The sequence below is a fragment of the Podarcis melisellensis genome, assembly GCF_964234715.1.
Source record: "Podarcis melisellensis genome assembly, chromosome: 8".
Taxonomy (NCBI): Eukaryota; Metazoa; Chordata; class Lepidosauria; order Squamata; family Lacertidae; genus Podarcis; species Podarcis melisellensis.
The window spans coordinates 79,711,898-79,954,004 of NC_138540.1; the positions used below are offsets into that span (position 1 = coordinate 79,711,898).

General features: G+C 46.0%; 10 protein-coding genes across 27 annotated transcripts; 2 read left to right on the forward strand and 8 right to left on the reverse strand.

Annotated features, from left to right (window-relative positions):
* Positions 1–65,136: 65,136 nt before the first annotated feature.
* On the reverse strand, positions 65,137–75,237 carry RPS19 (ribosomal protein S19). 2 transcript variants are annotated; one of them, XM_081922473.1, is made up of 6 exons: positions 75,152–75,237; positions 73,545–73,615; positions 70,093–70,193; positions 67,630–67,813; positions 66,874–66,928; positions 65,137–65,203 (listed from the first exon to the last, which is right to left on the reverse strand). In XM_081922473.1, exons 2-6 carry the CDS (start codon positions 73,613–73,615, stop codon positions 65,177–65,179), a joined length of 438 nt encoding a protein of 145 aa, XP_081778599.1. In that variant the 5' UTR covers positions 75,152–75,237; the 3' UTR covers positions 65,137–65,176. The 2 variants fall into 2 exon arrangements, with proteins under 2 accessions (XP_081778599.1, XP_081778600.1); XM_081922474.1 differs by having other exon boundaries at positions 75,130–75,154.
* A 3,226-nt stretch (positions 75,238–78,463) lies between these two features.
* Positions 78,464–82,826, reverse strand: LOC309376097 (adenosine receptor A1-like). Of its 2 annotated transcripts, none has more exons than XM_081922278.1 (3): positions 82,712–82,826; positions 81,747–82,205; positions 78,464–80,655 (listed from the first exon to the last, which is right to left on the reverse strand). In XM_081922278.1, exons 2-3 carry the CDS (start codon positions 82,070–82,072, stop codon positions 79,917–79,919), a joined length of 1,065 nt encoding a protein of 354 aa, XP_081778404.1. In that variant the 5' UTR covers positions 82,073–82,205; positions 82,712–82,826; the 3' UTR covers positions 78,464–79,916. The 2 variants fall into 2 exon arrangements, with proteins under 2 accessions (XP_081778404.1, XP_081778405.1); XM_081922279.1 differs by lacking the exon at positions 82,712–82,826 and having other exon boundaries at positions 78,464–79,642; positions 80,350–80,655; positions 81,747–82,679.
* Positions 82,827–87,893: 5,067 nt separating this feature from the next.
* Positions 87,894–144,305, reverse strand: LOC309376001 (guanylate-binding protein 3-like). 3 transcript variants are annotated; one of them, XM_081922127.1, is made up of 11 exons: positions 144,241–144,305; positions 103,164–103,378; positions 102,324–102,451; positions 100,655–100,764; positions 98,971–99,170; positions 97,612–97,854; positions 95,566–95,849; positions 93,076–93,288; positions 92,182–92,284; positions 89,996–90,189; positions 87,894–88,172 (listed from the first exon to the last, which is right to left on the reverse strand). In XM_081922127.1, exons 2-11 carry the CDS (start codon positions 103,357–103,359, stop codon positions 87,969–87,971), a joined length of 1,875 nt encoding a protein of 624 aa, XP_081778253.1. In that variant the 5' UTR covers positions 103,360–103,378; positions 144,241–144,305; the 3' UTR covers positions 87,894–87,968. The 3 variants fall into 3 exon arrangements, with proteins under 3 accessions (XP_081778253.1, XP_081778252.1, XP_081778251.1); XM_081922126.1 differs by lacking the exon at positions 144,241–144,305 and adding an exon at positions 104,269–104,500; XM_081922125.1 differs by lacking the exon at positions 144,241–144,305 and adding an exon at positions 103,983–104,136.
* Positions 106,499–143,563, reverse strand: LOC309375874 (uncharacterized protein). Its single transcript, XM_081921792.1, has 24 exons — positions 143,387–143,563; positions 141,614–141,828; positions 140,783–140,910; positions 140,383–140,611; positions 139,949–139,962; positions 132,298–132,407; positions 130,579–130,778; positions 129,960–130,202; positions 128,399–128,679; positions 127,246–127,458; positions 126,565–126,667; positions 125,488–125,681; positions 124,671–124,728; positions 119,041–119,212; positions 117,778–117,992; positions 116,912–117,039; positions 116,119–116,228; positions 115,328–115,527; positions 113,796–114,038; positions 112,269–112,552; positions 110,505–110,717; positions 109,607–109,709; positions 108,589–108,782; positions 106,499–107,403 (listed from the first exon to the last, which is right to left on the reverse strand). Exons 2-24 carry the CDS (start codon positions 141,807–141,809, stop codon positions 107,101–107,103), a joined length of 4,134 nt encoding a protein of 1,377 aa, XP_081777918.1. The 5' UTR covers positions 141,810–141,828; positions 143,387–143,563; the 3' UTR covers positions 106,499–107,100.
* Positions 144,306–148,677: 4,372 nt separating the features above from the next.
* LOC309375997 (guanylate-binding protein 7-like) lies at positions 148,678–165,235 on the reverse strand. Its single transcript, XM_081922114.1, has 11 exons — positions 164,934–165,235; positions 162,072–162,280; positions 161,074–161,201; positions 159,744–159,853; positions 157,560–157,762; positions 154,606–154,848; positions 154,116–154,396; positions 152,958–153,170; positions 151,725–151,827; positions 150,593–150,786; positions 148,678–150,159 (listed from the first exon to the last, which is right to left on the reverse strand). The coding sequence occupies exons 2-11, from the start codon at positions 162,259–162,261 to the stop codon at positions 149,944–149,946; spliced, it is 1,881 nt and encodes a 626-aa protein (XP_081778240.1). The 5' UTR covers positions 162,262–162,280; positions 164,934–165,235; the 3' UTR covers positions 148,678–149,943.
* A 2,204-nt stretch (positions 165,236–167,439) lies between these two features.
* On the reverse strand, positions 167,440–183,473 carry LOC309376007 (guanylate-binding protein 7-like). 4 transcript variants are annotated; one of them, XM_081922137.1, is made up of 11 exons: positions 182,634–183,473; positions 180,541–180,786; positions 179,075–179,202; positions 178,398–178,545; positions 176,721–176,933; positions 175,211–175,444; positions 174,065–174,345; positions 172,932–173,144; positions 172,346–172,448; positions 170,563–170,756; positions 167,440–169,348 (listed from the first exon to the last, which is right to left on the reverse strand). In XM_081922137.1, exons 2-11 carry the CDS (start codon positions 180,716–180,718, stop codon positions 169,220–169,222), a joined length of 1,821 nt encoding a protein of 606 aa, XP_081778263.1. In that variant the 5' UTR covers positions 180,719–180,786; positions 182,634–183,473; the 3' UTR covers positions 167,440–169,219. The 4 variants fall into 4 exon arrangements, with proteins under 4 accessions (XP_081778263.1, XP_081778261.1, XP_081778264.1 ...); XM_081922135.1 differs by having other exon boundaries at positions 182,552–183,473; XM_081922138.1 differs by having other exon boundaries at positions 176,721–176,926; positions 178,436–178,545; positions 182,552–183,470.
* A 1,978-nt stretch (positions 183,474–185,451) lies between these two features.
* LOC309376008 (guanylate-binding protein 1-like) lies at positions 185,452–201,196 on the reverse strand. The gene is made up of 11 exons (XM_081922139.1): positions 200,873–201,196; positions 198,588–198,821; positions 196,404–196,531; positions 194,829–194,938; positions 193,747–193,955; positions 191,841–192,074; positions 191,301–191,581; positions 189,214–189,426; positions 188,775–188,877; positions 188,156–188,349; positions 185,452–186,370 (listed from the first exon to the last, which is right to left on the reverse strand). The coding sequence occupies exons 2-11, from the start codon at positions 198,790–198,792 to the stop codon at positions 186,233–186,235; spliced, it is 1,815 nt and encodes a 604-aa protein (XP_081778265.1). The 5' UTR covers positions 198,793–198,821; positions 200,873–201,196; the 3' UTR covers positions 185,452–186,232.
* A 3,295-nt stretch (positions 201,197–204,491) lies between these two features.
* Positions 204,492–213,726, reverse strand: LOC309376012 (guanylate-binding protein 1-like). 2 transcript variants are annotated; one of them, XM_081922143.1, is made up of 10 exons: positions 212,015–213,726; positions 211,693–211,820; positions 211,066–211,175; positions 210,198–210,403; positions 209,814–210,047; positions 209,105–209,385; positions 207,830–208,042; positions 206,758–206,860; positions 205,779–205,972; positions 204,492–204,795 (listed from the first exon to the last, which is right to left on the reverse strand). In XM_081922143.1, exons 1-10 carry the CDS (start codon positions 212,187–212,189, stop codon positions 204,670–204,672), a joined length of 1,770 nt encoding a protein of 589 aa, XP_081778269.1. In that variant the 5' UTR covers positions 212,190–213,726; the 3' UTR covers positions 204,492–204,669. The 2 variants fall into 2 exon arrangements, with proteins under 2 accessions (XP_081778269.1, XP_081778270.1); XM_081922144.1 differs by lacking the exon at positions 211,066–211,175 and having other exon boundaries at positions 210,198–210,414.
* A 4,209-nt stretch (positions 213,727–217,935) lies between these two features.
* Positions 217,936–231,796, forward strand: DMRTC2 (DMRT like family C2). 7 transcript variants are annotated; one of them, XM_081922045.1, is made up of 9 exons: positions 217,952–218,279; positions 220,358–220,598; positions 221,641–221,807; positions 223,454–223,551; positions 224,225–224,399; positions 225,300–225,417; positions 227,371–227,446; positions 228,726–229,722; positions 231,169–231,796. In XM_081922045.1, exons 1-9 carry the CDS (start codon positions 218,168–218,170, stop codon positions 231,336–231,338), a joined length of 2,154 nt encoding a protein of 717 aa, XP_081778171.1. In that variant the 5' UTR covers positions 217,952–218,167; the 3' UTR covers positions 231,339–231,796. The 7 variants fall into 7 exon arrangements, with proteins under 7 accessions (XP_081778177.1, XP_081778171.1, XP_081778172.1 ...); XM_081922046.1 differs by having other exon boundaries at positions 217,959–218,279; positions 224,225–224,390; XM_081922050.1 differs by lacking the exon at positions 217,952–218,279 and adding an exon at positions 218,884–218,988.
* Positions 231,797–235,435: 3,639 nt separating this feature from the next.
* Positions 235,436–240,765, forward strand: PAFAH1B3 (platelet activating factor acetylhydrolase 1b catalytic subunit 3). 4 transcript variants are annotated; one of them, XM_081922750.1, is made up of 6 exons: positions 235,436–235,648; positions 236,417–236,509; positions 238,381–238,470; positions 238,568–238,684; positions 239,803–239,925; positions 240,139–240,765. In XM_081922750.1, the coding sequence occupies exons 2-6, from the start codon at positions 236,429–236,431 to the stop codon at positions 240,403–240,405; spliced, it is 678 nt and encodes a 225-aa protein (XP_081778876.1). In that variant the 5' UTR covers positions 235,436–235,648; positions 236,417–236,428; the 3' UTR covers positions 240,406–240,765. The 4 variants fall into 4 exon arrangements, with proteins under 4 accessions (XP_081778876.1, XP_081778875.1, XP_081778878.1 ...); XM_081922749.1 differs by having other exon boundaries at positions 235,438–235,644; positions 236,414–236,509; XM_081922752.1 differs by lacking the exon at positions 235,436–235,648 and adding an exon at positions 235,669–235,795 and having other exon boundaries at positions 236,414–236,509.
* The last annotated feature ends 1,342 nt before the right edge of the window (positions 240,766–242,107 follow it).

Below are 242,107 nucleotides of genomic sequence, written 5' to 3' on the forward strand. Positions count from 1 at the left end.
TCTAGCTGCACCACTGGGACTACTCTGCAGGTAACCACCAAATTACCCCCTATTACAGAAAGGAGTGGGAGGTGTATATTTGTGTTTGTGACCCTGAATGGATGTGTTGCGCCCCCTAGTGGCTTGGCACTTGGGACAAAACTCCACCGGAGACGCTGGCCCTGAATGAATGGACAAAAGCCCCTCCATCTATATGTAGGTTACAACTGATCCTCTAAGATGAAAGGCCCTGTCTAAATGCCAGCCCTTATTATTCCCCTTTAATGCTGCCTTAACCATCAGAGGCTAGGATTTTACTATTTTCAATCATTAGGCAAAAAACATTTAATGCTTCAGCAGTAAAAGCTCTTCCTCTTGGTTGTTAAACTGTTATTGCAGCTTGGAAGGGAAGCAATTATGTGCTCAGATGTACGGTCTGGAAAGTACTGCTTTACCTTGCACCAGGTGACTGGGGGTTAGTCCTCAGACAAGGATGTTGCACCTATGGTTCAAAACAAAACACATTTTTACACTTTAAAAAAGAAGAAAGCAGCAGCAGCTTGCCTAGTCCAGGAGACTGTGGACAAATATAAAATAACCACCCAAGAACAGTATACACAAACCTACTAAGATATAAGAGCAAAATAAATACAGCTCAGAAGCGGGAAATATTACATGTTTAAACTCCAACACTGACCTGCACCACCAAATCACCAGGACTAGCTCAAACATCACTCTAAACCACAGTTATACTTAACTATGGTAAAAAGTAAAAGGTAAAGGACCCCTAGACGGTTAAGTCCAGTCAAAGGGGACTATGGGGTTGCAGTGCTCATCTCACTTTCAGACCGAGGGAGCTGGCCTTTGTCCACAGACAGACAGCATAATTAAACCACTTCTGGAGCACTAGAACACCATGACGGAAGCCAGAGCGCACGGAAATGCCGTTTACCTTCCCGCTGCCCCGACCTTCTGATAAGCAAGGCCAAGAGGCTCAGTGGTTTAGACCACAGCGCCACCCGCATCCCTGGTCTTAACTATGGTATAAACGTGAACACACCAGATGCTGGTGCTTAGAGAAAAAAAATCTTCCTCCATTCCTGATGTATTGCTACACTACACAAACCTAAGCCATGGTTTAGCTGGGATCGTAGTTTGTCTCTCTCCAAAGCAACCACAAGCTGTTCTTGGCTTACCGCTCATGGTTTGTTTGGAGAGAGACAAACCATGATTCTGGGTTTGGAAACTGGCTTAGCCTAATGCTGGCACAACTCAGGGCCGGCCCATTCACAGGGCAAGGCAAGGCAACTGCCTCAGGTGGCAGGATCCATAGAGCAACAGATCCCAATGCAGATTTTTATCTCCCCCCCCCCCCCCCGTTCATGATGCAGACCTTCATTTAGTGCTTATTCCCTTGTTGTTTGCCTGTGGTGCCAATTATGGTTTGAAGTGACAAGCAAACAAGACCAAGATTTCTTGGTGCTTCCAATGAGCTCAAGTTCACGGAATGAGTTCCCAAGCTCCAGAGCACCCAGATGCTCTCCTTTACATACATGTTATATCCCTAACCTGGCACTATGAATCTTTTGACAAACTGGGATATAACATTAAGACAAAAGTAGGTGGGAGACTGGTTAGAATTGCTGGCCCTTATCCATTGTGGGCAGTTTGTCAAGGCAGAAAAGATGGATGGAGCCATTAGCACTTCTTATTCAAAATTCAATTAAGAGATGCAGATTGCTGGGCAAGGAGAGCAATGCAGATTTGTGGAAGCAGGGTGGCCATGTGTCCCTCCTGACAGAGGACATTCCTCTACTGGAATGGATATCAGATCCAAGTTCAGTTGAAAGATAAGGAACCATATGAATAAAGAGCAGCGGGGACCTTGGAATTGCCCATTGAGAGTTAACACCTGAGCAGCAGGCTGAGTAGGTACACTTGAAACCTCTGGCTTAAGAGATGGGCTGAGTTGTCTTGGCATCACTTTACACCCAGTTTTAAAGTTTAAAGTCTGAAGATATCCTCCACCCTGAGAAATCAAGAGCAGCGATGACACATATTCTTGACCACATGGCTAAGGAACTTCCCCCTGATTTAAGGCTTTTTTTGAATATATTATTTTCATGAATGCATACGTTTTTATGCAAACTTCCCCCTACTATATGCATTTCTGTACATGTGACTTGCCTGGAGACCTGCAAAATTCAAAGACGTACGAATTTCAATGGATGCCTGTGTTTCATTTTGTATGCTGTGAATTAAGCTGGCTTGCATTTAAGCATGAACTGGATTTCTCTCCCAGCCCCGGTTACACGTGTGTATACACAGGGGGGGGGTGAAAACAGTGGGGTCAGAAGGAAAGGAAATGCAGGAAACTGTTTGTTGAGCAGGCAACCCTATAAAGGAAGAGGAGGGAAACTTCCAGGCCGCGATCTTATCCTCACAGAGCGGAGGAGAAAGGTTAACAAGAGTGTACACTTATGCTGAGACAAGCAAGGAGGATGAGGAGGGCAAGGAGCGACCAAATTGAACTGGGCAATGGAGCAGAAAGGCAGAGATGAACCGAAGGCACTTCACACATCAGAAGGGCTGCAGGGCCTGAGTTATGAGGGGAGATTAAATTGGCCCAAACTAACTAAACAGCCAGACAGGGAAATGTGATAGTCTATACAGCAGACACCAGAGCAAGCAAAAGGTTACGCATGATGGAGAGAAGCTGGAGCGCTTGCTCTGGCACTTTTAAGAAAGATGGCAAAGCTACAGCGATACCTGCCAAAGTCTGGACCAGCTGGCATGAATAGGAAGAATAACCTGATGACAGGGATGCCAGCTTCATTACCATCCTCTGCTCCTGGGCTTGAACAACAGCTTGGACAGCAGCAAGTGATAATGCTGAGCATCACCTGCTAATTTCTGCAGATCAAGCTGTTGCTGAATGAGCAGGATCAGGCAAGGCTAGTTGTTGCTTTTTTCCTGGTCAGTTGGCAACCATAGGCCCACTCAGACCTTTCATAAGCAAGCAGCACCCCACGAAGAGTGGCTGTGGAGCAGAATTCGAAATCAGGGCATCTCCATGGCCTCTCGGGGCCTTTTCCTCACCACTACTCACAAACACATTGCAAAGTAGAAGTGATCCAGCCTGCACCTATCCCATAAATTGTTTTGGGGTTTTTTTAATTGCAGGGTCCTAAGAGAGCAGCACTCAGAAAGAAAAACAGATGCCCCTGCTTGTGTATATTTTTGTTAGTAGTTTTTAAATCCGCGACCCTGCTTTCAAGGTGGCTTGCATTCGTAATAACAGAGCACTAAACCTTCTGCAATTTTTAAAGCCACAAAATGCAGTAATTTACAAACAGGAAGCAGCGAACCAGGGAGAAACATGGATGAAAGCTGCCAGATACGGGTGAAATAGATTTTGCCACTCTCCAGAAGCCAGAGAGAGACTCGACCTATGTGCAGTTGCCAGAATTTCCCATCTCAACTTGCCATTGTAAATTCTGCCTCTGACCACCAACCTATCAGGCTACTATGCTGTGTTATATGAAGATATCCAGAGTACCCCAAAATGGTGCTTATACAGCAAACTAAGATGACTCATGCAAGTGAGCCAAGCTACATAGAAAGGGGGCAGGGGAAATAGGGACTTATGCTAGCAATCTCAATAAACAAGATGCATTCTGCTAGGCATATCTGATCTTTAAGAAGTGGATAAATTGTCGGAATAGTAACCATCTGTGGGGAACCTATTCCCTTTTAGTGGTAAAGACTCACCACAAGAGGGTTTTTTCTTCCCACTTTAGGCTTCTTCTCCTTCCCTTTTCAGATGTTAGGCAGAGCAGAATGAGAATCAGGAGATACCAAATTGCTGGGCCAGACCCTAGGGGGGTGGCAGCAATCGAGCAATCAGAGGAACCCTTGCAAACTGCACTATTACTGAGCGCCAGTAATTCTCAAACTGGATGGTGGGAGAATTCAAATTACTAATTAAGTAAATTTGCACCTCCTGTCTCTGACAGAGTCAGTGCTCCTGGGCCTGCTGTCTTCCAGTCAGCCTCTGCTGGGACTGAGCAATTACACCCTCTGTATCAGATGGAAATGGACTGATCATTCATTGCCGATGCAAAAGGTACAGCTTGATGACTTCCTCTCGGGGAGGCTGCCTGCCATATCTCTGCATGAGTCACTGTCTGACCTCCTTCCAGTCAGTCTTCACTTGAGGTTGGGCAATCCAACCCCATAGCTCTGTCTCTGCAACAAGATTGCCTCAACCATTCTTGTTGAGGAGAACAGAGCAAAACCACTTCAGGTGAAGTATGCAGAAGATGTGCATGTTCAAAACAAAAGGTAGACAGTTCTTATTTTTGTGCAATCTACAAGTAAACCTTTCCGGGCACAACAATGGAACTTAGGAAACAGCTATCTACTGAGTCAGACCACTGGTCCATGTAATTCAATATTGTCTACACCTGCTTTCCCCAATCCAGGAAGTCTCACTGCTGCTGTATTATTTAACCACATATTAATTTATATCATATTTACATATACTCTAGGACCAGTGGTTCCCATTCCCACCCATGGACCACTGGAAAATTGCTGAGGAACTCGGCAGACCCCTTAATGATTCTTCTACCTGTTATCACAGTTTTAATAAGAATATAAGAAGAACCTGCTGGTTCAGAACCTGCTGGACCCATCAAGTCCAGCATCCTGTTCTCACAGCGGCCAACCAGATGTGTGTAGGCAGTCCACAAGCAAGATCCAAGAAGAAGAGCCTTCTCCCCTCCTGTGGCTTCCAGCAGCTGATATTCAGAAGTATTCAGAAGTGATCCCAACTGTGGAGACAGAGTACAGCCTGCATGGCCAGCAGTACTGCTATTTTTCTAGAAAAAGAGGTGCCGGAGCTCACCATGAACTTTTCCCTTGTTGTCTTCGAATGGCAGTGGCGCCCACCTGAAAAGTGCCAGAGCTGAGCTCCTATGAGCTCTGACTGGAAAAAAGCCCTGGCTAGTAGCCTTCGATAGCCCTCTCCTCCATGAAGTAATGCAAAGTGCTAGATGCTGAGAGCCCTTGTGGTGTAGTGGTTAAGAGTGGTGGACTCATAATCTGGTAAACTGGGTTCGATTCCCCACTCCTCCACATGCAGGTGCTGGGTGACCTTGGGCTAGTCACACTTCTCTGAGGTCTCTCAGCTTCACTCACCTCACAGAGTGTTTGTTGTGGGGGAGAAAGGGAAAGGAGAATGTTGGCCGCTTTGAGACTCCTTCGGGTAGTGATAAAGTGGGATATCAAATCCAAACTCCTCCTCTTCTGCTGCTTTTAAATAGTTTTTGGTTTTCTTATATTGCATTATATTGTACTACAAATTGAATTCTATGGAATAGAATACAATAAAATGCAATATAAGATTTTTTTAAAAAAACTATTTAAAAGTACCGTAAATGTTTTTCACAGACATTGCATAGACCACGTGAATAAAGCTTGAGGACCACCAGTGGTTTGTGGACCACAGTTTGGGAATCCATGCTCTAGATATTCTATCTAGACTACAACTCCCATCATCTGTGACCGCAGGCAATGCAGGCTGTGGCTGATGTGGATTATGGTCCAAAATATCTGTAGGATCATCAAGAGATCAGACTGAAGCCTTTCCACATCTCAAAAATGCCAGGGATTGAACCTGGACCTTCGGGATGCAAAGCCCATGCTCTGCCGGCTGAGCTGTGATACCTGCCTCCACTTTTAATTGAGAAAAAAATGTGGTTCCGCTATCAGACATTTGGAGAGCACGGCTCCCCTCTGCTCCACTGCACAGTGAAAGGAGTAGGAAGTGGCACGGACCCATGAATGTCACCTTTCCCATGGCCCAGAATTTCCCCCAATCATCTTTTGCTCATTGGTTTATTGGTCTATTCTGCTGAGTTCTCCTTCAAGCACAGCCAGCTCTCATAAGCTCTTCCTTTGAAATGTGAGTCGGTTTTCATTCGAGGAAAATGAATCATCTGACGCGCTGGGGGAATTTTTGTTAACTTTTTCTTTTTTCCCTTTTTCCCTTTTTCAACGTTATTACTGGGTTGCCTGAACCCTCTCCTGGCTCTTTGAAGCATCCTTGTGTAATCCACAGTGACACCCGGGTCTGCTACCAACAAGGGGTTTACTTTGATTGATCAGCAGATGCCCTTGCTGTGAATCTCAGAAAATGCAAACACTGTGTACACACAAAGGTACAAAGGAGCATCCGACTGAAGTTGTTCTCATAGGTACGTGCAAGGTTCAGTTCTCAGTTACCGCTGGAGTTCTCCTGAGCTTAGAGTTTCCAGATAACGATGGATTTGAGCGGCGATGGAAGTCTCTGGCCCACAGACTTTGGCAGCAAAGCAACAGGGGTCAGGAATGAAATGTCGGCATCAGGAACTGACATCTGCCAAGTCTAGCCTCTGCCCTGGCAATTGTATAACGAAGACAGTCACAGGCAAAAAACAAGGTTCATTGATTCAGAAAACAATAGTTTCCAATGGAGTGGTTGTGGCATCTTAAAGACTAACAGATTTACTGCCGCATAAGCTTTCTTGGGCTACAATCCACTTCATCTGATGTAAAGGTAAGCTAGTTGATTCTCTGCTTTGTTTTGTTTTGCTATTTCCCATTTCTGAATGTCTCCAACTTGATTCTTAAATGAACAGACTTGAGTGTCTGGTGTTGGTTAAGCCTCTTGGCTAGCCTGGACTGACCCTACCTATGTCCCTCTGGCTACTTTGTACAGGCCAACGAGATTTCACAGCTTAAAAGGAAGCCCCAAAGAAACCCCATCTGGTATTTCAAAACTGTTTAGAGATTCAGACTGAGGGTTAGTAATTGTAGTTGCTACCTTTGAGTACGTAAGGAAAGGCACCTTACAGTCTCTCCTACCTTCCAGCAGGGTATGTGTGTGTGCTTGACTCAAATACAAATCCATGTATTTGGCCACAAATGAATTTGTCCCTTAACAACATTGTAAGGAGTCTTATGACTCATCTGTTTCAACCTTATCTCCAGACAGAGGGAGGGGATGCAGGGGGGGGGGAATATCCTAAATTTCGTTACTCCTTCATGTTCTCCCTCCTTCCCAATGTCAGACCTTAAATATACAGTATTTTGTTATTATTATCATTATTATTCCATTAGCTTTCAAATTTTCATCTGTATGTAGTCCTGCTTGACTGCCAAGAACCCCACCCCCCATGTCTACCCTGGTACCTCTGCCTATTTTGAAGGGTTCTCTGTAATATTCTAGAGCACTTGTGGGCAGAAGATAGATCTGGTCCCATTGCTTTGCCCAGCCTCTGTGCAATGCACTGCAGCTGTGCCACAGGAACGGCTCCTTTGAAACAGAGGCTGCTATTAGCTGGTGATGACACAGCACACAAGAGGTTACTGGAGAGTCAGACTCATGGGAGAGCACTGGGAATCCATTGCTGTGCAGGGAATGTGGAACAATAAGAGGAACACTGCGGGTTTAGAGCAGCTAAAAGGGCTTGTGAGATGCAGCTGCACTGCTCCATCCTGTTTGCTTTTAGCTGCAGAAGAGAAAATTATCTGCTTGCACCCCGACAGCTGAAGCTGCTCACCTCTGTTGCAGTCAAACACTAAGCAGTGCCCAAATAAAAAATGTATAGGTGCATGGCCTTTTTTCTTCTTAACCCACACTCATCCCTGTGCTCAGTTGTTTGCAATTGTGGCAAAAGCAACAGTCAGGAGTGGTAAAGGTGTGGTGACTGTTGCTACCTAGGTCATGCCTAGTGGGTCAGCTGGAAAAAGGACACAAGACCAAGCAGCTTCTCAAAGGCATGGCAGGGTTCAGCTTTTTTACAGAAGGGAGCTGTGCGCAACAACCATCCAAAATCATACCCTCGTTCTTTTATTTATTAAATTGTTGAGAGCCAGGGCCAGAGTTCAAGCTCAGCATTTCTTTCAGCAACTAAGATTGTCCTTTTTGCTCTCACAAAGCGAACTGATATCCTGATCGCCCAGAAATGTCCAGCTCTTATCAACCAGGTTTTGTGAATGAACCCTGGGGGTGTGGTGTATTTTTGCAAAACAGGATGTGGGGGGGGAAGGGGGAGAGAGAAAAAATCCATCAATGGAGGTTTCTAAATGAGCCCGAGCCTGGTTTTCTATAGTGGCTTTCATACCTCTGAGCTCTGAACAAAGAGACAAGTCACTGCTTGTTAAAGCGGCAGGGGAACAGGGCAGGTATCCTGGGCTCAGAGGAAAACTTGCACACATCCTGCATCACCAGAACCTGTTTCACGGGTCAGGGCACCACCATTCATTCCCAGACTACTTCTGCTGAGTCAGAATTAACCATACCACACCCAGCGTCCCTGTTAGAATTCACCTGCGTGGCTCAGCCGCCACCAAGGAAGGTTCCCACTTCGTGGCACGACAGATACAACTCCTATGCCCTTGGCAAAGTGGGGTGTCTCTCAAGAGGCCTGTGCTGCATTTTTTTCTGAGAGTCATCACTTATTCCAGAACAACCACATGACCCTTTAAAACAAAGTGGGTGCTCCTTTGTTTATTTATTATCAATATTTTAATGCCACTAATCTCCAATCACTTGCACACGCACACACGTACAAACATATAAACATGCTAAACGGCATAAAACAGCAAGATTAGAACAGCACAAATAAAGCTTGGGGAAATTAAAATGTCTTTAACAAGTGCGACAACAACAACAATTTATTTATACATACATACATAATTGCATACATACATACATACATACATACATACATACATACTCTGCCTATCTGGCTGGGTTTCTCCAGCCACTCTGGGCAGCTTCCAACAAAATATTAAAATACAAAAATTCATCAAATACGAACAGCTTCGCTAAACAGGGCTGCCTTCAGATGTCTTCTAAAAGTCAGATACTGTAGTTGTTTATTTCTTTGACATCTGATGGGAAGGCGTTCCATAGGGCGGGCGCCACTACCGAGAAGGCCCTCTGCCTGGTTCCCTGCAACTTCGCTTCTCGCAGTGAGGGAACTGCCAGAAGGCTCTCCACGCTGGACCTCAGTGTCCAGGCAGAACACTGGGGGTGGAGACGCTCCTTCAGGTCTACTGGGCCTTTAAGGCCGTTTAGGGCTTAAAGGTCAGCACCATCTCTTTGAATTGAGCTTGGAAACGTACTGGGAGCCAATGTAGGTCTTTCAGGACCGGTGTTATATGGTCTCGGCGGCCAATGCCAGTCACCAGTCTAGCTGCCGCATTCTGGATTATTTGTAGTTTCCAGGTCACCTTCAAAGGTAGCCCCACATATAGCGCATTGCAGTAGTCCAAGTGGGAGATAACTAGAGCATGCACCACTCTGGCGAGACAGTCTGCGGGCAGGTAGGGCCTCAGCTTGCATATCAGATGGAGCTGGTAAACAGCTGCCTTGGACACAGGATTGACCTGTGCCTCCATGGACAGCTGTGAGTCCAAATGATTCCCAGGCTGCGCACCTGGTCCTTCAGAGGCACAATTACCCCATTCAGGATCAAGGAGCCCTCCACATCCACCCGCCTCCTGTCCCCCCCCCAAACAGTACTTCTGTCTTGTCAGGATTCAACCTCAATCTGACTATAAGGGTCATGGCTCAAAGGCTACTAGCCATGATGGCTATCCCAGTTGGAGGAAATATGCCTCTGAAACCCGACTAAGGGAGAGTCCTCTTGTGCTGAGGCCCTGCTAGCTGGTTTCCTACAGGCATCTGGTTGACCACTTTGAGAACAGGATGCTAAACTAATGGGCCTTTGGCCTGTTCTTATGTTGGGACATTTGCTTTGCATGCTGAAGGTTGTGGGTTCAATCTCTGGCATCTCCTGGTAAGGTTGGGAGAGAACCATCTGAAATCCTGGAGAACCAACCACAATCAGTGCAGAAAATGCTAACCTAGATTTGACCAATGGTCAGACTTGGGGTAAGGCAGCTTCCTATGTTCCTTGGGCAGATATCAGGGAAAGTGTTCCACATCTGTGTGCCAACACTTAGAAGACATTCCCTCTTTTAAACCATCTCATCTGAGAAGCCGGGGAGGGCAAGCACCATAAGGAGACCTTCCTTTTCATGTGCAGGTGGGTACATACATCTGGTCATGCAAGGGATAGCTCAATTGGTAGAGGATGAGATTCTTAATCTCGGGGTCATGGGTTTGAGCCCCATGTTGGGAAAGATTCCTGCATTGCAGAGGGTTCCAACTCTATAATTCTAAGATCTAAGATTCTAAATACGGTACTCTGGTCCTCAGCTGTGCTGTGAAAGTTTAAAGATCAAAACCAACACCTTTAATTGGACCCAGAAACAGACTGGGAGCCAGTGGCGCACAGGTGCAATATGACCACAGCACAGCAATAGAGCAGCTGCATCCTGTGCTAACTGCAGTTTCCAGTCTTCAAAAGAGAGCTCCACATACACCTGCAGGCTACCAGATCATGGATAAAAAAGGCCAGAACCTCTCTATTCAGAGAGGTGTGTATACCAGCTGCAACTGCGCCACAGAAGCCAATTGCACCTCTACCAACAAAGATGGAGCGAGCGGCCCTTCCTGCAAGCTATGAGCCTTCACTTCCGAGGGATAGCAGCCCTAGCTAGCTAGCACAAAATAATTAAGAATCCTTTGGGCAAACAAACCACCTGCTCACAAAAGCTCCCACCTTGCCCAGATTGAGCTTCAGTTGATTGGCCCCCATCCAGTTCATTACTGCAGCCAGGGTCTGATTAAGGATTTTCTAATGCTTCACCTGAATGTGAAGAAAAGGAGAAATAGACTTGGATGTTATCCACATGCTGGTGACAGACACCTCGCCACAAGCCTCTGAATGAGCTCATTGAGTAGTTTTGTGCAAACGCTTAAAATACCACGGGAGGCAAAAGAACCCTGAGGGGACCCTATGGTGTAAATGTCAAGGCATTGAGCAGTAGCCATCCAAAAGCACTTTCTAAAACTGGACATCCAGATGGGAGCAGTATTTCGCAGGTCATGATCTTAGGTGGTGTTGTTGTTTAGTCGTTTAGTCGTGTCCAACTCTTCGTGACCTCATGGACCAGAGCACACCAGGCACTCCTGTCTTCCACTGCCTCCCACAATTTGGTCAAACTCATGCTGGTAGCTTTAAGAACACTATCCAACCATCTCGTCCTCTGTCGTCCCCTTCTCCTTGTGCCCTCCATCTTTCCCAACGTCAGGGTCTTTTCCAGGGAGTCTTCTCTTCTCATGAGGTGGCCAAAGTATTGGAGCCTCAGCTTCAGGATCTGTCCTTCCAGTGAGCACCCAGGGCTGATTTCCTTAAGAATGGATAGGTTTGATCTTCTTGCAGTCCATGGGACTCTCAAGAGTCTCCTCCAGCACCATAATTCAAAAGCATAAATTCTTTGGCGATCAGCCTTCTTTATGGTCCAGCTCTCACTTCCATACATCACTACTGGGAAAACCATAGCTTTAACTATATGGACCTTTGTTGGCAAGGTGATGTCTCTGCTTTTTAAGATGCATGATCTTAGGTGCATGGACAATATCGCAGAGGGTACAGCTATCAATGACTTACTAGCCATGATCTCCACGATCAGAGGCAGCAATGCTTCGGATTGCCACCTGCTGGAAACCATAGGAGGGGAGAGCTGCTCTTGTGCCTGGGTCCTGCTTGCAGGTTTCCCACAAACATCTGGCTGGCCACTGTGATAACAGGATGCTGGACCAAGATGGTCCATTGGCCTGATCCAGCAGGCATTTCTTATGCACTTATGCCATGCGCTACAGCAGCTCTACTCGCCCATTCAATACATGCGGGTGTTATTTATTCTTCTTAAAATAATCTCAGCTTGCATACTTGTTACATCTGGAAATTTGGAAGGGCGGGGAGGCACCCAAAAGGCATAAAAGGGAAGGGTAAAAACAAAAGGAATGAAGCCACTGCTTAGATGTTTTTGAAGGGAGTGAACAGCAACCATTATCTGACAGCAGAGATTCTAAGGGACGCAAATACTGCACCAGAGACCAAAATCTCTGTGCAGGATGATCAAAGGCATGAAGCCCCAATGACTCAGAATACAACTTATGTCTCCGATTTAAATGTGAACTGGCATGTCTTTGGGAAAAAAGAAACTATAACAGTCTTTTTTAAAAAATAATAATGCACTGCAGAAGAAGTATCCATGTTCATTTCAGTCCTGTGAATTGTTCAGGTCATGGCATAAAAGAGGGAAGCTTCAGACGTTGCCAGACTACAACTCCCAGCATCCCAGATCATTAGCCATGCAATTTGGGCTGATGGGAGTTGGGCCCCGTCAACATCTCCAGGGCCACAGATTCCCCAAACCCCGGGATAAAATAAACCTGGCGTCCTTGACTGGGTCACGAAGCTTGTCAAATTCATGCTCCGTGGCTGTCTGAATACAGCTTTGAGTCATTCAACAGATCAGTATTTCCTAGACTGCTGAATCCTGAAGGTCACTTATTTTTCTTGATTTCAAACTGTTTGTTTTATTTTATTGCATTTCCATCCCACCGCTCTCTCCAAGCTGAAGGTGGCACACATGGTCTCCCTCCTCAATCGCCACAACGAACCTTGTGAGGTGGGTTAGGCTGAGAGGCAATGGCTGGCCCAAGGGCACCCAGTGAGCTTTATGGCTGGACTTGAACCCATGTCCCTCAGGTCACCGCCTGACATTCAGCAGCAAACAGCAGAGAATATGTGGGTGAGCCCTAAGGAAACTTATCTGGCCCCCATATGACTAGAGCAGTGACGCATACAGAGACAATGGGCGGCCTTCTCTGTCAATTGGTAGTTGGGGATCACAGGGGCCTTTCTTTCATTTTATGAGCTATTTCACCCAGCACATTAGTAGTTCTCTCTTCTGCCCTGCCATACAATTTGGGAATTACTACCCTAGAATGGGGTGTAACACAGGTCGCTGCCCCTGAGGTAACGGCAAAAAGTCACCTCAGGGTAGAACAGCAGGCATGAATTCACATCTTTCCCAGTATCCCTATATTCATCAAATTGACTGATGCAGGAACCTGCAAGTCAACTGGTGTTAACACTATGGACCTCAGAAAGGGCAACTGGCAGAAAGAGGTCCCAATCTCGCCCCTTGGCTCTTGATTTAATGGACCACTCAGCTAGCTGGAAGGTGTTTCCACGAGTAGCATGGTGACCAAACCCCAGACCCTAGCAAGGCTGCTGCCGTGATTCTGCACACCTTTGTGACACTTAATTACACGCCATTACTTTTTAAAAGAACATTTATTGTTTTGAATCATTAATACAGCACTTCAAAAAATAATGCAAAGTGCTTTGAAATTCTAACGTTGTTCACCTTCTGCAAGAGGAGAAGGTAATAATTCCCATTTTATAGATGGTGGAAGAAGAAAGAAGCCCAAAGGCCACTTAACAAATTGTAAGTTATGCACTGACTATTTGTGCGCCTTTTATTTATCACATCGTTCTGCATCCTATTCTTCCTCCTTGCGGTTCCTAAGAGCATAGGAAGAGCCTGCTGCATCAGTCCAGCATTTATATCTAGTCTGGGCATCCCAGCCAGAGGGGGGGGCACAGAAGGAGGGAGAGCGCGATAGAGACAGATCAAAGGGGAGAGATGGGCCCAAGGTCACCCAGTGAACTTCACTGCTGAGTGGGGATTTGAACCCTGGTCTCCCAGGTTAATAATAATAATAATAATAATATTTATACCTCGCCCATCTGGTTGGGCTTCCCCAGCCAGTCTGGGCGGCTTCCAACAAAATATTAAAATACAGTAATGCATCAAATATTAAAAGCTTCCCTAAACAGGGCTGCCTTCAGATGTCTTCTAAAAGTCTGGTAGTTGTTTATCTCTTTGACATCTGGTGGGAGGGTGTTCCACAGGGTGGGTGCCACTACCGAGAAGGCCCTCTGCCTGGCTCCCTGTAACTTGACTTCTCGCAGCGAGGGAACCACCAGAAGGCCCTCGGCGCTGGACCTCAGCGTCCAGGCAGTATGATGGGGGTGGAGATGCTCCTTCAGGTTCAACACTCTAACCACTACACCAGGCTGGCTCTTATATTAGATCCAACTAGGGGTGGAGTAGGAGCTCATTTGATCCACTTTTTGCAGTGGACCGACCCAGTTCAACTGTCCCGATCAGAACACAACTCCCAACTGAATTATGCACTTTCTCCACATTTTTAAATGTGGTTTCAGTGAGCAGGAAGTACATCCCCCCCCAAAAAAAACCCCACCAAATTTGCTGTTCTTAAATTGCATTTTAAGAGAAAACGGACTGAAAAGCATTGAAACCTTGCACCTGACTCGAGGCAGAGGTGGGAAATGGCACAGCTCCTTTCATGTGGAGGAGGAAAGAATTAGACATGCAGAAGGTGGTTCCTGGAGCAGCCTGACAAAGCAGAAACATCGGCCGTAAAAGCAGCAAAGAGGCGGAAACATGACAGCAGAAGCGGGAGCAGCACAGCCTCTGCCCCCTCGTAAGGCAACCTCGTCCCTTGTCGAAACTTGACTGTGACCATATTTAAATCCACCCCAAGCGGCACCTCCTTCTCTCTTGCCCATAAAGTTTACAGGATGGAATTGTGCGAGGGAACCTTAAAGCAGAACACTCATAAAAAGGGACTCAGGTTGCAATCTGGAAAGCTTAATCAAACCAAAATACACCTTTCTCTCCCCTGGGTAAGTTGTGCCACTGATGGAGGCAGAGCTGGCAGGATGGAGGGGGGGCGGGGAGGACCCCAAGGGCATTATCCTCTGGGGATGAATTACGCTAAGGGCGTTTGAAGAGAAAGAAAAACCCATGCAAAGAGTTACTGGCATGCTGTAAAATAAATATGTTTTACACACCCAAGCTTGGAGTCACAGGAAAAATATTGCACGAGTATATGACAAATCTTTGGAAGTGTATCTATCTGCAGGGGGACTATTTATTTCGGAAGCTGATTTGGTTATGTGTGTGTTCCTTCAGCCGCTTTCCCCGCAGATCTTTCAGTAACCAAATGATTTCTTCCCTGTGACTGAATGAATGCCAAATCTGCCAATAATGGGATGTAAATACATAAACGGGGCAACGGGAAATGTTTCATAGATGTCTGCTGAAGGTTGTTGGGAAGGCTGCTCCTGTCTGGGGCTTCCACACACACCCTTCCCTCTCTGTTGAGTTTGCTGGGCCCTCAGCTGAAGCCAATCTGTGTTTGCTTTCTAGGGGATGAGGTGGGGGGGGGTAGAGGAAGCGAGGGAAACCCTTACTCCTCACATCAGAATATTATTTCTTGGGAAGGCTTCTACGAGGCACACCTGCGCTGCAAGTTATAGCATGGGAAAGATTTCTATCTGCGTTTACTCACGTCACCAGCTGCAGCTCAGTGGTAGAGATCATGCTTTGCACAGAGAAGGTCCCAGGTTTTATTTACAGTGGTACCTCGGGTTAGAGACACAGGTGGTGCTGTGGGTTAAACCACAGAGGCTAGGGATCAGAAGGTTGGCGGTTCGAATCCCCGCCACGGGGTGAGCTCCCGTTGCTAGATCCCTGCTCCTGCCAACCTAGCAGTTTGAAAGCACGTCAAAGTGCAAGTAGATAAATAGGTACCACTCCGGCGGGAAGGTAAACAGCGTTTCCGTGCGCTGCTCTGGTTCTCCAGAAGCAGCTTAGTCATGCTGGCTACATGATCCGGAAGCTGTACGCCGACTCCCTCGGCCAATAAAGCGAGATGAGTGCTGCAACTCCAGAGTCGGTCACGACTGGACCTAATGGTCAGGGGTCCCTTTACCTTTACCTACCTTGGGTTAAGAACTGAATTCGTTCCAGAGGTCCGTTCTTCACCTGAAACTGTTCTTAACCTGAAGCACCACTTTAGCTAATGGGGCCTCCTGCTGCTGCCGAAGCACGATTTCTGTTCTCATCCTGAAGCAAAGTTCTTAACCCGAGGTACTATTTCTGGGTTAGCAGAGTCTGTAACCTGAAGCGTCTGTAACCTGAAGCGTCTGTAACCTGAAGCGTCTGTAACCCAAGATACCACTTTATTATTATAATCATCATCTTATTACACTTATATCCCACCTGTTCGCCAAGGAGCTCAAAGTGGCATATGCTCCACTCCACCCTGTTGGTAGGTTGTGGACTCTCTCCTTCGTTGGAAGTTTTTAAGCAAAGGTTGGATGTTCATCTGTCATGGATGCCTGAATTGAGATTTCTGCATTGCAAGGGGTTGGGCTAGATGACCCTTGGGGTCCCTTAAAACTCTATGATTCCATGATTTCATCCTCACAATGACCCTGCACGGTAGGTTAAGGCTGAGAGACAGAGGCTGGCCCAAGGTCACCCAGGGAGTTTTATGGCTGAGTGGGGATTTGAACCCTGATCTCCTAGGTCCCGGTCAAGCACTCTAACCACTACACCACACTGTCTGTGGTTTTCCATCCCTGGCATCTTCTGTTAAAAAGAGAAGGTAGCAGGTACCTGGAAAAAGTCTTGGAGATGGGAGGACGGGGATGAAAATGGATTTGGTTTGTATTGAAAGGCAAACTGAGGGCTTGTCCACACTTTCACTGGAAAGGAAGGGTCTGAGGGGTTTTCTGCTAGCCTTATGCTTTCTAGGCATGGCTTTGAGTGGTTTTGCAACAACGAAAAATAAGCTACCCATCGCAAATGTCCTATTATACAATTAACAAATCAATCTCCAGAACAATGTTAACAAAATAGCAACCCAAAAATAAGCTAAACACTGTTAAGTTCATTTGTTAAGTTCATGCACACACTCTCCACACCCCCAGGACTCTCAATCTTTCACTCTATTCATCTCATTAAAATACACATGATGCCCATTGCAACAACTCCCTTTTGAAGGTTCCTTCAGGGCAGCGGGTGAAAGCAACCACCATCCCGATGGCAAACAGACAGTCTCTCTCCCCTCACTGCTCTTCCTCTGGAAACAGCTCCCTTATGGATGCTCCAGGGCCAGCCCAATATATTTTGGAACTTGAGGTGAATCCCCCTGCCAGAGAGGAAAGGGGAGAGTGAAGATCTACATCGGGAACATGGGGAGGAATAAAGATCTACATGCAATGTATTCCTTAGAGGCTGGATCTCCTGCCCTTGTGGATCCTGCTACCTGAGGCTCATGGATGGGCCGGCCCTGGTGAGAGCCTTCCTAAGGGATCTGTTTCTAGAGGAAGAACTGTCAGAAGAGACACACCCTGTGGTTGCCATTAGGGAATGGTCTGTTTCACTTGTTTTGCCCTAGTAAGGGAGCTGCTTAATGAATGCTTTGACCTGACCTATTGCTGAACTATATGCGCACTTAAATGTTCATGTAGGCTAAACGAATTGTTGATTGTTCATTTTTAGTGTTATGTTGCAGCGATATTATATGCCTTATTACGTATGGTCATTGTATTACTGTACTTTTGATTTTAATTTTTGTGTGAACTACTCTGAGATTCACTTTTTGAGATTCACAGATTCACTTGTGAAAAATGTGGCATATAAAGAACTTGACAGTTGCAACCTTTATTTTTGTGGTCCTCACAACAACCTTGTGGAGACAGATCACCGTAGGCTACGAAATGTCCAAGGCTACCTATAGTTGAGCAGAGATTTGAATTCAAGCATCCTAACTTCTTCTTCTTTGGCGATCACTCGTAGACGAGTAAGATTGTCTTCCATAAACATGGTTTTAACAATGAGTCCATAAGTGACTGTGGAGGCCAATTCTGGATCCACACGTCCTTCCACAGTGGGGACATTGGATTCTGGGTGGGAGTTGATCACGGTGTGGATTTGCCAAGTGTGCCTTCCTTTTAGCATGTTTCTCCCTTGTGTCCTGAGTTTGAGTGTTGTCAAAGCCCATAACACCTTTTGGTAAAGGCTGTTCTCCAACTGGAGCGCTCGCAAGGCAGTGTTTCCCAGTTGTCAGTGTTTATACTACATTTTTAAAGATTTGCTTTGAGACAGTCTTTAAACCTCTTTTGTTGACCACCAGCATAACACTTTCTATTTTTAAGTTTGGAATAGAGTAGTTGTTTTGGAAGACGATCATCAGGCATCCGCACAACATGACCAGTCCAACGAAGTTGATGTTGAAGAATCATTGCTTCAACTCTGGTGATCTTTGCTTCTTCCAGTACACTGACATTAGTTGTCTTCCCAAGTGATGTGTAAAATTTTTCGGAGACACCGTTAATGGATTTCTACTCTGGTGGGGAGTTTCCCTTCGACAAAGTGTAGGATCATGGCAATAAAAATAATAAACAGAGTTGGGGCAATAACACAGCCCTGTTTAACACCTGATCCCACTGTGAATGGTTCACTTTGAGAGCCATTGTTATCTGCGATTGTTGCTGTCATATTATCATGGAGGAGCCGAATGATGTTTACAAATTTATCTGGGCAGCCAGTTTTCAGAAGGACAGTCCACAGAGAATTACAATTAACAGTGTCGAAAGCCTTGGTCATGTCAATAAACACCATATACAGGAGTTGGTTTTGCTCTCTGCATTTTTATTGAAACCCAACCCTCAAAACATATAGGACCTCATCACTCGTGGTCCATTTTTTTGCTACCAAACCCTTGAAACCCATTTGTAGCATCATGAGAGCTAGAATCTTCACTTCTCTATTTTAAGGAGTAAAAAAATCTAGATTCCTCAGGGTTCTAATAGGATCTTCAAAGTTCCATTAGAGTGGATAGATTGTCCATCCTACTGGCTCTGTGTCCCATTAAAAGTCTGTCATAGCCTGAAGGGATATTCTAGTAATACAGGCCTGAGTGGAATTTAAGCTAACAGATGTCTCCTCAAAAGCAGCAGGATTTGCAGCCACAGGCATCTAAACTGTGAACATGAATGATGCCTTGGAGTGTTAATCACTGTCTTCGGCTATGGTAAGACTGAGGAAGTCAGCAGGATCTAAACTGAAGCTGCTGAGTTCAGAGTTGCAGGCGAAAGAGAAAAAAGTGGTCTATTAGGAACAGACAGGAAGGGAAAGAATCTCTCTTGGTAAAATGCCCACACACAGGTTCAGACACGCTGGGAGCCCAAGCAAGGAATGAGGACAGCAAGGTAGGAGGGACTATCTCTGCATACAAGAAATACCCTCTTTGCCCTTGCAGGAAAACAGAGGCACTGAAATCATCCTACACCTCCTTCCCCAAAGCAGCTCCGGCTTCCCTTAGTAACTGGGGAATATCCCCCGTCACAGAAGGCAATGCTCAAGTGCTGGCCCTGCCTAAGGGTAGGGAGGGGAAGGATCATAGAATTACAGCGTTGGAAGGGACCCAAGGGTCATCTAGCCCAACCCCCTGCGATGCAGGAATCTCAGCTAAAACATACATGACAGGTGGCCATCCAACCTCTGCTTAAAAACCTCCAAGGAAGGACAGTCCACAACCTTCTGAGGGAGACTGTTCCACTGACAAACAGCTCTTACTGTCAGGAAGTTCTGATGTTTAGTCAGAAACTCCTTTCTTGTAACTTGAATCCATTAGTTTGGGTCTCACCCTCTGGAACAGGAGAAAACAAACTTGCTCCATCTTCCATGTGACAACCCTTGAGATATTTAAAGATGGCTATCACATCTGCGCCCAGTCACCTCTTTTCCAGGCTAAACATACCCAGCTCTTTCAACCATTCCTCATAAGGCTTGGTTTCCAGACCCCTGATCATCTTGGTTGCCCTCCTCTGCACACATTCTAGTTGTAAATAGCCTTAAATTGGGGCACTCAGAACTGGACACAGTACTCCAGGTACAGTCTGACCAAGGCAGAATAGAGCAGTCCTATTACGTTGCTTGATCAGGACTCTATACTTCTGTTGGTGCAGCCTAAAATAGCATTAGCTATTTTTGCTGCTGTATCACACTGTTAACTCATGTTAAGCTTGTGGTCTACTAAAAGCCCTAGATCACATGTACTACTGGCAAGGCAGGTGTCCCCCTTCTTGTGTTTGTGCAGCTGGCTATTCCTGATAATGTGTAAAACCTTGCATTTGTCCCTACTGAAATGCATTTTGTTAGTTAGGGCCCAAAATGTGTAAAACCTTGCATTTGTCCCTACTGAAATGCATTTTGTTAGTTAGGACCCAGAAAGAGGAAACGTAATTGTGTTGGCCTCCTTTCCCCTTCCAACTCACCTCAAGTAGGAACAATGTAAACCACATAAACACAAATCATGGCGGTGGCGGCTTATCTTTACAGCCCTAAAGAGATTGGGACACTTGTGAGCTTCTCAGAGGCATCTAGTTGGTCACTGTGGGAACAGAATACTGGACTTTTGGTTTGATTCAGCAGGCTTCTGTCTGCCTGCATGCCAAGATCATCACCCAATGTCTCTCCAAATACCACCCCTATCAGAGCCGGTGCTTATATAAGCACACTGACAGAAAGAGGGGTTTTCTGCTAGTGGCACAGCAGCTATAGAATGCCCTCCTCAAGGAAGTATCACTCAGCATTAACTCTTGTCCTTTAGGCACTGGGCAAAATGATTTATTATTTACCCATGCATTTTAAAACATTTTTACTGTTTTTTAAGTATTTTAAACTCTCTGCCTTTCAGCTGCCTTATCATCTGCTGGTTGTTTCGCTAACAAATTTGTTGCCATTCCCGTTTTCGTAAAATGCCTTGTGATGATGGTGTGCCAACATTTTAAGATAAGTGCATAAACATCACTGCATATTGGGTGGGAATTTGCACTTCTAACCTGAGAGGTTCAGCAGGCTGAGGAAGGCAATGGTCTCCCATCAATAGCTGGCAGGACTGTCCCAAGTAGCACAGCAGGCACGTTTATGAGGAGGGTACCATTTTCTAGAAGTCAGCTTACAAAGCAGCCCTGAGAAGGGGACACAGTGCACATTCCCAGAGGGCTCTTTTAACAAGAAGGAGACTGCAACTCCAAAGAGGGAGGGGGCAGAGGGAAATGCAAAGTTAACAAGGCCACATCTCCATCAGCTACAATCCCCAATGGCTAAGCCAGGCACAAAACGCTTTTCCCTGCTAGGTAAATGCAGCCACCTCCCGTTGAGGGCATTTGTAGTTACGGGAACTTGTAGGCAAGGAAACACTCGCAGAACCACATGACGCAAGTTGAAGCAAAAGCCCACAAATGAGGAAAGAAGTGGGTGGGGGATTAGCCCCTTGTCTTTAGGCCGTGGTCTAAGTTCACACTGCATCCCTTTGCGGTGGGGGGGGGGCAGGTTGTGCCTTGCCAGGTGTAATGGAAGTTGAAGAGAGCATGGTATAAATTAGGGCAAATTCAGAAGTTCAGGGTCCCTTCACGATAGTCATTCTCCTTCACAGCCACTCTGTTTTATAAGATTGTACAACAACTGCATAATTATGCACTGATAGTAGTTAGGGATGCATTGCAACTTTCAATGCAGATCTCCTTTTGTTTCTTTTCGGCCAGATGTACTATTTTCTCTGCGTGTGAATGGACAAATGATTTTGAATGCTCCCATATCTTCATTTCAGAGGTCATCTGCTCCAATCCCCTGCTCAGCACAGGCGTCTTGCAAACATAGCACCCCCTGATGGATGACCATCCATATTCTGCTTCTGTCGCCACCAGCTCCTGAGGCAGTCGGCTTCACTCTCAGATAAGCTCTTGCCTTTAGGAAATGTCCCCCCAAATCTGTCCCTTTGCCATTTCCAGCCATTAGTTATATTGTTGTGCTGTTACAACCTGCTGTTCTAAAGCGATGGGTTGCCAAAATAGTTCACAATTAAAAAATCTGTACAAAAGGTACTAAATAAATTCCGGAAGGTTGCCAGCCGGGGGGGGGGGGTGAGTCTCAGCTCCGCCGAACTCATTCTTAATTGAAAAGGTTCAACTTTGAGATGAGCTTCAGCCATCTCAAACACAAACTTTTAAGATCGCCAGCCAGCTAAAATGCAGCATTTTAAACTTTTCATTGGAAATGTAAACGATCTTGCAAGTAAGTCTTATTGAAATGACGAGTGAAAAAGAAAGTACAGTGGATGCTCGGGTTGCGGACGTGATCCATGTGGGATGCATGTTCGCAAGTCACAGCGTTGCGATTTGGCACTTCTGCGCATGCGCAAAGGGTGATTTAGCGCTTCTGCGCATGCGTGACTGCCGAAACCCAGAAATATCCCATTCCGGTACTTCCGGGTTTTGGTGGGTCCGTAACCCAAAAAAACGCAACCTGGAGGCAGTGATGGCTACCAACTTGGATGGTTTTTAAAGAAGATTGGAAAAATTATTGGGGTCGGGGGGAGTAGAGGCTATCAGTGGCTGCTAGTCATAATAGCTGTGCTCTGCCCTCCATGATCAGAGGCAATAATGCTTCGTTATTGCTGCAAACCACAGGACAGGAGACTGCTCTTGTGCTCGGGTCCTGTTTGCTGGCATACCACAAGCATCTTGCAGGCCACTGTGAGAACAGGATCCTGGACTAGATGGGTCATTGGCCTAATGCAGCAGGCTCTACTTATTTTCTTAGAAAAGGGACGTGGGATGTAAACATGCCTCCGGAGGAAAAACAACAAAAACCTAACTCAGAGAAGTGGCGATGGAGAACTGTGTCCCTTCAGATGTTGTCAGACAGAATGGCCATAGCTCAATAGTGGAGCATCCCTGGTTCTTTTCCCAGTACAGTGGTACCTCGGGTTACAGACGCTTCAGGTTACAGATGCTTCAGGTTACAGACTCCACTAACCCAGAAATAGTACCTCAGGTTAAGAACTTTGCTTCAGGATGAGAACAGAAATCACATGGTGGCAGCAGGAGGCCCCATTAGCTAAAGTGGTACCTCAGGTTAAGAACAGTTTCAGGTTAAGAACGGACCTCCAGAACGAATTAAGTTCTTAGCCCAAGGTACCACTGTATGTCCAAGAAAATCATCTGTCTGGTTATGTTGGCCTCTGATACTCAGTGTTGGCATTGCTGATTTAGGCAGACCGATTGGCATAAGGCAGCTTCCTATATCCCAACAGCCAGGGTTGATGGGAGTTGTAGTCCAATGAGATCTGGAGGCCCTCAGTTTCCCCTGCTTGTAACCATTTAGCAGCTGTTGTTTCCTCACTTCTCCAGGGTTAGGGCACTGGAGGCAGATCAGAAGCTGGATCTCCGCGACACTCCTCCTCACTCGCTTCCCACCAGGATCGCCTGCTTCCCGATGGCACCAGAGCAGACCTCCCACAGGCTTGCAACAGGTGCGTGGGGAGCAGTGTGGCTGCCTCGGAAGTGCTGTTTCAAAGGCAGAAAAATCCAGGCATGCAGATAATAAATACTAATGATCATCTCTGCAATCGCTCACTGTGTAATGGATTCACGCCGCCAGCATTGCTATCGGCCTCACTCCATTTATCTTGTTTGAGACTGCAAATGTGCCAGGTTTTTATCAACTTGACCGCCCAAACCCTCCGCCTCTCCTGCCACCAGGTAGGGGAGCATAGTTATAAAGGCACCAAGCTGACAGCTTCCAGGACACCCACCGAGCTTCTCTCACCCGTGTTTAAAAGACAGTACTTAGCCTGGCTTAAAGTCCCATCCACCTCAAAGCTGGCGTAGGAGAAGGTAACAAAACAAAACAAATGTGTGTTTTTTGGACCCGCTGCTGTGGGAGCCACAGGAACTCAAGAGCACAAAAAAGGAAGAAAACCAAACAAGTTATTAAAGTATCTTAAGGTATGAGATGCTGCTCTGCTGAGTAACAATCCTCACATCATTCTACAAAGGCCTTGAAGACCAACAATTGCACTGTGGCACAGAAAGACAACATGCGGACGAGTTAGGACATCAGGATGCTGCCAAACTCCTTTAGCACAACAGACTAAACGGCTCAATCTGTCACATCCAAGAGGATGTGGTTTCTGTTGTTGGACTTAGGCAGCATTGGAAACATTACAACGGTGCCCCCATAATGTTAGGCCTCATATATTCACAACCATTTTTAGTCAAGAGTGATCAAACACCAGAGTTGCTAAATCCCTTCTGGAACACACAGATAACGAAACACTTCAGCAGCCACTGACACTCATTATGACTGGCAGCCCTCCTGAGGTTCAGGTTCCGGCCGATGAAAATGAAACGCCATTGTTGCTTTCCCCCTACCATTGGTGGAGGGTGGCCATCCAGGAGCCATCTTGTGCCGAGTCAGACCAGCGGCCCATTCATCTCCTGGCCCAAAACCGAACGGCCACAGTTTCAAGGTCTGCAGCCTCTCTCAGCTCTGCTCCGGGAGATCCATTAAGCGGTAATATCCTTGGGTTGATTCAAGCTGTCACTTTTTTCCTCCTCCTCCTCCTCCTCTGTGTACCGACTTCTGCAGTCACTTCATCTTGGAATCAACATGGAACTTGACTTACTGCAGGCGTCCAATGTCAGATGGATTCTGCTGCCAGCATGACTTTGATGAGCTGCAAAAGGAGTCTGTCATGCGACTGTCCTCCTATGGATCCCCCCTACAACTGCAGCGAGGGGTGGGGTGACTGGAGAAGACCGATGTCTTAGTGACACTCTTGTATCTTCATAATCATGTCCCACGTTGATCTTTCAGTGAGGCTTCTCAGGACTAGGTACGGTTTTCAAAGAAGGAACTCTCCCCGTCTGTTACAGAGAGCAACTCCAGGCTGCTGAACGCATGGAGAATAGCTGCAGTCCTGCAGGTTCTATACATGCCTCTGCCAACCCTGACTTCCTGCTGGCTTATGAGAGCATTGTCAGGCTTCAAGAGCATCCACGGCTCTTGGATCTGGGCTGAGCAACAAGCTGCTTTGCATTCTTGTTCCACACACTCCCCAACCCTGCTCCTCGCCTGTTGTATCAGCTTTCCCCAGTGTTCAAATTATGTGCAAAGAGCACATTCCACTCTGGCTCACCCAAATTGCACCAACACCACAACCCACTTGTAGTCTTCTAGGAACAGGGACATCACAATAAGCAAGGGGACCGGGGAGGCCCTTTTGCTCACCCCCAATTCCACCAGTGTCATCCCCTCTTTCCTTCTTGCTCCTTCACACTGGCTCTAGCTTTTAAGGCACAGAATGTCCCATGCATTGACCCTGGACCAGTTTGGTTTCTAGAATGGTTTGGATGGAAACTGCACTACATAAAAACATCTTAAGAGACCATCTTGTGGAACACTCTGCCAATAGAGACATCAGTAGGCACCTTCTGTTCCCATTCTTTAAAGTCTGCTGAAAACTTTCCTATTCCGTCAGGCAATTAAGAACACGTATTTCCACAACAGCTAATTTCTGATTTTAAAAACTGTGTTCCTTCTCCGTCACTGCTCTTCTTGCTTTGCACTTTTTCCTCAAAGGCCATGGATGGGGGAGCCTGTGTTCCTCCACATATTGTTGGACTCATGAACATGAAATTTATTATGGTCAGAGAACAGCTTAAGAAACACAAATGGAACTACTATCCATTTGGACTCAAATCCATGGAATCAAATGCCCATCAGTGCTTCAAGATGATGGGAATTGTAGATCATCGAAGCTGCAGTCCAGCAGTATCCGGAAGGCCACATGTTATCTGCTCCTGCTTTAGATACACCTGATCCATAGCATCTGCCACCTTTTTAAGATCCAACTACCTGCTCATTTCCGGGGTCCTTTAATTTGCCCTGTGTCTCTCAGGGTCTGAGTTGCTCAGCCAGTGGCAGCCAGAAAACCTCTCCCTGTCCCGCCTTCCCTTGACCAAGAAGATAGCTTAGCCAATCATTGCCAGAGGCTTCGTCACCACCATATAATTGCAATTAATTATATTTGAAATGGCACAATGGAACTGTAATGTGGTATTAACGGTATTAAAGATCCTTTTAATATGCTTATAGCTGCTGGCTCTGCTATTTTGCCGTGGCTTTCTTGCTGTTTTGATCGTTTATATTTTATTTTATTCTATTTTGCTTCGCTCGTTGGAAGCCACCTTACGGGGAAGTTTGCATTGAAAGGCAGGATACAGTATTAGACAGGTGCCATCTCTATTGCTTTTATGGCATCCGGTGAAGACATTCCTCTTTCAATAAGCCTTCAAAGCTGAGATTTTGTTTTTATCCCAGTTAGTGTCTTTTTGGATTTGAAATCATTTTTATATGGAAAACCTGCACTCTGCTTTACTAGCCTCTTTCCACCAGGCCTGGGAGGCTGGGCCCTGGCTGATTGATTGACTGAAAGCTAAGGTTACTGAACAGGGTTGGGGTATTTTAGAGGGCTATGTTGCTGTTATTGATATTGATTATTTGTATATTTATTTTTAGATATGATAATTTACATGGAAACTTGGGTTTCATTTTGGTTGGGGAGTTTTTTGATGCATTTTATTTACTGTTTATGACTACTTTTGTTGTGCAATGTCATGGACCAGTTGGACGCAGAGGAATGGTGGGGAGAACCAGCTGGGGAATCCCCAAGGGAAGAAGGTGGAAGAGGGAGAAGACTGGGAAGTGGAGGTGTCAGAAGCTGAAGAGGTAACAGGCCTAAGTGAGCAGGGCAGAAGAGGAGTTAGCTAGAATGCAGGCACAGTCTCTGATTGCTTGGGGAAAACCCTGCAGAGAAGGGGACTTAGGCAGCTGCAGGGAGCCTTCAGTCTCAGCAACAGCTTCATGTTGGGGCAAGACCTACCAAGGAAGAGTTGCTGTCCTTATTAAGTCTGATACTCCTGTGCAGAGCCTGAAAGAGTTAACTCCACTTGCTGGGTGTGATTTACTGCTGGGTTGGCTCCTGTCGTGTTTCTAATTATGCAAATCTTTTCATGTTGTAAGCTGCCTTGAACATAGTTTTAACTATGGAAAGGTGGCATACAAATAAGGTGTGACAAGCGCAAGGTCACCCAGTGAGCTTCATGGCTGAGTGGGGATTTGAACCCTGGTCTCCCTCCTCCTCCTCCTTCTTCTTCCTCTTTTTTTGGTGATCACTCGTAGCCAAGTAAGATTGTCTTCCATAAACACGGTTTTAACAGTGAGTCCATGACTGTGGAGGCCAGTTCTGGATCCACACATCCTTCCACAGTGGGGACATGGGTTTCCCGGCAGGAGTTGATGACGGTGACGGTTTGCCAAGTGAGCCTTCCTCTTAGCATGTTTTTCCCTTTCATCCTGAGTTCGAGCATCTTCAAAGCCCATGACACCTTTGGTAAAGGCTGTTCTCCAATTGGAGCACTTGCAGACCAGTGTTTCCCAGTTGTCGGTGTTTATACTACCCAAGCCCTAGTTCAACACTATACCCGCTGCACCTCGCTGGCTCTTGTTCTCACTTTTTAAATATATGCAGTTGGGGGGGTGCGTGTGTGTGCGTGTGTGAACTGTATTTTGAAATTCCTCCAATTTATTTCACAGGAAGAAATTCATAACTGGAACAAATAACATTTTCTAAAAAACCAAATGATAAATAAAAAATAAGGCAGACGGTTGCCTGCTCTGAACGGCCTCCTGACTCAGAAGCGCCACTTGCAAAGTGCTATGAGGGGATATGTCCTTGAAATTCCAATAAATCCTCCTTTGGGAATCCGCAGCTTTGCTTGTGGCATGAGATGATCCAGACAAGGCAGTCCAGAGCCGGGTTGTCAGAAAGGGTCGGGCGCAAGGAGAGCCTGCCACCAACAGGCAAACGGCAGGAAGATCTAATCTTTCCCTATCTACTGGAGGTAACTAAAGAGAAGCGGTAGCACTTTGCAAAAGTAATTGGTGCCTGCTGGCTCCTTCTCTTCCGAGTTCCCTTTCCCCTTCTGTGGCTGCCTCTCTCCCGGCTCCCCCCTCTCTCCTTTCCCCTCCGCACTCAGTGTGCTGTCTTGCCTGTCAGGCCCAGTTATCTCTGAAATCAAATCCCTGGGCAGATCTAAAGCAGAGACACACAAGGCACATTAGTCAATGCAGTTGCGGGGCCCCTTAGAAATAAATCATCTGAGACGTCCTCAGCACCTCCTCAGTGGCGAGAGCAGAAATGTGAGTCTGGCCGGGCCTTCTGAAATCTGGCGACTTAAAAATACGCTTTCCCTTAGCCTTGACAGGGAGGCTTCCTGATGCTAAGCTGCTCGGAGATGTTGCTGTCTCTTTAAATCTCCATCCAGAGATCCATGTCCTACAGATGTCAGAGGGGAAGGTTTTTTCATTTTTGTTTTTTTTAAAAAAGGAAGGGAAAACTAACAACATAGACCCGCTGTAGAGAAAAGTCACCGTTCCCTACTCTGGGAAAAAGGCAGCTTGCTGTGCAGCGAACCCTTCAAAGTGGATGTTCCTGTTGCAGCGGAGGGACCTCAAGTTACCTAACACGCCCTCTTCCCAGGCGCTGACCGCTGTGCTGACTTAATAAATGATGGTAGAACACAAATAAAGAGGTAAGCTAGGCAGGAGGCCTCATTTCTATAGGAAAGGCAGCAGGGGAGAGAAATCTATTATTACCCAACAGCAACAAACAAATGCAACTGGAAAGAGTAATGGGGGAGGAGCAGGGTACCAAAGAGGCTTATAAATGAGCTATTTTTTGTTTTAAAAAAACAGCTGAATTTAAAATATTTTTCATCTCCTTAAAAGGAGGAAGCGCTTAAAAATTAGGAGCTTATTTTGGCCCGTGCAAAAAAAAGAAAAGAAAAGAAACATTTGAACCCGAGGTGTTAAAAATAAATCCAGAGTATAATGCAAAGACCAAATTAGAAAGCTGGTGGAGAGTGCCTTGCGTGAGGCATGCAGGATTTTCTAGCAGAATGAAAAAAGGCAAGGATGTTAAGAAGATTGCTTCAGAGAACAATGGATCATGCAGGGGGCTTGGGCATTGTGGAGGAAGGATGGTGAAGCGGGGGAAGTATTGTTACAGAACTGGGGGTCCCCTTAAACATTAAATGAATAAATGCTAGGATTTGGGGTTATTTGTGATATGAAGGGGGAATATAAGATGCAAAGGAGTTCCTGGGTAGCCTGGCCAAACTAGGGCCGTTAAGAGAGCCATTGTGGGTTGTTAACAAGACAGTGGAACTTCTTGTCCCAGGTGTGACCAGGGACTGGAGATTTGGAAGGTTGCCAGAGTAACTGCTCTGGAGGAGGGCAAGTGGCAAATGGAAAGAAAGACTGAGATCCATCTTGGCAAGGGAGAAGGAAAGACTGCCGCAATGCTTTGGGCCATGCTGTAAGGTCCTCCATGCAGACTGAAGGTGAAAATGTGTGAATAAAACCATATTTCTTAAAGCACGACAGTCTCTGCTGTGTCTTCCATTCTCCGAAGGGAAAGAGACCCTGTGTGGGCGCCTGAGATCCCATGCGCTCTTGACATGGGCTCGGCAGAGAGAGAAACAGGTGCCCTGAACAGTATCCTCTGTCACAAAAGTGTAGCAGGACTGTCCTACACTTAAGGCGAACTCACACCACCTTATTTGCCAGTTGCCAAGGCCGGATCTACACAAGCAGCAGAGCAAGGAGGCAGAATGCATTTCAGGCTGGCAGGAGGTGGGGATCATATTTGCAAATGACTGACTACATTAAAATACACACACAGCTCCCTGCAGGTAGAAAGCCAGCACAGAAGGGAGAAAATTCTTGCTTTTTGATATGCTAGTTTTCTTTATTTGTTGGCAGCAGCGGCTGGTGCCCATTGGGGTGCCCGGTGGGGCAGAAGACAAGGAGCCCAAACAGTAGGTGAATCCAGAGCTAAAAACAGGCGAAGCCAAATGATTCCAGTTTTGTCCCCATCTTCCTCCTCCTCTCTGCTGCAAAGGCAGGTAGGTGGGAGCTGGCTGAAGGCAGGATGAGGCCGGTAGGGTAGGTGCCCCATTCTCCCTTGCAGGCTGGTCTTCCCTGCTTGTTAAGAACATTGTGTTTTGTTTCTATAAAGCAGAACAGTCTGAATGATGGGAGCCCACTCTTCCATCTCAGTCAGCTGCACATCCAGACCAGATTAACTGCTTCCACTGAAAAGCATTTGCTCTGGAGGCAATATGAATGTTCTGTCCTAGGTGCATGATTGACAACGGCTACATCACACACACAAGTCATCACTTAATGTTGCAGTCATGAAGTAACAAGCATGCCTATATGAAGATGGCCATAGGCCACTTTCAATTGCTTTGTTCAGTGTGTTATAATAATATTGTTGTGTCCACTGACTGAGCACTCCCCTATTAGGTGGATTGCTGGTCGATTGAGAGAACATCAGTGTGAGCAGGCTTACTAATGACAAACCCCCAAATCTGAGCTCCCCCTCCAAACCTGTGCCAAAGTTTTGCAGTCAAAGTTTTGCAACGAAAACCCCACTTTTTGCAGCACCCCACAAACTGAGCAATTGATATATCAAACGTGGAGTTCATAGTTAACAGCCACAAATCCAATACAGTGGTACCTCGGGTTACAGACGCTTCAGGTTACAGACTCTGCTAACCCAGAAATAGTACCATGGGTTAAGAACTTTGCTTCAGGATGAGAACAGAAAGCGTGCAGTGGCGGCATGGTGGCAGCGGGAGGCCCCATTAACTAAAGTAGTACCTCTGGTTAAGAACAGTTTCAGGTTAAGAACGAACCTCCAGAACGAATTAAGTTCTTAACCCGAGGTACCACTGTAGCGGTTAGGCAATTGCTGCGAACTGATATATGTGTGAATGGCAGTTTGAGAAAGATGACTCAGCTGAAGGGGCAGGTGGATGCTAGGGGTGGAGGAGTAAGCAGGGGAAGGAGAGAAGAAAAGAAAAATAGTTTTGTTGTTTGGAAGAGGGAGGGCAACAGCAGGAGCAGGAGAATTGTGAGTTAATTGAAGGCACCTTGGAAATATAGGGCCTCTCCCTGGGGATCTCATGTGGAGGAGCAGATCCACTGCTTCCATTTCAGCTCTCTGTAAATAAAGGAAAGTACACCCTCGGTCTGCAGCGCTCTCTCATCCAGAGAAAAACAAACCTGGTGCAGCATTGTCCCCAGAACATCTCACAGCTCAGGAATGTGGAGAGCATGTAACACCAGGAAATCTGAAGCACTGCACATAAATAAATATTCATGACAAATGTGATGTTTATCTATGCGAAGTAGAAGAACACTAGCTCACAATGCACATAGTTTGGGACCTGCCCTACAACTGGGTGCATATCTAGACACAGCAGGGAGGGTGGAGATTGGCGCTATTTAGATTTTTTTCAAATTATTATTACATGTCAATTTACGAGGTGCCTCAAAACAAATTATCCAGGCGCAAATAAAGAGAGTAAGAAACCAACAGGCTTAAAAGATGATGCCTCCCACAGGCATCTGGTCGGCCACTGCGGGAAAAAGATGCTGGACTCACTGGGCCTTTGGCCTTCTCCAGCTGGGCTCTTCTAATGTTCTTGCGTTCTCATGACAGCTAGGAAAACAAACCCAGCTACAAATCCAGTACAATAAATCCACACACACACACAGAGAGAGAGAGAGAGAGAGAGAGAGAGAGAGAGAGAGAGAGAGAGAGAGACTATAGGTTTACATTATTTATAATATGCTACCCTACAGCCAAAAGTATTTCAAATCGGGAACAGTGTGCACCTTTAACTAGCACCCCAGTCTGAAATTTCATACACGAGATTGCGTCTCTCTCAACAACTCCAAGTGCCGCACTTCTCTGTCTGTTTGATCACCTTGGGAAGTTTTAAGCCATAGCTTTGCTGTGGAGGTTTTCATTTGACAAAGTATTATATGCATTTTGCTGTTAAACAGATAAAAGTCAAAGGGCAGTATTCAGCTACAGTGCCCTGTTCAGCGCATGGATTTCTGCTGGCACACTGGAACTTCCTCCCCTCTCCTCTCCCTGTGTGCCCCCTAAATCTGTTCTAGGGGTTCCCCCAAACCTCCAAACCAGATCTGAGGCAGGCCCAGGGTGCAAGCAGGAGGGGGAGCTCCACTGCACATTAATCTCTCCCCCCCTTTATAAATATCTCATTCATGTGCCGTCAACCGAAGCCCAATTTTCTCTGGTGCACATACAGTGCTGTTCTGCTACTGTTACATTTTTATTCTGCCTTCCCAGGAGATGATTGAGGCAGCATGTATGGTTTAGCCTGCTGTAACCCCCTGTGAGGTGGGTTAGACGGCGGGGGGGGGGGAGCCCAAGACATAAGAAAAGCCTGCGAGATCAAGCCAAAATTTTTGAGCCTGAGGTAAGGGGCAAGAGAATGAATCTTACTTCAGGTGAATCTTCAGTGCTGGTGATGGGACAGCGTTTGCCACTGTACCAACAGACTGCATTAGAAACATAGCTTTTGTCCTCCAACAGAGGGAAATGACCCTGGTCCCAGGGGAGGTTAGGGGTAACAGCCAGGAAGCTGCTCTCACTGCCCGCCCCCCAGTATCTGCCACCTGAAGTGATTGCCTCAGTTTGCCCAATGGTAGGGTCAGCTCTGTCAGGCTAAGAGATAGTGACCAGCTTGAATGGACTCAGTCAGCTTTATAACTGAGCAGGATTTGAAATTGACTCTCACCAGTATAAGTCTATAACACTCCAATCTATGGTTACCAGACGTCCCTGTTTCCTGGGGACAGTCCCCGGACAAAAGCTGTCCCCGGATTTCATTTAATGTCCCCGGATTTATATTTTAAGTGCTGTAGATTTATTAGTAGGTAATGAATGTTGTGTGATTGGTTCAACGGCACAAGACGCATCATATGGGGACTTCCGGTGAGGCAAAATGGTGGGTGCCACAGCCGAGGGGAAACCGGGGACACCCGGCGCATCAACTGGGGGAACCGCTGACCCCCCCTCCCCCGCGACCCTAATCAAGACGGAAGCAAGAGCACCCAGCCACCAGGTCAACTGCCCAGCAGTGCTCCGGGGCCATGGAAACCCTGGAGCTAACACAGGGAGAAGGAGGAGAGGAAAAGGGGAAGAAAGAGAGAGAAAGAGGAAGGAGAAAAAAGAGGGGAGCCCCAACCTTGCTGTGCCACTGCCACTGCCACTGAGGAGAGGTAGGAGAGCACCAGGAGGGCAAGGACACATGGCGGAGCCCAGGCCCGACCCAAGCCTACTCCACGGTGGCTAGTGCTCCAGGAGAGCAGGCTGGGGCCCACAGCAAAGCCGTGTGACAGAGGAGATCCCAGAAGAGAAGATATTACTTCTTAATTTTTTTAAAAAATAGCTTTTTTAATAACTTTTTTTTTCTCTTTTCCAAAAAAAAGTGTCCCCGTATTCTCTGAAAAAAATCTGGTAACCTTACTCTAATCATTATACCACACTGCCTTACAAAAATGTTTCCATCGTGCCCCCCTCTTCTCAAGGCAAGTTTGTAATTAAAAACTTGCAAATGTAGTTAACAATTAAGGGAGTTTAATATACTCTTCCATGGATTATCTTTCAATGCATTTTCTATCACCTTCTTGCAAATTAATATGTAGTATATAATACCACCCGCCCCTCCCCACCCTCCCAAGAAATAATTTAAAAGATGGCTATTTAGAAGGGGCAGCAAGATTTGGATTCACAATTGGAATCCACAAAGCTATTTGGGCATAAAATCAGACCTTGGCAGAAGTAACTACATAAAGTCAGAGTCAAGTGATAGAGTTGCTAGGAAATTTTGAAAATCCAGACACTGATGAAATTACAATAACAATCATCACTCTGCACAGCAAGGAGCAGAGTTCTACTCCTGATTTCTCATTTCAGAAACTCATGGGATCCGGGGAATCCTAATCATCACCTCACCCTACCTGCTGCATTGAGACAAACTCATATTCCTCTCAGATAAGCCCACTTAAGAGATCAGAAGTGGACAGCACACACATGTATCTTGAACCACTTTAGTATGGCAGATCAGGTCTCCTTAGACTCCACAGAAGTTTGTCATTGTTTAGAATTATGTTTCTAGGCCTCATGGCGACCAGTGTCTGCTTGAAAGAGAGATGGCAAAAAACCGAGGATCAGAAAGCAAGCAAAGGGGTGGGGGAGAAGCACTGGTTGATTAGCTTATGTAACTCTCCAAACCTATAAATATTTATATTAAAAGGCTGGCTAGAGGTACCTCGCAGGCAGGATGTTTGCCGCTCCCCCACTAGTTTTGGTGAGTGCTCCTCTTGCATGCTGTGTGGATTGCAGCTAGCAACAACCTACTTTTTTCTCTGCACTGATAGGGGCCTCTCCATTTGCAAGTCTTTGGCACAGCCAGAGGGTGCCTAAGGAAAACTCCTTGCTGAGCTGAATTCAGACTGAGCAGGCCAAAAGAGCCAGTTTTTAATGGAGGAATGGGGGCGGGTGGGCAGCTTCAATGAGATTTCATTAAATGCAAAAAGATCTCACGGTATGCAAAACTTTCAGTGTGTACGTTCATAACAAATTGCACTGAAAATCAGAAATCACCCATCGTTTCCTGCTTTTATCTCACCCCAGCCAATTCCCCCTTACCGCCTTCCATAACCTGTGTGCTTATTTTCTCATAAATTGTACTCTGTAAACTTTCCTCGGTTTCAGGGCTGCTGAACCAAAGTGAACGAAGGGGAAGGGTCACAAGCTCAGTGGCAGAGCACATGCTTTGCATAAAAAAGGTCTCAGGTTCAATCATTTTATGGAACATTAATTGTATAATCGTATAAATGGCTTTGCTGTTTTTAAGAGTCTGTTATCTTTTGCGTTTTACCCCATTTTGTCTTAGCAGCACCACTTCAACAGCTTCTGGCTGTGAAGCAGCGTATGACTCTAATATAAAGCAATAAAATACCTGTCATCTCTGGGTGGGGCTGGAAAGAGACTTGTCCATAAACCCTGGAGAACTGCTGCCAATTAGAGTAGACAAGGACCTCTGGTCTCCCCTGGAATAAGGCACCTTTCTGCGTTCCAATTTGTCCTGGGTCCCTCAATTAGGCCTAAATATCATTTGAGGGACAGGGAGGGGGCAGAGAGGCTCAAAGTGTGTTATTTGGTTGACGACTTTGCCTTCATATTTGGGTTCTTGAGAACAGCTGATTGACACACTGCTTTTCCACTCTCAGCTGGAAGCAGAAGTGAACCAGGGGTTCCATTCAACAATGTCCCCCATAGCAGTTCCACAGTTGCCAGCCATCACAGTCCTACATTTCCTTACTATGTGTATATTGCCCTCCTTTTCCAACGAGGACTGCCCTGCTTATTAAAGCACCTGTTCTTCCCACCAAGATGATAAAGAAAGGCTGGTAGCTCATGACGATCCAGACTCAGAATCCTGCTAAGGTAAAGGTAAAGGACCCATAGACGGTTATGTCCAGTCAAAGGCGACTATGGGCTTGTGGCATTCATCTCGCTTGAGGCCAAGGGAGCCGGTGTTTGTCCACAGGCAGTTTTCAGAGTCATGTGGCCAGCATGACTAAACCGCTTCTGGCGCAACGACACCATGATGAGTGCCAGAGTGCACGGAAACGCTGTTTACCTTTCCGCCGCAGCAGTACCTATTTATCTACTTGTGCAGGTGTGCTTTCGAACTGCTAAGCTGGCAGAAGCCGGGACAGAGCAATGGGAGCTCACCACCACTGAGCGGACTCGAACCACCGACCTTCTGATTGGCAAGCCCAAGAGGATCAGTGGTTTAGACCACAGCGTCACCCGCATCCCTGAAGAATCCTGCTATCCAGGACAGAGGCACAAACTAGAAAGCTCTGCACGCAGTGCACTCCCACCGCTGGTTTAGCTACACCACATTAGCTACAATCCACATCTATCCTGCTTCTGTCCTGTAGTTTCTTATGAAATACTGCACTTTGATGTAGTTTCCCAAAAAAACAGCTTTGATCCAAATTAAGAAAACGAATGACCTAGCAGCATTTTAAACCGCTAGTGTGTAGGAACATGAAAGGAGCCTGCTAAATCAGGCCAATGAACCCATCTAGTCCAGCACCCTGTTCTCATAACAGTGACCCAGAGAGGCCTGTGCAAAACTGGCAAGCAGGACCAGAGCATAAGAACACTCTCTCCTCTTGTGGTTTCCAGCAACTGATATTCAGAAGCATTACTGCCTCTGACTGTGGAAGCAGAGCACAGTCCTCATGGCTTATATCCATTGATAGATTTTATCCCTTCTGAATTTTTTCCCATTCTCTATTAAAGCCATCCAAGCTGCTGGCCCGTGTGAGCAAATTCCACAGTTTTAACTGCTTGCTGTGTGAAGAAGCACTTGATTTTTAGGATATGTGTTTTAGAGAAATATTACATAGAGGAATGATCTGAAGAGAAACCTCATGGAAGTAAGGATGGGAGGTCAAAATCCTAAGGGAATGTTGAATGGAAATTGAGTTGAATTTGCTGAATTGTTTGAAAACTAATTAAAAAAAATAGGGGTGGAGGAGAAGTACCGTGTTTTTCGCTCTATAAGACGCACCAGACCACAAGACGCACCTAGTTTTTGGAGGAGGAAAACAAGAAAAAAAATATTCTGAATCTCAGAAGCCAGAACAGCAAGAGGGATCGCTGCGCAGTGAAAGGAGCAATCCCTCTTGCTGTTCTGGCTTCAGCGATAGCTGCGCAGCCTGCACTCGCTCCATAAGATGCACACACATTTCCCCTTACTTTTTAGGAGGGAAAAAGTGAGTCTTATAGAGCAAAAAATACGGTACTTGCTTTTATCTGCCCCAGCATTTAGGTTCACAGGATGCCCGTAAGTTCTAGCATTATGAGAGACGAAGAAAAACTTTTCTCTCTCCCCTTTCTCCATGAAGAATTGTATAAACCTCTGCCATGTTACCTCTTCCTTGCCTTTTCCCCAAACTAAAAAGTCCTGGATTCCGCCACCTTTCCTCACAGGCGAATCACTCCATCTGTGTACGCAGCCAAATAGTCACCTGGGTGGAAACATCGGATGTGAATTCTGCTTTTGACCTCCTTAGGAACCGAACCATTGACTACTGCTTTGCTGCTTACCATTCATATTCATTATTTAAACTCATTTTTTAATGTATTTTTTATTATTGCCTCCTGTACATGGCCATCTGACGGATGGCAGATGCCACTGTGGCATATCCAAAGGATACTGAATGTGAATCGCAATACTCAGGTGCCTTTTTAAAAAAGCTATTTTAAAAATGCCCTGCGATATCCTGAACATTATTTCTACACTGGGAGGGTGTAGTAAAAATACTCTCTGAAATAAGTGAAACAGTTTCTGGGTGATTTTGTCTCATCAGCCCATCATCTAGCTCAGTACTGTCTACAATGGCTGCCAGAGGCTCTCCACGGTTTCAGATGCAGAGGGCTTCCCCAGCCCTACCTGAACCCAGAGACCTTCTGCATGCAATGCACGCGTCGTGCCCCTGAGCTCTGGCCCCTTACATGAAAGAATGAATTGGTGCTTAAATGTTACTGCTCTGACCAATTGTCGCTATGCAGCCACGACTGCTTCTGAAGATTATGGTGTAAAATACGTCCCTTAACAGGATTAGACAAATGGGGAATAAGTCCATCACAGCTATTACCTATGACTCCAGTGCAGAACCTTCAGCTTCAGAGGCCATATAATTCTGAAAACCAATCGCTGGGGAACAGCAGCAGTCAGATTCATGCCCTGTGGGAAACAGGGTGCTGGATGCAACTGGTAACACGACGCTGTAGGAATTCCAAGGTGTTGTGAATAAAATGCACATTCATAAATGCATACACTACATGTCTTAAATAGTACAGAGGGCAACACAGCAGCCGTGTTTAGCAGCCCCTAGTCAACGTCAGAGACCCCATCAAGTCAGATAGTAGGAAATTCCTGATAGGCTCTCCCCCTGCAAACTGGTAGAACATCTCAGGGTTGTGGGTTCAAGCCCCACACTGGGTGAAAGATTACTGCATTACAGGGGGTTAAACTAGATGACCCTTGTGGTCCCTTTCAAGTATACATCTTTACGATTCTATTATCATTTTAAGTTTTTACAGCTCCACATAGTTAGTTAGAGCATGGTGCTGATAATGCCAAGGTTGCAGGTTTAATCCCCGTATGGGGCAGCTGCATATTCCTGCATTGCAGGGGGTTGGACTAGATGACCCTCAGGATCCCTTCCAACTCTATGATTCTAAGTATCTCTTGAATGGCCCAGCTGATCTGTCAAAAGATCAGACATCTATGCATGAATGAAACAGGTCCTTGACAATGGATTGGAGTCCCGGCTATTCGCCATTTCAAAAGGGTGTCTCAGAGAGGCCAGGAAGGGCAATTAACAGGTATTATCAGGTATCTTGATTGACTGACTGTGTAAATATGTTGGAGAAACCTGAACTCTCAGCATGATCTGATTTATGTGTACAACCCATTTTGTGATGTATCTGTGACATTTTGGGGTGGTCTTTCTGTTACAGGGGTGGTCACTATCTGAGGGTTTAAAATTTGTAAGATGTTTTTTGTACTGGGCTCCTCACCTCCTTGCAAGGTGGTGGGGAGGGGGAGAGACTCTGTTGCAACACGCCAATAAAGATCTACAGCTCCATTTGCTTCCTTGGTAGCTTCCATTTTTAGACCCAAAGTCCCATGATAGGGAGCTTGGCTGTAAAAGCCAACCTCCTTTTTCTAACAGCAGGAACCTGCCTATTCAGAATATTGTCGACACTGACTGGCAGCAGCTCCCCAGGGAGGGCCTTTCCTACTTAAGAGACAAAAATTGAATCTGGGACCTTCTGTATCCAAAACATGTCTTCTGCTACTCAGCTGCAGTCTCCCCCCCCCCCCCCCGCAACACATCCATTTTGTAACTGGTCATTCACTTCATTCAGAGTCTTAGGCTTTGAATGGATGTAACTTTGAAATCAAATTGATTTTCATTTATTTTCTTGCATAAGAGAAAATACCCTTTGACCTCCAATTTGGTTGCCATTGTACTGCCAGACTTAAACAGTGTCACATAAACCCCCTGATTTCTTGGGCTACATGGGCAAAGCCCAGGCCATAATGGAGAATTTCTTGATTTCTTGCAGAGGCATGCCAGCATTCAGCAGGCAATCAGTTAATGCATTCCAAGCCATATAAAAAGAGATAAGCGTTTGCTGCTAATAAAAGAACAGTACTGAGAGCCACCCAGGAAGAGAGATCCGTCCAGGGGAAAGATGCGAGCTGTTGAGAGAGGGGGCGTTGGGGGAAAAAAACCCATGATGCAGCTGAAGGATCCTCAGGCTTCCTTGCAGGGACATAGAAGGCTCAGGGGGGATGGCAAGCAGAAGGAAGCAGGGAAGTGGCAGTGTCACTTAATTATAGCAGTATTAACGAGGCATTTCTCTTTCGCTGAAATTATCTGAGACAATGGCACTGAATGGAACTCCACAGCCTGAAACGGGGAGGGAGGGAGGGAGGGAGAGGGCTTAGCGATGGTGAAAGAATATCCCACAAGAGTTCATCTCTTGCCAACATCCCTCTCAGTCCCAGGCTCTCAAAATGAGGCGCTCTGGGACTCCAAAGGGCCGTGGAATGTGACACTTTAAAATGCAGAGCACGAACGGCGCATGTTTCAGTGCTAATGTCCAGCACTTTTGCGTCCTAGTCGGGGAGGATTACACCAGGGGCCAGCAAACTTTTTCAGCAGGGGGCCGGTCCACTGTCCCTCGGACCTTTTGGGGGCCGGACTATATTTTGAAGGAAAAAATGAACAAATTCCTATGCCCCACAAATAACCCAGGGATGCATTTTAAATAAAAGCACACATGCTACTCATGTAAAAACACCAGCCAGGCCCCACAAATAACCCAGAGATGCATTTTAAATAAAAGGACACATTCTGCTCATGTAAAAACACGCTGATTCCTGGACTGTCCGCAGGCCAGATTGAGAAGCTGATTGGGCCGGATCCGGCCCCCGGGCCTTGGTTTGCCTACCCATGGATTACACCCACACTCACACGGCACAGTCATTTCAGGGGTCCCTGGACCCTCTGGCTCATCCTCTTACTGCCTCTACTTTTGCCAAAAGGATGGGGCATCCTTCATTCAGGGCACAACAGTTTTTGCCAACTCCTTCCGGAACCTCTGGCTTAGCTTCTGCCCTCCCCTTCTGCGTGCACATGCCACTGCCCCCTTGGACCTTTACAGTGACCTGTAGATTACAAATTGAACAAGCAGCCGTAGTAAATGTAATTTTTAAAAAACAGCTTGAAAAGAATTATTTTAAGAACGAGCACATTATGCATGCCACTGAGCCCAAATCCTGCATGTTGAGGAAGACTGTATCTGTAGTTGCTTCTGCAGCTATATTTCGCTCTACACGGCATTACATACAAGAAGCAAGACATGTCAATAGAACCTGGGATGGAGCAGTCCTCCTCCTTGCCCCACCTAGGCCCACATTCTTGGGGGGAGAGGGAATCCCCTGCCCGTAGTGCCATAAGCTGGCAGTGGGCAGGACTGGAGCTAGTGATGGTTGGGAAACCAAAGCCAAAACTGGGAGTCACTGTCAGGAGCTGAAAGTGAGCTGCTCTCCTCCTTTCCTCTCTCTTTAAGCAACCCTCTTTTCTCTGCTTTTGCCTTTCATCCCACCCACCCCCACATTCTTCCCCTATCTCTCCACCCGCATAAAATTAGGCTAAAGGCTCCAGTGGCCCTCAGTCACCTTTTTCACCTTTTCCACTGAGTAGGACCAGAGGATCTCAGGCCCAGGGGCCAAATTTCAAACCCCTCTATCTCTGGACTCTCCCCAGTCCACACCCCTCTATCTCTGGACTCTCCCCAGTCCACACCCCTTGCTGGTCATGCGTCACCACCCTTTTTCTTGGTTGTCCTTGAACTCAGATCGTGCCTCCTGCTTCCTTGGTTGGAGGATAGGGATGGGGTGCATGAATGTGTGAAAAAACTAGTCTAGTGTACAAACGTGATGCTTAAACTCATTACTCTACCTACTTTGCTTCTGAGGTACCCTGCCCACCATTGGCATGTTGCTTTCTGGAAGGATGCCCCAAAGAGAACACAGTCTTTGGCCTACCACAGACCCAACCCCCTGGCTGTAGAAAAAGAAGCAGTCAAGCAAAGTCCAGGGGTATCAGTGCATGCCCTCCATGGATCTGATTGTAATTCTGCAAAGTATTACTTGTTTACGTGAAGGAAGATCAAGAAGCAAGACACTGGCTTTTGAATAACCCCTGCAGAAGCACCTAATACAGTCTGCCTTTGCTCAAATGAATGCATTCCTAAGGCGTGTATTCAGTATAACTTATTTAGTTTGCTTAAACTTGTTATACTAGTGTTATGAGAATTATATGGTTTAAGATATAAAATGTTCATAAATGTACCAGGCAATATCCGCCCTCCCTTCTCCACAGGTGGGCGGGGTTTGCGGCACCGAGTGGGGCTCACCTGGGCGGGTGCCACCTACCTGCTTGAGCCGGCCTTTGACCCGCCCTCGGCCAGGGAGGGCAATGGACGGCCGGCCGGGGGTGGGCCTAAGGCCAAAAGAAAAGAGGATGACTCTGTTGCTCAAGCCTCTTTTGCTGTTCTTCCTTTCAGGATACACATACATAGATATATAAACACAACACATACATAAATATAGAACCACATGTCTAAAACAGTATAGGAAAACAGTCCTAAAGCCATTTTGACTCTTTCAGTGACCTCAAATATTTCTGCAGTTTGGATGCAAATGGGAAAAAGCCTCTCCATTGTCTCTGTGCTCACAAATCCTGCCTTAAGGGCACATTTGGGTACGAATAGGGTGAACCTGTGACTTGGACTCATGAATTAAATATTTATCAGGCTCTCCAGGTAAACCCATCAACAGGTTTCCTACCAGACAGGATTTTGCTGTAGACCGCCCCTTCTGTAATGTATGATGTATCAGGGGGATGGTCTTAGGTTACAGGGTGGGCAATTTCAAAAGTCTATATAAGCGCTTGCACACCATTGTTCTGGGTCCCTCCTGCATGTGGTTGTGAGCACCCTGTTGCAGCAATTAATAAAGATCAGGTCTACTAGCTGCTTTGCTTCTCAATAGTCTCTGGTTGGCTCAGGTTTACCACACCTATCTACCAATCACCCATTCCCACCACCTTTCTGAGTAATACTCCTCCCCACCCTCTCACTATATATAAGGGTCTGGTGAATTTTGTTTCAGTGTATCTGAAGAAGTGTGCATGCACATGAAAGCTCATACCATAACAAACTTAGCTGATCTCTAAGGTGCTACTGGAAGGAATTTTTATTTTTATTTTGGTTGGTCTCTGTTATTTTCTCCTACCGATAGGGAACCTACATAAGGACTCTATTCAGGCTCTTGGGTACCCCATAAGGGAAAAGGAGCAGTTTTTTCTTCTTCTAACAACTAGTTTAAGCTGTGGAACTCCCTCCCCACAGTGGTGCGTCTGGAACCTTCTTTATACCGCTTTTGACAAAACACAAGGAACACCCAAGCTTTTGATACCCGAGGTGTAGAATTTTTAGCACTCTCCCTATTTGTGTGATTGCAAGTTGTTTTAAATTGTTTTTAGTACTGTATTACTAAGAAGAAGAAGAAGAAGAAGAAGATTTGCATCAAACTGCTTGGAGTTTTGGATGGCATTGGTGGGTAGGAAATCCTTCCCCAACAAAATATGCATGTAGATTGGCATATATTTGATCATTTGTCTGGACGCCAAAGCCACACGCAGGTATATGTGACTTAAGGATGCTGGCCTTTTAAGACTATTTTCTTCTATTTCATTATAAGCTATGCACCCAAATGACTCAATACACTGTGAACCACTTTTTCTGTGGTTCAGTGATTTGGTTCTGGCTTTGGTTTGGTTCAGGCAAATCTGTTATTCAAGGTTTGGAATCATGGAATGTCAAGCCATACTCCAGGAAGCTTGGTTGCTGTTGCGGGAGGGTGTTTCAATATTTTTATTTTAGACCTTGTTGTGATTTATGTTCAGCTTGGTTGTGCATTTTTTATATTTTATTTATTATTATTTATGACCAATTTTGTTATGTGGCAGTTATGCTGTAAGCCATGTTGTAAGCCGCCTTGAGCATTGCTTGAACAGTGGAAAGGCAGCATACAAATAAAATTATGTATGTATTTACCGTATGTATTAATCTAATAATCAAAGGTCCAGGTCCATAGAACTGCTTCAGGAAGACCTGAAAGAAGTTACGACCCCCACCCCACTTTGAATTGACAACAGATCCGCCAGGGCCCCTTTAACAGAAACAGGATTTAAGGACCTCTCAGTTTCAAAAGGGTTTTGCCATATGTCTGTGTTGGTGGGGTGGATACTATACAAGAAACACAAGTCAACACATTTTTAAAAGACCTGTTTGGATAACAGTATAAACACTGGGACATTTATTCACCTGACTACTCTGTCTAGAAGATTGTGCAAATAATGACAATTACCTTAGTAACTAACCTGGGGAGAAACTGATACAAAGTACAGTACCTTTTTTCTTATGGATAGCAATCTAAGCACCACACATTACAATATATCATTTCATATTTGTGATAAGCGTAGTAATTTTGGTATATGCACTTCTCAGAAATGTTTATCAGAGTGTTTATCATTGTTGTTGCTCTAATTTTAATTTTATGTAATTGTTGCATGTCATGTGCTCTAATGTAGACAAAGATATATCGCTGTTCAACCACGTTAAGCAGCTTAAAGACGAATAAAAGGAATAAAAACTATGCTACAGGGGGGGAAACCACCTAAGGAGAGGAGGAGGAAGGATTGGTATTCATTTTGTCGATTTATTATTCTTTGTGATTGTGAGCTTTTGAGATTGATATATATCAATCCCATTTTTTAAAAAAAGCATCAGAAGTAGAAAGCTGCCTTCATGTCCATTTCTTTGGTACTAGAAAGACTCACAATTGCAAACCCAACCACTAGTGCACTGGGCTAGAGCTTAGCAGTGAGCCCCAAGGGAGCGATTACTTCAGCGATGGCTTGGCTCAGAAAGGGAGCTTATGTAGGACTTAGGGAGCTCCATCCTTCCTGACCATCAGCCAGGCCTTGATCCAGGCAGGCACCTATGTGGGATCCTCCTGAGCAATCTCACATGAAGGATAGATTTGTGCAGCTAGCCAGACACTCGGCTGGCAGCTTTGAAGCTCTTTCCTGGCTGGCTGTCTCCTCTGATTCCTGGGGTGACAAGTTGGGGGTGGGATTTTGAGAGCTGGCTGGAAGCCCCAGGCAGCCTGCAGACCCTCCAAGTGTCCCTATTTTCCAGGGACGTCACAGATTTACAGAAGCTGTGCCGGTTTCTGATTTGATCCTACAATGTTCCGCTTTACCTTAGGACACCCCTATTTTCATCAGAGAAATGTTGGAAGGTATGGCGTTATCTGACCCCTGAGCCATCTGAAAGCAGCCCTGTATAGGAAGTTTTTTAAAAAAATGTTTAATGTTTTTATATATGTTGGAAGTCACACAGAATGGCAACTCAGTCAGGTGGGTGGATATAAAGAGTTTATTATTATTATTATTATTATTATTATTATTATTATTATTATTAAATAGGATGCCCCTATTTTCCATCAGAGCAATGCAACTGGTCAGGTGATCTCTGCTCCTGTGACTGCAGTGTTGAGGTAGAAAAACAGTTTGCTGGGACCCAGGATTCCCTCAGCATCACTGGTGGGTGCCTTGGGACACAGTTCCTTTTGCTCCTCCTCTGTGGGGACCTCAGATTCAAGATCTAGCCAAAGTTGAGCAGTGATACCGAAGCATGTGGAACCAGTTGCACCATTCTTTAGATGCTTTCCACAATGGAGTTCTCTTCCCCATTTTTTCCAGTGCCGCTTATAGATAAAATGGGAAGAGATACTCAAACACAGGCACATAGAAAACCACATTACAGTGGTACCTCAGGTTAAGTACTTCATTGGTTCCAGAGGTCCGTTCTTAACCTGAAACTGTTCTTAACATGAAGCACCACTTTAGCTAATGGGGCCTCCTGCTGCCGCCACGCCGCCGGAGCACGATTTCTGTTCTCATCCTGAAGCAAAGTTCTTAACCTGAAGCACTATTTCTGGGTTAGCGGAGTGTGTAACCTGAAGCGTATGTACCCTGAAGCATATGTAACCCGAGATACCACTGTATATCGAGTCAGACCACTGCTTGTCCCTCTTTAAGAGTCCTGCTGTGCGCTATGCTCCCCTGGACCAGCCTCTTTAAGGCTCCCAACACAAGTGATTTTTCCTTCTCCTTGGATAAATTCCCTCCACCCGGCATTTGCCTTTTGATTATGAAACAAAAAGCAGGGTGGGTTTCTCCTCCACACACACACACACACACAACTTCATAAAAAGAAAACCTACAGGCACTCACATCTCCCTCTTTATCTGCTCAGAGCTTGTAAAGTAGGCAAACCAACACCGCAAGGAACAGCCAGCCATGTAATAGCAGATGCCGACTGGTAACGTGTGTCTTCGCAGGCTGCCATTTCATATCAAATTAAGTGAATGCGCAGGAGGGAATCCCTCATAAAACTTCACTTAAATATTTTCTTCGCTACTCGACTGCTCATCTCCCGCAGAGTAAGAGAGCAGACAATGATCCAAAGGCAGGCAGTTTGTCAGCCTAAGGTAAATCTTCCCCACTCGAAGGCTTCCATCATTTGCAGGCATATAATGATTTTGCCCTTCCTGATAAAGAGGCCGGGAAAGAAAACAAAAGGAAAAGTTTAAAAAGAAAGAAAAGAAAAAGAAGATAGTTTGGTCTCTTCTGGGATTAACACCGCTAGCTAGCATCAGAGGCGAGATGAATCTATTTAGATGTATTTTCATTAAGCTGCATCCCAAGAGTCTTCATCAAACATCAACAAATGCTGGATGGAAGATAAACTGGGCAGAATGCCTGGAATTTCACCTTTTGCTTAGGCTTCAAAACAGACATATATGTTTGACTGTTAGTGGATAATGCATTAGCATCGGCTCCAAGACACACTGGTTCAAAGCCTCCCCAATTCATTGAAACGTGAGCTTGAAGTGCGTCACATCCCTCACAGCTTCAGTTTCCACATCTGTACAATGGAACAATAATTGCTTGCCTCGGTAGGTTCTCAGTGTTATGCTGGGCCCGTTGGATATAACCTGCCAGCTTCACACTTTGCTCTCCTGAGCTTTCTCTGACCACTTCCAGTATGCAGCCACTTTGTGAATGGGATTCAAGCACATACCAGCAAGTCCAAGTGTTTTGCCACACTCTCATCTTGAGTTCAGCACTGCAGGCTGGATATACAGCACAGATTCAAAGCCCAGGTCTCAGCACTTCTGCCTGGAGGGGTCAAACACATACAGATCTGATCCCCAGTCACCCAGTCTTTGAAGCCATTTGTGTTGCTTGCTCAAAATATAACTAGCCCCAAAGTCCTTTTATCCATAGCAATGTCACAAAAAGCCTGAGAATGGAAATCCAGTTACCTCAGTAGCATCTCCCTCTAGCTGAGCTAGCAGCCATTGATAGATCTATCCAAGGAAGACAGGTAGACAAATTCATGGAAGAGAGATCTATTGATGTCTATTAGCTGTGATAGCTAAATGAACCATCCACGTTGAGAGACAGCATGCATCTGAATACCAGGTGAACAAGCAACCAGTTTGTTGCCACAATGCCCTGTTTGTTGCATGCTTCTTAATCATCTGAGTAGCCATAGCTGGAATCGAGCTGGCCATGATGGAGCATCTATCTCATGAGTGGTGAGCCGTAGACAAGGGTCTCCTTCCTGGTAGATCTCTAGTTCATTTGCAGTAGATCAGCAAGTATTTCTTGCTTCCAATTGCTGAAACACCTTGTTGCCTTCAATTGTGTGGGGGTTTTCTTTATTGTTGCACACCACCCTGATATTGTAAAAATAAAAAGAACAAAAAAAGCTATCCTCTTCCACTCCCCTTGAATTAAGTTACTCTCATGGAGAAAGCTTGAGGGGGCACCAGGAGCGGACATATGTGTGGAATGATTGACAGTTCTACTCTGGCAGTGAAAACAAACTCCTAGGCTGTGCACGTGGTCATAAGCATCCTATTTCTTCACTAATTCTAAGATTATTACTTTAGCTGCAGTTGTGTAGCTGACTCTAGTTGGTAGACTGTGTTTCTAGTTAAAAACAACCACAGTAGATCCTGGAAACTTGAAGTCTCTCTGCCTCTGCTCTGTCTGATCCAACATGCCCCTTCTCGAGACAGAAGAAGGTGAAAACCAGAAGCCAGGATAGCTTTGCCCAACCTTGGGCCCACCAAATGTTTTGAACTACAGTCCCAGGCAGCATGGCCAGAGACTGTGAATGCTGGCAGGCAGCTGTAGTCCAAAACATCTGGAGGGCACAACAAGCGCAGGCAGCGGACTGGGAAATCAGCAAAATACTTGCCGCTGTCTCCAGCTGCCCATCTGACATTCTGCTCTGGACTACACCTTTCCAGAGGAGCCCAGGGTACTGAGCAACAAGTGATAAAGCAATAAAAAACATATCCAATAAAGATGCAGGCTGGGAAACAGTTCACCTTGAAAAGCTTCTTGAAAGGTCTTCAGTAAGCTCCAAAAAAAGACAAGAGAAGACAGTGCCTGTGTAATGTTCAAGGGGAGGGCATTCCAGAGGGTAGGCGCCACAACACTAAAGGCCCGATTCCTACATTGTGCAGAATGGGCCTCTTGATAACAGGGTACCTGCAGAAGGCGCTGTTCAATTGGGCATATAAAGGGCGAGACGAAATTCCAGGTATCCTAGGACTTAATTCACTAGAGCCAGCGCTTGGTGGCAGGAAACCACCATTTTAAAATCTTGCAAATGTAATGCCCAATGTTACATCAACGTCACACAAAGCATTGCATTTTGGGGGTTATAGACGGCTGCAATGCTGGGCTGGGGCTGGGAGCAGCTGCCCAACAGGGGACATATTTTGCTTATCTACCCCAGGGATAATCTTGGGCTATCTTGGAAGGGGATGGGGTTTGGGTACAGGACGGCCTCAGTGGCAGCAGGGAAAAGGCAGTTTGAAGACATCTGAAGACGAGTCAGGGTGAGGGGGGGGGTGAAGCTAGAGGCGATTTGTTATAAGCCTTCCCCTGTCATATAGCTGTCCTGCCCTTTAAACGACCTTAGAGATAGTGTAGCTAGAACGGTAGTTAAGCATGTTTCTGTTGGTTTGAGTATCTCTCCTGTATATTTATCGCTCATTTTCCTCCCATAAATCTTGTTCCTTTGGCTTATGAATAAAGCAAGCCCATTGGGTATTTAGTAAACTCCCTGCTGTCTCTCTTTATTGGAGTTTGCTTTCTCCACCATTCTCCGCCAATATGCCTTATCCTCGACCTTACTAACAGGATACAGATTTTTTTTAGAGATTAAGGGTGCCTCTGGCCCAGCCAGGATCGGGTGGCAAATCAGACAGTGCTGACCCTGAAACTGGCAGAAATTAGCCATATTCCTATATAGTTGTAGGCCTGGAGACCTTCCTGTGTGTGTGTTGTCACGCTGCCCTTCAGTGTAATCTACCTCACAGGGCTGTTGTGAAGTTTGAGCACCCATTTTATTCCCTTGGAGGAAAGGCAAGGATACCAATGTAACCGATAAATTAAAAGATTGCAGGAAAAGCTGCCGAGAATTAGCCTGCCTGAACAAAAAGATAATTAAAGCGGGTTAACATATCAGAATTACACCATCTTGTTAATGTCACCTGTGTAATATATTACAGCGCTGGAGAGAGATAAACAGGATCTAGCCCACTGGGATTTTTAGGTCACAGCTCTCTGCTTTCTCTCCTATTTTTCAATAGATCTGGGACCACAAACTGGCTCAGCAAAACTCAAATCTATCTTCCGCCAGCCTGCCGCATTACCACAGTGTCAACCCTGCAAACGCTCTTCAATAAGACCAGTAACAAGAATTCAATAAGATTCACTCGGCTGAAGTTCCAGATATTAATTTTTCTTCCCTCTGTTCACTCCTTCAGCTATGTGCAGTGGCCTGAAAGCTTTTATTACTATGGGCAGGGAGGAGGGAAACATGGAGAGAATGAGCTCCCAAATGTAAGAACATGGAAACTACTGAAAGTACAAGTGTCAAAAGAGGTTGCCAGCAGCTTCTTTGGGGATAACAATCTCACATTTACATCAAGGCAATATTCCATCCTGGAAAGTCTTAGGTGGCTACGTTTTAACTTTGCCTGCAAATTATTCAACACAACACAGCCAAGTCTGGCTGCCCACCTGCCCAAGCTCCCCCACCCCACTTCCCACTCACTCCTTGAGGACCCCTTTCCCCAAATGATCCACACACTCACCTCTTTCCTGAAGCCAGCTTTTCCAACAAGAGGCTTAAGAAAAGCAGACCAGATTGAGTGGGTAGATTAAGAGGCACTTGGGTACCAGATGCACATTTGTTTATTACATTTTAAAATGCTCACTGTATTTTTTTTTTAAAAATCTGCTTTCTGCATGGAAAGCAGTTCATATGCTGATTGAATCTTCCTCCCTGGCTTATTGTTGGGTGTTTGGGCTTTTGATTTAAGTTTCTGCTACAATAACTTCTTCCTCGCTCGGGAAGAGCTTCTAGGAAGTTAATACCACTGCAAAGAGCAAACGAGACACCACAACAGGATCACAGCACACACCAGGGGCCAGGTCTGCAGCTCCCAATCAAAGTGTGAGAAAATGAGCCTTGTTAGATTCGACTGAAGGACCATCTAGGCCAGCATCCCATGACATACATGGGACAACCAGATGCCCATGGGAAGCCCAGAGGCATCATGCCAGAGCAGAAGCCCTCTGCAGCTCTTCCCCAGTGACTAATATTCATGGGCATTGTGCCTCTGACCCTGGAGGTAAAATACAGGCACCATGACTAGTAGCCATTTATAGTCTAAGAATCATAGAGTTAGAAGGGACCCAAGGGTCATCTAATCCAACCCCCTGCAATGCAGGAATCTCAGCTAAAGCATCCATGACAGAGGATCACCTTGCCCTCCATGAATGTGTCATCCCCTTTCAGAGCCATCTAAGTTGGTGGCTGTCATACCTTGTGGTGTCAAATTCTAGAAGCTAAATATTATTACTTATTCATTTTAGTAGTCACTTGCTACCAAAGTCTCCAAGCGACTTACATTTCAGAACATAAACATAAATATATGACCAATATGAACGCCTACAATCCACATGCACAAACAGAGGAATAACCTCCATAGCAGCCACAGGAAGCTCTGGCAGAACAAAACCAGCTCAGTCCATCAAAGACCGGGGTGGGGCGAGAGTCTTTACCTGGCACTGAAAAGATGTCAAAGAAGGCGGCAGGTAGATGAGAGTATTTCACAGATGGGGATACACAATCGAAAAAGTCCTTTCCCTCCACCTTCTGAGCTGCGCTCAGTAGAGGACCCAGAGAAGGGCCTCAGAAGATACTCCAAGGGTCCAAGTAGGTTTCAGAAGATATAGGGGTCCTGAACCATAAGGGCTTTCCAGGTTAAAATTAGTGTCACTAAAATGGGCGCTATGCAAAGAAGTATTTCCTTTTGTCTGGTATTCAGCTTCACTGGGTCACTCTGGGTTGTAGTTTGGGGAAAATAGGGAATGTGAATGGCATACTGTCCAGTTTCCCCTTGAATAAAGCTTGGGGAGAGCAACCTCCCTTGACACCCCACTGCTTTCTCTTTCTTAATAGCTGGCGAAACAAGCAGGAATGGAATGCCATATTTATACTAGATGAAGAAGCTCTAGTCCTCCAGAGGCTGTAGGACTCCAGCTCCCATTAGCCCCAGCAAGAGCAGCCAATGATCAGGGCTGACAGGAGATGTAGTCCAGCAACAGCTGGAGGGCCGCAGGTTCCCTGTTCTGGCTACAGAAGATGAAAATCAATCTGAATGTTGTTTTCTTGGGGGAAATCCTCAACGATGAATCTAAGAAAGTACACAAACGTTTTATAATGCATTGGGGAATTTGGAAATCAGCTTGATAATGAATCTTTTTGTTACCTGTTGGCTTTGCCTTTTTTGTAACCCTCACTCTTTCTTATTTATTCTGTTTCCGGATTGATCTGCTGGCCTTCAGGGCAAAGCACTACCAAGGCAGCTGACATAAACAATTAAACCCATAAAATACAACCAAGGCAATACAATTAGTTACAAAACTAAAAAACAGCATTCTACAAACAATCTACAGCACAGCAATTCAGATAAAAGCATACATTGGATTGGGGAGGGGAGAAGGTGGGAGGGAGGGAGGGACACAAAGGTAACACCGTTGGCCCATAAGAAACCCAGCAAAAACCACTGTGGGGCCATTCCTTCATTAGGACTGAGCAAAAGTCACAAAGAGATGAAGGTTTTGAGTTTTCCAGGACCCTTCACTATGCTGGATGTTAAACAAGGAGGGGGGGGTAAGAGAGAGAAGGAACTGGCTTGATGCTAAAGCCGCAACACATACATTGTTCTCAGCCTTCAGAAAGAATGTAGGAAATGGTAGCAGAACTTAATTACCTAGTTACAGATAGGTAGCCGTGTTGGTCTGCCATAGTCAAAACAAAACAAATTTCCTTCCAGTAGCACCTTAAAGACCAACTAAGTTAGTTCTTGGTATGAGCTTTCGTGTGCATGCACACGAAAGCTCATACCAAGAACTAACTTAGTTGGTCTTTAAGGTGCTACTGGAAAGAAATTTGTTTTGTTTTAATTACCTAGATTATGCTCTCCAAGATGCTGTGCATGTTTCAAGTCACAGCTAGGGATGCTGGAATGAAGGCAACACACCATGGCAGATTCCCCCATTTTTTGAAAATATAAAGCTCAACAGACAGCTACCCAGATCAGCCTCTTCTCCAGCCATAAGCAAAAACACACAGGTTGCTCATGGTAAGGGTAGTAGTAAAGAGGAACATGGCCGTTTTAATATTAGCAAAGCTGGAGATTCAGTGTACAATGAGGACAAAGGCAGGTGAGGCCTCTTGGGTAATAGCCACTGGTGCAGGGGGTGTTTGCAAGTGTGTCCCAGTTTTTTCAAGGGAAGCAGCTCTTTCAGCAAAGCCTGGCCATGCACTGAAAAATAGCAGCCAGACCACCAGGCTCCTTCTCCCTGTCCCTTTAATCTTTGTAAAACTCAATTTTTTACCTTCCTGCTTGTGGCAGTTTCTCTCCCCACCCCACAATACACGAAAGCCGCTTTCCAATTTATTCAGCTAACTTTGATTTTATGGCTTTTGAGGCGTGCCACTGCTCCACCCATCTTGATCTCAGCCACCTACAGAAAGTGCCTGATTTTCTTTTTTTCCATTAGTGCAGCAGAACGTCCAAAATCTGTGGGATGATATATGACCTATTAGATTAATGAAGATTATTACTAAAAGGCTCTCAGCAAAAATGAGACAAGTAAACTGATTAGTAAAATGATATGTTAGCCTTCCCTTTCATTTTCAAGGAAGGAGAGACGTTAACAGGCCACCTCTGTTCCTAGGCAAGGATTGTGGATGTTTGTTTCCCACACGAAAATATAAATAAATAAAGTGAGGCGTGTGTCTGCGTGTGCGTGTAGAGAGGCACATAGTCACTAACAGCTGTGGTACCTAATGTATTGATGCCTGCCTCTTGCCTGAACCATCACAGCTGTATGCAGAGCACATCAGGGACCATGTTTCCTGGTGCATAAGCGGCGGTTTCTCAATATGAAAGCCTATTTAAAAAATCATTATAATAGCAAAGCAAGTTCATTCCCTGCATTGAGCGTATGTCCAAGGCATATAATTGCAAATGGGAGTCTTAAATCTCACCTAGGGCAGCACAGGAGGCTGGTAATACCATGCACTCAAGATGTGCAGAAGGTCAAAGTGAGATCTTGGCTGCCAAGGTCCAGAGGCAGGGGAAACCTCAGGTACGTCACCAGGGGGATTTCCACCTGTGAAAGAACCTCACCAACTGTTCTACAGGCTGTCATTGACAGCTGTGGCAGAGGTCATGCTTTGCTTTCCTGGAGGCCCATTGATGGATGAGCTGCCGCAGAGACATAAAATGAGCAGCCCCGCTTCCTCACTGTGTGTTGGATGGTGCTACTGAGAGCAAAAGGGATCACAATATAGCACTGTGGGTCAAACTTTCAACGTTAGGAATGCTGTATCTTTAACAGCTGTGGACACGACGGTATTTTGACAAATGCAACTTTTCAACTCCCTGTGGCCCACTGGCATGATAAACAGAAATTTATTTTTGACGTATCTATTAAAGAGATATAGTTGTCCCAATGCTGAAAGCTTGGCAGTGTTTTGACCTTTACAGGGCCTAGGGAATCATAGCAATGAGAGGAGTTATAATACAGGTGGGATGCTGGCTATTGTTAATACCAGACCATCCTCCTTTTGGCTACTGCTTCAGGAAAAGGTGACCGTCTCCAAGTCTCCCATTACTTCCTCCTGAACATGAAGTTTTTCAGGCGCCACCTTCATATGCTCAGACTCTGGCGCCAAATGATTTTGACTAGAATAGTTCCATGCTCAAAAGCATTAATGAAGACTAGTATTCAAGCATGAATTGAAGGGGTGTGTAGGAGGGCTTGGTAATTATTTTACCACTCTTTAACCACCCTAGTTGTACGAACAAAACGAGCTGCTTAAACGTGCTTTGTGATGATTTGCATGAAGTGATTTTGAGCATGTGGCTACCAAAACAATTTAGATAAGATGTGAGCCAAAAGTGTGGGGGGAATTTAATTAGTTATATGTGTTTTTGTGTCAGAGAGAGAAAATACAAGCCATATTTTCTCATATACACACCCTGCCATATATGTAAGCCTCCCTCCTACGCCAATCAGCACACCGCAGGGGCTGCAGCAGCCAATCAGACTCCACAACAGGGGGCGAATGTAAAAACAGCCAATCAGCCAGCCGCAACAGGAGATGCAAAACAGCCAATCAAACTGAATGGAAGGGAGAATTCAAGCACCCAATCAGCAAGCCCACACAGATACCAAGGGTATGAGGCTGAAAGCACAAGTTGTGGTGTACAGTGGTCACACAGCAAAGGGGAAGAAGAAATGCAGTCTGTTGTTTCAGATACCTTGCTATGCTGGTGGAAAATCTTTCAGAAACTTTCATACCGGCAACTGCCTTCTTTGAGCAGCATGTTAAACAGCTCCAGAGCCGAGTAAACTCAGGGTGCAGGGGGCCCTCAGAACTGCATTGCTCACCATTTACATCTCTAAGTGGGGCCAGCAAGAAAATGTTGCAGACGGTGCGTCCTCTCTCCTGAAATGAGTGCTCCTGTTCAGGGTTCCAGACAGTCATTCTCATAAAGCAAGGCGTTCCAAATCCCTTTCTCCAACTGTCTCCGTCCACTGTCTGAGAGTACTGAGCATACTTTAGACCTCTTTGGGCTGTTTTCTATTAAGAGTTGCCTTCATAGGTTCTGTTATGTATTCAGCAGTCTGTGTTTGCCTGAGCTTGAGTCTGGACTAAGGATTCTGAGCTCGTGTGTTCTGATTCGCTACATGATATCCAATCACAGAACATTCAGGATTTTGTTGTTGTTTAGTCGTTTAGTCGTGTCCGACTCTTCGTGACCCCCTGGACCACAGCATGCCAGGCACTCCTGTCTTCTACTGCGTCCCGCAGTTTGGTCAGGCTCATATTTGTAGCTTCAAGAACACTGTCCAACCATCTCGTCCTCTGTCGTCCCCTTCTCCTTGTGCCCTCCATCTTTCCCAACATCAGGGTCTTTTCCAGATTCAGGATATAGGGCTCTGCAATTGGCCCTTAAACTCCGAGTCGTGATTCGCAGCTTGGAAGTTTAGACAGCCAATCACGTTGGGAGTGGGAGTGGCCCAGGCTTTCAGGAATGTACAGTGGTACCTCGGGTTACATATGCTTCAGGTTACATACGCTTCAGGTTACAGACTCCGCTGACCCAGAAATATTAACTCGGGTTAAGAACTTTGGTTCAGGGTGAGAACAAAAATCGTGCTCCGGCGGCGCGACGGCAGCAGGAGCCCCATTAGCTAAAGTGGTGCTTCAGGTTAAGAAAAGTTTCAGGTTAAGAACGGACCTCCCGAATGATTTAAGTACTTAACCTGAGGTACCACTGTATATAAGCAGTTGCTTTGCCCCTGTTTCCCAGTTATGTAGTTCAGTAAAGGTTCTTGCTGTTATTCTCTCATGGGAACTTGCCTACACCTCAGGTTTCTCCCCCCCCCCCAAAAAAAAACTTGACATTCCCCAAGCATGCAAAGACTTCCCTTCTCGCACTTTAAGATGTATTTTTTTATTAAAAAAAACTGTGACAATTTGTACTAATACCCCTTAACACGCATCCTCTTCCCACCTAAAGCTGTATCCACTCTCTTGTTCACTTTGCATCCAGAGTGCTCCAACTGCTGGTTCGGGAAGCTGTGTAAACACAACGCTAGCCATATTTATCCTTTCTCTATCCTGCCATTTCTTATGAAATACTGCATTTTAATGTGTTTTCCTCTAAATCAGCTTTGGTCTAAATTGAGAACAAAAATTACCTAGCTGCATTTTAAGGCAGGAAAATTTACACAGTCGTAGTTTCCTTCAATACTCCTTTCACTTGAAGATATTCAAACCACAGAAGATGTTTTTCTATTTCTACATACCCCGTGGTTCCAAGCATGCTGATGCTTCCTTGTCTCCCAGTGGCACATTTTGGCTACAATCCTGGTGGCACTCAGCACCCAAATTTGCTATTAGGAGGAATAATAAAGTACACCAATGTACACAGTGCTTTGCAGAGTAAAAAACAAAGTCTCCTGTTCTAAAAAGCTTACAACCTAACTCTGAAAAGTAAGTGAGTAAACAAAGGAGTGGTACCAACTTAGGCTGCACCTACACCAGACATTTAACAGTCATTCCCCCCACCCCACCCCCAAATCCTGGGAATTGTAGTTTGTCAGTCACAGAGCTGTAACTTCTAGAATGTTTAACAAAGTATTGCTTCCAAGATTCTTTGAGGGAAATCATGACTGTGCAAGTGGTATCAGAGTGTTCTAAATGGTGTGGGTGTAACTTCAAGAGCAATTTCCACTTAATAGCATACATACTCTCCTTACTTCTCCAACAACAGCAACAGTTTCCAGCATTTCAAATCAAAATACTCGCGGGCCCCCCTGCCTAGCATCAGTGTCATTTAAGCACCAATTCACACAATCATAAGGCACAATCTGAAAATGCTACACATGCTGGATCCCATCCCAGGGCCAACCAAATGCATTCAGCTGCCCTGATAGAATGTTTTGTGAGCATTTGTGGCAGTGTGTATAGAACTGAGCCCTGCACCATGGGACAGGAGGCCAGCAATGGCGCCCAGAGGCCATGTGGCTCTCTCCAACTGATAGATTTGCAATCGTGCCAATGTTCACATACCAGCCAGAAGCCTTCAGAACAGTACCGTTAATCGTATCCCAATACTGTAAAAACTAACTCGGCAGCAAACACGCATAAATGCCTCTGGATTTAACCCACTGGCTTAGTGCCACAAGATGCTGTGGGGATCATTAGTTTAGATAATTTGGAACAGGGATTAGATATACAGGCTAACAAGAATAAGTAAATGGAACATCCATGAACAGCACAGATAGGCAAACTGTGGCCCTCAGCTCCATTTCATGCAGCCCTTGACCTAATTTTATGCAGGTAGCAAGGAGGGAATAAACAGGAGGAAGGGTTAGCAGAAAGAGAATGGGAGAGAGAAAGTAGAAGGGAAAGGGGATAAACGCATACATCTTGTGCTCTGGCCCCACCCAAGTCCATAGCCAGTACGTGTCCCCTGACAGATTATCCCCAAGAGAACGTTGCCTTCAACAGGGGGAAAACTGTTTGCCCATCAATGGAGGCTAGTTCTGAGAGCAGATGGACCACCACCCCAGCAACTCCAATCTGTCCTCAACCAGCTTACCTCCTTGCTTACAACCTGTCCAGGGGGCGGCACTGGTTGTCAATTTCCTCCTGATGAGTTTCAATGTTGCCTTAGCAAAGCTCAGAAAGGAGGAAGAAAGAGCAAATTGGCTTTAGCTCCACCTACTGTTGGCCTCCTGCATTACACTCCACTAGTCCCAATGGACACCAAACACGACTCCTGCCCACCTATCACGGACAGTGTACAGCTGAACACTGGATGACAGAAATGAGCAACATTTTTGTTTGCCTCACTTGTGGATTTCCTGGGGGCTTCTGTGTGGTCACTGTGGAGAACAGGAAACTGGATTAAATAAAGGCTTGGTATGATTCAGCAGGGCTCTTATTCTTGTCTGGATCAACTGACAAGAGACCAACGTAAGTGCTAAGCCTTGCATCGTCATCCTCTCACTAAAAGCAACTGGCTGGAAATGTTTCTAAGTGTTTATAAGTACACATTTGTAGCCCTCAAAATAAATGATATGCATATTTTTTTTAATTATGTGCAGCTGTTAACAGAAAGAAAGCTTTCCTTATGGATTTCCGCTTAAAGAAGATAAGAAATTGTTCATGCACCCCAATCTGTTCCAATGCTCTGTGTGCCAATTTGTTAACACCATATTAGAAATCTTACATTTTGAGATTAGAGCTCAGTAAAAATGTCCAGGCTTTTAAAGGTATAAAAAAGCAGCCAATGGATTGCTCCCATCCCCAACTATGAATACTAGAGCTTACTAGAATGTTAACTTCAGTCTTTAAAATTTGTGCAAGTGCTTAAAGGAGGACAGTTTCAAATGGCGGGGGGAACATTTTTGTGTGTAAAATTTAGCTTGGAGAGAAAGTGTCTGGGAGGCTGGCATGTGTGTTTTTGCATATAAAAACGCACATGTATGGGAATCCTGGTGTCAGGGGTTCAGGAGTGGAGGCACAGGGGAAGGAGGAAGCGGAGAGCAAAGGGGAACAATCCGAGGGCAGTGTAGGTGAGGAAGACAGTGGCACAAGAGATTCCATGAGTCTGTCCAGTGAGTCGGAAGATTCACAGAAGGGGGCACCCATAGCCAGAGCAAGGGGGTTCCCGGGAGGGAGGCACCAGAAGCAAGGAACCAGTGGTGACTCCCAGAGCAGCAGCTGGAGATCGGGACCAAGTTCCCCACCAGAGCGTAGCGGGGGGGGGGGGAAGAGTCCCAGGTGTCAGGACCGGTTTCCACTCCAGGGGAAAGAGAAGATGAGGCAGGGCTGACCACGCCCCTGTTGCTGAGTGAGGGAATAGAGGGGAAGTCAGATCCAGTTAGCCCCCACGAAGGAGGGAGCAGTGAAAGGAGCAGTGTAACGGTCAGGAGGAAGGTTACCGGCTGGGCGCGCGCGCCAAGTTCAAATGCACAGGCGCGCGGGACAGCCGGGAGCGCAGACTGGGAGCCAGGTCCTAAAGCGCGCCGGAGGCAGGGGGAAGAATCCGGGGACTCAGCGTCAGAAGAGTCCAGAAAGGGCAACACCCCAGCGGGCAGAAGGACCCAGAGGAGAAAGGAGCAAAGGAGGAGGTGGAGCAAGGCTAGGGTCTTGAACTGGTGTCTGGGGGGAGGAGATTCAGACGGAGCTTCAGCGGTCTAGGGTTGAGACGTAGAGCTGCGCGCCGCGGCTTTGGAATCGAAACTGAACCTTAATAAAGACTTTTGTATATAACAAGAACTGGCGTTGGTCCTCTGTGAGCTGGGACCTTGGGCAGCTCTGACACCTGGTTACTGAGACTTCTAAGGTAAGTTGTATTTGGGGTTTCAAGCCTTTATGCCTAGCCAGCAGAACTGGAAAAAAAATACTTTTAAAAACTGACCTGACATTTTCCTCAGACCCCAGGGAATGTTTAAGGCAGCAGTGCGGGAGGGGTTGAAAGCAAGAAAAATCACATATATTGACAAATCTTACTACAGTACTTTCAATGAGAATCATTAAACAAACAGGAAAGGAAAGAGCACACACTAACAATTTAAAAGCGACTACTTCCTGCATGGAATAATGGGACTGTGGTCACGGTTCATATGCAATTCCCCCAAATTGCAAGGGAGTGCAAATAAACATAGATAGAGACAGAGATAGATAGATGGGGGGGGGGAGATAGGGAACTATCTGGTCCTGAGCAACCATTTCAGCAGTAACTTTTTAACAATTGCACCAGGGCACCCCCCCCAAAAGCCCCTGAAATGTCTAACCCAACATCAGCTTTGGATCAATAGAATAATTGCTCTGGCAACCTATACAGCTAAATCAAACAACTATCCTCTTCTGGAGGCATGGAAATTTCTGCCATTGCCTCACCTCACCTCTGAATGGTGTAGGGTTGCCAAAGGATTAGGAAAAAACCCAACCAGGTCTGCTCTTCCGCCTTTAACAGCCACTTTAAGAAGTGTGGCATGCAACTTCTCTAAATACATCAAATCCAAATCTTGTTCTGCAGAAATCAACAGGTGGCCCCTTTTTATGGTGCGAGAGTAAACACATCCTGTTAATTTCTGCAGATCAAATCACTGTTAAAGACAGAGGAGGAGGGGCTGGCTTGACAACTGGCCTCCCTACCAGATCCAGACCACCACCACAAATGTTGGACCTTTTCGTTGTGACCATGACACTCCCAGAGATACAATATTGGTTATATATTTTGTGTGGACCATTTCAGTTCATATTGACCTGGTCCAAAAGTGCAGAGCTGCACACATCGCATCTGGTTATAAACCAACTGTGCACAATTTGGCCAAGGCAAATTAACCTCTGGTCAATTTAAATATAATTATTGTACAGCTTTCCCTCTCCCAGCAGTGGGCCTTGGCACCCTAGACATTTCCCTCATTCAGCCACTGAGGACTCCTCAGTGTCCCCCTCAGGCCTTTCCCCATAGCTAGGCCTAATGGTGCTTCAAATGTCAAAATTTCACTGTCCTTTTACCTGAATGTGGCTTCAGGCGGCAGGTGGTGTCTTAGATTGGGAGCAGAAAGGCCTTCAGCTACAACATCTCGCACCTTTTCCCTCAGCAGAGCCTCCAGCAATGCTCTGGAGACTTTTTTTTTTGCCTCAGCTAAGCCTCAAGCTCCTGAATGACACACTTTCCTCTGTTTGGGTGGAGGCTACCAAACACCCCTCCGTGAGGCTTCCCTCCTTAAATCTATTGCCCTTTAAAAGAGAAAAGAAAAGGCCCTATCCCAACATCTCCCTTGCCTAGGAAATTAGCCTGAAATGCATTCACTTGAGTGCCACCTTGTGGATAACGCCAGGCCCCACACCAGCACAAGGAGAAAGTCTTCTCCAAGATCCATCGTCCCTTCCAGAGCTCAGCTTGTGCCAACCCTACATGTGTCACACTCGCTCTTAATTAAATGTCAGCGACATCTGAAATCTGAAATGTTTAAGTTAGAGAATTGCTAATTTTGGCTTTGAACACACGAGGAAAAAAATCAAATTCAGAAAACAAGCGTTGTGGCTGAGGTGAGGGATATTCAATTTTGAAAGCCCTACTTCAGTTGAGGAGGATGTGCTGTTCGCCCCCGTCGGTAGCGGCATCCCAAATTTCGACAAACGTTAGAATCTCTTCAAGATGCAAATTCCAAGGAACTGCTTTGGATTTTGAATGGGTGCCTGTCGGCATGAATATCCACTCATTTGAAATGTGCCCCCATCCTCAGTACACTGATATTTAAACCAAACTAATCCCAATGAAATTGTAATGATGCTGGAAACATCATCAGAGTTGTTTACTCAATCACGCCGGGCCGTGTGCTGATGTTGGCTCCAACTCTAGGATGAATCATAACCCTGCCTTGTTGATGAAGATATATTCCCTCCTCTCCCTTATCTCCAGCTTTAATAATGATTTCAGCTGGGGTGGGGAGCAAGAGCTCTCTGCTCTGGCAAACGAGGGCCCATCCCAGAGCTATAGGGTGCCATTGAAAGGAAACATCCAAAAATGACTGACTGAAGGCATCAGGCCCCCTCCAAACTATTTTGCTTCCCCAAGTGATAAATCTCAGCCCCCTCCACTCAAGCTGAGCAGCTGTAAACAACAGCTGCTGCGTCCCTTTCAAATCCCGCTTCCAGATCAGCAGCACTATCAGAAACGCATTACTTCGTTGCCTGTCGCTTGTCGAAGGCGCCATTTAAAAATTTGCAACGCTCCTCGCTGCTGAAGGCTGTAAATCTCCCCCATTTTAATGCCTCTTTATGGGTGGCAAAGGAGCGACAGGTGGGGTGGGGGAAGGCCCATCAGGCCCCCGCTGTTACGTATATTGAATTAACAATTCTTAGCAGCTCTAATTATTTCCAGAAGGGCCTCTCAAAAGACGGCTGGAGAGAGACTGCAGCATATTAAAAACCCGTTCCACACGATTTCCGCTCAGTCCCCTGCACAAACATTGCCACACTTTCCCGCTCAGCGTTTAACAGGCAAGTCTTGTCCTGGCCACTGAGAGCCAATTTTTCATGGATCCCAACCTGCATTGACGAGAGACGCCTTTAAACCAGGGGGTGCCTAAACTCTGGCTCCCCAGGAGCTCAACTCATTAGCTTATGTCAGGGATCAACATCTACCTTTGGCAGTCCTTGACAGCAACAAATGACAAACTCCTCCTAACACCCCCAGAACGCCTCCTTCCTCCTCCTCTGACAGGATTTCCAAGACGCTTTTTACTGCAAAAGCTACACTGGTGCCAAAGGGAGAACAGGCTGTTCTGCCCCTTTGACATAGTGTGCCCTTTTTTTGCCAAGGGGGACCGAAGCAGCCGTTTCCCAACACTGCCCTCCGCCCATATGAAAACCTCAGTGGCCTGGCTCGGAAGAGAAATGAGAAGAAAAATCAGCAGCAGACTGAATTACGTGCAGAAAGGAGAACAGTATAGAAGGAAAACAGCCCGACGGGAATAGAGGCCTATGCCACCAACATCTAACATCAGCCCTGTGGCATATGGTTCTTGCACTCTAGAGGCTATTAAGGTAGCCTAGATATCTATTATTTAATTTGCATTTATGCAGAATTATAGCTTACGCTGCCACTTTCTTATTCCACTCATGCTACCTCTAGGCACATATTAATCGGTAAGCACCCCGTGGGGCTGATCAGGCGTGTCTAAGCCCCTGCCTCTTCTGTGGAGCTTTTCGCCCCAGTAAAGACTGGATAGGTTTCAACCGTTTCATTCCTGCATTACAGGCTTTTGAAAGGCAGAGAAGCAAGGACAGTGGAAGAGTTGGCAATTCCAGCACATGTCCCCTATTCAAGATGACAAACCCACAGCCCTTTAAAACGAAGACTGCAATTCTATAAACTAACGGGGCTCATTTCTCAGCCAACATATAGCATTGCCCTGTAACACACAAGCTTTTGTAGGCTAGCACTCGTTTTGTCTAATACTTGAATTATTTCGAATAGACAGGCAGAAATGTAGAAGGGAATTAAACCGAACCAAGAGACCATGAAATTCAAGAACTTGCCTTTGACAACCTTTTGTCCCCACACTTCACAAGTTTCTCTATACCCACACGTGCGTTTTACACACACTCATACACCTGTCAACCTGCAACATTCAATGAAGTAGGCTCTATGAGAGTTTATGTCACAATAAATTTAAGAAGAACCTAAGAAGGCTAGATCAGGCCAACAGCCCATCTAGCCGAGTATCCTGTTTTCACAGGCTGTCCAGATGTCTATAGAAAGGTCAAAAGCAGGACCTGAGCACAAGAGCACTCTCCCCGCTCAAGTTTCCCAAAAACTGGTATTCAGAGACTTATTTCTTCCAACACTGGAGGTAATTTCAGCAATGGATTAACACACACAATCCAGTAGAATTTGTGTCAACAGGCTAATGGCAGAGCCAAAGTCTGCTCTCCTTTGGTACAGCAATCTCAAAATAGAATCACAGAATTCTAGAGCTGGAAGGGACCATGAGGATCATCTAGTCCAACCCCCTGCAACACAGGAATCTTTCACCCACGTAAAGGTAAAGGGACCCCTAAGCATTAAGTCCAGTCGTGACCGACTCTGGGGTTGCGGCGCTCATCTTGCTTTATTGGCCGAGGGAGCCAGGTCATGTGGCCAGCATGACTAAGCCGCTTCTGGCGAACCAGAGCAGCACACGGAAACGCCGTTTACCTTCCTGCCAGAGCGGTACCTATTTATCTACTTGCACTTTGACGTGCTTTCGAACTGCTAGGTTGACAGGAGCTGGGACCGAGCAACGGGAGCTCACCCCGTCATGGGTCTTCAGTTGCCAACCTTCTGATCGGCAAGTCTTAGGCTCTGTGGTTTATCCCACAGCACCACCCGCGTCCCTCCAGAGTGGGGCTCAAACTCACAACCCTGAGATTGAGTCTCGTGCTGTACCAACTGAGCTAGCAGTTTCGTCTATATGCTCTCATCGAAAGTCTCTTGAAGACAAGGTTTAAATGTTAGGAAGAAACCTGAACTGGATGCCACTAGATTTGTGTTATGTCTATATCATGCAAAAACACACGTACAAAAATGTAAATTCCAGAACTAGCAGTGGCTATGATTCCTCCATACAGCACCCAGGATGCCAACCTTAGAATGTAACGCATGATCTGAACATCATCAGTGAGGCAGGTGCTGCAAATACAGCTCCAATTTGGAGGTGGGAGTTGGCAGCGCAATAAAAACAGATTTAAAGTTTGTGTTTTCCTGGTGTGTTGATTCACCGAGATACAATGGCTTACACAGGCAAGTTTTGTGTACACTATCAGATTATGCCAAATGTCCTCATCTCTACTGCACAGCAGCTTGAGATACCCCCCATTTTCCCAGGAGTGGCGCAAATTCTTAATTGAGTTTGTAAAGTGCTGAGCTCCTGAGAGGCATTCCAGAAGTGTACATTAGCATCAAGCTGCAGAGAAACACTCTTGGGCTTCAGCGCCACCGTCAAAGTCACAGTTAAGGCTGAGGTGGCAGTTTTATTCCAAATTCCCATGTTTTAAATCATTCATAAACTTCAGGGAGGAAAAAGCCCTTGGGGCTAACCCACAACTCATGCAGTCTCTAAGTGTGGTTTTATTTTTTAAAAAAGGAACAGATTTGAGGGTTGCATAAAAAAATAAAGATGGAATGTTGAAACAGGTAAAAGTACTTTATTTATGCAACAGTTAAATTCTGGAACGTGGTCCCACAGGAGGCAGTGATGGTCACCAAATTGGATGGCTTTAAGAGAGGGCTGGACAAATTCATGGAAGCTATCAATGGGTACTAACTATGATGGGTTATGCTGTCTCTAGGTGGAGAAAGTAACGCTTCTGAACAAGTTACTGGAAACTGTAGGAGCGCTCCTGCTCGAATCCTGCTTGCTGATTTCCCAAAGGCAACTGTTAGAGATGTCAAACTAGATGGGCCACTGGCCTGATCCAGCTGGCTCTTCTTATCCACCCCAGAATTGTAGCGGGAATATAAAGACCAGGAAGCAGAGGTAAAGAGAGAACTATACCACTCTCCCAGTTAACTTTTTATTTCAAATCAAGTTCATATCAAACCGCCATATTCTCCAAATTAACACCAGACCACAGGTTGCCTATAGCTCTCATTGAGTAAATTTCTCACATTTAAGCAGTTTGCCATCAGGGAAGTCTGGGGCAAGGGCATCACAAGCTAAAATTAACATCTCAGTTCCAACACCTACCGGAATGTCAAACGGTCAGTCAAGACCTAAAAGCGAGTTGTCAGCAGCGAGTGTAAGAACAGCGGCAAAAGAGAATTCATTTTCTGATGAGGGGTTTAATCCAATAAAAAATTGCACCGGAAAGGCAGGGCAAAGGTACCCACTTTAATAAAATTTGGCAACTGTTTTCATCAAACAAGCATAAGTTTTCCATATAGAATACACAAGACGCAAATCAGAGGGTTGTGAACTGATTACAGAATCTTCTGCTTTCTAACCAATTAAATTTTTATTTTCAAATCACCAAAGCCTCACTATTGAAGGATATGTATAAGAACTTTCAGAAAGGCCATCTTATTTTTCTACCTTGGAACCAAAATAGCTAAAAAAATAAATAAAAGAAGAGTGTGCCCTTACTAGCAGCTCTAACGAATTAAAGTTTGCTCTCACCAATTAAAATTGACCCACAACAGCAAGAGCTTTAGTTTATTAATCTAGCAATTAAAGACTGCATCCCTAATCTGAATGAACTGTGCTTGAGCACAGAGTATTTCTCAGGGACGCAGTGCTTTTTTTAAAAGGCAGTAATTATATCCACACTTGCATATAAATTTTTTACATATAGCTGCAGCTGCCCATGTAAGCGGGGATATTTGCAGCTGGCATGACGTTTTCGTCCTGAAGATTTTAGTCCTCATTGTTTCGAAGAAAGGTTTGAATTGGTGGTTTATGTTATGAAATGGTAGGCAGTTTATGTGGTCAAGATTCAGATACTACAAAAAAGACTGGAGGGTGCGCAGGGAGTAAGGTGGGAGAAGTGAAGACTTCAGAAAAACACACGCAACATCAGTAAATAAAGGACTTTATTTCTGAACTGCAATTCACTTTAATGTTTCTTGTTTGCAGCTGCCACCTAGAAAAGAAGAGAGAAAAAGGTCTGCATTTTGGTGGGGAAACCATGCAAGACTTACATTTAGTCCAAATTTCTGCACATGTTTTGGACTGCAACTCCCATCAGCCACAGCCAGCACTGTCAATGGCAGGGATGATGGAGTTATACTCCAAAACATCTGGAAAACACCAAGGTGGGAAAGCTGCTGATCTTTGGCAGGGGAAAAGGCACAACTCAATGTTAAATAGCACCATGACATGCTTCCTGTCATGTCTGTGGAGTGCAGCGGGTTGGGCTAAATGACCACTGGGACCCCTTCCAACTCTACAATTCTATGAAGAAAGGCATAATCCATTGGCCTGAACACTGACAGTTTATATAGATGGCACATAAAACAGCCTAGGAGGAGCTGGGTTCTACATACACATTTTGGTCTACATCACCCACAGCTTCTGGATGAGAAATCCATGCCTCCTTACAGAACGCAAGGCTTGCCCCTTCAGAATTATGTAACGATAAATTCAGTCACCAACTGAACTCGGCTAACTAGCAGCTGAACTGGAGTTCCTTCAACGTGCTCTTTTTTATATGGAGCGCTGTAATTTTGAAAGAACCGATAAGGGAAAATTTCAAGATACTCAGATTCACAGTCTAGCTCAACCGCTAGAAATGAGAGACATCTATCAACTCTGTGTGATTTTTCATTCTGGTACTTGCTTGGACATGCTGCACTTAATAACTTCTATGTATTTGTAAAGGCAACCGTTTGCGAGGAATAATTCATCCACAGTACATTGTAAATGTCAACAGAGAGCTAGTTAATGCAACATCATTCAGGCACTTTATCTGATGGCACTGGGGCTGTTAAAAAGAGTTTTATTGGGGAGAGATTATCAAGTAAATTTTTAAGGAACAAATCTAAAGCTGCGGAGATCTACACAACACAGCTCTTTCTAATGAGTTTTGAAGAGAGGCAGGCTGCTAGGGATTCGCTTTATGCCACAGCAGAACTTTTGCTGAAATGATCTCGCAAGTTGTTGATCCTAACTCACTCACTCTCTGTTCAATTTTCCTTTCGTTGTGAAGCATTTCAAGTAAGATAGTGCAATTCTTTAAGTAATAGGAACACTTTCAAGCCAAAGCAACTGGGAAAAAAATTATGATTCATTTCCAGCATTCCTTCTCCTACCCTGCAACTGAGAACAGTTTTTTGTGGCAGAAACAGAAGATGCTTATAGTATCTTAAAGCCTCTTGCATTTATTTCAGAATGTGATTTCCTAAACAACAGCAGAATTTAAAAATTTGTATTGTTGCTTTCCTTTTCCTTAATTGTTTGACTGTAAAACCACATTGGAAAGGCATATGCCAAAAAGCAACCCTAAAATATTTTAAATAATACTTATGCAACAGGCACCTTTGCAAAAGTACTCTACAAAATTAAGTGATCTGCAAATTTTTACACAATCTAGCCTGCCCACGTTGAACAGGTTATTTTTCTGTGCCTTGAAAAGGGGGGTGGGACTTTCAAAAAATGTCCAGGTTGGTTCCCTGAATAGAATTCTAACGGCTTGCAGGCAGGGAGCTATTTACAAGAATGCTTTATGGTGCCACAAGGCTTTTCCTTGGTGTTGCTGCAACAGACTTAACACGGCTACTCTTGTAGAAATGATTCATGTGAAAAAAAGGTTACCTGTCCTGCAATCCTGTCCAGATCTCGTTGGCCCTGAGGAGTAAGTTTGCGACCTCTGAAAGAAAGCAGTGACCAGTATCAGCATTTTTAGAAAGGCAATTCTGTTGCTACTGTGGGCAATTCTCTGCCCTAGTTACCATCACCCAGCAGATTTACACCTCACCCCATAGCCCTAAATGCCCCACATAAATATACCAGGCTTCAGCTCCTTCCAATAGGCAATGCAGCACACAACTAATCCACACATGAAAGTATGGATCGATGGAAGCTTTAGTGAACATAAGGCTTCTCCTTGATGAAACCAAGGGTGCACCTAGTCCAGCAATTCTGATCCATGGTTAGTCAGAGGCTTCCTAGTGGCCAAATCATAGGGCACCTTCTGCTGTTTTCCCAAGCAACTAATACTGAGTGATAACACTGCCTCTGAACATGAAGGCTCTATGCAGCCATCATGAATAATATAAGCAGGTTCTGATGAACGGACCTCTGCATGTTGTCAGCTGTGGCACGTTATGGGTTGTAGGCAATTCTACTCCTACTCAAAGTAGACCCACTGAAGTCAATGGACACGACGTGGTTAGGCTTGTTGATTTCAGAGATCCTACTCCAAGTGAAAATGTGTTGACTACAACCTGAAGTTTTTGCAAGTGGGGCAGGCTGCCACAATACCCTGCAGCAGTCTTCTCCCTTACAAGTGTAATTCTTGAGGTACAGAGTCGAACAAGTTCTCTGCCTCCTTTTGGTACCGAGACTCACCCATCTTGGTCTTTCTCCACCATTTTGAGCCCTTCTAAAGCCTGCAGCACTCTCCTAGCAACGCTCTTGGAGCCTCTGCTGAAGTGGCTGGGCATCACACCGTTGCGCTGGCGGCCCCCATAGATCTTGGTCATGGAGCCGACTCCGGCACCACCACGGAGATACAGATGGCGAGCTGTGGATGCTGCAAACAAACCAAAACACGAACAACACATCACTTCCTGACTCTTCTTCCTGTTTATTTCAATCAAAACATTTTGTCTTCCTACACCAGATACAGCCGCAAAGTAAGTTTTCTATACGCTGAGTGACCAGTTATCAAAACCCTCCTGGTTCAAAAGGTTGCCTTGCACTCCACTCGTGTTTTTACTCACAGGAATAGGGTACTCCATGCTTCTCAAACCTGGTGCCCTTCAGATGTCTCCGAGAGCGTCTTCCAACATTCCTAACCATCAGCTGTTCTGGCTGGAGCTGAAACAGGTTTGTAGCTCCAAGTATCTGGAGGGCACTGATCTGAAGAAGGCTGGTGTACTCATTTGAGCAGTGTGATATACGAGCTGAGAACTCCCAATTCCAGCTGGGGAACATCTCCAGAATGAGAAGCCAAAGTCTCTGAGCTCACACTACGTTGGCTGCATGCTTGAATGCATTACTCCCGTTAAAGAAGGAAGGAACCACACAAAAGTAGCCAACAGTAGCATGCGAACTGTTAATGAGCACAAGATCATCTAGCTGGAGGAACCTTAGCCAAACACAGTGTGGCAACTCCAGAGAAACAACAGAGCACCATACTGTTAATATCACTTGAGAAGAAGAAATGGTGTAAAAAACCCAATTTAGACCTAGAACAGGACTACAGGGTAGTGCAGAATGTAGCACGCAGGGCAGAGCACTTTTCACCGCCATGGCTGCTTTTGTACAGAGCCACCTGCTTTGTCCTTTGAGGCCACCGTTCAAGCAGACAAAAACAGACACAGCCTAAGGCCATATTGCCGCAAGGCAACCTCTCAAGCCTTCATTTCGCTAAAACAGTTACAGCAGCAAGACAACATCTGGGAATACGGCACTTAATAGACATCACTGCAGTAGTGCTGCGAGAGAAAAGCACATTGGACTTTAGAGATTCACTGTAAATTGTCGTCACAGTGGAGGGGCATTTAGAAAGCGAGACATGAAAAGATAGATAATTGGTTTGCGTTATTTACCATGAATACAAACAGATGTGTGCATTTGAGAAGGCATTCTAGCGACATGTGAATGAACAGTGCAAGATCTCCACAAAGAGCAACTCTAAAGCTCTCCAACTGTTGCTAGGAGCTGCCTAAAGTCAGGAACAAAACTATCTTGGGCCTTGGGGGGCAGCGGGAAGAAAACCAAGACAGATTGCTTGGCCGGCTACCAACACTTGTTTGTGTCGTCCTCCTTCTATGGGCAAGCAAATCAAAAGGCACATGACTTGAGCCTGTGAAAAATCGCACTGCCTCAGCACCCAGCACTGACCGAGATTGGGTGCGGTGAGGTGGCAAGACCTCTAGTAACAATCCTGAGAAGATCAGGAGAGCTGGAAAAAGAAGTAAAAGCAAGCAACTGATTCATGTCTTTAGAACCCCAGTAACTTGCTCTTAATGAAACATGTAAATGCTGCATTATGTCTATCCAGTGTGTCATCTATCTAAGTAGGCGTGGCTAGCACAGGGGAGCTAAGAATGCACCATCACAAGCACACAGTTAACTATTCATGGTCTACATCAGGGAAGAAACACTCGCCCTATCAATGAAAATAGTAAATGGTTTTCTTTTATGGTGCCGAGAGGGCTCATTTCCTTGAGCAGAACACTAGCTATCCCCCAAGAAGTTGTCATCTCCAAACTCCCCCTAACTGCACACCAAACTCAAGCATTTTCAACTATGCTGGATAAAGAGGCATGAGGAATTTTAAGGATTATTGGGATAATGACACTAAGCTACACATGTTAACTGTATCTGCTCATTTCCACTCTTTGTCCTACATGTCTCACTCTCCATGTTATCCCTCTTATTGTAAGCTCCTTGGGGGCAGTGACCCATTTTCACTTATAAAATGCCTATAAAGTACCATGTGCATTGATGCTGCTGCTAATAATGTACGTGAACTGCTTCAAGCACTTACATTTTGCTGTATAAATGGCAAGCATTACCATTAGCTGTATATAATCAACGTAATTTGCATCTCATTTTCATGAAGTTGTCAGGTGCCAAACCAGTGAGTTAATGCACTGCACTTATCCTACAACATTCTCATTCCAAAAGTGGTGCCCTTAATAGATCTGAGTGGCAGGATCTATCTTGGTCCCTCTGATGCAATATGCAACGCAACACTTATGCAGACAATCATGGATTGTTAAAAACAATTATGAACTTTGTTCTTAAAAAGTAAGACGTTGCACCATATTTGCATGTTACTATATCTGCCCAGTTCCTTACCAGCTCTGGTGTAGAACCAGTTCTCATCATACGGAGCTAGTTCCTTGTGCTTGGCTAGCTTGACTGTGTCCACCCATTCAGGTACTTTCAGTTTACCTGACCTGCAAGAACAATTCAAACACCAGTTATCACCATACAAATAAGCAGCAGTAATTTTATTTCAGCCAAGCTATCACTTTTGCCCAAAGGGCTCGTCACCAGAAGACAAGTGCTCAAACCCATGCCTCAATGAACTATCATTTCCTAGATCCTCACAGGTTCTGCATGAACAGCTTCCAGCCTTAAGACTTCACTTGACTGGGGCAATTCCATCAAGCTGCAGCAAATGGGAGGCAAAAAAGAGATGAGGGGTGTCCAGTCCCTCCTCCCTCGTCACCTGCCACCTGTGGCAGAGAAGAGAGACAGAGACACTCCAACAATGCAAGCAAGCAGCCCAGCAACTTTCTGGCTTCTTTTGGTTTCAATCCCAGCTGCTTATTAGTAGACCTTGTAACAAATAACTGCTACTTAAGTTTGCATATTTCCCACTCCCTCCCAATTAACTTTCCTTTTGTGTCATGTCTTTTTCGTAAGCCTAAGGGCAGGGTCCTGTCTTGTTTTTACTGACGTGAAAACCAGTTTAAGAGTCTTCTTTGGCTGAAGAGTGGGGCAACTTAAAAAAAACATACCTCTGAAAGAATGAAAGAAAGAGAAAGAACTGTTCTAAACCAGGGACAGATGCTCTACCACTGAGCTATGGACGTTCCCCGCACCTGAATCAAAGGAGGAACTCTCTCCCATTGTGAAAAAAGGAGAAAGGCCTCTTGTAAGGCAGTGCAATAGCTTTTGTATTTGAAACCACCACTTATGAAACCAGCTGAGTCACAAATCCACAAAGGACTGTTCTGACCCTAAACGTTATCCTACAAACATAGCCATATAAAAATAAAAGCTAATTAATCAATGTTCCATTACATGCTGCCAGGTCGGTGAATGGGATACAACAGCCACCCAGGACTTGATCCTGCAAAAGCATGCTGATTAGGCTTGAATTAAGAGACTTGATTAGCTGAAGTTGCCCACCGGCATTCTCTGTACAACAGCAAACAAGGCGGGGGGGGGGGGAGAATCGCAGTGGTCTATCATGACTGCATCCCCCTGACCAGGTGCCCTCTTCTGCAGTCTGCTGCGTTTGAGTGTATTTGAGGATGTGTAGCTTGATATTGGCAGAAAACTTGGAATAAGCCTGACCAAACACAGGCTAGAATCTCTTCTTTGAAGACCTATTCATGTGTCAGTGAAGAGCCATCCTGTAGAGCTGTTTTGAGTGGTCAGGGGTCTCTCACACGTAGGCCCACTTGAAAACGTGGACCACTCAATGGCCCACTGTGAACTATTTGCTCAAGCACTTTGCTGACAAAATTGCTCTGATCTGTCCTGACTTGGATGCTATAACTGATACGAGTCCAGTGTTAATGGATACTTTTCAAGTTATATTGCCTGGAAATGTGAGAGCTACCATGTGTGCTAGATCTTTGCCCTATCTGGCTCATCAAAAGGGCCAACAGCAGACTGGCTGAAGGCAGTGGTTATAGTGACCCTATTGAAAAAGTCTTCCTGAATTCCACTTTACCGGATAATTATTGGCCAGCCTCCAATATCCTATTTTGGGGTAAGCTATTAGAATGTGTGGTTTCAGGGTTTACAGTAATCTGGATTACTGTAACACACCCTACCATGGGGCTGCCTTTGAAAAGTGCTCGGAAATGTCCATTGGCTCTAAGAGCTGAAGCTAAATTGTTGACCGGGGCTGGTTATGAGACTGGTTATACTAGGAACTCCTCCACTGGCTATTGGTCTATTTCTGGGCACAATTCAAAGTGCTGGGTATCCCCTGTAAAGCCCCACATAGCTTATGTCCAAAGTACCTGAAAGACAGTATTCCCTCATGTGAACCTGCCTGGGTTTTGAGATCTTTTGGGAAGGCTCTTCTTTCTGTCCCGCCACAATCTCAGGCATGCTTGGTGGGGATGCAGGAGAAGGCCTTCTCGGTGGCTGCTCTGACTTTGGAACTCCCTCCCTAGAGAAACTAGGCTGGCTCCCTCCTTGCTGTCAACAAGTGCACACCTTCTTGTTCCAACGGGCCTTCGGGAATTAACTGCTTTTAATGAAAGGGTGGGCTGGTGCTGTGCTTTTATTGTAATTACTGGTATGTTTTAAACAAATTTTATATATGTTGTATATAGTTTCAATTATATCAATGTTTAATTCTATTTTTAATTATTGGTTTTTCTATGTTTTAAAGAGTTATTGTTTTTATTTGTAAACTGCCTTGAATCCAATCATGAAAAAGGCAGGTTATAAACAATCAGAATAATAAAAATAAAGCTGTGACTGTAAAACAGAACCCAGGGCAGGGCTAGGCAGATGAGAACTGGATGAGAACCAAGTCTGTTCTCAATGGTTCCATTTGAGTTCTACTACCTCCAAGTGCACAGGCTGCTACCATGAACAAAATCAAGAGAAGACAACACCCACCCTGGATCTGGAGTTTGGATGGAGGAACAAAGAGCAAGTTTAGCCTTTGTCCCATTAGTGTCTCTGTTTTATCCCTGCTTTTCTTCTATTTATTTGAAAGTTTATCATCCAACTTGTTTGTTGCCACAAGACTGCCAAAGCAAAGCACAATCTACCTTAAAACTATCTAAAAACTAACATATACTCTCTACCTTGTGAAGAAAACAGTCAGATACAACTAAGTGATGAACAGCCGCATCTACAGTCACACCCAGGAACGAGGCAAATGATGCATCTGTGTTCTGGACAAAAGATGGCCTGGACAACTGCACTTCCACTTACAGATCCCACAAGGCATGCTTAAGACTACATTTAGATTGACTAAAACCTGATCAGATAAAAGGGTATCACTGATTAAATGGGCAAGTCACTGTTTATTTTTTAAGTTTAGTTTTACTGGGGGGGGGGGGACTCCCTTATCACATACACACTTCAAGCATTGTGTCTGCCAAGACTCATTAATGTATAAACCTCAAAACAAATGTCCTGTTCCTAAAGGGATATTTGCTGAAATCAGGAACCCCAGCCATCCACAAGATGCCATCTATCCACACTGCAAAGCTTTCAATGGCTTCAGGTTCTTATTCGCAATCTTCATTCTGGCACAACTACCTGCACCTAAGCACCCTTTTAAAATTATGTTACTAGACAGACTGCTCCATTAGATGAGCCATCACTACACCAAAGGAAGCATTTCCTTATGTTTGGCTAAGTGTTGCACTCTTAGCACAGTAAAGAAAGACATACATACATACATACATACATACTCAAAGCAATTAGCAGAAGAGGGCAGGTAGACTGTGCTCCCTTCTTTTTAACTAACAAGTGCAGTTAATCCCCTTATCAAATCCATGGGACTAGCTCTTAGCTGCCAATTCATTTTTCAGGCAACTTACTTTTTGAGGAAGGCTGCAAGGGCCCTCACAAATTCCTGCTGGTTCACGTCTTTTACGGTTACTCCAGGCATCTACAGAAGAGAGGGGTGGGGGAAGCAGCAAAGACCAGTATGCATTAATGCCAGTTCAGGAGCAGGGGGGACTCCCAATACACCCAGTTGAGCAATATTAAGACCAAGCAAAGTCATGGCAAGCTTTTGAGTTGGGGGGGGAGGGGAGAGAACCCTACCTGAAGTGCTCACCTTTAGGAAGTTTAACCAGAGCTGAAAGGAGGCACATTTTGACCTCTGTAACCATCCCAAGGACCAATGGAAGGCTGCCTCCCAGGAAGAACATTATGGCAAAAATCACAACAAACCTGGCCCCATCCACCAGCCAGAGAAGGAACAGCTGCAAGAGAAGTATTTTCTGACCTCTGCTACAGGTCAGGAATTCAAGAGCTATAGGGCATCAAGGCAATATCTATCAAACCCCATCAATCTGCATTTGCTCCTACACTTGCATTTCCTTCACATTCTTTTCCATTTGTACCACGTCTATCAAATTCTGTGCTGCATCTTAGAATACGGTTGGTGGCTCATACTTACTGAAGTATTTATACATATTTATGCCAAGGTGCTTTGTGCATTTTACTCTGCAGCACACCATATAACCCAATGACAACTTTATTATCAACAATAATGCCTATTTTATTTATTTTACTTTTGTTTAAAATGGATGAAGGCTGCAGCAGGGAGAACATTTCTATTCCTAGTTTTGAAATGCCTACAGGTTTCCTGCCCAATGTATATTCTAGTTTAAGGCTCGTTCGCCATTTACGAAGCATTTTTACGAATCAGAGTAATAAGAATTACATTCTCCCCTTTTAAATCTTCTCCAACTCAGGCCCATTTTTATTTTTGTTATCTCTTCCATAGTTGTGGATCAATGGGGAACAAAAACCTTTTAACTAATTTTATAACAGTAGGCTTTACTTCCAAGTAAACATACAGAGAATGAAACAAGGCGGCTGCAGTCCTGTGCAAAACTTTACTTAGGAGTAGGCTCCACTGAAAGCAGAGGGAACGAATTCTAAGAAACCATACACACTATTTCACCATGTATTTCTTTTAGCCTGTTCTAAGCTTGGGAAATGCAAAAAATATGTATAGGACAGAAAGAAGTTTCTTTTCCTTGTGCCCATGGGAATAACGCAAAGCACATTTTAAACAACGCGCAATTTGGAAAACGGAACATTGTTATCGCAATAATACATAAATTTTCTTCGCCTTGTGCCCAAAGCACATTTTAAAGTTGACGTGGCGATTTGGGGGGGGGATGTATACTTTATTATGGCTTTGGTAACGAGAACACGGGGCTTTTAGCGCAAGCCAGGCCCCCGCCTCTCCTCTTCCGCCTCATGAGACATGGAAGCCATGGAAGCCGGCTCCCCGCGCGCCTCCTGGAAGAGCATCCCCGTCCACACGCTCTTGGCCCAGCGGGACGGGGGACGCCAGGCCAGGCGGACCAGGCGCGGCGGGAGACTGGGCCGCCAGCCTTCGGGCGCGCCAAACGCCCTTCCCCGGGAGGACCCAGGCCTACCCACCACGCTCCCCGAGGCCGCTCACCGTGCTCCTGCCGCTGCGCTCCAGGAAAAAAAGAGAGCGAGAGGGGTTACCCACCCGCTACTCACAAGGGCTCCGGGCGTCGCGAGGTTCTGTAAGCCAATGGTGGGCCGCGAGACTTGGGGCGCCCAATCACCGCGGCGCGCGGGAGGACCATGGCGCCGCCTTTGCGTTCTAAACCCCCCCCCCGCACCTCCGCGGCAGAAGCGGAAGCGTTTTGTATTTCGCCCACAAAAGGGCGGAAGTTGGTATAGCCCTGTTTCCATCGTTCGCCTCGTGAGTAATTGAGGGGGGGGGTTAGAATCCCACTTTTTCTTTTGACTTGACCGTTGATTGGTGCTTTATAGAGAAAACAGGTTTGCAGGTGATATAGGTTATTGCTTTTATTATTATTATTATTAATAATACTTCTATAAATTTGTTGAGATTTTTTTGGGAGGATAAAGTTTGTATATATTTTAAGCTAAAATAAATAATTATAACAACAGACGAAATAAGGCGAATTTTTTAATAATGGTATTTCCACAACAAGCTAAAAGTGTTTTGAAATCTTATGTCCACAATATTAATATATTAGCCGAAGTTTTTAAGGTGCTCACAAGCCTCTTTGTTAACCTGGTTGCTAGGGAAGTTATAAAAACTACCGTTACGACTGCCAAAACAACCTTGGAACCCTATTCAAAACGTGTGCCAGGTGACTTAAATAATTCTTGCATCGCCTTCCCGTTACAGAAAATATACAGATTTTTATTCAGCTATACTGTACCTCTTTGCCTATATATTTAATATTTCTGGCTTTAATACATGTAGTGCTATCTACCAATTTGCTTAGGCGGGTTAGGCTTAATGGGTTTCTCTGCTTCTCGGGATGCTTTTTAAAAATTGGTGTTGCCAAAGGACTGAAAAGAATTTGCGTAGATTCGACACTCTTATGGGATTCTTGGCTATGTGTCATCCAAACCCAGCAAGTTGCTAATTTTTACTCTCTCCATTAACCATGCTGCTTCATCTCTTTGTTACCTGTATTTGACTTCTTCAGACATTCTTCCAGAAAAAAAGTAGTCAAGCATTTGTGTGTGTGCAACCTTTGCAGTGAAGACTGATGCAAAGAATTAATTAGGTTTTCCTGTGGTCTGCCTGTACTCCATCACCATATACAACTTTTTTGAGTGACAATACATTTATTACTCTGGCACCTTCTTGGACTTGTAGACTACAAATTACGAAAGGCACAAAAGCTTTTGGAATGTCTGTTGTACACATTTCAAATAACCTCCAAATGTTCTGAAGAGATTTGGTTCTCCTGAACTTTCCTTTTCAATTAATGCATTCATTTTTAAAGAAGATTGTTGAAATTGCAGGCCTTAGAGGCTAGAGGAAATTTGAGCATCTGCATAGACTTTTACCTAGTCTAATCTGACTAGCTTCTACCTAGTCAGTCTTCTTTTCATCTGCAGTTGATGAACAACTTCAAGGCCACTGTTTTCCCTTATTGTTCTTTAAACTGGACAAACATTTAAATAGAGAATTTATGCCCCCCTTAATCTGGTCCAATCCAGGGCCAGCCCTACCGTACAGCAGGGAGAAGCAACATGCTTCAACCTGGAGAGCTCAGTTGGTTAGGGCATGGTGCTGATAACACCACGATTGCAAGTATGAGCAGCTGTGTATTCCTGCACTGCAGGGAATAGAACTAGATGATCCTCAGGGTCCCTTACAACTCTACAGTTCTATGATTCCATGATTTGTGTAGCACCAAGGCTTCTTCTCCTCCCCCCCCCCCCAAGCTGGAACTCGCCAGAATTCAGTTCCAACAACTCTCAGGTTGCCATTCCAAGAGAACGAGGGAAGTGTTCATTGTGAGTTCTGGTACCTCTTTTTCCAGAGGGAAAGGGCACTTGGGCTCTACTCCAGGTAGCAAAATGTTTTGGATCAGCACAGGTCCCCTCAAAATCCAGACAAGACCACAAGAAAATAAGACTGGCCAGTTTCATTTGTTTTTTTATACCCCATTACAACTCCAGTCTCGTTACATTGCTTAAAAGGCACATTAAATTATCCCATGGCAAAGGAATTGCACATTGCTCAATCTGGGCTGAGTTACAGTTTCCCTATCAACTGCCTTTATTTCCATGAGGAAAAGGGGCACCGTTTTTTTATATTTGATAGCAGCAACAGGTGGCAATTAACTTTTGAAGCTTGCCACACAAATGTGATTTATGTCTGTGTCATAGCTCCAAGAGACACATAGACTTGCTGCTGCTATTAATAATAATAATAATAATAATAATAATAATAATAATAATAATAATAATAGAGGTGGCAATTCTCATGAGGAGAACTTTATCACACACGGATAACCCTGGACCGAAATTATTCGTGGACTGGAGATTGCAGAAGCAACCTGGGCATCAGGAGAACCAACAATCAATAACTGAAACCAGCTTTCTCTCATACCTGCTCCTTCCAAATTTTCCATGGTTCTTTTCCTTCTTGACTACTTTACCTCCATAGATAAAAAGTGAGGTTTATTGCGCCGAGTTTTAAACAGAATCAATTTCATTAGCTTAATTTAAGGTTCTAAAAATACCGAGGGCCGAGCCACAGTCTTTGTTTAAATAATGGGTTTATCGACATTTCCTGATGTCCATTATGTGCTTTAATGCCGCAATATTCAATAGCTCTCTGCAGTTCAGCTCCCTCATTTTCAATAATTGCTTTGTGGGTGGAAGCGATTTTCCTATTGCTGTCTTAAGTGGGCCTCTCTCAATTGCACTTAGCTGATGGTGCCCAAAGGTAGAGGAGACGCACAAAGGGAGGGAGGCGAGGGACAAAGGAGAATTGGGCTCCTCTTGTGCCTTTAAATGTTCACATCACACAGAAGAGGAAATTTCACCAGGTATCAGCTTTTCCCACTCTGGTTTGACAAGCTGCACCTGACAAAAATTCTTTCAGCTTCACCGTAATTAAAGGCTCTTATTAAAGTCTTGTCTTCATTGGCTTATTCAGAGGCAGCATCGCTGCTGGGCATTGTCAGGTCTGCCACACAGGAAGGACCTCACGGTCAATTCCCAGTGCCCTCTGGCCCTGTTCCTCCCGCTTTCCTGCTCTCCGAGGGAACAGAGAAGGAGGAAGAGCCTCAACCTTGCCTTGCCTTCTCCACCTGGGCAGTGGTGTAGATTGGACCAAGGGGACAGGCAGGGACATAGTTATGGATGGTGGTTGGTGGGTAGAGCTGGCCCTACCAGGGGGGCAGAGTGTAGCAACCGCTTCAGGGGGCAAATGCTGAAGGGTGGTCAGTGGTTAGAGCTGTGTGGACTGCCCCACATGCCCTCAGGCTGCATACACACTGCACAGTTAAAGCACATCCCGCAAAAAATCCTGGGACCTAGGGCATTGCATGCACACATGCACATGGTGCTTTCCCATTTTTCTTTCCAATTGGCATTCAACAAGTGACTGGTGAATCTGGCAATTTCGGTTTCTCACTTTTCAACTCTTTAAGGTCAGTTCTCCACATTTCCACATCAGTCTGCTCTCTATATTTATGAAAATCGACAGCAATTTAATGTGAATTTCTCCTAATGCACACATCTCTGGATGCAATTTTGCCCAGCAAAGACATTTTTCTAAAGCAATTCCCTTACATAATACGTTTTTTGCAATATACATTTTTATGCACACTTTACCCTGGCATATACATTTTTGTACACATCGCTGGGCTGGAGAAATGCAAACTCTGAGAAGTGCAGATTTCAAAGGACAGCTGCTTCAGTGCACAGATTGTTTCAGAAAATGCAAATTAGGTAGGTTTGCCTATAAATGCAAACTGAACCAAATCTCTCCCATGTCCGGCATTCAACATATTGTGGCTACTGATTAAGTCTAGTCCACATTGGGCAAGATTTGGAGTCTTTTGCCCAGATTGTTGTTGGTGGTTTGCTTGTTTGCTTTTAGCAAAAAAAAGTCATTCTGTAAAACCTCAAAAGAGTTCCTCTGAGCATATTAATAGCTCACCTCCTGTTACTCAGGGTGCCTACATCCTAACAATTACTGTGCACTCACTGCAGTTCGTGCTGGATTTTTAATCTTGTCTTGGCAGAACCTGCATCCAAAATGCATATGTATCCTGTTGATTGGCATCTATCGGTCTTGGGGAAACAATGGAGGATTTCATCTTTGGGGGTGAGGTCAAACTCTTTGACGTTTGCAGTGCCTACTCTGGCTGTAGAGGCCGATGCAGGAGTGACATGTTTTGTTGCAGCTGGTGCAAATGAAGGGATCCAGTTGTGCTGCTGCAGATGCACCATGGTGTTTCGCAGTCAAATCGTGTGCCCATAGACCAGAGGAGAAATGATCACTGGGACTGTACTTCATTATAAAAGGCTGCTGTTGGCTGCGTTGTTTCTCAAACCAGCTTCACACCAACTGGAGTCATAGAATCATAGAATTGTAGAGTTGGAAGGGACCCTGTGAATCATCTAGTCCAACCCCCTGCAATGTAGGAATAGGTACTTGTCTATTACTTGTCTATCCCATACAGGGATCAAACCTGCAACCTTGGCATTATCAGCACCACACTCTAACCGACTTAGCTATCCAGGCATGCTATAAGTCCTTGAAGCCATTCCCAATTTGTCTGTAGCCAAGGTGGGAACACCTTTGCAAAGGGTAACGTGAACCCGCCCTCATTGGACCTGTTTTTGGCTCTGTTGTCGGCACTCACCACCTTAGTCTGCTATTAGAAGGAGTGGCGCTCTGTCCTCCTTCAGGCCTGGGGATGGACTTTGGGGTTGGGACAAAAGCAGGCCTTCAGCCTGGGCCAGTGCAGAACACGGTGGAGGAATACAGATCGGAGGGCTAGCCCAAAGTCTTTCTTCCTCAGGGCGTAAACTAGTGGGTTGGCCAAGGAATTCAGGTGGGAGAGCAACACAGCCAGGCGGTTCAGTGACTCATAGCGCTGGCAGTCGGGGCACAATAGCTGGACACAGTAAATGACATGCAGCGGGATCCAGCAAATGCCAAAGACGCCCACCAAGAGGAAGAGGGTGCGGGCCATCTGCAACTCCCTTTTCTTGCCTGGCCAAGGAGCCTGGGACTGGAAGTGGCCGCGGACTACCCGGAAGAGGTCAGCATAGATGCCCAACATGGCGGCCAAGGGCAGCAGGGTGCAGATCAGGAAGTTAAAATAGACCACGTACTCGGGGCTGAAAATGGAGGTGAAGGAACAGAGGCCCAGGTGTCCGCTGTGGATCTCAGAGTAGCTGAGGTTCTCTTGGCGTGGATAGACCTTGGAGAGGAAGCCTCCGTAAGGCAGGTCGCGGGCGATGATGACGAAGGCCGTCCTCTCGGAAGGGAAGCTGAAAGGCAGCGTCTTGTTGCTGGTCTCCACATAGTGCTGGAAGCGGTTCCAGCCCATCATTGGTGAGAGACCTATCAGCAGAGACAGCAGCCAGCAGAAGATCACAATGATCACCATCCCTCCCTTCTTCACGTGCATGGCGTAGCTGTCCAGAAAATAACCCTTGTGAGTGTCATGTGACTATGGAGTCAGGTGTCATTTGTCTATGGTCAACAAACAAGTGTTGCCTCCATTAGTAGCTCTTCCATTGCTACTCTAATCACATCATCTAAAAACATTCTTTAGACAAGGCTACCCAGATGTTGGGGGACGCGGGTGGCGCTGTGGGTTAAACCGCAGAGCCTAGGACTTGCTGATCAGAAGGTCGGTGGTTCGAATCCCCGGGGTGAACTCCTGTTGTGCGGTCCCAGTTCCTGCCAACCTAGCAGTTCAAAAGCACGTCCAAGTGCAAGTAGATAAATAGGTACCGCTCCGGCGGGAAGGTAAACGGCGTTTCCGTGCGCTGCTCTGGTTCACCAGAAGCGGCTTAGTCATGCTGGCTACATGACCCGGAAGTTGTATGCCGGCTCCCTTGGCCAGTAAAGTGAGATGAGCGCCGCAACCCCAGAGTCGGCCACGACTGGACCTAATGGTCAGGGGTCCCTTTACCTTTACCTTTACCCAGAGGCTTAGAAAGTCAGGGTAACTTTAACCTGTTTTAGTATTTTAACTTTTGTCATTTTAAAGTACGGCTGTAATTCTTCCTTGATTTTACTGTTTTTATCTTTTTGTAAACTGCTTTGAGGGTTTTCTTTTTACAGTCATGTCGTGTATAAATTTTATGAAATGAAATAATTATATATTCATATAGATTTTGAACTGTATTTTTACTGCTTCTTTTATTTCTTGCATTTTATTGTTACAAGTGGAATTCTATGCAATGCAAATGGTAACACAGTAAAATACAAAATGAGAAATAAAAGAAGCAATAAAAATGCAATTACAAAGCAGATAGCATTGAGCACAATACATTGCCATTGCTGCAACTGGCAGAAAAATCATTTGAGTGGTCCACCAGAACCATCAGCAATTTTCAAATGGCCCATGGAAGAAAAAAGGTTGGGAACCACTAGCATAAATGATGCACCAGCATTTGCAGAACCCCTAAGAAGTTGGTCATGTGCATGGATGTTGTTGGCTCACATGCACTCACTCAGTTGCACAGGCTGGATGCTGAAGAAGGAACCCTTGGCTTACCTGTTGGGCAGCTTGATCTTCAGGTGGGCGTTGATGGCAATGACCAGCAGGAGGAGGATGGAGAACTGGGTGGTGACCAGTGGGAAGCAAGTGAGGAAGAGGCACGTGTAGAAACAGAGGACGTACTCCATGCTGAGTACCATTGAGAAGGGGATGGCCAGGGCTCCCACACCAAGGTCGGCCACTGCCAGGCACACGATCAGGTAGTTGGTGATGCATCTCAGCTCCTTGTGCAGGTAGACAGTAGCACAAACTAGCAGGTTGATGGAGATAATGGCCACCGCCAGGACCCCCTCAAGAACCACGAAACCAAAATACATGTCCATGGAGGTTGTTGTTATTGTAAACTGCCTTTCACTGGACAGCACAGTAATTCTGTTGTCCCTGCAGAGGAAGGTTCTCCTTCAGCAGAATGGTTCCCACCAGGAACCAGGCATGGGACAGTTTATTCTCTTTGATCTACATGGAACATCAAGGATCCACGTTCAGACATCATTCTCTCTGTGTCTTATGACACATCCTTCCCTTATGTGGCAGTCCCAGCTCTGCCCTGCTATCGATAATCTGAACCTGCCTCTGTTTGCTGAGTGTTCTGCTAGCAAACAGATCAGATCAGCCCAGGCACAATATGGCTTTTTATGTGGATCATTTAATGCTCGTGGATTAGGGAAGCACGTCTCTGAGGTAAGGCAATCAATGCGAGAGCTTAAATGAAATGGGATGTGTGGAAGCAGTGGCAATACAAACCACACACACGCACAAATGTATTACAGAATGGAATTATCAGAGCTTCTCATAGCATCACAGCATGGTAGAGTTGGAAGGGGCCACGAGGGTCATCGAGTCCAACCCCCTGCAATGCAGGAATCCTTTTGCCCGATGTGGGGCTCAAACCCACAACCCTGAGATTAAGAGGCTCACGCTCTACCGACTGAGCTATCTCTTTTAGAATTTAGAATACCCACAAATCTAAAGCTCCAGGCATCCACACTTCAAATGTATCCTATGGGAAATGTAGAGTGGAGTCTCCCGTCCTCACAGATGGCTCTTAGCTTTTGGATTTCACGTGTTCATTCACACAGACACACACACATATTTATGTATGTTTACGCTCCCCAACCAGCAGTGTGTGTGTGTGTGTGTGTGTGTGTTGGTGTAACACATTTTGGGAACTGCTTTTACAGTTACCCTGTAAACGGGGTTAGAAGGAGCTAGTTTATTATTTATTTTATATATCACACCGTAACTGTAAGGAGCTTGAAGGCGGCGTACATGCTTCTCCCCTTTCTCATGTTTTTTCCTCACAACAACCCTGAGGTAGGTTAGGTAGAGATTACGATGACTGGCCCAAGGTTGCCTGGTGAGCTTTGTAGCCAAATGGGGATTCGAATCCTGATCTCTCAGGCCCCAGTACTGCACTACACTGTCTCAGTTGTGGGAATTGATCCTGATTAGGAATTAGGAACCTAGGAAGCTGCCTTCTATACAGTCAGACCTTTGGTCTGGCTAATTTAGTGTTCCCTGCACTGACTTGCTGTGGCTCTCCAGAGTTTCAGGTGAGAAAAGTGAACCAGGGGTCTTCTGCATGCAAGTCAGTAGCGCTGCCACTGAGCTCCTTCCCATTAACTTTTCCTGGCTTTTGTCACCCTCCCCACCAATTGCATTTCTGCAAAGATCACACCATCCTGGCTGTTGGGTGTAATCTTCGACGCCTCCCTTTCTATGGAGGCACAGGTTACAGCTACAACAAAGGCGGCATTTTTCCATCTCCGCCGTGCTAAGCAGTTGGTCCCTTACCTCTCTTGCCTTGATCTCGCCACTGTGATCCATGCAACGGTCACCTCCAAGCTTGATTATTATAACTCACTCTACGTGGGGCTGCCCTTGAAACTGACCCAGAAACTCCAGCAGGTGCAGAATGCCGTAGCGAGACTCCTTACCGGGTCCCTGCTGTGGGATCACATTCACTCAGTGCTATACCAGCTGCACTGGCTCCCGGTGAAGTACAGGATCAGGTTTAAGGTGCTGGTTTTAACCATTAAAGCCCTATACGGCCTAGGACACTCGTATCTACAGGACTGCCTCTTCTGGTATGCCCCACGGAGGACCTTACGGTCTGCTAACAACACCACCTTGAAGATCCTGGGCCCCAGGGAAATTAGACTGGCCTCGACTAGAGCCAGGGCCTTTTTGGCCATGGCCCCGGCCTGGTGGAACGCTCACGCACAAGAGACCAGGGCCCTGCAGGATTTGACATCTTTCTGCAGGGCCTGCAAGACGGAGCTGTTCCGCCAGGCCTTGGGGGGGGGGGGTGATGCAGTTTGACTTACTTTCCTTTGTATAAAACAAGCCCGAAGGAGGCCCCCAACCCACTCACAGGAGGTCCTTGTATGATCAGTGGAAACAGTTGGTCCTGGCAATTATTAACCACTCTCAATTCCACCCTGATAATTGCCACCTGCCCAGATTTCAACTTGTCTGAATTAATTTTAAGATGTATTTTAATTAATTGATGTCTGTTTTTATGCTTATTGTGTTGTTTTTATGATGTTAGCCACACTGAGCCCGGCCTTGCCCAGGATACAAATAAAAATTATTATTAAATTTATTATTATTGTTCGCACCAGCTCTCCTCACTCACTGCTGCTCCCTTGCCCGACTCCATCCAGCCTTTTCCCTCCCCCAGGTATGACTGCCAGCTTCCTTCTCTTTACCTCTCTACCTCATTGCTTCTTCTCTTGCCCATGGTCTTTCCCTGCCTGCCATTGTTGCTGCTGCTTCTGTTACCTCCCCTCCATCATCAACCCCATTGTTTTCCTTAGGGTGACATTAAATGGCCAGCGAGTTCCTACTTTCCCACTTTGCAGTGCGCAGAAATCTGGTTCTTAGCACTTGCCACAGACTTGGAGGCCTGAATAGTAATGGAGCACCCTCCTCCTTCATGAGCAAATTCAATCTGTCCCCGATGGCTATTCACTAAAATCAGGTGCGCATCTAAATTGGAACCTCATCCATTCTGGCCATTTCCCAGAATGAAATATGGCACACCAGAGGGGGAAGTATAGGACATCGGGGAAAGGAAATGCATCAGTACGTCAAGCAAGCTTGTTAGGAGATTGTCAATGTTCTCTGGTCTGCACAGATTGCTAACTGCCCTTCTTGGAAACAGGAGACCCATTAGAAGAAACAGGATAATCCCGCTGCCAAAATTGGAAGGGGTAGATATTTATTTATTTTTGTAAGCAAAGCAATCTCATCTCTCACCAATTCCCCATTTCTTAGTTCTTAATTTTATATTAATGCTGCGAGCTTTTCTTGTGCTCATTAAAAATCACAGGAGCACCCCGCTGGGGAGTTTGCAAGGCACATTGAAATAAACGGAATGTGACATAGCCATAAATGCTTTCCCATTTGCTAACTCACTGCACTCAATAAGTTCTCAGTGAACAAGGCCTGTTGTTCCAGTTTGCCTCATCCCTTGGAACCAGGAGCACAGGGAATTCAAGAACAATGGATTTCCTTCCCCAAAAGATGTATCTTCCCATTTTGTCACAAAGTGCTGCTGCACTGCTATTAGCTGTGCAAGGTGCATGACAGCAACACCTAGTGACAGATAGGGAGTATGACAAATACTATAGCGCTGTATTTAAAACATTGGCCAAAGAAGGAGAAGGAGTGAAGGGTGCAAATATTTTAAAAGCCAGAAGGAAACACCCAAATATTCCAGAATCTGTAGCCATTAAAGACACCCATGTAGTTATGATTGTTTAAACTCTCCCCATCAGTACTAAAATGATGTACTGCCGTCATGATGTTTAGAGTATGAGCACCCAGTTTGATGCAATCCAGACCTATACAAATTTACCAGGGAGTAAGTTCCATTGAGCACAGCAGGGCAATTCACGGACTAGTAAAATTGCACTGTTATTTATTTAAGGTTATTTAAATATGCCTGTTCACAAAATACACCACAGTTGTTTACAGATTCAAAATACGACCATTCTTCATTCAAACCAAGCAGAAACAACATCACAAAATAGCCGTAAAACATGGGATACGGCAGTTTTCAAAGACCAACTGCAATCAATACGTTTTTATCTAGTCGGCCAACAGGGAGGCAGTGGTGATACTGTTGTGGAATGAAGTTCCAGAACATTGGTGCTACAACAGAGAAGGCCCTGTTCTTGGTAGTGGCCAATCTAGTCTCCCCATTAAGGTAGAATCTGAAGCAACCCAGGCCCCATCAAAATATATTAAATGCTGGGGAGGCTCACATGGGAGGTGGCATTTGTAAAGAAAATCAGAGCCCCTAAAGCCATTGATGGCTTTAAAAAGCAAGAACCAGGTCCAGAAGCAAATTCTCAGTCCAGGCAGATGATTCAAAACAGGTAGGATAGGTAACAGTTTGTTCCTGCTCCTAAACCAACCATCCCAGAGATGGTGCCGTCCAGATGTTGCAAACCACAACTCCCACCAGCTGTTATAGCCAATAGTAATGGATGATGGGAGTTGTAGTCCCACAACATCAGGATGGGATCGGGTTGGCTGAAGGCTGCTTGAGTCAAATACAGTTACAGATAGGTAGCCGTGTTGGTCTGCCATAGTCAAAACAAAACAAAATTCCTTCCAGTAGCACCTTAAAGACCAACTAAGTTAGTTCTTGGTATGAGCTTTCGTGTGCATATCTGAAGAAGTGTGCATGCACACGAAAGCTCATACCAAGAACTAACTTAGTTGGTCTTTAAGGTGCTACTGGAAGGAATTTTTGTTTTGTTTTGAGTCAAATACAGCAAGACCGCAACTTATGCACACTTAACTTGTGTGCATTCAGCTTTATGTGTGTGGATTTTTATTTTTTAAGGGGGTGGGGCTTGGAGGGAAATGACTTTGGCAATCCCACCCGCCATTGAAGCCAATGTTTTTTGACTATACACAATTTTGGCTTTAGGTGTGATCCTTGATATTTAATTAGACACACCTTATGTAGGCAATCACCATCTGGTCTCTGCCCGCTAGAGGGCAATGCAAGGCCAGCTTGTTTTCTTTCTAGAAATAGCCTATCCTATTTTTAGTTCTGCACAAAGGAACTCCAGAGTATGGGTTCCAAGTTGTGCATAGTGAAGCTCAGACTTAATATGTTAAAAATGTAACATTACTTCACATCTTGGCATTCACAACCATGTTCCAAAAACACACACAAAAGCTAATAGCTGGCTTTCTCTTAGGATACCCAGAATACATTTCCCTGCATAAACTTTATCCTAAGTAAATGTCAGTGGGCAAAAGACTAATACTGCACACACACACACACACACACACACACACACACACACACACAATACTTTTAAAGCACATTTACCCCCTCAAAGAATTCTGGGGACTGTAGTTTGTTTAGAATTGTTGGGAATTTTTAACTCTGTGACTACAGTGCCCAGAATTCTTTGAGGGAAATAACATGGTTTGAATGTGCTTTAAAGGTGTATAAATAAACTTCACACACACACACACACACACACACACACACACACACAAACACACTACATACGCCACATTTCTGGTATAAACTCATAGAAAATCAACCATACATTGGATTTGCACTGTTTCCTTTTTATTTTACTCCATATGACAAGAACTAACAAAGGGGGGTGGCTTAGTCCTGGTCAGCCATAATCCCTTCACCGTCTCAGCACATCCACAGGGGCCCTGCCCATGCAAACCCTGATAATCCCAGACAGAAGACAATCATGATCACAAAGAACTTGCATATGGGAGTGGATTCAGCATGGACTGAAACAAAAGACAATGATCAGATCTTCCCTCTGGGGGCAGGAAACTGCAAACTCCCCTTTGTCTCCTGGAAGTTCCTGGAAGTGACTCATGGGGAGGGGGGAGGGAGGAACCAGCCAGGTGACAAGACACTCAGGTTACCACCAACTCCTCCCTCAACCCCTCCTTTCTGTAATGTATGCATGATGTTTCTGGGGGTGGGCTTGATCTAGAGGAGGGGAATTTCAAAAGTTTTTATAAGACCTTGCACACTATTCTTCTGGGTCTTTCCTCTCTCCTGCAAGAGAGGGGAATACCCTGTTGCAACAGTTCAATAAAGGCCAAGCCTACAGGCTGCTGTTTTGCTCCAAGTTATCCTGGTTGGTGTCTTTGCATCTAATAGTACATTCAAATGCAACCTTGCAATCTGCATTAATCCCACCCCCCATGCTGGAACTATTTCTTTGGCGTGCTACCAGTTTGAGAAACTGTTGCAAGAGACACACTGTGCATCACCAAAGATGACACAACTGGGATCAAATTTTCCACTAGAGACGACACCCGTTCCCAGCTTTTCTTTTCTTCCTTGAGATGTTGGATTTCACGCTCCATCTTCCTTGCCATCCTCTGAAATCCTTCTTTCAGCAGCAACTCGTGTTCCTGGAAAGGTAAGGAGCGCACAGAGACTCGTTCAACTAAGAATCGAAGAGCGAGGGCAGAAAATTACAGACACAGGATAGAATAAGACCAAGACTGGGGCAGAATGTCCACTACACTAGCGGGATATGAAAATGTACATTTTCCCAGCATGCTGCCAAATGAGAGGCACCCTTTGAGGCTGCGTACACACCCAGCTGTTAATAGCACAAAAAATGTAGTTTTGCTCAATCTAGAATTGTTTATGCTCATCCTCAACATGCTGCTTTCAATCCAGATTGATTCTAGGTCCTACCATGCACAGGGGTCAGTATGGCTACTTGATATGCCTCTTCCTCCCTTCACATGCCCCAGCAGAACGAAGGACGAAAGTACTGACTGCGATCTTGAAACATGCTCACCCACAATGTCATTGAGCAGCTATAGATACACACACCAACATACGCCCCATGGCTGGGACCATTTACGTCTGTTTTTGGGTGGACACACTGGGGGGGTAACACATAATCAATCTGCAATGAGCTTTTGTTTTTGGAATTGCAGCGGTTTCTCAAGAAGCACTTATCAGGGATAAAAATGTGCAGATTGTTTGTGGACTATGTATAAGAAACAAGGACTCAGTCTCCATCAAGTCTAGAATAAGATGTTGTGTGTACGCAACCTGAAAATAGACTGTCTCCAAGTTAGAATTGGTTTTCAATAATAATAATAATAATAATAATAATAATAATAATAATAATGGAAGATGGCGCCAGGTCAAGTCTCAACTGAGTCTCTGCTGTGTGAGTAGGAGCTCTAATGACCAAATTACCCTGATAAAAAGGCTCAACCTATGAAAATATCTGCCAACTTTTATCAGTAAAAGACTCTGGGAGCTGTCGGGTGGACTTTTAAACCTCCCCTCCCTTTCAAAGCTACTTAAATCAACTTAATAACAATAAGCATACTCCCGGTATGCCCGCCTCTCCCGGTATGCCCCACGGAGAGCCTCAAGGTCCATAAATAGCAACACCCTAGAGGTCCCAGGCCCTAAGGAAGTCAGATTAGCCTCAACCAGAGCCAGGGCCTTTTCAACTCTGGCTCCGGCCTGGTGGAACGCTCTGCCTCATGAGACCAGGGCCCTGCAGGATCTGATTTCTTTCCGCAGGGCCTGTAACACAGATTTGTTCCGCTTGGCCTTTGGCTTAGAATCAACTTGATCCCCTCCCCCTCTTTCCTTTTTCCTTTCTCCTTCTGTGGGGAACTCCTATTTGGGGACTTCCCTGGCTTTTTTCTGGCCCACGTAGGACCAGACTGGATAGTTGGCCTTGGTGAAGATTTGAAGTTTTCATCTCCAAAAAGTTTTTTATTTGAGTTTCTACTGAAATGAGGCTGAATTTTAATGTTGTATTTTAATCTTGTTTTTAAGTTGTATTTTAATCAATTGTTTTTATGCCTGGTGTTAGCCGCCCTGAGCCCGGTCTTGGCTGGGGAGGGCGGGGTATAAATAAATAAATAAATAAATAAATAAATAAATAAATAAATAAATAAATAATAATAATACAGGGATTTGTGAAGAAGCACTGCATGAGTTGGATCCAAGTTTTACCTAAACATGTGACCTGCACTGAGAGGGTGATGATATCTTAGGGTATATAAATGACTGGTGGGGAGTCACTGAAAAGGGACTGGGAAAATATGACCCTCCAGACCTTGTTGGTCCCTGAGCACTGGCCATGCTGGCTTGTGCTGATGAGAGCTGGACCCAACCACAAGCTCCCCACCCCTGACCTAAAGATTACATACTGCAGTGAGCGAGCATCTGCATCCGGCTCAGCTCTGTTTACCTTGAGTTTCTGTTCTATCACCCTGTCTGTTTCCTCTTCCATCAACTTTTTCTCTTTCTCCATCTTCTCCTTCAAAAGCTGGAGCTGTGCATCGTGGCTTCGCTTCTCACCCTCCATCATTTCCTGCAACTGCGCTTGCTTTTGCTCCAACAGCTTCTGCTGCAGCTGGGCTGCTTCGGCCTGAGCGCGCTGGGCTGGGGGCCAGCAAAGAAAAAGGGACAACCTGAACTGCTGGCAGACAGGAAAGCATTGAAAGAGCATAATCTGGAGGACCACCCCCTGCTAACCTATGAACTTGGCTGCTTTTACAGTCTTCACTCTTTGAGTGTCTCCAACTTCCAAGCTGAGGTGGGGACAGGGCCTGCTTTGTGGTGGCATCCAGACTTTAGAAGACATTCCCTGGACATATTCATCAGGCTGCCTCCATTGTTATCTTTTAGGCATCTCTTATGTACCCAAGATTCTACATGTCTTATATTTAATACTCGTTAAAACTTTGAGACATAGCTGTCAACTTACAGATTTGAAAATAAGGGACCAGCAGCCAAAATAAGGAACCTGCAGCCTCACCTCTTCCAGGCACTCCAGTCTTCCTGTCCTCCTGCAGTCTGGTCAAACTCATGCTGGTAGCTTCGAGAACACCATCCAACCAACTTTGTAACCAGAGGTTCAACTGAATAGAATCTGAATCACATGCACCACAAGGCCTATGCAGCCTCAACTTAAGATGGCTCCCCGGTCTGGCTTTGCACTGCAAAGTTTGTAGCAGCACGTGCAACAAAATGGCGTCCAGCATTCAAAAAACCCCTCAGCTTGCATTAACTAGCCACACACAAGGCATGCAAGCTCCACCCCCCAGTCGTTCTTAGACTTCTTATTGGGTGAGCAACACAGCCAAGCAACACAGTTGGAGCCTCCCTCCTCCCTGGCCGGCCGGCAGGGAGGGAGGGAGAGGAGCTGCTTCCTTTGAAATTTATAGGACATCATTTAAGGGACATCCATCAATAAGGGACAGCAGCGGGACACGGCGCTGGAATAAGGGACTGTCCCTTCAAATAAGGGACACTTGACAGCTATGCTTTAAGGGCAATCTGGAGGAAGGATCTCCATTTCCTTTACAGTGGTACCTTGGTTCTCAAACGAATTGCTTCTCAAACGCTTTGGTTCCCAAACACCGAAAACCCAGAAGTAAGTGTTCTGGTTTTCAAATGTTTTTTGGAAGCCGAATGTCTGATGCGGCTGTCAGTTATTGTTTCCGGGAAGCCTGCGCCAATCAGAAGCCACACCTTGGTTTTCGAACATTTTGGAAGTCAAACGGACTTCCAGAACAGATTAAGTTCAAGAACCAAGGTACCTTGGCGCTTTTGTTTTTGCTATTTATTTTGCGTTTCTGTTTTTGAGGCTTTTTCGGTTTATTTGTTTTGTGGCTGTATGGAACCCAGTTCAGCTACAGATAGATAGATAGATAGATAGATAGATAGATAGATAGATAGATAGATAGATAGATATAGATTAATTGACTGCGGAAATGGATAAAAGCCCCCCATCCAAACAATGACTATGATTAGTGCAGGTAAGAGAAAAAAATTATTTTAATTTTTATCATCTACAATACTGTCTGATTTATTTTATGGTACAGTACATTGATTATTGCTTTCATTTTATGGATCAATGGTCTCGTTAGATAGTAAAATTCATATTAAATTGCTGTTTTAGGGGTTGTTTTTAAAAGTCTGGAACGGATTAATCCATTCTGCATTACTTTCTATGAGAAAGTGCACCTTGGTTTTGGAACGGACTTCCGGAATGGATTAAGTTTGAAAACCAAGGTACCACTGTATCAGGTCCTTCCAGACCAAAATATACGCCTTTCCCAGGGACACTTCAGAATTAAAATACTCTCTCTCAGACATCCCTTGATCACTCCTCCTACCCCAAGCCATAAGAGCCTCTGGCTACACAACAAGACAAGCACCCTGTAAGATCACAGACATTGCCCTTTCATCCAGTGCTTTTGGGGTTTTATCCTGCCCAATGTGACAACACCACACCTGTTACAATATCATAAAGCTAAGAGCTACCACAACTATAACCTGCTTTGCTAGGAGCTCAGAGCCCTACCAGAGCAGGCCAGAACAATAACATATTATTTATGATGTGTAAAGTCCCCTCCTCCAGTTCTGCACCTTCAAGTTCCTTCTCTTGGGCAGTCAAGGCGCGGTCCATTTGAAGGAGAGATTTTGCCACAGTCTCCTTGGATTTCAGGAATTCTTCAAGAGCACAGTCTGCCTGATAAAGGATCGGAAGAAAAGGTTATTAATTGAATGCAAAGATGGGGGGAAAGTCAAAGCAGATTACATGCAGGGATTAAAGACAACAACAACAAAAAACCTGGTGTATTAATGTAGCAAATAACTGAATAATAGTAAGCTGGGGTGAGATGCTGAGAAATAGATGTTAGTGATCTATAATCCCTATCACATAGCTTGCAAAGAAAGAATGCCTCTTAAACTGATTTTACAGTGCAATCCTTGGGATACTTACTCTAAATCAAATTGTATTTAATTCAGTGGGGCTTGCTCCCAAGTAAATTGGATTGCAGTTTACATCTACAGAAAGGGTGGCAATCCTCCCCCCCCCCGACTGATACCCCCTTCCCTACTAGGAAACTTCTGGGAGGTGCTTGCTAGTGGCAGGTGGAGCCACAGGTAAAAGTGGGAGGAGCAACATGTGTAATATGCTAGTTTGTTCAATACGCTAGTTTTACGCACAAACACACACACTCTTCTGTCTTCCATACAGGTAAGCAAGACACATAATGAAAGTTCAGGGGCACATTCCAGCAAGGCAGAAACCCTCTAGTAAGGCTAGTGAGGGCTGTGACCTGGGCATAGAGGGTATGGCTAAGGAGCTGTAGCCTGGGGAGAGTCCAGAGGACCAGAAGGAGAAGCCTAGATAGTCACAGTTGGCCCCCTTGGCCTGAGGCTCCTCACCTCTGGTCTACAGTCTGCTTCTACCCTCCATCAGCACCAGAATGCTGAGGAAAAGTTGGCTCAGGTACTTCCAAGTAGTGAACCTACCTGAATTCCTTTACAGGGTACCGAACGGTATTCCTCCACCATTTCGTTCCAGTTCTCCAGATAACGCTGGTAGCCACCAGGAGCAGAATAAATTCCTATGTGGACTCCATCTTCCAGCTTCCGGTAAAGCTCCACCAGCACATGGTTGCAGCGGTCAAAGGACACCTGTTTGTTTCTCTCGCATAATTCTTCCTTTTTCTGCTTCAGCTGAAGCTGCCAGAACAAAGCGAAAACAAAACCAGCGGAAAGATGGTGTGTTAACGACGAGGGGGAACTTGCCCCGTTCTGTACCCTGTTGCAATGGGAAAGGCATACCAAGGCCTACATACAATCAACAGCACAGATTTCAGTCGAACTGGAACTGCTTGTGCTGGATGTGAGTTTTATTATTTGTCCAACCACATCTTTCCTTGAGTTCAGAGCCAGGCCCCCTTGCCATTTTCAACCACCTGTCTATTGGGAGATGAACATATATTCAGTTTCACTTGGAAAATGTGCCGCTTGCTGCTAGCATTCTCTAGGCCAGTGTTTCCCAACCTTGTGCCTCCAGCTGTTTTTGAACTACAATTCCCATCATCCCTGACCACTGGTCTTGCTAGTTAGGGATGATGGGAGTTGTAGGCCAAAAACATCTGGAGGCCCAAGGTTGGGAAACACTGCTAGGCTACATAAGTAAATGAGTTGAGGTCAACTTGGCCTGCATTTCAATGTCTGTCGCTGCCTGGGGACAACATGCAACGGTCTCCATTTTGGACAAAGAGACTCTGAGAAAACCATGTTAAGTTTCAGGCAGAAGTGAAGGAGCCCAAGCCAGGAAGTGCACATACCATCAGCTCCCAGTTAGCATGAGAGGACTCTTGTCAGTCTTCTTTTAATACAATGCAGGTGGCGCTGTGGTCTAAACCACTGAGCCTCTTGGACTTGCCGGTCAGAAGGTCGGCGGTTCGAATTCCCGTGACATGGTGAGCTCCTGTTGCCCAGTCCCAGCTCCTGCCAACCTAGCAGTTCGGAAGCACGCCAAAAAGTGCAAGTAGATAACAGAACCGTCTTTTCCATTGGGCTTACTGGCGCAATGTGCCAGGGCGCTGGCCTCTCAGTGGCACCCCAGCGAGTGGGGGAGCTGTGCGGCTTTGCCGGCGGCCTCCCCTTTCACTCCTGCACACCTGCCAGCTGCGCCCCGTCAACCATATGGCTGGTGGATGTGCAGCTTCCTTTCCAAGCCTCCACGGGAGGAGAGTGATCCCTGCAGAGGCTTGGGAAAAGGTCAGCAACTCTGGGAAATGGGGGGTGGGGTGGGGCACCAGAGGAATCTTTGCACCATGGCGCCAGGTATGCTTAAGACAGCCCTGGTAGATAAATAGGTACCACTCCGCCAGGAAGGTAAACAGCGTTTCTGTGTGCTGCTTTGATTTCGGTGTTCCGCTGCGCCAGAAGTGGCTTAGTCATGCTGGCCACATGACCCGGAAAAACTGTCCTCGGACAAACACCGGCTCCCTCGGCCAGTAAAGCGAGATGAGCGCCGCAACCCCAGAGTCGTCTGCGACTGGACTTAACTGTCAGGGGTCCTTTACCTTTACCTTTTTTATTTGCTTTGGTGTTTTAAACCACCTTGGAAGAAAAGGCAGCATATAAACCCAATAGATAAGTAAGGTATGGAAGGCCCTGCTAGCCGTGACGTCTATAGCTATGCAACAGGATTTTGTCTAAATAAGCTTTACTAAGTGTGATCTGTTTTCATATCACAAATGCCTGGAGATGCAGGGGAATGAACCTGGGACCTTTTGCATGCAAAACAGGTGCTTTATTCCGGTGCTCCAGCCCTTCTCCAAAGTTCAGTTTTTAATTGCATTTTCTGCCTTGTGGGTTTCCTCTCTGACCACCGAGAACGTTTCTGGTTCCATGACCCCACCTGCACTGCACAGTTAAAGTGCTATAGGACTCCCATGAATTTGGGGAGCTGCAGTTGGCTTGGAGAATTGTTAGGAGAGGGTCAGCCGGCCAGCCTGTGAGGCAAGGTGAGGCGACCGCCTCAGATGGCAAAATCCACAGGGCTGCAGAGCCTGATGTAGATCTTTATTCTCCCCACCCGCTTTGTTCCTGATGTAGATCTTCAGGAGGTGGGGTGCCATTTTGTGGTTTGCCTCGAGTGCCAAAATGTCTCGTCCAGCCCTGGTTAGGAGATCCCTATTCCCCATCAGAGAGCTACAGTTTCCAGAGTGGTTAAAAAACTACAGCGCCCAGAATTCTTAGGGGGAAGCCATGACTGTTTAAAGTGATATGAAAGTGCTTCAAATGTATGATGCAGATGGGGTGCGTCTGAGGGGGCAGAGGACCTACAATTGTCTATATTTCAGCATTCTTGAGGCCTTTTTTCGGGCCTGCGAAACAGACTGAGGAGCAGGGAAGGAACTTTTAAAAAATGACCCTAATTTTGGTTTCCAGCCACACTGGCAGAGACAATTGATGAGGCACAAATGAAACCACATATACCTTAAGATCCTCCTGGAATTTTTTAACCTGCGCGATGCCAAAGGCACGGGCCATGAAGACAGCGTTGGCTTCCTTTTCGCACTCGGCATGCACAGCCAGCAGCTCATCCACCGTGTCTGTGGGCAACGCCAACCGCTTCCCCATCAGCGCTTCGTAACAGGAAACGGCCTCGTGCACAGCAGCCGCGTTCTCAATCTCAGACAGGGCCAGCACTGCGTTCTCCAAGCACGGCACATCCCCACTGTTGATAGCATCGACGTAGATCTTCAATAACTTCTCAAGCACTGAAGAGGGAAGGATCAGTGAAGCCACAGAACTAACCTCCTTGCACTGAAAGAGTAATTTCAGGCCCCAAACACCCATGAGTTGTTTGTCTGCATCAAGTATTCTGCTGTAGCTGCAGATTCACCAAGCGAGAGCAGAAAACAGTTATCTTGCACGTAATAAAAAAGGCATAGTAGCCACCCGTTTTCTATTTACAAAGAAAGATTCTGTCCCTTGTGCCTGCAGGAAATAACTTGAATACATGTAAATAGCACTTGGCTGAAAAAGGAGGGAGGGATCTTGATAGAAATCCAACACATACATCCTCCTAGTTACTCGTTTGCCTTCCTCCCTTGATTTCTCCCACAACTCAGCAATCAGGTGAGCTGTTTACATGCAACTGAGGTCTTGGCCACACCGGAGCAAAATGTGGATTTGCACTTACTTACCTGTCTCCCCATTAAAGTAGGGGCCTTTGTTGTCCTAGACATTTCTGTCACGGCTAAAAATTGGCCGCTGTTTCTTTAACGCTAAAAGAACTAAGTCAGCATGAGTCAGCGGCCTACAATGACTCATGCAACTTTTAAACAAATTGTACCTGTATTTATAGAGTGGTCAATGTTAGTGTTGGGTGTGCGTTGGTTAGATGGTAGAAAGCTGGTTGCGTTTGCTGTAAAAGCTGTCAGTCGTGGTTGGAGAAAAATACTTTTTAAGAATAAAAGCAGCAATACTCTGCAAGAATACTCTTTCTCAAAGACTCTTTTGTGCCAACTAAGGCAAAGGAGTAGAAAGGAGGTCAGAACCTTTTCTTTTTCAAACACTGACAATTTCCCCTTTTAAATGCAGGGCACAGTTGATCCTTGGAAATTATGAAATGGCCAGGTTCAATAAAACTTGTACTTTAAAGAAGGGAAAAGGGGAGACAAGGGGAGCACTGAGACAAGAGACTATGTCATGTGAACACTCCTAGATTAATGTGGAGACAGCATGTGCAAATCCATATTTTGCTCTGGCTTGGACAAGTCCTTAGTCTGCACCTGCTCCAACTGAGGAGTCAGGGCAGAACCAACCATTTTCTACTGCCAAATGGGACCCTCTTGGTTTCTGATGTCACCTGATCCCTAATGGGCTTGTTTGAGTAACACCCTTCGCCCTAAGCCATCTAGAACGGTGGTGCTGCTATGCAGCAGACATCACAACATCCACAAGCTGCTCTGCTCACAGAGGGGGAAAGGCTCCACCAATGAAATTCCCAGTTTGAGACTTGTTATTACAGCCATACCTTGGCTCTCAAACGGAATCCATTCCGGAAGTCCATTTGACTTCTGAATACGTTCAAAAACCAAGGCACAGCTTCCAATTGGCTGCAGGAGCTTCCTGCACTCATTTGGAAGCCGTGAAAGCCATGTTGGATGTCCGGCTTACAAAAAAAGTTTGCAAACCGGAACACTCATTTCTGGGTTTGCGGCGTTCAGGAGCCAAAATTTTCGAGTCACAAGGCATTCGAAAACCAAGGTACGACTGTAGTACCATCAGAACTACACCAGGCAAAAGTATCTACGTCTCAAGTCCAAAGTGCACTGACCAGCACTAAGGTGTGTTAGGTGTACTTTCAACACCTGGAGAGCTCTGAGGTGTTCTGTACAATGGCCAATTATTGGTTTTTATTGGTTGGCATCCACCTGTCTCAAGAGACAACGGAAGAGTGTGAAATGACTCCTAGTGAAATGGTTTCCAACTGCCACCTGTCCCAACTTACAAACTTGCAAAAGCGTTCCTTACTTCTCCCTGTCACAACTTGGCCTCCCGGGACTGTCTTGGGTCGCGATGTCTCCCAGATGTGTTGGCAGAAACGAGCCACCGGCTCCAAGAAATCTTCCTCCAAATCATCTTCTTTCAGTTCCTCCAGCCGAGACAACTTTTTCCTGCTAGCTGGGCGGTCAAACGTGAAACATTTCCGTGACGGAAAGAATTTGCGGATACATGACTTGGGCATGTTGAACTTCTGGATTTGCTCACTATTACCTGGGGGAGAAGAAGTGTGAGTACACAAGACAATTTGTTAATATTGTCAAATTAAACAGAAAACATGCCATTCATCTCCCCAGTGGGGAATATTTATTTTGTTACCTGTACACATTCAAGTTTCCATGTTGACTCAACATCTAAGGACCCAGGAATTACTGTAAGCTGAGTTAGGATATTGCTCTCTGTCTCAGCACTGCAAATGTGATGGTATAAATGACGCTTTTGAGCATGTACATACAGCTCACACCAGTGGCGTAGTGTGGGTTGTCAGCACCCGGGGCAAGGCAAGTAATTTGCGCCCCCTAACCCGTGGATTTTAGCACTCGAGTCTCTTCCACTGAGGACGCGGGTGGCGCTGTGGGTAAAAGCCTCAGCGCCTAGGACTTGCCGATCGAAAGGTCACGGTTCGAATCCCCGCGGCGGGGTGTGCTCCCGTCGCTCGGTCCCAGCGCCTGCCAACCTAGCAGTTTGAAAGCACATCAAAGTGCAAGTAGATAAATAGGGACCGCTTATTAGCGGGAAGGTAAATGGCATTCCATGTGCTGCGCTGGCTCGCCAGATGCAGCTTCGTCACGCTGGCCACGTGACCCAGAAGTGTCTGCGGACAGTGCTGGCTCCCGGCCTCTAGAGTGAGATGAGCGCACAACCCTAGAGTCTGTCAAGACTGGCCCGTACGGGCAGGGGTACCTTTACCGTTTTCCCTCTTTCACTAGATTAGCGCCCCCCCAGATGTTGCGCCCGGTGCGGCCGGCCCCCCTTCACCCGCCACGCTACGCCACTGGCTCACACATGTATATGTGAGATTATTGGGCAAGGCATCTAGGTCAGAGGGGTTTCAGGAGGTCCAGTCCAAATGCACAAGCAACATGGTACACTTGGCAGTATTCAGTTTTGATGTATTGTTGTGATGTACCCATCAGGCAAGACACTTGTTAAACCCATTTGGCCCTCAATGGGTACATGACTAGTCATGTGCACTCACTTGAATTTTAGGCCCTTATTCTTTACATCAGTTGTATGCCTCCAAATTAACAGTGTCCTCTAGGCTGTTAACAAGCCCCAGCTTTCCCTCCCCACCTCAGACGCTGCCTTATCTTTTTGCAGTTATTGTACCTTTCTGCAGTCTCAATGCCTCCTCCAGGTAGCCGTCCTCAGTGATGGGCTGTCCATCTATCTTCAGCTGTAGTGTGAAATCCCGCACTGCCCAGATGAAGTCTGGGAAGAAACGGATAAATTCGGCAGAGTTCTCCTCCTCTGCATCTTCCCCGGAAGAAGCTTTTGCTTTAATCTTTTTTGTCAGCTCAGTGACATAGCTAGGGAGTGCTAAGGAAAACAATTCCAGGGCTGGTCTGGGGATTTGCAATATGAAATCATGCACTGGCTAGACCTGTCTGTAGATGCAGTAGTGGCTGGAGAATGAGATGACCTCCTAACAGGTGCAGCAAGATTTTCTACACTACAGACTGACCACCTCTTGCAGTTGTGATTTGGGGAGAGCTTTGTGGCAAGGGACTTAGTTTAACATCGTGACCTTACGCCCTGCTGACAGCTCTTATTATACACCTTTAGGTCAATTCCTGACTCCACCCCTTCTAGGATTCCTAGCTCCCCTACTCCTTCCACCTATCTCTCAGTAAGACATGCCCCCAGGGGTTTCCAACTCTCACACTGTTTCTCAATGAGCTCCTCACCCAGCACCTGATCCTTGGGGGTTGCCTATCCTGCCCATCAGCTATGTCTCTCTATGTGTCTTTGCCCTTCACCCAGTTCCTGAGCAGCTCAGTTGGTTAGTGTGTGGTGCTGATAACTCCAAGGTTGCAGGTTCAAACCCTGTATGTGACAGTTATATATATTCCTGCATTGCAGGGGGTGCGCTTAGATGAGCCTCAGGGTCCCCTCCAACTCTACAATTCTACGATTCTACGGTTCTATTTGTTCTGAGACAGACCAGGAGAGTTCATTCCACTGGTTTCTGCATCAAGAGATCTGTCTTCCAAGGAGAGAAACCCAACAAAGACACCTACAGCTTTTGCTCTAATCTTTTTTGTCAGCTCAGTGACATAACTGGGGAGCGCTAAGGAAAATAATTCCAGGGCTGGTTTGGGGCGTTGGACCTGAATTCAGCCAAACGATGAACCTGTTTGAACCTGCAGTTGTGGGCTAGCTGGCAATAATGATAGGGCTTTTGAGCAGAGAGATTTACACTACATACAGACCACATATCGCAATTGTAATTTGGACAGGGTTTTGTGGCAAGGGCTGACATCTCTCGTTTTTACACCTTAAGGCCTATTCCTGATTTTATGCCTTCTGGAGTTCCTGCCCGTCCCCCGCCCATACCTGTAAAACATGTATAGCTGTCAACATTCCCCTTTTCTTGCGAAGAATCCTATTCAGAACAAAGGAACTTCCCTTTAAAAAAGGTAAACGTTGACACTTATGAAAACATGTCTCTGAAGGTTCCCAGTTTGCGGCTGTGATCACTGATCCACCCCCCTCACAATGTGTCCCAATGAGCTTCTCACCCACCTTCTGATCCTGGGAGATTGCCTTCCTCTTCTATCAGCTACATCCCCTCTGCATTTCCTCCACCCCATAGTTCCTCAGCATCATGCAGACCACTCTAAGCATCATGGAGTCTCAGACCAGGAAAGTTCATTCCACCTGCTTCTGAATGAAGAGATCTGTCTCCCATGGAGTGAAACCCCTAGAGAGACAACCTACAACTGCCTCCTCCTAGATCCTCCAAGCCAAGCGTGCAAGGCCAGCTGGGATTTCTGATGCCCCAAAAGGATACTGCAGGTTCTCCAGGGCATTTTGGTCAATGGTGCCCATGCTGTTGTACACCAGGGTGCTGCTGAGCAGAATGGCCAGGGCAAAGATCCACGAGTCGTTCTGTGTGTTTCCCTGAAACATAAAACAGGGCTTTCAAGGACAACCCAAGAGTCCATCACCCCAAATCCCAATGCCCCATTGCCAGCTGCACTCTTTGTGTTGTTGCTTTTCCGCTGCTTCTGTTGCACCAGGTTAAGGAATTCTTGGAAACGAATGCAGATCATAACTTGCTTGCAGCATCTTAGACTGCACTTGGAAGCCTTGCAGAGGCATATTGCCTAACTGTTGGCAACTACCCCACAAGCACCAAACACATGTGTTTACTGTATGTTTAGGGGTTTTTTTACATCCATGACACTCAGCCTGTCACACAGCCTCCAAAGTGTCTTGTACCAGAATTTGGTGATGGGCACAGGAACTCAGTATCCCGAGAATTTAAACTTTCAGTTAATATAAAGAGTAAATTCTAGCACACAAGGTAAGAGTGATTAAACCTGCTGAACCACTGCGAAAGCTAGCCAGGGTATATGCAGCCAATGGTGGGCAGAGCCAGAAATAATGATCGGTAGAATTTCCAGCACTGCACCACTCTTGTTCTTCTTACCTCCCAATCACACACACACACACCATGGAAGAAGCAGCATTTGCCATTTAGGTGGTGCAGAGGCCCAAAAACCTGCGTGCAGCTTGCAAAATGAGCAAATAAATGCAAGACTGCTTACCATTAAGGCCACGGATTTCAGGAGAATTTTTTTATCATTTCAAGACGAAGCAAACACAGCCCACACAGTTGACTGCAGAATCACTGTTTGTGTTTGCGATGACTAATTACCTTGTGTGGCACAACTCTGGCAAGTGGAAAATGTGCCCTGGCACACCCAGAGCAGTTATTTCTGGAAACAAGCCTGAAACTGAAACCTTTGTTGATACAAAACATTAAATGTTTCATTTTTGCTGTCAAATGTGTCCCAGGAAAACTATAAATATAAAGCACCTATAGGACATTAGTAAACATGACCCCATTGGCATATTAAAATATCATGCCTTCATCGAGAACTCTCATTCTTCAATGAAGCATTATAGTTCATTGTAAACTTCCTTGAGTGGCAGCATTTTCTGTGTACTTAAAATGTTTTTCAGAGCTGCACCTTGTGTCGATGAATTGTCACTCGGGTAAACATGATACATGCCCCATTTGCAAACCACAAATACCTGCACCAAGAATCCTTTAGTTTCGTAATAAATATTGGCCCCTCCAGCAAAAGAGGCTAACTTTCTTCACTTTCCCCCAAGGGCCTCCACCTTGGCGTATGGCCAACTTTCTGGAAGTTACATGTCAAAGTAGGTGTGGCCAAATTATAAAAGTGGGTGCAGCCATCTTTTAAAATGGCATGTTTGGGGCAGGGACAACTTGGGGGGCCAGAAACAGCCAGCTATACCCACCCTTGCTTTTATCCTACTGCCAAATTCTGGGTTACAGGAACATTCCAAAATGTGTAACACGGGGATATAACTGGCATAAGTATCGGCCATCCCTATCAATATTTGCCCAGGGCATTTTGTCACAGGGCTCTTTTGAATGTGTTGGGCTTCTGCAGCCCCCACCTGAGTTGCCATCTCCCCCAGCTCACCTTCTGCACATCACCCAACCCTTCTGTGTCCAGTAACACCAGTGAGAGGTCTGACCTGTAGGGATGCGGAAGACACCACATCCAGATGCCCTTGGTGAGCGCCTCTACTGTGGTACCCAGACAGAAACCTGTGGGAGGAGCAGATCATCATCATCATCATCACTATTATTATGCCACCCATCTGGGTTGCCCCAACCACTCTAGAAAACAAGGGGTGCCAAGGTTGAAGGCTTTGAACCTGCACAGAGTTTCTAAACTCTGTGGAACTTACTTCTGAGTAAAGATACCTAGGGTCAGATGACAAACTCTGTATGGCTCAAGGCCCAGCTGCCACAGGGTTCCAGACATCCTCAAGACACCTCACAGGACTTTGAGGAGCAACCAGGACCTATTGAGTCCATTGTTCACATTGATTCTCCTTCTTATTGAACTGTACTCTCTTGTTGAAATATATATTGCAATATACTCACAGGAGGGGCCTATCGTTTTGGTGCCATGGAGTCTGCAAAGTGCCACTTGGGCTGATGTTTCTTCAGTGGGGCAGTTAGGTAATAGTCCTAGGATACCCCTTAAGATGGCAACGTGTGTTAGCTGTCATATTAAGGTAGCTTCCTGCTCAGTGGGGACCTCTGCCCCAAAGTCCTTCCCATCCACTCTGGTTCTATATAAATATTAATTTACTCCTCTTCCTCCATGCTTCTCCCCAGGCTAGGCAGAAAACCCAGGGGCTCTGATACCCCGTTCCAGACACACCAGACACATCTGCCTTGCTCCTCATGCGAAGCTACTAGACTCCAGCCCTTCCCTTGAGTAACGGGGAATATTCATGAAGCCAGTCACCTTTTCTCTTGCCGGCAAGCCTGTTCATGAGGTAGGACTTGCCAGTGCGGTACAACCCCGCAATGGCCACCACCACCACTGGCTGGCGGATCCTGGCAAGCAGCTCTGCAGCCTCCCGGTTCACCACAAGCTTCCCGTCCGGCATGTTCTCAATTAGGCAAACAGGAGCCTCCATGTGGACCTGCCCTGACGCCATCGTGCAAGAGAAGATGGGTCTGCAAAAGGAAAACAAAGGCGCTCATTATGCCACAGCCTGCTGCCGCAGCCACTGACCCTAGGCTAGCACAGCAGAGGGAGGCCTTGGTGCAGCAGGAGGTCTCCAAAGAACCTCTTGCCTTGGTACCTCTGAGGGCAGGGCAGGAGCTGGCCAAGTCTCTGCTGATGCCAGGCTGCCGTTGTTGTTTGTCTCAAGGGTGTGTGCCATCAGCTCTCTTCCTGAAGAACTAAGGCCTGAGAACACAAAGCCAGTGGCAGGAGGTTGCTAGGTTGGCCGCAGCCAACAAAGGCGTTCCTGGCTCAAGCCCCAGAAGCTGACAGAAATATCTCAGTATGAAGCACAAGGAATACGTCTCTAAATAACAACACAAAACTTCCTTTAAAAGTAAAGCTTATCTACAATAGTGGGAGCCCCAATTCCCTCCACCCCGCAATCAGTTCATTAGTGAATCATACTGGCAAATCAGCAGTGCAGAACCACTTTAAAACGATATTTTTAATATAAGTTTATCAGCTTATAACTACTTTCTAGTGAATGAAACCTGAAACATAAACTCGATGAAAGTTTATCCAGCGCTCGGAAAGTGAACCCCATACGCTTACCTGAAAGTAAGCACCGCAGGACACAGTAGCAGTTACTGCCGAGGAGACATGGAATGGGGGCGTTGCAAGAGATACGTGTTAGCATTAATATTAGCAAAAGGGAGCAAAGTTCTTGCAGGCGCCGCGCGGGCGTTCAGCCCCCTCCCGCAGGCTCCATTGCAAAGGCCTGGGGCGATTTGCAGCGGAGGGAGGAAATGCTTAACCCTTCCCTTGCCAGCCACTTCCCCGCGCGGATTCCCAGTCTCGCCAGCTTTGGCTCCCGCCCACATGCCAGCGCCGCGTTTACCTCGCAAAAAGAGAGGAGGGGCGAGGAATCCAAAGCTGCGATGTTTCGCTTTTTTTCCCTTTCCCCCCAGCTCGAAGTTTTCCCGGGTGGTTTGCAAAGCGCTCCCCGCTTGCCTTGGGTCTTCAGCGAGGAAGCGATCCCCCAAGCTCCGCCTCTTGTCTCGGTTGCGGGGCAGGAAAATGGTTCAAAAATTGCACCCACTGCCCAGGTCACCCTTCCCCGGGAAACTGGCGTCCCGTTGCCAATATATATAAAAAAGCGCAAATGAAAGCGAAAGCTCGCCGGCTGCCCTTTTCTCGGAAATTCACCTTTTCCACAGTTGAATGCTTTTCTTGGGATCCTAGAATTGCAGACGTGGAAGGGATCCCGCGTGTCATCTAGCCCAGCCCCCTGCAATGCAGCAGTCTCAACTAAAGCAGCCCGGACAGGGGGCCGTCCGCCTCTTAAGTGGCAGAGATGGTGCGTTTAGGAGGTTTCTGCCTTGTGCCGAGTCAGACCGATCTGGTTCCGTATTGCCTACACGGGCTGGCAGCGGCAACTACTAGGATTTCGGGGGGGGGGCAGGTCCTCTCCCAGCTAGACCTTCCCTCGCCCTATTTGCATTATACAGGCTGCTACACACGATGCCTTCGAAGCACTTTCAAAGCAGGTCTTTCTCCCCAAGGAATCCTGGGAACTGTAGTTTCTTCAAGGTGCTGGGGATTGTAGCTCTGTGAGGGCTGCACTACAGCCCCCAGGACTCTTTGGAGTGGGAGGAATGTGCTTTTTGAAGGGCCCACACCACACTGAAAAAACAGTACTGCTGAGAGCAGGGTAAATAACTTTGACACAGGGGAAAGCAAAAGAAAAATAGTGTCCACACCCTTCTGGGGCACTAATTTTCACATTAAAACTCCAAACTGAGGAAGGAATGGTGGTTCAAAAGCTGTAAAAAATTGTTTTTGACTATTCAGACACAGCATCGTCTTTATGATTGTCAGCTGATTTACGGGTGTCACAAAACTCCCCTCCCCCCCAAAAATGCTGGGAACTGTAGTTTGTTAAAGGTGTTGGAAATTGCAGCTCTGTGGGGGCATACTACAGTTCCCAAGATCCTTTGGGTTCCTTTTGAGGAGCTCACACCACACTGAGGAAATAGAACAGTTGGGAGAGGAAAAGTAACTTTTGACACAGGATAAATCAAAATGGAAGGCTAGAAGGCTAATGAACCGGCTGCTCCCAGGGCTGACCCAAGATATTTTGCCACCTGAGGCACAGTCCACATACAGTAACTGACTGGAATGGCAGCTGACTATTATTTCAACGCTGGTAACAGGGAAGCATCCTCCACCACACATGAAGGCAGCAGGGAAGCTTGCAGGTCTCAGGGCAGACTGAGGGACACATTAATTTCTGCCGTCCTAAAAGAGGAACTGGTGGCGACAGGGGGACCTCCATTGGAATGGCCGGGAAGGCTGCTGCCCGAGGCACATTTAGGAGAGCACGACCAGTTCAGTCGCACTGGGTGCAGCGCTTTGGAAGCACCGCAGAGGACACCACAACTATTATTTAGAATGGAATCCAAGACGCAGCGGGAACCAAACTTTGGCTTTGCTGGAATTTGAGAGCCCAAGGTCCACCACTGCTGCTGTTTCCCTTTTTCTCCTCACCACCCGCCTACTGAGGCACCTGTGTCACTCCACCTATTGACAGGGCTGGGCCAGTCATCTATTTGTAGAGTCTCAAAAGCCTGATTATCAGCAATCAAGTTTCACATTTCATACAGTGAAAAAACTTCCCATTAATCCCTGAACGGCAAACAGTGAGTGAGTGACAGCCAGGCTTTTTTTAGTACTCTGTGGTTTTGCCTAATTCCCTGCTTTTACCCAGTTTTCACGCCCGTCCTCTGGTATTTCCCCTGCATGTGCCATTTGTTGGCATCTGTCTGTCTCAAGAGACAATGGAGTGCACCTCTGGGGGTGAAGTCAACCCGCTGGAGAATCACAGCACCGGTTGTGGCTGCAGAGACTTAGCTGCTGCCTCCCGTGTTGTTTTTGCTACATTAGCAACACTGAAGTGACCTCTCCACGATGCAACCCTGGGCAGTGTGCATGGAGGTCCTGGGCTTCCCAGCCGACAAGACCCTGCTTCTCAGCCTCACTGATGTGGTCCAAAGGAAAGCATACATTTGGCACCAGCTTGGCTGCCGGAGCTGCTGGAAGGAGGCATAAAATCATAAGACAGAGACCAGGCCATTTAATTAATTTATTTATTTTCTATACGGCTTTGCATGCCTGAAAAGAAATAGCATATAAGAAAACAAGTTGGACACAACAATTCATTTAGTTCTCTAGCCAGTTAAAAACTCAGATATATAAGCTAGGCGCCAAATGACTCCTTTGTACATACAGTACGTACAGCGGGAGAGATAAGACCGTCTTCTGCTCCCACACTCTTCCCAGACCTTCATGTGATTTACACCAATCTCATCTGCAGCATCGGAGGCGGAAAATAATAACAGGTTACAGCCGCCAAAAACAGAATGTCTGGTCGCCATTTTGGGGCCAGGCAGCTCAAAAGTCTTATTTTTCAATACAACTTTTTGGTTCCTGAGATTTGTTCTGATTGTGCAGATAAAATATTACAGAGAATTCTACAGGATGTTTAAAACAGGCAAGAGCCAAGGATCCCCAGGCATCCAGCTTCACCTGGTCCCAAAGTGGCCAGTAACCGGGTGCAAAATGTAACCGGGTGCAAACACTGATCTATACATAACACTGCAATGAAGGTGTGGATGTGGTGATAAGATAGGGAAGTCAGCAGAAAACTAAGAACAACTAGCCCCATTTATTCCTATTTTTTCTTTGGTGTGCTCCTTACATTCCTGGGTGGGTTTTTACTCCTTGGTGTGCTTTTTACACTCTGTGGTGCACTTTCACTCTTTTGTTGATTTAGAGCACTGGAAAGCATGCTACTCTGCATCCTGTACTGCATAACCTGTGTTCCCAGAGCTGCAGCAGTTGACAACAATTTTTCTATAGCAGACATCACAAGGGCCACCTTGGAGTTATTACTTTCTTCTTTGAGACGTTGGATTTCACTTTCCATCTCACTGGCCCTCTGCTGAAACCCTTCCTGCAGCAGTTCCTCTTGTTCCTGGGAAGTTGAAAAGCACACAGAGACAGTTTAGTTGATGGATGGATAAGAAATGGGGCAGCATCTATGAACAGGGATGGGATCAGGCCAGACCTGGACCACTTTGTGTGGCAGTTGCGTTTTCGTAGCCAACCAATGTATTTCCCCACTGCACTGTGTTGCCAAATGGCCTCCCATAAAACCAACTGTCTCCAAACTAGACCTGCTTTTTTATTTTGAGCATATAGGGATTTGTGCAAAATCTGATGGGGTTAAGAGCAACAGGAGCTTGGCTATGCGCAACACACAAAACTCAGCTCAGTCCTGCTCTGTGTCCTCAGGCAAGCCAATATCTCTCAATCCCAGCTGGACCCATACCTTTACAGATAAGAGCCACAGTCAACGTTACAAATATTAATGGACTCTCATCATCCATGACCACTGGCTGAGGCCGATGGGAGCTGGAGGCCACTAACATTTGGAGGGTACCATGCGGACTATTCCATCCTATACTGTATGGGCAAAATTAGACCCTGACCCACCTCAAGGGGTTGTTGTAAGGAGAACAAAGGAACTGTATAAGAAGTTGTTTGAACACTCAGGAAAAGTACTGTAGAAACGCCAGCTAACGTCTATTGAATATATGGAACCTAGGTTTTACCAAGCCACAGTGAGTCACTGAAAAGCTCCCAGACAGTGCAGCTTTCTTGCCTCATTCTGCACCATCCATCAGTGGCTGCTTGGCTGCAAGAGCATATTATGCCCATTTTAAAGCATCTCCTCTAGTTAGGGATTTTCCAGGCACAAATCAAGGTGACGGCAATCACCTTTAAAGCATTAAATAATTTGTTCTTGATTTTGCTTGAAAGACATAGGGTTATGTGGCCTGTATAAAGAGGGTGATGATATATCCAGGAATATATGGTTTATGCTGAGACATTTAGAAGGGTAAAGGAGGCTGTCTGTGAACTAGATTTGGCCTTGAATGGAGGAAGAGTTCTGCTTCTAGGCATCCTCCTAAGAAGAAAGCAGGAGCAGGGGAAATGGGACCCTCCAGATTTTTCTGGTCCATGAGCACTGGCCATACTGACTGGGAAAGATGAGAGCTGGCTCCAACCACATCTGGAGGACCACAGACTCCCCACCCCTGGCCTAAATATTGAATCTTCCAGTGGGTCAGTCTGCATCTGACTCAGCTCTCTTTACCTTGAGTTTATGCCGTATCATCTTTTCTGTTTCCTCTTCCATCAACTTCTTCTCTTTCTCCATCTTCTCCTTCAACAGCCAGAGCTGTTCATCGTGGCTTCGCTTCTCATCCTCCACCATTTGCTTTAGTCTGGCCCCCTCCTGCTCCAACAGCTTCTGCTGCAGCTGGGCTGCTTCGGCCTGAGCGCGCTGGGCTGGGGGCCAGCAAAGGAAAAGAGACAACATGAATACTGAGGGGGCTGTCACCCCCTGCCGCCATCTCCCCTTCACCCTGTGTTCTGTTCAATGTTCTCTCCTTGCCTGAAGATGAGAATACTACATCTGTCGCTATGCCATTCTGCAAAAAGGTAACACAACTGTAACCCTTCCCTGGAAACTCAGAGCGCAGCCAGAGAAGGCCAGAACATTTACCGTATTTTTCGCCCCATAGAGCGCCCCGGCCCATAAGGCGCACCTAGTTTTTTTGGGGGGAAATAAAGAAAAAAAAATTATTTTCCCCCCCAAGGCGCGAGGCTGGGGCGGGGGAAGCCCGAGCTTCCCCCGACCCCAGAACAGGCTGCTCTCCGCAAGCAGTGGGAGCCCTCCCGCGGCTTGCGCAGAGCTACCCGAAGCCCCGGCGCAACTGCTGAGCGCACCGGGGCTTCGGGATAAGAGGCAGCGCTGCGCAATCCGCAGGATGGCTCCCCCGGCTTGCGCAGAGCTACCTGAAGCGACTGCTGAGCGCGCCGGGGCTTCGGGATGCAGGCAGCTCTGCGCAAGCCGGGGGGCCCAGGGGAAACTCCTGCAGGCTCCCACGGCTTGTGGATAGCTTCCTGAAGCCTGGAGAGGGAGAGGGGTCGGTGCACACCGACGCCTCTCGCTCTCCAGGCTTCAGCGAAAGCCTGCATTCGCCCCATAGGACGCACACACATTTTCCCTTCATTTTTGGAGGGGAAAAAGTGCGTCCTATAGGGCGAAAAATACGGTACTTTCTAATACATATAATTTATGACATATACTCATTGCCTTAGATATGCACCTTCAATTTCCTTCTCTTTGTCGGTCAGGGCGTGGTCCATCTGAAGGAGAGAGTTTGCCACCGTCTGCTTGGATTTCAGGAATTCTTCAAGAGCTTTGTCTGCCTGATAACACATTGAGAGCAAAAGTTATTCATTTTACACTATAATGGAGGGACGGACGAGATTATATATTGTGATTAAGGACAAAAATTGGTGTATAGTAAATTAATAATTGCATCTTAATGAAGTGCTGAGAAATTGATAATAGTGGTCCCTAATCCCTCTCTTATGGTGCTGGAGGAGACTCTTGAGAGTCCCATGGACTGCAAGAAGATCAAACGTATCCATTCTTAAGGAAATCAGCCCTGAGTGCTCACTGGAAGGACAGATTGTGAAGCTGAGGCTCCAATACTTTGGCCACCTCATGAGAAGATAAGACTCCCTGGAAAAGACCCTGATGTTGGGAAAGATGGAGGACACAAGGAGAAGAGGACGACAGAGGACGAGATGGTTGGACAGTGTTCTCGAAGCTACCAGCATGAGTTTGACCAAACTGCGGGAGGCAGTGGAAGACAGGAGTGCCTGGCGTGCTCTGGTTCATGGGGTCATGAAGAGTTGGACACGACTAAATGACTAAACAACAATCCCTCTCACATAGCCTAGAAGACAAAGATCTCTTTTAAACTATTTTATGTAAACCACTTTAATATATTTTTCATTGAACAGAGTTTATTCATTTTGTTAAGTAGATGAACAAACTAATTCACTTTGATTCAAGCCCTATTGAATTCAGTGGGGCTTACTCCCAAGAAAATATTCACCGTATTGCACCCCAGGTCTAAAGTTTGGATCTGTCCTCAGTCAGTATAAGAATGCTCATTCTTTGGATATCACAGAAATGCTGGCTTCCTGCTCTACCTGAATTCCTTTCTCAGGTACCAAGTGGTATTTCTTCTCTATTTCATCCCGTTTCTCCAGATAACGCTGGTAGCCACCAGGCACAGAGTAAATTCCCATCCGGAGCTCATCTTCTAGCTCCTGGGAAAGATCCGTCAGCACGGCAAAGCAGCGGTCAAAAGACGCCTGCTCATTCTTCCTGCAGAACTCTTCCTTTTTCTGCTTCAGCTCTTGCTACGAGAGACAGAAAATTGGCAGAAAGATGATCTGTTAATAATGATGAAAAAGCTTTTCCTCTTCAGTGGAAAGACTTACTAACAAGGCCACATCAAAACTACAGTACAAATTTCAATTGACTTAGCTGTCCCCACTCCCACCAAAAATCGTGGGAACTGGCTACAACATCAATGATCTATAACGGCTGCATTTCTAAAATGTAGGCCAGTTTAAGTTGTCTGGCTCCACGCTTCCTAAAGTTTAAAACTAAGTGCGTACCCAATCAAATTGCAACCCTACCCATCATCTGGGATATGTGTTTGTCTTCCATTTCATCTGGAGAATGTGTCTTTCACAGGTAACTAAGCGAGCAATCCTACAGCAAGATGCTCCACGATGAACGGGCTAGGATCCAGTGGATCTCTGGCTGAGCCAGGAAGTTCCCCACACAAGCAGGCTATGCTGGCTTAGCTCCCTCATGCTCGGTTCAGTCGGGGATACACTAGAGTTTCCCCCAGATCCTGGTTCAGCCATGACTCACATCTTGAGCTGGCCTAAAGCCTGAAAAGGGGGCATTTAAGGGGCATGGTGGGGGCAGGACCGGGAGGGGGGTCCTAAGCCTATTCTGCTCAGTCGTGTGACCTGGAAACCCAATGAAAACTCAGATGGCCAAGGGGATGGTGCAGTTAAAACACTTATTGTAAAGGTTTGTTCTACCTCTGCCAGGCTTAGGATTGCTAGGCAAGCAGTAGCTCAATGGCTGAATGGAGTTTGGTGTATAACTTTACACCAGCTTAACTTACACTGGCCTGCTTTATGCCACCTTTCTATGTTCCTTTTTGCCTTTGGATAACAAGAGGCTATCTCCATTCTGAAGTGAGATTTTTAGAAAACCGTGCAAGTTTTGGAAGGCGCTCCTAGCTGTGATGCTCAGAGCTAAGCTAGGTAAGTGTTTACAGTGGTACCTCAGGTTAAGAACTTAATTCGTTCTGGAGGTCCGTTCTTAACCTGAAATTGTTCTTAACCTGAGGTACCACTTTAGCTTAATGGGGCCTCCCGCTGCCACCGCACAATTTCTGTTCTCATCCTGAAGCAAAGTCCTTAACCCGAGGTACTATTTTTGGGTTAGCGGAGTCTGTAACCTGAAGCATCTGTAACCTGAGGTACCACTGTATTCTGCTAAGTTTCATTTATTTTTTTCCCAGATCTTATTTTCTTCTAAATGTTTCCTTCAGCCAATTAACATTTACGGTATGTAGGAACACAGGAAGCTCCCTTGTACAGAGTCAGACCAGTATTGTCTATCCTTGGGGCAGCTCAGCCAGTAGAGCATCAGACTCTTAATCCTGTCTCATGTTGAGCAGCCGCGTTGAGCCCCATGTTGGGTAAAAATATTCCTGTATTGCAGAGGTTGGACTAAAGGACCCTCGTGGCCCCTTCCAACTGTACAATTCTATGACTCTTTCTGCACTGACTGGCAGCAGTTCAACACAACTTCAGGCAGAGGAGACTCCCTGATATGCCACGCTGGCAGAGGTGTGTTTTTTTAAAAAAAGAGAACAGATTTACCTCAAGCTTCTCTTGTGATTTTTTTACCAACGCATCGCCGAAGGCACGGGCCATGAAGATGCCAGTGGCTTCCCTCTCACACTCGGCATGCACCGCCAGCAGCTCATTGACGGAGCCCGTGGGCAGGTTCAACCGCTGCCCCATCCGCTCTTCGTAACAGGAAATGGCATCACACACGGCTGCTGCGTTCTCAATCTCTGCCAGGGCCAGCACGGCATTCTCCAAGCAGGGCAAATCCCCGCTGTTGATAGCATTGACGTAGGTCTTCACCAGGTTCTGAAGCACTGAAGAGGGAAGAGTTTGGCCAAGTCACCAAATCAGAAATGGCAGAACAGGGATGCCCATCCCGCTTAACTTTTGTACGCCGAGGAAATGTATCCCGAGCCAAACATCTTTCAAACGTTTGTACTATAACTGTGGACACGTCATCCACTGTACCTGCAGATTTCTCATAAAAGAAATAGATATTCTGCACAAAACAAGAGGCAGAGAAGACATGTTTTTAGAAGTAATGCTCTAGCTCTCATGCCTGTAGAAAATAACCTGAAATATGAAGGAAGCACTTGGGAATGCTTAAAAAGCAGAGATTACTATTCTCTGCCCTGCATCCACATCTCATTCCTAATTATTATTACCTCTCTATGCTACATATGTATTATTGCCTTCCATACTTCTGGTTCTTGCCAAAACTGGAAGCAGCCCAATCCATAGCTCATTGTCAGCACAGTGTGTATCCTGCAGTCCTGGGGCCACACTGTGATAAGTATGAAACAGCACAACTGGGCTCAGAACCCAGCTCAGAACCAATATTTTACTGAAATAAAACATCAACAAAACAAAGAACAAAACCTGTATATTAGCAGCACCATGGGGACTTAACTCTGCAGAAATAGGCATGGAAGTGTTTGGTCTATTAACTCTCAATAAATAAAATGGGGAGGGGGTGAACAGGCTTTTTAGTAGCCAAATGTCCTGGGTTCAAGTACTTGCTTGCTGCAGAAGCATAATAAATGATGTAAGCATTGAGTCAATGTATACAATATTGCTTTCTGCACAAATGACACAACCAAATTTCTCTGAAAGTAGAATTTGGGTTTCATCACAGAATCGTTACCGTATTTTATTCTGTGTATATAATTTTCAAAATAAATTCTACCTAAATGATGTTCAGCAGGCAATCAAGTGAGCAGCTTACATGCAATTCAGCCTGCACGTGAACAAAGAAATTATCAAACTGCAGAGCAAGGACAAACTAAAGCATTTTATACAGTCAGGTGGTCACTATTGGTTTCTGATGTCATCTGATCCCTTCTTGGCTGGTAGTGAAGTAACACCATTTACCTCAAGCTGACAGCTTCCTACACTCCCAAACTGCTTTGGAGGAAAAAGCCCCCCATCCATGGGGTTCCCAGATTGAGACCAGTTATTAGTATTATTAGAACGGAACTGGGTAAAACTAATTACTCTAATCAGAATGGTTCTCTACCCACCAACCCCAGCCTACAATCTTCCAAAAATGTTCCCTACTTATTCCTGTCACAACTTGGCCTCCCGGGACTGTCTTGGGTCGCGATGTCTCCCAGATGTGTTGGCAGAAACGGCCCACCGGCTCCAAGAAATCTTCCTCCAAATCATCTTCTTCCAGTTCCTCCAGCCGAGACAACTTTTTCTTGCCAGCTGGGCGGTCAAACGTGAAACATTTTCGCGAAGGAAAGAATCTGCGAATACACGACCTGGGCATGTTGCACCTCTGGATTTGCTCACTATTACCTGGGGGAGAAGTGTGAGTACACGAGACAATCTGTTACTATCGCCAAATTCCACAGAAAATGTGCCAACCATCTGCCTGGTGGAGCAAACTCACCTGGTTACCTGTAAACATTCAAGTCTCCATGCCAACTCAACTGACACCTGAGGTCCCAAGGCTTGCTGTAAACTGAGTTAGGACATTGCTCTCTGTTTCAGCACTGCAATGTTATGGCCTTGCTCTGAGCACAGTGGTACCTCGGGTTAAGTACTTAATTCGTTCCGGAGGTCCGTTCTTAACCTGAAACTGTTCTTAACCTGAAGCACCAATTTAGCTAATGGGGCCTCCCGCTGCCACCGCGCCGCCGGAGCACGATTTCTGTTCTCATCCTGAAGCAAAGTTCTTAACGGAGTCTGTAACCTGAAGCGTCTGTAACCCGAGGTACTACTGTATATATTTCCCTCTTCATTGCGCACTTACAGCTCGCATGTGTATATTTGAGATTAGCAGGTAAGACTCCTACGTCATAGGAGTTTCAGGGAGCCCAGTCCAACTGTACAAGCAACTTAACTTGGTGGTATGAGGTTATTCACAATTTTATGGCTTTTAGCTTTTACAGTTTGGGTATCAACATTGTAATTGTTGTAGGGCGTTTGTAAACCTCCCTGGGAACACAATTGGGGATTGACACGAAGAGTTATTACTAATGCAGTCTGCAGCCAGAGACATGTGCCTCAGGACCTGGTGTGATATATCTCTGTGTCTTGCTCCATGTAGCACAGGGGAAATTATTTAAACCTCTTTATGGGACACGGGTGGCGCTGTGGGTAAAACCACAGTGCCTAGGACTTGCCGATCGTATGGTCGGCGGTTTCGAATCCCCGCGGCGGGGTGAGCTCCCGTTACTCGGTCCCAGCTCCTGCCCCCCTAGCAGTTCGAAAGCACCCTTAAAGTGCAAGTAGATAAATAGGTACCGCTTTATAGCGGGAAGGTAAACGGCGTTCCGTGTGCTGCGCTGGTGCAGGCTCGCCAGAGCAGCGATGTCACACTGGCCATGTGACCCGGAAGTGTCTGCGGATGGCGCCGGCTCCCGGCCTCTAGAGTGAGATGAGCGCACAACCCTAGAGTCTGTCAAGACTGGCCCGTACGGGCAGGGGTACCTTTACCTTTAGCCCTCAGTGGCTATGTGACTGGATACATTCACCCACTTGAATATTAGGCCTTTTTGACTTAGATCATTTGTGCACCTCTAAACTAACAGTGTCCTCTCCCCATCTCAGACACTGCATTATCTTTCTTGCAGTTACTGTACCTTTCTGCAGTCTCAAGGCATTCTCCAGGTACCCGTCCTCAGTGACAGGGTGTCCATCTATCTCCAGCTGTAGTGTGAAATCCCGCACTGCCCAGATGAAGTCTGGGAAGAAACGGACAAATTCGGCAGAGTTCTCCTCCTCTGCATCTTCCTCGGAGGAAGCTTTTGTTTTAATCTTTTTTGTCAGCTCAGTGACATAGCTGGGGAGCGCTAAGAAAAACAATTCCAGGGCTGGTCTGGGGCCTGTTTGAACCTGCAGTTGTGGGCTGGCCGGAAATGATGATATGGCTTTTGAGCAGAGAGATTTACACTACAGAAAGACCACATATAGTCGTACCTTGGAAGTCAAACGGAATCTGTTCTGGAAGACTGTTCAACTTCCAAAACGTTCAGAAACCAAAGTGCAGCTTCTGATTGGCTGCAGGAAGCTCCTGCAGCCAATTGGAAGCCGTGCCGGACGTTTGGCTTCTGAAAATCGATCGAAAACTGAAACATTCACTTCCGGTTTTCGATCGTCCGGGAACCGAAAAGCATGAGTTCCAAGGCATTCGGCAACCAAGATACGACTGTATTGCAATTGTAATTAAGGCAGGGTTTTGTGGCAAGGGGCTGGCATCTCTCATTTTTACACCTTAAGGCCAATTCCTGATTTTATGCCTTCTGGAGTTCCTGCCTGCACCCCCTCCCATGGAGTGAAACCCCTAGGGGGACAACCTACAACTGCCTCCTCCTAGATCCTCCAGGCCAAGCGCGCAAGCCCAGCTGGGATTTCTGATGCCCCAAAAGGATACTGCAGGTTCTCCAGGGCATTTTGGTCAATGGTGCCTATGCTGTTGTACACCAGGGTGCTGCTGAGCAGAATGGCCAGGGCAAAGATCCACGAGTCATTCTGTGTGTTTCCCTGAAACAGAAATATAATATCAGTTACCACTGGGGGGGGGGTGTTCAGCCGGAACTCGCCGGAACTCAGTTCTGGCACCTCTCTGGTAGACGCCATTGCCATTAATACCAGGTCAACACACAACACAATTGCCTCATTACATAAATCATGTTCAGAATACCACAACACAAATGCCTCTGACTGGCAACTTCTGCATTCCTAAGGACTATTTCGGCTGAAAAAAACCTCCTGGAAAATCTCCTGGAAACCTTGTCACTGAAGAAGCCCAATGGGCGAAACAAGGGTGTATCCTGAGAACTGGTCTTTCATCAGCTGCCTTATTGTTACTAAGTTTGTTACACTCTGAAGACATAGGACAATGCAGAAGGAAGATATCAGTATGTTGTTTCCCACAGGAACTGTACGTTGTAATCGTTGGACTTGACAATCTTTGGACTTGACTATCCTTAGATGTTATGACAATAAAAACATATAGGAGGTTAATAGTAACATGTTATTGCCACCAGGAACTGTGCTTTGCAATTTTTTGATATGACAATTATATATAATGTTATGTTACATTACAGCTAGTTACTGTGTGTGTTGTGGTATTCTTAACACCAGGTCATCATATTTTGTCACAAGGCTCTTTTGAAAGGGCTCGTCTTCCGCTGTCATCCCAGCTGCCATCTCCCCCAGCTCACCTTCTGCACATCACCCAACCCTTCTGTGTCCAGCAGCAGCAGGGTGAGGTCAGGCCTGTGGGGGTGAGGGAGGCACCACATCCAGATGCCCTTCGTGAGCCCCTGCACCGTGGCACCCAAAGAGAAACCTGAGGAAAGAGCGGGCAATGATTCAGAGACACAAAACAACAGGTGCCAAGGCTTAAGGCGCAGGTCACTGGGAAACCCCACTGAACTCAATGAAACATTTGTCACATCCCCATCATAGCTTTAAAGCACATGAGTTCCACACACACCCCAAGAATCATGGGAACTGTAGTTTGCTTGGGTGCTGGGAATAGTAGCTTAGCAAGTAGTGAAAGAAAACTTGTGCACAAAACAAAGAAGAACCTATGTAAGCTGTAAAGTGTCGAGCACATTAAACTTGGGACTAGGATGTGGAAGAACAGAGTTGGAATCCACACGGGGAGACATTGGGCTAGTTCAGGGGTCAGCAACCTTTTTTAGCCATGGGCCGGTCCACCGTCCCTCAGGGTTTCTGTGAGCATAAAATGTATATGGGGAAAACTGAATACCACCTGGAGCTCCTTGGAGGAAACGTGGGGTATATATATACGTAATAAAAAATAACCTGCCATATTTGTGGAGCCTCCTGTGAATTCTGCTGAGTGGGGACCCCTGACTCAAAGTCCTATCTCCCCTCTGGTTCTATATAAATATTAATTTACTCCTCTTCCTCCATGCTTCTCCCCAGGCTAGGCAGAAAACCCAGGGGCTCTGATACCCCGTTCCAGAAACACCAGACTCCACTGCCTTGCTCCTCATGCGAAGCTACTAGACTCCAGCCCTTCCCTTGAGTAACGGGGAATATTCATGAAGCCAGTCACCTTTTCTCTTGCCGGCAAGCCTGTTCATGAGGTAGGACTTGCCAGTGCGGTACAACCCCGCAATGGCCACCACCACCACCGGCTGGCGGATCCTGGCAAGCACCTCTGCAGCCTCCCGGTTCACCACAAGCTTCCCATCCGGCATGTTCTCAATTAGGCAAACAGGAGCCTCCATGTGGACCTGCCCTGGGGCCATCGTGCAAAAGATGATGGGTCTGCAAAAGGAAAACAGAGGAGCTCACAACACAGTGGAAATTCAAGTGTGTCTCTGCCTATTAGTGAGCCAGCATTTCCCAAATTTGGGTCTCCAGCTGTTTTGGGACTACAGTTCCCATCATCCCTGACCCACTGGTCCTGCTAGCTAGGGATGATGGGAGTTGTAGTCCAATTCAATTCAAGTTTCTCTCTGCCTGTGAGCGTGTGAATGAGTGAAACCTGACTGGAAAAAGAGTTCAGGAAGGGCACAAATCACGATTCAGCTTCGCCTCACTGGGATCCCAGATATCTTCTGGCACCTGAAAGTTACCCAGTTGGACATTCTCAGCATAGTTGTGACAAGTCTACATCTGTCCTAGATCCTGTCATTTTTCTTTCATGCAGACCTGGAAATAGACTTTGTCCCTGCTGTCACCATCCCCCCCCCAGCACCACACCTATGGCTTTCATTTTATCGGAACTGATGTGAAGCCGGCAGAACTGCCCCCCTCCCCATTTAAGAATACATTCTGGCGTGCCGACATTTTAATTCCCGCCCCTCCCGTGCCTCCGTTGCAAGAGCCACGTATTATTTATACTATCGGCAAAAGTTGAAGCAAAAGTTCTAGCTGCCCGCTGCAGGCACGAAAGCAAAAGTCTCCACTGCAAAGGTCAGTGCGGGGGGGGGGGGGAGGGCGCGACACGGGACTTGCATGTTTGGTTAACCCTTTCCTTGCCAGCCACCTCCCCGCTGCTAGGATTCCCTTCCTTGCAGGTGTGTCAAAACTTGAATATTGGGGAGGCCCAGGTAAGCCCCACCCCGCATAATCGATCACATGGCACGGTGCACACACCCTATTTGAATGACAATGCCCTTCAACTTGGGGTGGGGGCTCAAAATATTTTATTGGGGGAGCAAAAACCCCTCGGCCCCTCCGAATTGGCTCCTACACTCCCTCGGCTGCTTTTGCTCCTGGCTAAGATTCCCGCGCCGTGTTTACCTTGCAAAAAGAAAGGAGCGCTAGGAGTTAACAACAACAGCGACATCGCGAAGCTACCGTTTCTTACTTTTTGGTGTTGTTTTCCTTTTTGCAGGGACGGGCCTCGGGAGGATGAGTCTTGACCGGACTCGACTGTTGCGGGTTCTCTCTTGCAGACGAGCTGGCAGGCCGGCAGGAAGAGGGAGAGAGCGCTGCTCGGAGTTCCCAGCGGAGACGGCAGGAGGGGACGGCAGGAGAAGCTCAAGCCTCGCCTTCGGGGTGAGAGCAAGAACTCGGGAATTGCAAGACGCCTTTGTGGCTCGAAAGCTCTTGCAGCGCCCCAGCTGCTCTTCCAGGAAATGGGAGGTCGTCGCGACCAAACAGCCTCCTTTATTGCCCCTGGCGAGGCTTCAAGATATGCGAGGACCGAAAGCGAAAGTGCCCGGGCTGCGCACCTCTTTCTCTGAAAGGCGCGCGATTCTGGGAAACGAGCAAACAGAAAGGCAGGTGGAATTCAGCAATTGGGGTGGGGCGGGGCGGAATCCTTCCAGTAGCACCGTAAAGATCGGCTAAGTTTGTTATTGGCATGAGCTTTCGTGTACATGCACACTTCTTCAGATACACTGAAACAGAAGTCACCTGACCCTTATATATAGTGAGAGGGTGGGGAGGGGTATTATTCAGAAGGGTGGTGGGAATGGGTGATTGCCTGATAGGTATGGTTAACGATTGCAATTGGTCTTACAGGAAAAAGCAAGGGGTGAGATGGCTAAAAATAGCTTTATCATGTATAATGAGATAAGAATCCAATGTCTCTAGTCATACCAGGTATCTCCATGGTTTTAAGTTTGGTGAAGGTAAAGGAACCCCTGACCATTAGGTCCAGTCGTGGCTGACTCTGGGGTTGCGGCACTCATCTTGCTTTATTGGCCGAGGGAGCCGGCGTACAGCTTCCGGGTCATATGGCCGCTTCTGGTGAACCAGAGCAGCGCACGGAAACACCGTTGACCTTCCCACTGGAGCAGTACCTATTTATCTACTTGCACTTTGATGTGCTTTCAAACTGCTAGGTTGGCAGGAGCTGGGACCGAGCAACGGGAGCTCACCCTGTCGCGGGGATTCAAACCGCCAACCTTCTGATCGACAAGTCCTAGGCTCTGTGGTTTAACCCACAGCACCACCTGCGTCACAATTCAGCAACTTATCTTTCCAGTCTCTTTCTGAAATTCTTTTGTAATAAGACAGCTACTTTGAGATCTTGTATAGAATGTCCTCGGAGATTGAAGTGTTCTCCTACTGGTTTCTCTGTCTTGTGATTCCTGATACAGTGGTACCTCGGGTTAAGAACTTAATTCGTTCTGGAGGTCCGTTCTTAACCTGAAACTGTTCTTAACCTGAAGCACCACTTTAGCTAATGGGGGTTCCCGCTGCCGCCGTGCCACCACTGCTCAATTTCTGTTCTCATCCTGAAGCAAAGTTCTTAACCTGAGGTACTATTTCTGGGTTAGTGGTGCCTGTAACCTAAAGCGTCTGTAACCTGAGGTACCACTGTACCAGATTTATGTCCCATTTATCCTCTGGCGTAGGGCTTGGCCTATTTATCCAATATAGAGAGCTGAAGAACACTATTGGCATTTGATGGCATACACAATGCTGGAAGATGAGCAATTAAATAGTCCTGAGATGGTATGTTTGATGTTGTTGGGGCCAGTAATGGTGTTGTCCGGGTGTATGTGACAGCAAAGTTGGCATCTGGGTTTATTGCAGGCTCTGGTACCAGTGTCCATGTTAAGTCTGGTTGTTGTATTATTGTGGGTGAGGAGTTGTTTAAGATTGGGTGGCTGTCTGTAGGCAATGAAAGGTCTTCCTCCCAGAGCTTGAGAAAGAATTAAGCAATGGGTGTGTGGGCGGAGGGGCGGGCCAGTTTCCTAATGACACTAAATAGCTCAGGGTCCTTAAAAGAGAGAGAGAGAGAGCGCATGAAGAGCTGAGAATGGACCTCTCCAAAGTGAATGAGAGGTAAATTGACAAATGCAAGTCCACAGAAGCAAGTGGGAAGTGATACATGTCGGGCAGCTGCTGTCAGCACAGAGGGAAACACACTGGGTGTCCGTATAACCCCAATCTGCCACAGCATATGGCCCACTTTGTAGTTACTACACTACAGGGGTGCCAACTTGAATAAAATATTGGGGGCCCAGGTAAGCCCCGCTCCACATAATCGATCACATCGTGATCACACCATTTAAACTTTTGTTCGGGGGGAGCTGGACCCCTCAAATATTTTACGGGGGGTGGGCAAATGGACCTCGGCTCCTAGGAGTTTGTGCCTATGCTAAACTCCACAGATCCATAGCTCCATTGCTTGACCTAAACCCCTGGCATTTGGGGGCTGGGAAATGAGGGGGAAGGAAATAGTTTGCTACCTGCAGTGGGTCCTGACTTCACCCAAACAGTCCCAAATACACACATAATAGAAGATGAGGGGGAAACTAGAAAATGAGGGGAAACATACAAACTCAAAATAAAGGTGGTTTTCACCAGAGAAAAGATCTGATCAAACAGAGCCATGGTCAGGGACCCTCCCTATCTATTGCAGACAGAGGGAGGCATCGTTCTGTCAACAGAAGGTCCTCCAGCGTAAATCTGGTAAAGAATTCCTTGCAAGACCAGAACAAACATCATGTGAGGCGCTTGCAAAAGTGCTAACTCCACAGATGAGAGCTCAGTGGACATGAAGGAGATGATGTTAAATGGCTGCTGGTTTTCTGTGTTTCCACTTTGCTGGGCATGGGATCTGGTTGGTTCTGTTCTTGGCTGTAATATTTTCCACAGCCTTACGGGAAAGATACAGTCAAACCTCGGTTCCCAAATGCCTCTGTTTTGGAACGTTTTGGTTCCTGAACACCGAAAACCTGGAAGTAAACCTGGTGAGGGGAGAGACTTCATCAGGCAAGGCCTCCTTCCAGCTGCCTTGCCCCACCCTCCGGCCCTAGAAGTCCTCATAAGGAAGCTGGTCCTGGAGGAAGAACTGTGAGGGGAGAGACTTCATCAGGCAAGGCCTCCTTCCAGCTGCCTTGCCCCACCCTCCAGTCTCTGCTTCTCATTTTGTATTGTATTATGTTGTGCACTGTGGTTTGCTGTTGTTTTATTGATTGGAGTTTGATTTCTGTTTAATTTTGAAATGCTGATATTTAATATTATTCTATATTATTTTAATGAATGTTGAATGTTATTTTATTTGCATATTGTATATTGTATTCTGTATATTGTCTTATTTATATGATGATAGCCGCTCTGAGCCCAGCTTTGGCTGGGGAGAGCGGGATACAAATAAAATTTATTATTATTATTATTAGTAGTAGTAGTAGTAACTGCTCCGGTTTTCGAATGATTTCCGGAAGCCGAACATGCTACGCAGCTTCTGTTTTGAGTTTCTCCATTGTATTGAGGCTTCCGCTTTCAGGTGTCGAACGTTTCGGAAGTCAAATAGTCTTCCGGAACAGATTATGTTTGACAACTGAGGTTTGACTGTGGCACCAAGCACCCTCCTCTCCCTCGCTTTCCATGAATCCATTCAAGCTTTTCCCAATGGTTATTATTCCCTAAATCAGGTGCACATCTACAATGGGACCCCGTCCACTCTGGCAGTTTCCTTAATTGTTTAAGAGGGGAAAATATGGCACACCAGAGAAAGGAAAGGAATACGTACGTTAAGCGAGCTTGTTAGGAGACGGTAAATGTTCGCTGGTTTGCACAGACTGTTAACTGCTTCCTAGGAAACAGGAGGCCCATTAGAACCAACAGGATAATCCTACTGCCCAAATTGGAAGATGTGGGGAAAATAAAAACAAACCCAAAGCAACCCAGTCTCTCTCTAATTCTGTTTCTTAGCTCTTAATTTTGTTGTGTTTAAGGTTGTGAAGTTTCTTGTACACATTAGAAATCAAAGCAGCCACGAATGCTTCTCCATCTGCTAGCCCACTGCACTCAAGAAGCTCTCGGTGAACTAAATCCAGCAGAGATAAAGAGTTTTTAATAGATAACAAATTGGATAATTAAAAAAAGATGTGGATTACACAGAGTAGTAGAAAAGCAAACAAACCAGGAAAAGCGTGGAAGGGAAGTCATTTGGTATTAGTATACATGCTGTGTTTGGTACGAAGTTGTAAGTGGGACAGAGGGAGGGGGTTAAATATGCTCTCTGTTCCTGTTTCTGTAAATGCAAATAATAATTTTTAAAAAAGTAGTTCTCAGTAAACTGGACCTGTTGTTCTGTTTTGTCTGGTCCCATCAAACTGGAACCACAGGGATTTAAAGAATGATGGGTTTCCCTGCCCAAAAGATGTCTCCTTCCCCTTCCTCACAAATTGCTGCTGCAGTCGCTGTTACCTGTGCGGGGAGTACTATAGTGACAACAAGTGGCAGTACTACAGCAATGTATTTAAAACATCTGCCAGCGCATGAAAAGTGGGGACATAAACATGATCAAAGCTAAAAGGAAATACCCAGGTGTTCAAGAGAAGAGCTATGTTTAAACACAAATCTGCATTTTCAACAAGGTAAACTAACACATAATGATATATGTATTGTGTGAACGCTCCCTTAGCCAACCATGGTATGAATTCAGTGTTATGAGATATGGTGTAAGAATGCAGCCTGTCCTATGCACACTTAAAGGTAAAGGTACCCCTGCCCGTACGGGCCAGTCTTGCCAGACTCTAGGGTTGTGTGCTCATCTCACTCTATAGGCCGGGAGCCAGCGCTGTCCGCAGACACTTCCGGGTCACGTGGCCAGCGTGACAAGCTGCATCTGGTGAGCCAGCGCAGCACACGGAATGTCGTTTACCTTCCCGCTGGTAAGTGGTCCCTATTTATCTACTTGCACCTGGGGGTGCTTTGAACTGCTAGGTTGGCAGGCGCTGGGACCGAACGACGGGAGCGCACCCCGCCGCGGGGATTCGAACGGCAAGTCCTAGGTGCTGAGGTTTTACCCACAGCGCCACCCATGCCCCCTATGCACACTTACTTGAGAGTAACTCTGCTGAAATTAATATGACTTCAGAATAGACACACTCAGTATTGCACATTTATTTTTTATTTTTTTATTTGAAATTTACATATATCTGTTCATAAACTATATCACAGTGGTTTACAGATTTAAAATACAACAACAAACAACAACAACACAATGCCCCATTGAAGCTGGATAATAAGAGAAAGAAACACAAAACAGCACAGGCCTGCTGAAATAAACAGGATTATTGCTTTGCTTTTCTTATTTAGCCAGCAGGAAGGCGGTGACAGTAGAACCATTTCTTAGAAAGCATTTCCTCTTATGACTTCCTCATTAGACAGAAGCTGGACCAAGCCATTGTTGTAAGTTCTTCCTATGAGGGAGGCTCATATGGGAGGAGACATCCCTTGAGGAAACCAGGCAGATCACCTTTTAAAAGTCATAATCAGCACTTCAAAGTGATTGCAGAATGATACTTCAAGCAGTGCAGATGGCTCAAAACAGGCAATGTGGTATTCAACAGCCCGTGCCAGTCAACAAGCAGGCTGCCATAATCTGCACTAGTTTGAAGTTTCCAATTGTCCAGCCTTGCGGTTATGTCCTGACTTCCAGGCCTCTTTATTTGGTCCTCAAAACTCCACTGTGGACAGCTTCTGTAGTAAGCGTAAGCCCTGAGGTATTGTTCCTTTATGCCTTGAGACTTAGGAGCTCCACTTCTGTTTCCATGGCCATCAGCAAAAACCTCTGTCTTAGCAGCCCCTAGAGAGACAAGGAGCACACAGTCATTTTTCAACTGAGAAAACAGATGAGTGAGGGCAACAGATACAAACTCACGTTGGAATCAGGCCTGTCTTGGGTCACAAGGCCTTTGGTTACAAAATAAACATGCATTTCCCAGCATGCTGGAGAGGGGCTCTCTGAAAACACTTTCTCCTAGCTGGAGATGATGATGATGATTATTATAAATTTTATATCCCACCCATCTTGCTGGGTTTCCTCAGCCACTCTGGGTGGCTTACAACATATATAAAAACACAACAAAGCATCAAATATTAAAATATATATATATCCTACGCGGGCAAGAAACAAACCAATAAATCAATAACAATAACAATAATAAACAGTTTACAGTTATACCCAAATTAAAATAACCGCCAACCCCAACAAAACATTTAACCAACATCAACCCGACAAAAAAACCCCAGAGAAACCAAAATTGGAACTGTTTAAAACATTTTAGCCAATTGCCCCAACCCAAGAGCTGTTCCAGCAATGTCCCTCCGGCCCCCCAGGAGCCTCTTTTGGGAAGGACACAAAGTGGCGTCAAATCAGTGTGAAGGTAAGTACAAATATGCATCCATGAATACAAGGGAATAATACAAAAATGAAATTAAAACAACAGCGACAATGTAAATGGAAAAACTATTGTACTGTGTATTTTGAGTCCATGGATCACAATAAAGGGTGGGTGTGGGTGTAAATAAAAAACAATACAGTGCCATGCATTCCTCTCATTACCTTGCGGAAATCCCTCTTTCTCCTTTCAGCCTCCTCTTTCATCTTCTTCATCTCTTCCTCCCACTCCTCCTTCAGCCGCTGGATGCCTTCCTCATTATGTCGCTTCTTATCCTCCATCATTTGCTCCAGGTTGGCCAGCTCCTGCTCCAAAAGCCTCTGTTGCAGCTGGGTTGCTTCAACCTGAGCACGCTGGGCTGTGGTCCAGGGAAGAAACAGAGGCAGTGATTTGCTGGCAGTCAGATCAGGCATCCAAGATGAATAATCTGGAGGAACCCTCTACGCTCATATGAACCTGGCTGTCTGTGTGCGCTATAATCTTCTGCTCAGGCCTCCCTCTGGGGCTTGCCATTGCACTGGTGGATCTAGGCCAAGATTTCCCCAAGTGGCAGATCTTAATCCCCTGGGATCAACAGGAATGTGCAACAGGTAAATAAAGACCAAGGGGCAGAAAGGTGGTAGAAAAGGGCGTAGGAAAACACAAGAGGTTTACAAGGTATAGAAAAAATAAATAGGAACTATTATCCCTAGAAATAAAGGGCATGGGTACAGGGTCCACCTTCCTTGCCAGTGAGGAACCCCTGAATTTAATAAGATGGTTCCACAACACAGTAAAATAGTATTCTCAGAGCATGCTGCTTCATTGCTAAAAAGTGATGCATAGGTGCAGTGTTTTACTTTTTAAATAATTGTTTTTGCAGCGTTTTTGCACTTTCCCCTCATTTACATTCCTAAGAAGCAGTCAATTACAACTTTATAAACTCATCAAGGTGTCAATGAACTCAGGTTTGGGGAAACCCTGATCTGGACTTTTGAACAGGGTCCCAAACTTGGGTTTCCAGCTGGTTCTGGACTACAATTCCCATAATTGTGACCTGGTCCTGCTAACTAGGGATGATGGGAGTTGTAGTCCAAAAACAGCTGGAGACCCAAGTTTGGGAAACACTGCTTTAGAACCTCACCATGCTGTTATCTTCTGGACACCAATTAAAACCTTTGGTGTCCCCACACTTACAGTGGCATTTAATCTGTGGCATTCATAAATTATAATATAGCGCTTCTGTTTCCCCAAATCTGTACCTTCAATTTCTTTCTCTTTGCCACTCAAGGCATCGTCCATGTGAAGGATAGATTTTGCCACCGTCTCCTTGGATTTCAGGAATTCTTCAAGAGCTCTGTCTGCCTGATAATACATTGGGAGCAAAAGTTATTAATTTTGCCAAAAGATGAGGAAACTGAATATTCTGTCCTGTTGGGATTAAAGACCCAAAGGTAGTATATGAAGTAAGCGAGTAGTTTATTGACATGCTGAGAAACTGATGTTGTTTACTCACTGAAAGATATATATCCAGCCTGAAGGTCCCAGGCCACAGAGAGGTTAGGCTGGCCTCAACTAGAGCCAGGGCTTTTTCAGCTGTGGCTCCAATCTGGTGGAACACTCTGTCACAAGAGACTAGGGCCCTGCAGGACTTGACATCTTTCCGCAGGGCCTGTAAGACAGAGCTGTTCCACCAGGCCTTTGGTCAGGGCACAGCCTGACTCCCTCCCTCGGCAATCTTCACAGAACTCTATCAATCCTGCAACGAGAGGATTCCTCTTCAAGCAGTTTAGTACCTTTGCATCTTTACCCCCAACTGGCGAATTCAGTGGGACATACTCCCAAGTAATCATGCATTAGATTGCACTGTAAGTCTGCCCTCAGTCAGCAACAGGATCCCCACCTCTCTGAGTGTCACAGAAGTGCTGCTCCTCCTGTCCTACCTGCACCCCTTTTCCATCAAATGCATCGTAGTTCTCCTTTATTTCGTTCATCTTGGCAAGGAAGCGCTTATAGCCTTCAGGCACTGCGTAAATCCCCTCCTGGATCTCAGATACCAGGTCCTGGGAAAGAAAGCGCAGCACATCATGGCAGCGGTCCAAAGACACCTTCTCATTTCTTTCGCAGAATTCCTTCTTTTTCCGATTCAACTTATTCTACCGGACGAAAACAGAACAAAGCAGCAGAAAGATGACACGTTAGCAATGATGAAAAGTTTCCTACCCAGTGTACTATACAATGGGAAGACATACTAAGGCCACATACTAATACATTTTTATATTTGTTAGAAGCTGCCCAGAGTGGTCGGGGCAACCTGGTCAGATGGGAGGGGTGTTGTTGTTGTTGTTGTTTACACTACAAAATTCAATCAGTGTGAGATTAACTGAAATAGTTACGTCAAGACACACCCACACCCACACCCCCAAAATGTGGGAACTGTCTGCAACTGCAATAAATAATAATTTATTATTTATATGCCACCCATCTACAGTAACAAGTTCTGGGCAACTTCCAAGCCACAGTACAGTGGTGCCTCGCAAGACGAAAAGAATCCGTTCCGCGATTCTCTTCGTCTAGCGGTTTTTTCGTCTTGCGAAGCAAGCCCATTGACGGCTTAGCGGATTAGCGCTATTAGCGGTCTAGCGGCTTTTAGCGATCAGCTGAGAGGCGGCTTATCAGCGGAACAGCTGATAAGCGGCTTAGCGGCTTAGTAAAGGGGGGGAGCGGAAAAAACCCACAGGAACTCGCAAGATTTTTTCGTCTTGCGAAGCAACCCCATAGGGAAATTTGTTTAGCGAAGCGCCTCCAAAACGGAAAACCCTTTCGTCAAGTGGGTTTTCCGTCTTGCGAGGCGTTCGTCTTGCGGGGGCACCACTGTAAAACATTTGCTTTATAGCACTGAATTTGGGGTTTTACTGTTTGTGTCACTGATTTTCTGTTGTGATTTTTAATATGTGTTTTTAATGATAACGCTTTATTTTTATGTAAGCTGTTTCGAGGTCGCGTGTGACCAAAAGTGATGTATAAGCATATTAAATAAATAAATGGGCATGGGCTAAAGTGAAGGGATCTGATAAGGCACTAAAGAGAACACACCTCAAGCTCCTCTTGAAATTGTTTAACATTGTCCCCAAAGGCACGGGCTATGAAGACGTCAATGGCCTCCCTCTCACACTTGGCATGTGCCCTCAGCAGCTCTTCAAGAGTCTCGGTCGGCAGCTGCAGCAGCTGCTGCATCCGTTCTTCATAACAGGAAATGGCGTCATGCACAGCAGCCGAATTCTCGATCTTGGACAAGGCCAGCACTGCGTTTTGCAAGCAGGGCACGTCCCCACTGTTGATGGCAGTGACATAGGTCTTTGCCAGGCTTGCGAGCACTGAAAAGGGAAAGATTGTTGAAGCCAAAGAATCAGAGATAATCGAAGTGGAATGCACGGCTTGATTAACCTCCTTACGCTGAGAAAGAATTTGCAGACCCAAACTGCCTTGAAGTGTCCGCCCACATCAGCAAGAAAGTGAGGACCAAGTATTCTGTATCTCTTGTGTCATGCAAAAACAGGATCAGGATCTTGCACCTAACGTAGTATAAAGTAATCCCATTTGTTTTCAGAAGAAGGGTTCTAGCCTTCGTAGCTACAAATAAGAGCTTGAAGACGTGAAAAAGCAGAGGGGGATGAGGACCACCATCCAATCACCCTCTCTCATAGTTACTTTGCTCTGCTCTACTCCCCGCCCCCTATAAATCTCAGTCCTAATTGGATCCCTCTGTGCTGGACTCTGGTTCTTGCCCTTTGTGCTTCTTCTAAAATTGAAACTCTTTTAAAAAAAATTAAAAACCTACACTGAAAGCAGAATAAATAATGAAAATCAAACCAATTCATTTTATTTGCATAATTTTTGCAACAGAATTTGCGTGTTCTCGTTGCAGAATGGGGAACCTGTGACCCTCCAGGTGTTGCTGGACTGAAACTCCATCACGCTTGGCCATTGGCCATGCTGACTGAGGATTTGGGAGGGCCACAGATTCCCCACCCCTGCCCTAGGAACAAAGAGCAGGTTAGAGGGTGCTGCAGCAGGCTAGCCATTTCCAAATGACAGGGCAACAAAACAACTCATATTTGGGATTAGCCAATCTGTCCATTTCAACTTTCCTTTGTTTCTCATCTCTCCACTCTTTTTCACCTGCTGGCAAAGGTGCTTTCAGCAGGCAATCAAGTGGTCCAGGGTACAATCAGCGACTTCATATGGTTGGAAGGGGGAACCCCATTGGTTTCTGATGTCACCTGATCCATGCTGGACTGCTAACTTCAGCCATCTACAATGGTCAGGCCAACAGCTCCTTACACCTTCTTTTTGCTCTGGTGACAAAGGGTCCCTCCACCACCAGTTTGACAGCTGTTATTGGCACCATAACGATGCTGGGCAAAGTTATATTGGGCTTGATTCAAAGTGCAACACAGGTAATTGACCTGTGCAACACAGGTAATTGACCACAGGTAATTGACCTGTGCAACACAGGTAATTGACCTCTTAAAAGGGTTTAAGAGCACACCTCCATGACGTTCTGCAGCACAAACAATACACTGCTCCTTATGGCTTCAATGAAAGAAAGCTTCCTACATCCCCCAAGCCTACAATTTTGCTGGAGCTTCCTTACTCGTTCCAGTCACAACTCGGTCCCCTGGGATCATCTTGGGTCGCGATGTCTCCCAGATATGTTGGCAGAAATGAGCCATTGGTACCAAGAAATCTTCCTCCAAATCCTCTTCTTTCAGTTCCTCTAGCAGATGCAACTTCTTCCTGGTAGTTGGACGGTCAAATATGAAACATTTCCGTGAAGGAAAGAAACTGTGGATGCATGATCTGGCCATGTTGTGCTTCTGGATGTGCTCAGCATCACCTAAGAGAAAAGACGAAGAAAGGGTGTGGGTATGGGGGGCGGTGCAGTTCTTTGTTAGTATTGCGCCGACCTAAAGTTCCAGAATGCACTAGAGTCCCTCTTGCAAAACAGTGAAAGTCTGCAGGTGTCATTTGGTTTCTCTAATCCAGGTGTAGGGGATCTGTGGCCTTCCAGATGTTGCAGAACTACAACTCCCAGCAACCCCCGGCAAGCATACTCTGTCATCAGCGGGTAGCGATGCCCAGAACACCTTTCAAAATAAAACAAAATCTCCCTGCTGAACAGAAAACTCAATTGATTAGAAGGAGGTAAGTGGAAACAAGAAGGGTCAAGGAAGGATCTGTCCTGATGTTGCATTTGGTTTCGTCTACCGCACCTTGCAGAAATTTCAAGGCGTTCTCCAGGTACTTGTCTGCACTGATAGGGCATCCGTTTAGCTGCAGCTGCAGTGTGAAATCCCGCAAGGCCCAGACAAAGTCTGGGAAGAATCGGCCAAATTCGGTGAAATTCTCCTCTTCTTGGCCATCCCCGGAGGGATATTTTGCTCTGATGGCTTTTGTCAGCTCAGTGACATAGCTGGGGCTTGCTAAGGAAAAGGACTGCAAGGTTATCGTTTGGCTTTGCAATCTGAACTTCTCCCAAGTCATGCATCGGCTGGAACGGTGTCTCTACCTGTGATTTCCTCACTGTGGGCACACAGTAGTGGTCTGGGCAAGGCTTTGGGGCTGAACCTGGCCCTAACCCCTCCTGGCATATCTTGCTTCACACATCAGGGCCCATTCCCATTCCTGCTTGCTTCCGGGGTTCCTAGATGCCCTTATTTAGCTGCCTGCCAGTGAAGCACACTTCAGGGAGTTCCCAACAGGAATTGCAGCTGAAGGTGAAACTACATGACCTTAACTGTGTAGCCCTGCCATTTAATGCAAGGTGTCCCACTCACACACAAACTGTCAATGCCGTGTGAGAGATACAGATCAGGATCCTGGGACAGGAGACGTTTAACCCTTTGCTCTCCCTGCAATCCCAGTCTTGACCAGGAGCCTCATACCTGCAATAAGCACTGCAAAATAAAGTGGGGCAAAGATCCAAGTCATTTCAATGGTGCCTTTTTGCCATGCAAATTGTGATATGCCATAGAATCGCTGAGCTGGGAGGGATCCCAAGGGTCATCTAGTCCAACCCCCTGCAATGCAGGAAACTCGGCTAAAGCATCCATGACAGATGCTTAAAAATATCCAAGGAAGGAAAGTCCACAACCTCGCGAGGGAGACCATTCCACTGTCGAACAGCTCTGACAGACAGAAAGTTCTTCCTGATGTTTAGTCGGAATCTCCTTTCTTGTAACCTGAATCCACTGGTTCGGGTCCTAGCTTCTGGAGCCGGAGAAAACAAGGTTGTCCCCTCTTCCGTGCGACAGCCCTTGAGAGATTTGAAGATGGCTATCGTATCTCCTCTCAGTCTCCTCTTTTCCAGGCTATACGCACCCAGATCCTGATCCAATCTGAATCAGGACCACAGCAGGGGTAACTGGTTAAAGTCCTTGGCTCCTCCATACTGAAGTCCTGTTCTGGATTGAGACACCAGGCAGGTGCTTGTGGTGTGTGTGGTTTTTTTGTGGAGAATGAGGACCCTATACTCAACTATCCAGTTGTGTTCATGGATGGTCTGACCTCATCTATTCATTCCGAAAGCACAAACCCAGGGATGGGTGGACATTTGGCCCTCCAGATGTGGCTGAGCAAACAACTCCCATCTTGGGGCTGATGGGAGTTGGAGTCCACCAACACCTGGAAGACCACAGGCTCCCCATCCCTGCTCTGCCCCAGTGACCTGCTCACCTGATCCTTGGCAGGCTGTCTGCCCCACCCCCATCAGCTACATGCCCTGCATGTTTCCTTGCCCCCCCCCTGCACTCCCCCAGCACTTTGTATTCCAAGGCAGACCTGGAAAGGGAAGGTTTGCTCCACTTGCGACTACTCCAAAAGCTTTCTCCCCCCAGGAAGTGCTGCCCTACACAGACATCCAGCTGCCACATGGTTCTGCCTTCCCAATCTTGCGGGGCTGGTTGGAACTGATGGTGCCCCCAAAAGGATACTGGAGCTTCTCCACGGCCGTTTCGTCAATGGTGCCCATGCTGTTATACACCAGGGTGCTGCTGAGAAGAATGGCCAGGGCAAAGATCCAGGAATCATTCTCCATGCCTCCCTGAAACAGATACAGGCATTTTATTTTTTTTAAGACTTATCATCGAAGCCTCTGATACCGAAATCCTGATACCCCATTCTCATCTGCAGCTTTTTCCTCAGGGACCCCCATGTGCAAAGCAGCTGCTTTGAGATTTGTGTTGTTGCATTTCCTCCGCTTTTTTTGCACTAGGCGAAGTCGTCTAAAATGAACGCAAACCGTGACTTGCTTGCAGTTGTTCAGACTGCGCTTGGAAGGCTTGTGGTGCTTAGCAGTTGTGCGCATTTCACAATTGTGGGCACGTGCCCCAGGAAGAACTAAAGCATGTTTATTTATTTTATATTACTGTGTATATCGTGCCACTCAATCCTGCACACAGCCCCCAAAGTGGGCTTGTATCAGAATTTGGTATTGGGCACAGGAATCAAGCACATTTTTACTTAAAATGTCGAAGCCAGCTGCTAGCCCCTAAGGCAAGAGTAAGCAACCTTTTCTCCTATGAAAAACTGCTGACCCACAGCAGTTGGGGGAAGGTGTCAAAAGGACACAGAGCTAGACCCCAAAGTGGATACAGTGGTACCTTGGTTTGCGTACATCTTGGTTTGCATACGTTTTGGATTACAAACATGTCAAACCCGGAAGTGCGTGTCCTGGTTTGCAACCTTTTTCTGGATTACAACCTGTGGATTTACAAACAATTTTTTGGGGAGGCCCCATTGGCAAAAGTGCTCCTTGGATTACAACCTGTTTTGGTTACAAACCGACCTCCAGAACGGATTATGGTTGTAAACCAAGGTACCACTGTATTGGCAAAAATTTCCAGCATGACAGGGTTACATAGTGCAATGGTTTTTAACCAGTGTGCCATAGCACCCTGGGGTGCCTTGAATGATGGTCAGGGTGCTGCGGGCAACACTGGCCTCTGTCCCGCATTCCTTCCCTCCCTCCTCTCGAGTCTCTGCCTCCCAAAGGCTTGCACATCAGCTTGTTGCAGCAGCCCTGGCTACAAGCTCCCCAGGCAAATGGTGCCTCTGGGACTGGCCATGGGGTCCTTCCCAGGCTCCTGTGGGGCAGTGTGAGGACAGGGGGCAACTCAGAGACCAGGGGCGGCAGCTGCCCAGAGGACTCCCAAGGAGACAGGAGAAGAGATAGGCTGAGGGAGGGTGTTCCCACAAGGGAGGGTGTTTGAAAAGGGGTGTGGGGCTGCCAGTTCTGCAGGCCAAGGGGTGACATAACTGGGCTCCTGAACCCCACTAGTGTGCCACAGAAATAATGTACTTGGTCAAGTGAGCTGTGGACTCAAAAAGGTTGAAAACCTCTGGCATAGACTTCCGGAGGCGGCGCGAAGGGTAATGGCTGCCCTTTCCTAACCGGGAAGGGAGCTCCGTTCGAGAACGGGTCGTCCGCTACGGCGAAGCGGAGACCCACATCGGAAAACTGCAGGCGGCAGAAGCCTGCAGTCTTGGGACCCGGCGGGCGCCAGGAGCTGCCCCCGAAACGTTGAAGGAACCCCGTAAGGGGCTCCGGATCGCGGAGGAGGCAGCGGCGCTGAGGGTCGTTCCGCAATCGGCGGAGAGAAGCCGCGAAGCTGTTGCCGGTGAGCGCTGACCTTTCTTCCTGGATTTGGCACTTTGAAGATAGCAACCCGTGAGTAATAAAGACTTTTAATCAATTCGAGACTAAAAAGCAACTGAATTTGGCTGAAAGCGGAGGACGAAAAGAAAAAGGAAGTCCGTCTTCCGCTGCCATTGAACTTCAAAGCAAAGAGCTGGAGGAGTGGAGGCTGTAAGTGAATCTTTTACTGATTGGATCTGAGCATTTACTGAACTGTATTTAAAGGCAGAAAAGGAGTTTAAGCATTGGATTTATGTGTTAGCATGGACTGTGAAATCTTCCTCTGCTGAAGTTACAATTTAAAGAAGGAAACCAGGGGCTGGAACTGGCTGGTAACAGTAGCAGTCAGTTTGCAGACTCAAGCATTTTGATACATAAACTGGAAAAATTTGAGAGGTTTGGACTTTGTTACTTTATAACATCAACTGAAGTACCAGCAAGCACTGTTTTGAGACATTGTGTTTTCATAACACCAACTCTGCTAAAAATTTAACATTTGAAGGCTTTTGGACATTAAATTTTATTATTTTTGGGTAATCCTTCCTGAAAGACATTTTAAGCTCCCCCTAGAGGTTTTTGGACTTAACAGCAGTGATATTGTTTTACTTTCTATTTCCCGGCCTGCCGGCTGAGTGCTGCCACCTGGGCCGTCTTTTTCTCATGGGAACAACTCAGCTTGACCTTGACTACCAGATAATCTTGGAATGAGTGGCGCAAAGAAAAAGGAGACTAAAGAAAAAGAACAAAGACCAAGAACGAGACAAACAACTTTAGCCTCAACTTTACAACAACGCAGATCGTCTGTGCCTATTTTGCACTCTGAGGAAGAAGTTGCCTCCTTGCCACAGGCAGGGGGAGGAGAGACAGAGGAATTACAATTGGAGGATATGGCCTCAGGATCAGCTGCTTCCATTTTAGAAAAAATCTATGAAAAATTGGAATCTTTGGATAAGAGAGTGGAATCTTTGGACAAAAAGGCTGATGAACAAACAGCGAAAATAGACCAGAACACAGAATGTCTAAATAGATTAACTGGGCAAGTGGCACAGAACGTTCAAACGATTGCAAAATTGGAGGAGGCTACAGGGGAGAACAGGAAATTGGCTGAAGACACTAGCCAAAGACTTGGAAAGTTAGAAAAAGAGGTGAGACCACTCAATAAACAAGTAGGGGAACATCAGACCTATCTTTCGATGATTGAATTGAAAAATAGGGAGACCAACTTAAGGATAAGATCTGTATCCGAAGTAGAAGAAGACAACCTGGCTGAGTTTTTGACCAAAATATTTTCCGAGCAGTGGAAACTTGAGGAAAAAGACTTTAAAATTACATCAGCTTTTAGACTTGGAAGATTGATAAGAAAAGACAAGCCCAGAGATTGCTTGATAACAGTGAGATCAAAGGAGGAAAGGGACAAGATTTTGGGCCTACATTACAGAAAATCACTGGACATTTTGGGTAAAAGAATTGAAATTTACAAGGATATTCCTAGACAGCTCTTGGATTTGAGATCTGAATATTTGGAACTAGCAAAACTACTGAGGAGCAACTCAATCATCTTTAGGTGGGACTTCCCTCAAGGACTATCTTTTACCTTTAGAGGGAGGAAGATTAAAATTAGAACATTGGAAGATAGAGATAAATTTCTGAACCAGTACGGAGAAGACCTTCATAAAGGACTTGGATCATTGCCGGAGCCTGGAGCACCAAAGGAACCAGCACCCTTGGATCCTGAAGACAAAGCACCACCCCCTGAAAAATAACCAGATTTATACAGGATGTCTCTGCAACTTCTGAGTTGGAACATAAATGGCTGCAACATTCCCGAAAAAAGGAAGAAAATCTTTCATATATTAAAAAAGGAACAATTGGACATTATTTGCTTGCAAGAAACACATGTGACTAGGCTCCACAGAAAAGTTTTGGTAAATAAAAGACTTGGCCAGGAATTTATATCTTCAGATAGAGTAAAGAAGAGAGGGGTGGTGATATATGTAAAGGAGAGCCTTTCACCTAAATTATTATTTAAAGATGAACATGGCAGAATTTTGGCAGTCGAAATACAACATCAAGGAGAAAAAATTATTCTATTAGGAATCTACGCACCAAATGAAGGGAAATCGGAATTTTATAAGAAGTTGCATGAGAGCATGCTGGAGTATCTGGACTTTGACAACATCATTATGATGGGAGATATGAACGGGATTGTATCAACTAACATGGATAAGTCGCAAAGTCAAAAAGTTACCAAAGATGGCAGACTACCAAAGACCTTTTTTGAAATGACAGACAATATGGACTGGATTGACATTTGGAGAACGAGAAACCCCTTGGGAAAGGAAGGAACATTCTTCTCTGAAGCCCATCTGACTTGGACAAGAATCGACCAAATATGGATTACTAGAGGTCTGGCACCTAAGGTCAGGAAAGTGGAAATCTGCCCAAAGACCTGCTCCGACCATAACGCTTTGAAAATGGATTTGACATTGTTCCCAACCGGTTCCTTTCGATGGAAGATGAATGACAACTTATTCAGAGATCAGGAGATTACTAAAAAGGCCCAAAAAGTTTTGAAGGACTATTTCGAAATAAATTTGAACACAACGGTGGAAAAAAGAACAATTTGGGACGCAAGTAAAGCTGTGATGAGAGGGTTCTTAATACAGCAGAATGCTATTAAGAAAAGGAAACAAAATGAAAAGAAAGACAAGATCTTGGAGAAAATAAAAGAATTAGAGAAGAAGTTAAGAGTAAATCCAAAGTCACAGCTGATTCTGAGAGAAATTAAACTTCACCAGGCACAATATTCTAAACTGATAAATCAGGAAATAGAATGGAAGATTAAATCAATGAAACAAAAAACGTTTGAATAGGCAAATAAATGTGGGAAACTGCTGGCTTGGCAGTTGAAGAAGAGACAAAAGTTGAATACAGTAACAAATTTAGAAATTGAAGGAAGAAATATTCAGAACCCCGTGGAAATTAGAAAATCCTTCCAGAAATATTTCAAGAAACTATATACTCAAGGGCCGCAAAATGAGGTTGAGATTGAACAATTTTTGAAGAAAAACAGTCTTAAAAAATTTACACAAGAAAATAGACTACTCCTGAATAGCCAAATAGCACGACAAGAAATTGAACATGCCATTCAGAACATGAAATTGGGCAAATCTCCAGGGCCAGATGGCTTGACCTCCAAGTATTATAAGACAATGAGTGACTATTTGATTCAACCTTTGATGGAGGTCGGCAATGAAATTCTGGAGGGAAAGAAGGCGCCGGAATCGTGGAAGGAAGCTTTTATCACGTTGATACCAAAATCAGAAACTGAAAAAACACAACTTAAGAACTACCGCCCGATCTCCCTATTAAATGTGGATTACAAAATATTTGCTGATGTTTTAGCAGGCAGACTTAAAAGAGTTTTAAATGAAGTAATTCATAAAGATCAGGCCGGCTTTCTCCCAGGTAGACACATGTTTGCAAACACAAGGAACATCATTGACATCTTGGAACTTTTGCAAACAGACATAAACACTAAAGCAGTGCTGATTTTTATAGACGCGGAGAAGGCCTTCGACAACATCTCTTGGAAATTCATGAAGGGAAATTTAAAAGAAATGGGAGCGGGGCGGGGTTTTGAAAATGGGATTGATGCAATATATTCAGAACAAAAAGCTAAATTGATAGTTAACAATGTGGTAACGGAAGAATTTAAAATTGAAAAAGGAACACGACAAGGCTGCCCGATTTCCCCTTTGTTATTTATTTTGGTCTTGGAGGTGCTCTTGAACTTGATCAGAGGTGACCGATTGGTGCAGGGGATTCAGGTCGGAGCGAAACAATATAAACTTAAAGCTTTTGCAGATGACTTAGTTTTGACACTGCAGGAGCCAGAATCTAGTACGAAAAGAGTATTACAACTGATACATGAATTTGGTCAGGTGGCGGGATTTAAGCTAAATAAACAAAAAACGAAGGTGTTAGGGAAAAATATGACAGATACAGAGTCAGAACGGTTTCAGAGAGAAACAGAATTATCATTGGTGAAAAAGGTAAAGTACCTAGGGGTTAACATAACAGCCAAAAATCTGAGTCTATTTAAGGATAATTATGAAAAATGTTGGTCTGAAATTAAGAGAGACTTGGATAGCTGGGCAAAACTGAAGCTTTCTTTGTTAGGCCGAATTGCTGCTATTAAGATGAATGTATTGCCAAAGATGTTGTTTCTGTTCCAAACATTGCAAATTGTGGACAAAACGGAGTGTTTCCGGAGGTGGCAGAGAGATATTTCCAAATTTGTCTGGCAGGGCAAAAAGCCCAGAATCAAGTTTAAGATACTAACAGATGCGAAGGAAAGAGGGGGCTTTGCCCTGCCAGACTTAAGGTTGTACTATGAAGCCGCAGCTTTCTGCTGGCTAAAAGATTGGCTACTTCTCGAAGACACTGATGTGTTAGACCTGGAAGGTTATAACAATGCTTTTGGTTGGCATGCATACCTGTGGTATGATAAGGCTAAGATCAATAAGGCCTTTAAGAACCATATTGTCAGAAAAGCAGTGTTTAATGTCTGGACAAAATATAAAGACTTACTGGAAAATAAAACTCCAAGGTGGCTCTCACCTTTGGAAGCTAAGGCCTGGAAAAGACCCAATATGGAAGCCTACTGGCCAAAATATTGGGAACTGTTAGAAAAAGATGGAGACAATTGGAAATTGCAGAGTATGGAGAAAATGAAGGATAAAGTGCGAGACTGGTTACACTACGCTCAGATTAAAGAAATTTTTAAAAGTGACAAGAAGTTAGGGTTCCAGGTGGAGAAATCGAAGTTGGAAACAGAATTGTTAGAACCTAAGACCAAGGTACTTTCAAGAATGTATAACTTGCTGCTGAAATGGAATACACAAGACGAAATGGTTAAGTCGGCTATGATAAAATGGGCACAGGACATTGGGCATAACATTATGTTTGAGGACTGGGAAAGGTTGTGGACCACTGGGTTGAACTTTACTGCATGTAATGCTTTGAAAGAAAATGTAATGAAAATGATATACAGATGGTACATGACCCCAGTTAAACTTGCCAAAATATACCATTTGTCTGACAATAAATGTTGGAAATGTAAAGAAAATGAAGGAACATTCTTTCACCTCTGGTGGACCTGCCCTAAAGTGAAGGCCTTCTGGGAAATGATATATAATGAGTTGAAAAAGGTATTTAAGTATACCTTCACCAAGAAACCAGAGGCCTTTCTTCTGGGCATTGTCGACCAGAAGGTGTTAAAGAAAGATAGAACATTTTTCATGTATGCAACAACAGCAGCAAGGATACTACTCGCTAAGAACTGGAAAACTCAAGATCTACCCACACTGGAAGAATGGCAGATGCAACTGATGGACTATATGCAACTGGCGGAGATGACTGGCAGAATCCGAGACCTGGGAGAAGAAAGGATTGAAGAAGATTGGAAGAAATTCAAGATTTATCTACAAAAACATTGTGATTTAGTGGAATGTTAAGAAGGATGCTTGGTTATAAATAATTGGCCATCACTAAAATAGATCAGAATTTGATGATAAGAGAGATTAAGAGAAACAAAATTTGTAGGAGAATTTTTTTTTATTATATTCAAATAAGTGGTTATAGATTTGGAAATAAGATGATAATTTGCTTGACAAAAATTTATTAACGATGCAAGTGGGAGCGGGAGACGTGAGGAAGTCTAAGGATGTTATGAAACTTTGTAAAAACAAAGCAACACTGTTTATTATTATTGTATTTCCTTTCTAAAAACTCCAATAAATATCTATTAAAAAAAAAAAGAAAACCTCTGGCATAGTGCTTTCTCTCTTCACAACATCCTGTCTCATTCTCTCTCTCACACACACACAAACACAGAGACATGGGTCCCATTTAGGTGGCCCAGAAAGTAAGAGCGGACCCTTTACCTTCCCATGTTTGGCTAGCAAGGAAGTAAGAAAGGGACCTTTCTCCTATGGGACGCAGAATGCTGAACTCACAGAAGTTTGGTTATTCTGCCCCCTTTACTGTCACCTGATAAATCTTCTTCTGCAGCAGCTTCTAATTTATCTGCTACACAGCATTTTCTGTTCTTAATCTTGGCTCTTTCAGGTGTTAATTCGATGTATTGACTGTCAAAATTATATATTTTTTACAGATTTGATCATATTTCTTGATTAATACTGATATCGTGTCCTTATTCATTTTGAAAACTCCCTTGATTGCCTCTGTTTTTATGCATTCATACATAAAACGTGCTGAAGGTTGAAATAATATCATATTGTGGGGTTTCATCAGTGTCCCATCCACTGACCACCTGCACCAAGACCCCTCTGGTTTCTACATTTTAATAAAGATTAGCCATAGGGTTTTAAAAGATTTTTTCCCTCCAGAATCTTACTTTTTCCTACTACAGTGGAACCTTGGAAGCTGAACACCTGTAAACTCAAAAGTTTCAGTTCCCGAATGATTGAAAACCGGAAGTGATTGTTCTGGTTTTTTAATGATTTTCGGAAGCCAAATGTCCGGTGTGGCGACCGCAGCTTCCGATTGGGTGCAGGATTCCATTTGACTTCCAGGTACAGCTGTTTCTGAGATACAAAGACATTCCCAAACGTGTGACACAGGGATGTCAGATAATTCACATAGATATCATCCCCCACTGCTGGCCACCAGCTCAACATATTTTGTCACTAGAACTTTTGAAAGTGCTAGTCCTCCACAGCCCGCCCCCCCCCCAGCTGCCATCTCCCCCAGCTCACCTTCTGCACATCACCCAACCCTTCTGTGTCCAGTAACACCAGTGTGAAGTCAGGCCTCTTGGGATAAGGGAGGCACCACATCCAGATTCCCTTGGTCTGCGCCTGCACTGTGGTACCCAGACAGAAACCTGAGGAAGGAGCAGACAAGCAAGAAAATGAGAGCTCCCAGGGCTTTGATCCTTTGCACAGTTCCTTGGGAGTTAGCCTCACTGAACCCAATGAGGCTCACGTCTGAGGATCAGACTGCAAGATCACTTTAATTCCTAGGCTATTTTGGCTTAAACCCAGAATACGTATCCCACAAGAAACAAAGTAGATATGTTGGGAAAGAAGCCAAGTGTGTGTAGCCCCATTTACTTATATTGATGCTCCTTATTACTCTCGCCTGTTGAAATTTAGATTGGAAGCTCCCCAGGGCAGGGACCTATTGGCGATTTTATTTGAAATACACCATGCACATTGATAAGTCTATATAAATATTCCATGGCAGCCATTACTCCTCTGTCTCTATGCTTCTCCCTAGGCTAGGCAGAAAACCCAGGGGCCCTGAAAGCCAGTTCCAGCTGTAGCAGACGTCATTGCTTTGCTCCAAACAGTGCTGGATTAAGGGTGGTCAAAGTGGTTCCCCTGCACAGGGCAATGAACCGAAGGGGTGCAAAATTGTGAAGCTCCATAATTGAGAAGATCTGTTTTGGGGCGCCAAATTTTAGCCTCGCTCAGGGAGGCCCAAATATTACCGAAGTCTGCCCCTGCTCCGAAGAGGCCTCATGAGAAGCTGCTAGACTCCAGCCCTTCCCTTGAGTAACGGGGAATATTCATGAAGCCAGTCACCTTTTCTCTTGCCGGCAAGCCTGTTCATGAGGTAGGACTTGCCAGTGCGGTACAACCCCGCAATGGCCACCACCACCACTGGCTGGCAGATCCCGGCAAGCACCTCTGCAGCCTCTCGGTTCACCACAAGCTTCCCATCCGGCATGTTCTCAATTAGGCAAACAGGAGCCTCCATGTGGACCCGCCCTGGGGCCATCGTGCAAAAGTCGATGGGTCTGCAAAAGGAAAACAGAGGAGCTCACAACACAGTGGAAACTCAAGTGTGTCTCTGCCTATTAGTGAGCCAGCATTTCCCAAACTTGGGTCTCCAGCTGTTTTGGGACTACAGTTCCCATCATCCCTGACCATTGGTCCTCCTAGCTAGGGATGATGGGATTTGTAGTCCAACAAGAGCTGGAAACCCTGGAGTGAGTGAATAAGTGAAACCTGACTTGGCAGGGCAAGACTTTAGGAACAGCACAGATCCCGTTGCCCAGATCACCATTCTCAGGATAGCTGTGACAAGTCTACATCTGTTCTAGAGGTTTGAGGTCCTTGGCATCAGATGCTGACACTGAAAGCCAAAGGTGGGGGGGGGGCGGTTTACTTGCTATGCAGGGGCGTCTTGCCTATAGAGGCTAGTGGCGCAAGGTGCCAGGGAAGAGGTGGAGGCTGGACACGGTGCCTCCTGGCATCAGCTCACTGCCCTCGCCCACCTTGCTGAAGCAGCACTGCACCTGGAGCCTCCGCCTCTTCCTCCTTGGAGGGATCTTCACACCAGGTGTCAGATTTACTTAAGACAGCCCTGTTGCTATGCACCATGCCCAGTAGTGTAAATACACTGGGTTGGCTAGAAGTTAAAACATTTCCTTATTTTTATGATAGCAGAAGAGACAGAAGAGAAAATGCCTATTTATTGAAGGTGAATGACTGCCACCTTTTATTTTATGGACTGACACTAAAAATAATTAACATTTTTTTCACATTGCTCATCTATTAGCGGGAGGGCTGTGTACTGTATATAATTACAACCTTTTAAACTGATTTTGTGAGGAAATTGATCCAATATGCAGTCTTTTTTTTTTAAGTACATAAGTCAAACATATCATTTTATTATTAATTTCCATATTAATACAATAAAATACACTCTTCCAATCTGATATATGTTACAAAATCAAACTAGAAAAAGGGAAGGAGTTTTAAGATCTTTATCAGAGGCATGTGCTGTCATAACACAGAAACATTTATTTATTTTTTAAAAAATGGAGTCCAAGTTTTCCTTCCAAAACAATTCTACAAGTGAATCAGATTTGCAGATTGGTAGCAGGAACCTTGCAAAGCTTACTCAGAAGTAAGGCCCACTGCTTTCAAGGAGGGAATACAAAGTGTGTTCAAGCTTGCAGCCTTCCAGTGCAATCCCCCCCCCCTCTCTATATGTATGTATTCAGAAGTAAGGACTGTATAGAATGCTTACACATTACTCCCATATACATTTACACGGAAATAAGTCCCGCTTAATAGAGTGGAGCCCATTTCAGGGTAGACACAGATGGTGCTATGATAGATTTACTGTATTATCTTGGGAGAGCAAAGTTCACTTTAAACCCTTTTCTAAAGAACTGCGCACTTCCGATTTCGCCCTTGCAAAGATTGGGGGGCAGGGGCGCGGAAAGGCTGACTTAACCCTTCCCCTGCCTGCCAGTTGCTTTCCCACAAAATCACCCCCGTCCACTTTCCCACCCTCCCCGGCCAAATTCCAGCGCCTTGACAGCAATGAACCGATCCGTTGCGTACCTTCTTCGCGGAAGGCTCGGATTACTCGCTCTGGATCTCTTTCTTGGAAAGCGCCCCTCTCTCTTCCTTTATTCTCTGCCTGGCGATTTCACCTCTGCAAAGATCCAGCGCTAGTCGCAGCAGCAGCAGCAGCAAGACAAGTGCAAGCAAAACCTCGAAGGAGATGGCGAGGAAATCGGGCTCGTTTCGCCCGAGCCCAATGGAAGGTGGCACCGGGCGGGCGGAGCAGAGGGCGAGGCTCATAAGTCAAGTCAGAAAAGCCCAGAGATTTCCTCGAGCAGAATTTCCTCCCCTTTTTTGCTAGAAGTCCCAAGTTCTGCCAATCCGAACCTGGTGCAAAGAAACATTAAAAAGGCAAGGCACTTTAGCATAAAAGAATGCCGAGCCCAGACATATATTTCGGAGTCTTTACTCCCCGCTCACTAGCGGAAGGTCTCCAGGCGTCTTCTTGCAAGTATATTTGTTGTTGTTTAGTCGTGTCTGACTCTTCGTGACCCCCTGGACCAGAGCACGCCAGGCACTCCTGTCTTCCACTGCCTCCCGCAGTTTGGTCAGACTCATGTTTGTGGCTTCGAGAACACTGTCCAACCATCTCGTCCTCTGTCGTCCCCTTCTCCTTGTGCCCTCCATCTTTCCTAACATCAGGGTCTTTTCCAGGGAGTATTGTCTTCTCTTCTCATGAGGTGGCCAAAGTATTGGAGCCTCACGTTAAAGTTGGCGATCAGTGCAATAGTTGTTACTTGGAGAGGTTCGAAAGGGTGTGTGAACCTCTCTGCCCCACTCCGCTTCTAAGACAGGGCTCGGCAACCCAGCGCCCCCCCCAAATGTTCATTCCCCCCACACACACACCTTACAGTTAGTTATCCTGGTTGGGACAGGCAGGAGTCCAGTAAAATCTGGATAGAGCCACGTTCAGAAATTATTTGAGCCCCCCAATAATCCACTTCTGGTTACAACTCCCAAGCTATTTCACCATTCTTCAGTTGTTCACCAGGGAGCAAAGTTCAGGCATTGCAAACCTGCCCTGCACGATTTTTATAATTTTTTTACTTTAGACCAGTGGTTCCCAACCTTTTTTTTTGGCCATGCCCCACCTAAGCATCTCTAGAATCCTGGTGCCCACCCCTCCGACATGGTATCTGAAGAAGTGTGCATGCACACGAAAGCTCATACCAAGAACTAACTTAGTTGGTCTTTAAGGTGCTACTGGAAGGAATTTTTTTTGTTTTGCCTCCGACATACAATTCGTATTATTCAAAAAGTGAACTCCTATTCACGTAGAGGAAGCCTAAAAGGCTGTTAATAACTCGTTCTCAAATTGCCCCCCTTAAAAATCAAATTGCCCTCTGTGTGGCGTGTGCCCCACGTCGGGAACCACGGCTTTAGACAAAGGGCGGGTGAGGGGAGACGTGCTAGAAGTTTGCAAAATTACGCATGGCATGGAGAAAGGAGATGGAGACAAGTTTTCACCCTCTCTCATAACCCCAGAACTCGTGGACATCCCAAGGAAGCTGAATGTTGGAAGATTCAGGAAGGATAAAAGGAAATGCTTCTTCGGGCAGCGCATAAACAAACTGTGGAACTCACTGCCACGGGAGGCAAGGACGGCCACCGATTTGGATATGGCTTTAAAGGAGGACGAGACCACGTAGAAGGGGGCCAAAGGCGGCAAAATGCTCCTGAATCCCAGCTGCCTGGAACTGTTCCATCTCCTGAGAACAGGATGCCGCATCCAGCCTCATGGGCGCCGCCAACAATGCGCCGCTTCCTGGCCAAGGGGGCGGGTTGGGCGGGAACGTGAGGTTGGCCTGTCTGGGTGGCGAGATAGCGCAGGACCGAAAGTGAAAGCAGGCATCCGGCTGCCTCTTTCCTTCCAAGGCGAGCGGTTCCAGGAAATCAGCGCTTCTCACGCCCGGCTCGACAAAGATTTCCCTGGCAACCGTGAAGACGAGGAAGAACCCTCCCGTCTCCAGACAAAAATAGGGACTTTTTTCCTGAATTCCCCTTGCAGCACTTTGATCCGAAACCGAATAAATTCCTCGTTAGTGTGCGTTGCCCCGGGAGTGGGGGTGGGCATCGAGTGGTTAGTTCGTTTTAATTCTATTTTCTTTTTTTTCCCCGCCACGGTGGGGGAAAGGCATTTGTGAGATTTTTCTGCCTCAGGGGCCAAATGAACTTGATTGGCCTTTGGTCTGAGTGGTGGAAAGGCACCATCTGCAGTCCCACTTCAAGCAGTGACATGTGCGCCGATGGGCTTTGAGCGTGTGTAAGAATAATTGAATGGGAGAGTTGGGGGCGCTGTGGGTTAAAGCACAGAGCCTAGGACGTGCCGATCAGAAGGTCGGCGGTTCAAATCCCCGCAACGGGGTGAGCTCCCATTGCTCGGTTCCTGCTCCTGCCAACCTAGCAGTTTGAAAGCACGTCAAAGTGCAAGTAGATAAATAGGTACCGCTCCGGCGGGAGGGTAAACGGCATTTCCTGGTTCTCCAGAAGCAGCTTAGTCATGCTGGCCACATGACCGGAAGCTGTACACCGGCTCCCTCGGCCTATAGAGCAAGATGAGCACCGCAACCCCAGAGTCGGTCACGACTGGACCTAATGATCAGGGCTCCCTTTAGCTTTTAAGGTAAAGTAAAGGTACCCCTGCCCGTACGGACCAGTCGTGTCCGACTCTAGGGTTGTGCGCCCATCTCACTTAAGAGGCCGGGGGCCAGCGCTGTCCGGAGACACTTCCGGGTCACATGGCCAGCGTGACGAAGCTGCTCTGGCGAGCCAGCACCAGCGCAGCACACGAAAATGCCTTTAGCTTTAGCTTTACATAAAATAAAAGGGGAGCTGTACGCCGGCTCCCTCGGCCTATAGAGTGAGATGAGTGCAGCAACCCCAGAGTTGGCCATAACTGGACCTAATGGTCAGGGGTCCCTTTACCTTTACTAGAGTTGGAGGGGACCCTGAGGGTTGTCTAGTTCAACACCCCCCCCCACAATGCAGGAATCTCAGCTAAAGCAGCCATGGCAGATGGGCATCCAAGCTCTCCTTAAAAACCTCCAAGGAAGGAGAGTCCAGAGGTCTGAGAAACAGTTCTGGAGATAGTTTGTGGGAAATGCCCAAATACCTGTTCTGAAAAGTGCATGTACCAGGCAATACTTTTATTAAGCTAGCCCAAATGTCACAAATTGGTATGTGAACTTGAGTTTTCCATAACTTTTGGTAATTGAGGGTGAACTTGGCTGACATACAGTGGTACCTTGGTTGGCGAACTTGATCCGTTCCGGAAGTCCGTTCTTAAACCAAAGCATTATTTAACCAAGGTGTGCTTTGCCATAGCAGTGGGGGTCTCAGTTTACAAATGGAACACACTCAACATGTTCTGCTTCCAAGGCAAAGTTCACAAACCAAAACACCTACTTCCATGTTTGCAGCATTCTTAATCCAAGTTGTTCATCAACTAAGCTGTTCTTATACCAAGGTACCACTGTATCTGGAATACCCGTCGACAGTGCCGTTTCCCCATAAAAATAGTTCAAAAACGGCATTTTGTTCAACTTTTCTGATGGGATTTTCAGTTTGAAATATGTCTCCCTTATCAGATATGGCGTCTGCAGGTTCCCCCCTCCCTGACTGGTGTTTTATTTGTGGGTGTATCCTGCAATGTGCTCTCTACACAGTAAGAGTGCATTAGTGACAGATATGTTCTGCTCTGCTTCCTAGTGCTGCTGCCTGGAGGAGCTATAGCGCAACAAAAGTGGGAGAAAAATAAACCACAGCACTGATTATATGTATTGCCAGATATATTACCACGTATGGCCAGTAATTGGTGCTTTCTGGTTTCAACACTTATTGTAGCTTTAAATCGTTATATATTTATCCGTATAGTGAGTGTATCCTCATACACGCAACTTATAATGAGGAACTGACGCAAGACGTCACTCTGTCTATATAATTAGGACCACGTATCATATAGATAAGGGGTTGTCCCTTGCTTTGTTATCTAATGAGAATTTGGACAACTGTCAGGCACCTGCCTAGTTTGACAAATTATCATGCCCGAGACATGAAATGTATATGGCTCAGCCACAAGGACCGCCTACGCCTTGAACCCTCCACGAACCTTGCTCTGTGCCCACAGGAGAGATAAGGTGCACACTTGCACCCACTCCCAGACCCCACTGGAGGAGGACAGCTGCTGATCTTCACACCACTTACAGCCTAGAAGAGTACAGTGGTACCTTGGGTTACATACGCTTCAGGTTACAGACTCCGCTAAGCCAGAAATATTACCTCGGGTTAAGAACTTTACCTCAGGATGTGAACAGAAATTGCGGCAGCGGGAGGCCCCATTAGCTAAAGTGGTGCTTCAGGTTAAAAACAGTTTCAGGTTAAGAACGGACCTCCGGAACGAATTAAGTACTTAACCCAAGGTACCACTGTATAAGGCAACCGCATTTGGTGGAGACCAACAGGATCTCATAATGGGAGAAAATGCCAGTACAGTGGATCTTGGCAAACTGAATTTTAAAAAGGCGAAATAATATCAGAATTGTAGCTGTCAGGGATGCACAAGGTTAACGCTCAGTAACTTGGCAAAGTCATTTTTTATATTATGAATTTTTATATCATGGACCTATGTTCTGTATTATTTTATTAATACTAATACAAGTTAGTCGTGGCCTTTGGCTAGAACAAGAAACTTATGAGCTAAAGAACCTTTTGCTCTGCTGTGCACAAGCCCTATTCCTTATCCTCCCACTTTGCTGCTCCTGATATAACTCAGCTTTGCCTTGGTGCAGAAACTCCTCCTCACCTTTTGCAGATTGGGAGTCAACTCTGGTTTCAAACTCTGGCCCCATTGCATGTGAGATTTGAGACTTTCTATCAGGCCAGGGTTTCTCCAGCAGACTCTGTGCTTCTGACTGACTGGAAAACAGATGATGGGCCTATAAGTAGGATTTGGGGCACACGGCTGTTACAAAAAGCAAATTCATATAGCATGACATTTTCATGGATATTGTACATCTTTGTCCAGGGTGGTATAGTGGTTAAGAGTGTTAGACAAGGACCTGGGAGACCAGGGTTCGAATCCCCACATGACCACGACACTTGGGTGATCACCATGGGGCATTTAAAGCCTCCCACAGCCTAACCAACCACACAGGGCTGTTGTGGAGATTCAGTGAGAGGAGTATGCCACCTTGAATTTCTTGGGAGAAAAAAGTTAAATAAATAAATAAGCCACCTCTTCTCCCATGCCACAAGAAATTTTAATGAAACACACAATTAAAAATGCAATGTTGTGAACTCCAGAATTATTTTATTATTTTGCCAGATGTTTATTCATGTAAAAAACAACAACAACAAGTGTACAGTACAAGATCAAAGCAAACAGGCATATTTCAAATCCAGCAATTAAACCTACCCTCAAATGTGACGGTCAAATTTGTTAGCTTCCATGGGCTTACAATCTGCACCCAATCACATTATCAGGTCAAGTCTGTGGTAAGCATCACTCTGCTAATACTGCAATATGGCACTCAGGCTACATCAACACAGCAGCTTTCTTTGTGATAGTGGCTTTGGTGTCACCTGAGGCACCGTATGGCAAAAAGTTCTTCGTAGGCAACAGGCATGCAAGTAGCTAACTGGCTTCGTAAAGAGGTTGCCTTTGACAAATACAGCACCATTTTAAGGTGTTCAAGGAAATCTGCACACAATTTGCATCTTCAATACACTCTTGGAAGACATTCTTGCCTCCCACTTGCAAGTGGAATTTTTTCACAGCTTCCTTTTTGCTTATTAACTTAATAATACAAATGTCGGGGAAGAAGAAAAAGGAAGTGTCAGTTCCGATGGGGAGGGTGGGGAAATCCTGGCAAATATATTAATATGTGGGTGTTTCAGGGAACAACAGAAGCTAAACTAGGGGACACCCAAATGCCCTGGCTAACACACCATCAACTACACACCTTCTTAAATAATCCAGTAGTAAAATCAACAGCTACTAGGCCCTTGACCACCTTCGAAAACCTTCTCCTACCAACAACAGAATATGGCAAGGGGATGGTATCCACAATATACAATATACAGATGGTACCTAACACCACGGAAACTGGTGCTGATACGCCCAGGAACCTAGCCAAAATGCTGGAGAGGCTGGACCTCCACAGGCACATACCTCCACATGTGGTGGGAATGCCCCCAAACCCAACACTTCTGGACAGCAGTCATACAAGAAAGAAGCAAAATAACTAAACAGGTACTAGAAGACCCCAGAACAGGCCCTACTAAACATCTTCAAAGATAGCAATGCCCACTCACACTATAAAGAGCTCACAGCCCACCTACTCTCGGCAGCCAGAAACATTATAGGCAGACACTGGAGGGACCTGTCAGGAATAAACATGGAACACTGGTATCAAGTAGTATAGGAAACAGCCTTACTAGAAAAGTTAATCAATAAACTGAGACTGAAACTGGCACATGGAGAAATAGAAGAGGATGCGTTCACCACCAGTGTCTCATGACAAATGTAACTGATCTTTAGGCCTTTTCCTGCTTGATCACAACCGCCTTATAAAGTTAGAAGCCAGCGATCCAGCAAGTCTGGGGACAATACCAGGCAAAAAGCATGTGGCAACATCTACCAGACCACCCAACACCCCGGCAAACCAAGATGGCTTCTTGATATTTTCAGTCTGTTGTCTCAGCTGATTAAGCTCCCCATTTAGTCGATTCGCTTCTTTCTGAAATCCATCCTTCAGCAAAGCCTCTTGCTCCTGCAAAAAGAGAGAGCATTAACATCAAAAGCAAAGGGGTGTGATTCGGCTTTCGGTGTGCTTAAGAATACTTCCAGCCAAACTGAAAGGCAAAAGCTTTCTTCTGGTGTTCTAAAGAAGGCATCTAATTGAATGGAATGTAAGTTTTTAAAGACATTGTCTGCCACTTGACAGTCAAGGAGATGGCTCAGATCACGACGAACTTCCTTCCAACCCCAGAAGCTTCACTCCACAGCTGAGTGTGTCTCGCAAGGATGCCTGACCAGGAAAAACACTGCTAACTAAATTAGACAGGGGCTCTGGGCTTGTGAGGAAGAGAGCTAACACTCCCCTGAGCCTAACTTGATCCATTTTGTAAGGAAGCACAACTCCAGAACCAGAATTTGCTTGTTGCAAATATAGAAGAGGCCCAAGATGGGCTTGTGATAGTTACCCTGAGTTTACTCTCCATCATCATATTCTGCTCTTTCAGTAGATTGTCCCTTTCTTTCACCATCTTCTCCTCCAGCTGTTGGATGTTCAGCTCGTAGCTCCGTTTCTGATCCTCCATCTTCTGTTCCAGCTCAGCTTGCTTCTGCTTCTGGATCTCCTGCTCTCGCTGCGCAGCTTCAGCCTTTGCCATCGCCTCTGTCCCGGGAATGAAAAAAAAGGAAGAATGAATAACTGCAGGTGTTTGTGCAGTGTCACAAGATAGTGTTCTACGGTTACTGACTGCTATGGATTTTGGGTTTGGCTAAAATAGGGTTAAAGGGGCCAGAATTACTGCTTGAAGTTCATTAATGCTCATATCTGTATTTGGAGAAAGCAAGAAGCCCCAAAGCAACTAGAAAATAGAAAAGTAGTAGCAGAAATAAATACTCCAGAGCAGTAGTTTGTGGGACGGATTCAAGTGAATACAATCATACCTCAAGTTACAGATGCTTCAGTTTGCGCTTTTTTGGGTTATGGACCCACCGAAACCCAGAAGTACTGAAATGGGTTACTTCCGGGTTTCGGCGGTCGTGCATGTGCAGAAGCGCCGAATCGCAACCTGCGCGTGCACATTCAAGTCAATTAATGAATTCTGTAGCCCTAGCGCAAGGATTCCACTTAAAAAAGAAACTTTTTCTGCTGTTAGGAAAGTGACAGGCAATTGAACTGAAAATTGTGGGATGTGAATGAGTAAAAGGGAAAATGCATAAGCGCCTTACAAGCAAGTCAGGATGAATGTTCAACGTCATAAAGAAATCGCAATGAATGCTCAACAAACGTTGGATCTAATCAAACCTCTGCAAAAGCTTTCTGAAATCAGATTATTATTATTATTATTAAAATTGATATACAGCCCTATACCATCAGCCTTGAAAAGCACATAGAGCTGAAAGAGAAAGTGGGAGAAAATGTCTCTTTTTCCAACATGCTTCTATGCCATTTTCAAGGGGTAAAAAGATAACCACACCCAAAACCTCATGACCAAGTGGGCAGCATGTGGGGAGGCCCAGAGTCTTCATGGACGCCAGGGGAAGACCTCCAGGGAGCCCATTGTTGACCACTGCCACATGCATGCTCCTTTCCCATCCCCTTACCTGCCATTTCCTTCTCTTTCTCTGACAGAGCTTGATCACTTAGCAGTATGGCTCTGCTGACATTCTCTTTCTCCTTGAGGAACTGCTGTAGGACTGTCTCTGCCTGCAACAGAAGAGTCAGCAGAGTGAATAAAGAGAGGCCAGCTAAAACAGATTGGGTCCCCTGCCTGCTTCAAGTTTCCCATTTTTGCTTGATAAGGTGAGAAAGGAGAAATACAAATGCACAAACATTTCTGCAGTGATGTTAATAGTAAAGAGGAAGGGAGACTGTCTGAAGCATGGACTGTGAGAAGATAGATGGCCCAGATGACATTTGACCCCCTGGCAGGAACCCCTTTCATTTCAGGCACAAAGTAGGTCTCATCTGTAGATCTGATCAGCAAGCCCAAGAGGCTCAGTGGTTTAGACCACAGCGCCACCCGCGTCCTCTGTATTATTCACCCCTAGAATTGTGGCCTTCCCTATGTTGTGGCCTTCCCTATGTTGAGGGATGCCTGTGACTGGATCTGCTAGCATTCTGAAATTTACTTAACACTGCTGGGGACTGCACATCACATCTGAGCAGCCAGGATGGAAGAAAAGGTCTTCTGCTATCCTGATCTAAACAGCCCTCCAAATATCCCATAATGCAAGGATCTCTCAGGACCACTGTGTCCTAGTCCAATCTGCAATCTCTAGCAGTTGATTTTAAGTAAAATTCAAAGCACTGTGGACTTCCTGTGTCACATCTATATGGGTCCTAAATTGGGAAGCTCAGGCACATTGCTAGGGGAAGCAGAACAACTTCCCACAATCTCTCTCCCAGGCTCGACTGGACCAGGAATCTGAGCTTGTTTCGGCTGTATGCCTTTCTGTTTGCTACCGGGTTGAACAATGAGCTATTAGACTGCAGTCAGACAAGCCTTAATTTTTCATGGATTCAGAATTTTTTTAATGGTGCAATTGTGTAGCAAGAGGAGTTGTTGTTGTTGTTGTTGTTGTTTTATACCCTGCCCATCTGGCTGGGTTTCCCCAGTCACAATTTCAGTACCCCATCTCCAGCTCTGGTACTCAGATATGAACTTTGCACCTATTTCAGCCACACCTATGAAATGTGTTTTCAGGTTTTGGCAATTTGAATTCTGAGAATACCATGATTTGGAGTGCATCCCCACCCTCCAATCAGCCGAGCTCCTCAGAAACATTACAATACCCCTTTAAGATGTTCATTTAGCAGCCCTCGCCCTTCCTCACCATCACTCCTTTCTTCTGTTCTTGGTGGTATCTCTGTTCCATTTCCTTCAGGTCATCCGAAAACAGCTTGTGACCGCCAGGACAGGAGTAAACCCCCTGTTTGATGTTTTCTTCCAGCTCCCCAGACAAGGACATCAACACAGCCCAACAGAGTTTTGAAGATTCCTGCTCATTCTTTTGGCAGAAGCCCTCCTTCATTTGGTCCATGGTTTTCTGGCAACACAAACAAAACAAAGCTGAGACATAGCTAAGCACTTCGAAACATTTCTAGTCTGGGAGAACAGACTTTGTGCGCCACAGATTTATTTTCAGAATAAAATTGTTCAAGACATTTTTTAACTACCCTCCACCCAAAGATTCCCATGTGGTGGACAAAAATCTGAATATTTGGGTATAATATACAGTTTGCAACATGGGAAAAACTAAGGAAAGAGGATCAAAACTTCAACAGAGAATGGGACAAATATAGATTGTACTTAAAAGACCACTGTAAACACTTGAACTCTTGAATAACTCTTGCAATGATATACAGTGGAACATAATTCATTCCAGAGGTCCGTTCTTAACCTGAAACTGTTCTTAACCTGAAGCACCACTTTAGCTAATGGGACCTCCCGCTGCTGCCACGCCACCGCTGCTCAATTTCTGTTCTCATCCTGAAGCAAAGTTCTTATCCTGAGGTACTTTTCTGGGTTAGTAGAGTCTGTAACCTGAAGCGTCTGTAGCCTGAAGCGTATGCAACGCAAGGTACCACTGTATAGACTTTGGATATAATGGAGGACTGTAAATTGGATGGACAGCTGGAAAAGTTTTTCAATGAAACCACAGAGAGGAAGAAGGAAGTCCTGGGATTCGAAACAATCTTGTGTTAAATTCTAATATTTGCAAGAATAGTTTTCTGCGAATGAACTTGTAAAACAAAAATTAAAAATTAATTTTAAAAAAGTCTGAATAAAATCAATGTACACTACATATAAATATCATTTCAAACCAACAAATAAGCCAAGACAATCCATTTCAGTCTGAGCCATCCAAATGAAATCCAAGTGGTTCTCCAACCATCCAGGCTTAACATGTTTGCTCCATGTTTGTTTTGCAACCAGACGGACACTCTCAATGTACCACCTCTTAACACGAAGATATCAAGGGACAACCTACCATGAGTTCCACCTGGAACCGTTGTTGGTCATCCTTGAAGGCACGAGCCAGGAACACCTGCAGGGCCTCCTTCTCACACTCGGCATGGATCCCCAGCAGCTCCTGGACCGTCTCCGTAGGAAGCTTCAGCTTTTGATCCATCAGCTCCCCGTAGCGCACAGTAGCATCATGGATAGCAGCCGAGTTCTCAATCTCAGCCAAGGCCAGCACTGCGCTCTCCATGCAGGGCACTTGACCACTGCGAATGGTGTCCACATAGGTTGTCACTAGGTTCGCCAGCACTACCAGGGGGGAAAAGAAAAGGAGCTGGTTATGGGAGGGCACACTGAACTGCCTGTGGTCAGAGTGGCCCATTGCAATGCAAAACCAAGTAGCTAGGATGGTGGGCCAGATCCCAAGCTCCTCCCTGGGGCAATTATGGCAGGTGCACAGGGCCATCCAGCTGCCAACCAGCTAGTCTGAGGAGGACTACAGAGTTACCAGGACTCACAGCGGCCATTGACAAGGTGTCCTCCGGGGATGGTCTTTTCCTTGGATGTACTATAGATGTAACGGCAGAAGTGGCCGGCTTGTTCCACAAAGTCGGGATCCAGCTGGCTCTCCTGCATCGACTCCAGATGGGGCAGGTTCTTCCTAGTAGTGGGTCTGTCAAAAATGAAACACTTGCGAGTGGGGAAGAACATCCGGATGCATTTGCGAGGCAGGTTGTACAGCTGAACATCAGAGGCGTCACCTGGAAGGAAGAAGATGGAGATGTTACTTGTTTTCCAGAGTCATGCAGGGGCTTCACCCTCAAAGCCTTCGTGATGAAGTAGCCTCCAGACACAGGACTCTGAAGATGACTCTTTACTTGCAGGGTTGCAGCTGTTAACAAGCAGTATTATTGGTGCATATAAAGTCCAATACAATGCATTTGAGCCCAAGAGAGGATCTTCTTGCTTCAAAAACTCTTTCACAACAGTGTGTAAGACAGCCTTTCTCAACCTCTGGGTCCCCAGATGTTGTTGAACTACAACTCCCATCACCCCTAGCTAGCAAGGCCAGAGCTCAGGGATGATGGCAGTTGTAGTCCAACAACATCTGGGGACCCACAGGTTGAGAACCACTCAGTTGCTGATTTGACTGTCCTCACAAACTCCTCCAGACACAACATCTGCTTGAGGTTTCCAAACTCCCGTGTTGTTGTTGTTGGTGGTGGTGGTCAATGAAACAACAATAAGACAACCTCCAACTCCCTCCCCTCCTATATAAGAAACACACTCACTTTTAAAGGGAGTTAACAAATTAACAAGGCAATGAGTCAGCATTTCTGTGACCTTAATCGGAGTCACAAGATTCTGCAGCTGTTACATTACATAAGTTTTCTTTTCCCCCAGTACAAATCATTCTTTGTAAAATACATTTTCTAACAAATACAGTACCAGTACAAATATTAACAGGAGATGGGGAGCTTGTGGGTAAATCTGAAATGGCACGTGGAAATGCAAAGATACCAGTGGGTTGGAACGTGGAAGAGGAAAAGTGGGATTTGAGAAAGGCGGATATTTCATACTACAGAAGGGAAGGCATACTATACTTCATGGTTATCCTTATTAAAGCTAACTGTAGATGGCAAGCTTATAGGCACAAGTTTCCAAGTTTCCAAGATTCCAAGTTTCTAAGTTTCTAAGTTTTAAGCCACAGCTAGTAATTTCAGATGCATTATGAATTCTGAGTGTTTTTAAATATATGCAGTGGTACCTTGGGTTAAGTACTTAATTTGTTCCGCAGGTCTGTTCTTAACCTGAAACTGTTCTTAAACTGAAGCACTACTTTAGCTAATGGGGCCTCCTGCTGCTGCCGCACCACCGGAGCACATTTTCTGTTCTCATCCTGAAGCAAAGTTCTTAACCCGAGGTACTATTTCTGGGTTAGCAGAGTCTGTAACCTGAAGCGCCTGTAACCTGAAGCGTATGTAACCCGAGGTATCACTGTATACTAGAAACAACAGTCTCATGCACTTTAAAGACTAGCAAGTATGTTATGACATAAGCTTACTTTCTCAGGTGCATGGAATGTTATCCCAAATTTGCAGATATACACACACATGCAAGTTACAAAGCTGGGTTAGCCAGCCTAGTGCCCTCTAGGTGTCATGGGACTGCAACTCCCATCATCCCTAAGCAATGCCCATGCTGACTGGGGCCTACCAGAGCTGGCTGTTTGTGGGGGTGACGCTCCGTTTTGCAAAGGCAAACCTCGCGCAAAGACGTGCCACAGCATGTCAAGGAGCGTTATGCTTGCTTCCCTGACCTTTTGCCTTCTTGGCTAGAAAACAGGGTTTTCCCCTGACCTTTTGTCCTTTCACAAACTGTTTGGTTAGACATATCGCTTGGCTGGAGCATGGCGGGAAAAGCAGACGGTATCAAGTATCAGGGGAGGACATTTGAGGGAAACATCGGCTGACATGTGTATTTGCTAATGCTGGGAATGTGCTTAGATGGAAATACGTTAAAGTTCAGAGTGGCTTCACTACTGCTTTGCAACTGTTGATTTTTGCCAATAAAAGAGGCTCTGCCAAGCTAGCCAATTAGCTTGCTTTTGCATAGCTCACTCACATTCAACCTGTCGTCTCAGTTATTCCTACAGCTGTATATAAAAAGGATGTCACATAGAGGAGGGAGAAAGGTTGTTTTCTGCTGCTCCAGAGAAGCGGACACGGAGCACTGGATCCAAACTACAAGAAAGAAGATTCCACCTAAACATTAGGAAGAACTTCCTGACAGTAAGAGCTGTTCGACAGTGGAATTTGCTGCCAAGGAGTGTGGTGGAGTCTCCTTCTTTGGAGGTCTTTAAGCAGAGGCTCGACAACCATATGTCAGGAGTGCTCTGATGGTGTTTCCTGCTTTGCAGGGGGTTGGACTCGATGGCCCTTGTGGTCTCTTCCAACTCTATGATTCTATGTTAGTAAGCTAGCAAGGTTCTGTTGTGTTTGCTCCAACAGAGGAACATGGGTACCCCTTTGAAACAGTTTATATACAGTATTTTATTGTGTTTTCTTGGGAGGAATTTTGTGCAGAGGAAAGCTGCAACTGTTTCAAATAAATGTGAACACATTAAACGTGCTTTGAAGCACAACTCTGCTAGGTAGTAAAGACATGATGTTAACACACCTAGACTGGTATTAAACTAAGGCCACATTCACACAAAACTTCAAAGCACTATGATACCATTTTGACCAGTCATGGCTTCCCCCAGAGAATTCCGGGAACTGGAGTTTGTTAAGGGTGCGAAGAGTTGTTAGGAGACCCCTAATCTCCCCAAAAAGCTACAATTCCTAGAGTGGTTTAACAACCAATACTCCTTCCCAAGGAACCCTGTAGTCTGGGAAGGGGACCTTTAACAAACAGCAGCTCCTGGAATTCTTTGGGGAAAGCCTTTGAATTCACCCGCCGCTGTCAGTACCTTTCTTTAATCTCAAGGAATGTTCCAGATACTCGTCTTCAGTGATGGAGTGCCCATCCAGCTCCAGCTGCAAGGTGAAATCCCGCAAGGCCCAGACGAAACTTGGGAAGAAACGGACAAACTCAGCAGAGTCTTCCAGTCCCTCACTGCCGCCCCCGGGGGACGATTTGGCTTTGATGCGCTCGGTGAGCTCTGTCACATAGCTGTTGGCCAGGTTTAGGAATCAAGAGACCAGTTGCCTGCACAGGGGGAGAACAAGCACCCCCTCGAAATACCCCCACCATGCAATACAGCAATACAGGACAGATAAAGGTAAAGGGACCTCTGACCATTAGGTCCAGTCGTGACCGACTCTGGGGTTGCAGCGCTCATCTTGCTTTATTGGCCGAGGGAGCCGGCGTACAGCTTCCAGGTCATGTGGCCAGCATGACTAAGCTGCTTCTGGAGAACCAGAGCAGCACACGGAAACGCTGTTTACCTTCCCGTCGTAGTGATACCTATTTATCTACTTGCACTTTGACGTGTTTTCGAACTGCTAGGTTGGCAGGAGCAGAGAACGAGCAATGGGAGCTCACCCCGTTGCGGGGATTCGAACTGCCGACCTTCTGATCGGCAAGTCCTAGGCTCTGTGGTTTAACCCACAGCGCCACCCATGTCCCACAGAACAGATAGTTCGATGCAAATGAGAAAGGTCCTGTACCTTTAAACTGCTGCATATTTTGGAGCGCCATCTCATTAACCTTTTCCATTGCATGTGCAGAACAAATCCTCATGCAGCTGCATTTGTGGTGATGATGTCCTCACAACGTGCCCTTTCCATCCCTCTTCCCCCCCCCCACTCCGCCCCCAAAGGTGGCCTGCTTTGAAATTATTGCCACAGGAAAACAAAGTTATAACAGGAGAGAAAAGCCCTTCAACTTTATGTGGCACGTGGATGGCAGTTTTAGAAAATGATGTCAAAGATGTTCAAAGTTGTGAGTTAACTCTTTATTAGCAAAAGCAGGATCTTCACGGACTTGGTTGAGTATCAGGCCTAAGGAGAGCAGCAGCTCACCTCCAGTAGGTCTTGCCCCATGAACCCATTGCTGGGACTGAAAGTCCCCGCCTCCCATAGCAGTCTAAGTCCCTCCTCTCCAGGGCTTTCCTAAACAATCAGAGACTGCGCCTGCATGCAATTTGCCACTGCTCTGCCCATTTCAGCCCTCTTCTGGTTCTGGGAGACAAGTGGGGAGGGAAGATTGTAGCAGCAGGACGGGGAGACTCCTGTGACTTTTCATCGACCTGATTCATCTTCCTCTTGGCATCCTCCCACTCGCCGGCATTGGCTGCTGCCTTTGTGGACTGCTCTCTGCCACAGATTCTTCCTGTTCATTAAACCCTGTTACCTCCTCATCTTCTTTTTTTTAATGTATATAATTTTTATTAAAATTTCTGTTTTACAATCTCAGATTCTCATTTTACATCCTTAAGATATAAATGACTTCTCTTCTCTTTCCATGGTTCATTTTACATATCTTAAATCCCTGCATATTGTACAAAAAACTATACCAATCAGTTTACCGCTATTGCATCCATCAAAACTCATTTACACTGTTGAATTTATCTTAATGTTGCCACCGTTTTCAGCTGGGCACAATTATTTTCCATATATTCAATAAACATTTCCCAATCTTCTTTAAATGTATGTTTTTCTTGTTCTCTTGCTCTGTATGCTAAGCCTGCAGGTTGTGAATATTCTGTCAAGTTAAGTTGCCATTCTTCTTTGGTTGGAACCTCACTCGTTTTCCATTTGGGGGCTAACATAACCTCCTCATTTTCTGAGACTTCCTCTTCCCAGTCTGACACCTCCTCTTCTAAGTTATCACCAACTTTGAACGGTAGGATTTACTGCTGGCTTGCTCTGTGGACTTGTGGGTCACAATACCAAAAAAGGTTGAAAACCTAACACTACAAAGGCTAGAGTTGCGCCCGTTGTTCTGCACACTCTTGTCTCTGGCCCCACCCACCACTGGCACATGGCCCCTGGAAGGTTGCACATAAAATAATGTGGCCCCTGGACTGGAAAAGATTTCCTACCACTCTAGAGTAACAAGAGACAATGTCCTAAGGAGAGAGAGCCAGTACAGGACTTCCTCCAACTCCCTCCAGCAAATGAAAATCAGAGTTAGTGCTTGGGAAGGATACTGAAGCTGATCCATAGCTTGCTGGTCAATGGCACCAAAACTGTTGTAGACCAGGGTGCTGCTCAGGAGCACAGCCAAAGCGAAGATCCAGGTGTCGTTTTGAGTATCGCCCTAAGAAAGGAGGAAGAAAGGCATTAGGTTCTGCTTCTCCCCTTCCACGGCAGTGTTGCTACAAGTATTGTTCATAGAGTCATAGAATTGTAGAGTTGGAAGGGACCCTGAGGATCATCTGGTCCAACCCCCTGCAATGCAGGAATACAATGCGGCTGTCCCATACGGGGATCAAACCTGCAATCTTCACATTACATATCAGCTCCATGCTCTAACCAACTGAGCTGCACAATACATAAGTACTGATTCATTCTCAAGTTATTTGTTGCTTTTACTTGGCCCTGGGAAAGCTGGCGTAGTGGGCTAAGGACTGCCGCTGACACAGTTGCACTACTGAGAACCAAAGTGCTGTTGGTGCTGGGCTGTCCCTAAACTCCCTTCCTTTGAGCCCCGATTCTGGGTTTTTAACAGCAGCTAGTCACGTCAAAATCAAGCAGGGAAAGCTTTGCCAAGGTGAATTTATTATTATTATTATTATTATTATTATTATTATTATTATTATTATTATCATCATCATCATCATCATCACGATCATCATCATTTTATACCCTGCCCATCTGGCTGGGTTTCACAAGCCACTCTGGGAGGCTTCCAACAGAATATTAAAAATACAACAAAACATCAAACATTAAAAACTTCCCTAAACAGTTTCTGTTCTGCTATTGTTGCTGGAAACAAAGTGGCACAACTCTAAAGCACAAGTGTGCAAGGAAGTTGAGAAACACCGTTGGTGTAGTGATGTTTGCTCATGTAGGCTCGAGCTTGTCCTTTGCTATCCCATACCATTGTGGATGGGAAAGCAACAAGCACCAGATTCACACTATAGACCTTATTCCAGCTCTCAACTTCAACTGACTGGAAATTCCAAAAATTACATGAATTGTGCTGAGCCATCAAAACCCCAGCAGCCAAAATAATTAGTCATACTTGGGGCTTTCCTGTAGTTTACAAAGAGGTCGGCAGCCTCACACCTGCTTGTTTTCACAGTCCCTTCGCCGAGACCTGGTTTCAGCCTCAGAGTCGCACTTTGAATGTATACAACATTTATCTCTGTTGATGTGTGCATTTGCTGGTTCTGTAGACCTGGCAATGATCCTTCAGCAGCTGGGTGCGGGGGCAGATATGTTGCACCTGGCCCTGCCACAAATGCTGTTATGTCCTTTGCCCGTACATGCTAGGCAGAAATTCAGCAGGTACACCATCCAAGAGTTCAGAATTACCTTTTCCACATCGCCTAGTCCCTCTGTATCCAGAAGCACAAGGGTTTGACCAGGCCTGCCAGGGTAAGGGACGCACCACATCCAGATTCCCTTGGTCTTTGACTGCACCGTAGAACCCAGGGGAAAACCTAACCATGGAGATAACCAAATTTTCAGGATTTAGGAAACCAGAATCATGTGAGCTAGTAAGATCAGGGAATGAGGCTGACGCCCTTTCTCTTGGAAGGCTCTTACGTCAGTTCCCTCTCCCACACAGGGAGGTGGGGTGGTAGGGAAAGTGGGCTTCTGTTTAGGAAACTAGGAAGCTTCCTGACACTGAATCAGCCCATCTAACCCAGTATTGTCTACCCTGACTGACAGCAATTCACCAGGGTTTTCAGACTAGGAGCATTCAACCTGGGAACTTATACATGCAGATCAAATACTCTACTAATATTCTACATTTTCCAAAGAGATGTACCAAGAAAACTAGGATTAGAGGTATGCTGGACTCTTGTGGAAGTTGTGTCCAAATTGTTGCCTTGGAACACATTAACTGTCCTTGAATTGTTGTTGTTGTTGTTGTTTATACCCCACCATCTGGCTGGGTTTCACCAGCCATTCTGGGCGGCTCCCAAAAGAATATTAAAAACACAATAAAACATCAAACATTAAAAACTTCCCTAAACAGGGCTGCCTTCAGATGTCTTCTAAAAGTCAGATAGTTGTTTATTTCCTTGACATCTGAAGGGAGGGCATTCCACAGGGTGGGCGCCAACACCAAGAAGGCCCTCTGTCTGGTTCCCTGTAACCTCACTTCTCGCAGTAAGGGAACCGCCAGAAGGCCCTTGGCGCTGGATCTCAGTGTCCGGGCAGAATGACGGGTGTGGAGACACTCCTTCAGGTATACCGGGCTGAGGCTATGATTCTCTCTGCACAGAAGAGCACTCTGTGGTCCACCCCCCCCCCATTTGAGCATAAAACACCTCATAAACAGCATAAAACATTTTCTCTCTCACCTGAGTTTCTGCCAGCTAGTTTATTCATGAGGTAGGACTTGCCCGTTCGGTAGAGTCCCACAATGGCAACCACCACCACCGGCTGGCGAATTTCGGAGAGCAGGCGAAGGGCCTTGTCACAGACGAAGAGCTTCCTGTCCCTGTTCTCGATCAGGCAGATGGGCTCGGACATGTGGCTTTCTGGCGCCATTGCTCTCAACCTGAAAGTACTGTTTGGGGTAGGAGACAGATGGAAAACCAGGAAGAGTCACCAAGGGATATATTTCATGTACACCTATGAATCAAAAATATGAGCTGCATGGATCCAGCAGCCAGAAGAATCAGAAAGATGCTATTTATTTATATTTAGATAGATGTTTTTTTGTTTATTTTTACAAAGTAATAATCACAAATATATAATAATAAAAATGTGCACCCCCACCCTCGAGACCATTACATTGCAACTATCTAACCTCCCAAAATTTCAACACGTCTTGCGATAGTTTGACCTCTTTCCATTTTAACAGTATAAATTTTACAAACACTCTCCCTGTCTCCTCAAAATCATTTCTCCTGCATATTCCCCGTCTTAGCATAATGGCACATATTACTTTATCATTAATAGCTATACCCCACCCCTCTTTATACCATTCTTCCATTTTATATTCTCCTTGCCCCTTCCACTTCCTAGCTATCATAATTCGTGCAGCTGTCAATAAATTTGTAAGCAAGTCTTTCATAGCCTGCGAACCTTCCACCCCATTGTAAATAGATAATAATGCTACCTCTGGACTTTCGGTCAGCTTTGACCCAGTGATTTCTGTTATTTCCTTAAACTCCTTTTGCCAAATATTATCTTTTGCCAGATATTACGGTATCTTTATTACTATTTGAACAACTTGGTGGTTTATTGCCTTAATGGGGCACAGCAACAAAACTGCGGACGAATTTGCAAAGCTAAGCAGGGCCAGGTATGGTTTCGATTTGGATGGGGACCACCTGTTCAGATTCCTGCATTGACCCTCAGGGTTCCTTTCAAATCTATAATTCTCTGACTCTATTATTCTGTCATCTAGAACACGGGTAGGCAAGCTAAGGTCTGGGGGCCGGATCCAGCCCAATCACCTTCTAAATACAGCATGTGGATGGTCTGGGAATCAGCGTGTTTTTACATGAGTCAAATGTGTCCTTTTATTTAAAATGCATCTCTGGGCTATTTGTGGGGCATAGGAATTCATTCATTTCCCCCCCTTCAAAATATAGTCCAGCCCCCCACAAGGTCTGAGGGGCAGTGGACCAGCCCCCTGCTGAAAAAGTTTGCTGACCCTTGATCTAGAAGGTCCAGGTTCCCCATCCCTGCATTTGTGGACCTGAAATGATTAAAATACCATTCTCCCTTTAAACTCTGCCTTCACCTCTCTCCTCTTCCTTCGTTTTTCTTGCGTCATATTTTAAACTGTAAGGTCCTCAAGGCAAGGAATTAACCTTTTGCAAAACACCACACATATTGAAGTTACAGTAATAATAATGATGATGATGATGATGATGATGCTGTTTGATATTTTTAATTTTCTGTAAATTGCCATGGTATTTACTGGAAATGAAAGGTGGCGTACAAACAATTTAGACAAACATTTTTCCCCCCTGTTACTGTTATTATTAGGAAGAAATGTTCTGAGCAGTTTGTCTGCAATGAGCAAACTTCTCACCCAAGAATCTCTGGGGAGCCCCGTGTATCGAGGAACACCATTTCGAAACCACCAGCTTCGTGGGGTCTCCCTCCCACCCTGTGATAATTACTGGGGCAGTTAAAACGTGCTTCGGTTTCCGGATCGAGGCCCTGCCTTGCCCAGAGACACACAGAGGACCCGGAAGGTTGACCGGCCTCTTTGCAGCCTGCAAAGCAACCCATCGCGCAAAACCACAAACCGCACAGGGTTTGTGTGGGAATCCCCAGGCCGATTCTCACGAGACACGCACCAATGGGGTAACGGTGCCAAATGCACAAAACCCATCTTCTTAGTTAGCATCATAGGTCCCTTCACCCTCTCCCCGTAATAAAATATTTGAGGGGGTCGCGAGCCCCCCGCATCGCCATTCAAACGATGTGCGTGCGCCGTGCCATGTGATCGATTATGTGGTGCGAGGCTTATCTCCCCTCCCCCCCCCCGCAATTTGATTGAAATTGACACCCCTGGCTAGAACCTCTTTCCTTAGCTCATCGCCCCCCCCCCCGGCTTGGCGCTAAGCCAGCCTCAGACGCGCAGAGACATTTGGCAGCACCTCGTAAGCAAAAAGAGCTTCGCTTCGGCGCCGCTCCAAATGGCTGGCTAAAACTAGCTCGGGTGGGGATCCCAGAATAAACAACCGGCCCTTCGCTGCCCCGTGAGCGCCGCTGCTCTGCTTTTGCATATGCACCAGCAAACCGATCCTCCGCGCGTCTACTCGGAAGTAAACCTCGGCTCTCCCCCTCTCCTCTCGCGCAGGAGCGCAGCGGTTCCCAACTTTCCGGTGCAACGTCTACTCAGAAGTAAGCTTTACTTTAACCCCACGGGGCAGGAGTGCCAACTTGGCCCCGGGGCCGTGGGTGCCATGCAGCGTGCATGACCATGGCACCCAAATTTGTGGGTGCCCGGTCCCCTTCATGGGGAATTTTGTGGGCGATGGCGCACCCACCAGAGCCCCAGGGAGTTGGCACACACGGTCACGGGGATGACTCCCGGGTAAAGAGGGCTGGGATTGCACGTGTGGATTCTCGCAGCAGGCAAACGAGGAGGCGGCTCTCCAAGCTCCGCCTCCGCGGATGTTCAGCAACGGGGATCGCGGCGCAACTGCCGATCACGGCGGGGTCCGCCCGAAACGTGGCCCGGGCGCTATCCTTACCGTCCTGGCAACAGCAGCAGCGGCCTCTGGCTCTCTCCCGCCGACCCCGCTAACTCTGGCTCCTCGCCTGCTCAGCGGGGCTTTTGTTCGCGACCAGGAAGTGAAAGTGAAAGCAGCCCCTGATTGCAAGCGCAGGATTCCAGGAAGAGCCGAGAGTTCCCGGCAGCGCCAGCCGCGTCCTCCCTTTCTGAGTTTTTATCTGCCTTCAAGCACGGATCTGGGTGTTTCTGAACCGTTGCCAGTTATGTATGCCCTTTTATGGACGCTGTTTTGTATTATTTTATTAATACTATTGCCTAGCGCCAGTTTGTTGTGGACTTTGGCTAGAACAATAAACTCATGAACTTGATACAGTATATGCCTAGCTTTTGTGGGATTTTAGTGTTGTGAGGTGTGTGGGTTTTTTTGGGGGGGGGGAGTCCCTGCGATGAGGTGAGCTCCTGTTGCTCGGTCCCTGCTTCTGCCAACCTAGCAGTTCGAAAAGCCAACCTACTTGTTCAAGTAGATAAATAGGTACCACTCCAGCAGGAAGGTAAATGGCGTTTCCGTGCGCTGCTCTGGTTCGCCAGAAGCTGCTTAGTCATGCTGGCCACATGACCCGGAAGCTCCCTCGGCCAATAAAGCGAGATGAGCGCCGCAACCCCAGAGTTGTCCGCGATTGGACCTAATGGTCAGGGGTCCCTTTACCTTTACTAGTAGTCTGCATAATGCCTGAGCCCTAATTCCTGGGCTCCTAAACCCACAGCAAGGGTTAAAATCTGGTATGAACTAGCCAGGCCATCTCCTTGGTGACTTACTGGGGAAACTGTATGCCGGCTCCCTCGGCCAATAAAGCGAGATGAGCGCCGCAATCCCAGAGTTGTCTGTGACTGGACCTAATGTTCAGGGGTCCCTTTACCTTTACCTATAACAAAGGGAAGTAGCTTTGTGCCAAATGGGTGCTCCCCCTCAATCACCAGGCTGGGAGGGGCAGCAGAGTCATGTGTGAGAGTTGGAAGCAGCCTTCAGGCGGAAGCCAGGGAAGGAAAGCCATGCTTGATTGCTGTTGTCAGGGTGGGTGGGCGTGTACGCAAATAGGTAAATATGCAAATGGGATGGTGGTGTGGTCTAAACCACTGAGCCTCTTGGGCTTGCCGATCAGAAGGTCAGCGGTTCGGATCCCCGCAACAGGATGCGCTCCCGTTACTCTGTCCAAGCTCCTGCCAACCTAGCAGTTCAAAAGCAAGTGCAAGTAGATAAATAGGTTCCGCTGCGGCGGGAAGGTGCGCTCTGGTTTCCATCATGGTGTCCCGTTGTGCCAGAAGCGGTTTAGTCATGTTGGCCACATGACCCGGAAAGCTGCCTGCGGACAAACCCCGGCTCCCTCTGCCTGAAAGCAAGATGAGGGTTGTGCAACAATAGTCGCCTTTGACTGGACTTAACCATCCAGGGGTCCTTTACCTTAAATATGCAAATAAACCATATATCATAAAGACACCACAGTCACCACTGACCCTCATTCCATGGAAATTGAACCCTGCACCTCAGATTGAGGTGGCGTGCAACATTATTCTGTGGCACGAAAGCAGGGCTGACCAACCTGGGAGGAGGGCCTATGAGCACATCGAATATCCAGCCTGTCATGTGTTTTAATCTGGTTTTAGATTACAGTTGATTTTAATTATTATTTCTGAATGCTTTAAATGCTTGTTATTTTCTTTTACAGATAAAAAGGAGCTGGGTCGGAGGGAGGGAGAGGAGAAATGCACACACACACAAAAACCCTCAAAAACATCACTGCACTTTGAGGCAGTAATGCGAACACACACCCTCGGTCTTTTGCAGTAGCAAGCCTGGCCCTGGAGCCCTGGAACGTCTGCCCCCAAATGTTGCCCTGATGGGGCAGGAACCAGCAGCCACTCATTTCCCCCTTCCCTTTTTTGGACCCCTCTGCCTGTCTCTCACCTTGCGTCCTCAGAATTGCCGCAATCCTGTACTTTTCTGCATTTCATTTCTCTCTGACCTCACTTTTTACTATTTCCTCACCCAACCAAACTCATAACTTCCCGCCTTCCTTTAACTTGACTAGACACTCTTTAAACAAATTTCAGGGTCTGCATTTGATGGGGAAAGCCGTGACAGTCCAAACTGAGTAGACCCAAAGAGATGACCTTTTAGCCGCAATTAGCTGTAGCCGCAAGTCTTTCTCAAGGGATGAATTGCTTCACAAGCAAATGAGGCAGTTGCGTCTGCTTGCTCAACTGTCATATTGAGAACTGACTAGTTCCTTGTCTTAGTTTTAAGATTTAACATGGTATCCTAACCTTGGGAGATAATGGCTCCCCAACAAAAAAACCTGTGAGTGGTACTGAGATCACTGAACTCTTTCCCTCAGCAAGAGTGTTGCTTGACCGATTTCCTGGAATGGGATAGAATTGGCAATGCTAGCTGGTACAACAACTCTCCGAAATAAAAACATTTCAAAAGAAGTTGTTAGCTGAAGAGACGAGAAACAAAGCAGGAGAACTCAAAGACAGCAGCTTTCATTTTTTAAAAAATACTGAAACACACAAGCACTTCATGCACATTTCATTACAATTCTCATAGTGACAGGTCTCAGGCTGCAATACTTTCAGAGTAAGCATGCATAAGACCCACCCCCAATCATTCTGCACAAGGGGAGAGGGGGTTCAGCTCACAAGACTTGGCAGCAGCCCCAGTCCAGCAAACTGACTAGATTCCTTCCTCCTTCCTCCGTCAATAGTGCAGATCACTGGTGGTTGGAGGGATGCCAGGAATCTGGGTTTGGGGGTGAGGAATTCAGAGGTTGCAAAAGCACAGCAGCTACACATTTACCCATCTTGCAGACCAGTTCATAACACACAGCACCATGAGCCAAATATGAGGGATTCTCCACCTTAGCTGCTTCGTACATGTGGACTGGGCAGCAACAGCCCCATTACACAGCTGATTCTGAGTGTTCTTAGCAATGCGGGAGAGGGGCAAAGGCGTAGCTCAGTGGTAGAGGAGCTGCTTAGCATGCAGAGGGTCGCCGGTTCAATTCCTGGCATCTCCAGATCGGGTTGGAAATGTCCCTATCTGAAACCCCAGGGAGATGCTGCCAGTCAGTGCAGACAAAATCAAATGGACCAGTGATCTGACTATGTATCAGGCAGCTTCCTAAGAGATGGATCCAACCATCTGGTTTTATATTAGCACCATCCATATCAAAATGCAGTTCAGTGTACAACACTGTAAACGCCCCCTGAAGACTGATTCACTCCACACAGACACAGGTAATTGTTTAGAAGAGAAGTCAGTACATAGGTGCAGTGAATTTGCCCGAGATAAAGGATGCCCTTCAGGAATAATGACACACATACTGAAATAAACGAGTGGGATGATGGTGGATGACCTCTATCTCCCATTTCCTAAAACCCATCCTTCTGAGTTTCATGGATAGAAAAATCAGTGGTCAGTTCCTAACATCTAAACCAAATAGGTTTTCCACACACTTAACTTGCCTTCAGATAATTTCAAGCTGAAAATCTTGGGTTGGAGCCCAGCTTAGGCTAACCAAGCCTACTTGTTGTTCTGTATGGGACAATGACAATAAAGATAATCGTATCGTATCAAAAGCAAGTCCTATTAAAATCAATTAAGTTAGAACTAGAGCCTTAGAGCAAACTTGTTGAAATCATGTTAGTCTAACTAAGTCCAACTGGCTTCACCTGCTCTAAACATGTCCAAGACTTCAACCCTAACTCTGCTTTGGAGGAAGCCCCACTAAATACAACAGGACTTACTTTGGAGTAAATATGATTAGGATTGCATTGTAAGCCTGGATACCATGCAATGGTACCTCGGGTTACAAACATTTCGGGTTACAGACTCCACTAACCCGGAAGTAGTACCTTGGGTGAAGAACTTTACCTCAGGATGAGAACAGAAATTGTGTGGTGGCAGCGGGAGGCCCCATTAGCTAAAGTGGTACCTCAGATCAAGAACTGTTTCAGGTTAAGAATGGACCTCCAGAACGAATTAAGTTTGTAACCAGAGGTACCACTGTACTCTTAATCTTTACATAGAAACCTCTGTTCTGCGACCTATCCCGGCTCTTTTGAAAATGCAGCAAAAAAAAATTTATCATGTACACATATACACACTGCAAACATCTATTAAAAGTGGTACAAAGTAGAGCTCTCTCCTTTTCCCATCCCAGCTGAACCACATCCACAGCCCTGAAGCCAGGCCAGGATTTCCCCTTCGTTCACTCAGTCCATCAGGGCTGTTCAGAGATGGAGTCCTCAAGAGATCACACATCCTCTTCTTTTCTGACTCCTCTGTTGCTGTATCTGAGACTCCAAGCTCTGGATCTGAGATTGAAGCTTTGAGAATTCCTGTTGGTACCCTTCTTGCTGAAGACGCCTCTGCTCCTGTCAGAGGAAGGGGGCGGAGAGATGCATAACAAAGTCAGCATCTGTTAATTGTAACACATTTTTTGGGGGGGGAGAATAGAGGATCACAAAACAGATGGAATTGGTCTACAACAGAACCCAGAGCTGCCAGATCCCAGGATCCATGGAAGTTTTCAAGGAACGAACAAAAACATGTTTCATCCCCTGCCCATGAAGCAACGAGGGTCACATTTCCTTCTGGACCATCTTCCAGAGAGCACATGTCAGTGATGGGAGGGGGCAGAAGCAAAAGAGGTTGGAGCAATTCATGTAAATTTTGTAGCCTTGTATAGTAGGTGTCAGGGACTGGCTGGACAGGAGAAGGCGTCAGATGCTGAAGGGGCACAGGGTTTAGTGAGCAGGAAGAACCTGACAGGGAGCAGTTCAGACTCTGAGGCTGAAGCAGAGGAGCGGGGGTGGTCAAGGGACTGCTGAAGAACCCAGGAAGTCTCCCTCTCCTGCTGCGACAAACTCCCCTCTCCACTTGCCTCTGAGAACCAGTGGTCTCCGAGATGGACTGAGCAGAGGCCAGAGGCATGCCAATGCAGTTTGAGACTGCTTGGGAAACATCCAGGAGGAGGAGGAGCCTTAGAGAGGGTGGAAGACAGGGACCTTCAGTCCTGGCAACCCTTCCATGGGGCAAGACCTACTGGGGAGTGTTGCTGAGACCGCAAGGCCAAGTTGCATATTTGTTTCCTTGAAGAGTCAACTTCACCAACAACGGAGACCTGCGTCTGACAGTAGGCTAGCTTCTACACATGCTCCACTCTCTAGCCAAGGAAGCAAGATGAAGGGTGGTTCCAGAGGGGTTTAACAATCAATCCCTTTTCACAGGGAACTTTTGAGTATTATAGCTCTGGGGTGGGGAATAGGGGGCCTCCAAAAGAACTCTCAGCATCCTTTACCAAACGACAGCTCCCATCATTCTTTGAAGGAAGCTGTGAATATTCAAAGTGGTATCACCAGGGCTTTCGATGTATGGTGTGACTGTGGCCTATAGAATAATATAGCCATCCCTAGTGCACTAACCATTGTGTCAAGAACATGTTGCAGAATACAATGAAACACCAGTTCTGAAGGGCCCCCTTAAGCTCCACTTACTGGTGTGCCCTTGCTGATCATGAAGAACTGCATGTATTGAAACCTCATTTTTAAGAAAAGCAAACAATATGGGAGCAGAGAAGGGCTGTTACCTGTAGCTTCTGGTTCAACAATCTCTCATTCGCAGCCAGGAGGGCCCTCCTGTCTTCATCCATCTTGGCCAACAACTGGCGCTTGTGCTCCTCATAGCTCCGATCCTTTTCCCGGATCATCTGCTCGGCCTGTTCTTGCATCCGTTTTTGCAGCTCAGCTTCCCGCCTGGCAGCCTCAGCCCTGGCTTTCTCCACTATAGTGGGGGAGGAACACAATTAGCAGGAATGTATTCTCCCACTAGTGGTGTTTTTTGAGCTGTAGAACAGAGGGGGCCTTCCAGATCTCAGTTGGGTCTTCAGCATGTCTCAGCCAATGTGGCCATTAGTGAGGGATGGGAGATGCAGTCCAGCCACCTCCAGAAGGTCATAGCCACCCCATTCCCTGCAATGAGCCCTGCTCTTTAGAGTGGCCTGTAATTTGGGGGGTCAGGGCTCCTGCCCATTAGCTGGGTGGAAGAGGGAGTGTTAAGTAGGTGTTGCTCATCATGGAAGCACCGCTTAATGAAGTGTCCTCTTGTAATGAAGAACATAAGAGCAGCCTCCTGGATCAGGCCTGGTGTGTTGAACTGAAAGGTAAGCTGGTCTGGAAACTTTGCATATTGGTGGTCAAGATGACCCCTGCCTAATCGGTAGCAGCTGCAGCACTGAGCTCATGTGTGCTTCACATGCTTTCATGTATCCACAGGCCCCAGGCATAGCTAGAGAGGGAGGTATGGTTAATACCACCCACTTGTGTTCCCAAGAGGCCCCAGGCAATGGTTAATACCAGGCACCTGTGTTTCCATGTGATGTAAAGGTAAAAGGTAAAGGACCCCTGAATGGTTAAGTCCAGTCAAAGGCAACTATGGGGTTGCAGCACTCATCTCGCTTTATAGGGCGAAAGAGCCGGCGTTTGTCCCCAGACAGCTTTCCGGGTCATGTGGCCAGCATGTCTAAACCTCTTCTGGCACAACAGGACACCGTGATGGAAACCCGAGCAGACAGAAATGCCATTTACCTTCCCGCCACAGCGGTACCTTTTTATCTACTTGCACGGGCGTGCTTTCAAACTGCTAGGTTGCCAGGAACTGGGACAGAGCAGTGGGAGCTCACTCCGTCACTGGGATTCGAACCGCCAACCTTCCAATCGGCAAGCCCAAGAGGCCCAGTGGTTTAGACCACTGAGCCCATGAAGACTGTGTTTATCTTTACTTGGGTGCAGACAAGCCATCTCCTTGCTGCAGTCCGTCCCATGGAATGATGTGAGCAGGGGGACAGAGGGAGCTGTCAGACTTTTGCTCTAGGTTTGGGATAATGAGTACCTACCACTGTGCTTACACAGAGTCTTAGTGGGTTGTATCCAATGCTGGTCCTACTCAGAGTAGACCAATTGAACTTAACAGACATGACTAACTTAGGTTCATTAACTTCACAGGGTGCACTCTGTAGGATCAGCATTACAGTCATACCTCAGGTTATGAACACTGTGGGTTGCGTATTTTGGAAGTACCAGAACAGGTTACATCCGGGTTTCGCCGCACGTGAATGCGCAAATACACAAAATGATGTCACACGCATGCGCAGAAGCGCAAAATGACATCACGCGCATGCGCAGACGCAGCACTTCAGGCTGCAAACACTGCGGGATGTGAACGTGCCTTCTGCACAGATCACATTCGCAACTCGAGGTATGACTGTAGATACAATCCATTGTTTACTGTGTTATCATTTTTTCGCAGCTACATTGGCCTGTTGGGGCCAGTATGTCTTCAAGGCAAACAAAGCCTACTGGACAGGCGCTCACCTTCAAGCTCCTTCTGTTTGTCCGTGAGGGTCTGGTCAGCCTGCAGAATGGACTGGGCTGCTGTCTCCTTGGATTCCAGGAAGTCTTGCAGGGCCTGGGAAGCCTGAAGAGAAGAGAGTGAGGTGGCTCATTTGGAACTTGAAGAATCATAAAGTCGGCTCTGGGCACTTCCAGATGGGTATCTATTGTGAACTGGCAATCCTCATGCATACACAATTTTCACAGTGACCTCACAAGTCATATGATCCACACCACACATTTAAAGCGCACAGCTTTCCCCAAGGAATCATGGGAACCCCAAGGAATCATGGGAACCCCAAGGAATCATGGGAATGCATGGGGCAGGCCATGTGACTGATGTTACTGCCATCAAAAAGCAAGTCCATATTCCCCCCACCCACTTAATCTGGATTTACCATAAGAAAAACTTAACTAAAATCCTATTGCCAGTGACTTGTTTGCAATATCCAAATGACCCAGTTGTAATATTAAACTCCAGATGGAAGTACCCACTGAAAACAGGAATCCCCATGCAATATCAGGCTCTAACTTTAACCCAAGAAGCCAAGGTTGCTGACCAACATACCATTACTCCCTTCTCAGGCGCCTGGTGATATTTCTCCACTACTTTCTTCTGGTCCTCAAGGAACCTTTGATAACCACCAGGCACTGCGTATTCCCCATTGCTAATCCTCTCCTCCATTTCTTGGAATAGCTCCATGAGCACAGCCAGGCAACGGTCTGATGACGCCTGCTCATTGCGAGTGCACAACTCTTGAAGTTTTTCTTGTAGCTGCCTCTGGAGGAGAGAGGTGGGCAGAGTCAGATAAAGCAGATGTTCCGTAATAAAGAGAGGCCTGTTATCCCCTGTTCCAGGAGTTCTCCAACCCTGAACCTCTTTGCTGGTCCAGCTGACCAAGGAAGTTCATAGGTGGTCCACTCCTTCCAACAACCCTGATCTTCATCGTCCGCCATCTAAGCTGGTTCATCCTAAACTTGGTCAAAAATCTCCAACCAATCTTTCTGAATCGGGCCCAGATATTAATTAGAGCAATTTCAGATGATATTCCGGGCAACCCTGCTGTTCCTTGGAAACTCAATGAGATTTTCCCATTTAAGATTGGAAAAACGAGCAACTGACAGAAACCAAAATTGACAGGTTAATCCATCCCTACTCATGAACATGATAGGGGAACAACTCAGATTAAGATACGATTTCTCCTTTTGTGAAAAATGGGGGGAATATCAAAAAAGTATTTTATTTTATTTTAAAAAGGAGATCAATGGGGGGAACAAGCTTCCCTGAAATACTGCTTCTCCACCACTGCCAATCTTCCCCTGTAACTTGAAGTCACAGAAGAGTCTTCAATGTTGTCCAAGATACCCCCTCCATTTACTCAGGGCAAGAATGTGGTCCAAAAGGCCTGAGCAGCATCCTATGCTTAGAACCAGGACAGCCAATATGTTCCCTTCCGGATGTTGCTGGACTCCCAACCTACCATCATCCTTAGCCAGAATGGGAGATGGTCAGGAATGGTGGGAACTAAGAGTCCAAAATATCTGAAGGCTACCACATTGGCTGTCCCTGCCTTAGAACGTGCTCCAGGATTTGCTGGGATGCACAGGAGTTCTGCAGCAGACAGAAAAGGCTCTTTGAACTTAGGAAACCAACCAATAGGGCCAACATCCTATTCCCACGAGAGACATAGAATCCTGTACCCCTAATTCTCTCTGGTGCACTTGGTCATCGTCCTTGAAGGCACGGGCCAGGAACACTTGAATGGCCTCCTCTTCGCAAACAGCGTGCACTTGCAGAACCCCTGCGACGTCCTCAGTGGGAGAACTCAACATGAGGTCCACCATTGCCTCATAGCGGTTCAGCGCATCCTTCACGGCGGCCTGGTTCTCGATCTGAGCCAAGGCCACCACAGCGTTCTCGATGCAAGGCATACATCCGTTGCGGATGGAGTCCACATAAGTCTCCACTAGGCTCCCCAGGGCTGCAAAAGGGAGAGGAGGATGTCTATTTTATTTCATTAACTTTCTGTCTTTCTTCATCCAGGGAACTCATGTTTTATTTCATAAAATCCAGAGGGGTTGTTTTTTTTTAAACAGAACATCAGAATCTTCTCCAAAAAACTAATGTCTAAATTTTGGCCTCTTGCACTAAATAAAAAGATTTTTTTAAATCCTCTGTATACTTGAGAGTGATTCCCTCAAATCCAATGGGACCTGCTTCTGAATAGACCCGCATTTGGAGTGGGAATTTTCTTCGGCTTCATGGGCCAGATTCTTATGAGGACTGACCTTTGGTACCAAATGTGAGAAGTGGGCAGGGCAACCCACTCAACCATCACCTGGCATCACAATAACGTCACTCGATTTGGTGCTCTGAAGTTCAGACTTCAAAGCATCTTGCAGGAAGAAAGGCACTGCTAAAACGAGGGGACAGGGGGACTTGGTTTCAATGAAAGCTGTGATCCTGCCAAACCGAGCAGGATTTAACTCTCTACTCATCACCTGATGAGTGGGGGTTAAATCCTCCTTGCTTTGGCTACATGGGTGAGTTCCCCATAGAAAAATGGAGCAGGATTAGACCTAATCCTGCTGTACTGGCTGTGTGGGCCAGTTTTTTGTGTGGAGAACTGGTATGAGCAGCCAACAGAGAATTGCCCCCCCTCACCCAACAGCTGATGTCACACATGCATTGGACCGATATTAGCTAATAGACAGGCGGTTACGGTTTTGGGGGAAATGGCCTCATAAGTCAAAATGGAACCCTGATGAGCCAAAAAGGCCCAACCCCTGCTGCATCTGGAATATTCCAGAAGCCTTTTCAATATATTTTCCCCTGCTTCCACTCACATGTCCCAGTCACCAAGTGCCCTCCCTGGATCACTTTGGCCTGGGCGTTCTCATAAATGTAGTTGCAGAAACAGTGCGTTTGCTTCACGAACTCTGCGCTCAGCCTCGATTCCGGGAGGTCTTCCAAGACGGCCAAGTCTTTCCGTGAGGCTGGGCATTCAAAGGCAAAGCACTTGCGGTTGGGGAAATACTGCCGCAGAAATTTCTTTGGAAGATCTTGTTTTTCGGGGGCATCTAATATAGAATCAAATTACACATAATACCGTTAGTATAAAGTGCTTCAACAGCTAGGGATCATTTACCTGCAAGGCTGCCTTACACCATATACAGTGGTACCTCCGGTTGCAAACGGGATCCGTTCCGGAGGTCCGGCCGTATCCCGAAGTTTTCGCAACTGAAGTTTTCGCACTTCTGTGCATGCGCGAGCGGTGAAACACTTCCGGGTTTGCCACTTTCACAACCCAAAGTTGACTTTACTTGAGGGTAACGTAACCCAAGGTTCCACTGTATTTGCTCACTTGACTGCTTTGATCTGCATAACTGGCACAGCTGCCATGCAATACCAGGTCCACACTTGCAAGAAATCACTCTTAGTGTGGCAGAACCCATACTTTGAAACTCCTTGCTTACTGACATCAGGCAATCACATTCCCTATGCTCTCTTCGGCACCTGCTAAAACACTTTTTCCTTGGACAAGCCTATCCAGACCTGAAGAATGTTGACTATTTTTAAAAATCTGGTTTTTATCTTATTGTGGATTTTAAATACTTTTAAAAAAAGTATTAGGAACCTGTTTTAGAATCAAAGAATCATAGAATTGGAAAGCATCTACCATATTTTTTGCTCTATAAGACTCACTTTTTCCCTCCTAAAAAGTAAGGGGAAATGTGTGTGCGTCTTATGGCGCGAATGCAGGCTGCACAGCTATCCCAGAAGCCAGAACAGCAAGAGGGATTGCTGCTTTCACTGTGCAGTGATCCCTCTTGCTGTTCTGGCTTCTGAGATTCAGAATATTTTTTTTCTTGTTCTCCTCCTCCAAAAACTAGGTGCGTCTTGTGGTCTGGTGCGTCTTATAGAGCGAAAAATACGGTAGTTCAACCCCCTGCAATGCAGTTTTAAACTGTTTAATTGTACAGTGGTACCTCGGGTTAAGTACTTAATTCGTTCCGCAGGTCCGTACTTAGCCTGAAACTGTTCTTAACCTGAAGCACCACTTTAGCTAATGGGGCCGCCTGCTGCTGCCACGCCACCGGAGCACAATTTCTGTTCTCATCCTGAAGCAAAGTTCTTAACCTGAAGCACTATTTCTGGGTTAGCAGAGTCTGTAACCTGAAGCGTATATAATCTGAAGCGTATGTAACCCGAGGTACCACTGTACTGGTAATGTCACCGTTGCATTCTTTTTGTAAACCACTTTCAGGTTTTCTTTTTGCAAGCAACCCTACTAGGCCTCCGCTTCAAAAGGAGCAAGGCCCAATCTTTTCAAGCAAGGAAAGCTCCCCACAGCACCTTTCTTCAACTTCAGGGCGTGCTCCAGATACTCGTCCTCTGAAATAGGGCACCCATCCAGCGTCAGCTGCAGTGTGAAATCCCGAACAGTCCAGATGAAGGTTGGGAAGAAGAAGGCAAAGTCATCAGGCATCTCATCATATCTGTTACTGCTCTGCCTGGCCGATGTCTTCACCTTGATATGCTCAGTTAATTCAGACACGTAGCTGGGGACTGAGTTAAGGAAATGAGTCATGTTTCCCCACCCCCATCCCAGAATAGAATAATAGTTTCTCAACAGTCCCTCCTTACAATGTTTTGTGTCTGTGATATCTATACTGGTATCCTCTGTCTACCTTTTGGTGATCATCCCCAGAAGTCAGGTTCAGTTTCCCTTGCCCTTCAGAGACACAATTGACTGGGGCACCAGACAGGGCCTTCTCAGTAGCAGCCCCAAGGCTGTGTAACGTCCTTCCTTGAGAATCTCAGCTGACTCTCTCCCTTTCAGTTTTTGTTCAGGGATGGGGATTCGGGCCAGTGGTCAGGGATGTGGGAGTTGTAGTCCAGCCAAACTAGAGGACCACAGGTTGGCCAAGCCTGTGCCAAGGGAGAAGTCTAATCCCCCCCCACACCAAACTACATTTCCCAGGGTTCTCTGGTGCAAGTCATTTTACTTCTCATTGAATTGTGCAGTGAAATGGCACTATGCACCTTTCTTTTAAACCTGGATTTGCCCTCACAGAAGTCGAAATCACCCTGACTTGGAATGGCTTGGCATTTTCACTTACTGCACTAAGCTTCACAATTCCCTAGGTGTTTTGTTTTAGAAAACGCTAAATTAAAAAAAAATATGCTAAAGTGGATATGCAATCCTCACCCCCATCAAAACATGCAGCAAAATAGGACCCCGGTCTTTTTTCCCCTTTGATGGATCACTCCTATACAGTATATCCCATTTTTTTCCTTTCCCCCATCTTTTAACAATGTTTCTTAACTTACAGCTATACCTTACTTGGGACACGGGTGGCGCTGTGGGTTAAACCACAGAGCCTAGGACTTGATGCTCAGAAGGGCGGCGGTTTGAATCCCCGTGACGGGGTGAGCTCCCGTTGCTCAGTCCCTGCTCCTGCCAACCTAGCAGTTTGAAAGCACATCAAAGTGCAAGTAGATAAATAGGTACCGCTCTGGCGGGAAGGTAAATGGCGTTTCCATGCACTGCTCCAGTTCGCCAGAAGCGGCTTAGTCATGCCGGCCACATGACCCGGAAGCTGTCTGCGGACAAACGCCGGCTCCCTCGGCCCATAAAGTGAGATGAGCACCGCAACCCCAGAGTCGGTCACGACTGGACCTTTACCTTTACCTTTATACCTTACTTAAAGTTGCTCGGCAAACTGGAGAGGAAGGAGGCTGTACAAACAGAACTAGTATAATTTAAGAGTCTCTTAATCCCTCTAACAGACGTTCCCAATTCCATAAAGCTCAACAAATTTTAATTCTACAAAGACCCCTCTACAAGGTACTGCATCATTCTGAGAAGTCTGCTCTCTCCCCCTCCAGCTCCTTCATTTGAAGCCCTTTTGGACTTCCACTTAAAAATACTCCTGCCCCTCAATTAAGGACCCTGGAGCCCTCATTGTCACACCTGACAAGGGCCTGATGAGACATCACAGCATTAGGATTCCCATACACTTCACTAACCCGTGTTTCTGCCAGGGAGCACTCTTACAAAAAGATACTGCAGTTTCTCCAGAGCATACTGGTCGATGGTGTGCATGCTGTTGTAGACAAAGGTGCTGCTAAGCAGAATGGAGAGGGCAAAGATCCACGCATCGTTCTCAGGGTTGCTCTGCAATGGAGGACGGTAAGCATAAAACTACTGGGCAACAAGGTGCTAGAACTGGACCGAGGTCTCCGCTAGGGGTGTAAGATGGCATCATAAACCATACGTGTCGTACGCAGCACTGTTTCCATTCCACTGCGGTTCATCTTTTGCCAAACACTTTTATTTGTCTGGCTGTCTGCTGCAGCAAAATTCCGCAACTTACACAATTTATGTGATTGATTATGGAAATTGCATCAAGTAAGCAAGTTGCATTGTCACTATGTTATCACACCCTGTTCATTTCAACATGGGTCATATCCACTGATTTCCACTCCTGGCATGGGACAAGAATGCGAGCGTTGGCAATTTTTTTGTCTGAAATCTCAGATCTATCAGAAATCTCTCCACCCATTGGGGCCCCTGGGGTGCTGTCCTGTTCCCACTGCATCCTAGTGTGCCTCCTGCTGCCTAGGGAGTGGCCCTGATCTCTTAATTCCTCTTGCAGATAAAGGCTCCATGGTGAGCTATCCTGGCTGCCCCCACCCCAACTCACCTTCTCGACATCACCCAGCCCTTCCGTGTCCAACAGCACCAGGGTGTGATCAGGCTTCAGGGGATGTGAGCGACACCACATCCAGATACCTTTGGTGGCTGCTTGCACTGTGGATCCCAGAGAGAAACCTATAGCGGGCAGTGTAGAAATGGGAAGGACAGAAGCAGTGAGGCATGCAGCTCTGCAATTTCTCAACCACTGCCAACGAAAACATACAATGTCAACACTTCTGACTTGCTGGTAAATCAAGGTGCCTTAGGCGTCATGCGTATCAAGTCTCAGGTTTCTGGGTAGTGTGAAATTGCCTTAACTGTTTCGGGTACACTTTTTAGAGCAGTCTTCCATGCTTATAGATGAGGGTGTGGAGGTCAGAGCAACCCCATGCCTCCTGGTCCCAGAGCCCATAGCGTACAAACCCTGTCAGGGATGTCCACACATGCATTGAGGGTATAGGTGATATCACAGCCCCAGAGAGCAGGGGAATCCTAGTAGTACAGAAAACAGGAGGATCTGCTCACACATAGATGTCCATGTTTAAAGCATAGCATATTTCCAAGCACAATTCAAAGTGTTGGTGCTGACCTTTAAAGCCTTAAACAGCCTCGGCCCAGTATACCTGAAGGAGCATCTCCACACCCATCGTTCTGCCCGGACACTGAGATCCAGCACCAAGGACTTCTGGTGGTTCCTTATATCCCTGCCTGATCGTTGAGATTTTTGCTGGACTCACTGTGAGTGGTTCCCCCAATAGCTCAGACACACTGCTCCTATCCGATGGGAACTGTGTGTTCAGTTATATGGAACTTCCTTCAGGCTGAGGGCAGACAATTCCCCCCTCACTGTTGAACTTCTGGCACTCAGTGACAATGCCTCTTATTCCAGCAGAATGATCTGGGGTTATTTTAAACTGATTTGATTGTATCTTTTTGTAACATCCCTTCTACACCGCTTACAAACTACTGTGCTAAGTGGCATACAAATGGTTGAAATAAAATAAATCGGTCAAGAGCGTAAGCTCCTCTTGTACTGGGGGGGGGGAGAGATGGGAGTCAGTGGGAAAGGCTTCACTGCACTGAAGAACATAAGGAAAGCCTGGCCCATTTAGTCCAGCATTCTAGTCTCACAGTGGCCAATCAGATACCTGCAAGCAACTCTCCTGCAAGTCTGCAAGGAGGACCTGAATGCCAGCTCACAGAGCAAATATACGGGCCAGTCCTACTGTTAGGTAGAGTGAGAACGTCACCTTAGGCAGCAGATTTTGAGTGCCAGGAACAGGCAGTGGTTTCTGCTATGTGCTTTGAGGAGTTTCTGCTTCAAATACCAAAATCACTTGACTAGACTTGAGTTTTACATAATTTAACATGGGGATGGGGCAACAGCTGGGGGGGACCATTTGCTTTACTGCCACAAGCAGCTAAATGCCGTGGGCCAGCCCAGCCCCACAAAAGTATGTCTTATGTTCCTACCTCCTTTGTCCTTTCCTGCCAGCTTGTTCATGAGGTAGGACTTGCCAGTGCGGTACAGTCCCACGATGGCCACCACAACCACGGGTTGCTGGATGCTCTGCAAGATCTTCAGGGCTTCCTGGTTGACCCGCAGCTGTTCTTTGGGGTTGTTCTCGATCAGGCACATTGGCTCTTCCATGATGCTTGGCTGAGCTCTAGCCAAAACCAGGCCAGGAAGGAGACTGGGGACACTGAGGAATCTGTATGCTGCAAAGGGTATAAGTTTAACATTCACAAAATGCTATGTTTGTGTGCATTGTGTATGAAACTTTTGCAGGATGTTTTTTTTGCAGAGAATTGTACAAGTGCAATAAAGGAAAAAAGAAAAAAGTGTTTTTGCAGCTATAGCTGCAACAAGGAGATGGAAAATTATTTTCAGTGTTTATTTTAATTGGTGACTCATCCTTGGCAGTCTGGGTCTCTCTCAGAAGCTGCCAGCTTATTGAGAAAGAGAATAGTTCTTTAACTGTACAGTGGTACCTCGGGTTACAGATGCTTCAGGTTACAGGCTCCACTAACTCAGAAAAAGTACCTCGAGTTAAAAACTTTGCTTCAGGATGAGAACAGAAATCGTGTTCCGGTGGTGCAGGAGGCCCCATTAGCTAAAGTGGTGCTTCAGGTTAAGAACAGTTTCAGGTTAAGAACGGACCTCCGGAATGAATTAAGTACTTAACTCGAGGTACCACTGTATTAACAAGTGAGAACATAAAAAAACACACACAAAAACTGCATTGCTAGTTAAAACAAAAAAAAAATCCTTCCAGTAGCACCTTAAAGACCAACTAAGTTAGTTCTTGGTATAAGCTTTCGTGTGCATGCACACTTCTTCAGATACACTGAAACAGAAGTCACCAGACCCTTCTATATAGTGAGAAGGTGGGGAGGGGTATTACTCAGAAGGGTGGTGGGAATGGGTGATTGGCAGATAGCTGTGCTGAGCCTGCCAATCACCCATTTCCACCACCCTTCTGAGTAATTTTTTTTTGTTTTGACTATGGCAGACCAACACGGCTACCTATCTGTAACTGCATTGCTAATTGTTTAACAGCAATGTGTTGATTTGTATTTGCAATTTTTTTTGTAACAAGTTAAGAGACTGCAGTAGAACTTTGGCACTCTTTCTTGTTGTGGAGAGCTTGTTGATTCCTACTCTGCACAAAGTCCTGATCAGGGATTTCCGCTCCCAAAACTCTAGCACGGGGAACTGAATGTCAAGAACAGGAAGGAGAATACTTCAAGATGCTGCTGCCAAAGGTGGCTAGAGTGAAGATCCAGGTAGCTGGTTAGAGGTTTGAGCATTTTCAAGGTTAATACATTCCACTTCCACACTGGACATTCACTGTGAAACAGCCATATTTACTCACTGTTCAAAGGTCATCTGTACTTCATTGAGCAACACACCTCCTTCTCTTGTTTTCCCTGATCAGCTACCTTTTATTCTTTCAGGGCTCAGAAAACCCGACTTCTTTCATTTGGTGGAACCCAGTTTCCCCAAGTGCAAATGGTTTATCACGCTGCTTTGGGGCCAATTAAGGGCTCTAGTACACCACTGAAAGCCCTTTTGAACAGCCATGACTTCCCAAACAGCTGTAGCCTGTTAGGGGGACCGGGCTTGGCTTCTGTTAGGAGACTCCTTTCCTCCTCACTGAGTTACAGCTCCCAGCAGAAGACCTGCACGAACTGAACTAAAAATAAAATCTTGACTGCCTCCCAAAACATTTCGCTACAATAACAGCTCTGTGCCTGGCTTTGTCTGGGGGGGACTGGCTGAATCATAGCTTGTTTGGTTTTCCAAAGATTTTCACCACCACCCTCCGGATACAAATGCATTATAGAAGAGATTGTGGTTTGTCGTAATTGTTTGTGCAGTGTGTTGTTTTATTTGTTTAAAAAGTTGTTGTTTTATAAAAAAAAAAGACAAAGCAAAAAGACTCCCTCCCCAGCCCCCCTTCACTCCTCCGCACAAACTCACCCCTCCTCTTCCTCCGACGCGTTACGCAATCCTTTCTTGGAAGTTTAGGGAGAAATAAAGTGGCGGAACCCGGCGCGCAAACCTGGTCGTGGGGCGCTGAGCCGGCGCGCACGGCAGGCGCGTCCTGGTGCGGAAAGCAGCGCAAGGGAGCCGCAGGATTTCCCCCCCAGAAAGACGAGGAGACAATCCAGCGAAGGAGCCGCTGCCTGGAGACCCCGCGGCTCAAGCTTCGCCGACGCGCAGCTGTACTTTCGGTTTCGCTTGCTGCGGGGAGGGGCGTTTTTTTACGGGACGAGATCTCGCCTCGCCCTCCCCGGGGGAAAGTCCCATCTCTGGAGCCTGCCTGGTTGGTCCTCCTCTCGCCACTGCCACGGTCGTGGGAAAGGCCAGATCAGCTTTCCCGAGTCATTATCCTAAACCGCTTTGTGCGCTGGATCTTACAGGGTTGTGAGGATGAAACGGAGCGAGGAAGACCCGGGTCTGCCGCCTCTTGCTCCTCGGAGGAAAGGGGAGATGGGAATAAGTGATATTGACTCTAGGGGTTGTAGGAGGGGCGGGGACGCGTAGCCTGTTGCCTACACGTGTGCGCAGTGAAACGTCTGCACCCACTGCTACCGGGAAATTGGAAGGGGGGTGAGAGACCTCCCCACCACCGCCACGAGTCTTTTATCTCCACAACATGAGGCATAGACAAAGGGTTTCCGCTGCACATTACCATTCACTCGCACACAATACCACGCAGAGGTATTTCGCTGCCTTTTCACCCGTCAAACCAAATCCTCTAGTGTCAAGTGAAAATAACAGCAACATACATATCTGCAAGGGAAGCTCAGCTCAGGAGCCGACGACTCCCCGCTGAAACCCAGGTCTCCAACGAAGGGAAACAGGGAAAGTGTCAATACCAAATGTAGCAATTCACTGTTAAACGTATCTGTGTACAGTACTGGCTCAATGGGAAAACCTTAGAAAGTCATCATAACTCACTCATTTTATCAATCTTCTCAGTTCCACGTTTCACAAGCATAGAGTAAGGTTGGTAGTACAACAGCTTTGTAAACAAACATTTGGGTTTCCCTGCGAACGTCCCGCTCCTGAAACACTCTGCATTTCTATCGGGAGAAAGCTGTACTCTGAGAGCTCTGGCGATACTGGATTTCGGCGTCAATGTTGGCCCTTGTGGGAAGATAGGTAGGAGAAGTGATCAACATTTTCCAATGTTACACCTTTGAGTTGGATTTGTGGCGCTGCAGAGGCGTTGTTTTGTGCTTGTTGGTGCAGCACTTTGGTGTTTTGGATGTTGAGCGATAGGCCAAGCTTTTCGTAAGCTGCTGTGAAGATATTTAGGATGGCCTGGAGGTCATCCTCTGAGCGTGCCCACACTACGTTGTCATCAGCATACTGAAGCTCTGTGATGAAAGTTATGATAACCTTACTCTTCTTTCAGCCTACTCAGATAAAAGAGCTTTCCATCTGTTCAATACAGTGGTACCTCGGGTTAAGTACTTAATTCGTTCCGGAGGTCCATACTTAACCTGAAACTGTTCTTAACCTGAAGCACCACTTTAGCTAATGGGGCCTCCTGCTGCTGCCATGCCGCCGGAGCACAATTTCTGTTCTCATCCTGAAGCAAAGTTCTTAACCTGAAGTACTATTTCTGGGTTAGCGGAGTCTGTAACCTGAAGCGTATGTAACCTGAAGTGTATGTAAGCCGAGGTACCACTGTATATGATGTCTACTCCAGAGGGGAGTTTCCCTTCAACAAAGTGTAGGATCATGGCAGTGAAAATAATGAAAATACATTTCTTTGTACTGTGATGGGGTAAGTGTGAAAGGCTATATTTGATTGACAGGGGCATGGCTGGATCTCAGGTTCTACCTGAGGCCACACCTTTTCTGTGACATATCTATGATGTCTTGATGATGCATCCTGAGTTGTATTATGGGAAACTTTGGGAAACTTTGGGAAGATAAGGATGTAACCATTGACCTGGCTGCTTCATCTTCGTGGTAGCAAGAAGTCTTCTTGCAGCAATAAAGATCACACCAACTGGCTGCTGTTTTGCTTCTATCTCCTGGCTGAAGTCTCTTGCTTGTGACCCCAGCCTGAACCTATGGGAGTCAAGGTTAGACGATTGTGGGTTGCTTCAAGGACTCCCTGTTACACCACCATCTCTGAAACCCCATTCAAGGGAGCTTCGCAGTTGAGCACGCATTTGCAGCTCAGCTTCCCCGCATTTAAGCCCAAACCTGCCACAGCACGCTGAGTTGCATTCAGATCGTATCAAGATGATGATATGCATGAGCTAGATGAGCCCCACCTTCTTCCCTAATTGCTGGAGCGGATGGTCCATTTGGGGCTCCAACCTTCTTATGTGGTAGCATTCACTCCACGTGGCTCAGGTTTGGGGCATTGTATTTAACCATGTCTCTAAAAATACCCATCCCCAAAGAGTCCCAAAGTCTCCCTCACTAACTCTACTTTCCTCTTTTGTTCCTCTTCACAGGGATCTCATTTGCTGTCTTTTGGGGGGCAGTAGCAGGAGGGAGGAAAACACCCTTGGGCTTCTCCACTGAAAATTGGTACAGTCATATTATGGTACAGTCATAATATCTGGCATCTGGCTTTGATGGAGAGGCTTTCTCATAATTTGAGGCCAACCAAAGGGTGAGTGAGCTTTAGCTTTAACAAATGCATTTGCAGACGTGTGGTTTCCATTTCTGACTCTTATTAATTCCACCTGCAAACATTTAAAGCCCTCTGCTCCATACGTTGGCTTTGGGGGGGGGTGGCTCTGTGAATTGACATGAATGACTGCTGTTTTTCTTGTTCTGTATTATCTATACCGGCTTTATACACTCTCTCCCCATATCTTACTCCACAGGAAAAACAATGTGATATCTCTTTTTGTTTAATTGTACTTTATTGATTTCTTCCTTTTTTCAACTGTACAACTTCACTGAAAAATATGCATTTATTTTTTAAAAATAGCTGATAATATATATTGCATTAATTTCCCACTTTTCCTTCAAGGTAGCATACAGATTTAATCTTCATGAGAACCCTGTGAGGTAGGTTAGGCCTTGGGCATAGCCGTGGGGGGGGGCAGGAGGCAGCTGCCCCCCACCCTAGAACAAGTAAAACAATAGAAATACTTAACTAGCTGATCCTGCCCCCCCCCAGCAAAAATCCTGGCTACGCTCATGGGTTAGGCAGAGAGACAGTGACTGGCCCAAGACCGAGTCTTCATGTCACAGTCTGTTTCATGTTGCTCTTTTGTTAGGGCTTATCCACACTTCCCCTTGTCCTGGGGGCAGGGGAAACTGCTCTTTAGTGCTCGATCGGTGCAAACAGCAATTCGGGTTTGTTGTTTGCTTCGATTGAGAACTAAAGAGCAGGTTTTCCTTGGGAAAGGAGTGGGGCAAATGGAAAACCACTCAGACCTGTGCTTTATAGGCACAGATCAAGTGGAAGTGCAGATGACCCCTTAGAAATAGACTGTGTCTTAAAAAGGCAGAGTTGGGGTTCCTTTGTGCGCAAACAGACTGCAAACACCAGCTAAATGGTAACATAAGGTAGATCTCTGTTCATCCCTTGGCTTCCTAACTGCACTCCCATCCACAGTCCTGAGGCCAATCTAGACACCTTTATTCAACCCACCGACACTTCCAGGGATGCTGTTTTCATTGAATTACACAACGACGATGCCGGGAGCAAACACTATTTCTCTGCATCTCCGCCGTCTTCTGCAGTGCCTGGATCTGAAGTTGAAGCTTTGCGACTTCCTGCTCAAACCCTTCCTTCTGAAGGCGCCTCTGCTCCTAAGGAGTGGCAAGGATGAAGACAGAAGTCAGCCCCAGTTCCTCACAAAGCAGCCAGAATGGGAGGAATGAATAAAAGGGCACAGGGCTGTCTAGAGTGCCCGTGTGTGCTATGCTATATAGAGGATAGTCCTCCGTTTAAAGGCTGCCCAGTGCAAATCCATTGGGAAGATAAAGAACCCTAAGAAGGGAGAGCAGAGGCTCATCAGCAACACCTGGGCTGTAGGGCTGGGAGATATCTGGTTTTCGACATCGCAAGGTATCCCCAGCTAAACACTAAGATACTGTATAGTGATATATCACAATGTCTGAAACATGGAACTATATAATGGAAGGGCGAAGATTAGGCGAAAGAGCGGTCATGGAGATTAGCAGGTATACCTGAAGGAGCATCTCCACCCCCTTTGTTCAGCCCAGACACTGAGGTCCACCTCCAAGGGCCTTCTGGCAGTTTCCTCACAGTGAGAAGTGAGGTTACAGGGAACCAGGCAGAGGGCCTTCTTGTTAGTGGCACCCACCCTGTGGAACGCCCTCCCATCAGATGTCAAGGAAATAAACAACTATCTGAGTTTTAGAAGACCTCAGAAGGCAGCCCTGTTTAGGGAAGTTTTTAATGTTTGATGTTTTATCACTAATAATAATAATAATCTGTTGGGAGCCACCCAGAGTGGCTGGGGAAACTCAGCCAGATGGGCAGGGTATAAATATTTACTTATTTATTTATTATTTGCTATGTACCATGTGCAATGCGGATCCCTCCTCTCAGAGGAAGGTGAGCCCTTGCCTTTGAAGGGCAAACTCCTTCCATTTCTCCCTGGACAGAGAGAAGGAGAAAGAAGAAGCAGCCCAGCCACGATTCCTACATTGGGTAGAGATATCACAGCTGCAGGGAGGTACTGAGGCTGGGAGTGGGACTATTCTGCCATCGGAGGGGAAAGGGAGCCGAAAGGGACGGCAGCCAGCCAGCTGTCAGACGACTCACCATTATACCGCCCCCTGGAGTTTTGGAGGCTGTGCTTCAGAAATAAATTGCCAGCTCATTCGTTTTGAAAAGGTTCTCACGGTATGGTCTACAAACCTACATGGGACGATGTATCGATACATAGCCCAGCCTTACCTAGGCAGCAGACTAGGCAACCACGCAGATCCCCGGTCACTGCCTTCCTCACTGGAGTACAATGTATTGTATTTCTACTGCAGCTGTTATTCCTAAATGTGGTGCTTTCCGTGTAAATTAACATATGGATAACATATCCATCCGATTCCGAGCACAGGTATGTTCAACTTCTGAGCCCCTCCGAGCCAAAGGCAGAAAGCCCAGCCAGCAGCCAAACGAAGCCTCAAGTGGTGGTTCCCACAGCGCAGCAACCCAGCAAAGGGATGCAGCAAGGAAAACCACTGTCACCTCTCTGCTGGGAAGCGCTGAGCAAAGGCGAGTCCACAGGCAACGCAGCCGATTTGAACGGCACAAGGCATGCAAGCTCCACCCCCCCCCAGTCGTTCTTAAACTCCTTATTGTGTGAGCAATGCAGTCAAGCAACACAGTTGGAGCCTCCCTCCTCTATGGCCGGCAGGGAGGGAGGGAAAGGAGCTGCTTCCTTTGAAACCCGGGGAATTTACGGGATATCATCCATCCGGGACAGCAGCAGGGAACAGCGCTGGGATAAGGGAGTTTCCCGCCAAATAAGGGACAGTTGACAGCTATGACCTGTCCCCCAAGCCCTAAGTATCCCCACCTCTGGTGTAGATGACCAAGGCTGCCCATAGAGGGCGCTGTTCTATTACCTCAAGCTTCCTGTTCATCACCATCTCGTGCTCAGCCTGCATCTTCTTCCTGTCTTCTTCCATCTTGGCCATTAACTGTGCTTCATGCTCCTTATAACTCCGCTCTTTCTCCCGGGCCATCTTGATGGCCTCCTCTTTCATTTGTTCATGCAGCTTAGCTTCTCGTGCAGAAGCCTCGGCCCGGACTCGCTCCACTGCACAGAAAGAGACAAGCAGTGAGTTCATGCTGGTATTTTTTTTTCAATTTCCGAAAGAAGCTGCGGATTTATTCTAGTCTACCTCCTGTCACCATCTACTGGGAGGACTCCAGACGAGATTTCATGAATCTGCCCTGCAGGGGCACCCCACATTCATTACATGGGGATAGGAAATGACACAGCTCTTCTTCTGAGCTTTAAAAATGTAGATTTTCTTATCTTTTTGCGTGGGGGGGGGCAGGACAGAAAAGAACTGAAGATAAACCACAAAGGCATGAGAGGGGGATGTTTTCTTCGCGACCACCTGCAGAGATCTCACAAAAAGGGTGTGAGCAAAAAGTGGCGATTCCACATTAAATGGCCAGTGTGGAAGCAGCCAAAGTGTCTGCGAGTCGTAACAAGCTGTCCCTGAACAGATTCACCTTCAAGCTCCTTCTCTTTTTCTGTGAGGGTCCGGTCAGCCTGCAGAATGGACTGTGCTGCTGCCTCCTTGGATTTCAGGAATTCTTCCAGGGCCTTGGAAGCCTGAGAGAGATTGAAGTCGTTTGTTTGTTTCTATTCAACTCCCCCCTCTACACACCCCACACTCTCCCCAAATTTACTGCGAAGGGTCAGAGGGACCCCTAGATTTAGGGAGATGCAGGGGAAGGAAAAGGGAGTGACTGAGCCCCATTCTGCCAGTGATAATCCTTGCACGAATGGGGTCTTACATTATCACTTTGTGCCCTGTGTACATATCTGGCATTATATAACTAATAATAACATTCTGAGGCTGCTAAAGGGGGAGTTATTTTTCTTAGGGGTATCCTTCTGGCCCTTGCCATCCCCCCCCCCCCCAATTTCCCCTTGAGTCTGACTCACCATGATCCCTTTCCCAGGCAGCAGGTGATACTGTTCCAATTTTTCCTTCTGGTGATCCAGGGACTTCAGGTAACCACCAGCCACAGAGTAGATCCCCTTGCTGAACTTCTCTTCCAGGTCCTGGAATAGCTCCAGGAGCACCGCCTGGCAACGATCCAACGATGCCTGCTCATTGCGAGAACACAACTCAGAAAGTTTGGATTGCAGCCGCTCCTGGGGTTGGGCAAGAAACAGATAGCGTCAGATGGGAACAGATGCTCAGCAGTAGAGGATGGTCCTATATTCCCCATTCCATGAAGGCTGGAAACGCTAAGCATCCTAAAAACAGGGACAAATCTGTTGGCACGGTTCACTCTTTTCCCAGGCAGAAGGCCAAAGGAAAAGGAAAACAATGGGATCACCAGAGTCAAAAGCTTCATTGTGTCAAACGGAAAGTCTGCAGGAAACCACAAAATTTCATTGGGCCACCCCTCCCAGCAACGTCAACAAATGCAAGCAGGATGTAACCCAAACATGCAATGTAAGATTAACTTATTCGGAGTAAGAGGCTGGAGGGCCCCTAATTCAACCTTCTCGTCCATTTGTGTATAAAACCAGGTGGGTGGGTGAGTGCAAAAAGCACATTTGGAGACCCAGGGGGGTGACTGAGGTGCCCTTGATGTGAGAAGATCAACAACTGGGAACCCCAGAACCAAATCTGGTTGTCATTAGTTGGCTTCCCATTTGCCAACTGAGAGGGAGAAGAAATAAATGGAAGGACTAGTGGACTTGGATAACTGGACAGCTGCTAGTCCACTTTGCCTGAAGAAGAGAACAGCTGGTCCACAAACTTCTGTTCCACTCCAAAAAATGGTACTCCCACAATTAGTTGCTTACTCGAAACACCTCCCTGGGAACAGGATCAACTTCTTGTCCCTGCACAACCAAGCGGCTGCTGGATGCCCTGCCTTCCTAGGGGCAATTCAACTCAACGGGCTCCAACCAAACCCAATCTATGGCCAACACAACCATGCTGTCAGGGAGTCTTGGAAACCACGATTTCCAAGAAGATTTATTACAAGAAAAGCAACAGAGGTTCACAAAGCAGCAACATCTGCCTGCCGTCCATCACTGGCGATGTTCCCACTAGGGGTTTTGCTTCCTTTGAAACCAAAAGCAGCCTACCCTCTTCTTGTGAGGAAGGCGATTCTGGAGTCCTAATGGGGTCAACTCTCTACTCTTCCTCATTTCCAGACTTCTGTGAATTCTCCCGCTCTCCTCCCTGCTCCTGTCCTGTGTCCCTGTCATTTGATCTTCCCTCAGCTTTGTTTACATTTGACACTCCTGAGGGTTGGGTGCTGATTGCTCTGTATTTAACCCTCTCTTTTCCTCTCCCTCTGTCTGCACTTCTTCCCTGGGAGCTGGTGTATTCATGACACATGCCAAGAATCCAGGTCTCATTCCTCGACATCCTGGCCAGTCAGTCCCTGAACCAGGGCAAGCATCAACCTGCTACCCTCCATGGAAAAGGAAAGAAACACTTTTGAGTCTCAAACTTCCCTTCCAACAACAAATCCTCTTCAGTTTTCCCCATATAGGAACGGCCACTTGCTTGAGTGGGGAAGCTCAGAAAGAGCAGGGCAAACAGTAAGTGCGGAAAAGGCCTCAAATAACAGGACCTCCTGCAAGTCTACTTTACCTGAAAAAGGTGGCTCATCTACTACCCTCTGTCCTCCTCAAACTGGTCCTCCCACAGTTAGTTCCTCATTCTAGACACCTCCCTTGGGAACAGGGTCACTTTTTCATCCCAACAAAACTAAGTGGTTGCCAGATGTTCCGGTTTCCTGGGGGCATCTTAGTTCAACTCAGCTAGCTCCAATGGCATCCAATCAACGGTCAAGAACACAACCTTGCTAAGGAGCCGGATCTCATCTCTTGACATCTTGGCTACTCAGTCTCTGAACTAGGACAGGAATGAATACATTGCCCCATAGAAAGGAACCTCCCATTTCTGAGTACCCAACTTTCCATCCAACACAAAATCCTTCTAGTTTTTCCCATATCAGATATGGAGAGCCCCATATCTCATGCCCACTGGTGAGTCATACCCCAAGTTCTTTCTGATAGTCGTGATCGTCATCCTTGAAGGCCCGAGCCAAGAACACTTTAATAGCCTCCTTCTCGTACTGGGCGTGCACTTTCAGCAGCTCCTCGATAGTCTCGGTGGGCAGCTTCAAATGTTTCTCTATCTCTCCTTCATAGTATGTAATGGCATCATGCACAGCAGCTGTGTTCTCAATCTGCGCCAAGGCTACCACTGCGTTCTCTATGCAGGGTATGGAGCCACTGGAGATTGTATCCACGTAGGTCACCGCCAGGTGCCCCAGCACTGCAAAGGGAGGGAAGAAAGCCAGTTTATTTATTTTAGCTAGCTAGTTGGATTTCCTTGGTGAGACATGCTGTATTCCTATTTCAATTATATTAAGTTGTGGGTATCTGTCAGGGATTTCCACTTGCGCAATGGGACTTTCCCCTCTCTCCTGTGAAGTGTTACGACGATTCCTTTTCTCCCTCTGGACTCCGTCTGTGTTACTTAAGTGACTTTGCTAACACATCCATTTTTTTCTGGTCCCTTCCCTTCTACTCACATGTCCCGGTCACCAGGTGTCCTCCTTCGATCGTTTTGGGCTGAGCACTCTCATATATGTGCTGGCGGAAGCGGTGCGCTTGCACCACAAAGTTGGGGCTTAGCATCTTTTCAGAGAGGTCGTCCAGTTCTGATAAGTCTCGGCTTCCGGCTGGGCGGTCAAAGACAAAGCACTTGCGGCTGGGGAAGTATTGGCGTATGCATTTCTTGGCAAGATCCAGCTTCTCAGGTTGTCCTGGAGAGGGAGAATTGCAAGAAAGTTCAAAGCCACCAGTCTTTCTGGGCTGCTGCATTCCATCTTTGCTTCAGGCGTCATGCTTGCCTCAGATCAAATTCAGCTGGCCAAGCGGTGCAATCCTTCACGTCAACAGCATTTTGGAATGTGCATTTGTAATGGCTTTGGTGAAAACACCCCTATGCCAAAATCCTCCCACCTGCAGAAAGCTGATGAAACAGGGAGGAAAATTCTAGCTCATCCTGTTTTCCTGTTCGTTATGCCAGCAGATTCTGTCAAGGATGTGCTTTCAACTAAACAGTCCCCCATATGCAATCCTAAGTGATGTAGTCCTGAAAGACCACATCAGCAGTTCAGTTTGTTTCCCTCATGTATCTGCATTATATTTGAGCTTTCATACAATGTAAAAGCCACCTCAATGTGCTCTATGTGGGGCTACCTTTGAAGGTGACCCGGAAACTACAACTAATCCAGAATGCGACAGCCAGACTGTTGACTGGGAGTGGTTGCCGAGACCATATAACACTGGTCCTGAAAGACCTACATTGGCTCCCAGTATGTTTCCGAGCACAATTCAAAGTGTTGCCGCTGACCTTTAAAGCCCTAAATGGCCTTGGCCCTGTATACCTGAAGGAGTGTCTCCACCCCCATCATTCAGCCTGGACACTGAGGTTCAGCTCTGAGGGCCATCTGGCGGTTCCCTCTCTGAGGGAAGTGAGGTTACAGGGAACTAGGCAGAAGGACTTATTGGTAGTAGCACCCGCCCTGTGGAACGCCCTCCCACCAGATGTTAAGGAAATAAACAACTATCTGACTTTTAGAAAACACCTGAAGGCAGCTCTGTTTAGGGAAGTTTTTAATGTTTGATGTTTTATTGTGTTTTTAATATTCTGTTTGGAGCTGCACAGAGTGGCTGGGAAAATAATACTAATACTAATTATTATTATGATTATTATTATTACCTCCAGAAATCTAGCAGAATATAGAGGAGGTTTAGCACTCATTTCCACGTTAATTGCTTCCAGAAACAAACATCTGTTTACAACCCCATTGACCCAGAAAATTGTGGAGTAAAATGACAGAATTGGGAACCATATACGTATACAGTTCTTGCCTGCCAGCAGGGCTTTTTTGGGATTCTTATGTTCAATGGCCCCATTTCACAGAAAGACTCTCTCCCATTTTTCATCATTGTCTATAGAATTTGGACTTCCCACTGACACGGATGTTATAAAAAGCTAACAGGAATGTCATTCAGGGATGGGGAATCTCAGGCCTGTGGGCCAAAGGCAGCCCTGCAGGTCTCTCTGGGTGGCCATCAGGACTCTCCCCAGTCCACACCCCTTCTCTTCAGGCTACAGACCTCAATGGCTTTGCCTTGCAGCCTCCTTGAGAGTTTTTGCCTGACTGAACTGTGTCCCTGAACTCTGATAAGGCTTTTTGCTTGCCTGGGTGAGGAATATGCTGATCTGCTATACTAAGGTCAATTCTACAGGTGTTACTCCATCTTCCTCTTGCCTGTGGCCCCCGTAAGGTTCCTCAGAAGGGAATGCAGCCCCTTGAAGGATAAAGGTAACCCCTGATAGAGTCAGTCCCTGCCACAGCTTCAGATCGGTGACGCAAAACCCAACCCTACACCTGGGTGGGATCCCATCAGCCCTCTTTGCCGTACCTTTCTTCCTCCTCAAGGCGTTCTCCAGATATGCGTCGGAAGAGATGGGGCATCCGTTCAGCTTCAGCTGCAGCGTGAAATCACGCACAGCCCAAACGAAGGCTGGGAAGAACCTGAGAAAGTCGTCACTGCTCTCCTCCTCTCCATCCTCAGAGGTCTTTGTGGCTGTAGCTTTTACCTTGATTCGCTTAGTCAGCTCTGTCACATACCTGCGATTACACTAAGGAATGTATGGAGATGACTCTTGTCCCCTCCTGGGGCAATAATCTCTCAGTTAAATAACTTAGGTAACACTATTAGAGGCTACCGCCCACACACTTCTGCTGCGCTTTTCTGCTTGTGTGGTGGCACCTCGGTCAAACCACTTCTTACTGTTTGTAGCAGAGTTTTCCCCGGAGGCAGAGGACAAGAACAGGAGTCATACTCAAATTGACAGTCAAGAGCTTCTTTGTTGCTTGACTGATTGCACAAGCATTTCTGTTACTATTATATACAAGCTATTTACATTCCTTCTTTATCTCTCCTGCACGGTATAATCTCAGTCCAGTAATTAACAATCCTGACCCAGCAAAAACTCATAATATCAGCAGCACATAGTCTTACTTCCAACCTTGTGGTCAGTGTGCGTGCTGACAGTGTGTGTGTGTGCTTTCCTCGTGTGGAAGTTGCAACCTGCAGCTTCCTCCCTTTATTGGGGAGGGCGGGGTATAAATAAATTTTATTATTATTATTATTATTATTATTATTATTATTATTATTATTTATTTATTTGCACCTCCAGCTGACACCAATCAAGCCTAGAGTGCCACTCCTACACACTAAAGAAAATTCTGGGACCCTCTTTAAAACTTCCAGGAACTTTTATCTGTTTCTTAAAGAATGTTTTCCTAACAAACACAAGAGTCCAAAGGGAACTGTGGTACTGCAGGCTTGCGAGCGCCATCTAGTATCCTGCAAAGAAGTCCATGGGGAAGATCCCATAATGTTCATGGAGACACCACGCAAACCAAAGTCCCTGCCCCATCTACTCTGGCTGCAAATCAGGGAGCTGGAGGCGAAATGGATTTTTCATGGAAGGATACTGCAGTTTTTCCAAGGCAAACTGGTCAATGATACCCATGCTGTTGTAGACCAAGGTGCTGCTCAGCAGAATGGACAAGGCAAAGATCCACGCGTCGTTCTCGATGTTGCTCTGTAGGGAGGGAGAAGAATAATTAGCACGAAACCCTCGCACACTGGGCTTGCACCTGATTTATTTATTTGCATCTGATGCCATTTATAGACCGCTCGATTGCATCAAAGTCTGTAAGATGTTTGCAATAAATTTGTAAAAAAAGCAATAAAAAAGCTAAAAGCAATGGAAAACATAGAATCACAGAATTGTAGAGTTGGAGGGTACCCCAGGGGTCATCTAGCCCAACCCCCAGCAATGCAAATTTTTTAATTAAAAGAAATCTACAGCAAGAGAGATTAAACGCATATCAACATCTATGCTAGGTTTACCTAAAAAAAAGTTTTAATTTCTTGCAGGAAAGAGTACAATGATGGTGCCTTCCTGATGTCAGCAATCTAGAGTTGTTGCACTCGCTAGAGTTAGAGACACTGCTTTGGTGGGTATTTTCTGTTCCCACTGCCTCAGACTGTGGTGAATTTCAAGAGCTCTGGGGCTGCGCTTAGTCTAGTTTTCCTGTTGTACGTAAGGACTCTGTAGAAAACCGTCCTAGGCAAATGATTTATAATGAGTTGAAAAAAATGATTAAAATAACTTTCGTGAAAAAAACAGAAAAACCTTTTATATTAGGAATTCTAGGTCCGGATATACCAAAGGAGCAGAAAAGACTGTTTATGTGCACTACAACAGCTGTGTGGATGTTATTATCCCAAAGATGGAAGGAAGACGAAGTACCTACAAGAGAAGAATGGCTGACAAAAATGATGGACTATGTCGAAATGGCAAAAATGACCGAGAAGATCAGAGTTCAAGAGGATAACAAATTTGATAAAGAATGGAGAAAATTTATAAGTTATTTAAAATATCACTGTAAACAATTTAAAACACTGGCAGGGTTAAAAAAAAACACTTGCAGTGTAATGAGAACTATGGTGAGAAGTGAGGTTAAAGAAAATACGGAGAACATTATTTGATACAGTAGAAAAAGAATAACTATGGAAACCGTGGAGAAGTGGAGGGAAGTCCAGGGATTCAGAGAATCCTATATGTATATGATTATGATTTATTTGTGATGCTAATTGTTAAAGCTAAAAATGAATTAAAAAATTATTATCATTTTAAAAAAGAAAACTCTTCAAGGCATCAACTCCCTACTTCCAGATGTTTGCACATCGCCCAGCCACTTCACATCCAAAAGCTTTGGGAGTGTTCCAGATTAGCCTAGGTCTTAGGACTGCCAGCTCAGGAGCCTGAGATTTCAAGGCCAAAGCCTGGGACCTAGGATGTCACGGGGATCTCATTAAGTGTGACACATTTCTCCCCACAACAACCCTGTGAGGTAGATTAGGCTGAAAGGCAGTGACTGGCCCAAGGCTACCCAGCAAGCTTTGTGGCTGAGTGGGGATTCAAACCCTGGCTTCCCAAGTCTCAGCCCAACGCCCTATCCACTGCATCACACTGGCTCCAGCCCTGTCCTCCAGCCTACCTTCTCCACATCACCCAGTCCTTCCGTGTCCAAAAGCACCAAGGTGTGGCCAGGATTTTCAGGGTGAGGAAGGCACCACATCCAGATGCCCATGGTCTCTGCTTGTATGGTGGCACCCAGAGAGAAGCCTGTAGGGTACAAAGGGGAAGGAGATCAGATATTAGGGGGTCACCTGTGTGTTTGTTGTGGGCGGAGGTGTTGTTCTTCAACTCTCAATAGTACTCAATCCAATTCTTAAAATGAAGGGCTTCCACCCTTTGCAAACAAGTAGGCACCTATGGAGCATCCATCACCAACTCGGTGAAGATGCTTTGGACCACAACTTCCATCAGCCTAATCCAGAGTTGTAGTCAAAAACATCTGCATGGCACCAGGTGGGTGTACACCTTATCTTCTAGGGGCTTGGCCAAAGACTTATGTTCTTTTCCAAGCCAGCATGAAAGGAATAGCCCAGTATACCTGAAGGAGTGTCTCTACCCCAATTGTTCAGCCCGGACACTGAGGTCCAGCTTTGAGGGCCTTCTGGCGGTTCCCTCCCTGCAGGAAGGAAGGTTACAGGGAACCAGGCAGAGGGCCTTCTCGGTAGTGGCACCCACCCTGTGGAACGCCCTCCCATCAGATGTCAAGGAAATAAACAACTGACTTTTAGAAGACCTCAGAAGGCAGCCCTGTTTAGGGAAGTTTTTAATGTTTGATGTTTTATCGTGTTTTTAATATTCTTTTCGGAGCTGCCCAGAGTGACTGGGGAGGCCTGGCCAGATAAGTGGGGTATAAGTAATAAATTAGTTGTTCTTGTTGTTATATCCCCTGCACATGCAAAGAAACACCATAACTACAAACTGCAGCAGTAGCCTGGTTGTAAAAGGAACCTTGGGGCTCTTGTCAGCCACTTAATTGCCCATAAAGTGGGTTAGATGACTGCTCCAGCACTGAAGGCAGGATGGAACAGGTTCAAAAGATCAGAAGGAGTGAATGAAGGATTTCCATTTGCAGGGAACGCAGACCAAAAACCTATAGCCAGCAAGTAGCTGAAGAGCAGATGGCCTGTTGTACTACTGTTCTGGCCTCTTGCTATTTCCTTTTTTAAGGTCCACATTGACCCTCTACAGGTCAGCTCTATTTTAGCCTCTTTAGAACAGTTTTGCACATGCACTTGAGACAGGGATATGATGTGTATGCACTGCTAGCCCAACTCAAAGTGGACCCAATGAAGTTACTGGGCATGACTAACCTCATGAATTTCACTGCGTCTGTTCTGAATGAGGATGGGGGAAAAGTTCAGTTAAGTTCGCTTGCAAAGGCAAACCAACCATATCCATGCTTTACAAAACAATGTGTTTACTGAAAACCCAGCCATCCTCTGAAATCCACACTTCTCCAGGTTTTGAAACGTAGCTGTCCAGCAGAGCAATGTGCACAAAAATCCATAAATTAGGGTAAATTGTGCATGGCAATGCATATTTTAGTGAAAATAACAGCTTTCCAAAAATGTTGGGCAAAATTCCATACAAAAAGGTCTTTACAGTGGTTCCTCGGTTTCTGAACGTAATCCATTCCGGAAGACCGGAAACGTTCCGAAATGTTCGAAAACCAAAAACTCAATATGGAAGCCTCAAAACGTATGGAAAACTCAAACAGGAAGCCGCGTCAGAAGTTCAACTTCTGAGGCACGTTCAAAAACAGAATCATTTACTTCTGAGTTTTCGGCGTTCGAAAACCGAAACGTTCAGCTTCCGAGACCCTTGAAAACCTTTTATTAGGAGAAAAGCTGATGGGGATTTGATTTGATTTACTTACTTGCAAATTGCTGCAGAAATATAGGGAACTGAATTTTAGACTGGAGAGATGAGAAATTGCGAGAACTGAAAGAGAGAGATCCATCGATCCATCCATAACTCTGAGCACTTAGTTTGGTACAACCCATTATTAAGGGACTTCGTACTATAACTGCCCCCTTCTCATCGACCACATTCACACTCTATGCTTGAACTGCTATGATGCCAGTCATGGCTTTCCCCAAAGCAAACTGGGACCTGTAGTTTGTTAAGGGAGCTGAGAGGAGGCCTCCTTATTCCCCTCCAATCAATCCCTCTTCTCAGGGAACTCTGGCGTGGTGTGAATGTTCCCATTCAGCACCCCAGTCTCTACTCAGGAACACAGAGCAGATTCTTCCTGCAGACTCACCTTTCTTCTTTCCTGCCAGCTTGTTCATGAGGTAGGACTTGCCAGTGCGGTACAGTCCTACGATGGCCACCACAACCACTGGTTGCTGGATGCTCTGCAAGATCTTCAGGGCTTCCTGGTTGACCCGCAGCTGTTCATTGGGGTTGTTCTCGATCAGGCACATTGGCTCTTCCATGTTCACTGACTGAGGCCGCGGAGAGTCCATGAGAGGGACGGATCAGGACAAAGAACCTCCTGGGAGAAAAAGTAAAGTACTGCACTATTAGGTTCTGCCCTCAGTATATTGCTAGTGAAAAGAAAAACCCAGGTACTTCTCTCTCTCTTTTTTGAAATAATTTTTATTTGATTTTTACAAGTGTAGAGTTATAACAATACAAGATACATATCCACACACACCCCACAATGTTCAGAAAATCTGGCTTTTTTAAACTCAGCAGAATAGCTGCTCAGCTTTCCTAAGAGTAGATGGCCTATTTCACTGCTATTCTGGCTACTAAGGGCCTGTATTGATGGCACTAGCTATTTCCTTTTTTAAGGTCCACGTCAACCCTCTATGAATCAACCCTATCATGTTTTATCCCTTTTTAGAACAGTCCTGCACATCGACAAAGGTTTCAGGTGCTCCGTGGTATCAGGACCCTAGAAAGTACAGATATAAAACTGTGTAGAGGGCATGTGCAGGTTTACCTTCTCAAACATAGGCACCCCTTTTGCAGACATCCAAGTTTGATGCACAAACGGATAGCCTGGCCACGTTATTTCTGCACTGCTAAAGGGTGTTCAGAAAAGCATTATGAAACTCACTGTCTGCTTTGCTTTCAAGCTGTTTCTGGAAATGCTCTTGTTTCAGCTTCCTCCTTTCTTTTTTTACCAGAACCCCATTGTTTTTAAAATAATTTCCTCTTTTGAAATCAAGAGCTGGACTTTCCCTGCAACTGTTTACATAGTTCATAGAAACTTAAGAGTTGGAAAGCACCCCAAGTTAATGGATTTGATAGCACTGTGGTCAGTGTTCCTGGTCAGTTATAGGGCACAGCACCAAACAAGACTATGCCCAAGGTCACCTCCCCTTTACTTGGTTCTATGTTCCAAGCCACATCTGGAAACTTTGCCTCTTTGTTGTTCCACATCTGGAAACACATTCCAAGCATCTGGAAACTTTGCCTCTTTGTTGTAGCCCAAACATGCACTGCTGATGAATCTGAGCATAGTGTAAGGGTCGGGTTCACATTTGGGATGAGCACGCCCCATATATGTAAAGCAACCCCCCCCCCCAAGAATCCTGGGAATTGTAGTTTGTAAAAGGTGCTGGGAATTGTAGATCTGTGAGGGATAAACCACAGCTCCCAGGATTCTTAAGGGGGGAAAATGTGTTTTTCTCTTTATGATGTGCAGATCCATTGCAGGCAATGAGATTGTCCCATTGATCTGATGGGTCTGCTCTAAGTCTAACTAAGTCTGGATCCACTGCTTAATTGCTTGAAGATCAACTTCCAGAGAAATCTCTAGTCCCACAAGTGAAAACTGCAACAAAACTCTGTGCAGTGTGCTCTATAGTGCCAGCCAGCCAGCCACTAGTGCCCTTTTCCAGGATAACTCCGTTCCATCCCAACCTCCCTTGTTTGAATTCTCTCTACTCTGTATTCTCTGCCTACTGAGCAAGGCAAGCTCAGGGACAAGCAATGAACTGGCTGTCATCAGCTGAGGGAAAATTAGGAGAATTCTTAATAAAGCCTGCCTGTGGCTTCTTCAGACTCTTTTCTGTAAGATCTGGGGAACTAATTTTTTATTATTATTTTAAAAAAGGTCGGAAACATCCAAGCAGATCCCAGAATATGTATGTGTGTACTATGACAATAAAGATCTAATATATTGTAACAGCAAAAACAACACAACCACTAAAGCAAGCAAGCAGACCGCAGACAAAAACAGCACCGGTCCTTCCATTAGGCAGAGTGAGGCAGCTGCCTCCGGTGGCACATTTTAGGGGGATTGCAGATTGCTGCAGAAATGGAAAGAATCAAATTTAAGACTGGAAGAACGAGAAGCTGAGAGAGCTGAAATTGGTCGATGCTTCCATCCCTAGCCACCCAGGGAAACTCAGCCAGATTGGTGGGGTATAAATAATAAATTATTATTATTACTACTAGCTGGCCGGCATCCTTGCACTCATCCAAGCAGTCCCTTCCCTGCTTTGAGGCTTCCCTGCTTCCCTGGCCTCCGAAGCTTATGCCTGTCTCTCTCAAGCCAACAGGAGGGACAGGAGGAAGGAAAATGGTACTTACGGAGTTAATTTACTGGGAGCAGCGGCTGATGATCTGGGTTGCTGCTGAGTCTCACTGCTTGTGGACAGAACTTCTGCCAAAGGCAATAAGTTGCTGTGGCTCTTCTCTTGCTGGAACCGGGCACACCTCTTCTCCTTTCACTGAACTCCCCCCTGGCTTTTTTATGGTGGTGGGATGGGTGCTTCCTGGGGGTTTCCTTGCCTGGAATCTTCCTTCTTTCAGCATGAGAAATGTCTACTTCTAGTTTCGCTTTTCCCTTTCAGGGAAACTGCCTTTGTCCTTTGAGCAGATCAACTCTGGCAGCCTTGGAAGCGGGGAAGGGGGGTGATTGGGAGAAGCGGGATGATTGCGCTGCACACAACGGGCTTGAGTTGTGTAATTCGCTGACTCCCAGCTCATGAATCAGCCCTCAGTAACTGTAATTCGGGTTGTTTCTTCTGCTTCAAGGCTCTAAGCATTACACACCTCTGTTTGAGACGAAAGCCTGCAGAAGAGACATGGCTCAATTTCCAAGGTGGTGGTGGTGATGATGAGCCATAGAATCAAAGACTCATAGATTTGTGGAGTTGGAGGGGCCACCAAGGGTAATCTAGTCCAACCCCCTGCAAGGCAAAAATACTTCCCACAATCTTTGAACCACCAAACTTCTAGTTCACAACCAGATGCTCCATGTTAGACTGGGGGAAGTGTAACACAATGTAGCATCAGACCCTAAAAACTTCCCTGAACAGGGCTGCTTACAGATGTCTTTTAAAAGTCACATAATTATTTATCTTTTTGACATCTGCTGGGAGGGTTTCCATAGGGCGGGTGCCACTACCGAGAAGGCCCTCTGCCTGGTTCCCTGAAACCTCACTTCTCACAGTGAGGGAACCGCCAGAAGGCCCTCGGAGTTGGACCTCTGTGTCCGGGCTGGACGATGGGGGTGGAGATGCTCCTTCAGGTATACAGGGTGGAAGCCGTTTAGGGCTTTAAAGGTCAGCACCAACACTCTGAATTGTGCTTGGAAATGTACTGGGAGCCAATGCAGATATCTTAGGACAGGTGTTCTATGCTTCTGGAGGTTGCTAAAAGAAGCAGGGATTTTGAGAAGCTGCAAAACAATTTCTCCCAGCTGGACAGCAAAATGGCAAATGTGATGCAATGTAAGCAAACGCAACATGATCAAAGGTCCCTATAAAAGCCTACGAGAAAATATTATGTTTGAGTCTTTGTAGTTTAGAAAAAAGTCAAGCGGCCCCACCCCACTCACCCCACTCACCATTCCCCTCTTGACTTCCTAATGTAACACTAATGTCTCACAACAAATGCAACTGATCTGTAGAAAATGCAACTTGAAGAAAGAGACATTGCACATACTTTTGTAAACCAAGAATCTTTAATTATTTTTTAAATAAAAAATAGAACAATAAAAAAGGCAAGTAAGTGGAAACACTATAAAGGCAGGCTGCCATACATCCAGATTTTCCTGAATATTACTGGGATTTCAAAGGCAGAGTCGACGTCCAGGGGGAATTTCCAAAGGCCATTGCTTTGTCCTAGATGTTAGGCAAGTCCATTGAAAAATCAGTCCTTGGGGTCTTCCTAAAAAAGCTCTACAAGTCTTGGGGCATCCTGGTTTTAAAAGTGTATAAAATTATGCATCTTTTATACACCTTTATAATGTCCCCACTAGTGTGTGCATAATTTCTCCTTCTCTCATAACACTAAAACTCAGAGGCACCCACTGAGGCTGAATATTGGAAGATTCAGTGCAGCTCATAGATGAGCTATGGAACTTGCTCCAACAAGAGGTAGTGATGGCCACCAACATGGATAGTTTAAAAGAGGACTGGACAAATTTATGGAGGATAAGACTATCAACGTCTTCTAAACCGCAATGCTACATTCCATCTCTGTCGTCAAAGGCAGAATGCTTCTGAACGCCAGTTGCTGGAAACAGCGGGAGGGGAGAATGCTGTTGTGCTCAAGCCCTGCTTGTGGGCTTCTCAAAGTCATCTGCTGGGCCACAGTGAGACCAGAATATTGGGCTACGTGGGCCATTGGTCTGTTCCAGCAGGGCTTATCCCAGGAGCAGCCAGATCCTATGCGTCACAAGAATGGATTCAGCTGGATTCAGCATGCATAGTACTGCACCCTCCCCACTTCACCTGATGATTGTGTTCTCTGGGTTGGACCAGTTTGAATACAAAAGTAGAGGAGTGGGGTATGAATAATAGGTGTGTGCTTGCTCCCTGCCCCCCCCCCCCCATCGTAGAGCTAAGTGACAGGGACTGAAAATGGGAACATTATTTGCTAAGGTTATTCAATAAGAGGTCCTCTTATGGATCAGAAATTGGTTAAGTTCATTGAAGCAAAGGGTAGGAATAAGTGGACAGTTCTCCAAATGGAGAAGAAAGTGCAGTCTCTCAAAGACTGGTATTATCCCAAAGATTGTGCTTTTTAACTTGCTCATAAAATATCTAGAGTTTAGAGGTAAACAGTGATGTGGCCAAGTTTGCTGATGATACATCATTGTTCAGATTTGTTGAAACAGAGATTGCAAAGAGTACCAAAAGAATCTCACCGAAGTGAGTGAACAGGTGGTGGAATGGCAAATGCAATTCAAGTGTAAAATGATTCATGCAGGGACAAAATAACCTTACACTTCACATATATGCTCATGGGGTCAAAACTGGCAGTGACAGATCAGGACTGAGGCCTTGGGGTCAAAATTTCTTCTGCAATATCAAGCCACATTTGATTATGTGGACATTTATAATTCTGCTTCTAGCTGACCATGGAACAGCCATGTCTGGACGGCACTGGCAGACCTTAGTGTGGAAGTGTTAATTGTCTGAAAAACAATGAATAGCATGGCTCCAGATCACCTTTTTAGCAGTCAGTGAAATGATTGGAAGCAGCTATGCCTGAAAATATCCACAGCTGAGGTGTTCCTCCAGCAGCAAAGGTGTGTTTGTGTATGAGAGAGAAGCAGCAGGTCTGATTCCCCTGGGGGGAAATAGGATGTCCATATTTGATGTGGTTTGCATATGACTAATGGCAATCAAGAACTTTGGAGAAATGTAATTGTTCACATAAGCCAGTCAATGCAAAGATGCAGCAGATTTGCCTGAGATAAAGGTGCTTCTAGTGAATAATATCATCTGAAATGTATATGGGGGTGATTGCCTCCACCCTTCCTAAAACCCATCCATGGGAGCTTCATAGCTAGGCACGATTTCCCCACATCCAAGCCCAATAAACTTTCCACACACTGTCTTGTCTTTAGCTTGTTTCAAGCTGGAGACACTTTACCTTTACAGAGAAGCCTCTACCCATGGCCAATTCCAATTTATTTATTTTTCATATTTTTTAATTAACTGTCCAAAAACTGTTATATAAGGTTCTGCAAAATGCACTGTTATTAAACAGGATCTAGTGGCAATATACATGGTCCATATACAATCATAAATCACTGTCGAAGAAATACAGACATAAAATAAAACCAAAATAAATAAACCACAGGTATGTGAATGCTTGGAAGGCAACAGCTAGAACTATTTGCAACGTAAACGTAATAGTTAAGACAAGATTACAAGACATGAACCCTATTATACCAACAGAATACAATCAACTATCAGATTTTCCTTCTTGTTTAATTTCACCCATTTTGTCTTTAAATGCCATCATTTTTCTCATATACACACAAAAAGTCACACCAAAGATATCTACTCAGTGAGCCCAGATACAAAGTAGATCTCTCCTCTCCATCCCATTCCTCATCCATTTAGGGCCTTTTGGAAATGCCAGGAGCTTCAAAGGATCACACATCCAGAGCCCCCACTCGACTGTTCACTCATCACAGCGTTCAGGCGCTGGATCTCGCCCTGAAGCCTGCTGACTTCTCGGTTGAACCCTTCCTGCTGAAGCCGCCTCTGCTCCTAAGGAATGGCAGGGATAAAGAATAAAGTCAATGCCAGCTGATCACAGAGCAAAGCTGGAGACTGCAATAAAAGAGATGGGGACAGAGCTAGGCCAATTCAGGTGGTGAATTGAGACAGGTGAGCAATTGCTTCCTCCTCCCTTCTCCATATGCCCCCAATCCAGCTGCTTCTTTCCCCTAATGTTAGGTCCCGGAAGACAATCTCAAGATGACACAGGCATCCTCAGTCAGCTAGAATGGTGCCATCTTGCACAAACTGGCCCTGTGATTCCTGAAGGATGTATGTTGTAGAGCTCCCCAATGGTCACAAGTCCCCAGAAAAAATAATAATGGCAAGAGAGACAACCCAGACCTCGTTCATCATCCAAAAAAGTGGCAGCAGCAGGAGGAGGAGGAAGCTTGCTTCCTTCTACTCTGCCAGAAAGAAGACTCAAAAGAACGTTGTGACTAAGAAGTCGTGCCTGGGGTTGCTTTTTTTGTCCTCCCTCCCAATCCCTTTTCTTTTTGTGCTGTATCTTTTAGATTGTAAGCCTGAATGCTAATTACTGATTGCCGTGAGCTGCTCAGGAGGCCTTCTTTGGCTAAAGATTGGGGTAAAAATACATGCATAGGAATTGCATACAAATATAGTGTCTTATAGAGAGCCAGTGTGGTGTAGTGGTTAAGAGCGGTGGACTCGTTATCTGGGGAACCGGGTTCGCATCTCCGCTTCTCCACTTGCAGCTGCTAGGTGACCTTGGGCTAGTCACACTTCTCTGAGGTCTCTCAGCCCCACTCACCTCACAGAGTGTTTGTTGTGGGGGAGGAAGGGAAAGGAGAATGTTAGCTGCTTTGAGACTCCTTCGGGTAGTGATAAAGCGGGATATCAAATCCAAACTCCTCCTCCTCCTTCTTTTTCTTCTTCTTCGACTTTGGCCTCTTTAGTGAAAGCTGGTAGGACTGCATAAATGATCAGGCTTACAGTACTAAGGATATTGTTACCTGGAGCTTTGCATTCATCACCATCTCATGCTCTGCCAGTAGCTTCCTCCTGTCCTCCACCATTTTTGTTTCTAGCTGCCTTTTGTGCTCCTCAAAACTCTTTTCCTGCTGCTGGGCCCTCCGGACAGCCTCATCTTTCATCTTCTCATGCAACTCTGCTTCCCGGGCAGAGGCTTCAGCCTTGACTCGCTCCACTAGAGGGAAAGAGAGATGGTGAATGCTAATTGTACATTAAGACACAGGTTGGCAAAGGCTGCATTAGCGTATTTGGAGGTTGTGTACATACACTGAAATCAAATTTAAAAACACAGCTTCCTCTAAAGAATTCTGGGAACTTTAGTTTACCTTTTACAGACCTACAATTCCCAGCACCTTTAACAAACTAAGTTCCCAGGATTCTTAGGGAATGGAATGTTCTTTACATGAGTGGTGTGCATGTAGCATTATTATTAATTATTATTATTATTATTACTATTATTAGTATTGTGTACTAAATACAGCACCATTAGTTCTTTTTTTGCTGCATCACATTTCAGCTGGGCTACAGTGTCAGCTCAGTATCAGGGCTTTTTTATATTAAAAAAACAGCTTTTATAAATTATCATATCATTGGAAATCACATTGTTATTTTAATGAACTTCAGTCTAGTGGGCCTTTCTCACTTCCCTTAATCAGGTGACAAGAATATGCCCAGCAACATTTTCCTCTTTCATCCTGTGGTCTCAGTCAAAGTCACCCCTCCATAATGGCCATTACAATTTTTTTATTTATTAAATGGCAGGTCTGATCATTGTACCCTCCAAGATGTTCCTAGTTTGGCTTTCATTCAGAGGCCTGGGAATTGGTAGGAATCGGGAACTAGCAAAAGTGATAGGAAGTGGGGACTCCCACCTCTGACGGAGGCTAAAATTATCCCAGCCAAGATTGTTATGGGTCTGTAAGGCCTGTCTGTGGAGGAGGCCTCTGAACTGGGGCTCACCTTCAACCTCCTTCTGTTTGTCCGTGAGGGTCCGGTCAGCCTGCAAAATGGATTGGGCTGCTGCCTCCTTGGATTTCAGGAAGTCTTGCAGGGCCTGGGAAGCCTAAAGAGGAGAAGAGGGGTAGAGTGAGGCAAATTGTTTGGCTTTGTGCTTGCATGCAAAGCTATATGCAGTAAAGAAGACACTGCAAAAACCTGAAGGCCAGTCTAGATATGGCAGGGTAGCCATTCGTACTTTATCTAGATTAATGACCCAATCACATCTGGAGCTGAGCTGGGTTTGTGAGAGAAGACAGTGAGGTGTATTACTTTAAGTGTATGACTAAGACTGTGGAGACCCAGGTCCAAGTCCCCCTCACAGCCATGAAGCGATCTTGGACTCTCTCTCTCTCTCTCTCTCTCTCTGGCCTATTCCACAGGGCTGCTGTGAGAGAAACATAGGGGGAACACAACTCACACTGCCTTCTGTTCCTTGAAGAAAAGGCAAGATATTAATTGATCAATTAAAGCAAAATGTAATTTATCTGAAAAATACATTTCCTCCTCTGCTTTACCCCAAGGTGTACTATCCTTTTAAGAAATCTTCTCCCACCCTGATTCACTTCAGGATCAGAGCTGCACTGGGAGAAATGTGGCTGAGCAGAGAGCAGGCAAGGCAGGGGAGTGAGGCAGGGCTCACATTTATAGCCCACCTTTCCTCCATAGAGCTGAAGGTGACGTACTTGGCTCTCACCCCCCACCCCCATTTTATGCTTGCAACAAAGCTGTGAGGCAAGATATAGCAGAGAAGTAGCGACTGAGCCAGGATCACCCAGCGGGTTTGTTGCTGAAGTAGGGATATGAACTCTGGTCTCCCAGATCCTAGATCAGCACTCTAACCATTGCACCACAGTGTCTCTTACAGTAATGCTGACAGGGATGGAGCGACAGCTCTGGAGAAACCTATTCTAGCAAAGGAACAGTAAAATAGTTATAAGGAGAGGATTTATCCCTGGGGAAGCTAAACGTGGTTTGTGGGTGTGTTGCACGTCCTCTTATCCCTCCTGTTGCTGTGCCTACAAGTCTGACTCACCATGAGTCCTTTCCCAGGCACCAGGTAATACTGATCCACCTTTTCCTTCTGGTCATCCAGAAAGCGCTGGTAGCCCCCAGCCACAGAATAGCTCCCCTTGCCAATCTCCTCTTCCAGGTCCTGGAACAGCTGTGTAAGCACAGCCTGGCAGCGATCTGATGATGCCTGCTCATTGCGAGAACAGAACTCTAGAAGCTTGGCATGCAGCTGGGTCTGGAGGGAAGAGGGAAGAGTGGAGGGGAAGAGAGAAGGGGGCACAGGGTGAGATGCAAATGGTGCTTCCTAATGGAGAACAGCCCTATATTCCCTATTCCAGGGATTTCAGGGCTCCCTCTTGTTGCAGGCACCAGCCCCAGTGGACCAGTGCAAAGGGGAAGCAACGGATAATATGGTTCCAAAGTGTGTTTCAGTGTATAAAATAAAAGGACTTTACTCTGAAAGTTGGCTGTTGCTCTACTTGCTCTCCCAGCACCATCAACCAAATAAGCAAGTTAGCACCCAGAATGCCCCTAATTCTGCTTTTTAGACTTATCATAAATAGCACTGGGCAGGGGAAAGTAGAAAGAAGCTTGCATCTTGCATGTGGAGGCCCAGGAGGAAGGCTGCAATGCCCCTGAAATCCATGAGAGAAACTGACTCTTAGATACAGATCAGAAAGTCCATTCTGCTGAGTGCCAGCTGGCTTCCCGTTTGTCAACCCAGAAGGAGAAGAGATGTAAGAAAGGGCTAAAAGACCCAGGGCTTATTCACATTTACCTTTCCCCCGCTCTTTCCAGGCATAATCCATGCTTTAAAGCTCAGAAAGAGCAGGGCAAACAGTAAGTGTGGATAAGGCCTCAAATAACAGGACCTGCTGCAAGTCTACTTTGCCTGAAAAAGGTGGCCCGCCTACTACCCTCTGTCCTCCTCAAACTGGTCCTCCCACAGTTAGTTCCTCATTCTAAACACCTCCCTTGGGAACAGGGTCACTTTTTCATCCCAACAAAACCAAGAGGCTGCCAGATGTTCCGTGTTCCTGGGGGCATCTTAGCTCAACTCAACTAGCTCCATTGGCATCCAATCAATGGCCAACACAACCTTGCTAAGGAGCCGGATCTCATCCCTTGACATCTCGGCTCTGAACTAGGACAGGAATGAATACATTGCCCCATAGAAAGGAACCTCCCATTTCTGAGTATCCAGCTTTCCACCCAACACAAAATCCTTCCTAGTTTTCCTCATATCAGATATGGAGAGCCCCCTATCTAATGCCCACTGGTGAGTTAATCCCCATACCCCAAGTTCCTTCTGGTACTCGTGATTGACATCCTTGAAGGCTCGTGCCAAGAACACTTTAATAGCCTCCTTCTCGTATTGGGCATGCACTTCCAGCAGCTCCTCGATAGTCTCGGTGGGCAGCTTCAAGTGTTTTCCCATCTCAGCTTCATAGTATGCAATGGCTTCCTGCACAGCAGCTGTGTTCTCAATCTGCGCCAAGGCTACCACCGCGTTCTCTATGCAGGGTATGGAGCCACTGCAGATGGCGTCCACATAGGTCACCACCAGATGCCCTAATGCTGCAAGGGGTAGGAAGGGAGAGAAATATGGTTTAATAAGATATTAATGTGACTGAATATGATATAAGTAAAACTGGATAAATGATGAACTAATGTAAGCGGCTGGGGAAACACAGCCCGATGGGCAGGGTATCAATATTATTTATTATTATTATTATTATGAGATAGTTCAGGATATATGAAAAAGCTCTCAAATAAGTGGTAATGGTCCAGCACAAATTGTGCAAAAGTCTGGGGCAAGTGGAAGTGTCGACAGGCCCTTAGTCTCTTGCAGAAAAAACAACCAAAAAGTATTCTGGTCTATAAACAAAAAAGTATTCCAGTCCATAAACCCTTCAGCTGTATACTGAAGTTCATGGTGAAACCCCAGCCTCTCCACCCAGGATTCCCCATGAGCCACTCAACCCATGCCCTTTGCCTCTACTCACATGTCCCTGTCACCGTGTGCCCTCCCTGGATGACTTTTGCCTGAGCTTGCTCATGAATATAGCTGCAGAAATGCTGAACCTGCTCCAGAAAGTCAGGATTCAGTTTAGATTCAGGTAGGTCCTCAAGTTCCTCTAAAGCTCGCCTTGAGGCCGGGCGGTCAAAGACAAAGCACTTGCGGCTTGGGAAATACTGGCGTATGCATTTCTTGGCAAGGTCCAACTTCTCTGGGTTGTCTAAGAGAGAGAGAATCACAGATAAGGTTATTATGGTTGCTGTTGCTATTATTTAGTGCCCCCTTGGCTCGGCCCCCTGTGAGGGGGAACATCCCACACCGTCCTAAATCCGGCACTCATCCAGGCTAGGATCCCTCCGACTCTCAGTACCTTTCTTCCTCTTCAGGGCATTCTCCAGATATTCGTCTTCAGTGATAGGTTTCCCATTCAGTTTCAGCAGTAACGAAAAGTCACGCACAGCCCAGACGAAAGCCGGGAAGAACCTGAGAAAGTCACTCGAATCTTCCTCTTCACCCTCAGAGTCCTTTGCAGGTGTGCTCTTCACCTTAATGCGCTTAGTCAGCTCTGTCACATACCTGGGATCACACTAAGGAAATTACAATGCCTCTTCCACTTCACAGGGCAGTAATCTCTCAAATACCCCTCATCTTTCCTCCTCTATCCCTCCTCACTATTCCTAAGGCCCTTATTAGAAATGTCACCCAGTTAGATAAACCTTGCTTCTAGATAAAAACAGTAGTTCCAAATCAAAAAACACAATTCCTTCGTTTTCAGATGATGTGTGCATGCGACATAGCAGACACAGTACTAGAAAAGGCATTCCTTCTGTGTGTGAGAGAGAAGGCAGAATGACTCTTTTAAGGACTTGCATTTAAATGAATTAACATTTTTTTGCTGCCTCATTGGAGAGGTGTCTTTTTAGTGCTGTTTCCCTCCCAAAGAAATCTAACCAGCTAACTGATTAAAAATTGCTGCCTTATTTATTATCACAGTTTCGTTCATCTTCGTTTGAATTTGTCCATTAGTGTGCTTCCCGGAAACCAGTGCGGTGTCCCAACTAACTGTGACCTACATTGCACCATCCAGTATCGTGAAAATAAATGTATGTACAAAGAGGCATTTCCCAGCGTGCACACACAGCTACATTGCTACCGAAAGCATCTACATACCATCTATTCTGACTGCAAAGCAGGAAAACTGGCAGTGAACTGCCTGACACCATTTGTACAAAGGATACTGCAGTTTCTCCAGAGCATATTGGTCAATGGTGCCCATGCTGTTGTATACAAAGGTGCTGCTTAACAGAATGGACAAGGCAAAAATCCAGGAGTCATTCGCAGTATTGCTCTGTAGGGTGAGATGTAAGTAATTAGTGCAGAATCCTGTTACACACTTGATCTGCACCTAGGCTGCATCCCTACACACAGTAAAGAACTCCGCCTGGTTGATCCCTTTCTGCTCGCACTATCTCACCTTTGGATTACTCCTATGAGCATCCTTCCTCACCTGAGAGCTTTTAAAGTGCTCCTGATTAGCCTTGTTCTCCTGTTGTATAGTTGTTGTTGTTAATTAAGATTTATATACCACCCTTCATCACAAGATCTCTGGGTAAAAGGTAAAAGCAAAAGTAAATAGTTAAAGAAAAGACCCCCCAAACATTTTAAAAGGCTGTAGAATATTAATCAGCCAAAGCCTAGTTGAAAAGGAATGTTTTTGCCTGGTGCCTAAAGGTATACAATGAAGGCGTGAGGCACAAACAGCAAGCCCTACCTGAACCTAGGACCTTCTGAATGCAAGGCAGCTGCCCTACCACTAAGCTATGGCCCTTCCTCCATACAATAGCGGCTCTGTGTCTCCAACTTACCTTCTCCACATCGCCCAGCCCCTCCGTGTCCAAAAGCACCAAGGTGTGGCCAGGCTTTCTGGGGTGAGGAAGGCACCACATCCAGATGCCCATGGTTTGTGCTTGGATCGTGGCCCCCAGAGAGAAGCCTATAGGGATCAAATGAGACAGGAATAAGGGAATCAGGTACGAGGGGATCAGCAGTAACCTCAGAATATGGTCCTCTTAGTGTGGATATCTGAAAAAGCGGTTACCTAAATGAAGTAACATCTGAATGTACCTTGCTGGCCCCATCCAGCCCAAAGTCTCTACCCACCAACACTTATTCCTTGTGCAGACTCACCTTTCTTCTTTCCTGCCAGCTTGTTCATGAGGTAGGATTTGCCTGTGCGGTACAGTCCCACGATGGCCACCACAACCACTGGCTGCTGGATGCTCTGCAAGATCTTCAGGGCTTCCTGGTTGACCCGCAGCTGTTCACTGGGGTTGTTCTCGATCAGGCACATTGGCTCTTCCATGATGCTTGGCTGAGCAGTTCAGAAGGAAGGAAGGAGGCTGAGGAATCTAAAGAGACAAAAAGAAATTCCAAGCTCTGCTTCTACACTCAGGTTATTTCCCCTGGAAAGGATGGGTCGAGGTTGGGAAACATTTTCCCCAAGGGCATTTCCTCTTGGACAAGCTTCTGGGCCAGAGCAGTGAATGTGAGCGACTCCTACCATTTCAAAACATCAAAATGAAAGGACATATTTCAGTTAGGCAAAATCTCTTGGAGGGAGGAGGTGTGGTCCCAAGGCCTACAGGGTAACAGTTGGCACCCGAACCTGAGATTCCCCATCCCTTAGCTAGATAAAGGAAGGGCTGCCCATAGGATCTTTGAATGCTATTCTTCAAGAACTATGAAACCATTCACTCACTCCAGGACGAGCCCTATCATTAGGTAGAGGGGCGGGCAGCTGTTTCTGTGCATCAGGAAAAGGCCGCAAATTGTTTGTTATTTATTATTACTGCGTTTTCACTGCCAAGACATTTGTGGGGTTTTCTGCCTCAGGTGCCAGAATCACTTGACTACTTCCTCAATCCCTTGCATAGCCAGCAAGACAGGGCACAAATAGAAAGCATTTGCTGCTTCGCCACACTCAGCAAGATGTATCCTGCCAGCCCTGCCTTGATTTGGCCCAAGTCATTTCTTCCCCAGCCTGAAAGTCTGAAATCCAGGGCTTGTGGCTGTTTCTCTCAAGCTAACAGCTAGGCAGGACTGTGGAGAGAAAAGGTGGTACTCACATAGGTAATTTTCTGGCTGGTCTGGCTTGGCAGCAGTCTCTCTGTGGGGCACTTCAGCCAAGAGGAAACTCAGGAGGGGGCTGCAGCTGCTGAAGCCTTTCCCACAGATGTGTGCTTGGAGCAGTTTACAACACTTGTGCTCTGACTGCAAACTCCAGTGGCTTTTTATGGTAGCGCTCACATGAATTCCCCTTAATAGATGCTTTGACTGGAATTAGAATTGCTAAAGAAAAGGTTTCAGTTTCCCTTTTGGTTTCCTGTCTTAACCAGCCAGCAGGACTGCTTGTTCTCAGCTGACTAAAGGAGGAGGGGTGAGGTGGAGGTGCTGGAGGCTGGAAGATCCCACTGTTTGAGCAGGGCAAACTGCACAATCCCTTCATAAAGCTCTAAATTTGACACATGATGTGCTGCCCTGTAGCTGCTTGGCTCCCAGCACTTGGTGACTCAGCCCACAGCTACGGCATTTCCGGTCGACGTCAGTGCTTAAGTCAATATGAAATTCTCCTGTTTGCACAGAAGAAGTATTGCCCCATTTGGTGCTGTGAGGAGGGAAGAAAGTGGAACCCGTACACCCATAATGGGAACACTGTTTTTGACCCCTTGATCTTTGCCAATTCTGCACAGAAAGCTTTTTCAGTGCTGGCATTAACTGATGTTTCCACAAAGAATGACTTCTGCCTCTGTTCTCCAAAACAATGTTGCTCTTATGCCTCTTTCTCGGAATGAGCATCAGCAGTTCCTGGAAAACAGGGTAGCAATTTCCAAAGATACAGATGTATGTTATGTACTGAAGTTCTCACCCTGGGCCAGCAGGGGGATACTGTAGATAGTTATGCAAATGAAGGATTGAAAGTGACGTTCAGTGATTGGATAGTTTTTATGCAAATGAAGGATCAAAAGTGACGTTCAGTGATTGGATAGTTTTAGAAAGTTGCTACAGTAACGTACTGGAGCTCTATATAAGCAAGCTGACTGAGCCCTTCAGTCAGTTCTGTTCTGTTCTGGCCTCTGAATAAAGAAGAGCTGTTTGAAGAATCTCTGTGTCGTCTGATATGTTCACCCACAACTTAACAATGTACGAGAAAGGAATGCAGCTCAGTGGTAGAGCATTTGTTTTGCATGCAGAAGGTCCCAGGTTCAGTCTCCAGGTGGGGGTGGGACTGGGAGAGATTCTGGTCTGAAACAGATCAATTGCACCACAAGCTTTACGAATGGCAATGCAATACAAAAAGCACAGTCTATGACAAGGGGTAGCCAACACAGACGCTGATTTGTCCTTTTGCTTAAAAATAAGCATTGCCAACAGGCCACAGGGTGCTTTACAACAACATCATCATAATAAGCCACACAAGAACTTGCGAACAAAAGAAGCAGCATCAAACTGTTTTCAAATTACTTCAATCACAATTCGCCTGCTGGAATAGGTGTGCCTTCACCTGCTTTCTAAAACAAAATGATAATCTGGCTAGGCACGCCTTAGTGAGAACATTCCAGAGCAATGGAGCCACCACTAAAAAGGTCCTTCCATTGGTCCCAGAGGTATGCACTTCATCCTGCGTAGGGACCACCAGCCAGGCGTCATCCACTGACCTTAAGGTGCAGGCAGGATGGTCTGTGAGAAGGTGTTCCCATAGGGCTTGTCCACATGTAAACATTGTTTAGCTGTTAATTTACTCCCCACCCCACCATTCAAATTGCATTAGACTAATTGAGACCCATATGTATTTCAATTTGTATCTGGGGAGTAATTTACAATTTATACCAGTAGCTGTTACCTTTTATGTTTGTCCCCACCTTCTAATTTATTAATTCAGTTACACCAGTTATGTACTGGTAGGGCACATAAACAGATTTCTGCAGGCGCACCTTGTTTTTGTTTTCTTGTTTTGTCCTGTTTTAATTCCCCGGCCCAGTACACAATTTTTAATTTTGTTTGTTTGTGCTATTTTCTGGTTTTGGGGAAATCCAAGGAATCAAAATAAATATATACTGCTACACTCCTCCATTCAGGAACATGCCAAAAATAACACTTATACTTCATTCTTTACTCCACTTTTAAAGGAATCCTCTCCCCATCTTTTTCTCCCTGCTCTACTTTTAACACAGTGATTTCTGCCCTTTCCTTCTATTTATCATTCTGCATCTATTTTTCACAGTGGTTCAACCCAGCTATTGCAAGCTCCCTCCTCCCCAGCCATGTCAACCTTGCTAATCAAAGAGCAATCAGGCACACACTTTATTATTTATTCCGATTGTCCCTTTGCAGATGCAACTTTATCTGACCCACACCAGGTGTCACATACAAAGCCAGATGTGGAGCAGGCGTCCATGGTTTGAGGGAAATGGCCTCATTTCTGAAATTAGGGTCCCTGGTGGGCCTAATTTGGCCTGTGAGCTGAGGGTTTCCCTTCACTGATTTATTCTCAGGAACTGGTCTGTTTGTCACTTATATAAAGCAGAAGGGCGTTGCTGGTAAGTGACAACTGGAAGATGAGGAAATGAGCCCTTGTTATTATGTGTTGTGATATTCTGTCAGTAGTAGATTATTCCTCCAGGCGTTTATCCTTGTCAAGTTGTTGGTGTTGCTTTGATGGATAACAGAGGGGACTGATGCTCTGATCAGATCAGACCACTCCTGACATATGCATCCACGAATATAAGAGACAAATTAACTTCTATATGCAATTAATTCCCACCCCAACATTAGGCATATCAGAAAGGTATGCTGAAATCAGGCCCCATCAAAATAACCTTGAGTTTACACAGAAATTCCCATTCCTGTCTTTATTCTTAATTGAGGTAGCATTGGCCAATGGTATTGTAGGGGGACCCCAACGGCCCCCAAAATATGTTTTGTGTGAGAAACCTATAAGAAGCCCCAAGTGAATGATATATTGGAGTTCTGTTAAAATCCTTGGTTCATAATAGTTTCCTTTTGTTCATAAAAGACACATAGCCCAGTTGCTGGAAATACCAAAGATAAGGCATTCAGGGAGTGAACTTCTGAAGAGTAAAATTATGGGAGCCTGGCTGTGCCAGCTTACCAAGGACAACTCCCCTTATGTAGGCTTGTTATCTAGGTGAACATAAATCTCAGCCTACAATTCTCCTTTCTTTAGTATGTAGGCTTGTATCTATGTAGGCTTCAAAACTTTGGAAGCGAGGGGCCCTAGAAGGGCTGGACACACATCAAGTTGCAGACTGAACACCTAGAAAGTTGTATCTGTTACGGCAAAAATCTGGGTGCGAGGCTGCTCTGCCACCCAGCTCATCGGACTAAGTCCGTGGGTCCCTGCGGAGGAAAATGAGCTCAGCCGGAGACAGGAGCAAACTGCAGAAGATCCAAGTTTATTGCGCAACAGGTTCAAGGCGAGATTGAACCCTGAGAAAGGGGTGACATGAGTTTTTGAAACTCCCTCCATGTCCCAGAATACAGTGCAAAACACGTCATGAATACATTAAAGAGTGGTTTGGTTACACAGATTACATCATGAATATATTAAAGGGAGGTTGGGTTACACAGATTAACATAAGGAGGAGGGAGGGGGGAATATGCAGAGCTGGAGATATGCACAGATAAACACTTCCTGGGGATGAGAAAACAATAGTCCCAAATATGCATAGTCTGCCACCTGACATTGTCTGGAGGAAAGGCTGATCAGAGCAATTTTAAAGGATTAGGGTCTTGACACCTTGCTTGAGGGATTTTGCTGGACAGGGGAAATGTGATGGAGTCCTGGGGTAATTGAGCAAACTGGCACGCTGATTTTCTATGAATTTTATAGATTTTAGTCCCTTTTGACATTGACAATTGGAAATAAATTGATATATTGTAGCGAAGAAGAAGGTGAGGAAGACATGCCCCCCCCTTCCGTAACATATCCAATGAGTATTCTGCCAACTAACCTCTGCAAATGTCTGCAGCGGTTTGATTGGATTTTATTTCTAAAACCTATACAGTGGTACCTTGGTTCTCAAACACCTTGGTACTCAAACAACTTGGAACCCAAACACTGCAAACTTGGAAGTGTTCCAGCTTGCAAACTTTGTTTGAAAGCCAAACATGCTCCATTTTGAGTGCCACGCTTCCAATTTGAGTGCCACACTTCCGTTTTGAGTGTTACACTGAGGTCTGTCTGTTTTTGCTATTTATTTTGCGTTTTTGTTTGTTTTTTGGCTGTGTGGAACCCAGTTCAGCTACTGATTGATTGATTGATTGTGTGACTGCAGTACATTGTTTATTGCTTTCATTTTATGGAGCAATGGTCTCATTAGATAGTAAAATTCATGTTAAATTGCTGTTTTAGGAGTTGTTTTTTAAAAGTCTGGAATGGATTAATCCATTTTGCATTAGTTCCTGTTGGAAAGCACACCTTGGTTTTGGAACGCTTTGGTTTTGGAACAGACTTTTGGAACGGATTAAGTTTGAGAATCAAGGTACCACTGTAAAAGTAGTAACACGCCCCCCCCCCCCATTCAGCCTTAGTGGAGGTGACCGCGCTGAACCTATTTACTGCAGTAAATAAACTTTGGGACTCTTTCTTCAACCCGACTCACGAGTAATTAATGGTACTAGTGAGACAGCAGATTTGCCCTGCAACAGTATGACTAATATATTATCAACTAGCCCCGAAGTCTCTTTGCAGCTCCCATTGCCCTTTCAGTGGAATAGCTTGAAATCGGAATTAACAGCCTGCATTTCTGTGACTCGCCTCCTCTGTAGCTAGCAAGGATATGTATAATTCTTGGTGGGCTGTTTTAATAACATTGCAGGCTAGTAACTTGTGTGGATTTATTTACAAGCTTGCATTTTTATTCCATGTCCCTCTTTCATATCTGTCAATCTCAAGACAGTGTCCACACCCCCACATATTATATTCACAGCAGTCTTGTATATAAATATAAATTGATTTATATTTATATACATTTTATACATTATATTTATATACTATTTTGGTAGCTAACTGACAGGCAAAAAAAGAAGTTGCAAATGTGATTGGAACAATGTTGGAGAAATCCTGGTCAGTATTTTAAATTTTGGTTTTAGCTCTATCACAATAAAAAAAATTGGTTGATAGACCTGATGAAAGTAAATAAGTAAATAAAATAAATAACAAGAGCAGAGTACATTGAAATCCCGTCAGCCATGAAGCACGCTGGGTGACCTTGGGCCATCTCAGTGTAATTTACCTCACAAGGTTGTTGTGAGGGTAAAATGGGTGAAGAGAAAAAGATGCATAGCACGCTGACCTCTTTGAAGGGAAGATGGAACATAAATGCAGCGACAATTCACTTTGGGGTGATGCCCTTTATTTTGCAGCACAGAGGTGCACAAATCCCAGCTACTGATTCAAGCTGCATTTAATTTAACAAGCTAACAAGCCAAAAAATAAAAATTCATAACTTTGTTTCAAAAAGCTTCACGTAAAGAAGCGAGGAATGGGGAATAGTTTCAGACTCCTATCACACTGGAAAAAAGAGGCCTTTGGGTGGCTGGTGCACTTTTAAAAACCATCATTGCCCTTGGGTTTTTCATTTTTGTTGTAATAGCCTTTCATCCAAATTAGGGGTGAGGGGAATTCCATCCAAGTCGTCTAGCTGAGGGGCTCGATCCCTTTCTTAGATCTTTTGCTCATTCTATCTTATCTATATAGGTACAGTACAGTATATTCTTAATTACTCATTGGTTCAGGGCAAACCACCCAAAATTTTGGAGGGAACCAGAGCATTCTGTGGGCACTGTATTTTCCACTGATCTGCCCCGAGCATATTATTCTGCTTTTTAAGGCATCCCTTTGCCAACTTTTTTCACCAGCACTGTTTTTTAAAACACAGTGATTCTCCCCTTCTCCCCCTATTTCCCCCACAATGGTTCAGCCCAACTGTTGCTAGCTTCCTCCCCCTCAATAGTTTGAGAGGACTTCTCCTAACTACCACCCCACACCGCTCGAGCCCGAGACGCTCTCGTCGCTCATTGGCTCTCTCTTTTTTTGCAGTTGGGAGCGAAGAGCGACAGTTTAGCAGAAAGCACTCAAAGTAGCAACCTGGCGAAGCGCGGGGGCGAACGAATGATTTTTGTCTGGTCACGGGGGCTAAGGGAGTAATAAAAGGCCACTCTTCATTGGCTCGCCGTCCAAGCAGCGAATGATAGGAATGATGTGATTGGTTGTTTGACGCAGTTAAAGCGAGTGCTCTAGGAACCGTTTTATGTGCATGAATGCTTGCTTGCCTTTTATAGCGTTCTGAAATACTCTTCAGTTCTCCTTTTCTTTTTGTCACGCCGATCCACAAAAGTATCCCGTAGCCAATATATATATATCTGTTTCAAAGTGACATGGTAATGCTATAAAAATGTTGCCTCAGAACCTTAATTAGCCTTCGGAAATAAAATCTGCATTCTCCTCACCCAACAATTTTTTCATAGTATTGACACACCTTCATTGTGAGGGCATCACTAGCAACCATCCCAAAGGATCCTGTCATCCTGTCAAAAACAATATGGTGTCACTATTGCCTGTAGTCACACTCAGTTACCTAACTTTGCTATCTAGTGACACAATTCCCTTGTAAACCCACAGTGTCCTGACTTTCACACAACTGTTGTGCCTTAACTTCACCTCATTTGGACACCGTGCATTAAGTGCCCTTCCAATACTTCCCCAACACCAACCTGGCTTCAAACACAGCCCAGCGTTTTAAAATTATGTCATGTTCCTGTAGTAATTCCATGGCATGAGTCCCTCTCGGTCATGTCAAGATTATAGCAGCACATAATAAGGCTTCACTACAAGTGTCTATTTCATATTTCTCCAGAAGCAAATGTTGGTAATTTGGGTGGTCCAGGTGACAGTAACCAGAGCAGGCCTTCGCATGAAACGGTTGTTGTGTGCATCAAATTCCAGAGGGGTTACCATTTTCCTGCCTCTAATCTCCATCTCTGTGGCTGCAATCCAAAATATACTTACTTGAAAGTGAATGCCCTAGAAAAAAGGCGAGGCTCACTTCCAAGTATGGACTGGGATGTGCTTGTCATTAAAAAAAATAAATAAAAATCAGCCAATTGCCTTAGGGTCATTTTCAATTTTCATACTGGGAGCAAAAACGTCAAAGGCCAGCCCAGGCAATCACACCTTTGACCTCACCCATTTATTACCCTCTGTTTGGGTAATCCTGATCCACCAGCAGCAGCGTGCAACTAGAAAGATGCCATTTTAGAGGCAAAGAAAATGTATCTTTTCAGGCATATTGCAAGATTGAGACGGGAGGGTATACATTTGAAGTGGTCAAGGAGTGCATTGGGAATCCTCAAAGCTGGTTCTAGTTAACTGTCAGGATGGGCGGCTCTGTTTGGATCGAAGAAATGGCTTCACATTCCGAGACATGATGTTTCTCCCCTGCCTTTCAGGTTCCCACACCATGGGAGACAATGAGGATCCTGACGCTGCAGCAGCACCAAACATGCAGTGCTCCCCCTCAGACTCCACCACAGATGACAGCAGCACCCAAGATGATTATGTGCTCCCCGCCATCGTACGCTCTCCAACCTGTGCCCGCTGCCGCAATCATGGCATCCGGGTCCCACTGAAAGGCCACAAGAACACTTGCCAGTTCCAGGGGTGCCAGTGTGAAAAATGTATCCTGATCCTGTACGTCTGGTGGGAAAGCAAGATGGAAGTGGGTGCTGGCCCCAGACATTGTGGGGATTTGTGTTGAACGTAGCACAGTGCTGGTCTCAGTAGGTGGCACTGTTCCCTTATGAATAAGGCCTTCGTCATATTAAGCTGCAAGTACTACCTCTCCCCTTTGTGCTTTGCTAGCTCTGCTGCAAGCCCATTAATACTTGCAATGATGTACAGCACAATGTTTTTCTTTTTAAAGTACACTCCTTGCAGCTCCTTGCTCGGTATCCTAAAGGAAGAATCTGTATGCAAATGTGCATGGATCGCTTAGAAAACTGGAAAAAGGCAATCTTGGGAGGGTATGACTAGAGAACCAGGAAGGTTAAATATGGATCTGAAACTCCAAAGCAGGGCAGGCCAACTTTTCATACCAAGTAGGCCGCAAGAGTACTTCAACATGGAACCAGCAGGCTACATACACTGCCTTGTCCATAGCTGTCAACCTTCCCTCTTTTTTTGCGGGAAATTCCCTTATTCCAGCGCTGCTTCCCGGATTGTTAGATATCCTGTAGACTGTCCCTGGGACAGGTGAGGCTGCTGATCCCTTATTTTCAAATCTGAAAGTTGACATCTATGGCCTTGTCACATGGGAGGAGGAAAGCAAGGCCAAAACTTGATGCTCCCACCCCAAAGCTTTGCACTGCCTTTCCAAAGCCGACTAGCGAGACGCCATGCTTTGCGAAGGAGGAGCTAGGCTCCGGCAGGGTTCTAGATCCCTCTCACTTCCTTCCCAAAGCTGAGGAAGCACTAACTAGGCTTTGAGAAAGAGGCAGTAGGACCTTAGGACCCTGCCAGAGAGCCCTCCCACCTTCTTCCCAAAGCCTAGCCCAGGAGTGGGGGGCAAAAAAGGCCTCAAAGGCCATGTGTTGGACCACCCTGCTCCAAAGGGAGACAAGCAGGTTTTGTTACATCGTAGGGAAAAGGCCAAGAACTCTATGCTTGTGTGTGATTTGTATTTGCCCACTCTACCACTTTAATTCTTCATTTATTTAATGGTTTCTCCTCCCAGGCAGAGACGCCGGGTCATGGCTGCCCAGGTGGCCTTGCGCAGGCAGCAGGAGATGGAGCTGAGGAAGCTGACCAGTGGTTTGCTGCAGCTTCAGGACAGCCCCACATCAAGCTCTCTCCACCCGGCCAAACTACCAAAAGGGATCAAACCTTGCAGGGGAGACATAGGTAAGCTGCTATGAGAACAGGAAAACATGGGACATGAATTACTTTTATATAAATATATAAAAATGCAAAGGACTAAACTGTACTCCTCATTGATCCAAATTTGCTTCCAGTCCTACATGTGTTTAGTAATTAGCATTAATTATATATACAATCCTATCAGTTTATATGGGAGCAACTGACTTTCTCTCGCCTCTGAGTTCTAAAACAAAAGAACACCATCAGAGAAAAAGGCAGGGTATAAATACATATATAACAATAATAACACAGGCTGCCAAACATAGGGGAGCAGAAAATATATGTCCGATGTGAATGGCTGCAATGAAATAAATGAGGATTTGTGCTGGCAAGGAATGATTTTTGCAAATTCAGCTCCATGAGCCCTTGCAAACAGATGCTTTGAACTTAGATGGAAAAGCTGATTAGGAGTACACACAAAAACTAATGGGTGGGAAGAGAGTTAAGTGTGTTTTCCCCACAGTTTTCCATGCTCCAAAATTCTCCACCTGAAACTGCATTTCTCCCCCCCCCAAAAAAACCCCACTGTTTGTGGGGTGTTTGTTAAAATGTATATGTAGTTTTGTCCTTAGGATCAGGGACTCAGGGACTGCTGCAAGTCCAGCAACCTTTGGCTCTTTCTCTCCTTGAAAAAAATCCATTCACGCTGGTATTTAGAAGCATCCTGTGTCTGTGTTTGTTTTTTAAATTCTCCTTCCCATTTCCTTTTTTCTTTTGTTTGTCATGTCTTTTAGGTTGTAAGACTGTGGGCAGAGACTGTTGCACTACTGACATTTGTAAGCCAGCTCTAGGAATCTTTTTTGGCTGAAGACTGAGTTAAAATGTCTTTAAAAAATAAATACCGTATCATAGGAGGTAAATTGGCTGCTTGTCAGATTTTAAGTAATAAATACACTTATTTATTTTAAGTATTTTTTACTCCATTATTTTTCACTGCAAAGGCTCCTCTTGAGCCTTTTACTAACAATTTTTGTAAGACAGTCCTTGCCCTCAAGCTTACAATCTAAATGTTGTGGCAAACAAGGGGAAAACGGGAAGGCATCAGTTCTTAAAGTTTCAGTTCTTAAACAACCAACTTCAGATAATCTGATGGAATAGTGCTGCTAGGGGACAGCTCAGGGAGGGTCGAAGGTGTTAGTCTCTCATCAGAGCAGACCTGTGAGGGGGATGCAGCCGGGTACACTTGCCCCAGACCTTGGAAGGCTAAGATGGCCAGGGTGCCCTGCCAGGGGCTTGCTGGACCCAGTGGCGTAGCATGGGGGGTGTAGGGGGGCCGGCCGCACTGGGCGCAACATCTGGGGGTTAGGGTTAGGGGGCGCAAATCCACAGGTTAGGGGGCGCAAATCCACAGGTTAGGGGGCGCAAATTACCTGCCTTGCCCCGGGTGCTGACAACCCACGCTACGCCACTGGCTGGACCTATGCTGTCATGCCAAGAACAAGCCTCAGGCCCTGGGTCTCAGACAAACTCTGCACAGACCTGCAGCAGAGTCAATGAAATAGCCCTGCTTCCCTTTGCTGTGCTGCATGGCAGACACCAAATGAACTACCATTACATGACTTTTTCAAAATTCAGGCAACATTCCAGTTCACAGCTAGTGACCCACAAGCTTCTTCTCTTTTGTTGTACAGGCAGGAAAGAGAATGAAGAACCCTTGAAAGATTCAGAGGATGGACTCAGAGGGGTTCCTGGACTCCTACGAAGACAAAGGCGGAGAGCAGCCAGGAAGGTGAGGAAAAGGGACTAGATCACTTATCTTGTCTTCTTATTTGATGGGGTCATTTTAACAGTAGATTGTGGTTGGCACTTGCAGAAAGAGATTTCCGGTCTTCTCTTTATACTGGCAACAATATGCCTTTTTCAAAGCTAAACTCAGCTTTGTTGTCATAGAGTTGTTAGCAAAATGGCCAGGAAATGAGAAATGAAATAAAACTGGAAGCCTTGAAATGTAGATGTCTTGATATCATCAAATTAAACATAAAGTAGCCAGCCTCATATACGTTTGCCAGCATAACACTGGAGGCTGCTTCCCTTTATATATCCAACCTGAGCCTGTGGAACTCCTTGCAACAGTAGGCTTGGCAGGCGTGGGCAGTGCCAGACAGTGGAAAGGTGTTCTCCCTGGCAAAATGCTCTGGAATCTAGGTGTAGCCTGTGATGCCTCCCTTTGTTTCCTTCACTCCTTTAAGATCTAGGAGACTTGACTGATTCTCTGGCTCACAGAGAATGTCCCCTATTATACTATCAGGATTTCCCAAAGTTAATTAATATATTTCATGTCAATTAATGATTTGAGCAAAAACTTTTTTTTAAAATTGCTTCTTTTATTTGATGAAATAATTTGTATGATGTTTGCAACATTTATAAGCTGTATTTGCATTGCATTGTGCATTGTTCTCTAGGAATGTTCTTGGTTGCCTCTCCCTCACTGCTCTAAAGTGACAGAACTGCCGTGGGCCCTCAGAGGACATCAACCACCTCATACTGCTTGGTTCCCACCTCCGCTTCCTATGCCCCCTGCACCCTTCTGCCCATTCTTGCCTCAGGAACATCCTTTTCAATTTCAAGGTATGTTAGGTGGGTGACCAATTTCTCTAGTAATAAATCTGGTGTAATCTGTTTATTTATTTTCTTGCATTTAGTAGTCCGCTCTTCATTGAACATTTTCAGTCAGAGAGCAGGCAACAACTAATAAAATTAAACAAAGTAAAAACAACAGCATACAAAAATTACAAGAAAAAACCTCGACAACAATTCTGTCACAAGGAAAAAAAGCAAAACTACAAAAACCAAATACTGTGGTAAATAACAAACACAAGACAGCCAAGCGTTTTAGACAAACAACAGTCTTAGAAAGAGTTTCTGCTCCCTGTTTCACATATAGAAGCCCACTCACTCGCCCTCTGTCACTCATACAAACAGGACCCCACTCTGAGCCAACAGACCCTCACCCTGTGATTTGATGGCTAATATTTTAGTTGCATGTACCGTAATTAAGAAAACCTACATGATCATAGCACATGCTTCGAAAGATATACTGCACTTCTTATACTATAATAGCAGCAATTATATAAGAACTTAATGTAACCTTCCAGCGTCCTGGTGTTCTTTGAAACAGTCCTGAGGAACGAGGTGTTGCTTCAGAAAGGCTGGCCCTAGTTCTGGTTTCTTATACAGTGGTACCTTGGGTTACAGGCGCTTCAGGTTACAGATGCTTCAGGTTACAGACTCCGCTAACCCAGAAATAGGACCTCGAGTTAAGAACTTTGCTTCAGGATGAGAGCAGAAATCGTGCAGCGGCGGCAGCGGGAGGCCCCATTAGCTAAAGTGGTGCTTCAGGTTAAGAACAGTTTCAGGTTAAGAACGGACCTCCAGAACAAATTAAGTTCTTAACCCAAGGTACCGCTGTATTGTAAACACCATGTTGGCCTCTGTATTCAGGAACTGATCACTGAGCTTGTTTTCCACCCCCTGCAGGTTGTGATGGTAATGAAGCATTGTACATGCCAGATAGTTACATGACAGCTCCAGGACAGATGTTTCATCAGACCCCTGGCACGTCCTGGTGCTTACCTTCACCTGCCAATCTGCCCAGGTATTTTGTGTATGGCGTCCCAGCATCGGGAATATTTAAAGCTAAGTAACGGTCTGTGACTGAAAATTTAAAAACATGAATATGTCTCTATAACTGCTAATCAACCAGGAAGACTTAACTGTGGGTGACTGAAATCTTTGGTCATTATAGTTGTAAAAACTATAATATAGGTCAGTATGAATATTTCCATACGCAAAATAAATTTAATGACTGCTTATTTTGCATATGAGAAGACATTTCTGGTGGAAACAAGGGAATCCTATCACAATGATAAGAAGAAGTCCTTGCAGAGTTATATAGTAAAAAGAATGTGGACATTCACTAGAATTGCTAGATCTTTAAAGAGGTGGCCCTGGCCATATCACATTCCCAAGCATAACATGTTGGATGAGGTCTGTAAAAAGTAACATAGCTCCAGAGTAAGTTTGAACTTTTGAGCTGGCAATTCTACCACCTGTCCACTCACATTTTGCCCACACTATATGATGAAATATTTGCTCTCTATGAAATATTTTCTTGTCCAACATGTTTATGCACATGGCAGTTGTGTAAACACCCTAAGGAAAGTCTGGCAGCTGTAATGTTCTGTCTCCCTGCTCTGCTGAGGATTCAAAAACAAGAAGCCAGGACAAGACAGAGAGCAAATAGTTGGTAATAGTACCTCTGGGTATTAATCACATGGTTGATTTAGCCATCAGGTAGTGCCTCCCACATGTGGGAATGAACATGCCTTTTGGCTACGATCCTAAGTGCACTTAGCATAAATGTTCAATTAATGTCAATAGGACTGACTTCTGCCACAATGTTTACAGTATCAGGGTGTATATTAGCTCACTAATCCCAAGAAAGGGCTAATCCAGCTAATGTCAGGGCTGTTGAGGAATAAGTCTCACTAGACACAATGCCCATGATTTAAGATGGGTTATTTATTAAATGATCTACTTCTCTGTGTAACTTACATTGTAAGTAGAAGGTAAAGTTATTAAAGTAATTACAGTGAAGTCAAAGGGAAGTACAAAAGGTAGAGTTTGCTATAGAAATTTATGAGAAACAAAGCAGATAAGCTGATGACCCTTTTGGCCAACTTCTGTTGCTGAAGGAAATAGTCAAACTTTGCAGTTACACACAAGTCTTAATCTAGAACAGGAGTGGGGAACTTCAGACTCAGGGGCTGAATGTGCCCCTCAGAACTCTCCCCAGCAACACGCCTCAATAGCCCTGTTCTGCACCCAAGATTTTTTTGCCTGGTTGGAATACGTTCTTGAAGAGTGGTGATGTTCTTTCCTTGCCTGGATGGAGGGTGAAGAGGGGAAACCTCTGACTTTTGCTTGGCCTACAACAAAGAAAGCATCACATCCATTGCTCCACCCACTTTTGGGCATACATGCGGCCCCCAGATGGTTACTCACAAGGGAGTGAAACAAGGGGCTGAAAAACATTCCTATCCCTGATCAAGAAGAATCTAGAGGAAGCACAAAGTCACAGATATGAAGTAGATATAGCAAAGACAGTGCTGGAATAATTGTCTTGTTGTGAGTGGAACCAGAGGGTGGTATATGCCTTTACTGCTAGAATAATGTATTTGCACAAATTATTTAAAGAACAATTTTAACAGTTCCATGTAACTTCAGGTCCTGTATAATGAATAAACAGAAATTGCTCCATGAAAGACACTACCTAATCTATTATTTATCTTTTATTCTCTGGCACTGGTACAGCAACAGCTGTCTATACTAACAAACATTTACTGCAAACAGCAAGTTGTGGGTGGAAATGTAAAGTGAACTTGGGAGAATGACAGATGCAGAAGCCCCTCTTCCCCCTCAACAGTTTGTGGTTTAGCAAGGACAGAAGGCGAGTGGGAGACAAGCTGCCAGTAAGGAACTTTATAAACAGGATTGAATGTGCTCTCTGTCTTTCTCTCTCTTCCCCCTCCCATCCACCCTCTTCCAGCCGCATGGCCCTGAATCCCCTGAGTGGCAACATGGATTTCAGCAGACGTCCAAAGGCTGCACCTTTGGGAGGTCAGGTATTTTGGTCCTTGTGTCTTGCACAAAAATTGCCCGTGAGCTGGAATTATTACCTTCTCCCTCCTTCCTGAAAAATGGGAAGACACATTTCAGTGATCTTGCAGGAGGTAGCAAAACTGGCAGTCGGAATTATTTAGTCTGCCCTGTTCTGTGGGAGGGTGAATACACACATGCCAATGTATGGTAAGGATTCTCTCCTGATGTCTCTCCAGTTGGTGACTCACAGGTGTGTTAGCTTGTCACAGAGAAATGGAGAGTAGTTCAAGGTCTTGGAATGGGCAACCTCTTTACTAATAGTAGAACTCATGCTTCCCCTATAAAAGTCCCATGATCCATTTTGTAGATGATTGCTTCTCTGTCGTAGGAAGGCCCCAACTTGCCAGGGCCTTATATTGGTAGAGGGCTTTCATGGGCTGGTCCTGTGGTTTAGTGGGAGAGGGTGAAAGTGGGACAGTCAGCCAGTCATGCTCTTTGGTCTAATGTTAAGTTATGAAATGCCATAGCTCTGGCTGCAAAAGAGGAACTGCGTTGGAAACAGTAAACATTATCCCTTGAAAAGTGAAACAACTCCTATTCCTTTCCAGCCCTTTAAATTGGACTAAGCAGAATGCACAGCTGGGGAGAACACGAGCAATGATTGGCAAGGCTAAACGATATCCATTCAATCAAAGAATTGTTATTTGGCACAGGCAATTGGTAAAATGACTAATAATTGGTCTATACTGTATTTCACTCTGTATACGTGGAAAGCAGCCAGAGTTGCATCTCCATCCTATTCTAATCGGAAACCTTTATTAAAATATTCCATGTTGCAAGTGCCCATACCACAAGCCAACCTGGGGCTAGATTAAAATTGAGGACCTACAACTGTCTTGCTGCAGAGGCCGGTTGTGTGTCATTCTTATTGCTGCTACCACTTTCCTTTTTCCTTCTTAACTCTGGTGAGGAAAAGGAATCCAGAGCTATGAGCTGGTTACCTGCATGGGTGAAGCTTCAGCTAGCACCTTCTCATTAGGGTAACACTTCATGCTTCTGATAAAGTGGACTGTAACCCACAAAAGCTTATACTATAATACAATGGTTAAGTCTTTTAATGTGTTGCAGGTCTCTTTGTTCTTTCCCACCAGCAAAGAAGGATGCAAGATTTACCCTGCTCTTATTCTGTTTCCCAAACTCTGCAAAAAGAACAAGCAGAATCTGTACATGAGACGTTCATTAATCTAGTTCATGTCTGTTTGTTAATCATGAGGTTAATAGTCTCTCCCCCTCTCTCTTCAGCCAACCTCTTCTGCTCATGTTTCGGTCTGGCCCACCAGGGGGTTTATCTTCTCCCCCCTTTCTGAACAACAGCTGCAGAAAGAGGCTGCTGAAGCCCTGATGGTGCTGAGAAATGCTCCCCAGCCAGGTCCCATTTTGGCCACTTCCAGTCTTCTGCCCCCTACCAGCTCTGCACCTGCTCTGCTGGCCTCATCAGCTTTCACACGCCCCTCAGCAACATTTCACAATCCTGGGGTGGCCAGTCCCTTCCCGCAGCATCCCTCATACTACATGCCTCCATGTGACATTCAGCCTGTAAAGGCTTCCAAGGACATAGCTTTGAAAGGAAGCCAGCTGTCCCCAGAGTCAGTTAGTGCTCATGGAGAACAGGCCCCAGGGCCTCTTTTCCTTCCTTTACTCCATGGAAGTGCTCTTCCCCAGCAGTACAAAAATGTCCATCTATTCTCAATTGCTCCACCCCGGGCACCCCAAGTGGCTACTTCTGTAATGGTTTCCAGCATCCAAGCTGTCAAACCCAGCCTCAGAGGGACTTCCAGTGTCAGCCACCACCATTTTGTCCCAAACGTGGCAACCTACCACACAGCCTCAGGCTCCATGCCACATACCATCTGCATGCCACAAACTGTAGACAGCGGTTGGATTTCCGAGACAAATGTTGAAGTACTTGCTCCATCTAGCTCCACTCACAGTGGCCCTCAAATTCTGCCCTTCTGTGTCCCACCAATGGATGTGTCTGTCACTTCAGTGCCCCTACAAACTGGCATCCCATGCACTCCATTTGGGATGGAACTGCACATGCTTCCTAGGCTGTCACTGTTGAATCCTACCCCCTACATTATAGCTCAGGAAGGTTTCCCAGAGCCAGTTTCCCCCCCAGGGCAGAAATCACAACAATGCCATCAGCAGCAGAGCCAAGAAGGAAAGCATTCCAGCAAGGGACAGGAAGGAGAAGAACATGGCAGAAGCCACAATGCGCCAGGGAGCAAGGATCCAGAAGGTACACTATAGACAATGCAGCTGCAATCGATGCCCGAAGGACTAATATGTGTTATCAACTGTTTTTGAAAACAGTGTCTCCAAAAGAGCAATGACATGTGCAGAAAGCACCCCTGTACCCAAAATATGACTGAGGGTTATATAAAGTAATACAGAGATTTGATTTTATTTTTCTCACACACAACACACTAGAACTTAATGAAAGTGATTGGCAGTAGGATCAGGACTAACAACAAAAATACTTCACACTACACAATCAACATGGAATTGGCTGCAGAATGTTGTGATAGCCATTGGACTTAAAAAATAATAATTAGATAATTTTTTGCTGGAGGATAACAGTTATTATGATAATAATATTGGTAAACCTTTCAGGGCTGTTGTAAGGGTTATTGAAAGAATGTATGCAAATATGTGCATTTGAGCTTTTAGAAAAACTCACTATACAAAACTGAAGTATTTTAAATTTTGGAAATGCCCTTCCATGATGCAGCACTGCTACCTGTAGCAATTTGTTTGCTTTCATAGGAATTTGCACAAAATGTTAAGCACATGTACAGACAGACATGGAATCTGGAATGAGGGGATATTTACTTCTCTTTGTAGATATTAATGCTGGGTTCTTGGGTTGTTGTTTTTTAAAAAAGGATTTGATCTGTTGATGTATAGGAAAATTCCTACCGTTAGCAAGAACAGTCCTTGCAGAGAAATTGTTAAGAATGCATGCAAACTAGCTTCAGCAGGTTTCTCCTTTATCGGGAAACCTGATTTCATTGACCAAAACATACCTACACCCATATTGCTTTTCTCCTAAACTGAGAATCTTCTGCTGATCTTCCCGTATACAAGGAAGTACCAAGTGGCAGTGTCCATGGTGCAAATAAGAAACCTGCTCTAGACATCTCATATAGCTTTCCTGGAATTCCTTTGTTTAAACACCATCACCTTTGTATCAAGAGGTTTCACAGGAGGTTATACAGCTGGGCTCCTCAGAACACAGACAGAAATATTCAAATCACTTATTCCGGATTAGTCGCATTGCAGTCAACTTGAGAATCATGGGATTTAAGGATCATGGTCATAATGATGTGCAGAGTACCCAGAGTGTCTGAGAGAAAGAATTCAAAAGGGGAAATTACGGTGTTGCCACTTAGGAGCTATTCATACAGGGCTCCTGCAGTGTGTCAACTTACTGCTTGTAGCTGACCTGGGTTCACACCGGATCAGGCAGAAGGCAATGCAATTCCAATTATGTTACCTTCTAGCTGACCTGGAACAAACCCAGGTCAGCCACATGGTATTTACAAATAGCAGGCTGACACCCTGCGGGAGGCCTGTCTGAATGGCTGTCACCAGATCAGTGTGATTGTTGTATAGGTAGGAATAGGGGAAGAAGCCACTGAGCTGCACTGTTAGAGATCTAACAGGGTTTCTCTGTTCTGTGTAGGTTCTACAGAAGCAGCACCTGACTTCCTCGCATCTAAGCAAGCACGCAGCCAGTCTGTTCAGCAAGCCTCACCAAGCCAACAACAGCCGAGCCACCTCCACCAGGCCAGCACCTCCCCCTCTGTTTCCCTAAGCATTGGCCAGATGGGCTCCATCTCGCTCCCCACCTAGGCTTCTGACAGTGGGAGGTGCGTGCATATATAATACTTTGTGAAAAGAAGGGCTTCAGTTGGGTAAAGCCCTTCTCTCCTGATCTTTTAACAGGGCATGGTCAGGGGCACAGCCTCTGCATTTCTTTCCTTCAGATCCCCAGCTGAGTTATTGCAACCACTTTATTGTGGCAAGACAAAGTCAGCATCACTTAACACATTCAATTCATTTTTAACTAGTTCAGTGCCAGGCAACAGGCAGAGTTTTTGAAAGGGTTTTGAGAAAACGTTAGATTTTTAAATAGCATGTTGGAGTAGCTTTCTAACAAATAGGGTAAGCAGTTAATGTTCCTTCTTGAAGAAACGGGATATTGTAATGGATTTCTACCATTTAAAAATAAATCACACTGAAATGATTAATGAACAAGACATGTGTTACGTTCCCTACACGACCGCTGCCAATAAAATGTTGAGACACAACAGCAGTTGTTTTGGTTTTTATCCCCAGGCTGAAGTTTGAAAGATTTTTCACTTTGCTTTATCTAGTGCTATTTCAAGAAGGATTCAAGTTTTCTAAATTAGAGCTATACTGAAATTCTGCACTCAGAATATATTAATAGGGTTGTATTTGTAAGCTTATATAGCATGTTGGTTTTTGAGGGTATGCAAGAACACCATGAGTGAAAACCACAAGGTAAGATGAGAAAACCATGTGTCACAGATAATTTCTCCTTTGCATGCTGAATTATTTTACAAGCACTTCTATACATTTTCAAATTTATACCCACAAGAACTGTATTTTTTAAACAAAAAAGTTCTCAAACTTGTACCAGATGTGACGTGTACCAGATTCCCATATACATATTCCCATATACATACACAGTCACAGAGAGCCTCTGCAGCAAATATCAAGCAGATGTTAAAGTGAGGTTTGTTCTGCAGCAGTAGATCATACTATGATCTCCCTCACCCCAAACTGGACTGTTCTGTTGTTCCACCTTTCTGCCGGAAAAGGGAGAAGGATGGATGTATTAGCGAGAGGAGGTGGGGCCGTGTTCTGTTGGTTCACACTTCTAGAACAGGCTTTCATTATCACCTCTACAAACCAACAGAGCCCACATCACAGTTTGCCATAAGCAATAATTCCAGAAACAAGTAACTCAAAACCACCCCATTTATTTGTTTATTAGAAAGATGGGCATCCAGGCCTTCCAATGCATTCATATTGCACAGAGCAACTTAAAAACGATTAAAATACAAGCCTCAGTTATTAATGCAAGATAAGCAGAAACATTCTATCTAAAATTGCTTAGAGAACTTTGAATTTCAGATACAGGGACAGCAACACTAATTTAAGTTCTACATGTGAGAACATCCTCAGGACATGCCTTCTCTACAAACAGGCTGAGAATTATCTGCTATTGTTCTCTAGACCCCTCAGAAGGCTGTGGGACTGTCCACCTAGTGTGTGGTACAGGCATGCCTACAGTGCCATGCCTTCAGGGTTGATCTGCAGCACTATTCCTTCCTATTGCTGTTCTGTTGAGATTCTCAGGAAAATGGGTCCCCTGTGTGGCTGAGAGAGAGAATGCAACAGCTTTCCACTGGTCAGTTCCTATTTGAATATAGGTAAAAAGGACCCCTGGACGGTTAAGTCCAGTCAAAGGCGACTATGGGGTTGCAGCGCTCATCTTGCTTTCAGGCCGAGGGAGCCAGCATTTGTCCACAGACCGCTTTCCAGGTCATGTGGCCAACATGACTAAACCACTTCTGGTGCAACAGAACACCATGACGGAAACCAGAGCACATGGAAACGCTATTTACCTTCAGACCACACCCGCCACAGTGGTACCTATTTATCTACTTGCACTGGCGTGCTTTCGAACTACTGTAATAACACAGAATGTTTCTTCACACATGAATGTGAATATTCAAGTGCCACTCCAGGAGTGGTTGTACCACCATGGGGTGGACTAGGCCTCAATATACAAGCGCTGGAAAGTCCTTGGTTTAAAACTTGCATCAGCAAGGCCACTATTTCAGGCCAGCACAACTTTGTGAATCCTGGAGCTAAATGCAGCGCTTTATCAGCTGTATAATATGGCAGTGTGGGATACAGAGGCAGTAGCCTTATTCTCATGGTGCCTGCAGGGTGTGGTGAGCATTATATAAATGTAAGGAAATGCAGAAATCTAAAAATGTACACTGCCAAATAGGAAAACATTATACAGTGGTACCTTGGGTTACATACGCTTCAGGTTACAGACTAACCCAGAAATATTACCTCGGGTTAAGAACTTTGCTTCAGGATAAGAACAGAAATCGTTCTCCGGTTGTGCGGCAGCAGCAGGAGGCCCCATTAGCTAAAGTGATGCTTCAGGTTAAGAACAGTTTCAGGTTAAGAACGAATTAAGTTCTTAACCCGAGGTACCACTGTACAACTATTGCTTCCAACTTTGTTGTTGTTGTTTAGTTGTTTAGTCGTGTCCGACTCTTCGTGACCCCATGGACCAGAGCATGCCAGGCACTCCTGTCTTCCACTGCCTCCCGCAGTTGGGTCAAACTCATGCTGGTAGCTTCGAGAACACTGTCCAACGACTCATCCTGTTGTCCCCTTCTCCTTGTGCCCTCCATCTTTCCCAACATCAGGGTCTTTTCCAGGGAGTCTTCTCTTCTCATGAGGTGGCCAAAGTATTGGAGTCTCAGCTTCAGGATCTGTCCTTCCAGTGAGCACTCAGGGCTGATTTCCTTAAGAATGGAGAGGTTTCTTAACGAAAGCAGCCCTGAGTGCTCACTGGAAGGACAGATCGTGAAGCTGAGGCTCCAATACTTTGGCCACCTCATGAGAAGAGAAGACTACTATCATACAAAAAAACCATTCATGAGCACAAATGTTGGATCTGTTATTGAGTTTCAGATAGTTCAGTTGGTTAGACCAGAGGTTTTCAACCTTTTTGAGTCCACGGCTCCCTTGACCAACTACATTCTTTCTGCGGCACGCCTGCGGGGCTCAGGAGCCCCTTTATGTCACCCCTTGGCATGCAGAACTGGCAGCCCCTCATCCCTTTTTGAACACCCCTGTGGAGTGTTCTCTCAGCCTCCTCTCCTCTCTCCTTGGGAGTCCTCTGGGCAGCAGTTGCTGTCTCCCCCTCCCCCCCCCCCGTCTCTGAGCTGCCCACCCCCTGCTCCACCCCAAAGAGAGGTGCCTCCTCCCACTGCCCCACAGGGGTGTGGGAAGCACCCCCTGGCCAGCCCCAGAGGTACCATTCACCCTGAGGAGCTTGTAGCCAAGGCTGCTGCAAGAAACAGATGTGCAAGCCTTTGGGAGGCAGAGACACGAGAAGGCATCAGAGGAGGGAGAGATGAAAAGAGGGGTGCCACGGCAACACACTGGTTGAAACTACTGGGTTAGAGCATGATGCCAACAAAAGTCTGTATAGTTAAAGCTATGGTTTTCCCAGTAGTGATGTATGGAAGTGAGAGCTGGACCATAAAGAAGGCTGATCGCTGAAGAATTGATGCTTTTGAATTATGGTGCTGGAGGAGACTCTTGAGAGTCCCATGGACTGCAAGAAGATCAAACCTCTCCATTCTGAAGGAAATGAGCCCTGAGTGCTCACTGGAAGGACAGATCGTGAAGCTGAGGCTCCAAGACTTTGGCCACCTCATGAGAAGAGAAGACTCCCTGGAAAAGACCCTGATGTTGGGAAAGATGGAGGGCACAAGGAGAAGGGGACGACAGAGGACGAGATGGTTGGACAGTGTTCTCGAAGCTACCAGCATGAGTTTGACCAAACTGCGGGAGGAAGTGGAAGACAGGAGTGTCTGGCGTGCTCTGGTCCATGGGGTCACGAAGAGTCGGACAGGACTAAACAACAACAACAAGAGCATGATGCTGATACTGCCAAGCTTGCAGGTTTGATCCTGGACTAGATGAACCTCAGGGTCCCTTCCAACTCTCTGATTCTATAAATCCTGCCTGCACCAACTGCTGACGCCTATTGGCTATGCATGCATAACGCGGCACCGAGGAAGCAGCTGCCGAGGGGAGATGCACAGCACAGCCCGGTCGGGGAAGGGAGGGTACCAGGAACAGCCGGAGGATGAATGGAACAGCGGTACCATTTCCTTCACTAGATGGGGGAGTGGCGAAGGAATGCATCCTCCTCCCCTCAAATGACGGGGTCAGATGGTTCAGCCGAGGCCGCACAAGCAACCGCTTCCAAGAGCGGAGCTAAGGCGGCTTGAGCGTCAAAGTCAGTCGGCGGCTAAAGGGGCTCCTCCCGCCGCTGGAGGGTTGGACCAACTGTCTTCTTTCCGATCAAGCCGTGAGTATTTCCCCCCTCCGTTTCAAATGGTACTGCCTGTATCAAGCGTAGAGCGGATAAGGTCAGAGCGAACCACTGCGCACGAGAGGGGGAGGAAATCGGGCAAACTCGCTTTCCCCTTCGCCTGAGGAAACCTAATTCCAGCTCGTCGGTAAGAGTGCTTTAAAAGACAAGCAGGAACCTTGAGTTATTACATAACCTTGGGGGAGGTTCTGTGGGCAAACCGCGTTCCCTCCCCCCATTGTGCTTATTGGTATTCCCCACTCGTCTTGAGGGGGCATCTTTGGCTTTTGAGGATTGTACCACTATGCGCTACACAGAGGGGGAAGCAGTGGACAGCGCTATTGTATCAAAAGGGGAGCCTGCAGGAAAATTAGTCTTATGTCCTGCTTCCTAGGTATTTCCCTCACCACCACTCCCACAAAATATAATTTTACCATCACGCTGCCTGGTACCGTCTGCTTTGAAGCAGGAGGATCCCGAACGAGAAAGACCAATGGCATAAGACCAACCCCCCTTTTTTTGAGAAATGGGACTGTCGATTCATAGTGAAGCCGATGAGAAAGGACTGAACCACTCACGCCGCCGGGAGGGTCAGAGGGAAAGGTTTGCCCGCGTGCAATTAGCCTTCCTGGACTGGGTGCTGTGTGCACAGTCCCCTCCCTTCCCTGGCTAGGTAGTGCAGTCCCCTGTGCAGGGCAGGTGGGGCGGGGACAGGGGTGGGGGGCTTTCATTGTGTGAGGTCTCATTCTTGCTCTCGCCTTCCCAGGAGCCACAAGGGACCATGAGTGACGGCGACAAGAACCCAGCCAGCACCCCGACCCCAGTCACTGATGTGCAAGGGGATGGGCGATGGATGTCCCTGGTGAGAGGCCCAGCTGGCTCAGTAGCCCATTGGGAGGATGGCGGGCTGTAGAGAACAAAGCAAGGAGGAGGGGGTTGGGGGGGGGGAGAGAGAATAGTTTTCCACCTTAGGAGGGTGCAGTTGCATTTTCCAGGGTTTTCGTTTGCACGTCTCCAAATGGTGGCAATCACAGTTATCAGCTTCGAAAGGCTTGCAAAAGATTTGTATTTTCAGGTTGAAACGCATGCAGGTTACATGCAGCATTTAAAAAAAACAACAACAAAGCAAATGTAGGATAAGGTGAAAAGGGGAGGGAACATCCTTATGAATGAACCACCTGTGAAACAGACAAAAGACTCCTGCCTCTCACTTGCCCCAATGAGCTCTTTGAGTAGCCTTATTAGTTTTCATTGTCTCAGATCTTTTTGGTCCCTCAGTGGCCTTCCCTGGAGAAGGCCGTGGTCGTTCCTGCCTTTGCAGCTTTCATTTAGTATTTGCGACCCACTTTTTCTCCCAAAGTGGAAAACAACAAGGGAAACCGCAAATGACTTACAGTGGAGGCGATAGCGCATTGTGGTCCTCAGGCAGTGTACAGTTGCTTGTGTGCTCAATTCTTGTGTGCTAGGCCAGAATTGCCAATGTGCTAATCCTGAGAAGGATGCAGAATGGAGCCCCATCCCTGCAAAGGGTGCTGTTGTGGTGCAGAGCGATAAAACCACCTACTACCTCCTCAGTTGTAGGGCTTTCATTTGACCATCAACATGGGACCTATTTTTAATGTTTCAGAAGTGTAGGCTGTGTCAAGTCTATTGCAGCAAAACCAACAGAGCACCTTAAATATTAACACTTTTATTGTTGGAGATGCTTTTGCAGGCTAGGGCCAGGGCCGCTTTTAATATTTCAATCTTGTATGTGCCCTCCTTTTCTCCTTTCTTCATAATCTCAGTAGCAGCACCCGCCCTGTGGAACGCCCTCCCACCAGATGTCAAAGAGAAAAACAACAACAACCAGACTTTTAGAAGACATCTGAAGGCAGCCCTGTTTAGGGAAGCTTTTAGTGTTTAACAGACTATTGTATTTTAATATTTTGTTGGAATGGCTGGGGAAACGCAGCCAGATGGGCGCGGTATAAATTATTATTATTATTATTATTATTATTACTATTACAAAAGAAAATGGTGCTGGTATCACCAGTGTGGCTCACCTGAAGCTGTAAAGGGAGGTGGGACCCACTCTTATGCTATCCGCTAATTGAAGGCCAATAAAAGAGTGTTGAGAGTGCATGGGGCACATTTATCCCCCTTGGGAAGGTTCCATTTCTAAGCCTAATTTCTCACCTTTGGCCTGGCTACCATCTCACACATTACGATGTGGAAAGAGCTTTATGAATGTTAGGTACCCCTTTTAGCCTCCTTTTCAGCTACTCCTTTCCCATCAGGGTGGACAATAACGGGAGTTTTTCCCATTTCTAAGTTTTGGCATGTAAATATATGGCAGTTTTTTGTGTGGTTGGCAGTAACAATGCACAAAAGCTGCGTATGCAATATAACTTTAAGGTACATTCCAAGCACATCCCCCCCCAGTACCCCCCAAGGGTTGCTGGGAATTGTAACAATGTGAGGGATAAACTACATTGCCCAGAATTCTTTGAGGGGGAGGAATGTGCTTCTAATGTGATTTGAAGAATTGGTGTGTGCACAGCCTTAACACTGCAGGTATTAAGGCGGCACTCCTGTGCGGAGTTGGGCATATTTTAAGACTATAGTGAGTCTCACCTGCATCTCATTTTGAAACTGGTCTGCATGCCTGGGTTGCTTCCTCTCTCCACCTAAAGACGTTCCTTTTTTTAGCTTTGTCTCTTGAAATTTACCTTCTTTCTCCCCATAAAACAGCACCATCGCTTTATTGCTGATAGCAAAGACAAGGAACCCGAGGTTGTCTTCATTGGAGATTCTTTGGTGCAGCTGCTGCACCAGTTCGAGGTAAGGTGGCTCAGAAAGAAACTTGTAAGGGGCGAGATGGGTAAGTGGAATTCTCTTTCAATAGTCTGACAGCCAATTCGCTTCCACCTCCCCACAGATCTGGAGAGAGCTTTTCTCCCCTCTACACGCTCTCAACTTTGGCATTGGGGGCGATGCCACCCAGCATGTGCTCTGGCGCCTGCAGAATGGGGAGTTGCAGCACATCCGACCAAAGGTAATCTTTCTGAAATAGTCCTATGCCGACTCAGACCATTGGTCCATCCACTCCAGAACTGCCATTTCCCAAGATCTCAGAGGCATTGATCAGCAAGATCCTTTAAAAACTGGATTGAGGACTCTGCCTGTGATCCTAAAGCTTTTCCCAAGAGATGTCTCCTTATGGGAAGCATCCGAGGAGATTGGGTAGTGGTGGTACGGGAACATAGAGCAGGATGAGGAAGTAATTGGTGATCTTTAAGGAGAGTTAGGTTTGTTTCTATTCTTCACCAAGAAAACCAGCAGGAAATCATACAGATTTTCATATTTTCTGCATAATTTATTCTGCCTCTAGGAAAGTGTGTGTGTGTCTTGATTGATTGATTGATTGATACTTTGGCATTTTTTTCGAAAGGACAAGGAAGTATCCAAAAACTCACAAGGGAGGACTAAAAGAAGAGATAGAGATAAACCGACAGTAGCCCTTCCTGCATAATCTCTATGCAGAAAATATTTAACTCCGTTTCTGTGACGCATGCATCATATGCCTATGTCTCTTTATTTTGCCTAATTCTGCTGTCACTAGTTAATCAGCCCTTGGGAAGAAGAAGAAAGCACTGGAAATACTGTTCAGACTACTTCTCCCGATTTGCTGAGATTATCTACACCTCGTAAAGCATATACTATAGCTGCTAGGCCTAAGGACTTGAAACAAGCTTTTAAAACATCAGCTAGGGGCTTACATCCTTGCTCACCCATCCCACCCCAATGCTGACCCCATTCCCTTTGCACCTTGCCCCCTCCCAAAAAACCCACTCCTTCACAGCTTGCCCCAATCACCCCATCCCCATACTGTTTGTCACTGCCCCCACTGGTTAGGGGAGAGACTCCTCCCCCCCCGCCTTTGTCCACCTTTGCTGAGAAAAAAGAGCCCAATTGTGGCTTTAAAAGCAGGATGGGGAACCTGTGGTTGATGGGAGTTGTAGTACAGCAACATTCCACCCCTGCAGGGCGGAATCTTCAACTACAGGAGAAAATGATTGTTCTAACCATGCGGGTGGCCTTCTTTAGGCCAGGACAGCAACCTCCTTTCCCCAAGAGAAACTTATTCTCCCCTCTCCCTCTTTTAACCTATAGATCGTGGTCGTCTGGGTGGGCACCAATAACCACGGCCACACTGCCGAGCAGGTGGCTGGCGGCATAGAAGCCATCGTGCGGGTCATCCATCAGCAGCAACCGCAGGCCCGCGTGGTGGTGTTGGTGAGTGCCGAGGGTGCCCGGGAGGGCTGCTTTGGTGGGAGGGATGAAGGTTTAAGGCAGCTACTGTTGGGCTACAACTCCCATCATCCCCAGCTAGCAGGACCGGTGGTCAGGGATGATGGGAATTGTAGTCCCAAAACAACCCCACATTCGGGGAACCCTGGCGTAAGGTCTGCACTGCTTTCTAATCGGCTCGTGTCTTCTCGAATGCAGGGCTTGCTGCCGCGGGGCAAGAACCCCAACCCCTTGCGGGAGAAGAACAGCAGAGTGAACGAACTGCTCGAGGCAAAGGTTCCGCTGCTGCCCAACGCCTCCTTCCTCAACGTCGACCCGGGCTTTGTGCATTCGGACGGGACCATAAGCCACCACGACATGTACGACTACCTCCACCTGACCCGCAACGGCTACGCCAGACTCTGTCCTGGCCTGCACCGGCTGCTGCTTTGCCTGCTGGGAGAATGCCACGCTCAAAGCCCTTGACCAAATGCTGTTGCCTGTGGCCAAGGTGGAGCCACGCTGTGGCTGGGTGGCTGCAAAGGGACACCTCCCCAGAAGTTAGAATGCTGTCTCTCCCGCCACCTCTCCTCCGGTCATCAAGTGGGCGGGCAATAAATACAGCTCCCCTCCCAAGCTGTTATGTCTTCATCTACCTAGTATTCAGCACTGAATGCTGCTTTCTCTCCCCCAAATCCCTTTCAGCATGTTAGTTCTGTAGATTGTTAAGTGATTGTGGGAGACTGTGGGGTTGGGGGGGCCTCTTGGCCAGCATCTGCCAAAAACTTAAGTTGGGCACAGGGCAAGTTGATGCGAACTTGCTTATGTTTACTTAATAAAAGTGGTCACAAAGTATCTGGTCTCCAAGACTGGCTTCTTCTTTCTGTCCACCCAGTAGAATATGAGACCCTTAATCTCAAGGCTGTGGGTTTGAGCCCCACGCCGGGCAAAAAGATTCCTGCATTCCAGGGAGTTGGACTAGATGGCTCTTGCGGTCCTTTCCGAGTCTATGATTCTGACTGGGTGTGGGGTTTTTTGTCCCAGATTTGCAAGCAGCGAGTTCTCAAATGAAAATGGAGGTTTGCCAAAGCACTATCCTATGCTCTGGGGGGTGGCCTGCCTTAAGCAGACTTTGAAAAATTACAGGGATTAGTATAGAACTGTCAAACCGTTAGCCGCAGCGTGTAGTAGCAGCGGTGGAGAACGAGTAGCCCTCCAGCTCCCGTTGAGACCCCAAATCCCCAGTCAGCATGGACAGTGGTCACAGATGATGGGAGTTATAGTTCCCCACCGATATGCATGAACCTTCCATGGAGGGCCTATTATGTCTCTGCTGCAGGGAATATCACCTTCTTTGTTCCCTGCAGTCTTTGCTAGGTAGTTGAATATTAAATGGAGCACATGCCAGATCCAGAAAGCTGGTTCTTCTGTATAATTGCACCTTCTCCCTAAAGCTGCTCCCTCCCAAACCTTTAGGTAATTGAAGAGCAGGGTCTCATCTCTAAATGGACAGGTGGGGCTTACTGTTAACCGCCGTGGTGCGAGTCCTGTATCGTTCCTTACAGCCACACCAAGCGGTGGAGCTCTCCAAACGGTCGACTCACACTCTTCCGTTGTCTTCCCGAAACAAGACAGATGCCAACAGCACAGCAGGGTTTGAGATGTGGTGCAAGCCATCGTTACACAGCCTTGGTGCAGAACCTCGTAACGCTATAAATGCCTACTCAATCCTACCATTCACCACTCACAAAAAGAAGATGCCCTGCCTTATCAGGAAATGGCTGAAAAACAGGCACAGGTCATCTCTCTTCATATGTAGAAATCTACATTTTGGAGGGGACCATCGTCTACACCATGGGTAGGCAAACTAAGGCCCGAGGGCCGGATCCAGCCCAATCACCGCCTAAATCCAACTCACGGATGGTCTAGGAATCAGTGTGTTTTTCCATGTGTAGAATGTGTGCTTTTATTTCAAATGCATCTCTGGGTTATTTGTGGGGCATAGGAATTCGTTCTTTTTCCCCCTTCAAAATATAGTCCAGCCCCCACACAAGGTATGAGGGACAGTGGACCGGACCCCTGCTCGAAGTGTTTGCTGACCCCTAGTCTACACTGATTGCAACCTGCTGTGCAGCCGCTGCCTCCTGCCACTCAAGATCCATTTGAAAATCGTTTGAACAAGGATTGC

Excerpts from the sequence above, each read along its gene's own strand:
- RPS19 (XM_081922473.1), bottom strand. The coding sequence starts at position 73,615 with ATGCCTGGAGTAACCGTAAAAGACGTGAACCAGCAGGAATTTGTGAGG. Across the intron at positions 66,929-67,629 it reads GTGGAGAAAGACCAAGATGG|AGGTCGCAAACTTACTCCTC; the intron begins GTGAGTCTCGGT and ends GCTTTCTTTCAG. Across the intron at positions 65,204-66,873 it reads TGGACAGGATTGCAGGACAG|GTGGCAGCTGCAAACAAGAA; the intron begins GTAACCTTTTTT and ends CTTCTTTTCTAG.
- LOC309376097 (XM_081922278.1), bottom strand. The coding sequence starts at position 82,072 with ATGGACATGTATTTTGGTTTCGTGGTTCTTGAGGGGGTCCTGGCGGTG. Across the intron at positions 80,656-81,746 it reads AAGATCAAGCTGCCCAACAG|CTACGCCATGCACGTGAAGA; the intron begins GTAAGCCAAGGG and ends TTTTCTGGACAG.
- LOC309376001 (XM_081922127.1), bottom strand. The coding sequence starts at position 103,359 with ATGGCGTCAGGGCAGGTCCACATGGAGGCTCCTGTTTGCCTAATTGAG. Across the intron at positions 97,855-98,970 it reads GGCATTGAGACTGCAGAAAG|GTAATAGTGAGCAAATCCAG; the intron begins GTACAATAACTG and ends CTTCTCCCCCAG. Across the intron at positions 93,289-95,565 it reads AATTCCAGGAGGATCTTAAG|CTTCAGCTGAAGCAGAAAAA; the intron begins GTATATGTGGTT and ends TTGTTCTGGCAG.
- LOC309375874 (XM_081921792.1), bottom strand. The coding sequence starts at position 141,809 with ATGGCCCCAGGGCGGGTCCACATGGAGGCTCCTGTTTGCCTAATTGAG. Across the intron at positions 140,612-140,782 it reads GGTTGGGTGATGTGCAGAAG|AAACAGCTGTACCTGGAAGT; the intron begins GTGAGCTGGGGG and ends TTTGTATCTCAG. Across the intron at positions 130,203-130,578 it reads CGCCTTGAAATTTCTGCAAG|GTGATGCTGAGCACATCCAG; the intron begins GTGCGGTAGACG and ends CTTTTCTCTTAG.
- LOC309375997 (XM_081922114.1), bottom strand. The coding sequence starts at position 162,261 with ATGGCGCCAGAAAGCCACATGTCCGAGCCCATCTGCCTGATCGAGAAC. Across the intron at positions 159,854-161,073 it reads GACTAGGCGATGTGGAAAAG|GGCGATACTCAAAACGACAC; the intron begins GTAATTCTGAAC and ends CTCCTTTCTTAG. Across the intron at positions 153,171-154,115 it reads GGTTCCAGGTGGAACTCATG|AAAACCATGGACCAAATGAA; the intron begins GTAGGTTGTCCC and ends TTGTGTTGCCAG.
- LOC309376007 (XM_081922137.1), bottom strand. The coding sequence starts at position 180,718 with ATGGAAGAGCCAATGTGCCTGATCGAGAACAACCCCAAAGAACAGCTG. Across the intron at positions 179,203-180,540 it reads GGCAGGAAAGGACAAAGGAG|GTTTCTCTCTGGGATCCACA; the intron begins GTAGGAACATAA and ends TGCCCGCTATAG. Across the intron at positions 170,757-172,345 it reads CAAACAGAAGGAGCTTGAAG|TGGAGAAAGCCAGGGCTGAG; the intron begins GTGAGCGCCTGT and ends CCCCCACTATAG.
- LOC309376008 (XM_081922139.1), bottom strand. The coding sequence starts at position 198,792 with ATGGACTCTCCGCGGCCTCAGTCAGTGAACATGGAAGAGCCAATGTGC. Across the intron at positions 192,075-193,746 it reads CGCCTTGAGGAGGAAGAAAG|GACAACCTGAGAAGCTGGAT; the intron begins GTACGGCAAAGA and ends CTCCCTCTCCAG. Across the intron at positions 191,582-191,840 it reads ACACCTGGTGACCGGGACAT|TGCTGGGGCACCTGGCGGTG; the intron begins GTGAGTAGAAGG and ends CTCCCTTTGCAG.
- LOC309376012 (XM_081922143.1), bottom strand. The coding sequence starts at position 212,189 with ATGGAAGAGCCAATGTGCCTGATCGAGAACAACCCCAGTGAACAGCTG. Across the intron at positions 210,404-211,065 it reads TATGCTCTGGAGAAACTGCA|GTATGTGACAGAGCTGACTA; the intron begins GTATCCTTTGTA and ends GTGTGATCCCAG. Across the intron at positions 208,043-209,104 it reads AGTACCAGAAGGAACTTGGG|ACCCAGCTGCATGCCAAGCT; the intron begins GTATGGGGATTA and ends TCTTCCCTCCAG.
- DMRTC2 (XM_081922045.1), top strand. The coding sequence starts at position 218,168 with ATGGGTGAAGAGAAAAAGATGCATAGCACGCTGACCTCTTTGAAGGGA. Across the intron at positions 220,599-221,640 it reads GAAAAATGTATCCTGATCCT|GCAGAGACGCCGGGTCATGG; the intron begins GTACGTCTGGTG and ends TTCTCCTCCCAG. Across the intron at positions 225,418-227,370 it reads TCACCTGCCAATCTGCCCAG|CCGCATGGCCCTGAATCCCC; the intron begins GTATTTTGTGTA and ends ACCCTCTTCCAG.
- PAFAH1B3 (XM_081922750.1), top strand. The coding sequence starts at position 236,429 with ATGAGTGACGGCGACAAGAACCCAGCCAGCACCCCGACCCCAGTCACT. Across the intron at positions 238,471-238,567 it reads AGCTGCTGCACCAGTTCGAG|ATCTGGAGAGAGCTTTTCTC; the intron begins GTAAGGTGGCTC and ends ACCTCCCCACAG. Across the intron at positions 238,685-239,802 it reads TGCAGCACATCCGACCAAAG|ATCGTGGTCGTCTGGGTGGG; the intron begins GTAATCTTTCTG and ends TTTAACCTATAG.